At 42.3% G+C, this 288,358-nt stretch overlaps 2 protein-coding genes across 5 annotated transcripts in view; one reads left to right on the top strand and one right to left on the bottom strand.

Annotated features, from left to right (window-relative positions):
* Window positions 1-61,187: 61,187 nt before the first annotated feature.
* On the top strand, window positions 61,188-228,331 carry COL8A2 (collagen type VIII alpha 2 chain). Of its 4 annotated transcripts, none has more exons than XM_056557175.1 (4): window positions 61,188-61,288; window positions 150,008-150,063; window positions 196,488-196,662; window positions 224,022-228,331. In XM_056557175.1, the coding sequence occupies exons 3-4, from the start codon at window positions 196,500-196,502 to the stop codon at window positions 225,932-225,934; spliced, it is 2,076 nt and encodes a 691-aa protein (XP_056413150.1). In that variant the 5' UTR covers window positions 61,188-61,288; window positions 150,008-150,063; window positions 196,488-196,499; the 3' UTR covers window positions 225,935-228,331. The 4 variants fall into 4 exon arrangements, with proteins under 4 accessions (XP_056413150.1, XP_056413149.1, XP_056413151.1 ...); XM_056557174.1 differs by lacking the exon at window positions 61,188-61,288 and adding an exon at window positions 84,593-84,731; XM_056557176.1 differs by lacking the exons at window positions 61,188-61,288; window positions 150,008-150,063 and adding an exon at window positions 84,593-84,731.
* Window positions 228,332-272,886: 44,555 nt separating this feature from the next.
* Window positions 272,887-288,358, bottom strand: part of TRAPPC3 (trafficking protein particle complex subunit 3) — a 22,261-nt gene continuing 6,789 nt past the window's right edge. Inside the window, exons 2-5 of the mRNA XM_056557172.1 lie at window positions 286,212-286,309; window positions 284,457-284,556; window positions 275,013-275,195; window positions 272,887-273,972 (exon numbers count right to left, since the gene is read on the bottom strand). Of these exons, the coding sequence (XP_056413147.1) occupies window positions 273,853-273,972; window positions 275,013-275,195; window positions 284,457-284,556; window positions 286,212-286,309 (501 nt within the window). The 3' untranslated portion in view covers window positions 272,887-273,852. The remainder of the gene's footprint in view (window positions 273,973-275,012; window positions 275,196-284,456; window positions 284,557-286,211; window positions 286,310-288,358) is intronic.

Genomic DNA, 288,358 nt, shown 5'->3' with positions numbered 1-288,358 from the left:
ATATCCTTTTCAGAGGGATTTAAAAGGAGAGTTAAAACTTAGCTCCTTCGGATCTTGTTAAAATGCAATATTTGGAGAGGTGAATATACAGTAATTGGTTTATTTTAAGAAATTGGAACTTTTCTTTTTTTTCCCTGATTCTGTGATCCCCATAATACCTTTATTTCTAGAAATACTGTAAAAATCCCAGGCCATCTGGAAACTCTGCTTTACATACCATTTGTGAAAGTTCAAACATATAGTATGTGTACTGTACTTTAACAAAACATGCAGGAGAAAAGGGTTAACACTTTGGTGTACTAATTGGATTTAGAATGTCATTCCCTATCCCTCATAATTACTGCTACAGTAGTGGTCAACATTATTGGCACCCTTTATTGTTTAATATAAAATAGCCAATATCTTCAGAAATATGTGGATATGTATCACTTTGTATTCTTAGAATAGTTAATAACATGACCAAATACATTGACTGTTTAACATACTTGCAGTCATTTCTTACATAAATAAATAAATACGTAGTACAGTGGTCCCTCAAGTTACAATATTAATTGGTTCCAGGACGACCATTGTATGTTGAAACCATTGTATGTTGAGACCATAACTCTATGGAAACCCGGTAATTGGTTCTTAAGCCCCAAAATGTCATCCAAAAATAGGAAAAAAGGAGTATTAAAGAAAGATAAGTAGATAACTAATATAGATAAAGTAAGTCCTTACATATAAAAGAAAGAAAGATCTGCTGGTAGAGGACAGGAGCTTCTTCAGGGTCCTGTTCAGCACACGCAGTGTCCTAAAATAAAGTAACATGGAGCCGCCCTCACCTGGTGTCCAAAGGAGCAGCTATCCCAGGCACAGGTAAAGAGTACAGAACATGTAATACCTCCCTGTACTGTAGGGGGCGCTACCAGACACCAGTCAGTGCATTCACTTCAGTAATACAGGTAAAGAGTAGTGCAGAACATGTAGTACCTCCCTGTACTGTAGGGGGCGCTACCAGACAGGAATTCAGTGCATGCACTTCAGTAATACAGGTTTTACCAGTGAATGCCCATTCTGATTGGTCAGTCCCTTCAGCCATTGACACGTTTCACAGATTGGACTGTCTGTAGCATTGTATGTTGAGTCTGGTTTCAAGTTACAATGGTCCAGAAAAACCATTGTATGTTGAAACAATTGTATGTTGAGGCCATTGTAAGTTGAGGGATCACTGTATATGACCTCTAGAAAAGAAAAGGTACCCTTCCATAATACTTGGCTGCACAACGTTTGGTAACAATGACAGCCTTCAAGCCGTTTTATAGCCATATGTGAGCTCCTTGCATATATCTGCTCGTAGTATCGTCTACTACAATTTTCTAAAGCTCTTGAAGCTCACATTAAGAAAAGACACTTCAACAGAGATTGCATTGAGAAAGGGAGGCAACTCCTGAAACATCCCCTACTGCTTGCTCGCTCTTCAGCTAGCGTTTGGAATCAGACCACAGAGAAGCTACTCATGGTGACCAGGAATGGAATGCCCCATAAGGGGATGAATATGTTCTGAAGATACCGCGCTGAGTTAGTGGACTGCAATTTTTGCACCGGGTGAAAATAGTGTTTTATATCCTATACATTGCACTTTATGTATAAATGAGAAAAATTATGGAAAAATGGACATTTAAATGCAATTCCTATGGAAGTGTCTTTTCTTAATGTGAATAGGTTATGGAGCTGGGGAGACGGAGCCTCTAGCAAGACACAAGGGACAAACCTATATAGCAAAGAAACTGTGGCAGACAACAGCGTGAATGCAAATAATGTTTATTAATTAAAATTACAATAAAAGCAGGATTGGCATCTGGCAAATAAGGAACATCTCTCATATGGAAACTGCTAGAAATGCCAGCATAGCATCTCAAGGTAATAGATTTCTATATAGCAGCCTAACAAAAATATATATAGCAGCCTAACAAAAATACAGTGCTGTATCCAGATTCAGTGCATCATTGTATATACAAAAAGTGCTAAAGTACAGTACAAGCGCAGGATCACAGCAGCAAAATACCTACATGCCCAAGCAGAAAGTGCAACAGAGAGACGTCCACCCCTACGTTCGTTTCGGACTTGCGTCCTTCTTCCGGGAGTGGTCTAATCATAATGGTGGTACATATTTATACTGACTCATGCCCAATCACCCTAAAGTATTGTAATAGCAGATACAGAACAGCTGTGTTACCTGGGGAGTGGCGTGGTGCAGTGTGTTCGTCATCGGAATGGGGCCGGATATGCAGACGCGCGATCCCCGGCGTGTGACGTCGGGATCACGTGACCGCAATACCCGGAACCAGCCGACAAAAGAACACACTGCGTCCATAAACAGGGCTTCCGGTAAGCGCTACGTATGGGAGCGAGCCACCCTGTAGTGCTTTACACCTGCTATCCATTCATTATTGATTGTATGAGTATCATACCAATATACAGCCTGTGTGATCCAGCCTATGGCTGGACCTCACAGGCTGCCGTACTAGGCAGAAAGGAGGCCATCAGCTGGCAGCCATGGCAACCAACGGGATCCCGCCGGATCGCCGTTGGTGAAAAGGGTTAGCGCTCTCCCCCTGATAATCCAATAGATGCCGTGATCAGGACTGATCCCAGCATCTATGGGGTTAATACTGCCGAGACCGGCACAATCCCAGCCTCAGCAGTTGCAGTGGGACCCCGGCTGTGATTTACAGTGCATCGTGCTGAGCAGGATATTGCCAGAACTTATGCATACGTTCCAGTTGCCTATATGTTAACGCAACTGGACATATGCATATGTCCTGGGGTGGTAAGGGGTTAACAGAAAATATATTAGTCTGCCAAGTTATTACTGACCATTACAACAATAAGTGATCAATCACAACTGCCTCATTTTGCCTTCCTGACAGCACATCCAAACATGCCATTTATATTAATCAAAAAAAGATGCAACCACAAAAAGAAACAACTACAACTACTGCTTTTCAAAATGAAGGTAGATTTTCCCTGTTGTGAATACGCTGTGAATTACATATTCTGCATGCAGATAGTAATTTATATATTAACATAGGGGAGATTTATCAAAATCTGTGCAAAGGAAATGTTGCTTAGTTGCCCATAGCAACCAATCAGATCACTTCTTTCATTTTTCAGAGGTCTTGTTAAAAATGAAAGAAGCGATCTGATTGGTTGCTATGGGCAACTGGGCAACTCTTCCTCTGCACAGGTTTTGATAAATCTCCCCCATAGTTGATAAATAGAAGTTAGAGAACTTTAGGAAAATGTTTGGTTCACGTCAAACTACATCTCCGCAAACCTCCGCAATAAAAAAGACTCAAAACACATGTATAACACTGCTTAAGAACTCTAATGGCCTATATAGCACTACTAGGAATGTATTCAAGTAGTTCTAGGGTCTCTTCACATGTATAGTGTCCTGCAAATATTTGCTACACAGAATTTGAAGCTGGTAACGAAATTTGAATTTGAAGCTGGTAACGAACAGGTCTTTTAACGCCTTAAGGATGCAGGGAGTAAATTTACGCCCTGCGCTCGCTCCCCTTTTATGATGCGTACTCAGAAGCTGAGCATGTGTCATAGCAAGGTGGTCCTGATGGCTGCCGGGACCCGTGTCTAATACCTATCGCAGTGATGCCCGGCATTAACCCCTTAGATGCCATGATTAAAAAAAAAAACACTCCTGATCGGGACCATTGCGGCAAAATCACCTGATCAGATGAGAAGACGGCAGGATGGCCCTTACCTGCCTCCTCGCTGTCTGATCAGTTCTCCAAGGCTCCAGTCAGCCTCCGCAGGCTAAAGCAATAAAGCACCAACAAAACTGATCAATGCTAAGCAACGGCACAGCATTGTTTAGTGTATGCAATCTAATAATTGCATGTATATTCTGAAAAATGAGAATATGTGAAAAATGTAAAAAATAAAAAAAAGTGATTTAACCTAATAAATCTTTTAGCCTAATAAAAAAAAAAAACCTGGGATTAAAACTCACTGCACGTGCAGATTTGATATGCTTTGTAACACTAACATAAAATTGGATAAAATATCCTTGGTTGTTGAGAGATGCCAAACGGTGTTACAATGCACATTACAAAAGACACTGGCTTTTTCCTAGAATTCCAAAAATTCGTTCTTTTTGGGAACAGCAATGGGTTTTAAGCCGGGCAAGTGAAGACACAATGGATTTTTACCAGCATTTCAAAAATTATTCAACAGGATTCAACAGGACAATTATTAAACAGGATTGGTGTCCCAAAATAGTGAAGAAAACTAGCTTTTGTATGAAAACTTTTATTTTTATTTTTTTTGGAGATCATAGGTTGTGTATGTGTAGATCTGGTTGGTAATGGGGTTAGATTTGGTGGTAAATTTAAAGTTAGTTTTAAAGATAGAAATTTTAAAAATAGTTTTTATCGCTGGATCGCTGCTGGCTGGGATTTGCAGTGACCCAATAGATTTTTAGGATATGAGGGAGAAAAAAAAGAGATACAGGGGTGCTCCCTGAGTAGGTATATTCACTGATGTGCACCCTCCACCACACCAAACAGTGATATACCGACCTTAGTAGGGCCGCACTTGAGCCTGTGCAGCCCTTAGGTAATGGACGACGTGCTTGGTATTAGATGAGCTGCAGCATTCCTACCGGCATCGGGCTTCTAGGCTAGATATACAATATGGAAGGACAATGTGGGGGAAAAAAACGGGTAAAGTGGAGGCGCTGCTCAGAAGGCGAAATTACAGGATAGACTCAGGCAGTGCAAGACAACAAAATTTTAGTAAGAATGTTTAGGACAACGCGTTTCGGCATCTGCTGATGTCTTCCTCAGGTCCATTTAGCAGTTCTAAAACAGTAGAAAGGATATATCTATGTACCTTAAGCATAATTATGCATAAAAAATGGTATAGATGTATGTCATCAGAAATGTGAGAAATCTCACAAATGGATATAAAAGGGATGATCAAAATCAACAAACATGTGTGCATATGGATATATGGATAGGCATATATGTATACATAGGTGTATAGAAACAGAACATAGGCACACATATATGCATATTGGAGGCATATACAGATATATACAGACAGGACCAGGGTATACATGTATGCAGATTAGCAATGTTACAAAAGGAAAAAAAAATATATAGGAACTAATATAATATATGAATAGGATGCATAAAACACAAATGCAAAAACCAAATGAAACTACCTCTGGATCCATTTGGTTTTTACATTTGTGATTTATGCATCCTATTCATATATTATATTAGTTCCTATATATTTTTTTTTCTTTTTGTAACATTGCTAATCTGCATACATGTATACCCTGGTCCTGTCTGTATATATCTGTATATGCCTCCAATATGCATATATGTGTGCCTTGGTTCTGTTTCTATACACCTATGTATATATATACGCCTATCCATATATCCGTATGCACACATGTTTGTTGATTTTGATCATCCCTTTTATATCCATTTGTGAGATTTCTCACATTTCTGATGACATACATCTATACCATTTTTTATGCATAATTATGCTTAAGATACATAGATATATCCTTTCTACTGTTTTAGAACTGCTAAGTGGACCTAAGGAAGGCAACAGCAGATGCCGAAACGCGTTGTCCTAAACATTCTTAATAAAATTTTGTTGTCTTGCACCGCCTGAGTCTATCCTGTAATTTCGCCTTCTGAGCAGCGCCTCCACTTTACCCGTTTTTTTTTTTCCACATTGTCCTTCCAACAGATTTTTGCAGGTGGGGAGAGGGCGGGAGGCTCCTGTCTGAGATCAGCCCACAAATTAATGCTGCACTCAGCTTGCCGTGGAATTGTATGGATTAGAATTGGTGAAGGCTTTCTTGCTTCAGAAGTCCTAGCTCCCGCTTAGGTCTCTCTCTTTCCAAAATGGTGGCTGCATGCAGTACATGGGGCTTTATTAGTGTCTATAACCCACCCCTGTGCTGTGTCCTATTGACCTGGGAGCTAAATGACACATGAATGGTGGCAAATAATTGCATAACCTGAGGTCATTGCATAGCTGCAAGGTATTCTGGGTATACCCTGATGTTATCCCACAGTCCCAGTACTTCCCCCTTTCCTGTAGGTGCCCCAACAGCATGTGTTCCTCATCCCTTGTGCTAAGATTGCACACATTACCAGGTCTGTGCGAGCCGAACCTGGCAATGTTTGAAAGTTCTGTGTTCGAATAGGAATGAATCTGGGTTTGTGGGGCTTGGCTCGCTCATCTCTATGATAATATCGATTCATATGTTGAACCTGACATCACCTCTTTATCTATAACTAGCTGAGTACCCGGCGTTGCCCGGTTTTTCCTTCCTAATCCTTGTTGTGGAGGAAAATCAACAGAGGAAGCTTTTGACTTCATATCCTGTCCTCATATATTGTTGTCATATGCCAACCCCATATCCCACCCTCATATCCTGACCTCCTATCCCGACCTCCTATCCGGACCTCCTATCCCGTCCTCCTATCTCGACTATCTATCTCGACCTCCTATCCTGACCTCCTATCCCGTCCTCCTATCCAGTCCTCCTATCTCGACCTCCTATCTCGACCTCCTATCCCAACTTCCTATGCCGACCTCCTGTCCCGACCTCCTGTCCCATCCCCCTATCTCGACCTCCCATCCTGACCTCCTATCCCGTCCTCCTATCTCGACCTCCTATCCTGACCTCCTATCCTGACCTCCTATCCCGTCCTCCTATCTTGACCTCCTATCCCATCCTCCTATCTCGACCTCCTATCCCCTCCTCCTATCCCATCCTTCTATCCCGTCCTCCTATCTCAACCTCCTATCTCACCCTCCTAATTCGACCTCCTATCTCGACCTCCTATCCCAACCTCCTATCCTGTCATCCTATCTCGTCCTCCTATCCCTTCCTCCTATCTCGACCTCCTATATCGACCTCCTATAACGACCTTTTATCCCGACCTCCTATCCCGACCCGTAATATGTGTTCCAGGTAATTAAAAATCTCCAGCCGTACGGAAGTTATGTGGGAACATACATTTCCCATTTGATTTGCATGGGACTTTAAACAAAAACCCCAACCCTCTCAAATGGGGGTAGTTAAGAGTTAAATTAACTATCCTATATTTTTAGTAGACATATAAATAACATGTGACCAAGTATTATCAAAATATCTCCAGCCATTTGGAAGTTATGCAGTAACATATATTTCCCATAGACTTGTATGGGACTTTAAACAAAAACCCCGACCCTGGCAAATAGGGATGAGTAAGGGTTAAATTACCTATCCTATGTTTGTTGCTGACATATAAGTAAAATGTGTGCCAAGTTTCATGTTAATATCTTTAGCAATTTGGATGTGATGCTGCAACATACACACACACACACACAGATACACACATTGATATATATATATATATATGCACAACAATGGATTACCGCTCACCACACCCGCAACTGCTCCTAAGTCCGTGCTGCGGACGCGCCGGTACCGCCTCCGGCTCACACAATTTGCAACAAGGAAGATAGTCCGGCACAGAACTGTAGTATGCAGGTAAAAACTCAGAACTTTATTTCAGCATAACGCAGTACACAGAAGCCTGACGTGTTTCGCACCGGAGTGCTTAGTCGTAGGTAACAGGTAACCACAATGAACGTCTTAAAATACACAAGATAGCGGTCACATGACCACACACATCATAGTAAAATCGTTCTCATACAAGACATGGTGCTGGAGTATCGGATTGGGAAACACAAATTTATTAGAACATGTTCACACCTGGGTGCGCCCAAGACGTTTGTTGTTATAATAGACTTTCTCTAAAAACAGTGTAAACATTTACATCATAAATTCATAACTTATTTTGAGAATAGCCAGGTAAAAATACTCATCTGCAAGAACAGTGACTTAAGTATTATATTTTTTGTTTTTTATTTATTTTTAATTTTTAATTATTAATTTGTATATGTATCATTCTCAGTTGTGTTAATATTACATTTAAACATGACTATCTATTGGGGTCTAAGGGCAAGTGAGAGCTAAATCTAATCTTTTATTTAATCCGAGGGGATGCCTCGTACCAAGGAGGAATATCCAATATGCCTCCCTGTTGTAAAGCTTATTCCTAAGGTCTCCCCCCCCTCGGACCCAAAGTAACCCTTTCTACCCCAGATACCCGTAGACCCGTCACATCTCCTCCATGTACCTCCCTAAAATGACGGGATAACATCGACATGCCTGTAATATTGCTTTTAGCATCTGAGACATGTTTTCTAAACCTCATTTTTAGAGAATTGCTAGAGCAACCTACATACTGTATCTTGCAGATGGTGCAGGTGGCTACATAGACAATGGACTTGGTGTTACAATTTGTGAAGTCCCGTAATTTATATAGGTTACCTGTGGAGCAAGATGTCACTGTGTCAGTGTTCACCATGTGGTCACACGTGAGACATCTTGTATGTCCACATTTTCTATTTCCCACAGTTTTTAGCCAATTATGTTTGCTACTAGTCAATTTGTTGCTCTGGAACAAGCTGGGCGATATTTTTGAGCCTATTGAGGGGCCCTTTTTGGATACTATTTCTATGCCCTCCGACACTATTTCTTTTAGTATCGGATCAGATTCCAATACTGGTATGTATTTTTTGATGATACCCTTGATTTGTCCAAAGTTTATACTATATGGCGTTACGAAATATGGTTTGGTGACACATTTATATTTGTTTTTGCCTACCATCCCCTCCGTATTGTGTCCTCCTCTCCTTGGTTGCTTTCTCCTAGAGTAGGTGACTAACTCCTTTCTGGTGATACCACTGACTTTTTCATGAGCTAGATCAATGGTATGCTCGCTGTACCCTCTATTTTTAAACCTAGTGTGTAGTTCTGATGCTGCCACCCTAAATTTGCTGTCACTGGAACAATTCTGTTTCACTCTACACAATTCCCCAAAGGGAATGTTATCCAGGACATGTTTAGGGTGGCAGGATGAGGCCAGCAGTATCGAGTTGGTAGCTGTCTCCTTTCTGTACGGGAGTATTTCTATATGGTCTCCTTCACCCACCACTGTGATGTCCAGGAAATTAATCTCCTTTTTGTCAAAATGGTAGGTGAATCTAAGGTTAAGTTCATTTCTGCCTACATATTGTACAAATTGTTTGAACTGTTCCTCTGACCCTCCCCAAATTATAAGGAGATCATCTATGAATCGTCCGATCCAATGTATGTGGCTACTAAAAGGGTTGTCATTGTTGAAAACGAACATCTGTTCCCACTGGAACATAAAAATGTTCGCAAAGGAGGGGGAGTATTTCGCCCCCATTGAAGCTCCCCTGGTCTGAAGGTAGAAATCACCATCGAACACGAAATAATTATGCCTAAGCAAAAATTCTGTGGCGATGGTGATAAATTCCCTCAGACCAGGGGAGTATGTACTAAATCTTTCCATATGTGTAGATAACACCTCCAATCCCTTATTCCAAGGGATGGATGGATACAGGCCAATAACGTCACATGTTGCCCATGACAACCCCTGGTTCCATTGGACTCTATCCAAGATATTGATGACATGCTTCGTATCCTGGATAAAGGTGGGGGTAATTTTTGTTAAAGGTTGGAGATAGTGGTCCACCCACTCCCCAAGGCGCTCCACAAGGGACCCAATGCCAGCGACAATGGGTCTCAGGGGAGGTGGAAAAAAACCTTTGTGCACCTTGGGGAGTGAGTGAAACATCGGTGTAATGGGATTTGCTACAAAGAGGTATTCTTCCAATTTTTCATCTATAGCCCCCAAAGCAACACCCTCCTTAAGCGTTTTTTTAAGTTCTGTTTGAAAAGATATAGTGGGGTCACCTCTAAGTTTCAAGTAAGTGTCTGTATCGGATAGGACTTCTGTATTAAGTTTTTTATAAAGACCTGCGTCCAAAACAATGACGTTTCCGCCTTTATCGGCATTGCGTATAACAATGGACGTATTATCCATAATATCTTTCAATGCTTTACGTTCACATTTATTAAGGTTGTCATAAGTTTTAACAGAAGAAGTCTTATCTCTTAATTTCACTAGATCCCGCTCTACCAACTCTTGGAATCTATCCAGAGCCTCCACACGGGAGGCCACAGGATAGAAACCAGGGTTGGCAGAGCGGTATGATTTTTCAAGAGTATCATCATCAATCCCACTTTCCAGACACATGCTAGATAAATGCAATAAAAGGTTCTGATCTTGAAAACTACTACATACAGTATTCGCTCTGTAGTCTGAGCTGTCTGCTATTGCATATAAATCCTCACTAGTATTCCCAGACGTCCCCTCCCCCACATCAAGATCACATTCCATATTGAAGAAATGTCTCTTTAAAGTAAGTCCCCGAGCAAGCTTATTGACATCTAATATTGTATCAAAGAGGTTGAACTTACAAGTGGGTACAAAATTCAAACCTTTGCTTAGGAGGTCTATCTGGGCAGAGGATAGGATGCATGCAGACAAGTTCATGACAGGGCTCAGCGAGGCGTCAGGAGCGAACGCAGTGGATATCTTCTTGCGTCCATGTCTCCGGCCGCTTCTCCTGGTTTTTTTTGTTGTTATTTCTGCTATGATTTTCTTCTCCTTCCCTCCAGTGCGGTTTTTTGGTACCGCTCCCTGGTCCTTTTTTGGGACATTTGTAGTAGCTGCCTTCTTTTGTTGGACTGGAGCACTAGCTCCTTCTTCCTGAGAGCTTTCCGGATCAGAGAAGCTCACTTTTCTTGCACGTCTGGACCTGGAGTAATTCCTATGTTTGGACCTGGAGCGTGGATTTCGCAGGATAGAACGGGGTGTGCTTGGATCTTCCTCTTTATTGAGGTGCCATGTGAATACCTGATCCTTGTTATAATCTATCACATCCCTCTGGAACTTGCCTTTTTTCATATCCATAATGCCACTCTCCGTATTGTCAAGTTTTTCTAAGATCATTTGCTCCATTGCAGCAAAGTCTTTATGATCTTTAAACTTGGCTAATTGGTCCCTGAGACTCTCCAGTTCTTTTTGCATATTGTTGAGCTCTGTTGATTCTTACTCAGCTATGTATGACATAAGTTTGGCCGAGCATTCCAATAGGGCAGAATCCCACTTGGTGATAAACTGTTGCGAATATGTCTTTATAGGTCTTTTCTTAAGTCTTAGACCTCTCGGGACAATGTCTTTCTCAAGATAGGTGGTGAGCGTCTTGTAGTTCCACCATGTTTTGGTTTCCCGAATCATCAGGTTCTCCAGCTGTCTCATAGTGGATAGCATATCCGGAGGAGCTACATTTACCAAGGGAATTGTAAATTCTTTAAACACTGCTTGTGCCTTGGTGTCTCGGCTGGGTCCATATAGGTCCATATTTCTTTCACCAGTCGGTGTAGGCTCCCCGGTCTGTGTAGGTTGCGTATCCTGATTGCTTTCAGCCATATCAGGTAGCAGGGTAAAAGAAATAGTGTCGGAGGGCATAGAAATAGTATCCAAAAAGGGCCCCTCAATAGGCTCAAAAATATCGCCCAGCTTGTTCCAGAGCAACAAATTGTCTAGTAGCATACATAATTGGCTAAAAACTGTGGGAAATAGAAAATGTGGACATACAAGATGTCTCACGTGTGACCACATGGTGAACACTGACACGGTGACATCTTGCTCCACAGGTAACCTATATAAATTACGGGACTTCACAAATTGTAACACCAAGTCCATTGTCTATGTAGCCACCTGCACCATCTGCAAGATACAGTATGTAGGTTGCTCTAGCAATTCTCTAAAAATGAGGTTTAGAAAACATGTCTCAGATGCTAAAAGCAATATTACAGGCATGTCGATGTTATCCCGTCATTTTAGGGAGGTACATGGAGGAGATGTGACGGGTCTACGGGTATCTGGGGTAGAAAGGGTTACTTTGGGTCCGAGGGGGGGAGACCTTAGGAATAAGCTTTACAACAGGGAGGCATATTGGATACTCCTCCTTGGTACGAGGCATCCCCTCGGATTAAATAAAAGATTAGATTTAGCTCTCACTTGCCCTTAGACCCCAATAGATAGTCATGTTTAAATGTAATATTAACACAACTGAGAATGATACATATACAAATTAATAATTAAAAATTAAAAATAAATAAAAAACAAAAAATATAATACTTAAGTCACTGTTCTTGCAGATGAGTATTTTTACCTGGCTATTCTCAAAATAAGTTATGAATTTATGATGTAAATGTTTACACTGTTTTTAGAGAAAGTCTATTATAACAACAAACGTCTTGGGCGCACCCAGGTGTGAACATGTTCTAATAAATTTGTGTTTCCCAATCCGATACTCCAGCACCATGTCTTGTATGAGAACGATTTTACTATGATGTGTGTGGTCATGTGACCGCTATCTTGTGTATTTTAAGACGTTCATTGTGGTTACCTGTTACCTACGACTAAGCACTCCGGTGCGAAACGCGTCAGGCTTCTGTGTACTTCGTTATGCTGAAATAAAGTTCTGAGTTTTTACCTGCATACTACAGTTCTGTGCCGGACTATCTTCCTTGTTGCAATATATATATATATGTATATATATATATATATATATATATATATATATATATATATAGTAAGAAGTATTTGCAGCACAGCTCTGTCCCAATGCAAGATGGGAGCCAGCATCCAAAACCTGATCATGGTCCCTTGTAGATAAAAAATTCCAATGGTGCAGCACTCCAGAAAAAAAAGGTGCATTAATTCACACATATCTCAATACAGCGCGACGTTTCAGCTCCTATGGAGCCATTATCAAGCCTAGTGATACATACAGCTTCAGGGGTATTTATACCCAAACCAAGTGCTAACAACAATCAAAGTGTCACAAGTGCATCAAATTATAATCAATAAACAATTACATAAAAATTCATAAAAAATTCATATAACAAATATTGTGCAATCTTCGCATGATATACCATAAAGTGCATTGTGAGTACCCACATGTGAAAAAGTGAATCAGCTTGAAAAAAATCATTCCATAGGCAATATACAGACATTTATGATCTTAATACATTCAAATTAATAACAACACTTCATCTGTATACAAATTACAATATTAGATAAAGGAGGTGGTAACGCAATCCTACCCGCTCCGTGGACCCATCATGGCGTCGGTAGCATGGGGTGTATTCCACTGCGCATGTACATGTAAACAATAGTCACATGGCCGATGATGTGAGCGAAATCCCGCTATACTTGGTCAGCTAACTGAGACTCCCGTCCCACTCACGCCATGTTCTCATGATCGCGAGTCCGAACAGGAGATCCAGGCCGGCCCGATCACATGACACGTCCACATCACCTGACCACCAATGTAAACAAACAGACTAGCAACTGACAGCATCCATATCACAAAGACGCTGACTCTAAAGTATAAGTTCATGGCAGGACATCAGGAGCAAAGAACACTGGCACCAATGGACATCCATCTCCATATATAATTAAAGGAGTACTCTAGTCCAGAGTATTCCTGCTCCGTTCTGCCCGGGCTGCAAAATAAATGAAAATGAACCCTCACTCACCTCCCTGGGTTCCAGCGGAGCGCCACTACAGCTGATCGGTCCTCCGGTCCATCCTCTTCATACTTCCTGGTGTAACGAAGCGTCACATGGCGCTCAGCCTATCGCCGGCCGAGGCTGAACATCGCGGTGGCCGGCGATAGGCTGAGCGCCATGTGACGCTTCGTTACACCCGGAAGTATGAAGAGGATGGACCGGAGGACCGAACAGCTGTAGTGGCGCTCCGCGGGAACCCAGGGAGGTGAGTGAGGGTTCATTTTTATTTATTTTGCAGCCCGGGCAGAACGGAGCAGGAATACTCTGGACTAGAGTACTCCTTTAATGACCCAAAATGAGACCTTTTCTATGATATATAATCACCAAAAAAGAAAAAAGTGTATTTAGAGATTATATATAAAAAATATTACATATAAAAAAAAGGAGTTCCCCAGAGAGTCAACCCCTGGGAGGTTCCTTACCCAGAAACATTCCCCTCACAAAATATCAAATAAATATTAAACATAACATAAAAAAAATTGAAAATAATTAAAATAAAATAACAAATAAATATAGCAATAGAAAATAAAAATAATTGGAAAATAAATATAATCAATAAATAAATAATAAATAATTAAATAAATAAACTAAATAAAAAATTTTATAAATAAAAAAATAATAATAATAAAAAAAACTTCAAGTTCTATCACACCCTTTGCACGGTGTAGACATGGCATGTATATGTGGAGAGAGTTCTACCCCAATAATATCAGGGGACACTGGAACACTCTCCCAATTTTCATGGTAGGAGAGGATCCACGTCACGGGGGAGGTAACCATGGCTGTCAAGCTGAACCAGTCTCGACCGGTCTCAGACCCACCCTCACGCCAATTTCCATGAGGGCGCCCACCCTTTCGGTGGCGCTTTGCTCCATACGTAGCCAAAGATAATAATAATACGTAGCCAAAGATAATAAATACATTATAGAATTAAAATAAAAGATAATGCAAAAAAAAATTAAAAATATAGAAAAAAACAAACAATAATGATGTAAAAATCACATCAGAACAATTTTTGAAGGGAATCTTTCTAAGGGGATAAAATACTCCAAAGGGGGAGCTCTCTCCAAAGAACTTCCTAATGTGTAAAACCCTTAACCCTTTACATAAATTAGGTGTCCACAAGTGCACTGTCAGATATCCCAATGTCCGCCATGAAATCATACCTTACTAAAAAATAAAAAATACATTTTTATTTTATTTTATTGACAAACAACAAGGACTATTTTCAAAAATGACTGTATGATGGATGTAGTCAAGGCCACAGAGCGGGTGGTGCATCCATCTCTCACAAGTTCTTCCAATATATAGATCTATAAAAAAGACAAAAGTAATATTAGAATCAATCTAAAGTTATATATATATATATATATATATATATATATATATATATATATATATATATACTGTATGTATGTAATACTGCCAAGGAGAAAAAGTAGGAGAATATTCAGGGTGGTCAAATTGGGGGATCAATACCTTAAAAAAATTATTTTAAAAAGAAACCTTTTTTAGGTTAAAGTGAACTCCACATTTAGTCCGTGTGGACGTAATGTTTTTAGTTCGTGTATCCACCATAATTCGCGTCTTTGCTGGAGGAGGACGTTGTCTTTGGATCCCACCATTCCAGACACTGTCTGGGAAGGTGGCGATTTATTGACGACATCTTCCTCCTGTGGAATGGCTCACTTCAAGAGCTGCAGGATTTTCATAATTTCCTGAACACTATGGACCCTAACATTAAATTCACCATGAGTGAGTCAAACACACAAATTAACTTTTTAGATGTGCTGGTTATCAAAAAAGGTACATGTTTACAGACTCAGTTATACATAAAACCGACAGACAAAAATACACTTCTCCATTGTCAGAGTCATCATCCCAGAAAAATGGTTAATGCATTACCTTTCAGTCAGATGCTTAGGGCCAGATGTATGGTAGATGAAACAGATCTTTTACAAACAACCCTTGATAGGATGCAAAACAATTTCCAAACCAGAGGTTATCCTAGACATCTTATAGATGCACAGAGAAAAAGAGTGGAAACAATGGAAAGGACTACCACCTTCAACAAGAAGGAAAAGAGGACACAGAATAGAATCTCTTTCACCTCAGTATACAGTGAACAAAGTAATGCTATTTCAAAAATTCTGAATAAACATTGCCCAATCTTGAAAGCTAGTTTTCCCACTATTAGAGAATTTGAAGTGAACCCATTAATGTCTTACAGGAGGAGTAAAAATATCAAAGACAAATTGGTACATACTGAAACCAAATATGGGATAGTGGTGGGACAGACATTTTTGACACCTCGGAGACTTGGATCTTATCCGTGTCTCTCATGTGTCAACTGCCCCTCAATGGTGAGGGGCAGTCAATTTGTACACCCACAAACAAGTGTATAATTTAAAACATCATTTAACATGTGACTCTACATGGGTGGTGTATGTGCTCATATGCCCATGTAAAAAGCTTTATGTGGGTCAGACCACATGGAGAATAAAAACCAGACTGAATAATCATAGGTACAGTATTAGAAAGGCCAAATTAGACCTGCCTGTTTCAAAACATTGTGTGCATTTTAAACATTCGGAAAAGGAAATTTAATTTATGGCAATAGACCAGATTTCGGTCCCACCTAGAGGAGGTGATCGTCTGGCTCTATTGAAAAGACACGAATTATGGTGGATACACGAATTAAAAAGGTTACGTCCACACGGACTAAATGTGGAGTTCACTTTAACCTAAAAAAGGTTTCTTTTTAAAATAATTTTTTTAAGGTATTGATCCCCCAATTTGACCACCCTGAATATTCTCCTACTTTTTCTCCTTGGCAGTATTAGATACATACAGTATATATATATATATATATATATATATATATATATATATATATATAAAACTTTAGATTGATTCTAATATTACTTTTCTCTTTTTTATAGATCTATATATTGGAAGAACTTGTGAGAGATGGATGCACCACCCGCTCTGTGGCCTTGACTACATCCATCATACAGTCATTTTTGAAAATAGTCCTTGTTGTTTGTCAATAAAATAAAATAATTTTTATTTTTTTAGTAAGGTATGATTTCATGGCGGACATTGGGATATCTGACAGTGCACTTGTGGACACCTAATTTATGTAAAGGGTTAAGGGTTTTACACATTAGGAAGTTCTTTGGAGAGAGCTCCCCTTTGGAGTATTTTGTCCCCTTAGAAAGATTCCCTTAAAAAAATTGTTCTGATGTGATTTTTACATCATTATTGTTTGGTTTTTTCTATATTTTTTATTTTTTTGTTTTTTTTTCATTATCTTTTATTTAAATTCTATAATGTATGGCCTCTCTTTGGCTACGTATGGAGCAAAGCGTCACCGAAAGGGGGAAATTGGGGTGAGGGTGGGTCTGAGACCGGTCGAGACTGGTTCAGCTTGACGGCCACTGTTACCTCTCCCGTGACGTGGATCCTCTCCTACCATGAAAATGGGGAGAGTGTTCCAGTGTCCCCTGATATTATTGGGGTAGAACTCTCTCCACATATACATGCCATGTCTACACCGTGCAAAGGGTGTGATAGAACTTGAAGTTTTTTTTTATTATTTTTTATTTATTTATTTATTTATTTATTTTTTATTTAGTTTATTTATTTAATTATTTATTATTTATTTATTGATTATATTTATTTTCCAATTATTTTTATTTTGTATTGCTATATGTATTTGTTTATTATTTTATTTTTATTATTTTAAATTTTTTTATGTTATGTTTGATATTTATTGGATATTTTGTGAGGGGAATATTTCTGGGTAAGGAACCTCCCAGGGGTTGACTCTCTGGGGAACTCCTTATTTTTATATATACTATTTTTATATATATATAATATTTTTTATATATAATCTCTAAATACACATTTTTCTTTTTTGGTGATTATATATCATAGAAAAGGTCTCATTTTGGGTCATTAATTATATATGGAGATGGATGTCCATTGGTGCCAGTGTTCTTTGCTCCTGATGTCCTGCCATGAACTTATACCTTAGAGTCAGCGTCTTTGTAATATGGACGCAGTCAGTTGCTAGTCTGTTTGTTTACATTGGTGGTCAGGTGATGGGGACGGGTCACGTGATCGGGCTGGCCCGGATCTCCTGTTCGGACTCGCGATCATGAGAACATGGCGTGAGTGGGACGGGAGTCTCAGTTAGCTGACCGAGTATCGCGTGATTTCGCTCACATCATCGGCCATGTGACTATTGTTTACATGTACATGCGCAGTGGAATACACCCCACGCTACCGACGCCATGATGGGTCCACGGAGCGGGTAGGATTGCGTTACCACCTCCTTTATCTAATATTGTAATTTGTATACAGATGAAGTTTTGTTATTAATTAGAATGTATTAAGATCATAAATGTCTGTATATTGCCTATGGAATGATTTTTTTCAAGCTGATTCACTTTTTCACATGTGGGTACTCACAATGCACTTTATGGTATTTCATGCGAAGATTGCCCAATATTTATTATATGCATTTTTTATGAATTTTTATGTAATTGTTTATTGATTATAATTTGATGCACTTGTGACACTTTGATTGTTGTTAGCACTTGGTTTGGGTATAAATACCCCTGAAGCTGTATGTATCACTAGGCTTGATAATGGCTCCATAGGAGCTGAAATGTTGCGCTGTATTGAGATATGTGTGAATAAATGCACCTTTTTTTTCTGGAGTGCTGCACCATTGGAATTATATATATATATATATATATATATATATATATATATATATATATAGATAGATAGATATAGATGAGAAACCGGTATCTATAATATTCTACACAGACCCACCAAACCCACTGAAAACTGCTGCATATGTAAATTTTTCCATTGCATAATCCAGATCATATTGCATCACTTTTGGAATGGTAACTGTCAGACTTTCTGTAATATGCCTGACAACTAATACATGAATTATGAAACAGGCATCAATTAAATAGATAAGTGGGTTGCTGATGTGTAGGAAATTCAAGAGGTGACAAATGTATTTCCAATGGTAATGACCGCATCATCTTTTTAATTTTTTCTTTATTTTTGTACTCTTTATTAAGGTTTCAAGTAAACATGCATAACAATTAACAATAACTTCTATGCAAAGTTCAGTATCATACCCGGTTTTATAGCCAATATTTTTTATTTTCTCCCTCCCCCAATCCTCCACCTCGGTAGGAAAAAAAAACACATCATTTTTAAGAAAACAAATAACTCCTGTGGTGAGCCACGGGGTGCGATGTGAGGTGTAGGGGCAGATGGTGTTGCCCATGGGTAGATGGTGTTAACCCTTAAGTGTTCGTGACGTCAGGGCGTGATTTGCCTATGTAACCACCCTCAGATAATCCCGTTACTCCTATGTTAGGCAGGGGTGAATAATAGTCCAAGGCCAGGTTAAGGTGAACGGTAGCTTTATTGAAGTTGAAAAGGTATTAAAGTCTTTACAGGGCAGTATGGTTCCCAGAAAGGTGACCAATAACACGAAAGACCTTCTGGGACTTGCAGTGACTTGAGAGACTATAGCTCAGCCACACTGACTAACTGACTTGAGTTGACTGAAGATAGTGACAGCAGACAAAGATGACTTGACTTACAGATCTGTGGCTGCAATTTAGGCTTGAGGCCTCCAGATGTACTGGACAGTTGCTCTGAGACGTCTGGACTGGACTTAACCTCAGGATCTAAGAGAGTAATTGTAGTACCTCCCCCTCTTATAAAGGCGGGCTGAGCAAAAAGCCCATAGGATAGCTGTGGGTCACCTGGTGCTCTCTAGATAACAAAACATATGACTTGAACATGTGACAACCCTTATCATGTGACTAACAATAATGTGACCATATCAAAGGTCCTTTACACATATATAACTTATACACATTATGGGGGTACACTGCAGGAGAGCCCTGAGGACGTACAGGGACTCAACCAGACAGGACTGTAGAAGCATATCCCGTACTGGGACATGACATTTCAATAAGTGTTTATGAAATGATTGGATGATATGTCATGGGTTCTAACCCTTCCTTGTTGGTTCCATAAACTAAACTCTGTTCCCTGTGTAGCTCAGTGTTTGATTACACAGACTGGCCAGGGAGTTCACTCTCAAGTGTTCATGCTTGTTCTGAATGTTTGTTTGTTTGATTTTTCAATCTTATTACCCAAGAAAAGGAGAATGGAGAAACTGGAGACCCTTTGCCAGCAGACATAGGAAAGAAAATCTAAAGGCACATTTAAGTTCTGTTTCTGTTGCGGTTTGACCTTTCATCTCAGATCCAGCCTGGTTTAATGTTACATTATAGATCCTAAAACTATTTTCTTTTTAGAGGAGTGTATGGATGTCTCCCTAGTTTTCTTGCCAGACACCAAGGGGAAAAGGGTGGGTGCACTTTGTGTAAAAGGGGTTATGTTCTGCAAGTTGTGACTGTTTGGAGACTTTGTTTACATAGAGTGAATGGTTTATGTTGAGTGTTGAAGTGGAAGAAATACCTTGCTCCCAGCATACATATTGTAGAATTTTATATATTCAGAACCAAAAATCACTTACTGCAGTATACAGTAGTTATCTTCACACAATGACACCACTATTCTATGCCCAGAAGAGGGGGGGCAGCATGGTACTGAATTGCCAATTGCTGATTTTCAAATATGAAACTAGTAATTGGTGATGTGGGACTGAGGTCTATAGCTGCACAACTGTTCTCTAATCTGCTACATAATGGAAGCATAAGTGATTTCACAGATGTGAAATCCATATTGTATGTACAGTGATGAAAAACATTTTTTTGGGATCCCCTACTGATTTTTTTTTTTCGTTTCTTCACTGACAAGTTCATTATGATTCTACTAAAAAGCATTTGAAATGAATTGATTTTAATTTGCATCAATCCACTATCGATCAGCAGCTCCAATGTGTCTCTTTTATAGGTAATATGCTGAGATTAGGAGGACCCTCTTAAAGTGAACCTGCCAGCCTATCTGCATGCTTAGAGCTGCAGACATGAGCTGACAAATAAAGGTGTAGTGTGCTGATGGGCTGACAGATTCATGAATTTAAGGGGAATGCTCCTACTCTCTGCTTGTTACCTGTATAAAAGTCACCGGTCCACAGATGCAATCTATCAATCAGATTCCAAACTCTCTACCATGGCTGAGATCAAAGAACTGTTAAAAGGATGTCAGGGACAGGATTGTTGACCTACACAAGGCTGAAATAAGCTACAAAACTATCACCAAGCAGCTTGGTGACAAGTTTACAACAGTTGGTAAGATTATTCACAAATGGTAGGAACACATTTTTTTACCTCGTGGAGTTTAAATGATCATGAAAAACCTCCCATGGGCCTAGACATGTGCATTCTTGAACTGGGGAACCTTGCGGGCACTGCAGAATTTCAGTCCTTCATGTTGTAGTGTGTTACTAATTGTTTTCTTCGTGTCTATGGTCCCAGCTTTCTTGGGATCATTGACAAAACCCTGCCGAGTATTTCTGGGCTGATTCCTTCCTTACTAAGATCATTGAATCTCCACAAGGTTTAATCTTGCATGGACCTAGGACCAAGGGAGATTGATAGTAATTTTGTATTTCTTTAATTTGCAAATAATCATAAAAACTGATGTAAACCTCTAACATAGCTGTTTAGCAATGGTCTTGTAGCCCTTTCCAGCCTTGTGTAGATCTCTCTTTAAGAGAGGGCTTGCAACAGGAAAACAGTATACTTTACATTCTTTCAAGTTCTAAGATCAGGACATGCCCAATAATGCTCACACAAGACAATTAGGGTTACCACCACACCTGGTATCACTTTAATATCAAGATTGAAAACACAACACATAGCCTTTCTACTTACTGGGCTCCTGGTGCCTCTTGCATAGCTCTCCTTTTTTGCATAATGGCACTCTCATTTGGGAAACCCTCTTAGTCTTTTTTCTGGGTTCTGGGATCAAGCCTCTCGTTGTGAATCTATCTCTAAAAACAGACCTAACTGATTCTAGGTATCTAAGATTATAATTCATAGCTAGATTAGGTTATTTATTTTGGACCCAATCTTCAAGAGCTACCATCAGTTGTTCCAATGTCCCTTTTGTGCTGGAAAGCCCAAACTCCAACAGTCTCATATATGTTCTCCTCTGTAGCTGACACTGATGGCACTGTTAGTCAAATAATTATGTTGCTCTGCTACTCCTGTCACACTTTTCACTGTCAACTGTACAACTGTAATACCCCAAATTAATGCCAATATGCATAGTATAGTATGCCCACTCTCTAGTCTGTGACTACTTTGACTTGAAATGACTCCCTGTCATCTACAGCTTTGTGACTGAGCTACAACACCTAGGCACTCTTGTTGTCCCAACCACACTACTAACTTCCAGCTTATGCAAAGTAACACTCCACTAGAAGGAAAATAATCTGAATTAAAGTGCCACCTACTGGAAGTAGCATCCTTAACACATGTTTGGGGATTATGTGACATGCCAAAGTCTTCCTCCAGAAGGGTTGGTTACCCATCTGAAGACAGCTGTTTTGGGATCCCTGCTCCTCATTTGTCATTCTTATTTGACATATAGTCCCCAATTATGTTTTAAGCCTCTTAATGAGTTGTACAATGATTTGAAGCTACCTCCATTAGCAAGCTTCCTCCAATAGGCTCTGTAGAACAAGTCTTTCCTCCTGGAGGAGAGTTTGTTTGCATTCTTTTTTCCCATAGAGCACTGCATGGCTTGTAAAACTCTATACTCCAGTTTGGTGGTCTTCTCAATGAGAAACACTACCCCCTCAGTCGAACTTCCTGCTGACAACTTCCATATATGGTCTCTGGTGCTATAGTGGCATCTAGTGGGAGCCAATCACATTGCAGTTATGCAATTAAGGCATTGGGTTACATACAGTTAGTGGAAGGGACATTGCAATATAGTATTAAACTGTGCAAAACATACCAAGACAGCTTGGTGAAAAAGCAGTTGCAGCAATAACAACAACAACAAACTTTACTTTAATGTTTATTTAACAAAAAATTCACAAACAGCACTTAATGTTTTACATCATCCAACTAATTTGAATACAGTTTTAATTAATTATTTTATTTTTTGAACAAAAAGATTTACCCAAAAGCTATTGGCCCTAAGCCTCATAACTAGTTGTGCCACCTTTCAAAAATTTTTTATCTGAGTTTTGTGCATGAACTGCTTGCTTAACCCCTTTACTCAATAGCCTGTTTTGACCTTAATGACCAAGGCAAATTTTCAAAATCTGACATGCGTCCACTCATTTCGTAATAACTTTGGAATGCTTTCATAAGTGATTCTGACATATTGTACTTTACATTAGTGGTAAATTTTGATTTATATATTTAAAAAAAAAAATATATATATATATATTTATTTTTCTAGATTTTACATTTTCTGCACGTACGACAAATAGTCATGCCCAGTGGCGTACCAAGGGGGGGGGGGATCGGCCCGCCCCGGGTGCCACTCTCAAGGGGGGTAACAGGGGCGGACTGACCCACCTCCGCCGCCGCTGCTGAGGTCCGGGACGCTCGTCCCAGATCCCCAGCAGACAGCGGTACATTATCCTGTATGCGCGATACACGCACATACAGGAGAAGGCGTCCCCTCTGTGTGAGCCGCATCTGCAGCTACACAGAGGAGACGTGACCTCCGCCCCCACGCAGCATGCAGTACAGACGCCGGTGACGTCACTCATCCGGCGCCTGTACTGAGGAGGGGAGAAGACGTGGGCCCTGCAGCTGAGGAGATTGCTGCGTGGGATATCAGGTGAGCATCCTTTTTTTCATTTTAACCCAGCCTATACTTATAGGGAAGGGGGGGAGAGGGGGGGGCTCTGCATATACTGTACCTATAGGGAAGGGGGGAGAGGGGGGGTGCTCTGCATATACTTATAGGGAAGGGGGGGAGAGGGGGTCTCTGCATATACTGTACCTATAGGGAAGGGGGGGGAGAGAGGGGGGCTCTGCATATACCGTACCTATAGAAAAGGGGGGGGGAGAGGGGGGGTGCTCTGCATATACTGTACCCATAGGGAAGGGGGGGAGAGGGGGGTGCTCTGCATATACTGTACCTATAGGGAAGGGGGGGAGAGGGGGGGCTCTGCATATACTGTACCTATATGGAAGGGGGGAGAGGGGGGGGGCTCTGCATATACTGTGCCTATAGGGAAGGGGGAGAGGGGGGGTGCTCTGCATATACTGTACCTATAGGGAAGGGGGGAGAGAGAGGGGGGCTCTGCATATACTGTACCTATAGGGAAGGGGGGAGAGGGGGGGTGCTCTGCATATACTGTACCTATAGGGAAGGGGGGAGAGGGGGGGTGCTCTGCATATACTGTACCTATAGGGAAGGGGGGAGAGAGGGGGGTGCTCTGCATATACTGTACCTATAGGGAAGGGGGGAGAGGGGTGGGTGCTCTGCATATACTGTACCTATAGGGAAGGGGGAGAGGGGGGTTCTCTGCATATACTGTACCTATAGGGAAGGGGGGAGAGGGGGTGCTCTGCATATACTGTACCTATAGGGAAGGGGGGGAGAGGGGGTGCTCTGCATATACCTATAGGGAAGGGGGAGGGGGGGTGTTCTGCATATACCTATAGGGAAGGGGGGGAGAGGGGGGGCTCTGCATATACCTATAGGGAAGGGAGGGAGAGGGGGGTGCTCTGCATATACCTATAGGGAAGGGAGGGAGAGGGGGGGTGCTCTGCATATACCTATGGGAAAGGGAGGGAGAGGGGGGTGTAGCTCTGCATATACCTATGGGGAAGGGGGGGTGTAGCTCTGCATATACCTATGGGGAAGAGGGGGGGGGGTGTAGCTCTGCATATACCTGTGGGAAAGAGGGGGGGTGTAACTCTGCATATACCTATGGGAAAGAGGGGGGTGTAGTTCTGCATATACCTATGGGAAAGAGAGGGGTGTAACTCTGCATATACCTATGGGAAAGAGGGGGGGTGTAACTCTACATATACCTATGGGAAAGGGGGGGGTGTAGCGTAGTTCTGCACATACCTATGGGAAAGAGGGGGTTACCTGGCTACCTACCTACCTGCCCTTTTACTGTGCAGGACACCAAGGAGGGCATTATTACAGTTTGTGGGCCTATAGATGGAAAGATTGTGTAGAGGAGGGCACTGAATATATGCAGAGTCTGACATGTTTTTCCTGCAGATGTTAAGAGATCCACATGGCGGTCTTATCCGGACGGAGAAGAAAAGGAAAGAGGACACCGCTGATCAGAAAAGACGTAATTGTGAGTCCCAAAATGTAACTGTAATCACTTACATGGTGTACACATCCTGTGTACAGCTGATATCTACCGCCATATGGTCCTATATATAATCACTTATATTGTATACAGATCCTTTATAGTATACTGGTCTGTGTATAGTGGTTTTATTCAGTACAGTATGGCGGTATTATCCAATTATTGTGTGGTGGTATATACTTACTCCTTGTATACCAGTATTATTGGTCATGGAAATTTACCTACGTTATAGTGTTTCTTACATATATAAATTTTAATTTATTGTGTATGGGATTTGGGTGGAATAGGAGCGTGGCAGAAGATTGACGAGCTGCAGTGCCTAGCAGGGGCCCTTGCCTTATTTTGGTCCGGGGGCTCCGAGTGTTGTCAGTCCGCCCCTGGGGGAGGGGAGGGAGGGGGTGTAATTAAGGGGTGTGTGTGTGTGGGGGCGGGGGTGCCAAACAAAGGGTCCGCCCCGGGTGCCAAATGCTCTAGGTACGCCCCTGGTCATGCTGCCCCAAATTAATTATTAATTCACATCTAAAATATGTCTACTTTATGTTCCCATCATTTGGTAAACATTCTTTGACTTTTTTAGAATGTTAGAAGGTTTATAAGTTTAGCAACCATTTTCAGATTTTCAAGAAAATTGCACAATATGATTTTTCAGGGACCAGTTCAATTCTGAAGTGGAATTGAGGGGCCTGTATGTTAGATACCCCCACAAATCCCCCCATTTTGTAAACTGCACCCATTAAAGTAGTCTGAATGACATTTAAGAAGTTTATTAGCAGAAATAAAACAAAAATAAAAGTGCATTTCACCAAAATAAAAGCAAAGTGGAGGCGGAGTTTTAAAATTGTATTTTTTTTCCAAAATCTCACATGCGTCCACTTATTTGCCTCCACTTTGAAACGTCTTCAGGAGGGAAACGGGCATCAAGTTTGATTGATGCCCATTTCCCTCCTGAAGATGTTACTTATGCAACGAAACATGTAGATGGGGCTTTATCAGCTTTTAAATAACCCAGTGGTACTGCAGACCACTGGCTGTCTATGATTATTAGTATAGTATATTGCTATCAGTGAAATATTGACCAGAATAACAACACACAAGGAGGCTGTGTTTTTAATAACCCTCTTTGTTATACAAGTTCACATTTACACTGCAGGTTGATACGATTACGGCAATATCAAATTTATATACTTTTTTTATATTTTAGTTCATTTATGGCAAAAAAACTATTTAAAAAAAAATCATGTTTGTAAGTCGTCGTATTCTGTGAGCCCTTTCTGCCCAATGGGAGGTTTCTTTCCGCCCTGGACGCAATTGTGTGGGGACTCTTGTTTGTGGAACATGTTGATGTTTTTGGGGGGACAATTTTTTAGGGTGTATTATAATTTATTTTATTATTTTAAAAAAAATTCCCTTTTTTATTTTTATTTTTTCTTATTTTTTTTTATCTTTTTCACTTTTTTATTTTTTTCACACTTTTTTTTTTTTTTTTACTATTATACACATAATTCAATGGAGTACACCTCTGTACTCCATTGAATTATGCCTATGTCTGTCAGTACTGACAGGCATAGGTAGCGACGAATCGCTTATGTTGCCATCACAATGCAGACCAGTGTCAGGCCGATGGTTGCTCTGTCACCCTAGCTCCCTCCCTCTGTCACCCTAATAGATGCTACGGTCACAGTGACCGCAGCGTCTACAGGGTTAACTCAGGATCGGAGCGCTCCGATGGAGCCCCCCTCACCACCTATCACTTCACACAGTAAAGCGACGGAGGACAGGGGGAAGGAGGAGACCCCGATAGATCCCTGCTATTGGTCTGTCTGTACTGATGGAACAATAGCAGCGAAGTCATCCCTAATCACCACGTACACGTACATCACCACGTACATGTATCTGATTTTGCATAAACTGGTTAAAGGGAATCTGTCACCAGCGTCATCCGCACTAACCTGCTGCTACGGGTTAATAGATAGGGTGATGCTGATTCCAAAACTGTTATTCCGAATCTAAATATGAAAGTGAAGTGCCTTGTTGCACTAAGGGGAATTCCGAGCCCCTTCCTGCGCTCTTCTGCCCGCCATGCTCCCATCACATGATCATCATCACATATCCTCTTCTATCCTGCACTGCTAATCTTCACTCAAGCATGTATTGATCTGCTCTGTATCTGCTACATGCTGGAGGTGTAGGACTTGTGAAGATGTCACAATCATCACAATGTGACCAGTAGATGTGCGGGTGCAAGTCAGCAGTGCAGGATAGAAGCGAATGTGGCTGAAGGACCTGTGATGATGATCATGTGATAAGAGTGAGTGGGGAAAAGAGTGCACCAAAGTACTTTATTAGCATATTTGGATTTTCGGCTACAACTCTGGATTGGGACCATGTTGGAAAAAAAAGATAAAGAGTGTTGGAATTAGTGTCACCCACACTATTACCTTGTACCAGCAGGTTAGTACGAGTGATGCTGGAGACTGATTGTTAACTTAGTCTTGTTTACTTTATAACCCAACTGTAAGGTGGACATTATCATTCACAATTGCTTTTTTAAAGCAATGTAGAACTAAGCAACACGGTGTGAACATAGCCTGATATGTGTATGGCCACCTGAAAAGGGTCATTTGTATAAACTTTTGACATGTTGTCAAGACCTTAGTCCTAAAATCCACATCAATTGTGAATAGCAGCTAGGTGAAGTGTGAGGCAGTGTACTTTGGTCCCCGGCCAGCTGCTTGATCCGACTCATGCATTCCATTATACAGAGCTGTAGCTAGCTCCTTTTGCGCTTGAGGCAAAAACAGAATATTGCTCACCCCCCCCCCCCCCCACACAATTTTGCTTGGGGCACCCCTTAAAAATAAATAATAATAATTAGCTGGACACCCTTTCCGAATACTTTTTTATATGTTGGCTACATGTAGGACCCCCTGTAGGTAGGTAGCTTGGCCCTGGTTTCACCTCTTTTACAGGTATAGAGGAGTGCAGGGCAGGGGTGAATAGAGGGTGTACATGGGTGTTAGTGGGGTGAACAGGAGTGAAAGAGGGGTCTATATGGGTGACGGAGGGGTGTACGTTAGTGAAAGGGGTGACGAGGTGTGACAGAGGGGTGTACATTGGTGACAGAAGTGACAGAGGGGTGTACAGGGGTGTACAGTGGTGACAAGGGGTGACAGAGGGGTGTACAGTGGTGACAAGGGTGTAGAGATGTGACAGAGGGGTGTACATGAGTGGTGTAGAGTGGTGTACATGGGTGACAGAGGGGTGTACAGGGGTAAAAGGGGTGTAAAGGTATGAAAGTGGTGACAAAGGGGTATAGAGAGGTGTACTGGGGTGACAGAAGGGAGGCGGTTCAGTACCTAAGGCTGATTAGGCCTCTGTCAGTGCCCCATCATTCTACTGAAGGATCATGGAGAATCCATGGCCCACAGCTGCTCCACAGGAAGTGGAGGATACAAGAGGATTCAAGCTGCAGCATCCCCGTCCCGGCACTGCACACAAACGTCTCTCCATCCTGGCCTGCACGCCTGTGACTCACAGGTGCATAGGCTGGGTGGGAAAATCTAAAAATTTTAGCGCCATATTTCCCACCAGAGTCTCCTGGCACCCCGGTTGGGAATCACTGCCTCACAGTGGCAAGGGCCAGTCCAGCCCTGACCGCTGCGCCCCCTTGCAACAACGCGCCTGAGGCGATCACCTAACTCGCCTCATGGGAAGCTACAGCCCTGCCTTTATAGTCTATAAAGCACATTAGATGGATCCAGCAGCCGGCCAGTAGTGAAGTCTGCTGTTGCATGATTCACCCGGCAACAACTCACCATCTCGGTGGATATCAGAACTAAAACTTTGTGTGATCTAAACTTTTGACATCTCTGGACAACATGTCAAAAGTTTATACAAATTACTGTAATGCTTTAAAGGGGTACTCTACCCCTATACATGTTGTTCCCTATCCAAAGGACAGGGGATAACATATCTAGGGGCAGATTACCCCTTTAAGCTTTAAAGCCTCACTTTATGGTTAAAAAGTGAAAGTGGCTATTGTGAATATTAGCTGCCCAGGCCGATGCAGCAAAACAGTCCCAAACCTTAACATTTATATTGCCATGCTATGCAGTCAGAATCTGGTTCATCTGGTGAAATGCAACCAAATATGTCTTCTGGTACTATAGCCAAAGAACCCTACCTCTGCCTTGTTGAAGGAAAGCTAGAAATTCTAGCTTTTCTTACATGATAATTGACAATTTTGTTAAGGCGGGTAGATAAGGTGGGTGCCAATAATGCAGTGTGCTCTTAGACTTCATGTGATACCTGAGAATCTTACTCAGAATGTGTGAGTGAAGCAGGCAACAAAAGAGCCACTATGGAGTTTGCCAGTAGATTGTGAACGGACACAGAGCAACAGGCAAACTGAATGAAGGAGGGCAGCATGATCCAGTGGAGAGAGCATAATACATTTGGTGGACCTGAGTAGGAAAATGGTGGTTGTTGTAGACTCCCTGAACTTGGAGTGCTGAAATAATTAGGACCTAGTATTGTCACTATTAAAGAAGAAAGCAAGCAGTGAGTAAGACTGCTGGGTAATTGTTTTTAAACTGTAGAAGTTCAACAGTTAGAGATATTGCTACATAGTTAGAAAGTGAGACCAACAGTAGTGAGAGACTGATGGCCCTGAGGCATATAAAGAGACATTCACCCATATCTTGTGGAGTGAATGGACTGTTATAATATAACCCCTTGGGGACTAAGCCCATTTTGACCTTAAAGGGGTTCTCCCTTTTTTATACTGTTTTTTGTTATTATGTTTGTGTGTTATGTCTGTATAAGTATGTGTTTTTTTATGCGGGTTGTGATTATGTAAATATGTTTTTTCTTACCTTTTGTGAAGATCCGGAAGCTGGCCCCTTTTTCTTCCAGTGGCTTGCTGTGTACCTCGGCATCCACCATGTTGTGTTCGGTATGGGGGATGTCGGGGGTGTGTTCTTGCTTCTGTCCTTCCTATCTTCTGACGTCAGAGGCAAATCTTTTTTTCATGTTTCTTCCGTGGCTCAGCGACGAATCTGCAGCCTCTTCCGGCGCATGCGCAGGTAGTTTGTTTGTTTTGTTTACCAATAAAGTTTTTTTGTTTAATTGACAAACTGTCTGCACATGCGCCAGTACGCAAGTGCTATGCTAACAGCGTAGCGTACGTTAGGTCTACGCTAATAGTGTAGCTTTGCGCAAGCGCAGACAGTTTGTCAATTAGACCAAAAAAACTTTATTGTATACAAAAAATAAAAACTACCTGCGCATGTACCGGAAGAGGCCGCAGATTCGTCGCTGAGCCATGGAAGAAACAGGAAGAAAAGATTCGCCTCGGACGTCAGAAGATAGGAAGGACAGAAGCAAGAACACACCCCCGACATCCCACATACCGAACACAAAATGGCTGAGGTACACAGCAAGCCACTGGAAGAAAAAGGGACCAGCTTCCGGATCTTCACAAAAGGTAAGAAAAAACATATTTACATAATCACAACTGTCACGATTCGGCTGGCTGGAGGTGGATCCTCTGTGCCAGAGAGGGATTGGCGTGGACCGTGTCGGTGGACCGGTTCTAAGTTGCTACTGGTATTCACCAGAGCCCGCCGCAAAGCGGGATGGTCTTGCAGCGGCGGTAGCAACCAGGTCGTATCCACCGGCAACGGCTCAACCTCTCTGACTGCTGAGATAAGCGCGGTACATGGGAGTAGACAAGAGCAAGGTCGGACGTAGCAGAAGGTCAGGGCAGGCAGCAAGGATCGTAGTCAGTGGCAACGGCAGAAGGTCTGGAACACAGGCTAGGAACACACAAGGAAACGCTTTCACTGGCACAATGGCAACAAGATCCGGCAAGGGAGTGCAGGGGAAGTGAGGTATAAGTAGGGAAGTGCACAGGTGAAGGTACTGATTAAAACCTCATGCGCCAATCAGTGGTGCACCGGCCCTTTAAATCATAAAGACCCGGCGCGCGCGCACCCTAAGGAGCGGGGCCGCGCGCGCCGGGACAGCACAGACGGGGAACGGGTCTGGTAAGTGAGTCGGGATGCGCATCGCGAGCGCGCGCGTCCCGCATCGCAAATCGCATCCCGGCTGGGAACATTATCGCAGCGCACCCGGTCGGCAGGTCTGACCGGGGCGCTGCGAATAGGAGAACGCTGTGAGCGCTCCGGGGAGGAGCGGAGACCCGGAGCGCTCGGCGTAACAGTACCCCCCCCCCTTGGGTCTCCCCCTCTTTTTGGAACCTGAGAATTTGAGGGTAAGATTCTTGTCCAGGATGTTGTCCTCAGGTTCCCATGACCTCTCCTCTGGGCCGCAATTCTCCCAATCAACCCAAAAATTTTTTTTTACCTCTGACCGTCTTGGATGCCAGAATTTCTTTCATCGAAAAAACGTCAGAGGACCCGGAAACTGGAGTGGGAGAAACAACTTTGGGAGAGAAGCGGTTAAGGATGAGTGGTTTAAGGAGAGAGACATGGAAAGCATTGGGAATACGGAGAGAAGGAGGAAGAAGGAGTTTGTAAGAGACAGGGTTGATTTGGCACTTGATTTTGAAAGGACCAAGATAGCGTGGTCCTAGTTTATAACTGGGGACATGAAAGCGGACATACTTGGCAGAGAGCCATACTTTGTCTCCGGGAGAAAAAATGGGGGGAATTCTTCTTTTCCTATCGGCATGTTTTTTCATCCGGGATGAGGCCTGTAAGAGAGAATTTTGAGTCTCTTTCCATATGGTGGAGAAGTCCCGAGTCACCTCATCAACAGCGGGCAAACCAGAGGGCATTGGAGTGGGATGGGGGGGAAGAGGGTGACGGCCGTACACCACGAAGAATGGGGATTTAGCGGAAGATTCAGAGACTCTGAAATTGTACGAGAATTCGGCCCATGGTAGAAGATCTGCCCAGTCATCCTGGCGGGAGGAAACAAAATGTCGCAAATAGTCACCCAGAACCTGATTAATTCTTTCTAATTGCCCATTGGATTGGGGATGATAAGAAGACGAGAAGTTTAATTTGATTTTGAGTTGATTACAGAGGGCCCTCCAGAATTTAAACACAAATTGAACGCCTCTATCCGAGACGATATGCGTAGGCAGCCCGTGAAGGCGAAAAATGTGTATAAAAAATTGTTTCGCCAACTGAGGCGCAGAAGGAAGACCTGGAAGAGGGATAAAATGTGCCATCTTGGAGAATCGATCAACGACCACCCAAATAACTGTGTTGCCATGGGATAAAGGTAAGTCAGTAATAAAGTCCATACCAATCTGAGACCATGGTCGTTCAGGAACAGGCAGATGATGGAGGAGACCAGCAGGCTTCTGGCGAGGGGTCTTGTCCCAGGCACAGACTGTACAAGCCCGCACAAAATCAACAACATCAGCTTCCAGGGTAGGCCACCAATAAAACCGAGAGATGAGCTGGATGGATTTTTTGATGCCAGCATGGCCTGCGAGGTGTGAGGAGTGTCCCCACTTGAGAATCCTGAGGCGCTGATGTGGAGAGACGAAGGTCTTCCCTGGAGGAGTTTGTCTGATGGAAGCTGGAGAAGTGGAGATCAGACAGTCCGGAGGAATAATGTGTTGCGGGGAAGCTTCCACTTCAGAGGCATCCGATGAACGAGAGTGGCCATCAGCCCTAATGTTCTTGTCAGCAGGGCGAAATGAATTTCAAAGTTAAAACGGACAAAGAACAACGACCACCTAGCCTGGCGAGGGTTCAGCCGTTGGGCAGCCTGAAGATAAGAGAGATTCTTGTGATCAGTGTATATAATAACTGGATATTTGGATCCTTCCAGCAGGTGCCTCCATTCCTCAAGCGATAATTTTATGGCCAGTAGTTCTCGATCACCAATGGAGTAGTTTTTCTCCGCCGGAGAGAATGTCCTAGAAAAGAAACCACAAGTAACAGCATGTCCGGAAGAATTTTTTTGTAGGAGTACTGCTCCAGCTCCCACCGAGGAGGCGTCTACCTCCAGCAGGAAGGGCTTAGATGGATCAGGTCTGGATAATACGGGAGCAGAAGAAAAGGCAGTCTTGAGATGATTGAATGCGTCTTCCGCTTGAGGAGGCCAGGACTTAGGGTTGGCGTTTTTCTTGGTTAGGGCCACGATAGGAGCCACAATAGTGGAAAAGTGCGGAATAAATTGTCTGTAATAATTGGCAAACCCCAAAAAATGGATAGCACGGAGTCCGGAGGGGCATGGCCAATCCAATACGGCTGATAGTTTATCTGGGTCCATTTGTAGTCCCTGGCCAGAGACTAAGTATCCTAGGAAGGGAAGAGATTGACATTCAAAGAGACATTTTTCCATTTTCGCATATAATTGATTGTCCTGAAGTCTCTGAAGAACCATGCGGACATGCTGGCGGTGTTCTTCTAGGTTAGCAGAAAAAATCAAAATATCGTCTAGGTAAACCACAACACAGGTATATAGAAGATCACGAAAAATTTCATTTACAAAGTCTTGGAAGACGGCAGGGGCGTTGCAAAGCCCAAAGGGCATAACCAGATATTCAGAGTGTCCATCTCTGGTGTTAAATGCGGTCTTCCACCCGTCCCCCTCCCTGATGCGGATGAGATTATATGCACCTCTTAAGTCCGGCTTGGTAAAGATGTGGGCGCCTCGTAGGCGATCAAAGAGTTCCGAGATAAGAGGTAGGGGATAGCGTTTTTTTACAGTGATTTTATTAAGTCCGCGGTAATCAATGCAAGGGCGTAAGGAAACGAAAAAAAATCCAGCTCCGGCAGGGGAGGAAGACTTGCGGATAAACCCCTTTTTTAAATTCTCTTGGATGTACTCTGACATGGCTTGTGTTTCCGAAGCAGACAGAGGATAGATTCTGCCCCGGGGTGGAGTAGTACCAGGGAGGAGGTCAATAGGACAGTCATAAGGCCTGTGAGGAGGCAAAGTCTCTGCTTGTTTTTTGCAAAAAACATCAGCATAATCCAGATAGGCCTTGGGGAGACCAGATATCGGAGGAACCACAGGGTTTTGACTGACAGTACAGGGAGCAGGCTTAAGGCAGTCCCTGTGGCAAGAAGTACCCCAGTTCTTGATTTCCCCGGTGGTCCAAGAAGAATTTCCGAAGTGCAGTTAGAGAGGGCCAGAAATTCAATTTTTTCGTGATGGGGTCCGATGCACATTAAGAGGGGTTCCGTGCGGTAAAGCACAGTACAGTCCAATCTTTCATTATTAACAGAGGCGATGTAGAGGGGTCTGGCGAGACTGGTCACCGGGATGTTGAACCTGTTGATGAAAGAGGCCAAAATAAAATTTCCTGCAGATCCGGAATCCAAGAAGGCCATAGTTGAGAAGGAGAAGGTAGAAGAAGAAATCCGCACAGGCACAGTAAGACGTGGAGAAGAAGAGTTCACATCAAGAGCTGTCTCACCTTTGTGCGGAGTCAGCGTGCGTCTTTCCTGACGTGGAGGTCGGATAGGACAATCCTTCAAGAAATGTTCGGTACTGGCACAGTACAGGCAAAGGTTCTCCATGCGGCGTCGTGTCCTCTCTTGAGATGTCAAGCGAGACCGGTCAACTTGCATAGCCTCCATGGCGGAAGGCACAGGAACGGATTGCAGTGGACCAGAGGAGAGAGGAGCCGGGGAAAGAAACCGCCTCGTGCGAACAAAGTCCATATCCTGGCGGAGCTCCTGACGCCTTTCGGAAAAACGCATGTCAATGCGGGTGGCAAGATGAATAAGTTCATGCAGGTTAGCAGGGATTTCTCGTGCGGCCAGCACATCTTTGATGTTACTGGATAGGCCTTTTTTAAAGGTCGCGCAGAGGGCCTCGTTATTCCAGGACAATTCGGAGGCGAGAGTACGGAATTGGATGGCGTACTCGCCAACAGAAGAATTACCCTGGACCAGGTTCTCGGCAGAAGAGGCTCGGGCAGGTTCCTCGAAGACACTTCGAATCTCCGTGAAGAAAGAGTGTACAGAGGCAGTGACAGGATCATTGCGGTCCCAGAGCGGTGTGGCCCATGACAGGGCTTTCCCAGACAGAAGGCTGACTGCGAAAGCCACCTTTGACTTTTCAGTTGGAAACTGGTCCGACATCATCTCCAAATGCAGGGAACATTGTGAGAGAAAACCACAGCAAAATTTAGAGTCCCCATCAAATTTGTCCGGCAAAGATAAACGGAGGCTGGATGTGGCCACTCGCTGCGGAGGAGGTGCAGGAGTTGGCGGAGGAGATGATTGTTGAAGCTGTGGTAGTAGCTGCTGTAGCATCACGGTCTGTTGCGACTGCTGGGCGACCACCGTGGTGAGGTCAGCGACAACTGGCAGTGGGACCTCAGCGGGATCCATGGCCGGATCTACTGTCACGATTCGGCTGGCTGGAGGTGGATCCTCTGTGCCAGAGAGGGATTGGCGTGGACCGTGTCGGTGGACCGGTTCTAAATTGCTACTGGTATTCACCAGAGCCTGCCGCAAAGCGGGATGGTCTTGCAGCGGCGGTACCAACCAGGTCGTATCCACCGGCAACGGCTCAACCTCTCTGACTGCTGAGATAAGCGCGGTACAAGGGAGTAGACAAGAGCAAGGTCGGACGTAGCAGAAGGTCAGGGCAGGTAGCAAGGATCGTAGTCAGGGACAACGGCAGGAGGTCAGGAACACAGTCTAGTAACACACAAGGAAACGCTTTCACTGGCACAATGGCAACAAGATCCGGCAAGGGAGTGCAGGGGAAGTGAGGTATAAGTAGGGAAGTGCACAGGTGAAGGTACTGATTAAAACCTCATGCGCCAATCAGTGGCGCACCGGCCCTTTAAATCGTAAAGACCCGGCGCGCGCGCCCTAAGGAGCGGGGCCGCGCGCGCCGGGACAGCACAGACGGGGAACGGGTCTGGTAAGCGAGTCGGGATGCGCATCGCGAGCGGGCGCGTCCCGCATCGCGAATCGCATCCTGGCTGGGAACATTATCGCAGCGCACCCGGTCGGCAGGTCTGACCGGGGCGCTGCGAATAGGAGAACACTGTGAGCGCTCCGGGGAGGAGCGGAGACCCGGAGCGCTCGGCGTAACAACAACCCACATAAAAAACACATACTTATACACACATAACACACAAACATAATAACAAAAACAGTATAAACAAGGGAGAACCCCTTTAAGGACCAGGCCAAATTTCGTTTTTGCACTTTACTTTTTTCCTTCTCCCCTTCAAAAGATCATAACGCTTTCAATTTTGCACCTACAGACCCATATAAGGGCTTGTTTTTTGTGTCACCAATCGTACTTTGTAATGATATCATTTATTTTATAACATAATCTGAGGCGAAACAAAAAAATTATTATTTGTGGGGTGAAATTTCTATGCAGTGCACTTTTTTTTGGTAAAAATGACGCATTTTCTTTATTCTGTAGGTTCATACGGTTACAGAGATACCCAATTTATGTAAGTTTTATTTTACTACTAAAATTATAACTACATGCACCAAAATTAGTATGTTTAAAAATGCCACCTTCTGATCCCCATAACTTTTTTATTTTTCCACAGACGGGTCTATATGAGGGCTCCTTTTTTGCTCCATCATCTGTGGTTTTTATTGATACCATTCTTGTTTTGATGGGACATGTACACCCTTGGTCCTCAAGTACTGGAATGCAAGGGTGTACTTGTACGCCTCTGGTCCCCAATAGGTTAAAGGAGCACTATCAGTTAAGTTAAGTTATAAAAAAAACTTTTTATATAATGCAGATAATACCATTTGTAATATACATTGGTTAAAGAATATGAATATTTTTTTCCCTGCATCTATTGTGTGTCTCTATGAGGAGTCCAAATACAGGAAGTGAAGGTGGACAAGCAGGGCTCTGTGCACTGAGGACAAGCAGGGCTCTGTACACTGAGGACAAGCAGGGCTCTGTACACTGAGGACAAGCAGGGCTCTGTACACTGAGGACAAGCAGGGCTCTGTGCAGTGAGGACAAGCAGGGCTCTGTACACTGAGGGCAAGCAGGGCTCTGTGCACTGAGGACAAGCAGGGCTCTGTACACTGAGGACAAGCAGGGCTCTGTACACTGAGGACAAGCAGGGCTCTGTACACTGAGGACAAGCAGGGCTCTGTACACTGAGGACAAGCAGGGCTCTGTACACTGAGGACAAGCAAGGCTCTGTGCAGTGAGGACAAGCAGGGCTCTGTGCAGTGAGGCTCTGCGACATGCTATGGGCTCACACATGATGATTATTGACAAGCCAGGAGCCTGCACAGAGCCCTGCTTGTCCTGCCCTCACTTCCTGTTTTTGGACTCCTCACAGAGACACACAAGGAATAGCAGATACAGCCTTTTTTCACCCAAAAATATACACAATTTTTAACCAATGTATATTACCAATATACATATAATGTTATTATGTTCATTATATAAAATTGTGAAATATTTCTAACAATAATAAACATACTTGTCCAGTTTATCAAGCTGTCCAAAAAAAAAACTGGGCTGCATTGCCCATAACAACCAATCACAGCTCAGCTTTCACTTTACCAGAGCTCATTTAGCTATGGACAGATTGATACATCTGGGCCACTGTATGGGCTTCTGTTCCTGGCTTGGGTATGGTCATTGTTGATGATCTTTGGGACAGTTTAATAATTGTTCTCCAACAGTTTGACAATCTTTTTTTATTTCTTTTCATGGTCCCCAATAATCTTTTTTTTTTTTTAAAGGCTACTAAGAGCTCTTTAAATCTAGTTATGGCGACTTAGGGTTTACAGGTACTGTGCCATAAGAGTCCACTAGGAAAAAATTCATGTACATAATCATTACGTATTTTCATGTGCATTTTGTCACAACATGTTTTTCTCATGTTTTTTTTAAGTACTTTGTTAATTCTGTTATAATTTTCACAAAGGTCTGTCATAGAACCCACCTTCCTACTTAGAACCTTTGATAATATACTTTCTCCAGTTTTTGTATGGTCTGTTGCATTTCCGTCATTGTTTTGTGCAGCTGTTCCTAACATCTTTATTCTTTTTACATTGACATAGCCATGTTTGTTCAAACAAATGCAATTTCATTTCAATGTCAGTTATGGTACATGTACATGTTCAGTGCATTGTAGACATGTGTTCCATGTAACTTTCTTTGAACAAAAAGAATGCAACTTAAGTAAACCCTTCAGAAAGGTACTATAGCTACTTGTTATGATTACATAGACAAATCTATTTAGAAGCAGGACTGCACTACCCATAAAATAAGTAAATCCAGTAGGAGGAAAAGTCCACAGCACTCACTGAACACTTATGCAAACTTTATTTGGGCTTCATAGCAGGTACAAATAACCAGACAGTACACAATAAAACACTGACTATGGTCATTTCATGTCATTGGACGCTTTGTTAGTGCCTTATGGGCCCTGATAAAGCATCTGATAACCTAAAATTTGGGGATCCCTCTCTGATCCACCAGCACCTCCTCTGTGCTTTTTGGCTAGACTATTCCCTGTGTGGTGCCTGCCCTGACTGCTGATCAGTGAACTATCACTGATCAGCATTATCAGAGTGCAAGGAGCTTTTTTGTGTGGAGGTTCCTTAACAGTTCCACCAGCAAGCATTCTGTGCTGTTTGGTCAGACCCTTCCCTGTGTCCTGCTACCCTAACTGCTGATCAGTGTTCCAATTTTCCTGTGTGGATTACTGTGTACTGCCGCCACTGAGCACTGATCAGTGAAATACATCACTGATCAGCATTCAGCAACCACTCATTTTTTACTTTCCAATAATCAAATTAAAGGGTTCCCCCGCATGTGAATCCCAGCTTGTCACTTGTGGGTTCTTCTCCAAGACCTTCTCTCCTGCTGAGAGGAATTACTCCATTGGAGATCGTGAACTTCTCGCTATCAAGCTTGCTTTGGTGGAATGGCGACATTTATTGTAAAGATCTCCTCATCCTACTCCGACCATAAGAATCTTCTATACCTTCAGTCTGCTCAGTGTTCTTTTCTAAGTTCAACTTCTTCATTCACTTCTGTCCAGCAGACAAAAACATCAGGGCAGATGCTATCTCCAGGTCCTCTGACGTCATAGGTTTGGATCCCACGCCTAGGCATATTATTCCTCCTGACTGTTTGATTCCTGCCGCTCCTGCTGAAATTCAGCAAGTTCCTCCGGGCAAATCCTTTGTGCCTGCCAGACTGAGACACAAGGTACTGAAATGGGGTAAGTCTTCCTTGACTGCAGGTCATCCTGGAATACGTCAGACTCTATTTTTAATCTCTCGGCACTACTGGTGGCCCCATCTTGAACTTGATGTTTCTGATTTTTTCCGTTCCTGTGATACTCGTGACAAAACTCCCCGGCAGAGACCAGCAGGACTCTTACAGCCTTTACCCATTCCGGAGACTTTTTCTGGTCCCATATCGCCATGGATTTTATCGCCGATCTGCCACCATCTCGTAATAATACTGTCATTTGGGTTGCTGTAGATCGATTTCCCATGATGGCACATTTCATTCCCCTACCTGGTCTTCCTTCTGCCCCACAGCTGGTGAAGTACTTCTTGCTGCACATCTTTCATTTACATGTTCTTCCTCAGTATATCGTTTCGGAACGTGGAGTGCAGTTTGTCTCTAAGTTCTGGCGAGCCCTTTGTACCCGTCTGGACATCATTCTGGACTTCTCCTCAGCCTACCACTCTCAGTCCAACGGTCAGGTGGAGAGAGTGAATCAAATTCTTGAGACTTATCTACGGCATTTTGTTTCAGCTTGCAAAGACGATTGGGTCAACCTTCTCCCCTGGGCTGAATTCTCATTTAATCATAAGGATTCCGAGTCAACGAGGTCATCTCCCTTCTTTGTTGTCTACGGACTCCATCTCCGTTCTCCTCTTCCACTCCCAGTTTCCTCCGGTGTGCCTGCTGTTGATGAGCTGGTCCATGACTTCTCCACCATCTGGCAACAAACCTGACAGTCTTTATCTCAGGCTTCCTCTCGCATAAAGGCGCAGGCTGACAAGAGTAGAAGACCTCCTCCGTCCTGCTCTCCTGGTGATATTGTGTGGCTTTCCTCCAAAGACATTCGCTTCAAGATCCCCTATTAGAAGCTTGGTCCTTGCTGCCTTGGTCCCTTTCAGGTTCTGCAATAAATAAATCCTGTCTCATACGAACTCCGGCTGCCTGCTACGTTACGTATTCCCAATTCCTTCCACATCTCTCTCCTCAAGCCTCTTGTCATAAACCAGTTCTCTCAAAAGAATCTAGTCCCTACGCCTGTCTCCAGCTCTTCTGATGTCTACAAGGTTAAAGAGATTCTTGCCATGAAAACCGAGAGAGGTAAACAATTTTTTCTGGTTGACTGGGAGGACTATGGTCCTGAGGAGAGATCCTGAGAGCAAGAGGAGAATATCCTAGACCATGACCTTCTCTGGAAGTTTCTGAACCGTAAAAGGAGGGGAGACCAAAGGGGGGGGGTATTTTTATGATATGCACTCTGTGAGCGCATGGCCCCGTTTACATCTGCTGTCGGTGGGGCTGGGATTCGCATCACGGGGCACGCCCGCAGGCGAATCCCAGCCCGTCACTCACCTACTGTTCTTCCTGCCTCCTTGGTCTTTATGCTCTGGCGTGTGTGTTCCCGTCCCTGAGGGCATGCACACGCCGGAGCTCTGAGATTTAGAAGGCCAGTGGGCCCATTACTTAGGTAACACCTGTGGCCAGCTAATAAATTCCTCCCCCTCCCTCACTTCCCTGCCGGATATTTGTTGCCCTAGTGACTGAGAGAAATTGTTCCTGTGTATTGCCTTGCTGTGTATTGTACCCTTTGTTTTTGGACCTGACCTTGCGCCTCTGCCTACTGACCACTTGCTACGTTCCTGATTACACTACTGTGCCTGCCCTGCCCTGACCTCCTGCTTTCCTGACTATGAGTTTCCTTATCCCACCTGTGCCTCGAATTTCCTCAGCCGCTTGTGTGGTCGAGCCGTGCCAGGGGTAGCAACCTGGGTGCCGCCTGCCGCAGCAAGTCCATCCCGCTTTGCGGCGGGCTCTGGTGAAAACCAGTGGCACCTTAGACTCTGCTCCCTGGTACGGTCTGTGTCATCTGCCACACAGGTCCAGCGGATCCACTACCACCGGTGTTCCTGTCTACTGAATCATGAGTGTTACAGCTATACATGTTTATTCCCTTTGTGTGTATTGGAACTAAACCAAAAAAGGGAGGAAAAAAATCTAATTTGACATAAAGTCACACCAAACTCCAAAAATGGTCTGGAGAAAATTATTGGCACCCTTAAGTTAATATTTGGTTGCACACCCTTTGGAAAAAATAACTGAAATCAGTCACTTCCTTTCAGCCGGAATGTTGGACCACTCTTCCTTTGCAAACTGCTCCAGGTCTCCCTTATTGGAAGGGCACCTTTTCCCAACAGCAATTTTAAGATCTTTCCACAGGTGTTCAATGGGATTTAGATCTGGACTCATTGCTGGCCACTCCAGAACTCTACAGCGCTTTGTTGCCATCCATTTCTGATGGAGGTTTGGGGTCATTGTCCTGCTGGAAGACCCAAGATCGCGGACACCAACCCAACTTTCTGACACTGGACTGTACAGTGTGACCCAAAATCTATTGATAATCCTCACATTTCCTGATGCCTTGCACACATTCACGGCACCCAGTGCCAGAGGCAGCAAAACAACCCAAAAACATTGAACCTCCACCATGTTTCACTGTAGGTACTGTGTTCTTATCTTTAAACAGTGCAATGATGTGCTTTACCAAAAAGCTCTATCCTGGTCTCATCAGTCCACAAGACATTTTCCCAGAAGGATCTTGGCTTACTCAAGGTAATTTTGGTAAAATGTAGTCTTACTTTATTATGTCTCTGTGTCAGAGACCCCTCCTGGGTCTCCTGCCATAGCGTTTTATTTAATTTAAATATCGACGGATAGTTTGCGCTAACACTGATACTCCTTGAGCCTGCAGGACAGCTTGAATATCTTTGGAACTTGTTTGGGGCTGCTTATTCACCCTCCGGACTATCCTGCATTGACACCTTTCATGAATTTTTCTCTTCCGTACATGCCCAGGGAGATTAGCTACAGTACCATGGGTTGCAAACTTCTTGATAATGTTGTTCACTGTTGACAAAGGCAAATCTTGATCTCTGGAGATAGACTTGAAACCTTGAGATTGTTGATATGTTGCCCCAATTTTGGTTCTCAAGTCCTCAGACAGTTATCTTCTCCTGTTTCTGTTGTCCATGCTGAGTGTGGCACACACAGACATGCAATGCAAAGACTAAGCGAACTTCTCTCCTTTTTATCTGCTTTTAGGTGTGCTTTTTATATTGCCCACACCTGTTACTTGCCCCAGGTGAGTTAAAAGGAGCATCACATGCTTGAAACAATCTTATTTTTCCACAATTTTGAAAGGGTGCCAATAATTTTGTCAAGCCCATTTTTAGAGTTTGGTGTGACATTATGTCCAATTAGCTTTTTGTCCTCCCTTTTTTGGTTTTATCCTTTCAGTACTCATGAGCTTCTGAAGTTAAGGTTGTTCTTTTCTGTCTCGGGAACCGCCCAATTAAGAAGCAAATCCCCATAGCAAACCTCTTCTAAACTAGGCGGTTCCCGAGACACGAGTCAACAGAGAGCACTTAGACAGAAAAGAACAACCTTAAGTTCAGAAACTCATAAGTACTGAAAGGATTAAGATTTTTTAATAGAAGTAATTTACAAATCTGCTTAACTTTCTGGAGCCAGTTGATATATATATATATATATATATATATATATATATATATATATATATATATATAAATTTCCAGGATAACCTCTTTAATTCTCACAGAAGCCAAGTGGGTAATGCTGAGTCTTTTAATTTCACAGAAGTTAAAGCGCAGCAAAGCCACAAGTTAACTTTGCACATCGGAGTGTTAAAATGTATCTCTAGAGTTCTTTTTCACACATGACTATGACGCAGCATTGTGCATGATACTCATTTGTCTAAATAGGATTTATTTTAAAATCAGCGCCTAAAAAGCCAAACAGTAAGATTTCTCCTGGATGCCTACAGCTGTATATTACTGTGCGGTGTAAGAAGAGGTTACCACTGTGTCTCTATAGGACCCATCTCCAGTGATGAGAACCAGCATAATGTAATTCTATGTCATTGGGTTTCATCATTGGAGATGGGTCCTATGGAGACGCAGTGGTTCTTCTTACAGGGCACAGCAATATACAGCCGAAAACATCTAGGATTAAAGCTTACCTTTTGGCTTTTTAGGCACTAATTTTAAAAGAAATCATATTAAACAAATATGGTACAATTTATTATAAAACATAGGACTACAACTCCCAGTGTGGTCTCCTTGTCTGTGTCCCTCCCCCAGCCTTAAAGGTGTGGTGAGTAATTACATAGGCCACACAGAAATACCACACTGGGAGTTGTAGTTTATATTATATATTTACAGTCTGGCAAGCAACATTAACATAATGCTTTGCTTTACTGTAGCTCATGTTGGACTAATAGACTCAGCCTGATGCAGCAGGCTGCTGGGAGTAGTAGTACTAGAAGGGCTATCAATGTGTCCTCCCCATAAGGACAATTTTCTTACATTTAATCACAGGCGGAGAGTGACAAGTTCTTAGATTCTTCACAGTCACTGTCTGCAGTCCGGGCTCGTTGGTGTTGGGGCCCTCCTCACACTTCCTTCCTCCTCAGCGGTGCCTGTGTTAGCCAACAGGATGATAGCACTGGGTAACTTGTAAAGAGCAGAGGGAGAAGAATTGTCATCTCCCTCTTTCTCTGCGGGCTCTCCTCAGCACTCCTCTCTTCTTCATGTTTCCCCCCCAGACTGCACAGGCTGGTTTAGACCTGCAGTCTGTGAGACAGGAGGAACACGCTGGTGACCTCTGATATCCTGTAATGTCATCAGCGCGCTCCTGCAGGTCTAAACCAGCCTGTAGCAGTAGATCATAGGGATGTAAGTGTGGCCATGGGTCCCACAGCTGCTGCCAGTCAGGGTTGTAATCGGCCCTGCCAGTGCCTGAAAAATGACAAATCCGGCCCTGACTGTATTTTGCCAACACAGCGATATTACTGCGATTTTGCGCTAATCGCGGCAAAATACAGTATTGTGAGTATGGATGTAAATATGTTCAGGGGGCCCTCTTATGGATGGGGGCCCTGGGCAACTGCCCAGGTTGCCCCGCCCTAACGCCTGCCCTGATCACCAGCATCTGAGAGGTTAATGGCAGACATCAGCGCGATCGCTGATGTCCGTCATTAAAGATGGATCCCTGATAGCATCCAAGACCTGAAATGAATGAAGCGAGCGCAGCATGTACAGGATGTAAATGTAAGTCCTGGTGCGTTAAGTACTAGGGCACCAAGACGTACATTTACATCCTATGTCGTTAAGGGGTAAAGTTAGATTCCTGTGATTGAGTCAAGTAGCAGACTAGGGCCACATATGGGATATTTCCCAAAAAAATCTGAATCATCTGTTAATAGCTGCTGTGTGATAAAACAAATTGACTAAAAAGAAATTCAAGATGTAGGGGGAAAATTTTGGTACCTTTCTCCTTAACTTTTCTGGTGTTTCTGTAAAACACCTAAAGGGTTAAAAAAAATCTGAATATTATTTTGAGTACTTTGAGTGGTGCAGTTTTTTTTTTTATAATAGGGTGATTTATGGTGGTTTCTTTTTCCTCTATAACCGATGTATATTAGCCGTCTCTTTAAAGGGGTTATTCACCATAAGGTGATTTTAGTCGTACGTACCTGCCAAAACTGGGTATTTCCTGCTAAATTTCGTTCTCTAAACTACACATCCCATAGTTCCATAGTTTGTAAGTATGAGGTCACTTTCCTCACTTAGCTGTTGCAAAATGATCTCTCTCCCACCCAGCGGTCGCTTTACCCATTGAAGAAGGACAAACTCCCTCTGATCACCTGCCTAGTGATGTCAGGTCTTAGTAACATACAGGGTGCTAGCATTTCTCCTGCCGTGTTGCTATCAGTGTGTGAAGAGTGGGAGAAGAGGGTTACATTGACAATCCAACACAATGGGCAGCACATTGAACACATTTTATAAGTGGTCAGAAACTTGTAAATAACTCATGAAAGAATAAAGATACATTAAAACCAAGCACATAATTGTTTTTCTTGTGAAATTCCCAATAAGTTTCATGTGTCACATGACCCTCTTCCTATTGAAAAAACAAAAGTTGGATTCAAAATGTCTGACTTCAAAATGTCCACCATGGTCACCACCCATCTTTAAAAGTTTCCCCCCTCACATATACCAATGTGCCACAAACAGGAAGTTAATATCACCAACCATTCCCATTTTATTAAGGTGTATCCATATAAATGGCCCACCCTGTAGTTCATAAGGTTGAAAAAAGACCAGAGTTCAACCTATATCCCTAATGAGTCACTACTGAGTTGATCCAGGGGAGGGCAAAAAACCCTTATACTAGAGGTAAATATACCTTCCCGACTCCAATATGGCGGTCAGAATAAATCTTTGGATCAACATGCTGTCCCTAAATATCTAGTATACATACCCATCAATGTTATTATTCTCCAAAAATGCATCCAGACCCCTTTTGAACTCTTTTACAGAGTTCACCATGACCACTTCCTCCGGGGGAGAATTCCACAGTCTCACTGCTCTTACAGTAAAGAACCCCCGTCTGTGCTGGTGTAGAAACCTTCTTTCCTCTAGACGTAGAGGATGCCCCTTTGTTATAGATACAGTCCTGGGTATAAATAGATCATGTGAGAGATCTCTGTACTGCCCCCTGATATATTTATACATAGTTATTAGGTCGCCCCTAAGCCTTCTTTTTCTAAACTAAATAACCCCAATTCTGATAATCTTCTGGGTACTGTAGTCCTCTCATTCCCCGTATTACCCTGGTTGCCCGTCTTTGAACCCTCTCCAGCTCCACTTTATCTTTCTTGTACACTGGTGCCCAGTACTGCACACAGTATTCTTTGTATGGTCTGACTGGTGATTTGTACAGCGGTAGATTTATTTCCTAGTCGTGGGCATCTATGCCCCTATTGATGCACCCCATGATTTTATTTTCCTTGGCAGCAGCTGCCCGACACTGGTCACTACAGCTAAGTTTACTATTTACTAAGTGTGCTCCCATTTAATATATAACCCTGTTCCGGATTTTTCCTCCCCTTGTGCATTACCTTACATTTATCAGTGTTAAACCTCATCTGCTACTTCTCAGCCCAAACCCCCAAACTGTCCAGATCCTTTGTAACAGTGCACTGTCCTCTATTGTGTTTACCGCTTTACAGAGTTTATTAGTATCATCTGCAAAGATTTCTACTTTACTATTCAACCCCTCTACAAGGTCATTAATAAATATACTAAATAGAACAGGACCCAAGACTGACCCCTGTGGTACCACACTAGTAACAGTCACCCAATCAGAATAAATACCATTAATAACCACCCTCTGTTTCCTATTACCTGCCCACTTACACACATTCTCCCCCAGACCAATACTTCTCATTTTATGCACCAACCGTTTATGTGGCACCGTATCAAATGCTTTGAGACATTCACCCTGGTTCAGTCTGGAGCTCACCTCTTCATAAATGCTGATCAGGTTAGTTTGACAGGACCGATCCCTCATAAAGCCATGATGATATGGTGTCATACATTTATTTTTATCAAGATATTCCAAAATAGCATCTCTTAGAAAACTCTCAAACAATTTACATACAATGGAGGTTAAACTAACAGGTCTGTAATTCCCAGGGTCACCTTTTGTCCCCTTTTTAAATATTGGCACCACATTTGCCATGCGCCAGTCCTGGGGAACAGTCCCTGTTACTATAGAGTCCTTGAATATTAAAAATAGAGGTCTGTCTATTACAATACTTAAAGGGGATATCCAGCATAAGGTGATTTTAGTACGTACCTGGCAGACAGTACTGGACATGCTTAGGAAGGATCTGCGCTTGTCTTCGGCTAAATGGCTATGCTGTGAGATTACCATAACACTGTGGCTAGCTTTCTGTGAACTTGTATTTCCTGTTTTCATTTTTCTTGTTTGACTACAAATCCTATGATTCAATTTTCCTCCTTCCCACACATCAGCCATCCCACCCATTGAAACAAATGAGCTGCAGACCTGTGGTTCTCAATCAGGGTGCCTCCAGCTGTTGCATTACTTGCAGATTGATCCCTCCACCCATTGAAGCAGATAGGCTCCCTGTCATCAGCTGACTAGTGAGTCAGGTCTCAACCGTATTGCAAGCTGGGACAAAAAATGAGACAACACTCATTTTGTATGCTGTTAAAAATAAATAGTGGGGTGAAAATCACATAAGAATTGTGAGAAAACCGTCACACACAGGTAAATACACTATATTATGAACTACATTAACTTCACAGCCCCCTGTAGTATAGTCAAATAAAAAAAATTCCCGGAATACCCCTTTAATTCCTTTAGAACTCGGGGGTGAATGCCATCTGGACCTGGTGATTTGTCTGTTTTGATTTTTTGTAGGCGGCACTGTACTTCTTCCTGGGTTAGACAGGTGACCTGTACTGGGGAGTTTACCTTATCACACTGTATTTCACCTGGCATTTCATTTTCCTTGGTGAATACAGTGGAGAATAATTTGTTTAGTATATTAGCTTTTTCCTGATCCTCTATAATTTCTTCCTCATCATTTTTTAAAGGGCCTACACTTTCATTTTTAACCTTTTTGCTATTTATGTAGTTAAAGAACATTTTGGGGTTAGTTTTACTCTTTTTGGCAATGAGTCTTTCTGTCTCTATTTTTGCAGCTTTTATCTGTAGTTTACATATTATAACTTGTTCTCTATAGCTTTTTAATGCTTCTTCACTGCTGTCCTGTTTTAGTAATTTAAATGCTTTATTTTTGTCATTTATTGCCCCCTTAACATTTTTATTCATCCATACTGGTTTTCTTTTATTTCTGACCCTTTTATTCCCATAGGATATTTACATCTTACTGTGAGAATTTAAGATATTCCTAAAAGTCTCCCATTTGGTGTCAGTATTCATATTTTTGCCGAGATCTCTGTCCATTTTAGGAACTGTCCAGAGCAGGATAAGTTTTCAATGAGGATTTGCTCCTACTCTATACAGTTCCTAAAATGGACAGAGGTGTCAGCAGAGAGCACTGTGGTCAGACAGAAAGGAAATTAAAAAAGAAATTAACTTTCTGTGGATCATACGGCTGCTGATAAGTACTGGACGGATTAAGATTTTTTATCAGAAGTAATTTACAAATCTGCTTAACTTTCTGGCACCAGTTGATTTAAAAATTTTTTTTTTCCAGTGGAGTACCCCTTTAAAAACATATAAAGGTTGCAAATTTTGACAGCAAATAGCAAAGTGCCTTATAATTATATGGAACAATATATTAAAAGTTTAGTTTGGCGACAGGTACTCTTTAAAGCTCAGTCTGTGTAGAGGAATATTTTCCACAGCATTTTTGGTTGATCATCTCAGGGAGGTTTCACTGTATATTTTAAGTATTTGATTGATTTTAAGATCAGAAACTGTTTAAGATTAATCCATGAAACATCAACTTTTTGTGCATTTCAATTAGATATACAACCTTCAGTGGTCCCCAAAATCAGTGCCGGATTATAAATGGTGCTTATGGAGCTTGTGCTCCGGGCCCCGGGCACCCAGTCAAACAAGAGGGCCCCCGGCAGTCAAACAAGAGGGCCCCCGGATGTCTGACATTTTTTTTTCAAATAAATTAATTTGCAGCTTTGGAGTTCTTTTCACCACACTACAATCGCACCCTCCCCCCCCCCCCCCTGCACTTGGTATCTTCCCTCGGCCCCGGACTCTTCCTGTCTGAGCAGGAGGAGGGGGGAGGAGAGAGCACAGAGCTGTGAGGAGAGGAGACCGCAGAGGCTGTACAACATGGGGCCTGACTAAAGTAGGTTTCCTGCATGAATATATGTGTATAAGCATGTGTGTGTGGATATATATATATATATATATATATATATATATGTTTGTGTGTGTATAAGCATGTGTGTGTGGATATATAAGTGTGTGTACATATGTGTATGTCTATGTACTGTGCCTGTTTGTGTGTTACTACTGTGAATGACTATATAAAGTGCATGTGTGTATATATACCAGGGTGCCCCCAGTTGTTGCAAAACTACAACTCCCAGCATGCCCGGACAGCCAAAGGCTATCTGGGTATGCTGGGAGCTGTAGTTTTGCAACAGCTGGAGGCACACTGGTTGGGAAACACTGATCTATTCTATGTGTGTGCATGAAGCATGCGTGTACAGTCTGTAGTGTGTGCAGTATGTATATAATGCATGTACAGTATGTAATGTGTGCAGGTGTTGTGTGTGTATATGAAGCATGCATGTACAGTCTGTAGTGTGCAGTATGTGTGCTGTGTGTTGTGTGTGTATATGATGCATGCATGTACAGTATGTAATGTGTGCAGTATGTGTGCTGTGGGTGTGTATAATGCATGTACAGTATGTAATGTGTGCAGTATGTGTGCTGTGTGTATATAATGCATGTACAGTATGTAATGTGTGCAGTATGTGCGCTGTGGGTGTGTATAATGCATGTACAGTATGTAATGTGTGCAGTATGTGTGCTGTGTGTATATAATGCATGTACAGTATGTAACGTGTGCAGTATGTGTTGTATGTTAATATAGTGCATGTACAGTATGTAATGTGTACAGTATGTGTTGTGTGTATATAATGCATGCATGTACAGTATGTGTGTATGATGTATGTACAGTATGTAATGTATGCAGTATGTGTGTTGTGGTGATGTACAGTATGTACTGTGTACAGTATGTGTGTTGCATGTACATGATGCATGTACAGTATGTATGTTGTGTGTATATGATGCATGTACAGTATGTATTGTGTACAGTATGTGTGTATATGATGCATGTACAGTATGTATTGTGTACAGTATGTGTGTTGTGTGTATATGATGAATGCATGTACAGTATGTAATGTGTACAGTATGTGTGTTGTGTGTGTATATGATGCATGTACAGTATGTGTGGTGGGTATATGATGCATGCATGTACAGTATTATTGTGTACAGTATGCGTGTTGTGTGTATATGATGCATGTACAGTATGTGTGTTGTGTGTATATGATGCATGCATGTACAGTGTGTGTGTTGTGTGCATATGATGTATGTACAGTATGTATTATGTACACTATGTGTGTTGTGTGTATATGATGCATGCATGTACAGTATGTATTGTGTACAGTATGTGTGTTGTGTGTATATGATGCATGCATGTACAGTATGTATTGTGTACAGTATGTGTGTTGTGTGTATACGATGAATGCATGTACAATATGTAATGTGTACAGTATGTGTGTTGTGTGTGTATATGATGCATGTACAGTATGTGTGTGAGTATATGATGCATGCATGTACAGTATGTATTGTGTACAGTATGTGTGTTGTGTGTATATGATGCATGTACAGTATGTGTGTTATGTGTATATGATGCATGTACAGTATGTGTGTTGTGTGTATATGATGCATGCATGTACAGTATGTGTGTTGTGTGTATATGATGCATGTACAGTATGTATTGTGTACAGTATGTGTGTTGTGTATATATGATGCATGCATGAACAGTATGTATTGTGTACAGTATGTGTGTTGTGTGTATATGATGCATGCATGTACAGTATGTATTGTGTACAGTATGTGTGTTGTGTGTATATGATGCATGCATGTACAGTATGTAATGTGTGCAGTATGTGTGCCGTGGGTGTGTATAATGCATGTACAGTATGTACTGTGTGCAGTATGTGTGCTGTGTGTGTATGTAATGCATGTACAGTATGTAATGTGTGCAGTATGTGTGCTGTGTGTATATAATGCATGTACAGTATGTAATGTGTGCAGTATGTGTGCTGTGGGTGTGTATAATGCATGTTCAGTATGTAATGTGTGTAGTATGTGTGCTGTGTGTGTATGTAATGCATGTACAGTATGTAATGTGTGCAGTATGTGTGCTGTGTGTATATAATGCATGTACAGTATGTAATGTGTGCAGTATGTGTGTTGTGTGTGTGTGTATATAGTGCATGTACAGTATGTAATGTGTACAGTATGTGTTGTGTGTGTATATAATGCATGCATGTACAGTATGTGTGTGTATGAGGTATGTACAGTATGTAATGTGTACAGTATGTGTGTTGTGGTGATGTACAGTATGTACTGTGTACAATATATGTGTTGCGTGTATATGATGCATGTACAGTATGTGTGTTGTGTGTATATGATGCATGTATAGTATGTATTGTGTACAGTATGTGTGTTGTGTGTATATGATGTATGCATGTACACTATGTAATGTGTACAGTATGTGTGTTGTGTGTATATGATGCATGTACAAGATGTGTGGTGTGTATATGATGCATGCAAGTACAGTATGTATTGTGTACAGTATGTGTGCTGTGTGTATATGATGCATGTACAGTATGTGTGTTGTGTGTATATGATACAAGTACAGTTTGTGTGTTGTGTGTACATGATGCATGCATGTACAGTATGTGTGTTGTGTGTATAAAATACAAGTACAGTTTGTGTGTTGTGTGTACATGATGCATGCATGTACAGTATGTGTGTTGTGTGTATATGATACAAGTACAGTTTGTGTGTTGTGTGTACATGATGCATGCATGTACAGTATGTGTGTTGTGTGTATATGATGCATGTACAGTATGTATTGTGTACAGTATGTGTGTTGTGTGTATATGATGCATGTACAGTATGTAATGTGTACAGTATGTGTGTTGTGTGTATATAATGCATGTACAGTATGTATTCTGTACAGTATGTGTGTTGTGTGTATATGATGCATGCATGTACAGTATGTAATGTGTACAGTATGTTGTGTGTATGAATATGTATGTATGACGTCACATAACAAAGATAATACACAATGATGTAATAGTACAGGAACAGGACTCAGGAAACAGTATGTGGGGAACAGAGTCTAAATAAAAAGGACAAAGGAGTCTGGAGAAAGGGGCAGAGGAGTGATGAGGATCTCTGGAAGATGACTGAGGGGTTGGAGAAGGAGAGAAGAGAGGTTTGGAGGAGGATGGGTGATGATGTAGGGGTCTAGGGGTGACTGAGGGATCTGTAGGAGGACTGAGGATTCTGGGGGTGACTGAGGGAGTCAGTGGAGGATGGGAAAGAGGGTTATTGAGGAGGACTGGGGGGGCTGAGTGGTCTGGGGGGGGTGACTGAGGGATCTGTAGGAGAATTGGGGGGTCTGGGCGTGACTGAGGGGTTGGGGGAGGAGGGGACATAGGGGTCTGGAGGAGGACTAAGGCATTTGAGGTGACTGAAGGGTCTGGGGGTAACTGAGGGGTCAGGGAGGAGAAAACAGGGGTCTGGAGGAGGGTACAAAGGTCTGGGGGAGAAAGGGGTCTGAAGGACAGTAGAGGGTGGGATTCAGCCAAACTAAGAAGAAACAGTGTGTGGCAGTATTTTCAGGGGCTTAGTGTTTGGAGGGGTTATATTCAGGGGGCACAGTGTCTAACAGGCTCATATTGATTATTTTTTCATATACAGGATAAGGATCTGCTGACAAAGTGAGGAACCAATGATGTCTGAGCATCACACTCTGCAGAGGAAGATTTAGCTGAAAGCCACCACCCCATCTGGACCGGATGAAGGAGAAAATGGAAGACAACATAGAAGACGTCACTTGTGAGCCATTATATCATTGTGTATTCTTTCTGACTAGGTGATCATGAGTGAAACTGTAGCCCAATCCGTGACTTTCCAACTGTTGCAAAACTACAACTTCTATCATGCCTAAGGCTCTCAAGACATTATGGGAGTTGTAGATTTTCAGTAGGTGGAAAGCCACTAGAACTGAGGTAATTAATGGGGGTCCCAGCAGATGGACCCCCACCAAAAAATGGGCTGCATAGTCTGAAATGCCCATGCCTTTGTGAAGGCTTGTTAATTGTCATAATTGAAAACATGCACAGGGGGGTTGAGGTTCAGGGATGTGTCTGTGTCTGCATTGTTTTTTTTTCGGGGAAGGGGGGCCCCATCATACTAAAGTGCTCCGTCCTCCAAGCAGCCTTAATCTGGCCCTGCCCAAAATATAGTTATATTGTAGGAAACAACATATGTTTTGCTGAGGTATAAGGTAAGAATGCATATGTGCCACTGCCATTTATAAAAGCTAAGCTACATCTCCATGATCTGTCGTTAGTAGGTCAAAAATTTGGTTTACTTCAACTAGTTAAAACATTGCCCAATTTTGCTCTAAATTTAGTACCAGCAAGCACTTTATTTAATGTATTTTCCATGTGTTTCTATTAGTTGACCTGTACTGAAAATCCAAATAACATTACATGACATAATTCAGATTTATTTTCAATTATTAGTCAATTCACTAACAGTATTTATTTTATATTCTGGATGGATGGGTGGAGAGTATGAGTGCCTGGAACTACTGACATGAAAACACACCTTACAGAGAAATTACAAATGTTCTATAGATATGCAGAGACTGCTGGTCTGTCCATGTCCGGAAAGTTCTTGTAACTTTGCAGGAAATGACACATGACTAGATGGAATGGAGGCGGAATTATCCAAAAGTGTTTAAAGTGTAGAATTTGACATAAACGACTTCAATAATGTCTCTAGCATGATACTCACTTCAACATTACTTTTCAAAAATGCTTTAACCCCTTAAGGTCGCAGCTCATTTTCACCTTAAGGACAGAGCCATTTTTTGCACATCTGATCACTGTCACTTTAAGCATTAATAACTCTGGGATGCTTTTACCGATTATTCTGATTCTGAGATTGTTTTTTCGTGACATATTCTACTTTATGTTAGTGGTAAATTTTTGTCATTACTTGCATCCTTTCTTGGTGAAAAATCCCCAAATTTAATGAAAATTTAGAACATTTTGCATTTTTCTAACTTTAAAGCTCTCTGCTTGTATGGAAAATTGATATTCCATATACATTTTATACTGATTCACAAATACAATTTGTCTACTTAATGTTGGCATCATAAAATGAAAAAATTTTACTTTTTCAAAAAATTTGAGGGCTTCAAAGTGTAGCAGCAATTTTCAAAATTTTCATGAAAATTGCTAAATCTGAAGGGACAGATGTTACAGAACTACAACTCCCAGCATGCCTGGGCAGTCTAGGCATGCTGAGAGTTGTAGTTTTGCAACATCTGGAGGGCTACCATTTGGGCACCACTGTAATAGTGGTCTCCAAACTGTGACCCTCCAGATGTTGCAAAACTACAACTCCCAGTATGCCCAGACAGCCTTTGGCTGTCTGGGCATGCTGGGAGTTGCAGTTTGGCTTCCACTAGGAAGGCAGCAGTAAAGATCGCTTTACTGCCACCTCCCTTCATGCTCCACGCCGTCGCCTCCCTACCTGCACCGCTGATCTCCACTGATGTCACCGGGCGGTCCCCACGGCATCTTCTCCACAGGTACCGGCCGCCGTCTTCTCCCCCCATTCTGCCCGACATCCAGAGGTGGGCAGAGCGGGGGGGTTTCCATGGCAACCCCCAGTCGTGCACTGCCACTGGTCAGAACTCAGTTCTGACTAACGGCAGGGGATAGGAGGAGATCGCAGAACTGCAACCTCGCTCCTATCCCTCAGGATGATCGGGGCTGTCATCCCTATTTTCCGGGCGATCGGGTCACCAGAGACCCGATCAGCCCGGAATAGTAGAAAATCGTATGTCTGAATTGACATGCGATTTTCTCCGATCGCCGACATGGGGTGGGTCTCAGGACCCCCCTCGGCAATGTGTCGGGATGCCTGCTGAATGATTTCAGCAGGCATCCCGATCCGATCCCCAACCGGCTAGCGGCGGGGACCAGAATTCCCACGGGCGTATCCATATGCCCTACGTCCTTAAGGACTCGGGATGCAGGGCGCATGCATATGCCCTGCGTCCTGAACAGGTTAAATAGTAAAGATCCTTGGAGTTTCTTTCTCTTTAATATTATTAGATTAGTCTAGTACTGAAAAGATTCAACCAAACTATATCTTCCTTTTTCTTCTAATAGCAATGAATGTCAACAACTCTAGGTTTAAGAAGACATTTGGGATTTTTTTTTTTTTTTTTTTTAAAGAGAAGCTAAGCTAAAATCTCAGTAATACAAATTATGTTCTATATTGTATATTTGAAAGATCTTGTTAAAATCCCTTTAATCCTTTAATTTGTGAAATAATTTAGGCAGAGCTCTACTGTCTAAAGTTATAAAGAAGCAATATATTAGTTTACTAATATATTACAAAATGTGAAAAACTCAAATGTTCTCATTTAAGATAACCATTGTTATTGGGCTAATTTATTAAAATAGGCTATTTAGCTGCTCAGTAGTGATTTTTAGGAGAAAATGCTTAGCGTAGCTGATGTACTAAGCACATGTATGAAAATGAGGCACTTAAGGCTACCATTAGCTACTCCACAAATTAGATCTATTTGGGAGGTGTAACAGGAGAAAACCTTAATTTTTTATTCTGTTTCCACTTTTTTATTTATTGTACAATATTATGGGACAGCCAACTTGCCTGAGATGTTTTTAACAGCATCTAGAGAAATGCTTTACAGCCAACCCTACAGACATGGACACAATACTCTGGAGCTCACCCACTGACATAAATAGGAGTGTTTTTTAGGCCTGTTCTTTGACCTGTATAAAAGTCATTCTATAGGGGCAGAGAGGCCTAACTTCAGGTATTGTGAATGGTGTCTTATCTATACACTGGTGTAATCTTTCTCTGTACTCTGGCCTGTGAGGACACTGCTGAAAGTGATCTCTATGGAAGAGTAAGTCTCAGCTTAGTTTAAAGGGGTACTCCGCCCCTAGGTATCTTATCCCCTATCCAAAGGATAGGGGATAAGATGTCTGATCTTGGGGGTCCTGCCTCTGGGGAACCCCACAATCTTGGCTGCGGCACCACAGACATCTGGTGCACGGAGAGAACTTTGCTCCATGCCGGATGACTGGCAATGAGGGGCGGAGGCTCATGATGTAACGGTCACGCCCTGCTCGTGAAGTCGCGGCCATGCCCCCTCAATGCAAGTCTATGGGAGGGGGCGTGACAGCCGTCTCGCCCTCTCCTATAGACTTACATTGAGGGTGTGTGGCCGTGATGTCAGGAGAGGGGCACGGCAGTGACATCACAAGCCTCCGGTGCTGCACCCGATGCTCTAAACGAACACCAGGTGTAGCAGGGAGATTGGATAGGGGATAAGATGTCTAGGGGTGGAGTACCGCTTTAAGTCTTTGTGTTCAGAATTCAAACATTTTAAATGTATATATTATATAAAATTATATATATTAATATATCAATAGACTGTGTAGCAGTCATTGTTGCTGTTCCTGTATGGAGGTATGACCTGAAGTTACAGTTGACTGCTGAGTTATACTTCCTGTGGGTGCTGTTGTTGGAATGGCAATTGTCACCGCACACATGCAGGTACACTGGTGGAGGTAACATTTAGAGGGCGCCAGGTGTTATACAGTGTACTTATGTTTTACACAGAAGTAGTGAATCTAATAATTTGTGTAAATCTGTATGTATTTTTGTTACGTTTCACCATAATGAATAAATGAAGATAAAATATGTGCTTAGACAAACCGGACATTGAGCGTGAATTAAAGACCGCAATGTGTGCATTATGCATATGTTCATATATGCGTTTTTTCAGTTTTCTAGTTGTGCAGCCTACATATTGTTTCTTACACTCTTTACATGTAGCCACATAAATTACATGTGTAGTATCACAGTTAAGAAATGATTTGATTGGATATCTTTTGCCATTTGCAATGGAAGCAAAGGTATTGGATTTAGGGGCATACCGGCAGAGATTGCATCTAAAATGGACATTTTAAATGAAGCTGGAAAAAGTGGAGCACCACTCTATTATTCATTCAAGGATCAATGTACATTGCAAACTGTGTTAGATCTATCAGTTGAGTCACTGGATACCATCAATACTCCCATATGTAACACCAAAAAAAGCTTTAAAACAACAAATCCATATTTTTACCCCATTAATTCAAGAACACCATCTATGGACATTTTTCAGCAACGAATGGAAAAAGAATTAAAGAAGTTACATGATGAATCCACTCTGTCCCCCAAGAATCTGACTAGTACACAACTATTTGCCATTAAACAATTGGAATCTAATCCCCATATTATTGTCAGAAGTGCGGACAAAGGAGGAGCAACAGTGGTGATGGACAAAGCACTGTACCACAAACTAGTCATAGACATGTTAAATGATGAGGTTACATATAGGAGAATAGCAATGGACCCCTCAAAAGGAGTGAAAAAAGATCTCCAGGAGCTGATAGCCCATGGACTATCACTGAACATACTTACCAATCAACAGGCTGAATTTTTGTGTCCAGAATGTCCCACGGTGCCAGTGTTTCATGCACTCCCTAAAATTCATAAAAACATCTTTCCACCTCCGTTACGCCCCATAGTGGCAGCAATAAATTCAGTGCATGAAAGACTGGCATCGTGGGTGGATCACCTTTTACAACCCTAGGTAGTCCGTACCGCAGAGTACATAAGGGACACCAAGGCGCTACTTTGTGCAACAGAGAAAATAGTTTGGGGTAAAGATTTTTCATGGGTATCGTGTGATGTTGCCACATTATACTCATGTATACCCCATGATCTGGCCATAACAGCTGTAAAATGTCATGTTGTCAAGTACAGCAACTATGATTCGGTGCTTTGTGAGTTTCTGTTGGATGCACTAAGATTTTTACTGAAAAATAATTTTTTCAAGTTCGACAAAGATTTCTATTTGCAGGTTACAGGATGCCCCATGGGGTCCAAATTTTCACCCAGTCTTGCGAACCTGTACATGGCCTACTGGGAGGAGGTCAACCTATATGCGCCCTGCAATCCAGCTGCACATGCCATTCAATGGTACGGGCGCTATATAGATGACCTCCTCCTGGTGTGGTCAGGAACCAAGGAGGAGTTCTCTCTGTTTTTGGAGCATATTAATCATAATACTTTGAATTTAAGATTCACCACTGAATGGGGTGGTACAGGCATTACATTTTTGGATGTTAATTTGAAAGGAGATCCTCAAGAAGGAATCTGTACGAGCTCGTACAGAAAGCCCACATCGGGCAACAGTATTTTGTATGCAGACAGCTGTCATCCCCATCATGTAACCCGCAAACCTACCTGTTGGAGAGTACAATCGAGCAAAAAGGACATCATCCACGAAAGAAATCTTTGAACAAACGAGCAAAGATATAGATGATAGATTATTAAAAAGGGGATACTCAAAATCAACTCTAACTAGAGCCAAATGCATAGCTCAACATAAAAACAGGGATAAGTTATTATGTGACAGCCATAAAAAAGATGGTGGCAGAGTTACATTCTCAACACAATACAGTATGCAGTTTTCACAGATAAAATCCATCATGTTGCAACACTTACCTGTCCTTTATGAAGAAGATACACTGTACAAAGTTCTCCAAGAAGTCGTCAATATTGTGGCAAAAAGAGGTCGCACTCTGCGCAACCAATTATCCCCTAGTGACTTTATACACAAATCTCAAGACAGTACGTGGTTACATTTAAAGTTTTTTTTTTAAGTGTGCGAAGAACAGATGCAATCTCTGCCGGTATGCCCCTAAATCCAATACCTTTGCTTCCATTACAAATGGCAAAAGATATCCCATCAAATCATTTCTTAACTGTGATACTACACATGTAATTTATGTGGCTACATGTAAAGAGTGTAAGAAACAATATGTAGGCTGCACAACTAGAAAACTGAAAAAACGCATATATGAACATATGCATAATGCACACATTGCAGTCTTTAACTCACGCTCAATGTCCGGTTTGTCTAAGCATATAGCCAAGGTCCACCGGGGTAATTCAGACTTCATTGAAGTATGCGGCATTGAAAGAGTTTCCCCTCCTCAACGAGGTGGAGACTGGACCCGCCTATTGCTTAAACGTGAGGCATATTGGATTCTCATGCTGGAAACTAGATTTCCAGCAGGGATGAATTATAGAAATGATCTGGCATATATTTATTGACACTCATGTTGCCTATCCATTTTTTGGGTCAATATACAATTTTACACTATGGCCGTGATATGTGTATTATAGTGAGTTAAGGTGAATTAAGCATCAGATGTGTAGGGTCATGTGGCCTCTGATCATGTGACCTTTGATAAGGTTGCCAGTATATATAAGCAGCTCGAAGCATGTAGATCATGCACCAGGATTAAGGGCTTTTGACAGCCCGAAACGCGTCGGTGAACGTGAGATTTTAACTCACCATGCACGTTTGATTTTGTTTTGCTCTTTTTTTACCTTTTTCTCATTTTATGGATAGTCAGTAAAGGAATTTTTTCACTTCCAAGTGGAGCTGGAGCTTCCCCGTCCTCCTCCCCCCTCCCCTCCCCCTACCTTTCGTGAATCTGGACTATGTTAACCAAGAATATGGCTTGGCTCTGTGCTCATGTGCTCCCTGCCTGAATGCACCTTCCATGTGAAAACTGCATAATAACCGGTGAGCTGGAGTTTTTCTTTTTTTGTCTTAGGACTTTGTGTTCAGAGGTTACGGTACCCTCATTGATTGCCACACCGGCTATACCATCCTCATAAACCGGCGAGCTGTACAGAGGCCATACATCGAGAAAAAGTTCCATTCCGTGGAGGTGGGTGAGATAGTGGAATACACACCCATCCAGGGCCTGCGAGGAGAGTGGGCGGCTGCAGTCACCAGGCCAGCAGCTTAAACCCAGCATCCTTTCAAGTACTTTCCATCTACTGATTGGGAGGCGGACCCCTTCCAGCTGAGGCCGAAATGGCCTGCTCCTGATGCCTCCACCTATAAGTCTGAGGAGGAATTACTACAGCAGCAGCCACTTCTGTCTGATTTTTGCAAAGTACCCAGGCCTACTCCTACCCAGGAGGTTTGGCCTCGACCGCGGGTACCAACCAAAGTACCTAGGCCTACTCCCGACGCGGAGGTTTGGCCTGCCCACCAGGTACCAGCAAATGTGCTGTGGCCCACTCCCGACATGGAGGTGGGGCCGAATCAACCAGCACCAACCATTTGTTTCCACCCTACAGTGTCATACTCTACCCTCACTAATGTGGTGTGGGAAAGCCACATCAATTCTTTGCCGGCTGGTGTTCGTGAGAAAGGTAGAGGCTCTAGAAGAGGAGCAGTACGACATCGTAAGAGTTTCATCTAACATGTGACACTTATATTTTTCTTCTTTTCTTCAAGTTTTTGTCTTCACAGACTTTGCTGCAATGTTCAAGAAATGTGCCTAGCAGGACTAAGACTAAGACTGTTCCAATTGTTACGTTACCACGAAGCTTCTGTGTCTGGTCCTTAGACCAAGAGACTCCTAGCGGTAGGAGATTCATAAGTGTGTGCCCGGCTGGCGCAGTGATATTTGTACTCTCAGTGCAGGTGGACTGCTGATCCTTACATGTCTGTTTATATGTGAATACCTTGGACTCTTAGTGCAGGTCGACTGCTGATCCTTGCATGTCTGTTTACATGTACATACCTCCATAGTAACGTGATATTCCTTCGCTCAAATTGCACTTATCAGGTGAATGCACCTGAACCCTGTTAGAGTGTCTAATAAATGTTTATGCTAATGTGACTAAATGTAAATGGGTAAATGGTTACTGTACACGGAAAAATTTCTGCTTATTGCACGTGTACACAAAAAAGAAAAATTTAAATAATAGGTGTTGCGTCGGTCACAAAGATCTACACAAGGGAAGCTACCCTTAAGGTACCAAGACTGACCTTTCAAGTAGTACTGTACACATAGTACCTCAAACTAATCACTTAAGTGTACTTACCTTACTTAAACTTAGTACACCAAAAAGCTAAAATATCTCACATTCAAACAAACGCTTTGGGAATTGTAGCCTATGTCATTTTCCAATTCCTACCACTGTTATGGAATAGTGGGATCCAAAAATATCTAGTGAGATTCAGAACTGTTAAGTAGGATGTATCTCATGTAAATAATATAATCCTGTTACTAAATTCATGAACCAAGTAATCCTGTTCCTGAGTTTACCCATGCTTATGTATGTACCTCAAAAAAGTTAAGTAGCTTTGTAGAGATAGACAGCCTAATTGATGGACATTTGCAAAGTTATGCTCAGGACTGTTATTAACCAACCTTCACTTCGTCCTTCTGTCTTAGGGGACAGACGTCGAGGCCGCCTTATATTAAGTAAGAGGGTTTGTGGTGTCCCGGTACCGTATTGCATACCGAACATTGTATGGTGGTCCCCAAAGTCAGAGTAACTACGCTCAGGTAGGGTCCCCCAGGGGGGACAGCCCCTAGTCGCCTCTTCTCTACTCTAATTCTGTGGTGTTTATATATTTACATATTTAATTATAATGTATAGTTAATAATAATGTATAGAATACTTACTTTGTTAGCGTCGCAGGACCTTCGGTCATGTGACTGGGTTGAATCCTCTATGGTATGTTAGAGGACCTTTGGAGGTCCTTGGGTCACATGTTACCCATAATCCTGGGTGAAGGTGATTGACATCAGTATTGGACCAATTAGCACTAGTCCAGCCCCTGCCCATATAAGGTAGCTGTAGCCAATTATCGCTCTCTTGGGCTGCTGCTCTCGTGGATGCCGGACTAGAAGGACAGATCTGCACAACTTTCAAAGAAACGCTAGGCCAGAAGCCTGCCGGCCTCAGCACAAAACTAAACCGTGAGTTCTAACCTAATCCCCGTTAAAGCTAGCGTGACTACTGGACCGCAACTAAATCCCCTAAATCCAGCGGAACAGTGCATATCAATCTAAAGACTCAAAACTGCTTAAGGCCCCAACCTTTGTCAATCTCCAAGAGAATTTGCATTTGTAGAGACTGTTCCTGTTGTGAAGTTGCATAAAATCCTCAGTAAAAGTTCCAACGGTTTTCAGCAAACTCTCCGGTTGTGGACATTCAATTATTTTATACCTCCCTATCGCTCTTGGGAAGGGTGGTGGTAGGACAAGCATTACAGAGGAGCCATCACCCTAGCGTCACGAATAGCAAGGGTTAATCAGACACCCTTTAGTCACCGCATGGCTACACCCCATATAGCCTACTCCCCCAGGCTATCACAAAAACAATACTGTATATTGCATTATTTGATAGAAACACAATATCTATTGATAGATATTGACCTGAAAATATTTTACACATGTAAGGCTAAGTTCACATTGCCGTTGTGCTCCATCCCATTAAGGGCCCATTCGTGTTTTAAAAAGTGGGAACATTGGTAGTCTGGCTTTAAAGTTTACACCTTGTATAAAAAAAAAAATTGTAAAAAGTGACTAAATACTCACAATTGCCATCTTCTGGTCTTCTGACATGTTCTGGTCAGATTTTTTCCAGCCACAACTTTTCATTGCAGAACCTGCAACACAAACATATTAGTCTCTGCACTTTTCCAGCATTATCCTCCCCCCAAATGTCTCCAGCCTCTCCCACACATACACACATGCCTCCAACCTCTCCCACACACACTCAGATATATCAAACTGTGTGAGATTAAAAATAGAGAGATTTTCACACAACAGCCAATCACAGCTCATCTAACTACCGTATATACTCGAGTATAAGCCGACCCGAGTATAAGCCGAGACCCCTAATTTCAACCCAAAATCCCAGGAAAAGTTATTGACTCGAGTATAAGCCTAGGGTGGGAAATACATCATCCCCCCATGTAATCATCCAGACCCCCGTCATTAACATCCTCATCCTCATCACCCTGTCATCATCCAGACCCTCATCATCATCACCTGTCATTATCCCCTTGTCATCATCCCACACCCCCCCTTCATCATCCCCTTGTCATCATCCCCACCCCCCTTCATCATCATCCCACACACCCCCCTTCATCATCCCCTTGTCATCATCCCCACCCCCTTCATCATCCCCTTGTAATCATCCCACACCCCCCCCTTCATCATCCCCTTGTCATCATCCCACACACCCCCCTTCATCATCCCACACCGCCCCCCTTCATCATTCCCCCTCCTTCATCATCCCCACCCCCCTTCATCATCCCTTTGTAATCATCCCACACCCACCCCCCTTCATCATCCCACACCCCCCCTTCATCATCCCACACCCCCCCTTCATCATCCCCACCCCCCTTCATCATCCCCTTGTAATCATCCCACACCCACCCCCCTTCATCATCCCACACCCCCCCTTCATCATCCCACACCCCCCCCCCCTTCATCATCCTCTTGTCATCATCCGCCCGCAGTGGTCTTCAACCTGCGGACCTCCAGAGGTTTAAAAACTACAACTCCCACCAAGCCCGGGCAGCCATCGGCTGTCCGGGCTTGCTGGGAGTTGTAGTTTTGAAACCTCTGGAGGTCCGCAGGTTGAAGACCACTGCGGCCTTCAACATCATCCAGCCCCCTCTCACCCCCTTTAGTTCTGTACAGTACTCACCTCCGCTCGGCGCTGGTCCGGTGCTGCAGGGCTGTCCGGAGAGGAGGTGGTCCGGTGGGATAGTGGTTCCGGGCTGCTATCTTCACTGGGGGCCCCTCTTCTCCGCGCTTCGGGCCCAGAATAGAGGCGTTGCCTGGACGATGACGCAGAAGTACGTTGGCAATGAACGTACCTCTGCGTCGTTGTCAAGGCAACGTGACTATTCTGGGGCCGGGCCCGAAGCGCTTAGAAGAGGCCTCCTCGGTGAAGATAGCAGCCTGGAACCACTATCCCACCGGACCACCTCCTCTCCGGACAGTCCTGCGGCACCGGACCAGTGCCGAGCGGAGGTGAGTACTGTACAGAACTAAAGGGGGTGAGAGGGGGCTGGATGATGTCGAAAGCCGCAGTGGTCTTCAACCTGCGGACCTCCGGAGGTTTCAAAACTACAACTCCCAGCAAGCCCGGACAGCCGATGGCTGCTCGGGCTTGCTGGGAGTTGTAGTTTTGAAACCTCTGGAGGTCAGCAGGTTGAAGACCACTGCGGGTGGAGAGTTCACTCGAGTATAAGCCGAGGGGGGTGTTTTCAGCACGAAAAATCGTCCTGAAAAACTCGGCTTATACTCGAGTATATACGGTAGCTCTGGTAAAGTGAAAGCTGAGCTATGACTCAATTCTTTTCTCTCACACAGTTTGATAAATCTGGGCCAATGTCTCCAGCCTCCCAGTAAATGCATGAAGCCTTCCCCCAAATGCCTCCAGCCTCCCCCAAATGCCTCCAGCCTCTCCCACACACAATGCCTCCAGCCTCCCCACAAATGCTTCCGGCTTCAGCCCCCCCCACACAATGCCCACAGCCCCCCCTCCACACAATGCCTCCAACCTCCCTCCTACCCACAATACCTCCAGACTCCCCAAATGCCTCCAGCCCCCAACACACATTGCCTTCACCTCTACTGAATGCCCCACACACAATGACTCCAGACTTACCCAAACTTGCCTCCAGCCTCCTTCCCCACACCAAATGCCTCCAGCCTCTCCCAAATGCCACCAGACCCCCATAAATGCCTCCAACTTAACCCCTCTTTCCCCTAAATGCCTTCAGACTCCCCCCAAATACCTCCAGCCCCCCTACTTACCACCAAACATCCACAAATGCCTCTAGCCTAACTTTCTGCCAAAATGCCTTAAGCCTCCCATCCTCCTCCAGATCCCAACTAAAGTTTCCAGCCCCACAATTATAACCAGACCCCCACAAAACCCTTACACTTGACCCCCCTTTTACCTTAAATGCCTCCAGGCTTCCTGTCCCTAAAATTCCTGCAGCCCCCAAATGCCTTTAGCCTCCCACAAATGCCTCTAGCCACCCCCCACAAATGTCTACAGCCTCCCAATTTTCCACCATACCCCCAAAAATTTCTCCAGCCTGTCCCCCCTTTCCCCCAAACTGCTTCCACCATCCCCACAAATGCCTTCAGCCCTGGAATTTCCATCAGACTCCCACAAATGCCTCCAACTTAAGCGCCCTTTCCCCAAATACCTCCAGCCCCCCATTTGCCCCCTTTCCCCTAAAATGCCTCTAGCTTCCCCCACAAATTTCTAAAGTCCCTCCAATTGCGACCAGATCCCCACAAATGCCCCTATCCTAACCCGCTTTCCCCCAAATGCTTTCAGACTCTCCACAAATTCCTCTCCCCCATTTTCTTGAGCCTAACCTCCCCTTTTCCCCAAAATACCTCCAGCTTTCCCCACAAATGTCATCAGACCCCAACAAATGCCTGCAGCCCCCCATTACCACCAGATCTCCATAAATGCCTCCAACCTAACCCCCCTTTTCCCCTAAATGCTTTCAACCTAACCCTCCTTACCTCCAAATGTCTCCCGACTCCCTCCCCCAAATGCCTCCATATCCCCACAAATCCCACAGTTTTATTCCCCTTTTCCCCCTCCAGACTACTCCCAAATGCCTCCAGCCCCCTAACTGCCACCAGGCCCTCACAAATTTCTCCAGACCCCTCTCCCAGATGCCTCCAGATTCCTACCTCCTCCACAGACCATCACAAATGCCCCCCCCCCAGACCCCCCTCCCAGATACCTCCAGGCTCCCTCCCTCCTCCACCAAACCCTCACATATGCCTCCAGGCCACACCCTCTACCTCACCTCCAAATGCCCCTGTTCCAGCATCCCGAGTACCTGACACCAGGGTTTACAGATGGTGCAGCTTAGAGTTCTCTCTGACAGGAAGCACACATATTCATGGGCGAAACTTGATGCTGTGACGTGGATGTTTCCGGCCTGGCGTCCTCTATCATGCATGCTCTGATTTGTCTGTCATGCTCTGAAGACACCAATCAGAGCAGGTATCGAGATACATGCCAGTGACTGTTTGTGTGCCAGCTTTCTTTGGTGAAAGCGTTCGGCATGTGACGCTAATGCTTCGGCATGTGGAAGGAAATTCAACATTTTACCTTCACCATCTTGCCCATCTGAGTGTGGCGACAGCCCTGGCAGGGCCTCAAGGCACCCATGGGTGCTGGTCATCCTGGTTTGGAATCACTGGTAGGGTGGGTTCACACAACGATTTTCTATACAGTTTTTGGATACTTTTTTTTTTTAAACCGTATGCAACCGTACAGCAAACCGGTGCCATAGACTTTCCATTCAAAACCGTATGCACCATATCGCACGTTTTTTTACTTTTTTTTTTCTGGACAGAAAACCGTGGCCTACCACGGTTTTTGGTCCAGTTGAAAAACCGCATTGACCCGTATACGTTTTTTTAAACATGGGAGTCAATGGGAACCGTACAGACCTGTATGTGCGTATGGTTCCATCCAGTTTTTACCATACGGTTTTTGACTTTGCACAGTTTTTTTTTCTTTGAAATTCAATCAAACAAGTGAAACTTTATTCATAATGGAGTGAAAAGTTAAAAATGTATATGCTTTTTTTTCTTAAAAAACGGATGCAACCGGACATCATTTTTCAAACCGTATACGGTTTTCAACCGTATACAGATAAAACTTTGTACACACGTTTTGATACAGTTTAGTCAGGTTTTGAGGAATCCATTTTTTTAATCAAAAACCTGATAAAAAACTGTATTGCAAAAACGTGGTGTGAACCTACCCGTATACTGTATACCTAGGATGAATCCTGACCAGTCCCAAGGTTTGCAGGGATCTATGTCTAAAATCTATCAGAAGAGGTCTTTTAACTCTTCCTGCATTCAAAAATGTTTCCACTTACTGACAGCAAGCAGAACTTTTGGAAATGTTGTACAATTAAATGCAACCTATTACATTTGGCCATCAAGCTGTAAACCACACCAATGAAAACTTGCATTTATTATAATATTCCTAGTATAAAACTGGGACCACAGAGTTTCCCACATAACATTTGAGGGTCCTTCATTATGGTGATTTGGATGCCTAAATAAATCTGTTTATGGCCAGCTTTAATCCTTCTATGCCTTAAATTGCCGGATTCTATGGCCACTTCTTACAAAAAAAACAAAAAACAAAAATAAAATTATGATGTCATTTAATTTTGCAATTAGGAAAAGGAACATAACTTCAACACTTATGATGTATTATGTTTATAAAGAAATTCCTGTAATTGTGGATGGAAACTAGGTTTATAGCATATAGCTGTCCATTGGGAGTATTACTCTTAAGAAAGTGTCAGTTCTCTAGCCCCATGAGTGCTCCATTATTTCTCAGGTAAATAAAGATGGAAAGTGTGCCGCAATGTTCCATGGTTTCCCCCCTGTGCCCAAACTTCTACCATTAAAGGATTTCTTCATTACACCAAGGCTAACCTGGCACCAGTTGTATAGTCCGGGTGGTGTACAAATAGCCATGCTTTTGTTAGTCCTTATTCCCTGAAGAAAGGTAAATTCTAAAGGCAATTATAACAAAGAACAAGGAGACCCTTGTCCTGCCACACGCCTGTGCAGTGTTACATGTGTGCGTGCTTCATCAACCAAAGGAGAAACACAGAAAGACATAGTAACTTTAAAGGCTGATCCAAGACCGCAGCCTGTAATGTGGTATAGAGGTTTACACCTATTAACTGTTTAATTATTTATCAGCATTCCTCATGTCATGGTGGGGTGTTCTGAAATTCCTTACTACATTTTTCCTTATATCTCATTTCTCCTTATATCTCATTGCTGTATTAATAGTAATATTAGCCTGTGGAGGGCTCATGTACTCCCATGTTTACCTACCGTTTCATGCAGCCATGAAAAACTGCTATATACAGTACAAGAAAATATTGTTTTATCATCTGATGATTTTGTAAGTTATCTAACTGGCAAAGAAATGATCAGTCTATAATTTTACGGCATATATAGAGGATGGAAGGAGCACTCACCACGTATAGTCTTCTCACGTCATTATATTAGAAAATACATATACCGTATTTTTCGCCGTATAAGATGCACTTTTTCTTCCCCAAAACTGGGGGGGAAAAGTTGGTGTGTCTTATATGGCAAATACACATTAAAACCCTGTCCTATTGCGGCGGTCCCTGCGGCCATCAACAGCCGGGACCCGCGGCTAATACATGACATCACCGATCGCGGTGATGCCCTGTATTAACCCTTCAGACGCGGCAATCAAAGCTGACCGCCGCATCTGAAGCGAAAGTGAAACTAACCCGGCTGCTTAGTCGGGCTGTTAGGGACCGCTGCGGTGAAATCGCGGTGTCCCGAACAGCTTACAGGACAACGGTAGGGACCTTACCTGCCTCCTCGGTGTCCGATCGGCGAATGACTGCTCTGTGCCAGGATCCCCTGCATGGCCGGCGCTCTCCTTCGTCGTCATCACGCCGTCGCGCACGCCGTCCCGTCATCTAATATTTATTTATTCTTGAAAATTAGAAGACTATATTAAAATGGTAGATCCCAGAGACCCTTTAAAGAGTCATATGCCAACCAGTCTTAACATACATTGGCAAGATGGTGGTATATATTTTTGACAAATACAGCATATACATAAAATTATTACTAAAATGGAGACCTGTCACATTGATAATACAGTCAATCTGTAGGCAGCAGGAGAGCTGAGCAGATTAATATATAGTTTTGTGGAAAAAATTCCAGAGTGTATATATATAAAGAGAACTGTCAATCACTGATAAGGACTGCCCACTTAACTACTTAGCTCAGAATAAGCAGATATTTACATGAAAAAATGACAAGTAATCTTGTAAATTTACCCACAAAACAATACATTAGTCTTCTAAGCTCCTTCTGATTTGTAACATGATGCTCGCACGTTGGACTGTATTTTAAAGTGACAGGTTCTATTTAATTTTACCAAGGCATGGTTTTCTAAAAAGGTAACCCAAAAGATGCCTACTTGCACACAGACAAGCAATTGCATGGGCTCCAATAGGTAAATATTAGCTTAAAGAGGTACTCCACTTTTTTTTTTTTTTAAATCAACTGGTGTCAGAAAGTTAAACAGATTTGGAAATTACTTCTATTTAAAAACCTCTCCTGCTCTGGACAGTTCCTAAAATTGACAGAGGTGTCAGCAGAGAGCACTGTGGTCAGACAGAAAGGAAATTCAAAAAGAAAAGAACTTCCTGTGGAGTATATAGTAGCTGATAAGTACTGGAAGGATTAAGATTTTTTAAGTAATTTACAAATCTGTTTAACTTTGCACCAGTTGATTAAAAAAAAAAGTTTCCCTGGGAAGTACTCCTTTAAGCTAGTATTTACAATGAGTATTATCACTCTGAAGCCTAACTCCAAGCCTAACTCTGGTTTACCCATGAGTCCGAAATCGTAGTCCGCTGCCTGAACACCTGACGAGTTGAGCGCAGCTCCCCGCCTGTCAATCAGACAGGTGGGAGTGAGCACTGTGCTCGTACCACTGCAGGGCACGGCAGCCCTGTCCTGCGATTTTCTTCCACTCTGTATGGCACGTGCAATGCCAAACAGAGAGGAGGAGACTCAGAAGCTGCTGTCCCTGCCGTGTGCTGAGGCTGTATGCGCACTCGCGAGAGGGATCGCAGCATACAGGAAGAAGGGTGGAAGCGAACTCTGGCAGGCATCAGATGACGTCGCACCTGCCAGGCCATGCCCGCTTCCTCCCCTAACACATGGCAGTATAACGGCAGTATAAATAAGGAATTTATAGGGGGTTTGAAGTAAAAATAAATACAGGGATAGAGTAAGTCACAGTCAGGGACAGATGAGGAGGGGATTAGGGAAAGTGTAGATGATGATAGGTACTCTTTAATTCAGCATCAGCCTACTATTACTTTGTCTCACCAGGGAAAACAATCTTAAGAGCCCATCATCATTATACTCTATATATAATGTTTACACTTTTTTTATTTTATTGTTATAAATAAACCCTAGTCGCAAATTCAAAGTCAGCTTCAGATGGAGTTGGATCATGCTCTACTTCATTACATGTTGCCATTCATGGTTTCCTCAATGAACTGTAACTCCCCAGTGCCAACAGCACTCAATGCAGGCCCAGACTATGACACTCCCACTACCATGCTTGACTATGGGCAAGACACACTTGTGCTTGTACTCTTTACCTGTTTGCCGTGACAAACAGTTGACACCATGCTCCCCAAATAAGTTTATCTTGGTCTTATCAGTCCACAGGACATGTTTCAAGTAATCCATATCCTTTGCAGCAATGCTGACAGCATTCATACGTCCATTTCCCAAAGACATCCTCTGGATATGATGCTGACTACTCAACTTCTTTGGTTGACAATGGCGAGGCCCGTTCTGAGTCCTGTGCCTTCCCTGTGAAACCGCTACATGGTCTTGCCCACTATACTGAAGCTTAGGGTCTTGGCACTCTTCTTATGACCTAATCCCTCTTTATGTATTGTAACAATCCTTTTTTTTTAGATCCCTTAGAGAGTTCTTTGCTTTTAGTTGCCATGCTGAACTTCCAGTGACCAGTATTAGAGAATGTGAGAGTGAAAGCAAAAAATTTAAGACACTTACTCCCCATTTACACCTGACACCTTGTAACACTAATGAGTCGTTTGATACCGGGAACGAAAATGGCTAATGGGGCCCAATTTGGACATTTCCACTAAGAGGTGTACTCATTTTTGTTGCTGAAGTTTAGACATTAAAATGGCTGTGTGTTGACTTATTTTAAGGGGAAGCAACATTAAACTCTGTTATACAGCCTATGCACTCACTACTTTACATTGTAACAACATGTTATTTCTTCAGTGCTGTCACATACAATATTAACAAAAAATGTGAGAGGTGTACTCACTTATGTGAGATACTGTATATCCATTATTGTCTGGACCAACTGGAGAATTAGCTTGGTGGGCTGTGTCGAACCTTATATCCTATGACTCTGCAAAAATATGTTTATAATATTATATTATATAATTTATATTTAAAGCATGTCCATCAAATTCCACTGCCATTAGCACATATATGACCTATGTATTTATGGATGAACTCTTCATTGACAAACAACATTAAAGTGGACCTGTCAGCATATAAACATAGGTGTATTTAAGCCTATGATCAGATGAGGCTAGTCATTATAATGCCGAACATACCTTTTTATCTCCATAGTACTCTTCAGTGCTTTTTGTTATTGTAATGTCCCAGTACAGAACATGGTTCTGTACTGTCCTTAGGCCCAGTCAGGTTGAGTCCCTCAGTGACCTGGGGGCTCTCCTGCAGTGTCTCCCCTGCTGTTACTGTACTGTTATCTATTTTATTTTATGGATGATCAGTGTCAGTCAGACTCAAGCAGTTGTCTAAAGGACCTGTGAAATGTCACATGTTATGTTTATGTTGTCACATGTTACCCAGAGGGCACCAGCTTAACACATGACGGGCAGCTTGATCAATGGGCTTTGGCTCAGTCCCCCTCTATATAAGGGAGCGGACATTACAATTCTCTCTCTTTTGCTCTTAGCACTTGAGCTCTTTACTGAGACCAGCAAACACGAGAGATCTCAGTGCTAGTGTCCAGCACCTGGAAGGCCTCAAATCTACAGTCAGTCCAGTAAGTCAAGTCTATGTCTGCTGTCACTACTACCTATTGTCAAGTCCAGCCTAAAGTCAAGATTCTAAAGTCTATTACAAGTATAATTGGTCCCAGCAAGCTGCGAAGTCCTTCTGTGTTCCTGGCCACATCTTTGGGATTCTGGCCTAGCTGTGAAGATAATAACACCTGTCTAAACTCAGTTAAGCCTCCGTTAAACCATAACTTGGTTGTGGACTCTCCTTTCACTGCCTAGCCATTCGTGTGGTTCCGGTACCCAAAAACCCCTCTGGCATCACGAACATTGGGAGTTAATAACACCTTGCCCCTGGGGTTAATACCATCTTGCCCCCTCCACCTACACCGCTACACCCAGTGGTCCCGCCATCACCGTGGGTCACCACATTATTATGCAAATAAGACTCAAGTGCTCAGAAAGCGTGACCAACTTGTATCTACCTACCCAATTTAGCTAACAGCAACTAGATAAAGAGGACAGGGTTTTGACTTACCTGGGCTTCTGCCATGTTATGGAAGGCCCCTGGACACTTGAGCCTCATTTGCATATTAACAAAAAGGTGAATACCTTGCCAATGAAGAGGACTATATAGATGAAAAGGTATGCCCAGAATCCTAATGACTTCCCCTATCTAGCCACGGGCTTATTTGCATCCCTGTTTCCCTGTTGATAGGATCGTTTTAACCCCTATAGGACAATGGATGTACATGTACACCCTGGCTGCCTCGTACTAAGGATGTACATATATTTCCTGAAAGGCATCTGGACTATAAAGCGAGCACAGAAGATGCAGGGACCCACTGCTAATGGCTGATCCCGACATCTAAAGTATTAAGGGGGCTTTGTGATACTCATCAGACAACTTCACAGCGTGATTTCGGGGGTCCAATGAGTGAAGCTGGTGGCTGGAGGTCTCCTTATCCCTCCTTGCCGCTCCTTATCCCTCCTTCTGGCAGCAATAACAATCGAGTGATTGCTATAAATAGTCGCGGTGAGGACTTAAAAAATTAGAAAAATAGTAAAAAAAAATCTTTAAAAATACACATAAGCCCCTCCCCAATTAGAATTAGAATCCCCTCCCCCATGTTTCTCCCCCATTTTTTTTTTGAAAAGATAAAAATAAACAATTATATTTGGCAACGTCGCATGCGGAAATGTACGAGCCATTAAAATTTTGTGCACAATTGTTCACTTTCAGTCACATCCCAGAAAAATTTAATAAAAAGTTGACAAACAAATCACATATACACAGAAGTGGTACTGATAAAAACTGCCAATTTTTTTTAAACCCCTTAAGGTCTTAGTCCATTTTGGCCTTAACCTCTTAAATACCCATGACGTACCGGTACTTCATGAGTCTGCTCCCGCTCTATGACGCGGGGCTACGGCAACGGCCGGGACCCGTGGCTAATAGCGCGCAGCACTGATCGCGGTGCCGCACGCTACTAACCCTTTAGGCGCGGCATTCAAAGTTGAATGCTGTGTCTAAAGTGAAAGTATAACAATGCCGATTAGCTCAGGGACCTGTTCGGGATCACCGCTGCAAAATTGCGGCATCCCGAACAGCTTACATGACAGCCGGAGGGTCCCTACCAGCCTCCATGCTGTCCGATCGCCGAATGACTGCTCAGTGCCTGAGATCCATGAGCATGAGCAGTCAAGCGGCAGAATCATCGATCAGTGGTTTCAGTGGAGAAACCACTGATCAATGTAAAAGATCAGTGTGTGCAGTGTTATAGGTCCCTATGGGAGCTATAACATTGCAAAAAAAAAAAGTGAAAAAAAAAGTGAATACAGATCATTTTACACCTTCCCTAATAAAAGTTTGAATCACCCCCCTTTTCCCATAAAAAAACTGTGTAAATAAAAATAAACATATGTGGTATCTCCGCGTGTGGAAATGTCCGAATTATAAAACTATATTGTTAATTAAACTGTGCAAAAAAATTCCAATGTCCAAAATAGTGCATTTTTGGTCACTTTTTATATCATAAAAAAACGAATAAAAAGCGATAAATCCTATCAATGCAAAAATGGCACCACTAAAAACTTCAGATCACGGCGCTAAAAATGACCCCTTATACTGCCCCATACGTGGAAAATTAAAAAGTTATAGGGGTCAGAAGATGACAATTTTAAACTTATAAATTTTCCTGCATGTAGTTATGATTTTTTCCAGAAGTACGACAAAATCAAACCTATATAAGTAGGGTATCATTTTAATCATATGGACCTACAGAATAAAGAGAAGGTGTCATTTATACCAAAAAATGTACTGTGTAGAAACGGAAGCCCCCAAAAATTACAAAATGGCATTTTTTTTTCAATTTTGTCTCACAATGATTTTTTTTCTGTTTCGCCGTAGATTTTTGAGTAAAATGACTGACGTCATTACAAAGTAGAATTGGTGGCGCAAAAAATAAGCCATCATATGGATTTTTAGGTGCAAAATTGAAAGAGTTACGATTTTTAAAGGTATGCAAAAATGGAAAAACTCTGGGTCCTTAAGGGGTTAAAGGGGTACTCCGCCCCTAGACATCTTATCCCCTATCCAAAGGATAGGGGATAAAATGTCTGATCGCGGGGGTCCCGCCACTGGTAACCCCTGCAATCTCTCCTGCAGCACCCCTATCATCTGGTGCATGGAGCGAGCTTTGCTCCATGCCTGATAACTGGCGATGCAAGGGCCGGAGGCCCCACCCCCTTAATACAAGTCTATGGGAGGGGGCATGGCAGCAAAGCTCGCTTTGTGCACCAGATGACAGGGGTGCTGCAGTCGAAGCGCAATCCATGCGTTAAACAGCACTGCCGCCAAGAGAAGCACCCCTGCTAAGGTGTATGTCTGTCTTGCACCTGAGATGTGAAACCTGGATCTTCAATATAGTTTACTGTAGCAGCAATGGTGAGTGCCATGATCTTTCATTCTTATGGACAGCAATTGTGAAGTTCTTTGAACCTTTTGGTCAGTGAGCACCCCAGGCTGTGTGAGTGTAGAAGTTCAGGAACTGGAGTGTTTGTGTCAGTCCTCAGCACCAAAGTATAACCCAGCATAGCAGTGCCGAGTGTGCCTATTGTGGGGATTACTTTTCTCTTTAAACCTAATACATTTCTTGTTTCTGATAGTATGAGCATTGATCTTCCACTGCTGTCCCTACGTGAACCCTGCCTACAACCAATGCAATGTGATACATGTAAAAGAGCTGGAAAGCACCTGATGTATTCTGCTAAAGGGTTAAAGTGTTATTATAATGTTCCATTAGTTTTTCAGAAGCTGGCACACCTAGTACATAGAACATCTGATCTGATATTCAGCCAGTTCGGACATGACCTCAAGGCTTTCATAAACATCATTCATTTGGTTCTGTACTTTATCTTTTCCTCCATTTCTAGGGCTCCCGGTGGTTCTCAGACATCACAGCTTACAAAAGGAAATGTTTTCACACTTTGTACCCAGGGGACATCTTGCTGTGTTACACAGACTAGTAAACCTACACACGCCGACTACTGACCTAGTACACTAAAAATCTCATTTGCTCAGTATGAACCCACATAAGCAGGTCAGTTGACTATTCTGTATTGTATGTAAATGTATAATTTTCTGTAAAGAATTAAACCCCAAAATAACAGATGCCCACATGCACTGAAATGTGAGATCAGTATAAGGAGACCAATTGTATCATCAGTGTCCTACTTATATTACAAACAGGCCTGTGTGTGGCTGGCACTAAACAGAGAAGCCAGTTTGGAACTCGATTATCCTATGCATCTGCATAATGGTCACTGAGTGCATACTAAATGTTGCTAGTGGAGGCCTAAAAGAACTGCATATCCCACATTAGGGATCTCTATATATGTTTTATATATATATATATATATATATATATATATACCCCCCCCCCCCCAGGTCCTTATCTCATGGTAAGAGTGAAGAGTGGTGACATAGAGTTCTCACTATGTAGAACCTGCCCTTTTCTGTGCTACACAGACAACCTGCTGAAATTAAAATGGTGTAAGGGTGTGTTCACACTACGTTTGTAGTGTACAGTTGCTGGATCCGGTTGGGAGGGGCGAAAACCAGCTGCTCCTGTATCCCAGCCGGATCTGGCCTGAACCCCATTCATTTCAATGAGCTGACCGGAGTCAAATGCTGACTCTGGTTGTCTCATTTTTGCCCCATATATGGTTTTCTGACCGGACCTAAAACCGTGGTATACCACGGTTTTTGGTCCTGTCAGAAAACCGTATACGGGGAAAAATGAGACAACCGGAGTCAGCATTTTATAGTAATAACACAGAGGTTGTCTGCTGTATGTAGCCTGAATGCAGCAGCCAAACTTGTGCCCTGATTGGTTACCTCATTCCAGCCTTCCAACAGCCTGTGTGTATATACTGTACTTGCTTTTTACATTTTTATATGTAGTATGAAGGTCGTAATATATTGTTCTTATTTCTTTTGCATTTGTGCCATACTCTCCTCATATATATATATATATATATATATATATATATATATATATACATATATTTTTTTTTTTTTGAAAAAAATGTGTCTGATCCATTAGGTTATGGTCAAAGGACACGTCTAACAAGTAGAAACTGTCCTTTAGGGTGGCGTTTTTCTGAAAATAACAAAAAAAATACATTGGCCCAAATGCAGTGAGCTTTTTAGAACAACCCAGTTTTGCAATGGTAGGGGTTGGATTTTATATATATGTAGCAATAGGACTGAATAAAACAACTGAACCATATTTTCCCATCCATGACCAGCATTATTTAAAAAAAAATATTTTGAGGAGGACCCTGTTCTGCATTTATAAATTTGGGAAAGTTTACTTCCTGCTTTCTGGATCTATGTACAAAATGTAAGTGCCAGCCAGGGCTTTTCCTTACTCTTCTGGCAGCATTTCTAAAAGAATATGCCAAAAGAGGGCAGAGTCAGGATACCAGTTAGGCTATGGCAATAAGCCCGATTTCCTACTAGAGAAAAATGGCTGTGGTTAACCTTAGATTGTGGAACCACACCTTAAGAGGGCATAAAGCCAGTAGGTCGCCATGCATATTTCTTCAAGCCTCCCTGCCTATTCGTTTATGCTGCACATTAAAAGAACAAGTGAAATGTTTTTGTATTGCAGTTTGTTTGAGCCTAAGTAAAAGGTCAGAAGAATAATCATTTTCCACTAAAGCCTTTGAGGTATCAAACATTTTCTTGTAAGGAAGTGTCTTCACTCTTCACAGTCATCGCTTTGCTAGAAAGCTGAATGGCCGGTTACGTTTGTAAGATACCTCAACGGATTAGTTCAATTTGCCTTTTTATCTCCAGTAATTCAGGCTTAATGAAAATGGATAGCTTGCTCCCACATTTCTCTTGCACATTCAGCTACATCTTAGACATTTTATTGTACTAGTGCCATAAATTTCTACAGTAGAGTTGGACTCGTATTTCGCTTGATTATTTCGCTCGTACCCAGGAGAGGTTTCAATAGGTTACAAAGGGAGCCAACTCCTCGCTATTACTGCCAAGACCCGTCTGTGGAGGAAATCAGAGCAAATTCCCTTACAAATTAAGGTGGATAATTAAAGAACAATGGGCACCATTTAATGGTTAACCCATGAAGTCTATAAAGGACATTTCAATGCAATGCATATCTCACTGATTAAAGCTCCTTAGAAGTCTGTGCTTGTTGGAGTGTGCTATCCATTTATGCTTTCTATGAATCCCTCACATTCATCTGGAGGTACTCAGATGTTTCCAAACATTTCACCAATTACTACATTAATGGAAATATTTGTCCTTACTTTAATATATTGAACACATATATTCATACCAATAAGTGATAGCTGAACGGAGCCAAATCTGGCAAGAATCAGTTAGTTGGCTTTAGGCTATTTATACTAAGAAGGTTCAAAACTGATTATTTGAGGGGGTAAATTATTGGGAATAAAAAAGTGGTCCAAATGAAATCAACAGAATTACAAATGCACTGGCTCCATGAACCTAAGGTATAACTTTGTACATTACCATACCAACAAACTAGGGGTCATACAAACCTTTAGTAGCACACTACAATTAGGTACTAGTAGGTACTACTTTTAACTCCAAGTAGGCAACTTTTTAATACTGTTTTTGTCCTAAGTCCATCTAGTTTGCCTTTACTAAAAGGGGTACTCTGCTCCTATCCCCTAAGATAAGATGTCTGATCCCACCGCTGGACCCCCCACCCCTCCCCGGCAATCTCTGTGCAGCACCTAGTGTTCTGAACATTATGTTCAGAATGTTGGGTTTATGTGGCCGTGGTCGTGATGTTACGCCACGCCCCTCTCGTGATGTAATGCCACGCCTCCTCCATTCATGTCTATGGGACGGGTCATGATGGCCATGTTTATGGGAGGGGGCATAACATCGTGACCACGACCGAACATAATGCTGGGGCTGCTGCACGGAGATCGCAGGGGGGGAAGGGGGGGTTGGGGGGTTCACTGGTGGGAAAGGGGTTTTGAATAGGGGCTAAGATATCTAGGGTTGAGTACCCCTTTAAATCAGACTCTTTTCACATCACCATCTTGGTTTCTGTTACAAATGAAATTATAATGGCAGTGCTGGAAGCATTGAACACCAACTGGGCCTAATGGACCCCACTTACTTATAATGGTTCTGGTGACTGTGGCTTTGAAAGAAAGAATAACGCAGTAAGTGAATGGAGCCTCTGACGGTAGTGTGGACAGAGTTACTTAACAGGCTAGAAAAACAAACTTTGTTCTTTTTTCTTTTATTATTATGCTATTATATTTTATCTTATGACTAACAGTAAATAGTATTTGGTGGATGCTCATGTATAAGGTGCTTTACTGGTCTCCAATCTGAAGGCCTCATATATATACACTTGAGATCTGTGTCACAAAAACCTATGGGCTCATGCAGTTTGTTCTAGTGAACGCAGCCACCTAGCATCAGCTAATAAGTGCTAGTGACAGCTAACCATGTGAAATCAGAAAATGCGGTGGTTTGCGATGACATCAGAAGAGTTTTTGCAAGAACACAAGCTGCATGTTCTCTTGTACTCTCGCATACACAGATGTCCTCACAAAGAATTACAAATTCTCTATGGCATCTAGCACAACTAAGTCTGATCCTTACATTCATTTGTTCCACATCCTACATAGTATTAGGCCTATCTTCAACTACTCTACTGACCTTGTAGTTCAGTGGATTAAATATATCCTTTGTGATCCTTTATATTTTTGTGAGAAGTCTGACTTCTTTTTCATAATATGCTATTGAACACATACTCTATAAGGCCATATGGTCATTTCTATCTGTTTTGTCTAGAATTAGCTAGTTTGGGTTAATATGTGAGGAATTTTAGTCATGGTGGTAACAGTGGAATGGAAATTGATTTGGGGAATCATGCTGAATCATATGATTATTTTTCTGAAAGGAAACAATATGAAGTAAAAATCTGAAAGACCTGCAACCCAAGCAGTAGCTCAGTGTTTAGACTTTTACACTATTATACTTTTATACTGCAACATTTACATGCCCCACCACCATGTTTTGACAACCAGTGTCCTCAGGGGTATCTGTCCTGATACCCCTGAGGAGGCTAATTATTAAAATACGTTAGGAGAAGCATGGAAAGGTGTTTTAAGTGAAGTGTACACAGCAAAGAAATTCACTAAAGATAAATGGACTTTTCCTAGTGTATTTCCTAAAGCAAATAAGAGGGAAATCAAGTAGGAACAGTAACAATGTTTAATATGGTCATTTTGATATGTTCTATTAAAGCACACCTAACAACCCCTGTAAGGACTGAATGCTGCATTTTTGACTACTCTCTAAAGAATTGCTTTCAAAGGTATTGTTTGAGGAGCACAAAAAATCCTATCTGTTCTTCCACTTCCACTCCCTGGTTGTATCTGAAATATAACTTTCCAAGATGATAGAGGGTGGGGCCAATCACGATCATCATGCAGGCTAAACCACCCTCGCAGGTGGTGTCTAATAGCTAAACGATGGGACCGCAACATCAGTAAAATCATGCAGCCATTGGTCCTCATTTGTGGGTGTGGTTTCGCTTTCACATTGTTTTACCTCTTATCAGAACTCTATGCTTCCAAGAACACCACTTTTTCAGGTTTGCTGGCAACTTCTTTAAGCTCCCAGCCAAAAGAAATCCCACACAGATGCTCACCATAGTTATCAATGGCCTGCACCCTGACCTGGTCAAAGATATGTCAACTCTATTGTGTCTTTTAGAAAATTCTATCCAAATAAATTCTCAGTGAATTTTTATTAGTAACACATTTTAAAGATGTGTTTAATAGTGTGTGTGTGTTTCACTTTTTTCTCTCTATTTTCGCAAATTTTTTTAGGTAGTACTACTACTCCCAGCATGGAACAGACTGTTCCATGATGGGAGTAGTAGTACCTGGGCTAATAGACAGATTGCCCCGGTGTCACTCCTTACACCCGCTGCAAACTTCCTGTATAATGTATAGATGCTGGCGGCTTTCTTGCATCTAGATAGGACGATCATGTTGCGTGTCAGGAGTGACACCTGTTGTGATCTGTCCTTAACTGCAGGTACTACTGCTCCCAACATGGAGCACACTCTGCTCCATGCTGGGAGCTGTAGTACCTGCATTAATAGACAGATCACAGTGGGTGTTAATAACGGCTGAATAATGTCCGTCAAAATAACGGCATATTAATCTTTTAAGACCCATTATAAAATCCGTCATGTACCATTATTTTATGGCCGTTTTAACACCTCTGCCTACAGACTCCCGCAGCCGGGACCACTACTACTCCCATCATGGAACAGACTTGTTTCCATGATGGGAGTAGTAGTTCCCCGACTGCGTGAGTCTGCCGGTGGCTGGGGAGGCTACATTAGTGTTTGTACTACTACCCCCATCATGGAACAGACTCTTTTCCATGATGGGGGTTGCAGTACATGGGCTGAGGGATTGATCACACCGGGTCTCACTTCTGAAACCTGATATGATCAGAAGTTATTAACCAGGGGAGCAGGCGGCATGCTCCGTTCCCCTGCAATGTATGGTGCATTTTTTATTTCACTTTTGAATTCCCTGCCGGGAGCCCTGAATGGTCACCGCTGAGGAGCAATTCAGGGCTCCCGGAGGGGTTTTTAAACTAATAATTTGAGCCCCAAATGTATGCCCCCCATGCATGTTTATAATAATTAATTGGTCACAGTGTGTTTATAATAATTCATTGGCCCCAGTGTGTTTATAATAATTCATTGGCCCCAGTGTGTTTATAATAATTCATTGGCCCCAGTTTGCTTATTCCCCCTCCCGCTGCCTGCTCCTCATCTTCTTGGAGCAAGGCAGCAGTGGGATATGTTGGGAACTGGCAGCGGTGAATGAATGAAGCCGACATGTCCCGCATGTAGGCTTCATTCATTCACCACCACCGCCCAACATGTCCCCGCTGCTGCCCTGCTGCTAACGCAATCAGCACACCGCCAGGACATGTCCATTCTCTGCTGTTCATCTCTGTACTGTTGGGTGGAATGAGGATAAGCACACTGGGGCCAATTAATTATTATAAATTTGCATGGGGGCATACATTTAGAGTTCAATTCAGTAGTTTAAAAACCCCGCCGGGAGCCCTGAATGGCTCCTCGGTGGCGGCCATTCAGGGTTCCCAGCAGGGAATTTAAAAGTGAAAGTAAAAATACACTGTACATCGCAGGGGAGCGGAGCATGCCCCTGCTCTCCTGTTTAATAGCTTCTTATCTCAGAAATGAGAACCTGTATGATCAATCCCTCAGCCCATGAACTACAACCCCCATCATGAAACAGAGTCTGTTCCATGATGGGGGTAGTGGTACAAACACTAATGTAGCCTCCCCAGCCACCGACAGACACCCGCTGCTGGGGAACTACTACTCCCATCATGGAAACACGTCTAGTCCATGATGAAAGCAGTAGAAGTCCCAGCTGCGGGAGTCTGTACTCAGAGGTACTCCGGTTCTCTGGAATGCTATCCCTCAATCCCTCAGACTCAACAACAACATCCATAGTTACAAACGTGGCCTAAAAACACATCTCTTCAGACAGGCCTACAACGGTCTCTAATTGGCCTCAACATATCCCCAACATATCCCCAACATATCCCCAACATATCCCCAACATATCCCCAACATATCCTTAACATATCCCCAACATATCCCCAACATATCCCCAACATATCCTCAACATATCCCCAACATATCCCCAACATATCCTCAACATATCCCCAACATATCCCCAACATATCCCCAACATATCCCCAACATATCCTCAATATATCCCCACACCTTTTGTTTGAATAGTTATTGTGTAATTTTATGTCTGATACTTGTCTTTGTTTGTACCCAATAATTGTAAGCGCTGCGGAATCTGTAGGCGCTATATAAATAAATAAATAAATAAGAGGTGCTAAACGGCGATAAAATAACGGTACATGACGGATGTTATAATGGGTCTTAACGGATGAATATGCCCGTTATTTTGACGGGCATTATTCAGCCGTTAGCACCCGTTTATTTAATATGTTAATATACATCCATTTTTTTTATTATACCATACAGAAAACAGATGTTTAATAATGGATGAAAACTCATAGACCCAGATTTATCAAACTGTGTGAGAGAAAAAGTGAAGTGATTTCCCCACAGCAACCAATCACAGCTCAGCTAACGAGCTCTGGTAAAGTGAAAGCTGAGCTGTGATTGGTCACTGTGGGAAAATAACTCCACTTTTTCTCTCACACAGTTTGATAAATCTGGGCCATAGTGTGAAAGCAGCCTAAAATGTTGACTCCATTCTTGGGTGTATAAAAAATTATAAAGCCACCAAAAAATAAAAAAATTAAATATTAATGTTAATTTTTAAACAGGGATGGGGGTGGGCAGGGACCTAAAAATTTAGCCTAAAATGATAAAAATGTAAAAAGGGGCCATTTAAATTTAAAAATAATATATATATATATATATTTTTTTTTTTAAGTAATGTATTTTCATATTGTGTTTAATAAAGTGTGTGTATATGTGTGTTTCACTTTTTTCTCAATTTTATTTATTTATTTTTTAGGTAGTACTACTACTCCCAGCATGAAACAGACTGTTCCATGATGGGAGCTGTAGTACCTGTACTAATAGACAGATCACAGCAGGTATCACTCCTGACACCCGATGCGATCGTCCTTTCTATTGCAAAGATGGAGCGACCTTCTCCTGCGCTCGCATCTCTGCACTATTCTCTGGCCGGCCAGTGATGTGAATAGAATTCACATCACTTATTCATATTTGGTTCCAGCCAATCACAGATGGTTCCAGCCAATCACAGACCTCTGCGGGAAATATGAATACTAGGTATATACGGCATATACTCATACTACAGTGGGACCAGAGAAGAGCGGCCGCCCGCCCGCATCTATACATTATACAGGACGATCGCATCGGGTGTCAGAAGTGACAATCGTTGCGATCTGTCTATTAATGCAGGTACCACAGCTCCCAGCATGGAGCAGAGTGTGCTCCATGTTGGGAGCAGTAGTACCTGCAGTTGAGGACAGATCACAGCAAATGTCACTCCTTAAACCTGCTGCGATTGTCCTATCTATTGCATAGATGTGAGCGCAGGAGAAAGCCGCTCGCATCTATACATTATACAGGAGGATCGCAGGGGTGTCGCTAATGAAGAAATTTGTTATTTCGAATTGAGTCGAAGTTCGGATTTGGTCCGATTAGAATTTTTCATGAAATTCGGAATGAATTAGACTTTGTCAGATTTGATTCGCTCATGTCTACTTGTCACCTTACTTTGCACCTTATAACTGTGATAGCTCAGATATACTGGCTTGGTGAGGAGTTTAAGTAGCTTTATTTATATACTCCGAGCAAACACAGAGTGTTGGTACCCGGTACACAATTAGCATTATGTACCTATTGTATCATTCCCCCCCCCCCCCCCATTTCTTTTACATGATAAGTCCTTTTGTCTTGTTTGTTTATTTTGATTATTTATCACGTTACACATTTATTACTTCTCCAGTTATGTTGCACTATATAAAGAATATAATTATTATTATTTTAATATGATTTGCCATTGTCAGTTTAATGTGTTAATGGCTATAGACAACTTTAAAAACCGAAAAAAGTTTTTAGGTTATAGTTTGGCAATTGTGGTGCAAAAACATTTTCACTATAGATTTCTATTAAAATGTTGTTTCCATAGCCTCTACAGTGTGCTTTGGGAAATCTATTTTCTCTATATATGTGTACACAGTCTATATGATTCTCCTCTGCAAAATCCCCCTATAAGTCTGTATTCTGTAAAATGTATCCTAACATGGAAATATTGGAACAGTTTTATATTCTCTTCGATGTTCTCACATGAACATTGTTCGCTATATCTATATAACAGTGAGTTTGTTTTAAGATAACCCAGTTATTCTAATGACAAACGACTGAAATACTTCCGTATATTTGGAAAACGCAACAATGATTGACTTATATTTCCTATTTCTACACTTAATGTCAACAATCAGACTGAGTTCAATCATGCACAATGAGTTGGCCAAGAAGCTAACATCTGTTGACACCTGCTTTATTGTTCCTGTGCAAAGCAAAAAAAAACTATCAAGGAAACAATTTATTGTATATGATTAAAAAATAAATAAATAAAAAATAAAGTGACCATAAAACTGCTATGAGGATAGATAACTCAGGCTCATAAACTCAGTGGTGCTTTCTACCCATGAATTCTAGGAACCCTGCCTCCTATTGCTTTAATTCTTCAGTTACATCACAGTTAAATTGAGACAGCATTCTAACATTACAGCTTCTAGGTGAAGACATTCCTTCCAACTCCTCCCAAAATACCCTTATTTTGGTCAAACCCCTTCTTCAAAGTTTTGTTTTCCTTCAGAAGGGAATAACACGAAAAGAGAAAAAAATAGATTTTTCTGTGAAATTGAAAAGTAATCTGGGGGCTGGAATCCACTCAAAACCTCTTGGTCTCTGCCCCTTCTCTCCTCTTACACACTCCCACCCCTCTTTCTTAAAGAGAGTTTACCCATCCTGACTACTCACATGTTAAACCTTCTCCAGTGCAGAGCTGTACTCCACTGACTGCTCCCTAGCTGCAAGGTGCTAGTAGTAGCAGGCAGCACTACTCATCCAGCTGTTCTGCCTTCAGAGAATCCCAGCTTCTCAGCCTTCTTCAGGAGACAGAAGCAACCTGATGCCAAACAGACAGCTGGGACCACAGAGGTAAGTTACAGGTCTGTACAGACACTCTTTATCCTATTGTGTGTACACCAGATTATGCTCCATTATCCTGATCTGTTTTATTTTACTTTAAAACAGTAAAAAAAATTCCAATAAAACACTTTACAGTGTTTGCGAATATTTGCAGCAAAAATATATTTGTGTATATAAATGTTATTTATGCATTATCGAGGGGTATTATAAGAGGTAGAAACTTATTGTTTCTTCAAATAACTGTAACCAGGAGGAAGGTTTTCCTTTGGAAATGTCTTGTGTCATCTTGAGACTGAATTATACTGTGCATGAATCATCTAGAAAAATGTAGAGTAACAGGTGCACAGATTCTCCTGTGATAACGCCAAAGTTTGTCTATCAGGAGGGCGGGAAAGGTAGGTCCTTACAATGTGTATGTGGGTATGTAGATATAAGTACCAAGGCAGGTTAATGTAAACTAAGTGTAGTACTGGTGAACTTATATCTACATAAGGAGAAGTTTGTTATTCTGGATTGCCTAAAGTAATGAGGTTAGGAAAGGGATTTCCTTAAAGTGTTCTAGGAGGCTGTAAAATGTTGCAGCTGTGCCATTTAAGTATAAATGGATATAAGAGGTAGTTGCTCTGCTGACGGTTTGTTAGAATAAGATAAAAAGATTGAGATTGAAAGATGCAGTGTTTTGGTGCATGCATGCTACACTTTCCAAGGAGAGAGCTAATGGTGCAAAACAAGCAAAATTGGTGATAATATTTGCCGTTTTATGGAAAGTGACAATGGGAGGGAAACTGGAAATGACATTGAAGTCCCAGGCTCAAGTTTAGAAACCATTACTGCACCACTAGCTCAAACCTGTGAGAACATGTTACCAAATTTACATAAAGTGTAACCCCCATTTAGACTGTGTTCAAAGGAGGTGTTTAATTAGCAGTATCACCACTATTTACCACCCAATTTTACTGCTAGTTTCCATTGGCGGTAAAAATTGCACAAAATTGGGATATTTTGAGAGATTGCGGTGGTAGTTAGACTCAAACACAGCCACAAAGGGGTTATCCAGCACTTAAGAGTTTGGATAGGGGATTAGCCCTTTGAAATAAAGTCTCAGGCATTCAATGAATGGTAAAGTCGCAAATTAAACCTAAAGTCGAAAACCAATGCAATATTCAATGAAAGATAAAGTTGCAGTTTAAAGTAAACAATCATGTTAACAAAAATAATCCGTGACTTTTGGTTTAAAGTAAACATTGCACAGTTAGGCATGGGTGACATGGGATTTGCTAAATTTTGTGTTACTTTTCACAGTCACAGAAGACAAATGTGGTGCTGAAAGATTTGCCATACAAACCACACCCACTTTGGCCAAAAAACATGCCCTCTGGTGCAGACAGTGTATAGGGCAAGTGTGCCTGCCAAATATAGCATAATCAATGCGGTGAAACCAGCTTCTTGGTCTACATTGGCCATTTGTGCAATGTTTGTGCAGATGCTTTAGTAAATGTCCCCCTTTGTGCCTAATTAGGAAGCTGTAACAGGTATGTAGGTGTCCTAATGAATATTATTTAGAAGGTGCTATGTGAGGACATGATTAGAATTTTCTGGTAATTGCTCAAGAGGACGTTATCTTCATACATTCATACTTCGGAATGCCTGTCCAGAGAAATTCTGAAGCAACATTTAGTCAGTGTTAGGACCGAAAGAAAGAATTACCTTAAAGGGGTATTCCGGTTTTAGACATTTAATCACCTATTCAAAGAATAAGGGATAAGAGGTCTGAAGGGATAAAAGGACCCCCCGAAATCTCCCTGCAGCACCCGCATTATGTGCGGAGCTGCGTCTCCAGGCTAGGGAACCGGAAGTTTTCGGGACTGGAGACATGACATAACTCCACACCCCCTTGTGACGTCATGTCATGCCCCCTCCCTTCATGTCTTTATATACTTTACATACCAACAAATTATACTCTCCTTCAGGAAGAAGTAGGCAGTAGTTGTCTTGTCATTGGATTCAGAGTTTTATATCTCTATGGGATGTCTTGTAATATATTTATCTATTTTGAAGGAAACTATATTATTGGCTGACCAATCAAAAGTTTTGACATGTCTCTACAGACATATCAAAAGTTTTTTTTTTTAAAGTGAGGGTGTCGATTAAAAAGAGGATTCCAGGACTTTTTTTTATTGATGGCTCAGGATAGGGCATCAGTATCTGATCGGTGGTGGTCTGACACCAGTCACCTTTGCCAGTAACATGTTTGCCAGAGCAAATGCGCCGGCACACATAATAAAAAGAGATGGAAGCAGACAGCTCCATACATCATGGAGTGACCATGCTTAGTTACTGTAGCTCCCATTGAAGCAATTGGGAGCTGAGCTGCAGCATCTCAGCATGGCCACTACATGATGTATGGAGCTGTCTGCTTCCATCTCTTTTTATTCTGTGTGCAGGCACATTGAAACAGGCAAACATCTGACTGGTGGTGGTGCCAGGTGTCAGACCCACTCCCCCCCCACCCCACACATACTGATGCCCTATCCTCAGGGCAGGCCATAAATGAAGAAAAAAAAAAAAACATCCTGAAACCCCCCTTAATTGTTATATACATTCATGGCTGTAAATGTTGGCCTCCCAGAAATTTTTCAAGAAAATTAAGTATTTCTCTCAGAAAAGGATTGCAGTAACACATGTTTTGCTATACACATGTTTATTCCCTTTGTGTGTATTGGAACTAAACCAAAAAAGGGAGGAAAAAATGCAAATTGGACATAATGTCACACCAAACTCCAAAAATGGGCAGGAAAAATTATTGGCACCCTTAACTTAATATTTGGTTGCACATCCTTTGGAAAAAATACACCTCTTACACCTCTCAGCCGGAATGTTGGACCACTCTTCCTCTGCAAACTGCTCCAGGTCTCTCTTATTGGAAGAGCACCTTTTCCCAACAGCAATTTTAAGATCTCTCCACAGGTGTTCAATGGGATTTAGATCTGGACTCATTGCTGGCCACTTCAAAACTCTCCATAGCTTTGTTGCCATCCATTTCTGGGTGCTTTTTGACGTATGTTTGGGGTCATTGTCCTGCTGGAAGACCCAAGATCTCAGAAGCAAACCCAGCTTTTTGACACTGGGCTGTACAGTGCGACCCAAAATCTGTTGGTAATCCTCAGATTTCATGATGCCTTGCATACATTCAAGGCACCCAGTGCCAGAGGCAGCAAAACAACCCCAAAACATCATTAAACCTCTACCTTATTTCACTGAAGGTACTGTGTTCTTTTCTTTGTAGGCCTCATTCCGTTTTCGGTAAACAGTAGAATGATGTGCTTTACCAAAAATCTCTGTCTTGGTCTCATCGGTCCCAAGACATTTTCCCAGAAGGATTTTGGCTTACTCAAGTTCATTTTGGCAAAATGTAGTCTTGCTTTTTTATGTCTCTGTGTAAGCAGTGGGCTCCTCCTGGGTCTCCTGCCATAGCATGTCATTTCATTTAAATGTCGATGGATAGTTTGCGCTGACACTGATGCTCCCTGAGCCTGCAGAACAGTTTGAATGTCTTTGGAACTTGTTTGGGGCTGCTTATCCACCATCCTGACTATCCTGCATTGACACCTTTCACTAATTTTTCTCTTCCGTATACACCCAGGTAGACTAGCTACAGTGCCATGGGTTGCAAACTTCTTGATAATGTTGCGCACTGTGGACAAAGGCAAATCTAGATCTCTAGAGATGGACTTGTAACCTTGAGATTGTTGACATTTTCCCACAATTTTAGTTCTCAAGTCCTCAGACAGTTCTCTTATTTTCTTTCTGTTGTCCATACTTAGTGTGGCACACACAGATACACAATGCAAAGACTAAGTAAACTTCTCTCCTTTTTCTGCTTTCAGGTGTGATTTTTATATTGCCCACACCAATTACTTGCCCCAGGTGAGTTTAAAGGAGCATCACATGCTTGAAACATCCTTATTTTTCCACAATTTTGAAAGGGTGCCAATAATTTTGTCCAGCTCATTTTTGGAGTTTGGTGTGACATAATGTCCAATTAGCTTTTTTTCCTTCCTTTTTTGGTTTAGTTTCAATACACGCAAAGGGAATAAACATGTGTATAGCAAAACATGTGTTACTGCAATCCTTTTCTGTGACTGTATGTTGGTGTGATGCTTCTTACATGGGCTGCATACCATAAAAAATTATAATGTCATATAAAACTACAACGTTGGAAGGTTATGTAACACTCACGTTTCTGAAGACAGGAACCCCAGTGGATGTGGATCCGCTGGACCTGTGTGGCAGATGACTCCGAACGTACCAGGGAGCGAAGTCTAAGGTGCCACTGGTTTTCACCAGAGCCCACCGCAAAGCGGGATGGACTTGCTGCTGCAGGCAGCACCCAGGTCGCTACCCTTGGCACAGCTCGACCACACAGGCAGCTGAGGAGATGCGAGGTACAGGAGGAATAAGGCAACTCATAGTCTGGATAGCAGTAGGTCAGGGCAAGCGGCATAGTAGCGTAGTCAGGACGTAGCAGGAGGTCACTAGGCAGGCAGCAGAGGAGCAAGGTCAAGTCACAAGAGCAAGAGATCTGATACACGGCAATGCAATACAAAGGAACGCTTTCTCTAGGGCACAAGGCAACAAAGATTCGTCAGGTAACTGAGGAGGGTGGAGGAATTTATAAATGAGCCACAGGTGGAGTACATTAATGAGCGTACTGGCCCTTTAAATCTTAAAGCTCTAGGGGACGGGGACACGTGCACCGGAGCAGAGAGGCAGAGGCAGGAGAAACACCCAGAGAGTGACGGACTGGGGCTCGCATGTGGGCGCGTCCCGCAATGCGAGTCCCAGTCCCGTCGGCAGCAGAAGGTAAGGGGACCTTGCGCTCACGGCCAGCGTGTGTGGCCGGAGCGCATAACGTAACAGGTTACCAACATGCAGAAAGCAAAGTAGGCTGAAACTTATCAGTGGGACAACAGACAAACTGCAGCCTTGAAAAACTTTCTTTACAATCGTATTTACCCAGTTAGCAATATAGTAACCTGTAAAAGAATGAATAACATGTACTGCATATACTAAATGGTTATATACTGTATATGATCAGTTATGTACGTGGGGCAGCCTCAATCAGATATGGATTTCCCTCCATTGTGTATGCAGTGGCTATAGATAAAAGATATTAAAGATATGCCAAGGTGTATAATGTGCCAGTGTTACACAGGGAAGCAGATATTCTTTCAGTAGTCTCAGATGAACTTGATAGACTTAAGTTTATTATCCAATATGAAATAAATCAGGAACTATTAAAAACCCCTCAGTAGTTTGGCTTTTATCATTTTATTTCAGCCCCATGTGAGATGTTAATCCAGTATTGTATGTAAATGATTTCCATCTCCCCACTCTGAAAAAGGGAGAAATACAGTCAAAATGAGTTAAGCTGATCATAAGAAAGCAGTGTATGCCACCTTTCACCCTAATCTGAGAGCAGAGAGAAAGAAATAGAAAAGGAAAGGAAAAAATGCTTAAGATGTTTGGACAGACTGAATGGAAATGTGATGATGTTTGCCTCAGTGTCCTGTTGCTATTCTGGTTGCCACGTGCTCTGGAAGGGGTCGAGGGCACTATTGGCAGGGACAGTAGAAGAGGTGTTCACGAACAGTCTAGTGGCAGGGCAGCGCTGAAGTTCTATGGCTTGTGCTGTGTATTGAGACTACAGAAACGTCCTTACCCAGGATGTAAGGTCTCTGTATTGTCTCTCCTAGAGGCTGAAATATAATCTGTGCCTTCAAATATGGAAATGTATACTTTGGTTCTATAACATCCGGTGTTCTATGATGCTCCTTGTATTTCATGTAATGGCATTTTTACATCCCATAGGTTTCCCTGTGTATAGTTATGTACTGTTCATGCAAATGGATATTACTAGGTTTCCTTTGTGGGGTGTCAGAACTGTTGGAAATACATACCAAATGTTGGATGGAAAAAACTGAATACATTTTTTCCTATTCAATGTTCGTTCTGAACAAAGTAAGAATTTTAAAACATGTGCCTGGAGTTATTTAAGTATATTTTACTGTTAATACACAATTAAAGTAAGGTTTCAGCCTGGTGCCTCTAACAAATATGACATTAGGGAATAGAGTGTCAGCTATTCCGTAATATATACCTCAAGTTAAAATCATTCCTTTTTGAGTGGGAACAATTCAGAGCAATGCAGTTTATGGAATTTTCTGTGCAGCTGCCCATTGGTTGTTGTATTAAGAATAAAGATATCCTTCTCTGAACTGAGAAACCAGAACAGCTTAGTTTTGTTTGTTGATGGACATCATGGCAAGAACACTGGTATATAAGGCAAAAGAACTGACACTTGGTGGTTGCCATCTTTAAGGGCACTTGGTGGATGCCATCTATAAGGCTACATGGCTGCACATGTAAGTCACGTATAATCAAAGAAAGCAGTGGAATTTCAGCCACACCACAACACTACAAAAAACAGGTTAACATGGCCAAATATCATATCATATTCTTCATCAAGCTCAACTTTCTTAAAGGGGTTATCCGGCCAAAGAGCAGCACCCACATTCTATGGGGGGCTGCGCCTCCAGTCTCGGAAAGCTCTTTGCTTCTGGGACTGGAGACGTGATGCAACGAGGGGGGTGGCGTTATGTCACGTCTCCAGTCCCAAAAGCAAAGAGCTTTCTGGGACTGGAGGCGCAGCCCCGCAAAGCATGCGGGTACAGCTCTTTGGCCTGATAACCCCTTTAAGAGCAATAGACAGATCAGCTTTTCAGAATGAAGCCTTGTCATGCTCATATTTTTAACTGTATCCCTCAGGGGGGAGTTTCATTGAGAAAGGTGAGTATAGGGTTTTTTGTTTTTAACAATTGTCTGAACACCTTTAAAAAAAAAAATTATATATATATTTTATTTTCTTTAAAGGTGTTCAGACAATTGCTAAAAACAAAAAATCCAATACTCACCTTTCTCAATGGAACTCCCCCCTGCTGCAGCTATCATGTGGTCCACTTGCCTAGTGCTTCCTTAGTCAGGCTTGGCTCATGGAATTGTGTGCTCAGCCATTCAATGATTAAGGCAGAAGACCACTGTGGCCACTGATTGGCTATGGGCAGTCCCATGTGTTGACCTTGGACTTAGAAGTGTTGCAGCTCCATGATAGAGGGATAAAGTAAAAAATAAAAAACTACAGCATGACAAAGCTTCATTCTGAAAAACTGATCTGTCTATTGCTCTTAAAGGGGTTATCCGGCCAAAGAGCAGCACCCGCATAGAATGAGTCTAAGATTGGTTTGGTATGTGTCAACAGAGTAGCAAAGGGGTAGCCTAGCTTAGGTATCTGTAGTATCTGGTATTAATACATGAGCATAAGTAGAGCCAGTATATCTCTGCAGCCTGTGATGTTGAAGAGATGGTTACTGTGCCATATGCACCCTAGATTCTTAAAGGGACAGAGGTATTTTACCACATTGTCATTTCCTGCTGTAGCCATGGGGACATAAACAATGTGCCTTACATACACAAATCCATTAAAAGTGTGCTTAAGTAGACTGTGAAGTGAATTAAATGACATTAAGCTTTGCAGCTGGAACTGTGCTCAAGTTTATTGTGTAGCTGCTTCAAATCAGAAAACGACATATAGCAGGTCTTCAGCCCTTTTAAGTTAATGCTTGACCACATCAGGGACCTCTTGAACCTGACCTTATACTTTGAATATGTTGCAAGTGAATATGTTGCACTAAAAATGGGCTCCCAGTACTTTTTGAAAGATGAGCTTGATAGTTCTCTAGAGTCAACCAGTGGTAATGTCCGGGGTCTTTTCAGCTGGTCTTGATTTTTTCCAGAATCCATGCAAATAAACCATTGGCAACAGCTGTGTGGGTCCTTAAAGCGTACCTGTCAGATCCCACAAAAAACAAGCAAACAAAAAAAAAAACCCTGTAATGTTACTTAGTACCTAATCCTGATCATGTACATGTAATTATGTATCTATCACCAATATTTCACTAAATAACATTTTACAACTGCTTACTGTGTTTTTCATCTTCCCAAAGGGAGGAGGCGTGTCCCTCTCTTGCGTGCACTGTGATGGCTCCTCCCTCTCCCTCCCTCTGCTGACCCATGGCTCTCGGGAGCGAGCCTGGCAGCCCTGCTCTGTAACCCTTTCTCTCTGGTTTTATGCTGTACACACACACACACACACAATGATTATTGGAGATTGCCTGTACTCTACGACCAAAGACAAATATGGTGAGTGTATAGCTTACATGTTCCTAAATTAGTGCAAAGGTTTAGTGCTAAAAGTACAGTGGTTTGTTATGCATATATTTTCTATAAGTTCCAATGCCATTCATGTGTATTATCCTTTGGCAGTCCTGTAATGCTGGGACTTTTTTTTTTTTTTTTTTTGCAGCAGCAGCAGTTTTGCCTTCAGCTGTGTGACTACAGCTTTTGCAAAACTACAACTCCCAGCATGCCCAGACATCCTTATACTGTGAAGGCAAGCTTGGAGTTGTAATTTTGCAACAGCTGGATGCACATGTTTGGTAAAACTCTGTGTTACAACAGTTTTGCTGCAAGCTGTGTTCCTCCTGCAGCCTTGTCAATCAGCCATCTTGTGTCATGCTCATGCTGCTGTTAGACTCATCAGTGTCACAGGAAGTATAGGGACCCCTAGTGGTTGGATTTTCAAAGGCAGTTTTCTTTAATAAAATGTAGGGCAAAAAAATTTAAGAAGTATATTAGAAAAACCAGGGGCGGACTAACAACACTCAGGGCCCCCGGACCAAAAAAAAAGCAAGGGCCCCCTGCGATGCTCCACCTGGTCACACTTCTTCTACGCCCCAATTCCATCCAAATCCCTCCATCACTCCTACACACAAAATAAACAAAATTATTTATATAAGAAACACTTTAACGTAGGTAAAATAATTTTAAACCTAAAAACATAAAACCAGTATACAAGGAGGAAATATATACCACCACACAATAACTGAATAATACCACCATACTGTATTGAATAAAACCACTATACACAGACCAGTATATTATACAGGATCTGTATACTATGTAAGTGATTATATACAGTGCCCATATAGCAGTAGACACCAGCTGTACAGAGATCTGTATACAATATAAGTGATTATATACAGGACCATATAGCTGTAGATATCAGCTGTACACAGGATCTGTATACCTACATCTAGGGTCCCACAATTGCAACTTTTCTAATCTGCAGCGTCCTCTTTCCTTTTCTTCTCCATCTGGATCAGACTGCCATATCGATCTCTTAACATCTTCAAGACAAATGTTAGACTCTGCATTTTTCTAGTGCCCTCCCCTGCTCTACACAATTTTCCTATCTATAGGCCCACAAATTGAAATAATGCCTGTCCTGCACAGTAAAAGGGCAGGTAGGTAGCCAGGTAAATAGGTAACTAGGTAGGTAGATCAGGAAGCCAGATATGTAGGTAGATGACTAGCCAGGTAGGTAGGTAAGTGGCTAGCTAGGTAGTTAGGCAGCCATGTATGAAGGCCAGGTATGTACATAGTTAGATATGAAGGTAGGTAGCAAGATATATAGTTAGGTAGTTAGGCAGCCAGGTATGTAGGTAATCAGATATCCTGGTAAGTAGTTAGGCATTCAGATATAAAGTTAGGTAGCCAGGTAGTTAGTCAAGTAGGTAGCCAGCACCCCTTCCACCCAGTGACGGATCCAGAGCCTAGTCTCGGGAGGGTATTTTGTGTTAGCAGACAGAAAATAAGGTGTTGCTTATGGGAGTTACAGGTAGGTAATGTCTCCAGGTAGGTAGTATCCCCAGGAGGTAGTGGTCCCTACTAGATCATGCCCCCAGGTTGGTAGTCATGCCCCCTGTAGGTAAATTCCCCAGATAGCTGCCCCCTGTATGAAAACCATCTATGTAGGTAATAGGTAGCCCTCATATTAGTTTGGTAGTTTGTCCAAATATTAGCTAGGTAGGGACATAGTAGATAGCCCCCCACATTAGGTGTAGGCAAAAGAGTTCCCCAACATTAGGTGTAGGCAACAGAGTTCCCCCACATTAGGTGTAGGCATCAGATTTCCCCAATATTAGGTGTAGGCAGCAGAGTTCCCCCACAGTATGTGTAGGCAGTAGCGTTACCCCACAGTAGGTGTAGGTAGCAGAGTTCTCCCACAATAGGTGTGGGCATCAGAGTTTCCTCAAATTAGGTGTAGGCATCAGAGTTCCCTCACAGCAGGTGTAGGCAACAAAGTTCCCCCCACAGTAGGTGTAGGCAGCAGAGTTCCCCCACAGTAGATGTAGGCAGCAGAGTCCCCCACAGTAGTTGTAGGCAGCAGAGTCCCCCCACAGTAGTTGTAGGCAGCAGAGTCCCCCCACAGTAGTTGTAGGCAGCAGAGTCCCCCCACAGTAGGTGTAGGCAGCAGAGTTCCCCCCACAGTAGGTGTAGGCAGCAGAGTTCCCCCCCACAGTAGGTGTAGGCAGCAGAGTTCCCCCACATTAGGTGTAGGCAGCAGAGTTCCCCCCACAGTAGGTATAGGCAGCAGAGTTCCTCCACAGTAGTTGTAGGCAGAAGAGTTCCCCCCCACAGTAGTTGTAGGCAGCAGAGTTCCCCCAACAGTAGTTGTAGGCAGCAGAGTCCCCCCACAGTAGTTGTAGGCAGCAGAGTCCCCCCCCCACATTAGGTAGACGCAGCAGAGTCCCCCCACATTAGATAAAGGCAGCAGAGTCTCCCCATATTAGGTAGAGGCAGCAGAGTTCCCCAACATTAGGTAGAGGCAGCAAAGTTCCCCCACATTAGGTAGAGGCAGCAGAGTCCCCCTTCTCCTCCCCTCCCCAGGATGAAAAAAAAAAAGTTTTGCTCACCTGACTATATCCCACGCAGCGATCTCCTCCGGAACGCAGCAGGGGCCCGTGTCTTCTATCCTCCATAGTTTGGGCGCTGATGAGTGACGTTGGCGCCTGCACTGCATGGGGGCGGAGGTCACGTCTCCTCTCTGTGTCGAGCCCCTGAGAAAAACTATTGTTTTGCCAAGATGTACAACATATAAAAAGTTTTTGTATCAGACAGTGCCCATTAATGATAGGAGTATGGACTTTATCTGGATCCTTCATCAACTCTAAAGCTTATTTTCCGATAGAACACATTTAACTCTTGCTAGTGGCACTAAAAAGATTCCTGAAGACCTTCTAATGCTATACTATGTGTAAGTACATGAATATACTGCAGTATATTTTGCTGGAAAAAAAAAAAAGACCCAAGCCCATAAATAGGGGCCTGTACTGAGTAAATGTTTGGATTGTATTTCAACAAGACATTTAACTAGCCTAAAAACAATCTCAGTGCATATAGGAAATTAAGTAAGGCCATGTTTAATTTGATGCCCACACAGGCTTCCTATTCTTCATGTAATTTAGTCTGCTGAAGTAAAGAATTCTCATACACACAATAGTCACTGGGTCAGCTTGAGTAAATGTTGCATAACTGCAATTGAGTGTTATTGCAATTTATCAAAAGTGATGGAATTCCTTCCCAGTCATTAACATTTAGTAGCTGACAATGGAATGGAGCTCAAATACAAATTAAATGTGTTGAAAACAGTAAAGATCAAATACCTATCACATTTTTAAGACTCTTTGCTTACAAATAACTAGGATAACTAAGATTAACCCCTTAAGGACTCAAAACAATCTTCGTTTTTGCACTTTCGTTTTTTCCTCCTCATCTTCTAAAAATCATAACACATTCAATTTTGCACCTGCATATCCATATAAGGGCTTGTTTTTGTGTCCCCAATTGTACTTTGTAATGACAATACTTATTTTATAACATAATCTGCTGAAAAACAAAAATTTAATTATTTGTGGGGTGAAACTGAAAAAAAAGCCATTTTCCAACTTTTTAAGGCTTACGTTTCTACGTAGTGGACTTTTTGGTAAAAATGACACATTATCTTTATTTTGTAGGTCCATACGGTTACAGGGATACCCAATTTATGTACGTTTTATTTATTTTACTAATTTAAAAAAATTATGTTTATGTTTAAAATTGTCATCTTCTGACCCCTATAACTTTTTTATTTTTCTGCGTATGGGGCTATATGAGGGATTATTTTTTGTGTCATGGTCTGTAGTTATTGTTACCATTTTTGTTTTGATGTGACTTTTTGATCGCTTTTTATTCATATTTTTATGGTACATGAAGTGAACAAAAATTCCCAATCGACCGTGCTGTTTAGCTAACTTTATATTTTAATAGTTCAGGCATTTTTACTTTTCTTTTTTAGCCCCCATATAAGAGGCTAGACCATGCAATCTTCTGATTGCATACACTGATCACTGCTATGCCATAGCATAGCATTGATCAGTGTTACCGGCGCTCTGCTGCTCTAGCTTGCTCGAGCCAGGCATGGAGCAGTAGATCGCCGATCGAACGACAAGGAGGCAGATGAAGACCCTCCCGTCGTCCAGTAAGCTGATTGGGACATTGTGATTCTGTCGCAATAATCCCGATCAGCTCCGCTGAGTTGCTGGGATAGTTTCACTTTCAGTTTAGACACTGCGATCAACTTTGGAAAAAAAATTTAAGGGTTAATTCCGGGCATCCGCCCGATCGGCGCTGCCCGTAGCAACCGGGACCCATGGGGTTTAAGCCGTTCTTTGCTCATGAGAATGGTTTAAACCCCGTTAGCGGGACTCAGGACGTACAGGTACACCCTGAGTCCTTAAGGACTCGGGAACGGGGGCGTACCTGTACACCCTGCATTCTTAAGTGGTTAAAGTGGTCACATTCTAAGACTAAAGTGTTTTGCCAGATAATTAATAGTAAAATACAATATAATTACACTATGGCCTGGATTTACAAATTCTGATATGTCAGAATTTTGTCCCTTGTTGCCCCCAAATCGGAGCTGAGACCCCAATTGATCAGGAGAATGAGAAAGAAGAAGCATCCTGCGGCCCCATTATAGGTTTATGGGACAACAGCACGGAGGTCACTGCAAGCTGGGGATTGGAGCTCGCTATCACGCGCTTCTCCACACTTTTATTTTTATTTTTTAAAGACTGGGATACTTTAAAGGGGTATTCCAGGAAAAAACTTTTTTTTATATATCAACTGGCTCCAGAAAGTTAAACAGATTTGTAAATTACTTCTATTAAAAAATATTAATCCTTTCAGTACTTATGAGCTTCTGAAGTTAAGGTTGTTCTTTTCTGTCTAAATCCTCTCTGATGGCACCTGTCTTCGGAAACGCCCAGTTTAGAAGCAAATCTCCATAGCAAACCTCTTCTAAACTGGGCGTTTCTTGAGACAGGTGTCATCAGAGAGGATTTAGACAGAAAAGAACAACCTTAACTTCAAAAGCTCATAAGTACTGAAAGGATTAAGATTTTTTAATAGAAGTAATTACAAATCTGTTTAACTTTCTGGAGCCAGTTGATATACATAAAAAAGTTTTTTTTCCTGGAATACCCCTTTAACCTGACAACGACCATGGACGAGTATAGACGTCCAGTTTGGCGGCCGTTCCCGCAAATGGATGTCTATACTCGTCCATTATTCTCGTGGGTGCTGCCCAGTGCACCCACGAGATCGCGGCAGGGACTCGGCTGTATCACACAGCCGGGACCCTGCTGCACTGCCGAGACTGAAGTAGACTTCACTCCCGGCAGTTTTAACCCTTACAGCCGCGGTCGGAAGTGACCGCGGGCTGTAAGTGTTATGACAGAGGGAGGGGGCTCCCTCTGTCTCCTCTGCAGCACCCTGCATCGCAATCGCGGGGTGCTGTGTGTAATACGTGGCTGGCCGAGGCCTGCCGCACTGCCGGGAGTGAAGTTCACTTCACTCCCGACAGTTTAACCTTTACAGCCGCGGTCAGAAGTGACCCTGCCCTGTAAGGAGTTCTGACAGAGGGAGGGGGCTCCCTCTGTCTCTCCTACAGCACCCGGGAGCAACACGGGGTGCTGCTGCATACCTGGGTATTGCCTGTAGGACGTGCCAGAGCATAATGTGTAGGATCGCATTGGCGGACATCCGCAGCATTTAATATGCTGCGGATGTCCACCACGTGATCCTACACATTATGCAGCAGTCACGGTAATGAGCTCCCTGCTGCGGCTGGGTAGCTTTGTGTGTCCACTCATAGCGGTGGATTTCCCGCCGGCAGTCATGAGCGGACACACTGAGCTACCCAGCCGCAGCAGTGATGGATATATTCGCCATGAGCGGGTGCTTATTCCCACAACATGGCGGATATATCCATCAGGAGCCTTAACTGTCACAGACAGACGCGTTATACTGCTAGCCGACCAAGGACCAATCAGAGAGGTCCAGCCAATAACTTGTAGGGGTGCGGTATATAAATGGGGTCACTTGTGGGGGTGGGGGTACTGTTCTGCCCTGAAAGCCAAATGGCGCTCCTCTCCTTCTGAGTCCTACCACGCGGCCAAGGAACCATATATGGCTTAAGCGGGGGTATTTCCGAACATGGGACAAGCAGCTAAATAAAATATAGGGTGCATTTCTTTCAATATCAGAAGTGATGTACAAAAAATATGCCCCCCAAATGATGCATTTGTGAAAAAAAGCTAGTTTCGATTTTTTTACACTGACTTTGTAATAATTCCTGCCAAAAAACTATGGTATTAATTCCCATGTTTTCCTACTTCTCAGTTGCTGCAATCCTTGCTTTCAAATTTTCAAAATGTCAAGTAAATTTGTTAGGCCTCTAATATATCTAAAATGTGAATAATAATAAAAAAAAAGTTGAGAAAATAAAGTAGACATATGAAATTATAATTTTTTATGAAAAAAATAAACATTATGTATAAATATATGCAACCTATTAACGTCAAAATAACAAAAAATCTTCTGTTTTTCAAAAATTTCACGGTTTCTTGCATTGTAAATAAAAAATACAAATGATATCGATTAACTTTTACTATTTTCATGTAGTACAACTTGTGACAAAAAAAATTATGTCAGAATTGTTTTCATTGGCAAAACATTACCAGAGTTATTCTCAAATAAAGACATACATCCCAGATTTGAAAAAAACAGGCCTGGTCTTTGAGGGGCGTACAGGCTTAATTAGCTTGGTCCTTAAGGGGTTAAGCATATAAAATGTTCCTACTTGGAACAATTGCTATTGAGGACTAAGTTGCCTTCAAGAACAATGTCCGCTCAAAAACTCTTGTATGAGTGATTATGTGTAATGCCAAGAATTGGCTGGAGTGGTTTACATCACAATGCTATTATACTAAGAACCATTTCCTCTGAATTGTAGTTTCCCAAACAAATTGGGTTTGTCACAGGGAATATTTCCTACATAATATATTGTACTAGGAGGAAAAATGAGCTATAATGTCCTCTTTTGCTTTAACCATGATTCCAGTGATTAGAAACCCTAAGACCAAAGTTACATGACCATTTTGGCCACAGGTGAGGTTGCCCAACCAGAAATTGCCATATTGTAGCTAAGGTCTCTAAATGGGGTTGCATGGCAGGTTGAGATTTCAGGACCTGACAGTCCAAGATGGACTTCTTACAACTGTTAAATCTCCATTTGTGGATAACAATGCAGCACAGAGATTTTTGTTTGCGTAACCCCTGTTACAGCCAAAATCGCAGTGTAGGCCTAGCCTAAATCTACTTTGTACAAGAACATTGTAGAGGATTGTGTAGTTTCAAATTTATAGTAACAGAAGAAGGGTCCTTATGAAAGGACGATTATGCCCAATGTATAAGTATAAGCAAGGACCATAAAAATGATTTGTTAAGTATGGTTTGTAAAAAAATTGGCTAGTCTGTACAGTCTTTACCTTATCCCCATCAAACACCTTTGTAAGACTTAGAATGGGGACTGTAAGTCGGGCCTTTTTACTGAACATCAGTTCTTGGCATATACATTATGTGAATAAAAGCTTACATCCATTAATCAAACTGAATATATAAGCATTGCAAAAAAAATTATAGTTAAGTCAAATAAACTCTCTTTACATAGCTGCTACTATGTGAACAGATTTTTAAAGGTTTTACAGAATCCCTGTAAGTATTAATCATTAGCTATTTTCATTTCAGTATTTCAGAATGTATACACTTTCCCATATACTTGGGAAAATGTATGTACAAGTAATTAATGTTTCCCTTGGTATGACTAGAACACGTGGAGATTAAGTGTAAGGTCAGTACTATAAAAGATAAATGGTGGTAGGGGTACTGTTTGAAAGGAGTGTATATTCTGTTTGGATATCTGCTACTGTTCAGTATGATGTTGAATGTGGCATTTTGTTGGCATGGTACATCCATTATACATTTGCCATGAATTAAAAGCTATCTTTATTGAACTGCCAATCCAATACCCTGAGATTGTAGCCAACATCACTACTGCCAACACCAACACTGTTAGCTTCGTCTTTTACTTTTATAAGAATGCAAGGGTTAACCTCCACTTCCTAACACCAGCAGACGAATGTACCACCATGAAATACATGTTTCCTGAGTCTAGCAGTTTTCTAGACATAGCATAGTCCTTTACTTGGAAAACAGTTAGTAGTGGGAAAGGAAACTGACTCCTGAGTTGATCAGTCTACAGTCCTTGATTCCATAGTTTTTTTTCCTGTGTCATAATCCAGTTACTGACTATATAATCAGTGCTAACTAGTCCATTAAATAGCAAGTGGAAGCCGTGTTGGGCATTCTTGTCTCCAGCTTCATAGACATGCTACCCACCTCAAGGGCACACCCTCTCCTTCCTGTTACATTCTTTTGTGAAACGTCCCGAAGGGAAAAATGACTTTGTGCTGATTTGTCTGGGCTGTGTGTTCACCTCCAAATTAGTCTTTTATGAAACAGCCAGGCTCAGAAGACTTAATTTCATTAAAAACATTCTTTTCATATTTTTATAAAGCCTGGAAAATCCACAGTGCTTACGCGGGGAATGCAGTCGGAATGTAAATGGGCTTATTGTGCATTAGGTACTCTATCATATAAAGAAAGGGGAGGCAGGGGGCAGGGAAAGTTAACTATGTAAAGCCTGTAAAAAAAAAAAAAAAAAAGGTGATAATTTGTTATTCATAAAAATTTAACATAAATAATTACTTTATCCTTAATATGACGAGGTGGTATTACACTATTAGGGTGTGCCATCTATCCAATCAATATACATACAGGCTGGTGCAGATATGGCACTGTGTGTGTCAGAATAAACAAGGGTGGTATGTAGATGAGAAACATAGTGGTCTAGTTTTAATGACATAGAAAATGTCCAATAAAAAATTGTGTTGGTTAAGCATTTTATAGGTCATAGATAAACATGGCTAAATGGAACTTTGCCAATATTATCCATACTGAAGGATTTTTCGAAGAAGAATGTCTCATGGGCATTGCTGTGGTACAGTGGTTAGTATTGTCGCTTTGCAAAACTGAGGTTCTGGGTTCATATCTGTATATTTGTATGTTCTCCCTGTGTTTGCATGGGTTTCCTTCTATATTCTAAAAAACATACTTATAGGTAAATTTTGGATATAGATTGTGAGCCCATTGAGTGACACGTTCTGGGTCATATGTTGGCAGTGTCCCATACGAGCAAAATTAATATTATCCTACATAAGAGATGGAATGTGTGGATACTGCTACATTGGTAACATTTGTTAAAATGTGTCTTGTCCTTGAGGATGCTGTATGACCTAAGGATAAACCTCTGCCTGTGTATAGAGTAAACATAACCCTTTTTCTTTTCACAAACCTGTTTGGATACATTATTTTAGCACAATTTATTGTAATCAACCTATAGGATCCTTCCCCTGTGTAGGCTCCAATAACCAATAAATAAGTTGGAGGTTAATATAAAATACAATAATAAACACCTATATGTGTGTGAACACACGAAAGTAAATCTCCAAACAACTAAATAAAATTTTATAATAATGATACATATTTATTGATATCCAAAAGGTCATTAAAAACACATACATGGGATCACACAAAAAATGGAAAAAGTACATGGATACTGTGATGAAAGTCCTGATATTGTAATGAACTGTATGTCTTATTGAATATTGTGCTACAAGATAAAGAGTGCAATAATAAAGCATAAATATGCACAGATTTCAATGCAAAACAGCTCCTGTGTAGGACGTGTGAAATTAGAAGAGATACACCTAAATGAGATGTAACACAGAACAGGCCAAAGACTCATCAAGATTAGTGCATTAGTGCAACCAAACAATGCTTGCTAAGTAAGGTAGAATTAGAAGACGGCACTCCATTGCAGGAATAGTGAAGGCAAAAAAAGTTTATTCACCCATCCAGTACAAAAATGATGCAACGTTTCAACTTCACAATGAAGTCTTTCATCAAGACTTCATTGTGAAGTTGAAATGTTGCATCATGGTCTGGTCTTGAGGACTGAGCACCCCCGGACTTTTCATCAAAGTGCACCACTCATTTTTTTCTACTTGTAAACAATGCTTGCTAAATTGCAGCAGCAGCCTAGAAACAGTGATATAAAGAATAGAAATGTAGCTACAAATCCATACAGTAAACAGGACTCCCAGTTCCACACCAGAACTCCGATGCATTTTGCCAGGAGAGGCTTTATCCAGGAGTGGTCTGGGACTGGGAGAGCATGGTATTTATATCAGAAATAGCCAATAGAACAGTAGAGCATAATGCACGCACCTGATACACACATGAGTACGATTGCCATGTCCGGAACTGACGTGGAGTATAAGGTGTCATGTGATACCAGTGTCACTTGATGACTATGTCATAGAGGGGCGTGATTATCTGAAAGCGCCGGCCGAGCCTGTATACAGTGGCTGCCGATCAATCTGAGCGTGTCTGTGGGCGCGAGATGGGAAAGAAAGTCAGTCTCCACAAAGATGGCTGACCGGGAGCCTGAAAAGGCTTCTCAAAAATGGCCACCACTGCTGATAGGGCGCATGTCTAAGCGCATTAGGTAAAAAAAAAAAGGAGGATAAGCAGTCTCCAATAGAATGGCTACAGAGTAACTACATGTTCCTGAACCAAGGCAATCGGCGTCCGCCAAGCCCCTTCCCATAGACTTGCATTAAGAAGGGTGGGGCATGACGCCACGAGGGGTCACGATCCTCAGGGCCCTGCATCGCCAGTCATTAGGCACAGAGCGAAGCACGCTCCATGCACCAGATAACAGGAGGTGCTGCAGGAGAGATTGTGGGGTTCCCAGCGGCGGGACCCCGGAGATCAGACATCTTATCCCCTTTTCTTTGGACAGGGGATAAGATGTCTAGGAGCGGATGAACCCCTTTAAGGTCTTTTATCTGCTTGTGAGTTCAGGGTACCCTGTTTTGGGATAGGAAAGTAAATGTTTACCCTTCCACAAGCTGTAAATCAAGTCAGTCCAGCTTTAGGTTTCTCTTCACTGCTGACAGAGGACTGCTGCAACACTCTTGGGACCAGATACAGACAGACTGCTTCCACAGTGTCTTCTCTCTGCTCTAATTCCCAGATGGCCACAAGCACGTGTATAGATAGACTCCTCCTTCCCCAGCTCTGGCCACTGTTCAATTCTTTGTTTCCACAGTCTGCCATCTACTGGACACTTCATGTAATTGCAGGGTAATACAACAATAATCCCAGGGGTTTACAAGTGTTACTTTCAAAAATTCTTTCTCCCCTTCTCTCCTTCATTTACATAATCTAGCATCATTATCATTTGTGGTGTTACTGTTAGGAGGTACTGTATCAGTTTAAAAACATCTGGTGAAAACTCATGTAAATTTAAGCAATGGTCTGAAACCCCAAGACATCCCAAACCTGACCACCAAAAAAAGCATAGCAATAAGCAAACAGATGTCGACTAGCAATGTTATTCTGCTTATAAATCACTGCTTTTCCGGATTACATGTGGTCACCCACAACTGGTAATATTGCTGTGTGCCAGCTGAAGGCTGTGTCTGTAGGAAGCACATGTTATTTTGTCTATATGGATTTCTATTCAAAGTATAATGCAAGGATTAAGATATAATTACAGACATTCCCTTAATGATGTAATCTCAGTCTAAAGCACAATACTAATATCAAACTTCATACCGTGAAAGTGAAACAATATTAATAATTAATGTGTCAACAACCAATGATCATTAAAGGAAGTCTGTCACCGTGGAAAAAAACCTATACCCCCATACTTTTGTGATAAAGGGATAGGGGGGGAAACTCATTTAGAATCTCATGTTTTTTTTTTTTTTGTTTTTTTTTTAATCTTTGTTCTGATTTGCATTATCAGCTGAACAGGTCAAATATCAAAGGCTGAGTGCTGAAATAGTGTGGCCCTAAAAATCATCATTGGTAGGCTGCACATATGTCTGTGTAAACAGAGGATATGTACCCAATAATGATGTACTTTAAGAGCCTCAGGAACAATACAGAACCCATATTGGGCAATTCTAAAAAGTCTCATAGCCTGAAAACTGTTGGTTGGTTGCATTTTAATAAAACAGATAAGAGACCTATTGTGTCATTTTGGCAACCTTATGAGTCCTGGGAATGCATTAGCATGCAGTGCACAGAGAGTTTACAACCTTCTGTGGGTGGAAGCAGGTAAATACAAAGGTAGAAATTACAGATTCTGATTCAATGTTTTTTCACCTATAAAGCCATTATAGTAACTTGAGGGTGTGTATGTTTCTGTGGTGACAGAGTCTCTTTAACTGCTCAAAATACAGCTGTGTCAATAAAATGTTCCCCCAAATTGTTCTCTAAAGAGCTACAATCTGCAAGCAAAACCTCATATGGTGGCTACAAACCTACTATCCCTCTACCATTCAACATTGCATTACTCAGTTTACAGGACAAACATGGCCTGGTTAACATAAAGTTGAGCCCCCGCTATCCGACTAGCCAGCTGTATGAGGGCAGATATTGGTCCTTAAAATATAATCTACTTTAAGGGTCCCTCTCACACACACACACACACACACACACACATACACACACACACACACAATTTACAGTTGTGTAAACATGAGATGAACCACCTTTGCCGTCTACATACTGAAAATATAAAATTTTAGTTTTTTGTTGAACTGCATATGACATAGAGGTAATTATGATTGTATTTAATGTACAAGTAGAACCCAACAGTGTTAGTTATGTTTCAGAAGAGTAGGGTCAGTTTGTAAAGATTGTAATAAGGTGGTACTTGTTGTAGGGTGGAAGGTAAGCCTTTAAAGATTAGGAAGGTAAATTGTAACCAAGAAGGCTTCAAAACACAATGTATGAGAAATTAATAAAGTCACATACAAACTGGGTCAGGTTCAAAGTCAACTGAAGAAGTCACACAAAAAACAGATGCTAGAATCAGCAGGAGTTCCATATAGCTGGCATCCTACTGGTACTTAAGGTTGGGCTTTAAAGAAATGGTAGTCATTTGCCTGGCTAGGCGCTCTGCTCCTGTGTATTCTCCAACGCTAAGAGCAATTGCTGTGAACAACTCTGTAGATCACTGCTGTATACAGTGGGGATCAAACGTTTGGGCACCCCAGGTAAAAGTTTGTATTAATGTGCATAAAGAAGCCAAGGAAAGATGGCAAAATCTCCAAAAGGCATCAAATTACAGATTAGACATTCTTATAATATGTCAACAAAAGTTAGATTTTATTTCCATCACTTACTCTTTCAAAATAACAGAAAACAAAAAAATGCAAAAAAAAAGTTTGGGCACCCTGCAGAATTTATAGCATCCACTGCCCCCTTTGCAAAGCTGAGACCTGCCAGTCTCATGGTTTGTTCTCAATCATCATATGGGAAGACCAGGTGATGTCAATCTCAAAGGTTTTAAATGCCCAGACTCATCTGACCTTGCCCCAACAATCAGCACTATGGGTTCTTCTAAGCAGTTGTCTAGAAATCTGAAACTGAAAATAGTTGACGCTCTTAAAGCTGGAGAAGGCTATAAGAAGATAGCAAAACGTTTTCAGATGTCAATATCCTCTGTTCGGAATGTAATTAAGAAATGGCAGTCATCAGGAACAGTGGAAGTTAAAGCAAGATCTGCAAGACCAAGAAAAATATCAGACAGAACAGCTCGCAGGATTGTGAGAAAAACTATTCAAAACTCATGTTTGACTGCACAATCCCTCCAGAAAGATCTGGCAGACACTGTAGTTGTGGTACACTATTACACTATAAAGAGATACTTGTACAAATATGGTCTTCATGGAAGAGTCATTAGAAGAAAACCTCTTCTACATCCTCACCACAAAAATCAGCATTAATACTTTGCAAATGAACATATAGACAAGCCCGATGCATTGCGGAAACAAGTTCTGTGGACCGATGAGGTTAAAATTGAACTTTTTTGCTGGAATGAGCAAAGGTACGTTTGGAGAAGAAGGGGAACAGAATTTAATGAAAAGAACCTCTGTCCAACTGTTAAGCATGGGGGTGGATCAATCATGCTTTGGGGTTGTATTGCAGCCAGTGGCACAGGGAACAGCTCACGAGTAGAAGGAAAATGTATACAATAAAATTTCAGCAAATTTTGGATGCTAACTTGATGCCATATGTGAAAAAGCTGAAGTTAAAGGGGTACTCCCATGGAAAGCTTTTTTTTTTTTTTAAATCAACTGGTGCCAGAAAGTTAAACAGATTTGTAAATCACTTCTATTAAAAAAATCTTAATCCTTCCAGTACTTTTTAGGGGCTGTATACTAAAGAGAAATCCAAAAAAGAAATGCATTACCTCTGATGTCATGACCACAGTGCTCTCTGCTAACCTCTGCTGTCCATTTTAAGAACTATCTAGAGCAGGAGAAAATCCCCATAGCAAGCATATGCTGCTCTGGACAGTTCATAAAATGGACAGCAGAAATCAGCAGAGAGCACTTTGGTCATGACATCAGAGGAAATGCATTTCTTTTTTGGATTTCTCTTTTGTATACAGCCCCTAAAAAGTACTGGAAGGATTAAGATTTTTTTTTTTTTATAGAAGTGATGTACAAATCTGTTTAACTTTCTGGCATCAGTTGATTTGTAAAAAAAAAGTTTTCCACGGGAGTACCGCTTTAAAGACAGAATGGCTTCAACAAATGGATAATGATCCTAAACACACCTCGAAATCCATGGGGGATTACATCGAGAAGCGTAAACTGAAGGTTTTGCCATCGCCTTCACAATCTCCTGACCTCAACATAATTGAAAATCTATGGATAAACCTTAAAATAGCAATGCGTGACAGACAGCCCAGAAATCTCAAAGAACTGAGAGACTTTTGTAAGGAAGAATGGGCAAAGATACCTCAAACAAGAATTGAAAGACTCTAGGCTGGCTACAAAAAGCATTTACAAGCTGTGATACTTGCCAAAGGGCGCAGTACAAGATAATAACTCGGCAGGGTGCCCAAACTTTTGCAGGTGCCATTTTTTTGTTTTCTGTTATTTTTAAAGTGTAAATGATGGAAATAAAATCTAACTTTTGTTGACATATTATAAGAATGTCTAACCTGTAATTTGATGCCTTTTGGAGATTTTTCCATCTTTCCTTGGTTTCTTTATGCACATTAATACAAATTTTTACCTGGGGTGCCAAAACTTTTGATCCCCACGGTACTTTATTACAGAGATAATCAAATCTTTTAGATCATTACTTATTGATACTATCCTTGAAAGACAAAGATACATTTACAGGTGTCCTATTCATATACATCTACGGTTGGGCCCCGGAAAGAATGGAGCGCAGTGCTCATGCGTGACCAGCACTCATTGTCTACGGTCTTTTAAACATTGCCGAGCTCAGTGCTCGTCAAGGTTCAGGAACCCCATAGACAATGGACAGAGCACTGGCCATGCATGCACTGTGCACGCTGTTAATTCTGGGAAACATTTCACCTTCATTCTACAAACTCTTGGGGGTCTCATCGGTGGGGTCCCCACCAATAAGGATGTTATCTTCAAAAGTTTCTCCAACTTTCTAGTGTTCTTTTGAGAACTGCTTTACTTTAAAAGTTGTTGTACTAGAATAAATCATGACTAATATCAAAAGCCTGGATTTCACAGTCCACCATAAATTAGCTTCTTCCAATGCAAATTCTAATGATAGTGTAATGGGTGTACCTGTCTCTGCTTCGGCAGAAGGGGTAGTGCATTTTGTGTTCGACTGCTGCATCATTCATTGTTATGACAGCAATGAGGTACATGCTGGCCTCTGTATCGATGCCCTTCTCAGGTGGGCTATATATACCTCAGTTAGTCTGTTTCCCCTTGCCTGTATTTTTGGTCTTTACCATTCACTAGTGTTCAGCATTTGTATTTTCTGCTGATCTGAACTTTTACTTGACCCTTGCCTGTGACCTGACTTTTCCTTCTGCCTAATTTTCTATACTTTTGCTGCCCACTAGGTTTTTGACTCTTGACTTGTTTCTGAATTACCTTTTTTGTTTTCTGTTTTGGTACCTTTCTGCCTGACTGTTGCTGACTTGGACTGTTTGACTAATCTTGACATCCCTGTACTTTGTCTAAGCATAGAGACTGTTGCCCAGTTGGGGGCTGCCTTTTAGGGTGGATCGTCCAAGTAGGTAGACAGTTGTTTAGGCGAGCATCAGAGCTGCACTCTTTCTTACCCTGGACATGACAGTGTTTAGTCCAATATAAACAATACAGTTCAGTATCTGTGGGGACCAGAACAACAGGTCAGTACTCATTTTAACAAGTTAAGCTAGTACATACGTGCTTAATGTGTCATATATTTACAATATCACCTTCACAAAAGTATGTTCTACATTCATCATTGTTTTTGGCTGGATCAACTCTTTTTATCCCCCCAAACTAAACAAGTAAAATAAGTCTATTATTTGATTCAGAAGCGGTTTATAATGAAAACACAGCCAATTCCGGATCTCAATTAAATGGAAAACACAGGACTTTCAAAACATATCCCTTCCTACCTATTTTCTCGGACATTTCCATGCTTTTATATGAGAAAGAAAATGAATGGAGTTGTTTCTTCTACTGAAAAAGGAGAGAGCTGTACATTTAGTGTTGTGTCCCCCCCCCTCCCCCCCCCTTTCATTTTTTACAGGAATAAGCAGTTGCTTACTTTGGCGTTTTCCCAGCTGGTTCTTTCAGAGTTACAATAAAGCTTCATTTTGCTGCTGTTTTCTTTTAATTCAAACCAGAAAACGCCAGCCTCAGGTCCAGCCAAACCGGAAGGCAAAAAAAGTAACGATAATTGATCGACTTTTACTGGTGAACTTAACTCCATAGAGATGCAGTATATTAGATGTGCTTATACCTAAGGCAAAAACTGTATGAGCAGAATCATTTTTTAACAATGTTAAAGAAGAGCATTTTTTACTACTCAATATTATTACTTATTTAAAGGGGTACTCCCGTGGAAAACTTTTTTTTTTTTTAACTAACTGGTGCCAGAAAGTTAAAAAGATTTCTAAATTACTTCTATTAAAAAAATCTTAATCCTTCCAATACATTTTATAGATGTATACTACAGAGGAAATGCTTTTCTTTTTGGATTTCTCTGATGTCACAACCACAGCACTGTCTGCTGACCTCTGCTGTACATTTTATGAACTGTCCAGAGCAGCATATGTTTGCTATGGGGATTTTCTCCTGCTCTGGACAGTTCCAAAAATGGACAGAGATGTCAGCAGAGATTACTGTGGTCGTGACATCAGAGAAATCCAAAAAGAAAAGCATTTCCTCTGTACTATACAGCCCCTAAAAAGTACTGGAAGGATTAAGGTTTTTTTAATAGAAGTCATTTACAAATCTGTTTAACTTTCTGGCACCAGTTGATTAAAAAAAATAAATAAATAAAATGTCCACGGGAGTACCCCTTTAAAGTTTTTAGATTTAAGAGAATACAGTGCTAAATGGAGGCTTTATTTAACAGCACTTAAAGTGCCTACAGATACGTTATATGGACACAATTTTTCGAGACACCTACAGAAGATTTTTTGGATGCCCCATTCTAAAATCACATGAATTAATATAGAGTTGTTCCCAACTTTCATGAACTGACTTTAGTGATGGCATCCTATTACAGTACCACACTGAATTCAGTGAGCTCTTTAGAACAATGAATTCTATCACACATATTTGTAAAGTATTGGTAAGTTCTGGATTCTATACACCTGTGGCATTGCGTCTGAATGGAACACTTGACTTTAATGATAGAGAGGTATGTCCCAATAATTTGGTCCATATATTCATTTAATGTATGTAAAAAGTCTCTATAGGAACTTTTAAGCTGCCATACCAATTCCATGCATACATCTAGGTTGTGCAAATGAGGCCTCAGTGTAATGTATATGTGTAACCTGTAATGTGTAATTGTTTAAAGTAATTCGGAGTTGCAGTGAAACCTGTTGGAGCCAACCACCCAAATTTATGCTTAAAGAGGGTTCTTTTTTGGATGTTGTCCTTTCAAAGAAAAGGAGCCAGCAACCATGTACAGCACACAAATACAAATAATGATGATGAATCATGTCTTTTCTCATGTGTTGAAGTACTGGCCCTCAGCATTGCTCCCCTCTCATTCCTTATCTCATCTGAATCATATCCCCAGCAAGGATATCTATCTCATTCTTGATCCCCCAGCCTGGCTCATCACATCATTCATAGTCCCTTGCATGGCTACCTTATTCCTGGTTCCAGCATTGCTCCCATTTCCAGTCCCCAGAACAGCTCTCCATATCATTCTGAGTCTGCAGTATGGCAAGCCTGCTCAGTACTAGACCTCTACATTTTTATATCCTTTGTAGTACCCAGCATGGCTTCCGATCATTCTTGGTCCCCAGCATGTGTCCTACACCCCTGCTAGGCTCCCATCTCATTCCATTTTCCCAGCGTTACTCCCCATCTCAGTCCTGGTTCTCACCATTGCTCCATATCTTATTCTAGACCCTAGCATGACTCTCTATTTGACTCTGTATCTGCAGCATGGCTCACCAGCTCAGTACTGGCCCTCAGTCTGGCTCCCCATCTCATTCCATCTGCCCAGCTTGACTCCCCATCTCAGTCCTGGTCCTTACAATTACTCCATATCTTATTCTAGACCCTAGCATGACTCTCTATTTCACTCTGTATCTGCAGCATGGCTCACCAGCTCACTACTGGCCCTCCGCCTGGCTCCCCATCTCATTCCAAGTGTCCAACGTGACTCCCTATTTCAGTCCTGGTCCTCACCATTGCTCCATATCTTATTCTAGACCCTAGCATGACTCTCTATTTCACTCTGTATCTGCAGCATGGATCACCAGCTCAGTACTGGACCTGAGCCCGGCTCCCCATCTCATTCCAAGTGACCAACGTGACTCCCCATCTCAGTCGTGGTCCTCACCATTGCTCCATATCTTATTCTAGACCCTAGCATGACTCTCTATTTCACTCTGTATCTGCAGCATGGATCACCAGCTCAGTACTGGACCTGAGCCTGGCTCCCCATCTCATTCCAAGTGACCAACGTGACTCCCCATCTCAGTCCTGGTCCTCACCATTGCTCCATATCTTATTCTAGACCCTAGCATGACTCTCTATTTCACTCTGTATCTGCAGCATGGATCACCAGCTCAGTACTGGACCTGAGCCTGGCTCCCCATCTCGTTCCTACTCCCCAGCATGACTTCTCCTCATTCTTGGTGCCTCTCTCCCCAGTTCAGCATTATGTAATCTCTAACCTACCAGTCTCTTACAGCCTCCCTCAATCTGCGTTCTATCCAAAAATGCACCTCCCCTGCTCTCTCCGCTCTAATGATGTGGCACCTAAAGTTGTGTCCCCCCCCCCCCCCCCACTAGCCACTGATTAACAATTTGTACTGGGTATAGAAAGACAGACATCAGTTAGTGGTCAGAGGGTGAGGTGGCTTTTGTTTCTTACTAGTTGATGCTGCACTCAGGGCAACATAAAAGAAGCAGAAAGTTCTCCATTGATCCCCCAAATTATGGATAATACACATCAACAGAGCATTTACATTGACGTGTCCAAATAACTTGCATAATCTGTGTATAGGCGCCACATGTCTATCTTTGCCCTTTCTTGCCTCACACCTTTACTTGGTACAATAACTCCTCTGTAACTTTTAATGGTCTTATAATATACAGTAAGTTGTACATTATCCTACAGTATGCATCATTATACAATCAATACTCATTTTCCCTTATATAGTAAGTCAGACTTTGTAGAGATCTTCAAATTGACGCATCAAATTGACGTATTTAAGTCAAATACGCTATGAGGGATGGTTTATAGAAATTGTCACATTGAAAAAGTGAATTCCTTTTTAATATGTTTTCTATTTAATTGGCCTTTTAGGCAACAAATAAAATGAGGTAATATGAAACACATAATAACCAGCGGTGCCATTATAAGACACTTAGAGCTGCAGATTAAAAGGATATTAGCTCAATCACCAGACACAGAATGCCAAGCTAATTACAAAGTAAACATCCTGGCGCTTAGCATTATAACCTCCACAGCATATATAAATATACAGTACAGAGGACTGCTCAGTAAACACTCAACATCACACCTCCCTAAGAGCTGGGCATGTTCACATAATGCACTGAATTCATATACATTTTTAGACAAATACAGTAAAAAAAAAAAAGTGCACAAAATTCAGTTTTATTGGCTAAAATTTAACTCAAAAAGCAGGTCACATTATTTTTTGGGGAGGTACAATTCAGTCTAAGCCAAAAGGAAACAGTGGTCCAATAAAAATAGCAATAGAAAATGGACATATATGTCACTACAGAAACTTAAGTGGGTTACTATGAGTTTGCCATTATGTTGAGTATATAATTTTCCTATGTGTGTTTACATAAACTTATGGACTAGTAGACAAGAGAAAGGTACTTCCAGACTGAGGTAGGACTACTCCACTTACAGTTTTTATATGCACATTGAAACAAAATGATTCGAACTCTTCCCAAAAGGCAATGTTCAGATGTTCTGGATTTGTTGCAGAAAAACTCACTGTCATTCCTTCTGCCAGACAGAAAAGAACAATTCAACTTCAGCAGCTGATAATTTTTGGAAGGATTAAGATTTTTTAATAGAAGTAATTTACAAATCTATTTAACTTTCTTGAGCCAGTTGAGATATATATATGTGTATATATATATATATATATATATATATATATATATATAATTTTCTTCCTGAAAAATCCCTTTAAAGGAGTAGTCCAGTGGTGATTCAGTGGTGAGCAACTTATCCCCTATCCTAAGGATAGGGGATAAGTTGCAGATCGCGGGGGGTCCGACCGTTGGGGCCCCCCGAGATCTCCTGTATGGAGCCCCGACAGCCGGCGGGAAGGGGGCGTGTCGACCTCCGCACGAGGCGGCAGCCGACACGCCCCCTCAATACAACTCTATGGCAGAGCCGAAGCGCTGCCTTCGGCAATCTCCGGCTCTGCCATAGAGATGTATTGAGGGGGCGTGTCGGCCGCCGCTTCGTGCGGGGGTCGACACCCGCTATCTCGGCGGAGAGCCGGGGCCCCGTACAGAGAGATCGCAGGGGGCCCCAGCGGTCGGACCCCCCGCGATCTCAAACTTATCCCCTATCCTTAGGATAGGGGATAAGTTTTTCACCACTGGACTACCCCTTTAATATATGTACCAGCAAGTACCGTGTTACTTGCATTTTTTTTTATATAGGCACAGTGTTTCCTCTTTAGGAGTGTATCTGTAATATAGTGTAGTCCATTCAATTGTGCTAGCCAACAGGTTTCCTGGAGGTTCCTGATCAACACAACGATCACAAAATTTGGTCACACTAAAGGAAAAAAACACTTTTGAACTTTTCGACACTTACATTTTTTCATTTGTGACTGTTTACCAAGTGGATTTGGGACTTAATAACTTTGCTTTAGCCCTAAAGTATGAGATATAGTGCGCCACAGATGTTTTTTTTTTGTGTAACGACAAATTATTATAAAGTCACATAGAATCCCTAATCTTTGAAAAACAGCAATTCCAATTTACCAGCCTCCATATGCATAAGACATGTGTTAGCCGTACCCACCAGTTTTGGTGGGACCAGTCGACCATCTAATGTGTATGAGAGCCTTCTGACTCCCAAGAAGGATTGGGCACGTCCAAATTCCACAGCCCAATCCTTTTATTTTTGGAAAGACAGGCCCTTGCTCATTCAGAGCACATGAACCCTTGGCCAAGCTTAGTTTATGTGTGTATGTAGGGATTTGGAGAGATAGCTGACAGCCAAACAAGTGTTTAACCAACAGCTGTCATACGTGTATGGCCAGCTTAAAGGGGCAGGCCACCTTTTAGCATCTTTATGTAAATTAATAACAACCATGATAGTGAATAACTTAATCCCATATTGATGTTCTGCTGCAGCCCATTGTGTATGATTGTGTAGCTCCACTCCATTCCAAACTCATTTCTCCCTGTGTGGCCAACAGCTCCTCAGTCAGTACATGGTTGCCTATGGAGGAGTTGTCTGACTGCACAAGGAGACGGGGGACAACAGAGGGTGAAGCTACATAATTATATAAAACGGGGCCACAGAAAGGAATCAGAGTAAGTGCCTCAATTTCATGATTACTATACAGTTACATATAAATGTTAAAAGGTGGTTCTTTTAATGTGAGCAAGGGGTGGCAAAGTTAGTCTAGTTACCAATATACTTCACTTACCTGTGTTTGGTGGCTGTGTTTCTCTGTCTTTCTTTTCCCAGGAATTTAGCAGTCTACAAAATGTCCAATAAAATAGTTTAGGCTGTGTAATAAAAAAATCCTGTACTTACCTCCCTTGCTCCCTGTTTTCTCCATTATCATGATGTCCGGTCACTTCCCGACAATGCGTCACTTTGCCACTTTGCCAATCACTGTTTTCAGCAGTGACCTGCCTCAGCCAGTGATCAGCTGAGGGGCAATGTGACTTATTTACTGCAGTCTCGGTAAGTGAAGTTCCCTGGAGAACAAGCGCAGTAATACCAGAGGCTATGGGGGAGAGAGGGAGATAAGTACAGGATTGTTTAATGTTTTCACACAGCCTGGGCATTTTTATTTAAAAAGATTTCCTGGGATAACCCCTTTAAGGATTCATTAGTTACATTTTCCTTTCATATCATGCATTCAGCTAATGTTGGTGTAAAATTATAATGTGTAGAGGGCTTTTTAGTCACATAAATATGTATAAAAACAACAAAGACAAGCCAAGAACCCCAACATGACCCTCGCCTGTGCAGACTTATCATCAAGATTTACATTAAAGTAAGGAACTTATGAGCCTCTATATGACTCATTTTGGTACCGTAAAGCAGGCTTTGTAAACAGCTAAACTAATAGATTCCCAGACCTTTATTAGTTCCAAATCATACAATGATGTAAGCTGGAAACAATCTGTGGTGGCCCAGTACAGGAGGTGTTACCCTGTACCCTTGCTGCCCTGTCAGGCAGCCTCCCTTCAGTGTCCCCATGTAAATATGTTTACTATGTATTATACTGTGTAATGTGTGAAGAAAGTTTTGTAACTTCAAGTCTGTTTACCATGTGAGTTGTCATGTGATTGTTACCCAGGAGGTATCAGTGACCAGGTGACTTAAGGGTGACAAATGGGATCCCCCCCCCCAGAGCCTCCCCCATAAAAGCCCTGGGTGGAGCCTCTGCCCTCTCTCTTGCTTCCTGCTGAGGTCCAGTGCAGTAGAGTCTAGTGTGTGTCCAGAGTCATAGGAGAGTCATAGGAGGCCTCAATTCCAGCTACAAACCTGCAAGTAAGCCACAGTCACAATCTTGTCAGTTCTCAGTCACAAGTCAAGTCAGTCACAGTCATCATTTGTCAAGTCAACGTGGCCTGCATTAAATTGACCCCATCTACTACAAGTCCCAGCAAGCCCTTAAGGTCTCTGAGTCACTGGTCACCTCCGTGGGCCCTGGCTGAACTATATAGACTTTTCAACCTGTCTAACCTCAGAAAAGCTACCGTTATCAGTAACTTGTGTCTGAGTCATCGTTGCCCCTGTGCCTAGCCCAGGATCCAGCGGTATACCTTTGGGTGATATTGAGGATAAACCATGCCCTGGCGTCACAAATACAAGGGGTTAATGCCATCTGCCCCTAGGGTAAATCCATCTGCCCTGCATCTCACACCCCATACCACAACTTTAACAAAGTGTCCTGGAAATACAAGTTTACTTTGACCCAGTTGCAAAGGGTTTTGGGGGTGACTTGTTATATTAAATCTCTTTAAATCAGCCTAATAAAAAGGGAAACAGGCAATATCATATAATCATAAGTCATGCCGGGTACTTCAGCTTTTCAGGAAAAAAAGGTTGACTTACCGAAAATGGAATAATAAAATAAAGTAATAGAATTAGGAATATAATAAAGCATTACATTTGTTATCAAAATATAGAGTATGCAAGTAACCAGTCTGATCCACACACCAGTCAGAGAAGACAAGAACATGCTAATTGGGACAGAATTGGGAAACTGATCTTGGTGGTAACTTACTTTGCCAACCCATACCCTCATTCCCATATCCGAAGTGTGGCCTACCTCTGTTGCAGTTAAAGTACACCAAAGGCGGTATATGTTACAATATTTTCCCCTTTAGACATTTTTTAAGGATCCAAAATAGTAGGCAAATCAAATGTGTTTCAAAAATATTTGTCCAAAAGGGAAATGGATATTTGGAAGAACTGTTTATATGTCAAATTTGAGTGTACAGCGCTGCAGAATCTGTGTGTGCTATATAAAATAAAGAATTATTATTATCTTCTATAGAAATGTTTGCAGTAAATGTCAACAAATTTCGCAACAATTATTGCAACATTAATTGCAACAGTAAATGATCATACAGTGTCAGAACAGCTTAATGACCATTGATTCATTAAACTAGTAGGGAGACAAACATCAATAATATCGGGAGATGACAATGATAGTATTGGTTGGGCAAACATTTTTCCTTGCTATAGAGCTTACCTAGTTATTCAAGGTCAACACTGGTAGGCAAACTGCTGTGCAATAAGGAATGTATGTAGATTAGATAATAACACCCATTAATCCACGTGGTCACTTGTCATATCCCACTGATAAAACTGGCAAAAGTTGGAGTCAAGCATCAATTTGAAGGGATGGTATTTCCTATAGGTGGTGCCGGTGAGCCAGCTTTTTTTTTATTCTTTCAGAAAAAAGCTAGTTTTGCATATACTTTTTTTTACCAAAATTCCAGATTTAGCATGAATGACGTATATACTGTATCTCCACACACCTTTTGTTGTTTTACTTGAAGAGAAGCATAACCCCAGCAGTCCCAGCAGTTTCCTTGATAAGTCTAGAAGTAGATATGTTCATTCGAAACACTTAAAGGTACATAAGCATATTGTGCTCCTCTAAGTTATATCTTATTTGACTATTACTCTGCAGTGAGCTACATTATTGAAGTTTTTTTTTTTTTTTTGTATATTTTGTTGGAATTATGCTATTCCTCATTGCTTGTGAACAATGTATAATATATATTTTTCCTTCAAAAATCCCTGTAAAATTTCCAGGCATGTATATTAAATAAACACAACTCTACAGAAAGCACTTGGGGTCCTGAGATATCAGATACAGATTTAGCTGTACATCATTTATAGTATTTTTATGCGTTTTTCAAATAACTCCCAGTATTTTACTACAGTTTATAAAGCCTTTGTGAGCTTAAAAACACACAGTTGAATTGTTTTAAAAGCCCTTTGTACTATTTGCCTATAATGCACTTAAAATGTTCAATTTTATCCAAACCACAGGCTCCGTGGTTCCTAGAAAAGGGGTAAAGAAGAAATGTAAAAATAACACTAGAAGCATTGCTGTTAACTCTTACTACCTGGCAGTCAGTATTAGAAACTGCACGACTAGCTCACACAGTGTTTATGGAAACCTAGACTAAACTGGTTATGGTCCTTTTCTGTAAAAGTGACTGGATTTACAGCTGAACATTACGAAAGTAGTTAAGGCTTTTTTTGGTCACAACTTCAATAACGGATAACCGGAGTGTTTGGAAATTATCACTTCTAATTGAATGTGGGTCAGTGACCCAAACCACAAGACCTTTGGTAAAAGTTTTCTTAAGTGCCAAGCAAAACGTTCACTTCTACTAAAGAGTTTGGTTTTGTTGACAGTAGAGTTTCCATAGAGTTACAGTAGTTACATAGAAAGAGACAATAAACGATGTCTTACCCTCCTTCTGTTTTTATTTATTATAATGTTTTGTCATAGAGTTATCATAGTCACATTATTTTTTAAATCTTAGTAACACATAAATATTTACGCTTTACAACATTTCATGAATCTGTTCACGTGACCAACTAAAGAAGACCAACATTTAGATGGAAAGATATGGCATAGCTGAAGTAATTTTCAGTGTTACATACTAGTTCAATGTACACAGTCATTGTCATTTTAAATACAAGTGGAACTGTATGATAATATGGAAATTTAGTTTGCTTAAGAGTACAGAATGCCATTTATTCATTTCCTTTTCCTTTTCGCTTTGCTATTACTTCTTCTTCTTCCTGTATTCTGCATACAAAAATCACAGAAAATGGGGAAAATAATTACTCATAACAACAAAGAAAAGAGGCCATACAAAGGCGGGTTAGACACCTATTCTCACTATGAAGCAGATCAGCCACAATGCTATATGGGGGAGGTTGTACAGGTGCAAAATACTGATGAACAACCACTGTTTTCTGTATTAACACATACTGTATGTGTGTGAGTTGTAATTTAAAGTATATATGGGGAGATTTATCCAAACTCGTTTAGAGGAAGGTTGGTGTCATTGTCCATAGAAACCAATCAGGTTGCTTCTTTTATTTTGTGGAGGCCTTTTAAAAAATTTGTAGAAAGGGGGGCGGGGGGGGGGGGGAAGAAAGACCGGAAAGCGGCGCCTCGTGCGTTACCCTAGATAGAGGGAGGGGGGATTTTCCTTTGCGAGAAGGGGTTGCAGGCTCTATAAATTAGCCGTTCACCTTGAGCATATAGGAAATATGCATATCACCCCGTATGGGGGTATTAAAGATGGTGTGGATCTGTGCAGCCCAAAGGTCCCAAGTGCAGCCGGATGGTGTCTTGTAGATAAACTGGATACAAGTAAGAAAAAAACGACCTTGGCAGCAGGCGCTCAGGATCCCAAAGGAAGTGGTCACACTCAGGTCATAAAGTGGCAAAGTGCAGCAACTTTATTTGATGTACAGCAATAGAACAATGACGCATTTCGGGGTGAAACTACCCCTTCATCAGATTGACTGTAGTACACTACAATGGTGTACTACAGTCAATCTGATGAAGGGGTAGTTTTACCCCGAAACACGTCATTGTTCTATTGCTGTACATCAAATAAAGTTGCTGCCCTTTGCCACTTCATGACCTGAGTGTGACCACTTCCTTTGGGATCCTGAGCGCCTGCTGCCAAGGTCGTTTTTTTCTTATTTGTATCCATTTAAAAAAAATTATCAACCACTCTGATTGGTCGCTATAAGCCACTACACCATTCGTCTTCAACATAATAAATTTCCCCCATACTGTTTTTGTTGTGCATCATACTCTGAGCACTCTGAGTACCTGGTAAAGTAGAATGGCAGATCACAGTCATTGAGCCCAAGAAGAGCCTTACACTGATGTAGGCTTGGGTGTTATAGCAATTGAACTGTGTTTTTCCACTAGAAGGTTGTTTGGTAAAATAGCATGAAGTGCCTGGAGTACCTGCTGTGGCATGTGAAGGAGAGAAGGCTGGGGCTTGTTCACAAGGAAAATCAGGGCCATACTGAGACTACAAAGCAGCCCTGGCACACAAAGTGCACTCAGGTGAATTTTGCTGTAATAGATCATACAGCTTACACTTCCTAAAATATGTAAACAACAACATGAGAAATATAGCAATAGAAAAGTAACAAAGAAGCACATTAATATATGTCCAGTGCCAAGTGTATACCATTTATGTAATGGTGCAAGATTATGGACATGTCACCACTACAGCCAAGTAAACATAGAGCCCTGGAATGGCAGCGCTGGGGCAGGAGGGGATCTGTCATGTGCCCGTATGACCTCCCTACAACGCCTGGGCATGCTCCTGATGAGGTGGCGGATGGTCTCCTAAAGGGATGTCCTCCCAGACCTGGACTAAAGCATCCGCCAACTCCTGGACAGTCTGTGGTGCAATGTGGCGTTGGTGGATGGAGACATGATGTCCCAGATGTGCTCAATCGGATTCAGGTCTGGGGAACAGGCGGGCCAGCCCATATCATCAATGCCTTCCACCTGCAGGAACTGCTGACACACTCCAGCCACATAAGGTCTAGCATTATCTTGCATTAGGAGGAACCCAGGGCCAACTGCACCAGCATATGGTCTCACAAGGGGTCTGAGGATCTCATTTCGGTACCTAATGGTACTCAGGCTAACTCTGGCAAGCACATGGAGGGCTGTGCGGCCCTCTTGACTCACGTCTGTTACATGTGCTCAGTGTGAACCTGCTTTCATCTGTGAAGAGCACAGGGTGCCGGTGGCAAATTTTCCAATCTTGGTGTTCTCTGGCAAATGCCAAACATCCTGCACGGTGTTGTGCTGTAAGCACAACCCCTAACTGTGGACGTCGGGCCCTCATACCACCCTCATGGAGTCTGTTTCTGACCGTTTGAGTGGACACATGCACATTTGTGGCCTGGCGGTCATTTTGCAGGGCTCTGGCAGTGCTCCTTCTGCACAAAGTCCTGCTGCTGGGTAGTTGCCCTTCTACGGCCTCCTCCATATCTCCTGATGTACTGGCCTGTCTCCTGGTAGCGTCTCCATGCTCTGAACCATACACCGACAGACACTGCAAACCTTCTTGCCACAGCACGCACTGATGTGCCATCCTGGATGAGCTGCACTACCTGAGCCACTTGTGTGGGTTGTAGACTCCATCTCATGCTACCACTAGAGTGAAAACATCGCCAGCATTCAAAAGCAACCAAACCATCAGCCAGGAAGCATAGGAACTAAGAAGTGGTCTGTGGTCACCACCTGCAGAACCACTCGTTTAGTGGGGGTTTCTAGCTAATTGCCTTTAATTTTCACCTGTTGTCTGTTCCATTTGCACAACAGCATGTGCAATTGATTGTCAATCAGTGTTGCTTCCTGAGTGGACAGTGTGATTTCACGGAAGTAATTACATCAAGTAATTAGAAGTAATTATTTATAAGGTGTTCCTTGACTCCCTTGGGGAGAATTGTGGTCTATTTTACAGTAGTGTGATTGACCTGAAGTTACATTATGTTGTTTAAGTGTTCCCTTTATTTTTTTGGGCAGTGTATTTTTGATACACCGTTCCCAATTTATGCCTTAAAAAATATGTAAATGAGGTGCTTTTATGAAACACCCCTTCATGCATAATTAAGGCTCTGCCTGCAAGCACATAACTAATATGTGCAGACAGATATCCTGCACAGCTGGCCTGTACCACCACTATGCATGCACTGCTTCTACACTAGCTCAGAAGTGGCGAGCAAAGCGATTTTACAACAACCACCTTATATATGTGTATTCTTGAGTGTATGTGTGTGTGTGTGTGTGTGTGTGTATATATATATATATATATATATATATATATAGACAAAGAATAAGTCAGCCAGCACTTTAGTTGATACCAAACTATTATATGGACCTATGAGGTCCATATAATAGTTTGGTATCAACTAAAGTGCTGGCTGACTTATTCTTTGTCTGTATTGCACATACGGGGGAGTGGCTACCTCCATGTTGGCCTTGCACCTCACCCACCTCTATCAGGTGTGTATATAAGGTGGCTTGGATGTTCCAGATCCTGCCATGCTTACTGAACTGTTCACACAGAGGCATATTCACAGAGTAGGGTCCGTCCCAGGAGGCTACCTTATCGCGGTGGGACGGTCCAAGCTATTTGACCGCCGACGGAGACAAATTTGCGAGCTAAGTGCCTCACTATTTCATAGTTTCACATTTGCATCTATTACACCATAGCTGTATAGCTCTCCATGTTTTAACTGCATATTCATGTTGCACCTATATCCTTGTGCTGGCAGTGTGCTGCTGCATTCTTCTGTTGCTGTATATATATATATATATATATATATATATATATATATGGCCATTGTTGGGTACAGAGATCACATTGGGGCAAAAGTAGAAAATGGTGGGTTCTAGCTAAAGCACTAAATTAATTTAGACCCCCAAATTTGACTAAAAGACCCCCATACACTGCTCCCCATGGAACCCCCTCTCACTCTTCACTATTGCTTGTGTATCCGTTCTTAGACTCCCACTGAGTCCCCACCCTGTTCCTAAGGCTGCATTCACACTACATTTGCAGCCCACGGCTGTATACCACAGTTTTAGGTCCTGTCACAAAACCGGATATGAGGGAAAAATGAGCCAACCAGAGTCACAAGGCTAGGCTGCAAATGTAGTGTGATTGCAGCCTTAAAGGGGTATTCCGGGCAAAAACATTTTATCCCCTATCCAAAGGATAGGGGATAAGATGTCTGATCGTGGGGGGCCCACCGCTGGGACCCCCCGCGATCTCCCTGCAGCATCCGGGTTTCCGGGACTGGGGACGTTAGGCCACGCCCCCTCCATTCATGTCTATGGGAGCTGGCATGACGGCTGTCCTTTGCATAGGGGATAAAATGTTTTTTCCTGGAATACCCCTTTAAAGACTCCCTATGCTGCTTTAGAGAGCTTAAGGACCTTTGATGACATCATCACAGGTCCTGGAGCTTTTAGCTGATGACAGGCTCGATGTAGTTTTTGCCACAATTAGCACAAAACTAGAGGAAAACTATCTGCTCACTTGGTGTCCTACTGCTGGGGCTGCCATCAATCCACTCTCTGTGGTAGCCATGGAGACAGCGGAATGCTCCAGTAGGCTGTTGTGGTGTCCCGGTACCGGATTGCATCCAGTACCTAGTGTAGAGGTCCCCAAAGTCAGAGTAACTACGTTCAGGTAGGGTTCCTCAGGTGGGACAGCCCCTAGTTGCCTCTCTTTAAGTTTAACTTATATATTAATAAATGTATATATTAGTAATTCTATCTATATTATATAAGAATGTATAGTACTTACCTTGTTTAGCGTCGCAGGACCTTCGGTCATGTGACCAAGTTAGTAACCTCTATGGTATGTTGCAGGACCTTAGGAGGTCCTTGGGTCACGTGTTACCCAGCATTCTCTGTAATCGTTATTGACCAATTAGCTTTAGTCCAGCCCCTGCCCATATAAGGGAGCTGCGTCCAGTTATCGCTGTCTTGGGTTGCTGCTCTCGTGGATGCCGAACTAACAGGACGGTGTGCTACGCAACTTTCAACGACATGCTAGGCCTCAAAACCTACGGCCTAGGCAGAACCAAAAATCGTGAGTCTTATACTAATTCCTGCGAATACTAGCCTGACTACTGGATCGCAACTAATTCTCTAAATCCTGTGGAGCAGCACAATATTCTATAGACTCTTAAAGCTAAAGTCCCAACCATTGTCAATCTCCAAAAGGAAGCTGTATTAATGAGAGACTGTTATGTAGTTGAAGTATACAGAAAATCTTCAGTAAAGTTAACGCTGTTTACAGATGCTTTCCGGTTGTGGACAATCCATTATTACTATCCACTTAAACTCAGTATAATCTACCTCCCTATCATTCCTGGGAAGGGCGGCGGTAGGAAAAGCTTTATTGAGGAGCCCGCACCCTGGCATCACAAACAGTAAGGGTTAATAAATATCCTTTATTACCTGCACAGCTACACTCCCCATACCCTACACCCCCAAGCTACCACACTACTGTCTTGTGAAGCTCCTGTAGAGAATTCTAATGGGAGGCTTGGATTATCATTCTTGAGGTTGCAAAGGAAGTGTGGGGGGGGGGGGGGCAGCAGTTAGCATCTTACAAGCTCTGTCTATCTATATTTTGGCATGCAATAATAGCTGGTTTGACCATATATTTTAAAGGTGGCAACTTTTTATTGGGGTCTCAGCAGTCAGGTGGGACAAAGAAATTACAATAGATTAGCCATGTCTTTTCAAGGTTTTACCATCTGGACCCAATATTTGTAAGACAAATCCTGTGCCATGTAAAGGAAATGAAGAATTGCTGTCACGATCCCGGCTGGTAGGAGGTGGATTCTCTGTGCCAGAGAGGGATTGGCGAGGACCGTGCTAGTGGACCGGTTCTAAGTCACTACTGGTTTTCACCAGAGCCCGCCGCAAAGCGGGATGGTCTTGCTGCGGCGGTAGTGACCAGGTCGTATCCACTAGCAACGGCTCAACCTCTCTGACTGCTGAAGATAGGCGCGGTACAAGGGAGTAGACAAAGGCAAGGTCGGACGTAGCAGAAGGTCGGGGCAGGCAGCAAGGATCGTAGTCAGGGGCAACGGCAGGAGGTCTGGAACACAGGCTAGGAACAAACAAGGGAACGCTTTCACTAGGCACAAGGGCAACAAGATCCGGCAAGGGAGTGCAGGGGAAGTGAGGTATAAGTAGGGAGTGCACAGGTGGAAACTAATCAAGGTAATTGGGAAGATTGGACCAGGCACCATCATTGGTGCACTGGCCCTTTAAATCGCAGAGACCCGGCGCGCGCGCGCCCTAGGGAGCGGGGCCGCGCGTGCCGGGACAGGACCGACGGAGAGCGAGTCAGGTACGGGAGCCGGGGTGCGCATCGCGAGCGGGCGCCACCCGCATCGCGAATCGCATCCCGGCTGGAGGCGGTACCGCAGCGCACCCGGTCAGTGGATCTGACCGGGGCGCTGCAGCAACGAGGATGAGGCGAGCGCTCCGGGGAGGAACGGGGACCCGGAGCGCTCGGCGTAACAGTACCCCCCCCCTTGGGTCTCCCCCTCTTCTTGGGGCCAAAGAACCTGAGGACCAAAAACTCAATTTTTCCGTGATGAGGTCCGAGGCACATTAGGAGGGGTTCCGTGCGGTAACGCACGGCACAGTCCAATCTTTCATTGTTAACACAATTGATGTAGAGGGGTCTGGCGAGACTGGTCACAGGGACGTTGAACCTGTTGATAAGAGAGGCCAAAAAAAAATTTCCTGCAGATTCGGAATCCAAGAAGGCCATAGAAGAGAAGGAGAAGGTAGAGGCAGATATCCGCACAGGCACAGTAAGGCGTGGAGAAGCAGAGTTGACATCAAGAACTGTGTCACCTTTGTGCGGAGTCAGCGTACGTCTTTCCAGGCGGGGAGGACGGATAGGACAATCCTTCAGGAAGTGTTCGGTACCGGCATAGTACAGGCAAAGATTCTCCATGCGGCGTCGTGTCCTCTCTTGAGGTGTGAAGCGAGACCGGTCAACTTGCATAGCCTCCACGGCGGGAGGCACAGGAACGGTTTGCAGAGGACCAGAGGAGAGAGGAGCCGGGGAGAAAAAACGCCTCGTGCGAACAAAGTCCATATCCAGGCGGAGCTCCAGACGCCATCCAGAAAAACGCATGTCAATGCGAGTGGCAAGATGAATGAGTTCATGTAGGTTAGCAGGGGTTTCTCGTGCGGCCAGAACATCTTTAATGTTGCTGGATAGGCCTTTTTTAAAGGTCGCGCAGAGAGCCTCACTATTCCAGGACAACTCGGAAGCAAGAGCACGGAACTGAATGGCGTACTCGCCAACGGAAGAAACACCCTGGGCCAGGTTCAGCAGGGCAGTCTCGGCAGAAGAAGCTCGGGCAGGCTCCTCGAAGACACCACGGACCTCAGCGAAGAAGGACTGGACTGTGGCTGTGGCAGGATCATTGCGGTCCCAGAGTGGTGTGGCCCCAGACAAGGCCTTTCCAGAAAGGAGACCACGGCAGAGTCTAGAGTCCTCATCAAATTTGTCCGGCAGGGACAAGCAGGGGTTAGGAGCGGCCGGTTGCTGCGGAGGAGTTGCAGGAGCCGGCGGAGGAGATGGTTGTTGCAGCTGCTGTGTCTGTGACTGAAGTTGCTGTATCTGCGGCAGCAGCTGCTGTATCTGTGACTGAAGTTGCAGTGTCACGGTGGTCAAGTATGCCAGCTGGTGATTTCGTTGGGCAATCTGTCGGGCTTGCTGGGCGACCAGTGTGGGGAGGTCGGCGACAACTGGCAGAGGAACTTCAGCGGAATCCATGGCCGGATCTACTGTCACGATCCCGGCTGGTAGGAGGTGGATTCTCTGTGCCAGAGAGGGATTGGCGAGGACCGTGCTAGTGGACCGGTTCTAAGTCACTACTGGTTTTCACCAGAGCCCGCCGCAAAGCGGGATGGTCTTGCTGCGGCGGTAGTGACCAGGTCGTATCCACTAGCAACGGCTCAACCTCTCTGACTGCTGAAGATAGGCGCGGTACAAGGGAGTAGACAAAGGCAAGGTCGGACGTAGCAGAAGGTCGGGGCAGGCAGCAAGGATCGTAGTCAGGGGCAACGGCAGGAGGTCTGGAACACAGGCTAGGAACAAACAAGGGAACGCTTTCACTAGGCACAAGGGCAACAAGATCCGGCAAGGGAGTGCAGGGGAAGTGAGGTATAAGTAGGGAGTGCACAGGTGGAAACTAATCAAGGTAATTGGGAAGATTGGACCAGGCACCATCATTGGTGCACTGGCCCTTTAAATCGCAGAGACCCGGCGCGCGCGCGCCCTAGGGAGCGGGGCCGCGCGCGCTGGGACAGGACCGACGGAGAGCGAGTCAGGTACGGGAGCCGGGGTGCGCATCGCGAGCGGGCGCCACCCGCATCGCGAATCGCATCCCGGCTGGAGGCGGTACCGCAGCGCACCCGGTCAGTGGATCTGACCGGGGCGCTGCAGCAACGAGGATGAGGCGAGCGCTCCGGGGAGGAACGGGGACCCGGAGCGCTCGGCGTAACAATTGCATTTTAATGGACAGTCATAGTCATTCCTCATAACAATTCTCTGTTTTTTCTCATAAGTTGGAACCTGAGCAGAGGAACACCCAACTTTGATGCTAATGCACCATAGTAGAACATATGAAAAGGGATTGTCCAAATAATACTGACCTGTGAATGTCCTATCTCTACATTTATTAATTTTGCCATATTTTCTGTCTGTCATACTGTTCATACACTATATTTATTGTTTGTTTTTGTTACCATAGGATATAATACAGCCTTGTCATGGCCCTTGAATTGCATACAGCTGTATCTGAAGTACAGCTTTGTGTCATATTAGAATAAAAGAGAAAGTAAAGTTTTCATAGGCAGGATAAATCAGTGTTCTAAAACACTAATATGGAATTTGTGGTGAGGGTGCAATGAAAGGGCAGATGTCATTACCTTTGGGGAAGATGGCATAAACCCCTTGTGTTGGTGACACCAGGGCGTGGTTATCCTCTACACCACCCGAGGTATGGCCGCTGGTTCCTGGGCCAGAGACAAATAATCACTCCAATGCAAGGTTACGTAACAAAGGCAGCTTTACTGAGGTAGACAGGTGTTATAGTCTTTACAGTCTTTATAGTATTACTTTATAGTCAGTTAGGCCCAAGGAGATGACCAGTGACTGTAGGAGACTTGCAGGCTCGCTGGGACTTGTAGTGGACTTGGACTGAATAATGCAATCCCACACTGAATTTAGCAGACTTGATAGACTTGACTATGACTGACTAGACTCCTCCCCTGTGGTTGCTTACCAGGTTTTGACTTTCACCTGAAGGGGTACACAGTTGATGGAAGTGTGGCTGCATGGTTAGGCCTCAGTCTCCCTTAGGACACCAGACACTCTCAGGTCTTGACTGTACTGCTCCTCAGCATGCATAGAACTAAACTCTGAACTACCCTAGCTAGCTCCTCCCTGCAATATATGGGATCAATTTGGAAGACTCCCATAGGTCACTCACAAGTCACCTGGTCACTGACACCTTCCCTGCTTACATGACTTAACAACAGGACTTAACGACATATTCACTTAAATACAACACATTAACCCTTTATATGAACCATAGTGTGACGAGAGTCCTGAGGAGTGTGGGGCCAGGGGACTGGGAATGAGTCCACCTGGAAGGACCAAACAATGTACAAAAGGACCACTTCTGTACTTGGCCACCACAAATTGTTCTATTATAGTTTATGTTTTATGGGTCTTATATTTAAATAGGAAATTCAGTTACAATCATATTGTAATACATCATAAATACATATAAGAAGATCATAATATGTGATCTTGGCCCACCACTGATTTCCCATGTGAAAAGGATCAATAAGCAGTGACAAAGCAGTTTAAGGGTAGGGTCACACATAGTGCATACGCAGCACATTTTACGCTGCAAAAAATAATCATATTTTGCTATGAGCAGACACACAGGGTCTCCCCACCGCAGCTTTATGTGCAGTAAGATTTGGAGGTGGATTGAGCGCACCAATGTGACTCTGACGCACGGGCTGACCTCCAAACCCTACTGCACACACAGGGCTGAGGGCTCGGGCAGCGAAACCTGCCTGCTCATAGCAAAATATGCAGTGTACTTCCTGCTGCCTGGCAGATTTCTTGCAACGTAAAATACACTGTGTATGTGCTATGTGTGACCCTACTCTAAAGCTTTAATCCCACATGGTGTTTTGATGCAAACCTAGTATGGTTTTTAATGCAGTCTTTGGAGCCAATGTCAGTATTAGGTGCAGCAGGAAGGAAAAGTTTAAGCCCTGACATCATATTTCCTATTCCATTCGGATCCATTTTTAGGCCTTGGATCAAAATCTACAAAAACCACATGTGAGATTTAAGCCTCAATGTTTCTACCCCAAGATTGAAATTAATTGGACAATAAATTGTAAATAATAATTTAGCAAATATAAATTACTCAACCATCCAATCAGCTTTTACACCAACAGTTCTTGGGTCACCTGCTGATATTGGTTTTCGACACCATGACACTAGTGAACTTAACTCGGGAAATGTGGGGACTTAACTCGGGAAATGTGGGGATTTTGTAAACAAATTCTCTTGTCACCCCATAAATGCACTTTTGCGAACTGTCCTATACAGTTTTGATGAATTTTATGTTTTGAGGCAAACCAGTACCAAAGGGGCCCCCTGGGGATTTAGGCTCAGCCCTCCCCAAGGGTGTGGTACTTTAAACTGTATTAACATCTGCAGTTATAAATAAAATCTATGGCAAAGTAAGGAGCAATAGGTACCCTGCTCAGACATTCTGAAAGTCCCAGACAGAATGCAGGTGTCCCAAAATGCATCTCAATGACATCACAGCCAGCAAAGGGCACAATCGTGGGCAATATTGCAATGCACTATTACTAAAGGGGAATTTTTACTTTGGGGCGCATAAAAAGGGAATTTTAACTGTTTGATGGCAGTGAGAAGATTACTGTGTGGGACACAAAACATGGTACTGTTACATTGTGGCGCACTAAGAGGGGCACTTTTATTGTGTGGTGCAGTATTGCAGCTGTATCAAAACTACATCTCTCAGCTTGCTCGGACAGCATATGGCTCTTCAGACATCCTGAGCGTTGTAGCTTCAAAACAGCTTTAGAGCCACAGTTTAGAGACCACTGTTTTAAAGCAAAGCATCTAAGATGCTAAATGAACTTATGATCAGTACTCCTGAGTGCATCTGCAGTCTGCCCAATGAACTCTTACACCAACATTAAGAATGAGATACACTTTAAATGAGCTCAAACTTACCTAACCAACCAGCTGACTTCCAAAAAGAAGACAGACAGCCACTGTGATCAAGCACTTAGCGAGGAGAAGGAGGAAGACTAGCTGACTAGATAAGATGGCGCCTGCCTGCATTCTTCCCCAGCAGTGTGGCTCCATCTCCATGCTGCATGGCCATGCAATGTTATGGAGGCAGGGCTGGGACACAGAGTGCGCTACTGCTCTGCTACTTTTTAGTTCAGAGCCAAGTAAGGTACAATAGTGACTGTACCTACTACCTGACTTTACTTAAAGTCACTGAACACTATAGAGCAGCAGGCCAGCTGGGACTAGCGAGAGTGGTTGGCTGCTACCGCAGCTCCCCTTTACAGTGCTTGCAGTTGTACCTGAACCAAGCGCCTCTGTTGCCTCATGGCAGCTACAACCCTTATTTTTTTACCACACTTCGTCTAAAACAGGCTCTAGTCACAAACTTATACAAGTATAAAAGACTAGTAACCTACTTTGGTATTAACAGATCCAGCTGTTTTAGTAATAGAAATTTGCAGAAATGTGTGACAATACGATAATGTGTCCCAGTACGAATGTTCCAGAAGTTGTGTGGCTTAGAGAAAAGGTTTTTGCAAACTGCATAAATGTGTATGGGGTAATGAAAGTTTCTTTGCAAAGGTATGTGCTTTGTCTCACACTAATCGCATGCACTGAGATATACAAGAGTGTTAAGGGTTAATATTTGTGCATTACCATATAAGATGAATGATGCCTCGGTCACGTGAGCCTCCAAACCAATGATTGTGGGAGAAGCCTCCAAGTCCAGCTTCCCTCTTACAGGGGAAGGGGTCAACCCAAACCAGTTATTGCCAGTTAGAGGCTTGGCTTTTTTCAAAGCAACATCTCCTAGCTTTGCTATTTCTAATCCCAATACAAAAAAGTCCAAGAAACCAGCACTACCTTTTTCCCCAGTCTGAACAGTCTCTAAGAAGAAATGAGGGCACAGACTCACCACTCTTTTGTGATTCTTTATTCTATACGAAAGTACAACAGTAAAATCATTTCTTCAGTAAAGGGCTCTTGTTCAGACGCTTCGGTTGCTGAGCTCAGTACTACTCCTTACTGCAGTCATATGACAGCTGTTTCACGTGATCTCCACGCTTCTTCTCACACTTTCTCTTGCTATGCATACATACACTTTTTAAGTGAAAATCCTGTATACAAATTCACTGTTCTTTTTCTATCCACACTGTGAGGATAAAGTCAAAGTCCTTAAATTCTTCATCTCCAACAACTCTTCCTTTTTTTTATCAGATAGAACAAGTCTGAACTAAGGTTTCCTGCATACATACCCACAAGTATTGTGTCATAAACCAGAGTTCAGTAAAAAAAAAAAGGAAAAATTCGATTTGCAACGAATGCATATATCGCCGCAATTCTATCACGCAAATTTCTTCATTAAACTCCATTTAGTGCGGTCCAGGCTCCAGGGCATCTAAAATGGCAGATCCACGTGTGAGGACATGGGGAAAGGAATCATGGGAAGGCGGGAACAAGGGTAGGCGGGATGACCCTAAATCACATGCAGCATGCAGCCTATCAGCAGACAGTCACCCCTGTGATGTCACAGCCCTATATAATCGGCAGCCATATTCTGGACAGTGACATCAGCTTTTCAATGCAGAGAGATAGAGAGGGACAGAGAGCAGTGTGTTTTGCACAGAAAAAAATTCTTACTGCAGAGATTCACCTCCCAGTCACTGTCTACAGCATTCTATTACAGAGAGGGACAGAGAGTAGTGTGTTGCACAGAAAAGCAGCTCAAGCAAAAATCCGGCCTAGAAGCACTGATAGAGAAGGGAGTGAGATTGAAAGAGAATGCAATTTTGGGTTTAGTACACAGCGACTGTGTGCTGCAGCACTGGTGTATACTGCTGGTGTTGTGCACAAATACTTTTTTTTAGCGTACATTAGCACATTTTTCTCCCCTCATAAGTGCATACCACATGCGTACATCTAAGTGGTGTACTGTTTTGTTCCTGTGAAAGTCTCAAGAGCCTAGATACAGTGAAAGGCCAGGCAAAAGTACTTACCGGCTGGTGTTGTACACACATACTTTTTTAAGCTTACTGTAGCACATTTTTCTCCCCTCATAGGTGCTTATCACATACGTACATCTAAGTGGTGTACTATTTTGTTCCTGTTAAAGTCTCAAGGGCCTAGAAACTGTGAAAGGCCAGGCAAAAGTACCCACTGGCTGGTGTTGTACACAAATACTTTTTTAAGCGTAGTGGAGCGTATTGTACTCCCCTCATATATGCACTAAGTATGTCAGGCAGAGAAGTGCTAGGACGTACACAGAGGATGGCAGAGGCCTAAATTCATTAGGCTGAGGTTGCAGCAAGAGGCCTTAGCTCCCAGTATCAGCTAGCCGTCATGTCTCAACCAGCAACCCATCTGCCCTCATCGATTGGCTAACACGATCATCCACTTCACAAGTGACATCTGACACCCCCAGTCAACAGTCGGTGGGTTCCTCAGGCACAATACTCAGTTGGCATGGCCCGCGAGCAGTCCCTGTCCTCCCATTGCCTCTGCCCTATGCTGTTCCCTCCCCCACAGAAGTATCTTATGCTGTGGGTTCAGCTCCACTATTTAGTGAGGACGATCTAAAGGACAGTCAGCAGCTACTGCCCATCCATGAATTGAAGGAGACATCTGCCACTTCCTATGTTAGTCGGACAAGTAGTGATGAGGAGAGTGGCGTGGGAGGTGGAGTTGCGAGCACTCAGGCTCCTGAAGTAGACACTGTTAAGGAACATGAAGAGGACATCAGTGACATGCAGACACAACTCGATGATGATGATGAAGCAGATAGCACTTGGGAGCCGGGGAGCCGGGAGCACTTGGGAGCCGGGTGCCGAAGGGGCTTCATCATCATAATCAGGAGAAGAGGGTTGCAGGTTGCCAGTGAGGCAGCAGCTGATTCAGCAAGGTTGTAGCATGGTCAACAGTCAGCATGGTGGCAGAAGTGGAAAGTCTGGAGCCAAACGTGCCCGGGATAGACCACCTGCTTCATGGCTGCCTACCTTCCCGAGAGGTAGTGAAACAGGAGTTCCTGGAGTCGGTGGCAGTAGAAGTCAATCAGTGCAAACTGTTGGTGGGAAAATCAGCAGCTCGGCGGTGTGGCAGTTTTTCATCAAGAATCCAGAGGAGGTTAACCTGGCCACATGCAAGATGTGTCGGCAGAAGGTGAAGCGTGGCCAGGGTCCCAATGTTGGCACCACAGCCCTATGTCAAGATATGCAGTGTCCCCATAAAGCGGACTGGCTCTGATGTGGTGGTCCAGCATGCTGCATCCCCCAGTGGCACGCCGCTGCCTGTTTCAGCCAGCCAAGGCTCCACCACCTGAGCCAAAGGGAGCTGTGTGTCATACCCTCCTTCTGTCGCTCCAGAAGCTCCTGCTCCTCCTACTTCGAGTCAGTCATTCTGCCAGCAATCCATCGGAGAAGCCATGTCCAAGAGACAACAGTATGTGCCCACTCTTCTAATGGCGCAGAAGCTGAATGTGCTCCTGTCTAAGTTGCTGGTGCTGCAGTCCCTCCCTTTTCAGGTGGTGGACTCTGCACCTTTCAGAGAACTGATGGCTTGTGCCAAGCTGAGGTGGAGAGTGCCAAGCCATCATATCTTTGCGAAGAAGGCAGTACCAGACCTGCACAATTTTGTGGAACAGAAGGTGGGCCAGTCCTTGAGCCAGTCAGCGTGCACCAAAGTGCATGGCAGTGTAGACATGTGGAGCTGTAACTACAGTCAAGGACAATACATGTCCTTTACAGCCCACTGGGTAAATGTGGTTCCTGCACAGCCACAACAGCAACTTGGACAGGTCATGCTGATTCTGCCTCCACGCTCTCAGGCCATTGGTCCTGGGACAGTGTGCGACTCTGGCTCCTCATCCTCCACCGTGTCCTCAGCCTCCACTGTCCAGACAAGTCTCAGTGGCCCTTCAGCATACTATGTGTGCAGGGCAAGGTGGTGTCACGCTGTTCTTCACATGATTTGCCTTGACGAACGAAGTCACACGAGGAGGAACCGCTAAAAGTCCTTCATCAAGAAATTGAATCATGGCTTACTCCACAAAAACTGGAAATAAGAACCATGGTGACCGACAATGGGAAGAATATCTTGTTTGTGCTGCGACAAGGAAGCCTGAGACATGCTCCCTGCATGGCACAAGTGTTCAATCTGGTTGTCAAGCGGTCCCTGAAGGGTTCCCCCCATCTGCAAGACATCCTAACAATTGGAAGGAAATTTTGCATGTACTTCAGCCACTCGTACACCGCAAAGTACACCCTCCTTGAGCTGCAGCGTCAGAACGGCATCCCCCAACATAGTCGCGTTTGCATGATTTCCACACGTTGGAATTCCACCCTCCATATGTTAAACCGACTGTACGAACAGAGAAAAGCCATCACCGATTTCTTGATGATCCAAGCGGATAGGGGGACTCCCCTGTGTAACTTCAATGTCAACCAGAGGCAGCTCATACGTGACACCTGCCATTTGCTCAGGCCCTTTGAGGAAGCCACATTATTAGTCAGTCGCCAGAATTACGGGATGAACAACGTCATTCCACTGCTTCATCTACTGCAACACTTGTTGGAAACAATGGCATTTCAGGGCACTGGAGACGTGGCGCCTACATCTCATGGCCACGAGCCCTGTGGGGGCTGAACTGGAGGAGGATGAGCACAGTGGAGCACAGTTTAGGTTTTGCGAGATGGGTAGTTTTTCTAGTCATCTGACAGGAGAGGAGGAGCAGGAGCAGCTAGAGGGTTATGAGGAAGGTGAGACAGAGGACCCAGACACACTGTGGCAGTATGCAGTAGAGATGGAGGCAGGGAGTCCCTCTGAGTCACTTGCACAAATGCATGCTCAATTGCTTGCGTAGTGACCGCTGAATTGTCACCATTTGGCAGCGGGATGACTTCTGGCTCTCCACCTTATTGGACTCTCGCTACTGGCACAAAAGGGGGGCCTTTTTAACACCCACTGAGAGGGAGGACAAAGTTACCTACTACAGAGACATCCTACGTAGTCAGTTGGCCGATGCCTATCTTTGTCCATCCTCTCACAGGTCTGACTAGGGGCCCTCTGTGCTCACCTTCCACTGCTATGGCTGCTGCAGAGGGGTGGGGTGGCAGAAGCAGTACCAGATCCATCAGCAGCAGCCTGAGTCTACAGTCGCTAATGAGTACTTTTCTTCACCCGCATAGTTAAGGAACTTATCAGCAGCAGGTAGACCTGGAGCAAGACCTGAACCAGCAGGTGATGGCATACCTTGACATGACCATGCCAACACACCTTGACGATCCACTGGGCTTCTGGGCAGCCAAACTTGATTTGTGGCCGCAACTAAGAGTTTGCCGTTGAAAAGCTGTCCTGCCCGGCCATTAGTGTGCCACCAGAGCGGGTGTTTAGTGCGGTGGGGGCCATAGTAACCCCAAGGAGAACTCGTCTGTCCACAAAAAATTTGGTAAGACTGACCTTTGTGAAGATGAATCAGTCATGGATCAGCCAGGATTTCCACCCACCAATGCCTGATGCATCAGAGTAGATTGACCATGGTGTCACACCAACACTTCCCAAATATGGATAGTGCAAAACATGTTTAAGGTGCTGCTCCCCAGTTACAGACATTACTTGCCATCAGACGACAAGTAAGTATTGAGGATATGCATTAGCTAAAACTTAACTTTTCTTAGGATAAAATATGCGTAGTCAAATTTTTTTTTATCAAACAAAAGGAAAGGTGTGTAAAAAAACACCATGCGCCACCTACACCACCAAGTATTGATGTGATGCAAAGATCTCTAAAAGGTGGAAGGGAATAACGTATGGTCCGTTGTAACCGGTGGGGGTAAAAACTTCCCCTTTAAGGCCCTACTCTCGCATTATTAATTCCCTTCTTAGCAAGTGTTTCTAGCACTAAAAAGGGCAGCACCACACAGGAACCTCTACCTATTTCCACCTACAAACACTGCCATTTCCCAGGGTTTTTAGGTGGAAATAGGGATTGGTTCCTGTGTGAGACCACCCTTTTAAAGACGAGTGACACTTTCCTCGAAAAGGTGGAAGAGAACAACGTATTGTCCATTGTAGCAGGTAGGGGTAAAAACTTCCCCTGTAAAGCCCTACTCTCGCCCTATTAATTCCTTTCTTGGCAAGTGTTACTCACCCTAAAAAGGGCAGCCCCACACATTAAACTCACTCTATTTCCACCTAAAAACCCTGGGAAATGGCAGTGTTTGTAGGGGGAAATAGGGAGAGGTTCCTGTGTGGGACCGCCCTTTTTAGGGAGAGTAACACTTGCAAGGAAGGGAATTAATAATGCGAGAGTAGGTAAGTTGTTACCCCCACTGGTTACAATGGACCATATGTTATTCCCTTCCACCTTTTAAAGGTCTTTGCATCACATCAATGCTTGGTGGTATAGGGAGCACATGGTGGTTTTTGCACACCTTTTGCTTTTGTTTGATTTCCCCAAAAAATTTAGTACGTATAGTTTAGCCTAAGAAAAGTTAAGTTTTAGCTAATGCATATCTTCAATACTTACTTGTGGTCTGATGCCAAGGAATGTCTAACTGGGGAGCAGCACCTTAAACATGTTTTGCTCTATCCATATTTGTGAAGTGTTGGCACCATGGTCAATCTACTCTGATGAATAAGGCATTGGTGGGTGGAAATCCTGGCTGATCCATGGCTGATTCATCTTCACAAAGGTCAGTCTCTCCAAATTTTTTGTGGACAGACAAGTTCTCCATGGCCCCTGCCGCACTAAACACCCACTCTGATGGCACACTACTGGCCAGGCAGGACAGATTTTCCAGGACAAACTCTGCTAGTTGCAGCCACAAATCAAGTTTGGCTGCCCAGAAGTCCAGCGGATCTTCATCATGTCAAGGTATGCCATCACCTGCTCGTTCAGGTCTTGCTCCAGGTCTACCTGCTGCTGATGAGTTGCGTCCCTATGCGGGTGAAGAAAGCTACTCATCGGCAACTGTAGACTCAGGCTGCTGCTGATGGAGCTGGTACTGCTCCTGCCACCCCACCCCTCCCCAGCAGCCATGACAGTGACAGTGAGTGAAGAGGGCCCCCCTGAGTCAGACCTGCGAGAGGATGGATGATGACGCAGATAGGCATCGGCCAACTGACTAAGTAGGATGTCTATGTAATAGGTCAGTTTGTCCTCCCTCTCAATGGGTATAAAAAAAAGCCCCCATTTTGTGGTGGTAGCGAGGGTCCAATAAGGTGGAGAGCCAGAAGCCATCCTGCTGCCGAATGGTGACAATTCGGCGGTCACTATGCAAGCAAGTGAGCATGCATTGTGCCATTTGCGCAAGTGACTCAGAGGGACTTCCTGCCTCCATCTCCACTGCATACTGCCACGGTGTGTCTGGGTCACCTTCCTCATAACCCTCTAGCTCCTCTAGTGGCTCCTGCACCTCCTCTCCTGTCAGATGACTAGAAAAACCGCCCATCTTGCGAAACCTAAACTGTGCTCCACTGTGTCCCTCCTTCTCCTCCAGTTCTGCCTCCACAGGGCTCATGTGGCCATCAGATGTAGGCGCCACGTCTCCAGTGCCCTGACCAGCCATTGTTTCCAAAACGTGTTGTGGTAGATGAAGCAGCGGAATTACGTTGTTCATTCCGTAATCCTGGCGACTGACTAATAATGTGGCTTCCTCAAAGGGCCTGAACAAACGGCAGGTGTCACGTATGAGCTGCCACTGGTTGATATTGAAGTTACACAGGGGAGTCCCCCTATCCGCTTGGATCATCAAGAAATTGATGATGGCTTTTCTCTGTTCGCATAGTCGGTCCAACATATGGAGGGTGGAATTCCAACATGTGGAAATGTCGCAAATCAGACTATGTTGGGGGATGCCATTCTGACGCTGAAGCTCAAGGAGGGTGTGCTTTGTGGTGAACGAATGGCTGAAGTGCATGCAAAGTTTTCTTCCACTTGATAGGATGTCTTGCAGATGGGGAGAACACTTCAGGAACCGCTTGACAACCAGATTGAACACTTGTGCCATGCAGGGCGCATGTCTCAGGCTTCCTTGTTGCAGCACAGACCAGATGTTCTTCCCGTTGTCGGTCACCATGGTTCCCATTTCCAGTTTTTGTGGAGTAAGCCATGTTTTGTTTTCTTGATGAATGACTTTTAGCATTTCCTCCCCTGTGTGACTCCATTCGCCAAGATAAACCATGTGAAGAACAGCGTGACTCCACCGTGCCCTGCATATATGGTATGCTGAAGGGGCACTGAGACTTGTCCGTGCAGTGGAGGCTGAGGACACGGTGGGGGATGAAGAGGCGGAGTCACACACTGTCACAGGACTAACGGCCCGAGAGTGTAAAGGCAGAAGCGGCGTGACCTGTCAAATTTGCTGTTGTTGTGGCTGTGCAGGAACAACATTCACCCAGTGGGCTGTAAAGGACATGTATTGTCCTTGACCGTAGTTACAGCTCTACACGTCGGCGTAGCCGTGCACTTTGGTACACACCGACAGCCTTAAGGACTGGCCCACCTTCTGTTCCACAAAATTGTGCAGGGCTGGTCCTGCCTTCTTCGCAAACAAATGTTGGTTTGGAACTCTCCACCTCAGCTTGGCACAAGCCATCAGTTCTCTGAAAGGTGCAGTGTCCACCACTTGAAAAGGGAGAGACTGCAACACCAGCAACTTGGACAGGAGCACATCCAGCTTCTGTGCTGTTGAATGAGTGGGCGCACACTGTTGTCTCATAGACATGGCTTCTCCTATGGATTGCTGGTGGAATGACTGACTCGAAGTAGGAGGAGAAGGAGCATCTGGAGCGACAGAAGATAGGTATGACACACAGCTCCCTTCGGCTCAGGTGGGGGAGCTTTGGCTTGCTGAAACAGGGAGCAGCGTCCCACCGGGGGATGCAGCAGGCTGGACCACCACATCAGAGCCACGGTTCTCCAAGGCTGCTTTATGTGATGCTGCATATGTTGACGCAGGGCCGTGGTGCCAACATTGGGACCCAGGCCACGCTTCACCTGCTGACGCATCTTGCATGTGACCAGGTTAACCTCCTCTGGATGCTTGATGAAAAACTGCCATACCGCCGAGTAGCTGATTTTCCCACCAACAGTTTGCACTGATTGACTGCTACTGCAGCTGACTACAGGAACCCCTGTTTCACTACCTCCCGGGAAGGTAGGCTGCCGCAAAGCAGGTGGTCTACCCCGGCACGTTTGGCTCCAGACTTTCCACTTCTGCCACCATGCCGACTGTCGACCATGCTACCACCTTGCTGGCTCAGCTGCTGCCTCATGGGCAAAATGCAACCCTCTTCTCCTGATGATGATGAAGCCCCTTCTGCACCCGTCTCCCAAGTGCGATCGGCTTCATCAACATCATCGAGTTGTGTCTGCACGTCACTGATGTCCTCCTCAGGTTCCTCAACAGTGTCTGCATCAGGAGCCTGAATGCTCACAACACCACTTCCCATGTCACTCTCCTCATCACTACTTGCCCACATAGCGTAGGAAGCGGCGGATGTCTCCTCCAACTCTTGGATGGGCAGTAGCTTCTGACTGTCCTCTAGATCGTCCTCACTAAATAGTGGTGCTAAACCCACAGCATAAGATACTTCTGTGGGGGAGGGAACAGCATAGGACAATGGGAGGCAATGGGATGACAGGAACTGCTCGCAGGCCATGCCAACAGAGGGTTGTGTCTGAGGAACCCACCGACTGTTGACTTGGGGTGTCAGATGTCACTTGTGATAAATTGGATGACCGTGTTAACCAATCGATGACGGCAGATGGGTTGCTGGTCGAGACATGACCGCTAGCTGATACCGGGAGCTCAGGACTTCTGCTGCCACTCGCCCCTAGTCTGCTTTGACCTCTGCCTGATGAATTTAGGCCTCTGCAACTCCACTGTGCACGTCCTGGCACTTCTCTGACCGGCATACTATGTACATATATGAGGGGAGTACAATATGCTCCACTACGCTTAAAAAAGTATTTGTGTACAACATCAGCCAGTGAGTACTTTTGCCTGGCCTTTCACAGTATCTAGGCCCTTGAGACTTTAACAGGAACAAAATAGTACACCACTTAGATGTACGTATGTGCTATGCACTTATGAGGGGAGTCAAATGCGCTACAGTACCCTTAAATAAGTTTTTGTGTACAACACCAGCCGGTTAGTACTTTTGCCCAGCCTTTCACAGTATCTAGGCCCTTGAGACTTTAATAGGTACAAAATAGCACACCACTTAGATGTACGTATGTGGTATGCACTTATGAGGGGAGAAAATGCGCTACATTGCACTTAATAAAGTATTTGTGCACAACACCAGCAGTACACACCAGTGCTGCAGCACACAGTCGTTGTGTACTACACCCAAAATTGCATTTTCTCTCTCAATCTCACTCCCTTCTCTATCAGTGCTTCTAGGCAGGGCTTGAGCTTAATTGCTGCTGTTCTTTGCAACACACTGTGCAACACACTGCTCTCTGTCCCTCTCTGTAATAGAACACTGTAGACAGTGACTGGGAGGTGAATCGCTGGTAGAAAAAAAGCTTTTCTGTGCAACACACAGCGCTGTCTGTCCCTATCTATCTCTCTGCAGTGAAAGGCTGGAGTGACTGGCCACAATATGGCTGCCGATTATATAGGGCTGTGATATCATGGGGTGACTGGCTGCTGATAGGCTACATGCTGCATGTGATTCAGGGTCATCACGTTGTTTGATGGAATCCCAATGTCCAGAGACCTCACTTTGCACCACAGGAACAACTCAATTGACAAAAAGTATAGCTGACCTGCATTGCAATTGTCCATGTATGCTAAATACACTTGCTTTTTAGCCAAGGAAGGCAAAACAAATGCCCCTGAGCAATAAAGAATAGTTGTGCTCTCAGGGAAGGGGAAGAGGAGCTGTACTTACAGTATGTACAATGTAGTCAAATGGTCCTCTGCCCTATTTAGCTACTGTAGGTAGTTAGAAGTGTAAATTTCACATCAGCTTAATGTTGATTTGTAAATTGATGTCACATGTAATGAGAATATGTTTTGCCATTTATAACATAAAGAGAACATAGTAACAATAATATTCTGTGTTTCCATTCTTACTTTTCTTAAGTTTTATAGTTAGAATTGTGTAAATTAATGTTTCTAAATGTTTTTGATCCAAGTACTTCCTACTAGAATAAATTCCTGCAGACTACCCACTGACCAGGGGTGTCAGGCCTGTGTCTTACGACAGCCACTGCACCTTGAGGCTATTGCAGACAAGGCACTGCCTGCATGATGTCATTGCTTGTGCAGTTGACTGCAGGATGTGAGAACAGGGTTACATGAGTACTAAGTTTTATTATTTTTGGAGGCATAGTTACCTTATGGGAGTGGCCAAGGTGCCTTATTTGGGGCACATGCGGGAAACTAGTACTATGTATAAGGTTAACAATTCCAATTCTCAGATATGGAATCCAATAGGAGGGGATAATGGCACTATTTTCAATCATAGTTACTGTAGATACCGGAATAACAAAGTTAAGTTGCAATGCAGAAACAGCAGTGCTAACTTGTAAGACAGGAACAGCAGAGCTAAGTTTCCATAGAAGAAAAGCAAGCTATGTTTGTAAGTCATGACATTTTGGCATCAGTACAGACTTAGATACAAGATACAGGTTTAACAATAACGTTCCAGGTGCAGGGATGCTTTAGGGGGTTGTGAATACTCAGCTGAGTGAATGTAGGCTCAGGTTGTGTGTTGCAAGCTTCATGAATATACCCCTGAATATGATCCGTGCCCCCTCAGTCTCTTAGCCATAACCCCCTGAGTTTAGTAGTCACCTGCCATTTTACAAGAAAGTTTCTGCCCATCTGACATTTCTGTGAAAAGTTTGTATAGTCAAGAAACAAGAAGGGCAGATGTAGCAAGTAAGTAAAAACACTGTTAGTATAGTAAAGCGAAAATGTACCCTATGCTGCCTCAATAAACTGGTAGATAGATGATTCAGTTTTTCAGAAATAACACTGGCTGTGGGAAAATGTAATTACATGCATTTACTTTAATGATGGAAATGCCTACACCTTTTAGAATAAAGGCTGCAAGGTGAGGCAATGTTTTTTTTTATACCTAAAATCTTTTTTTATCTGTATAAATTTCTGTAAGGAATAATTTACAGCGGCATTTCTGAACTGGGATTATTTCCCATGTCTATGCTCTTGACAAGAAAACCGCTCCTCTCCTAAAAACGTGGGTTCTGGAAGAGAAGAGGTTTTTTTTTTCCTCTTAAAAAAAAAAAAGTCTAGTTTCAGAAGAACACGGTAAAGGCTTTGGCAACTGAAACGTCTTTCCACGAGCCGGGGAGGGGGTGAGAGGCAAAGACCTAGATTTTTTTTCCCTTTTACATACTGATTGAAATTCCAGAATTTTCCAGCCCTGCTTAACTGTGTATTGTGGTTTATACCGGACACATCAGGGACTTAGAACGCATTTTCGTGTTTTTGTGCTTTGTCTTTGAGGTGAATCCCAAGAACTATTAACAAAAAGTAGCATTACTGCATATGGATTTAGTATACTTTTATTTGTCATTTCCATTTACTACAAACTAACATTTAGTATACAGGCATATTATTTTCAAGAATGGGATGTGGACAATAAATGTATCTTTCTTATTGCAGTAAATGTTAATACCATTGATATTATCAGACTCTGCGAGTGTATGGATGCTGGCGGGAAAGTGCCCAGTTTCTTAGTCCATTTCCATGTATTATTTATTCTTAAAATCAGCCAACATAGCTGAACTGGAAAGAACAAAAAGCTGGTGGCAAAAGCATAGAACTTCCTATGCTCGGGAGCATGAGGATGTCAGGACAACCAAATCCCCCAGTATAGGACCATTAGGGGAGATAGCCTGTGAACGGTATATATGGAGACACTTGTTGTAGGAACGGTAGGGGCTATCTATGACAGGCACTGTTTGACAGACACTATAGGGGGCACATCTGTGGAACATACAAATGGAAGCTTCTGGAGACATCTTTGACTGGCATATAATATTATAAGGTTTGCATTCCAAAGCTTTGAAGCAAGTATAAAATGATAATGTGACAAAAAAGAAAGGCATTGCTGTATGACTTGCTGGATGACTTTCATCATTGTTTTACCCAGGGTGCAATCCAATTCAAGCTCCTGAAACACAGAAATGTGGCTGCTTTATGCCAGACCACAGCACCACATCTGTCCATGGGTCTGTGGTATTGCAGTATAGTTAAAAGGGTTTATCCAGCAATAGATAAGTAAAGCTAAGTTCTTCCAAAAACACCAAATTAGGATTAGAAGAACAGAGCTGATTTCTTTAAAAAAAAAAAAAAAAACAGCACCACATTCGTCCTCAGGTTGTGTGTGGTATTATAACTGGGCTCCATGCACTTCAATGAAACTGAGCTGCAATACCACACACAACGTTAGGACAAACGTGGTGCTGTTTTTTTGTTTTTGTTTTAAAGAAATCAGCTCTGTTCTTATAATCTGGATAACCCCTTTAAAGGGGTACTCTCCTGCTAGATAGGGATAGGGGATAACACGTCTGATTGAGGGGGTCCACATCTCTGCCGCGGCAACCCAGTCATCCGGTCCTGGGACTAGTCGTCACGCCCCCTCCCATAGACATGAATGGAGGGGGCATGGCTGAAGTCACAATCACGGAAGCCCCATGCTTCCGTGACCATAATGCTGCAGTGCCCGCCCGGAGATCACGGGGGGTCCCCGGGGTTGGACCAGACATGTTATCCCCTCTCCTTTGGATAGGGGATAACATGTATAGGGGCGGGGTACCTCTTTCAATACTATTGAAAAGCGGATAATTGTTCATTTCTTTTCTCTTAGTCCAGGCCTGTGCAGCCACTGCACCCTGAAATGCTGGGGCTGTATACGGGCCACTGCAGACAACGCAATGCCTGCATGATGTCACTGCACGTGCAGTTGACTGTACAATGCAGGAACAGGGTTAGGTGACTACTAAGTTTTATTATTTTTTATTTTTTTCTGTAGGCATTGTTACCTTGTGGTGGGAAAAAAAAGGTCATACATTCTTATCATAACCAACCCATCTAGTTCTCAATCTAGTCATAGTGGACAAAATCTTTATCAATTTCTGATCAATAACAAGAACAGTGCTGGTGGTTATTTGCCTAAGCTATTGACTATGCTTGTATAGGGTACTATTTTAAAGTGAGTACACCATTTTTTTCAATTGCCATTGTAATGTGAAATAACATGCATGTTGTAACCTTCCAAAAAAAATAACATTGTGTAAGATGAGGGCTTACTGTATTTTAAGGTTATATGGAAATATCTCAAAATGGTCCAGCCATCTAATAATTATTATTGAAATAAAAAAGTAGCACCTATAAACATTTACCAGAATATGACCTGAGAGGAGAAATAAATTACATTTTCTTAGTTATTATAGCAGATCATTGTGAATGCTCCATTCAAATATTAATACTAAGAATTTTGGAATAGAAGAAAAACAAGAAATGTTACTTGGCAATAATTTGTGGGTAATGGCTTAAATTAAATTTTGTGGTTTTACCACCATCAGGACCACCCTGATTCTATACTGAATCTGGATGAATAGCTGAGGCTACAGATTCCAGTAATAGTATCACTTACTATGGTTGAAGACACAAATATTTATCTGATGTGACCATTCCTGTTTGTCGGGGCAGATCGGGAGCTTAAAGTGGCCCTGGAAAGATATGTAAACGTGGCCTCATGTTGTACGAGGGGGAAGGGCAGCACAAGTAGGCAGGGTAAATACAAGTAGGCAGGGTAAATACAAGTAGGCAGGGTAAATGCAAGTAGGCAGGGTAAATACAAGTAGGCAGGGTTAATACAAGTAGGCAGGGCCAACAAATCATTAGCTCTAGCCACATTTTTGGTTGATAAGCTAATGTACAACAGGTACAGCTTTTTACAGTAAGCAGGGCTAATGTACAGGTAGGCTAAGGAAGGCATTTGTAAAAGAGGGAAAAAAGCACCAGTAGGTGAAGCAAAGACACAAGAAGGTGAGTCACTTTCCTTGAAACTCTCTTAGGCTGGGTTCACACCACGTTTTGTTAAATACGGCTCCCGTATACGGTTGGGAGGAGGGGGGCGGGGCTTAATCACGGCGCCGCACTCAGCCGTATTCGGGAACCGTATTTAATGTATGTCTATGAGCCGACCGGAGTGAACCGCAGCCTCCGGTCGGCTTCGTTTTCGGCCGTATGCGGTTTCCTGACCGCAGGAAAAAACGTGGTCGACCACACAATAGGCACAAGAAAAATAAAAGTGGAATAAAGAAACACCTAATCATACATCCAGGAACAGTTGTAGGCTACCATTATACAAGTACCAAAACAACCATTAAAACGGTCATACAGTGACCAAATAGTAGTCAGATACCAGGCCTACACAGGATCCATATTAGTAATATCTAGCATTATCACCTCTGATCAGACACGGACACATGGAAAATACTTCATAGTGGATCCATCTGCTCTCCTGCCATGTCTGTTTTAGTAAATACAGTACTTGTATCCCCCAAGAAATAATTTATTATAAGATCAAAGTAGTTTACAATGTAAACGATTAAGTCTATTATTTGTGGAAAGCATTTGTCCAAGCCTTTTTTTATCTTGAAGTTATGCTGATAAAATAATTCTGGAGCATCCTTCCTCAGAACTTTGAATTGTGCCGTTCCCCTGTTATTCCTCCTGCAAATCTATGAATAAATAGATGACCAGGTTTTAACATTCCACTTTTTGCTACACACAATCCAATCCTGGCTGGCACTGTGTAGTTCTATACAAAAGTTACGTCACTCTCTTCTATAAATGGTGGGGGTGCCGTAGTAGGGGTCCCAATCTTCATCATCCAAGTTGAATATAAACTAGGCACACCAAGATTAGCGATGCAATCAAAATAATTTTATTTAGCAATCCACATGTATTTTGTTAAGTTTCGGTCATAAACAGACCTTCATCAGACCGGATTGCTGCGGGGCTGGAGAGATGCAGATGATCGGCCAGCAAAGTCGTGCTCAGCAGGTCACATTACACCATCCTACTGAGCACGGCTTTGCTGGCCGATCAACTGCCTCTCTTCAGCCCCGCAGCAATCCGGTCTGATGAAGGTCTGTTTATGACCGAAACGTAACAAAATACATGTGGATTGCTAAATAAAATTATTTTGATTGCATCGCTAATCTTGGCGTGCCTAGTTTATATTCAACTTGGCACTGTGTAGTGACACCTCCTACTGACCAGAGGATTGGTAACACCCAGATAGGTATTAGGCCTGGGCTGCATGGAGATTTTGTGTTACTACTGATTCATTATTGTGACACAAAAAGTCTCCATGTAGACCAGGCCTAACTAATATATTTCCAGGAAGAATAACAGAGGAACGACACAACACAAAGTACTAAATAAAGATGTTCCAGAATTGATAGCTCATAGACAATAATTAATTATTATTATTATAATTATCTATGATAACAGATATCAGGGGAGATGACAGCTTCTCTATAATCCAATGACTCATGGGTGATGTTTTTCAAATTTAAGTTGCTCACTTTTTCTTCGCCATTGATACCAGAAAATGAAGACTTCTGACCCCTGCAGAGTTTGATGATGAGACATCACATGTCTCTCACTTGTGCAGCCATTCCCAGCCAATATAGTAACAAAAAGAAAATAAATTAATATCCTAGGCCTCTAAAAAAGTTAATATCCTACATCCCTGAATAGATTCAGACCTTGGATCCCTAGATAAATGAATACTATAGACCAGTGGTCTTCAACCTGCGGACCTCCAGATGTTGCAAAACTACAACTCCCAGCATGCCCGGACAACCATCGGCTGTCCGGGCATGCTGGGAGTTGTAGTTTTGAAACATCTGGAGGTCCGCAGGTTGAAGACCACTGCTATAGACCAATGTTTCCCAAACAGAGAGCCTCCAGCTGTTACAAAACTACAACTCACAGCATGCATAGTCAAAGATGGAATGTATGCATGCTGGGAGTTATAGTTTTGCAACAGCTGGAAGCTCCATGTTTGGAAAAACACTGTCAAAGACCCCTTAATAAATATCCCAGATCCCTACATAAATCATACCTCAGACCCTAATTGAATTTAGACCCTAAATAAATCTAGTTTCCAGAATCCTAAATAAATGCAAACCCCAGACTCATAAATATATTCATACTCCAGACCCTAACTAAATGAATACCACATAACCCTAAATAAATTCATACTCCAGACCCTAACTAAATGAATACCACATAACCCTAAATAAATTCATACTCCAGACCCTAACTAAATGAATACCACATAACCCTAAATAAATTCATACTCCAGACCCTAACTAAATGAATACCACATAACCCTAAATAAATTCATACTCCAGACCCTAATTAAATGAATACCACATAACCCTAAATAAATTTATACTCCAGACCCTAACTAAATGAATACCACATAACCCTAAATAAATTTATACTCCAGACCCTAACTAAATGAATACCACATAACCCTAAATAAATTCATACTCCAGACCCTGAACTAAATGAATACCACATAACCCTAAATAAATTCATACTCCAGACCCTAACTAAATGAATACCACATAACCCTAAATAAATTCATACTCCAGACCCTAACTAAATGAATACCACATAACCCTAAATAAATTCATACTCCAGACCCTAACTAAATGAATACCACATAACCCTAAATAAATTCATACTCCAGACCCTAACTAAATGAATACCACATAACCCTAAATAAATTCATACTCCAGACCCTAACTAAATGAATACCACATAACCCTAAATAAATTTATACTCCAGACCCTAACTAAATGAATACCACATAACCCTAAATAAATTCATACTCCAGACCCTGAACTAAATGAATACCACATAACCCTAAATAAATTCATACTCCAGACCCTAACTAAATGAATACCACATAACCCTAAATAAATTCATACTCCAGACCCTGAACTAAATGAATACCACATAACCCTAAATAAATTCATACTCCAGACCCTAACTAAATGAATACCACATAACCCTAAATAAATTCATACTCCAACCCTGAACTAAATGAATACCACATAACCCTAAATAAATTCATACTCCAACCCTGAACTAAATGAATACCACATAACCCTAAATAAATTCATACTCCAACCCTGAACTAAATGAATACCACATAACCCTAAATAAATTCATACTCCAGACCCTGAACTAAATGAATACCACATAACCCTAAATAAATTCATACTCCAGACCCTAACTAAATGAATACCACATAACCCTAAATAAATTCATACTCCAGACCCTGAACTAAATGAATACCACATAACCCTAAATAAATTCATACTCCAGACCCTGAACTAAATGAATACCACATAACCCTAAATAAATTCATACTCCAGACCCTAACTAAATGAATACCACATAACCCTAAATAAATTCATACTCCAGACCCTAACTAAATGAATACCACATAACCCTAAATAAATTCATACTCCAGACCCTAACTAAATGAATACCACATAACCCTAAATAAATTCATACTCCAGACCCTAACTAAATGAATACCACATAACCCTAAATAAATTCATACTCCAGACCCTAACTAAATGAATACCACATAACCCTAAATAAATTCATACTCCAGACCCTAACTAAATGAATACTACATAACCCTAAATAAATTCATACTCCAGACCCTAACTAAATGAATACCACATAACCCTAAATAAATTCATACTCCAGACCCTAACTAAATGAATACCACATAACCCTAAATAAATTCATACTCCAGGCCCTAACTAAATGAATACCACATAACCCTAAATAAATTCATACTCCAGACCCTGAACTAAATGAATACCACATAACCCTAAATAAATTCATACTCCAGACCCTAACTAAATGAATACCACATAACCCTAAATAAATTCATACTCCAACCCTGAACTAAATGAATACCACATAACCCTAAATAAATTCAGACCCCTGAATAAATTTAGGCCCCAAACCCATAAATAAATTTACACCCGACACCCTAAATAAATTCAGACCCCAGACCTCTAATAATATTACTACTCCAGACCTCTAAATTTACTATATATCCCAGACCTTCTGATTAAATTCTTATCTCACTTCCCCAGATAAATTGCTATCTTAGACCGCTGATACATTCAGACCCCAATTCCCCATAAAAAAATGTATGTAAATACATTTATACCCAGACCCTAAAATGTATTTATTCCCCAAAACCCTAAATAAATTCATATTGTAGACCCCTAGATAAATCCAGTCCTAAACCTCTAAATAAATCCAGACTTTAGACCTCTAAATAAATTAAAACCCCAGACCAGTAAATATATATATATATATATATATATATATATATATATATATATATATATAGCAAATCCTCTTTTTCTGTTTAAGTCTATGTATCATGCATTACAGCAATCAAAATCTACGTAATGTACAGTTCAGTGTAAAATAAGTATAAAAGCACAAAAAATAAACTATGAATTTCTAAATTCTTTTATCCGAATCACAGATCTGTTTGCAGTTCAACCAGGGCAAGTGCTAATCGATATACTGTGACAAGACCAGGTAAGACTAAAACTTCTATAAATGTGAATATATTCCATACTCTTCTTTCTTGTTAACACTATAGAATTACCATCTACTTAAGACTGGGATTAACTGATAATGTCTGATGCATACTGTAACTTTATATACTATACCGAGCTATGTGCAGCAGGATACTCTGACAGGCTCCTCTATCACAGTGATATATAATGTACTTGGTATGGCTGTGCCAATTCAGAGAAATAAGAGTTAGAATTTCAGCCAAGAACGGAGCTTTGAGTCATAGCGATAGTCACTTGGCTCTGATTGACAGATCTCTCCCTTTTTGCGAATAGACATAGATCTGTCACACTATGCTGATGGACCACCCCGATGAATCAGAGCCATGTTCCTGACCAAAGATACTACAATGATCGCTCTGAAGTGGCACAGCTGATCAGAGTGACGTATATATTATTGTGATCGTAAAGCCTGTGTCACTGTTGCATGACAGGTGACAGGTTCTCTTTAAAGTGAAGGGTTATGTTAGTGTTGCATTTGATCCACATCAACATATAACCAAGTTATGTACAAAACTTGTGTATATGAACACGGCCCATACAACAGAGTTCCAGTAACTCTGCTCAACAATCTTTTTTTTTTCAAAGTATATATTTATTGGAGTTTTCAAGTAAAGAAATACATAACAATACTCAATAGGATAATGTGGTACAATACAAACAGGGTGTAGAGAACCATAACACTATGTTAAACAGAGTATATGTCCGCTGTGCATGACCGGCCTATCTTACCTGTGTGAGTCTCCAAATGACACCCATAAGTGACATCTCATTACCCACACAGAAATGGCTGAAGGCAAGTGTCTGGGGTTAATGCAGTGAAGTATCTTAAGACCGTGGCTCCTGGAGTTAGCCGGTAGGGAAAATAGGAGAGCCAATGAGAGTGGCATCTGCATACATCCGCCAGGGTGACAGCGGCATATCCTAACTAACTGACACCCATATGAATAAACTGATAAGTATGTAGGTTAACAGGACGGAAAAAGGGGGAGCAGAGAGAATAGGAGAGGGAAATAAAGGATAACAAGGATAAGGTCTGTATTACAAAGACATAAATACCTCATGATGCAGAACGGGCTCTGGTTTCACCGGGCATTCTGAGCATGGCAGCATAGTCGGGGGGGTGGGGGGGGTGAGGGGGTCGTGCGAGAAAAGCAGACAGTGCTGACTATACATTTAGGTAAAGGGTTTCAAAGGCATTAGAGGTCTGCTCAACAATCTTAATAGAACACAGGTGTATAGGGCAAACAATGGTCACGCCGGCAACTGAAGTTAGGTGAGAGTACACAAGAATAGCAGTGACTCACGGTTTAGCAGAAAGACTTTCTTTCATTTATTCAAGTATTTCCAGGTACGTTGTCTCGCAGGACATCAAGTTAGCAACGATATTTCATTAATAGCAGCATAGATGATAACATGCTCCGTGCTCCTTTCAGTCTGGCCCAACGTTTCGCCCCAACACGTTTGGAAGCACGGTAGCCTCGCAACCCTTGACAAAGGTGATTCGTCACCGAAACGTCGGGCAGGCCTATGGTCTAAGTTTTAGTTAGCGTGGTACAGGGGAATCCTAGTAACAAAGGAGTGAGGGATAGCTGTGCACTAGTGGACACTGGAATCACCAGTGGTCCACAGAGTGGAATCAAATAAATGCGCAGCTGCCCCGAACACCCCCTAGTGTGTGAATTCCTTTACACCTGACCATAAATATTCCCATACCACTGCAGATTTTAACTTTTTTTGGGGGGTCATATATTTTAATCAATACCAAATAAAGTAATTATTTTATAGGGAGGGTTCTAGTGAGGGTTGTCCCCTGTTGTTTATTAACTATAAATATATGCTTGGGAAGCCCTAGTGCACGGCGTGTGCACCTTTACAAGCATATTCTTGGTGACAGTTGCGCTTTAAGGGACAAGAAGGGACATTTTAATTGTCAAATGGAAAAAAGAATCCACAGGATGGGGCATAAGTGTCTGATAGCAGGAGGTCTGACCGCTGCGACACTCCACAATCTCCTGTATGGGGCCTCCGGCTCTACTGCAGCTCTTCCAGAAGGTTTGTCGGACACAGCCGACAATGGAGGGGGCGTGTCTATCGTTCTCTTAGTGAGGTCGACAATACAAAGATTAGCCACACAGCGCTGCGGCAGTTCAGGGGCCCCATATGGGAGATCATGGGGGGTCCTAGTGGTTGGACCCCCGCAATCAGACACTTATCCCCTATCCTGCAGATAAGGCATAAGTGTTCCATGGCTGCAGTACTCCTTAAAGGGGTTGTCCAGTGAAAAATATTTTATATCCCATCATGGGGCATCCCAGTGGTCAAATCTCCAGATCGGAACCACGGCTTTCTGCTTGTCACAGAGAAAGTGAGTGCTGCAGATGGCAAGAGCTCCATTCATTTCTATGGGAGCACCAGAGATGCCTGAATGCTGTACACAGGTATCTTCAGTGCTCCCATGGAAATGAATGGAGTGCATGTCGTCTGCAGCATTCTCTGAGAACTGGGGCCCTGTTCTGGAGATTGTAGGGGTCCAAGAAGTCAAACGTCCCAGCGGTCAAACCCCTGTGATCAGTCACTTATTCCCTATTCTGTGGATAGAGGATAATTTTTTATTTTACTGGACAACCCCATTAATTGAGTTTCTCCTATAGCTTTGTTCGTATCATTTAGCAGCAAGGGGACTTTATACAGAACCATGAAATGCTATCAATTAGCAGCTATTATAGCAGCCTGTAGTCTGTGAATGGTACTCAGGAGGGGTGGGTGTCCATTGATGGGCTTACAGGGAAGCCAAAATTTGAATTACCCCCTGCCCTGCTATATTTGTGGCCTCTGAAAAACGTACCAAAACTTCTTAGAGAGTTGCTCTCTCTCTCTCTCTCTCTCTCTCTCTCTCTATATATATATATATATATTAGCGGTGTACCCTGCATTGCCCGTTTTTTTTCTTCCTAATCCTTGTTGGGGAGGAAAATCAACAAAGGAGGAAGCTTTTGACTTCATATGCCATCCTCATAATATTGTTGTCATATCCCAACCCCATATCCTGTCCTCACATCTCAATCTCATATCCCGTCCTCATATCTCAACCTCATATCCTGACCTCCTATCCCGTACTCATATTCTGACCTCCTATTTCGACCTCATATCCTGTCCTCATATCCCGACCTCCTATCCCGTCCTCCTATCTCGACCTCATAGTCTGTCCTCATATTCCTTCCTCATATCTCGACCTCATATCCCGACCTCATATCCCGTCTTCATATGCTGACCCCCTATCCCGTCCAGCTATCTTGACCTCATATCCCGTCCTAATTTCCATCCTCATATCCCGTCCTCATATCCCGACCTCATATCCCAACCTCATATCTCGGCCTCCTATCCTGACCTCCTATGCCGACCTCCTAACCCGTCTTCATATCTCAACCTCATATCCCATTCTCATATCCTGACCTCTTATCCAGACCTCATTCCCCGTCCTCCTATCTCCTCCTCATATCCCGTCTTCATATCCTGACCTCATATACCATCCTTATATCCCATCCTCATATCCCAACCTCAATCCTGACCTCATATCCCGACATTATGTCCCATCCTCATGTCCTGTCCTCAGATGGGACTGATTTGTCATGAAGATATTGTAAGCTGAAAATAGAAGAGGACGTGGCTTTGTGGGACTGGGCGTGATTTGCAAGCCAGACCAAAGCACAACAAGGGTAGATAATAGAAGGTGTGTGGCTTAAAATGTGGGCTTGTCTGTGTAAGATGGGGTGTGGCTTGCAAGCTGGATTTACACATTCACCAGGAGATGCGGAGCTTGTGGAGTAAGGTACTGAAAGTCCCATATACTTGCATATGACTTGAAACAAAAACCCATCTTTTATATAAGGGTGTAGGTAAGGGTTAATTTAACTATCATATCTTTTTATTTGACAAATAAGTAATATGTGAACCAAGTATTATTGAAATATTTCCCGCCGTACGGAAGTTATGTGGGAACATACATTTCCTATGGCATTTTAAACAAAAACCCCGACCCTCACAAATGGGGGTAATTGGGGATTGAATTAACTATCCTATATTTTAAGTGGACATATAAGTAACATGTGACCAAGTATTATCGAAATATCTCCAGCCGTTTGGAAGTTATGCAGTAACATATATTTCCCATAAACTTGTATGGGACTTTAAACAAAAACCCCGACCTTGGCAAATGGGGGTGAGTAAGGGTTAAATTACCTACCCTATGTTTGTCGTTCACATATAAGTAACATGTGTGCCAAGTTTCATGTTAATATCTTTAGCCGTTTGGAGGTTATGCTGGAACATACTTCATATCCCATCCTCATATATTGTTGTCATATCCCGACCTCCTATCCGTCATCATATCCCGACCTCCTATCCTGACCTCCTATCCCGACCTCCTCTCCCGTCCTCCTATCCCGTCCTCCTATTCCGTCCTCCTTTCCTGTCCTCCTATCTCGACCTCCTTTCCCGTCCTCCTATCTCGACCTCCTTTCCCGTCCTCCTTTCCCGTCCTCCTTTCCCGTCCTCCTATCCCGTCCTCCTTTCCCGTCCTCCTTTCCCGACCTTTCCCGTCCTCCTAACCCGTCCTCCTATCCCGTCCTCCTATCCAATCCACCTATCCCGTCCTCCTATCCCGACCTCCTATCCTGTCCTCCTATCCCATCCTCCTATCACTACCTCCTATCCCGTCCTCCTATCTTGACCTCCTTTCCCGTCCTCCTATCTCGACCACCTTGCCCGTCCTCCTTTCATGTCCTCCTATCCCGTCCTCCTTTCCCATCCTCCTTTCCCGTCCTCATATCTCGACCTCCTTTCCCGTCCTCCTTTCCCGTCCTCCTATCCCGTCCTCCTATCCAGTCCATCTATCCCGTCCTCCGATCCCGACCTCCTATCCCGACCTCCTATCCCATCCTCCTATCCCGTCCTCCTATCCCATCCTCCTATCCCGTCCTCCTATCACAACCTCCTATCCCGTCCTCCTATCTCGACCTCCTATCCCGTCCTCCTTTCTCGACCTCCTATCCTGTCTTCCTATCCTGACCTCCTATCCCGTCCTCCCATCCTGTCCTCCCATCTCGACCTCCTATCTCGACCTCCTATCCCGACCTCCTATCCCGACCTCCTATCCCGACCTCCTATCACGTCCTCCTATCCCGACCTCCTATCCCGGTCCTCCTATCCCAGTCCTCCTATCCCGGTCCTCCTATCCCGGTCCTCCTATCGCGTCCTCCTATCCCGTCGTCCTCCTATCCCGACCTCCTATCCCGACCTCCTATCCCAGTCCTCCTATCCCAGTCCTCCTTTCCCGGTCCTCCCATCCCGTCCTCCTATCCCGACCTCCTATGTCGACCTCCTATCCCGACCCGTAACATGTGTACCAGTTATGGAAATATCTCCAGCCGTACGGAAGTTATGTGGGAACATACATTTCCCATTGATTTGCATGGGACTTTAAACAAAAACCCAACCCTCACAAATGGGGGTAGTTAAGGGTTAAATTAACTACCCAATATTTTAAGTGGACATATAAGTAACATGTGACCAAGTATTATCGAAATATCTCCAGCCGTTTGGAAGTTATGCAGTAACATATATTTCCCATTGACTTGTGTGGGACTTTAAACATAAACCCCGCCCCTGGCAAATGGGGGTGAGTAAAGGTTAAATCACCTATCCTATGTTTGTTGATGACATATAAGTAACATGTGTGCCAAGTTTCATGTTAATATCTTTAGCCGTTTGGACGTGATGCTGGAACATACGTACATACATACATACATACTTACATACACACATACACACACACACGTTGAGTTTTATATATATATATATATATATATATATATATATATATATATATATATATAGATATTCCTGCCAAAAGAACACAACTCGCTGAGGTTGGTAACAATGAGTGGCATTTTATGCACACTAGAAGATTAATGTATAAATGCAGTTTTTGTTTCGCTTTTTTACAGCAACACCTAAGAACTTGAATAGAATACTTTTCTAAAATACAAGAGTTCAGAGATTTTTTTTGTAGATTTTATCCTATTATTACACTGCATGTGATCTGTAAATATGTCATAAGGATAGATTGTAAGGAGGATAGAATTAAGGACATGTGACAAAGTACTGGGGAGATTACCATGGACACGGACATTCAGAATTATTCAGAAAAATCACTTACAAAGAAACAATCATATAAACACAGTATTATGTTAGTGAAAAACTGAGTGACAGGATAAGGAAATGAAAGCATATAAAGTATTGTACAAATGTTTTAGGCAGGTGTGGAATAAATGCAGGAAAATTTAAAAATATAAAAAAAATGTTTTTATAGTTTATTTTTATTTTTCTAAATCAATTTATCAAGTGTAACATGAATGAACAAACAAGATGTAAATCAGATTAATCTTCGGTGTGACCCCCACTTGCCTTTAAAATATACTAAAGCATACATTATTATAGGTATACTGTACCTGCACGCTGTATTTGAAGGAACTCAGAAGTGACGTTGGCTTGGTTAGGTTGAGATCAGGACCCAGTGGGGGCCATATAAGTTCTTGCAGGACTCCTTGTTCTTATTTATACTGGAGATAGTTCTCAATGATGTTAGTTGTATGTTTGGGGGTCATTAAAATTAAAGGTTTCTTATGGGGCAGATGTGCTTTGATGCCACATTAAGTACCAGGGCCCCGATGTGACTGCTACCCCTGCACCCCCTATAGCTACGCCCCTGGAGTCATTCAGAACCTCCCTGTTGGCATTGCATGATAGAAAAGCTTCTGCTTGTATTTCTCACTATTGAGGACACCATTAATAATCACCAAATCCCCAAATCTATTTGCTGGAATGAAGCCCAAATGTGCAATGAACCTTCAGAGGCCTTTTTAAAAATGAAAGAAGAGATCTGATTGGTTGCTATGGGCAACTGGTCAACATTTTTTCTGCATGTTTTGAGAAATCTCCCCAATATAGATTTTTTTTTTTTAATATTATATAGGTCTACACTTAAATGTTTAAAATATATATTTTTAACCTATAGAAAGCATGTTTATTGGATGAGTCATAAGTGGCAAAAATAGGAACAAAGCAGGAAAAGGAACAATAGGAATTGAAATTTAATAGGTCCATTATGAAAGCTGAAGGTGTCATGGGAAATTTGTTGCTATGGGCAACTGGGAAAGTTTTTCTCTGCGCAGGTTTTGATAAATCTCCCCCTATATTTTCCAGAGTTAACCTAGACAGTTTCTATGTTTAATATAATAGTTAGACATTGACTAAATGATCCCATTCTACAAGTAAATCCACATACTTTTACAAATCACAGATTAACAAGGCCAATATTACTAATAATACTACCATACATAGGACAAATAATACTGCCACAACATGATCACACTTTATCAATGCGTAAGGATTAATACCACAATACTATTATTTCATAAAATAAACTATTTAAAGAACAATATATCCACCATGCAGTCACAATATGCACAATATGCAGTCCTACACAGGTGCTTTCCAGACCATATAAGTAATTACAGTACAGTGACATTTTCTCTGTTCAGATTTGTTCACTTTCCCTTTTCTCTATTCGATCCAGACGTGTCAATAATCCTTCCAGCCATGATTCGTCTCAGCAGAATTTGCCAGACAAACATCTTAGCCTTCTTGCTTTTACAGCACCCTCCCCAGTTTGGGGGATGTGTAGGGGATAAGATGTATTAGGGCCGGAGTACCCTTTCATAAGGTCCCCACACAGTAATAGGGCCCCTATTTGTAACCCTACATAGTAGTTTGGTCCCCTTTGAGCCCTCACATTAAACCCTTCATTTGTACCACCTCACAATAATTAGACCCCCAAATTGTGCTCCCACACAGTAGTTTGGTACCCCTTTTTGACCCAGCAAAATAGTTTGGTCTCCTTTGTGCCCCCCCATTAAGCCCCCCATTTGTGCCTTTACCTAGTAGTTAGGCCCCCCTTTTAATAGTGCTTCCATTTCCGACAATAAAAAAGAAAAAAATTTACCTCAACCCCGTTCCGTGGTGTAAGGGGTTCAGTACAGTAAAAATGACATCGCCAGTGCTAACATTCTCAACAGTTGACAACCCCTTTGGCAGCTTGCTCTAAAAGCAAGATACAGAACAGGGAGCCATTGGCTTTCAACTATGAATTCATTCCCTCTGGAATTGCCTAAATTGCCTAATGAGAAAATAAACTATGGCTTTTTTTTTTTTACTTCAAAGCACAAGGACCCAGATGTATCTGTGCTACCCTGTAGATACAACAAAGCTTGTACCTTAGCTAATAATACTAAACTCAGATCTGTAGCTATGGATCCTGAGCCAAAAGCCATACGCTATAAATCTTGTACGAGCAGGGTGTGTACAAAACACTTAAGGATACCCTTTATTGTGAGGCAACTCTCCCTTTTACCCTTTGACCCCAAATATGTTTTGTTGTTCCTAATACATAGCCAAACATGTCAAATGTTTCTTTCCTTCGTAACAACATCACACACCTACCAGCAGGGCGGCCTCTCCCTTGTTATGTCTCACATATTCAAGAAGCCCGGCAGACTGCATTGTGCCGTAGAAACTTGTTTGAATGTAAACTAAGTTCCGAGGCAGCTTTTTCTCATTTTCAAACTATTTCATATCAGACCTTGGCCTGTCGTATGTTTTCTTTGAATTTGGTTGAGAAAATGGTCTACATTTCTAAGGATATATCTGCTTAGGAATCTTGGCAGGCGGAGAGACATATATCTAAACACACAGCAAATCTGAAACAGGAGGCGCCTATTAGCAAGGAATAAACAAGATTTTCTGCTAGCCTTGGAACAGGAGTAAGCTGGAAATATATGGTTTTGAATGATGATTTTTGGTTGCTGTTTCTTAACTGCTTCTGACCTGCTCTGGAGAGCACCATGACATTTTTTCATGTAAATCAGTATACCTGTGTCTGAGAAGACAGAGGGAAGAATGTTCATTGCGTCCGCTCTTTCCTTTCTTCCTGCCTTGTTTTCTTTCTGCATTTGCCTAAAGTGTATTCTGACATTACGACAATACTTCAGTTGTAGATGCCAAAGGAAATGATGATTAATGTAGGAAATGATACTAGACTTGCTAGGTGATAAGTAGTTCTCAGAAGTGAATGGAAGCAGCTTGTCCTTCTCCAGACTAAATAAAAATGTACATTTGGTCCTACAGCACTTCTGCTCTGTCCAAACATAGAGAGACCATTGCGGCTGTTACATTACAGCTACAGAGTTCTCTGGTTTCTCTGCTCAGTAGTGGGAAGTAAATTGTAGCCTAACATGATAACAGGACTTCACACTGTCCCAATAATTACTATTATTTCTAAATATCACAGTAATTCATGATTAAAGCTGAAGTTATCTTTAAAGAGTAGCTCCCACCATCACTTTTTTTTCCTGTCCCTGCCTATTACCCATCTATCCCTAACCCCCTCCCTGCCTTTAATTTTTTTTTCTACATATTAAAAATGCCTATTGTCTGCCTGGCTGTGTGCTCACTACCAGGCAGACTTCCCCAGCAGGCACCACGTCACTGATGCCTGCTGGGGCCGACACTTCCGCCTGTAGTTCACCTATACAGGGTGCCTCCAGCTGTTTCCCCACTGCAACTCCCAGCTTGCCCTGACATCTATTGGCTGGCAGGGCATGCTGGGAGTTGTAGTGGGGAAACAACTGGAGGCACCCTGTATAGGTGAACACCGGATCTGTGATGGCCGCACATACCGCTCTCCGCCGCGCAGCCCGCAACCCCCCCGGCCCCGTCATGCCGCTCAACCCACTCCCCGGCAGAAGAACAATCACATAAGCCCACAACTCCCCCCAGCCCCGCTCCGCTCAACCCACTCCCCCTCCCCACCCCCCTTAGTTCACCTATTCAGTGTCCCTCCAGCTGTTTCCCCACTACAACTCCCAGCTTGCCCTGACATTTATTGGCTGTCAGGGCATGCTGGGAGTTGTAGTGGGGAAACTGGAAACATACTGTATAGGTGAACACTCAAACCCCCCCCCCTCCCCCATATAATACTTTACCTTGTCCCCGGGAGCCTGCGCGCATCCACTTCCTTCAAAGCGCACGCTCCCACCTGTCTGATTGACAAGCGGGAGCGAGCACCGCAGTGACTGAATTTCGACTCGTTGTCAGTCTTCAATGAGTCGAAATTCTGTAGTGACGTCACTGCAGAATGCATTCGGCCACTAGGAGGGCGACCCCTAGTGGCCGAATTTAAAAGTGATTTTAAACTGGTTTAAAATCACTTTTTTAAATTAAAGTATATTAGAGATATGTTGTAGTACTTAAGTACTACAACATATCAATTTTTTATTTCATGACAGTGCCCATTTAAAGGGGTTATCCAGGAAAAGACTTTTTTATATATATCAATTAGCTCCAGAAAGTTAAACAGATTTGTAAATTACTTCTATTAAAAAATATTAATCCTTTCAGTACTTATGAGCTTCTGAAGTTAAGGTTGTTCTTTTCTGTCTAAGTGCTCTCTGATGACACGTGTCTCGGGAAACGCCCAGTTTAGAAGCAAATCCCCATAGCAAACCTCTTCTAAACTGGGCGTTTCCCGAGACACGTGTCATCAGAGAGCACTTAGACAGAAAAGAACAACCTTAACTTCAGAAGCTCATAAGTAATGAAAGGATTTTTTAATAGAAGTCCTTTACAAATCTACCAATGTCCACTACGGTGGTTAGCAACGTGTCACTTTTGGTTAGTAGTCACTCTTGGTCACAGTTAAGTCCAAAGATATCCAATTAAAAGAGTCACAGTTCAGTAATCAACTCCTATGATACTGTAGCCAAATATAGCAATAGTGGCGATAATAGCAACCGTTGTAGCAATTATGGCAGTAGTTTGTAGAGTATCGGTGCACAGCACCACTCACCCTTCTTCTCGGCTGTTAGCGATCCCGGCAAGCAATGATGTTCACAGGTAGCGATTTCGGCAGACCGCGATGTCCTGTAGGTGATAAAAGCTGTTTGTATTGCCGGTCTGGATCGTAGCCTAGGTGAGTGGTTCTCTGGTAGGCTGTAAGTATCCTGGGCTGGCACGGGGAGGCGTCCGGCCTAGGGAGAACGTGTCCAGGAACTCTGGCTTCCTGGACACGTTCTCCCTAGGCCGGATTCAATTTTTTATCTCACACAGTTTGATAAATCTGGGCCTCTGTGTCAGTCATCACACAATTACAAAATGGCTCTTGTCAGTCGTTCAGATACTTACACTTGCTTACAACACAGTGACTTCAAGAATCAAGAACTAACTGTTCACTTGCTGCCTAATATTAAAAATATATATTTATTATTGTTATTTACTTTGCCTATCAGTGGATTACATTTTGTGAGTGATTTTATATACATGAAATTTAATTGTGTGTCTAAACCTTGTGGGTGCTTTGCAATGCGTGCAAGATCAAAGGGCTTTATACCACAAGAACTCGGGATAGTGCCAAAATCCTGCATACCAAAGGAAGGACCAAACCACATCTAGATCTCACTTCATCCCCAATCTACTAAGAACGCAGTGTTTTTTCTTTCTATTGCATTCTAAAAAGTAAAATGTGGCTTTCACATAGAAAGCATAACTTTAATACCTAATCACTATTTCATAATAAGCCATACTGAGCCATGGTATATAAATATTGTACTTTAGCACCCCTTCCCCAATGTGGCAGTTTGAGAGTCTTCAAATAACTTAAAATGTCTTATTCTATGGGAGTCACATGCCAATATATATTCTGGAAACTGGCGCCCTTACTTGGCCACCAGATGCTTCTCCTACTACCTGATTGCTGTGTTCTGGGGATGGGCTAGAGCTAGGGCTGCTCTTAATTTACTCCCTTATGGCATAAGCCAGGTTTGTCTGAGTACTCCTCTTTTCTGGATGCAGAGTTCTGGGAGAGGAAAGGTCTTAGCAGGGTGGAACAGCTATGTGTGAATGGAGTGTTTAGAACATATGAGGATCTCCAAGCTGAGTTCGATCTGCCTCGTTCCTCCTTTTACAGATATTTACAGTTACGCCATGTGTATGAGGTGCAGGGTAGATCGCGGTCACTGGAGATCCACTGTAACATTGTGCTAGAATCCTTAGTCACTAACTCTGGTTCTGCAGGTGTTATCTCATGGCTGTATCAGGAACTTCTTCATTCCTATCATTATCAGATTCCCTTGTTGGTAAGGAGTAAATGGGAGGGTGACTTGGGCCCCTTGACGGATGAGAACTGGAAGACTGCTCTGTCCCTTACCCCTTTGCTATCACTCTTTGTGGCGAGCTATCGCAGCTGTTTCTTCTGCATACGGTGTACAAAACCCCGGCGCTCTTGCGCTGGTTTAGTCTCCGTCTGGAATCTAGTACCATACCATATGGTTTGGGATTGTTCGTTGTTGTCACCCTATTGGAGGAGTGTCCTCCTCCTTGTCTGTGATGTATATGAGATTACTGTGCCATGGGAACCTAAACCTTGTGTACTGGGTCTTATTGGGTGTGACTCTGAGCCAGCTGGGGTGGAACTGGGGATCCTCCAAATTTTATATCAGGCTAGGAAATTTATCGCCCAGTACTGGATAAGGCCTAGCCCCCCCCTAGGGTGCCTGACTTGGTTGCTAGGGTTTCTATTATTGTCCAGTTTGAGAGGAAGATCTATTATAAGCGTAAGGCCCTGCGTAAATTTGATGGGGGTGTGGGGTCCCTGGGTGCATAACTATAGATTGAGTTCAGATAATCCCTAGACAGACTGTTTTTTTTGGGGGGTTTTTTCTATACCCCCGGGAATATGTACCCTTGACTAGTGCACCTCATACCTCACCTTCTCCTTCTGTTTCTGTCTGTCTTTGTGAGACCCTGTCCTTTGTGTGGTTGACTGTTGCTTCTTGCCCGTGTGCTAAGGTGCATGCCCCAAGGGCTTCTCTGTATGGGTGGTTTATGTCCTAACGGTGGGTGGATCCTTCTTTTACTTCAAAGGGGACTGGGCGGGTTTGTTCTCTGGAACCTCTCCTTGTTCTACATTTTTCTGCTCTACTGGAGGAGGCAGGAATAATGGACTTAAGGTTGACATGAACTTGTTGTGTTGAGGGTGGGATGGAGGCTGGGTGTTGTTTTGAGGTGAGTGGGGTGGGGTGTTTGTGTGTTCTTTTTCTTGTAATAAAAACTTTTAAAAACTTAATAAAAATATCTGATTTAAAAAAAAAATCCTTTTCTATGGTGTTTTAGGTGAGATAGTTACCAGTGCCAACAGTAAAAGAAGAAGAGAGACTGAATGCCAATGTTACTTAATGTAACATATAGTAACATAGTTCATAAGGTTGAAAAAATACCATAGTCCATCAAGTTCAACATATGCCCCTAATAAGTCCCTACTGAGTTGAATTGATCCAGAGGAAGGCACAAAACCCTCATACTAGAGGTAAAAATTTCTTCCAGACTCCAAATATGGCAGTCAGAATAAATCCCTGGAACAATGTTCTGTCCCTATAAAGCTAGTATACATAACCAGCAATGTTATTATTCTCCAAAAATGCATCCAGACGCTTTTTGAACTCTTTTACAGAGTTCACCATGACCACCTCCTCTGGCAGAGAATTCCACAGTCTCACTGCTCTTACAGTAAAGAACCCCCGTCTGTGCTGGTGTAGAAACCTTCTTTCCTCTAAATGTAGAGGATGCCCCCTTGTTATAGATACAGTCCTGGGTATAAATAGATCATGGGAGAGATCTCTGTACTGCCCCCTGATATATTTATACATAGTTATTAGGTCAACCCTAAGTCTTCTTTTTTCTAAACTAAATAACCTTAATTCTGATAATCTATCTGGGTACTGTAGTCCTCCAATTCCCTGTATTACCCTGATTGCCTGTGTTTGAACCCTCTCCAGCTCCACTATATCTTTCTTGTACACTGGTGCCCAATACTGTACACAGTAGTCTATGAGTGGTCTGACTAGCGATTTGTACAGCGGTAGAATTATTTCCTTTTGATGGGTATCCATGCCCCTATTATGCACCCCATGATTTTATTTGCCTTGGCAGCAGCTGCCCGACACTGGTCACTAAAGCTAAATTTACTGTTAACTAAGATTCCCAATCCTTTTCCATGTCATTCGTCCCAAGTGTTCTCCCATTTAATACATAATCCCAGCCCGGATTTTTCTTCCCCATGTGCATTACCTTACATTTATCAGTGTTGAACCTCATCTGCCATTTCCCAGCCCAAACCTCCAACCTATCCTAATCCATTTGTAACAGTGCACTGTCCTCTATAGTGTTTACCGCTTTACAGAGTTTTGTATCATCTGCAAAGATTGCTACTTTACTATTCAACCCCTCTACAAGGTCATTAATAAAAATATTAGATAGAACAGGACCCAAGACTGACCCCTGTGGTACCCCACTGTTAACCACCCTCTGTTTCCTATCACTGAGCCAGTTACTTACCCACTTACACACATTCTCCCCCAGCCTAATCCCTCTCATTTTATGCACCAATCTTTTATGTGGAGCTGTATCAAATGCTTTGGAAAAATCCAGATATACGACAGCCAGCAATTGCCCCTGGTCCAGTCTGGAGCTCACCTCCTCATAAAAGCTGATCAGGTTAGTTTGACAGGACCGATCCCTCATAAAGCCATGCTGATATGGAGTCATACATTTATTTTCATCAAGATATTCCAGAATAGCATCTCTTAGAAAACCCTCAAACAATTTACATACTGTATTTGTACAAACTGTACTGTATTTGACTTTTTACTTTATTTGTGTTTTTCTTAACCTATTTCTCTAGGCACATTCACTGCTTCTAAGCAGTGTGTAAAAATGGCGGCCTCAGACATTATTGGTCCCTTTTTGTTTGTTCATGCAACTATAAAGGAAAAAATTGGGTCAGTCAACCACAGATAGCCTTTGGTCCCCTGCCCAATCTCTATTTATTTCCACAACGACAAGTGTAGCAAAGTACTAGAATCTAAGTAGTCAGGACAGATGAACACCTTCACATTCAGGCATGGCAGCACAGTCTTAAAATAACAAGCATGCACTGGACGTGTTGCAAGGTGCAGACAGTGTCAGGCCATGCAATTTATAGAAAATGGCAACAATCCAGTCTTGGTAATTGGTAAATAAAGCTTAACAGCTTATTTCTAGTAAACATTATAGCAACTTTTCGAGATTCTGTTGGATTGAATGCCAGCAAAATGTCAATGAGGGAAGCCAACATACAGCCCGACATGTTCCTGGCAGGTTTACTGAATATAATTCAATTATGTCTATGTATGGACCATTTTCAAAATCACAATTTTGAGTCCTACATAGTATCTGTTCATGCGCTTTATTAAAATCTATAAACACCAGCTGCTGGCAATGCTTTGGGGCATGGTAATTTGGGCCAGTGCCTCAACTTGTACTTCTTTTGGATCTATAAGAGATCAAAACAGTGATCCTTTAGAATACAATGGCCTCAGGTTTCAATATTTTAAACATGCAATGGTCTTTCCTGAAAAAAAGACAGAGGGGATATGATAAAAACTTTTAAATACATAAAGGGAATCAAAACAGTAAAGTAGGAGAGCATATTTAAAAGAAGAAAAACTACCACAAGAGGACATAGTTTTATATTAGAGGGGGAAAGGTTTATGCAGTAATATCAGGAAGTATTATTTTACTGAGAGAGTAGTGGATGTATGGAATAGCCTTCCTGCAGAAGTGGTAGCTACAAATACAGTGAAGGAGTTTAAACATGCATGGGATAAGCATAAGGCTATCCTCCATATAAGATAGGGCCAGGGACTATTGATAGTATAGGGAATATTGGGCAGACTAGATGGTCCGAATTGATGCTAAAGTGATGTATGGCTTCCAGCAGTTTATTTTACTTTTATATGTAGGACTTCCATTATCTGTATTGGTCATTTTCCCTTCAAGTAAATTTTTTCTAATTTTGGGTTGACATTTTTTTGGGCTGCAGAACCAATTATTTGTTACATTTATGGTTTGAAGATATATCTTCAATTTTCAGTGGTCATCCTGGAGCCAACTAAAGGGAAAGAACTATTTTTTTTATATACTTTCCCAGCATTCTGGTGTCACATCAGGCTGGAAAAAGTGCAGCCCTGAGCTCACCCAAATCTCAGTCCCTGCCTCCTTAATAGGGTGGCACCAATCACAGTGTCGGACCCAGTGTTCATTTTGGCAGCCAATTTAATTTTAGTTATTAGACTTGTGACAAAATGAAATTTTAGTTCTAGTCGTATTTTATTCATCTGCTTAAGTTTAGTTTTAGCTTGGTTAAAGGGGTACTCCGCACCCCTAGACATCTTATCTCCTATCCAAAGGATAGGGGATGAGATGTCAGATCGCCGGCGTCCCTCTGCTGGGGACCCCCGGGATCTCGGCAGCAGCACCCACCTGTATGGCTTCCACCTCACACCGGCAACGCTGGAGGCTTCTGATCCTGACCACAATGGCGGACGAGCGTGATGTCACGACTCCGCCCCATGTGACATCACGCCCCGCCCCCTCAATGCAAGTCTATGGGAGGGTGTGTGACGGACCTCCCATAGACTTGCATTGCGGGGGCGGGGTGTGACGGTGACGTCAAGCTCGTCCGCCATTGTGGTCGGGATCCGAAGCCTCCAGCATTGCCAGTGTGAGGTGGAAGCCGTACAGGTGGGTGCTGCTGCCGAGATCCCAGGGGTCCCCAGCAGCGGGACCTCGGCGATATGACATCTTATCCCCTATCCTTTGGATAGGGGATAAGATGTCTAGGGGTGCGGAGTACCTGGATTGCATGCGGCGAGCATAATGTGAATAAATAAGTATGTATTCACAAGGAATTACTCATGATCACAACGTTCAGGTCTTCCTTCATATTTCATGCTTTATTTGCATGATTTTCTATCTTTATGGTCCCATATGATATTTCTTATGGATCACATTTGATGAATACATGGGGTACAATGGTTTACATCCCAAACAGGTAAGATGACGAATGCCTCAGCTCCAGCTTGCCGCGCTACGTTGCGGGGAACAACCCCTTAATCATGCGCACAGGTGTGGAGTCAGAGCGTGGTTAAATATGCTGGCAGGTAGTACATGTTTAACTCTTACTGCGCTGGTTCTTTTTATACACTGCATAAATAATACCAAGCATTTTCTATAACCACAGCTACTATAAAAATGCCTTATAACTGCACACTTCATTAAGACCCTTCAGTTCGATCTTTTCTAACTCTTTTATCCAATATGCCTTACGCTTCAGTAATGCTTTTTTATTTTCTTCCTTACTTTTTCTTTTTTCTACTTCTTCAACTACTTGCCATCTGAGATCTGTTACTGTGTGTCCAAATTGCTTAAAATGACGGGCTACACTTGTTTCTCCATATTGCGTTTCTTTCATTCCCTCTTGTTCCAAGTGGGAATACCTTCTTATCATGGATTTATGTTCGCCAAGCCTTATTTTCATTTGTCTGGAAGTTTGGCCCACATAGCCTTTGCCGCAAGGGTATATTTAACCAAGCTTGTATATATGGTGAAGGATAGCACCATTTACCTGTGAAGGACTTGTCTACTCCTAACAATACATCAAATACATAAGGGTAACCAATTGTTATTAAATAAGTTTACGTTCAGTCATATTTTAGTATTAATATACCTCAGAATAATGTAACGACAATGGGGGAGATTTATCAAAACCTGTCCTGAGGAAAAGTTGCTGTGTTGCCCATAGCAACCAATCAGATCGCTTCTTTCATTTTGCAGAGGCCTTGTTAAAAATGAAAGAAGCTATCTGATTGGTTGCTATGGGCAACTGGGCAACTTTTCCTCTGCACAGATTTTGATAAATCTCCCCCAATAACTCCAGCAGATTTATTTTAGTTAATTAAATTTCGAGCAGATTTTAGGAATGTAGAATTGAATGGGTTTAGAAACTAGTTAAACTCTAGGCTTAGGAACTCTCCTCCCCCCCCACCCACCCCCCCCCCCCCCCCCCCACACACACACACAGGTACATAATGCATATTACCACTGGTACTGACTAAATCCTGTATACAGAGGCCAATATTACCAGTAATACCAGTATACAAGGAGGAATATTATCACCATACATATTACCATTATACTGGTACTGTCCAAATCCTGTATGCTGTGACCAATATTACCAATAATACCAGTATACAATGAGGAATAATAACACTATACATATTACTATCATACTGTTCCTGACTATATCCTGCATACTGAGACTATTATCACAGTATACAAGGTGGAATATTATCACCATATTTATTACCATCATACTGTAACTGACCACTTTCAGTATATTGAGACCAATAATGCAGTATATAAGGGACAATGATACTGCCACACCACAACCACAAATTATCTCCACACAATGACTATTTGTTACTACCCCACTGCTATTGAATAAATTACACTATACAAGGGCCAATATCACCCCATACACTGACTAGCCTTAGGGTCTATTCACCTGGCAGAATTTATGCTTGTGGAATTCCGTCTCAAGTTAAAGCCTATAGACTTCTATGGGATTCCACACTCCCATTCACACTTCTGAATTTCTGCTTGCGGAATTCCACTAGAGGAATTCCGCAAGCAGAAATTCAGAAGTGTGAATGGGAGTGCGAAATCCCATAGAAGTCTATGGGCTTGAGATGAAATTCAGAAAGGGAAAATTCTGCCGTGTGAATAGACCCTTAGGCTAGGTTCAGACTATGGAATCTCCGGGCAGAAAATTTCCGCCCGGAGATTCTGAGTTCCACCTGCGCCGACTGAATTAGTCGGCGCTAGGACAGCGCGGACACTGCAGTCTCCCATAGACTGCAATGTGTTCCGTGCGGATTTCCGCCTGAAGAAAGAGCACCGCCAAGCGGATTTTGAAGTGTGAATTTGTGAACGGGAAACCATTCACTACACTAGACATTTTAGCAAGCGGAATTTCTGACGGAAATTTTACGTCTGAATTTCTGTCAGAAATTCCGTAGTCTGAACCTAGCCTTAGGCTGGGTTCATACTGAAGAATTTCTGGGCAGAATTTCTGCCGGAGATCGAGCCCGCGGCGCTAGGACCGAGCAGACTGCATTGCTGCCCCCATAGACTGCAATGCATTTCTGGATGGATCTTTTGGGAGATGGCAATGTAGTCCGCGTGGTCCTAGTGCCGCTGGCTCGATCTCTGGCAGAAATTCTGCCCAGAAATTCCACAGTGTGAACCTTGCCTTAGGCTCCTTACCTCAGCACAATCCAACCTCTATACAAACTCCCCATGTGCATTGTCCCACACAGGAACAATGCCCACTTTATGCCCCCATATAGTAGTTAAGCCCAACTCTGTGCACCCATATGGTACTTAAAGTAATTTAAGTACTTTAGGATTTTTTTTATTTCACTATTCTACAGAGGCTGTAAAGTCAGTGTTCATAATACAGTGTCTATCCCTGATTCTGATTTTGATGGTGGCTTCGCAATTCTTCTGTGATTTTTTCCTTAATGTTAATTTTTAACAGCATACAAAATGAGTGTCGGTTTTCCCAGGTTGCAGTGCGTCCCGAGACATTACATCACTTGTAGTGCTGACTGGCAGGTAATGCTGAAACTTGTAGTACTGACTGGCAGGGAATGCTGAGACATTTAGTCATGACAAAGGTTACCCATTGTCAGATAGGTCCCCCACACTGTCTCAATAGGAGGTAGGTCCCCCACACTGTTCTTATAAGAGTTAGGTTACTAACAATATGCCCACATAAAAAAGAAAAAACAGACAAACAATACACAGGAGGTCACACGCCACCCACCAGGACTTCCAGTATTCCCCCACTTTTAAACATAGTTTAAACTCCTCTAATGTCAGCGGGCCCCCTTTCTGGCCTGGATCGAATGCCTGACCTGTCAGTCCACCCTGGAACAATCTTTTCCGATGCAGGTTTCAACCGATAACAAAAATTTGTAACCATAATTGTCAGAATTTTTGTAATTTTTCTTCGAATTAACGTTTAATTAACAAATGGCAAAAAAGGACCGTCAATAAAATTAACATTGGCCGGACCCTTCACTGAATTAGGTGCAGGGCAAAGCAAAGTTCAAAACAAATAAACACTGTACGTATGTCAGGGAAGCAGATCAGGATAAACTGGGTTAACAGGCACAGAACTAAAGGCAAAAAAAGACAGACAGGGAATACACAGGGAATTTACAAACGTAAAATCAGAGCCTAACAGGCCAGAGTCAAATCCAGAAAATAATACAGTACCTAAACACTATGCAGAGGACAAGTCAAAGGCAAGAAAGGCTCAAACCAGATGGCCAAAAATGCACAGAACGGTAGGCTAAAGAATAGTCAGTAAACAGGCAGGAGTTCAGAGAAACATATGAGACAAAGAAGACGTAAGCTGGTGAGACAGGAATGAGCTGTAATCACGAGCATGGTTGGGACATAGTGCAGGGATTAAAATATCCAGCCCGCTGCTGCTGTAACCTCTGAGTTGCCAGAGTGCAGCATGTGAAGCCTGGACAGGTGCAAGCATTACAGCCTGCATAAAAAAAACTGGAATTATTTACTATCCTCCACAGTGATCTTCTTCCTGATTCTTATGGTTGACACATTACACTGCGGCTCAGATAATCACTGGCTGCAGCGATGTCTCGCCACAGCCAGTGATTAGCTAAGTGGCAGTGTGAAGTATTGGGCCCTGGTACCAGGAAGAAGACCAGGGTTGGGGCTCAATACATCACATTGCCCCTCATCCAATCAGCGGCCAAGGTGAGACATTGATGCAGTCTGCCTTTAGCTGAGTTGCAGAGTGACACACCAATCACAAGAAGCATGAAGAGGATTGCTGCAGAGGACAGGAATGCAAAACTGGAGGCATCGGGGAATTTGTGGTAGGTAAGTACTTTTTTTAAATGCTGGCATACTGGGCAAGTTTTAAAAAAAAGAAAAAAAAACTTTTATCATAGAGTACTTCTTTAATATTAAAGGAACCACTGTAGATACCATCCATAATAAGAAAGAGTCCAAGGTTGATATATTATTTAATCCTATAATGACCACATGTTCTCAAGATCAGTCCATCTATTTCCCCGTAACTTCTGCCGTACATATATAGAGGATGTCGGCAAGGAGTTAAAAGAACAGTAACATTCTGGGAATATTTTGGCTACTCACCTTCTCTATGTAATCTCTGAATCATTATTCTCTGTGGTGAGACAGAGGCAGAACTGCAAATTTTTCCACGTTTTCTAAAGGGCTTTAGGATCTGTTCCACTGTAAACAATGGAAAGTATTTGGAGATTTTTCAGGAGAGATCGAGAGTAAATATTTGAAACACAGAAGGGCGATTTTATCAGAGCCAAGTAGCAGGTGAAATGGATTTTAGTTTCATAAATCATACAGCTAATTAATATACATGATGAAGCTATAGCTTAAATCCTACCTGTCCTGTGAGCAACAAAATGAGCCTGGTATTAGTTACACCACAAATATTGTATGATATTACTTAGATGCCACATTGATTTTATTATTCTAGTAGAGTTTTTTTTTTTTTTTTCCTGCAGGTCCCCCACTGCAATCCATTTTGTTCATGCTTACTGTTAAGGCCAAGTTCACGTGGTGAAATGTCCATGCGGAATTCCCGAGGAATTGGCTTCAATGGGATTCTGCTGGGCATTTCACAAGGTGGGATTTCCCGATTCCGATGCATTGCCATCTATGAGACTGGGCATTTCTGAACGTTCCTAGTGCCCACCAAATATGTTCGGAATGTCTGCCCGTGTTTTCTGTGCGGACATTACGCTGTGTGAACATGGCCTAAAAAGTTCCCTTTTGTTTTTAAAGATTTAAAACATAATTCTTCAAAAGGATACAAAAACATGATGTGAACTTAGCCTTATGTAACTGTTTTATGTTCCATGAAAACCTATGGGCACAAGGATGTCTCATTATTTTTTTTCAAAATAATATAAATTATTGCATAAAAGTCTTTTTATTACCTGTACAAAAAGAATAATCCAGTCATTATTTACATGGTAACAAAGAACCTTTAACAAGTCATAGCTTTTAGGATGTGGACAAATACATCATTGGTAAAGATGGAGTCAGTGTCAGCCAGCCAGTATTGTGTGCCATATTAATAGCTGGAGCTAAGAAAAAAATAGGTTAGAAAAAAGACAGAAATTGGAGAATTATTATTTCCATCTTGGATTAGACACAGTTGGACTTTTTTAATAATAGAATATAAAAGAATAAAATGTAACCGAAGAATGGATGCTTGTAATGGAAGAGAATGAAGTATAAAGTAGTACCCGTGTGCTGCAATCTCAGCTGTAATAATAACCAATCCATCAACAGCGTTTGTGGAATCATATATTTATCGCAGTAGAAGTGGGAATGTTAGAACTTTATTTTCTGGCAGACGTAGATGTGTGCAGGTCGTACAGGATTGCTAAATCAAAAAACAGCTGGAAATTTCTAGAAGAGCAAAGAATTTACATGTTAATCCAAATGAGCAAATAAAAATTGAAAAAGTAAACATTAGGGTTTGTGAACTATGATAAGATCTTAGATTGTGTGGCACCAAGGGATTTGGGTGGTCTCCATGACCCTTGATTTGTATAACTATGAGAGTGGCAGCAGGCTTTGTTATCAAGGTGGAAAAGGTAGAAGGCCAGATGTGATCCATACGGTAGGGAAGGTGTAGACAAGCGGAAAAGAATGGAGGACTCACTCTTGCTCAAGCAGAAGATTTTTACTGTAGAATGTTTTCTGTAGGCACAATCAAGCATAACGGTTCTTTAATTAGAGGCACAGCTCAATCATAGTGTCCGCAAGTTTTCAGAATGCAGCTGGTTGCAATCTCTGTTCACCGCTACTTGTGGCTTGTTATAGGTCAACCCTCACTGGGCTATCTGATGTTGTACTGCAACTCAGTCCACATTTGTGTGAACCACCCTCACCCACAGTAGCCTCTCCTGCTGCTGAGCACTGCATATACCCAAAGCGACTGCTGCCTGGCCCAGAAGCCAAGACTTTTTCTCTCTCATGCACAGCGACTTTCTAACATAGTGGCAGCCCTCAGTCAGCTCAGTTGTCTTTTTGGCAAGGATCTCTTCTGTCACATGTGTCAGGGCTCCAAAACACTTCCAAATTCAAAACACCAATACACATGATAGAATGTGCCACCTCTCCCTAACAAATGAGAAAGTGCTTGATCATTGGTTAATCATATCATTTTTGCAGGCCTGCTTGATTGTTGAATGGTATAAAAGACTCTACAAATGATCACCAATCTACCAGATTAGTGCTCGGTCCATAAATAAATAGACCAACTTAAAGAGCCCTTAGACCGAGGTATGAAACCAGTCTAAGGGCATGGACTATCTGACTCCAACCCCTGTAATGTTTGTCCAACAAGGAAACCCCTGGCCCCAGGATAGCTTTGTGTAAAGGAACACCAGCCGAAAAGAAAATGTGCAAACAGGTTCAGTAATAGTACAGGGTGGGCCATTTATATGGATACACCTTAATGAAATGGGAATGGTTGGTGATATTAACTTCCTGTTTGTGGCACATTAGTATATGTGAGGGGGGAAACTTTTCAAGATGGGTGGTGACCATGGTGGCCATTTTGAAGTCGGCCATTTTGAATCCAACTTTAGTTTTTTCAATAGGAAGAGGGTCATGTGACACATCAAACTTATTGGGAATTTCACAAGAAAAACAATCAGGAGTTATTTTTAAGTTTCTGACCACTTATAAAATGTGTTCAATGTGCTGCCCATTGTGTTGGATTGTCAATACAACCCTCTTCTCCCACTATTCACACACTGATAGCAACACCGCAGGAGAAATGCTAGCACAGGCTTCCAGTATCTGTAGTTTCAGGTGCTGCAGAATGGGTAAAACAAAAATTGGAACAGGACCCTCAGTTTACGCAGAAGATTTTGTTCAGTGATGAGGCAAACTTTTATGTGAATGGTGAAGTTTACAAACAAAACAACCGCTATTGGTCTGACACTAACCCACATTGGATAGATCCCTCCAAGACTGTTGGAACACAAAAATTGATGGTATGGTGTGGCATATGGGGTACAAAGATTCATCAATGGAAACCTCAAGGCCCCTGGATATGCTAAATTGCTACATGATGATGTGTTTCAATCTTTATGCACTGAAGCTGGCACGTTCCCTGAGTTTTTCCAGCAAGATGGTGCACCACCACATTATGGGTGTCAGGTCCGAGCATTCCTAGATGAACAGTTTCCTGGAAAGTGGATTGGTCGTCCTGGGCCAGTTGAATGGCCCCCAAGGTCTCCCGATCTGACCCCCTTAGACTTTTATCTTTGGGGTCATCAGAAGGCAATTGTCTATGCTATAAAGATACGAGATGTGCAGCACCTGAAACTACAGATACTGGAAGCCTGTGCTAGCATTTCTCCTGCGGTGTTGCTATCAGTGTGTGAAGAGTGGGAGAAGAGGGTTGCATTGACAATCCAACACAATGGGCAGCACATTGAACACATTTTATAAGTGGTAAGAAACTTGTAAATAACAAATGAAAGAATAAAGTTACATTAAAACCAAGCACATCATTGTTTTTCTTGTGAATTTCCCAATGAGTTTGATGTGTCACATGACCCTCTTCCTATTGAAAAAACAAAAGTTGGATTCAAAATGGCCAACTTCAAAATGGCCACCATGGTCACCACCCATCTTGAAAAGTTTCCCCCTCACATATACTAATGTGCCACAAACAGGAAGTTAATATCACCAACCATTCCCATTTTATTAAGGTGTATCCATATAAATGGCCCACCCTGTATTTTCTTATTAAGAAACATTTCTCTATATACATATGCATAAAATAGGCTATGCTATAAAAACAACACTCCTACTGTGGATTTCTTTAGAGTGGGCTTGCCACACGCTATATGTCCGTAACTACAGATAAAATATAATAATATATTTTTTAAAGTCAACAATTCTTTATGTTTTGCCATGTAAGTATAACATACTCCTGTTAGCAATGCAATTTGTTGCAGGTATGCAAGTCTTTTTTTAAATGGGTAGAGTATTCCACTAGGACACACCGATTGGGAGATTGGAAAGCTGTTACTTTTTTCTCCTCTCTTCTATCCAATGCATCACGTTACTCTTGAGCTGCAGAGATAGCCTGGGACTCTTAAATATCCTGCAGAGTGTCCAGCAGGTGGGTGCAGATAATAGTTAATGCAGGGGATGTTATAGGATGCTGGGAAATGAGGCTGGCATATGAGGGTGTTATATAATGTTGGTATATATAAGGATGGGATATGAGGAAGGGATGTGAGGTCTGGATGTGAGGATGAGTTGTAAGGCCCATCCATACATCTCGTCCTCACATCCAGACCTCACATCCAGTCCTCACATCATATGAGGAAGGAATGTGAGGACAAGATGTAAGACCAGGATGTGACGATGATATATGAGGATGTGATATGAGGAAGGGATATGAGGTCTGGATGTGGGGATGGAATATGAGGATGGGATGTTAGGATGGGATGTGAGAATGAAATGTGAGGATGGGATGTAAGGACGAGATGTAAGGACGGGATGTGACGATGATATATGAGGATGTGATATGAGGAAGGGATATGAGGTCTGGATGTGGGGATGGAATATGAGGACGGGATGTTAGGATGAGATGTGAGAATGAAATGTGAGGACGGGATGTAAGGAACGAGATGTAAGGACGGGATGTGACGATGATATATGAGGATGTGATATGAGGAAGGGATATGAGGTCTGGATGTGAGGATGGAATATGAGAACGGGATGTTAGGATGGGATGTAAGAATGAAATGTGAGGACGGGATGTAAGGACGAGATGTGACGATGATATATGAGGATGTGATATGAGGAAGGGATATGAGGTCTGGATGTGAGGATGGAATATGAGAACGGGATGTTAGGATGGGATGTAAGAATGAAATGTGAGGACGGGATGTAAGGACGAGATGTGACGATGATATATGAGGATGTGATATGAGGAAGGGATATGAGGTCTGGATGTGAGGATGGAATATGAGGACGGGATGTTAGGATGGGATGTGAGAATGAAATGTGAGGACGGGATGTAAGGACGAGATGTAAGGACGGGATGTGAGGAGGGGATATGAGGACAGAGATACAAGGCTGGTATATGATGAGGGGAATAAGAAGTGGGGCTATGAGGATGAGAGCATCATTGTTGCTTTTACTCCCACAAGGTTTAAGTAGGAACACCGGTCACCCCCAAATACTCAGTTACTTTATAATAAAAGGAAAAGTATAATAATTAAATGCTTATTATATAATATCCTAATATTTAAAGGGGTTGTATAGGCAGAGTTTGTTCATTGAATTTATAATCAGAAATTATGCAATATATGTTTACATATTGATAACAGGCTAGAATTCCAAAGGCATCTTTTATTAGGAACTTTATAGTGTTTAATATCATTCAGCAGAGCTGGATTTAACATACAGGAACCTATTCATCCTGAATAATATGTAGTGAATAAATCGTTTCATTAACTTACACTTTATGGTACCATATTGTATGATATTTGTAGATCTGGTATATATTAAGTGGAAAACATTTAAGACTGATTCTTAGATTAACGTTTATAACTGTCTAATGGTGGTGATATATTTTGGTAAAAATTATAGTAATCTGACTAGTGTATCTTTTGTATGAGAAGATCATTCAGTTGTAAAAATAAAAAAAATGCTCTTAAAAAAAATAGCTCGAGTTGACGTAGGGAACAAGTACGGGGCCCAGTGCATTTTTGTGGCTGTTCAGGCCTCCGTGTGGTTTGTCTGCTCCTCTGTTTTTGCAGATGTTTTTTTCATCCTGTGGTTACCTTTCCTGGCTCCTTATTAAGCCCTCTACTATTGGAAACAGGCCAGCAATGGATTGCCAGGCAGAAGAAATGCCTACACAGCCAGCCTAACTAGTTTTGGGACTACTACATGGAACTCAGGAAGAATCTACTCACACTATCAAGGACTCAGAAATCACTGATCCAGAAAATGACTTTCTATAATGTACAAAGCAACCAAGCCTGAACATTTCCAGAATTCACTAGCGCATAATATTAAACATCCAAAATCTGAAGCTCATGAACAAAACCTTAGTTTAAATTAAAATTGAGTTTAAACTTGTAATCCTTTGTAGTAAGCAAATCAACAAGGAATGTGTCTTGTTATCTACCTAGTAAATCATTACTTATTGCCCCCATCACTTTGAGGATAACTTCAATGTCTTATATCTGTCTAATTTTACTTTTAGCTGGAACATAACCTAATCCACATAAAAGGTTATCGTAATGAAAGGAACCTAGGATTTATTAAAACAACATGCGCCAAACAGGTTGTATGAAATTTGCCTCCTTGCTGAAGTATTGAAATTTTGACCTTCAACAGCAAAAAGTTACTAGAAACTTTTTAAACAAATATTAAAATATCAACCGAATTCTTCTTGATACCTTATGTTTACTAGACACTCAAGTATTTCAACCATTTAAAGGGGTTGGCTCAGCTGTTATAGTTTGGCAGAAGCTACACCTGGACAAATATTTCCCAATTAAGGCCGTGTCCACACAGCAGAATTTACGTTCAGAATTCCATGGAAGAATTCCCATTGATTTCAGTACTTATCAATTCTTTTATGATCCACAGGAAGTTCTTTTCTTCTTGAATTTCCTTTCTGTCTGACCACAGTGCTCTCTGCTGACACCTCTGCCCATTTTAGGAACTGTCCCGAGTAGGAGCAAATCCCCATAGCAAACCTATCCTGCTCCGGACAGTTCCTAAAATGGACAGAGGTGTCAGCAGAGAGCAATGTGGTCAGACAATAAGGAAATTCAAAAAGAAAAGAACTTCCTGTGGAGCATACAACAGCTGAAAAGTACAGGAAGGATTAAGATTTTTTAATAGAAGTAATTTACTAATTTACAAATCTTCTATTTGGCACCAGTTGATTAAAAAAAAAAAAAAAAAAAGGAGTACCCCTTTAAAATGTAATAGCCATCAATGTAATACATGGTTAAACTGGGTCTATCAGATGGTGGGTAAGTAATTCATATTTTATATAAATTCTAAATAAATATTTTCATATTTTCTCAATCATTTGTTCCTCAGGCTGCAGGGTGCTCTCTTGCCTTTATCCTTAATTTTTCAGGCCACTGTTGCTTTGTTTCAGTTCTGATGCCTAAATGCCTATTATAGAGGCCAGCATGCTGCAGTTATGCAGCAAACTGTGATGTTTGGTATACTCTCATATGTTGCTATAGTCAGCATTAACTTTTCCATCAGCAGGGCCCTCAATCCTCCTTTGAATATTTAGTGTGTAATATTGTAATGTCTGATACTTGTCTTTATGTACCCCTATTTATTGTACCCCTAAAATTGTAAAGTGCTGGGGAATTTGTTGAAGCTATATAAATAAATTATTATTAATATTTTCCAGCTACAATTTTTCTGTGGAATAAGACAGGAATCACATTGGATGGGTTAGCATTTGCTTCAATAAGCACAAGGGCCCATCATGCTGTCAATAGTTTACAGGTTGTCCATCTTTTGGAACTAAAATCAATGTTATTTACTTTAATCGTCAGTGATTTAATGTTATGGCTGAATGGTGTATGTTGCTTTAGTTCAGTAAAATTTCTGCAAGTATAAAAAGGTATGTTAGAAAGTTTTTATGAAGTTTTAATTTTGCTCAGACCCCCGTTTGGTCAAATGACTTGCATTCCCATACTAATCTCATCTACCATGATTTGGAAAGGATCACTTTTCTAGAAGGTCACCAAGGACATGCACTCCTGTTTAATACTTTGCTTGACCCAAGGCTTCAAGTCACTGTGGATTCCAGGCTGAGCATGCAGAAATTCCAACTATGCAGACAGCGTGTTCCAATGACCTTTGCTAGGGATGCTGTCGGTGAGCGCCTCCTGCTTTACTATATGGCTAACCTGACACCTATTGTATGAAAACTATTCTTTTCCCACTGGATATGTGGATTATTGTAGTGTATACAGATGGATGATAACTTAGATTTATAATTATATAGTTCTTATCAAGCAACGGTACTCATTTTAAAAGAAAACAAAGCATAATAACAACTATTTTCTTTAGTAATCCAACACCAAAAGACCTAACTTTGCCTTACTGAAGTGAGTGTGGTTGCTGTGGTCAGTCTGAGGGAGAGGCGTTTGATCATTTTGTTTCATTGCAGTGGACAGGATATTAAGTTTGGCTTGAGCACATAATGGGGAAGGGCAGTTGTAGGGCAATTGGCCATTTAGTGGTAAAGAAAGGTTGGACCCACAGATCATGAGAACAACATAAAACATAGTTCTGCCTGATGCAGCACACAGCTACTTTCACACAACATATTTTTTTTAATTGAAACATATCCATCCAGCTCAGCTTTTTGTAGTGGATTTCACTTGGATACCCTTTTGTCACATCGGGAAGGGAATAGTGCGGCCATGAGCTCACCCAGAATCCCTTTCCCTGCCTATTTGCGTATCTGCCCTATAAAGCAGATCCACAACTGGTTGCCACTCCCTCTGCTAAACTAAAGTGCAGGGTTGACACTACAAAGGCCCAGAACAGCAGGCAAAAGAATGGTCAATAAACAGGCAGGAGGTCAGAAAAATGTATAAGGCAGTACAGACAGAAAGCTAGACACACAGGTATAAGCTGTAATCACAAGCAAAGACAGAAGCAAACTGAAGCCTTAGAGACCAGCTCAGAAAGATGCAATTGCTAAGGCCGGAGCTCATTGGCCCTGTGTGTGCAGCTCCTGAGGGGCCAGAGCCCAGCACTAGAAACCTGGCCAGGTGCGATTGTTACAGCTATGTGCTCAAGATCCAGCCCATAAGAAACAAAAGTTATCTGTTTTAATGTCTGGTAAAACATTTCAGAGGCAGTACCTACACTAAAGTTACATTGATGACATAGTCTAGACAGGCATCTAAAAATGCATAAAGGAGGTATATGAAGCACAAATAAAAATAAGAATACATAAATTGAAGGGGACCGTGAAGAAGAAAATTCAGGGGAAATGAGATCCCACTACGTATTAGTAATATCTCTGAAACAATGTGCGAGGAGTTACTACCTGTGCAGGTCAATAGAGGAAGACAAGAGAACTAAACTCTGGTAACTAGCAAGTTGAAGGGAGCCAAATGGCAAGTCATTCTGGGAAAAACAGCTACTTGATGATCGCATGGTTTACACTGATGCCCACCCACAAAAGGTTAGAGACCAGAGCTTCAGAGGGTTAGGAAAGAGGCTAAAAAGGTTGAAAATAACATTAGAAAATTAGCTTTAATTGCATGGATAGTGTTAGAATAAGCGCTGCGGAATCTGTAGGCGCTATATAAATAAATAAAAAGAATAGTGGTATGTATTACTCCTTAGCTTTTTGCCTTTCTTGGGATAACCCCTTTAAAGCAAGGGATTGAGGAAAACCTTGAAAGTAAAGTGTGAAAGTAAAGATTTACCCTTCATATTTTATACTACCAGAAGTACCATAATAGTTATTATTGGAATGTCTATTTCCATACACCTCAAATGGGGCATGCAAAGCCAAGAGAGTGCAGGATTTCATAGAACTAAATTCTGTGTGGCTTCCCTATGAGAAAGTGCATAATAAAAGCACTATTATTATTATTAACCTGTATTCTGTCAGTTTACTTGTGACAATGCTTGTCCATGCCCTAAAGCCTGTGGGGACAAACATTTTAATTATTCCAATTAGCCTTAAACAAATCCAGTATTCTGCTGATGGTGCCTGCAAACATGCATAAGAAATTATTAAATATCATACCAGTTGAACAGCAGATTTTATTTTACTTTTTCACACAAGAGTGGCACAACAACTGTGGACAGTGACGGTCTCTTTAATAGGTTACAATTTGTGTAATGGTTCCAGTCCACTCCATGTGGCCCTACACACTTGTATATTACTTTTACATAGCTTCAACAATATTTTTTGCTGCATATTTTCTGCAACTGATTTTGCTATCCATTGAAGTTAATAGGTAGTAAAATCAGCTGCACAAAATATGCAGCAAAAATATGCAGTCGATCCTGTACGTGTGAATATACCCTTAACAGACTTGCAAACACAAACACTCTAATGCCAGCTGGGCTAAATTTATCTGCAGGTCAAATTTATTATGCATTTTAGACACTCAGCAAAGGGTTATAGTTTCAGCATAAAAAGGACACACAAAAGATCCAATTATCTGACAAACAAGGGTCTTGCGGGCTATTTTGACGATTGACTGCTGGCACTATTACATGGGCCAATTGTTGAAAAACGAACATTCCTAGAAAGATTCATTTACCCATTAATCGTGTAAAATGGCCTTAGGAGCCCTACTGCAACCAATCCCTTCTACCATGCACCTCTACATACTACACACCAGTCCCTTCCAGTTACAGTTGTAGACTGCCCTTCGTATGGGACTAGCATCACCACACCCATCTTGGCTCTCTCCTGGCAATAATTCCATAGTCAGCTCACCATCTGCTTACCAGTGATGTTCTGCAGATCCCTGCAAAGTACCAGTCGCTAGCATTCAGTCAAGTCTATCTCCCTCCCACTATGTAGGAGGAATCAAGCAGGTGTAGTAGGAGGAAGATAGAGTTGGCTAAATTCCTGGCTAGAGTGCCCTGACCTGGCTAGAGCTAATGCAGGCAACAAAGCAGACAGTTTGCATCAGAAGCAGAAGGAAAGCATGCAATGTCTAGGCGGAACACATGCTAGCACAATCTCAGTTATAGACTTCACTGTTTGTGGAGGTCAGCGCAACATTGGTCAATCATTTCCTGGTAAACTTTCTAGGTGCTTGTACACAGCTCGAATCTTGCTCTCTGTCTTTTCTGAAGTCTTTGGGTGGCCTAAACTTTTCCCATGACATAAACCCCCAGTGGTTACTTTAAAGGGGTTATGCAGGAAAAACGTTTTCTTCTATATCATCTGGAAGGATGGATTAATTATTGGAAGGATTAACATTTTTTAATAGAAGTAATTTACAAATTTGTTTACCTTTCTGGAGCCAGTTGATTTTTTTCCTGGATAACCCCTTTAGCCAAAGAAAAATTTAGTTTCTATACGGAGAACATTTTTACTGAAAATTTTACTGTACTGTCAAAACATGCAAAACATTTTTTTTTCCCCAATGTTTCCATCTTATGTCAGATATCAAATTTGGCTCTGGAAGATGAAAGTTGTGCTGTGACTGGTTGCTATGGGCAACTAAGTGTGCTTTCACACTATGTTTGTAGTGTACGGTTGCCGGATCCTGCCCGAACCCCATTCAGTTCAATGAGCCGACCGGAGTCAAACACTGACTCTGCTTGTCTCATTTTTGCCCCATATACGGTTTTCTGACCAGACCTAAAACCGTGGTATACCACGGTTCTAGGTCCGGTCAGAAAAACGTATACGGGGAAAAATGAGACAACCGGAGTCAGCGTTTGACTCCGGTCAGTTCATTGAAATGAATGGGGTTCGGGCAGGATCCGGCTGGGATACGGGAGTGGACGGTTTTTGCCCCTCCCAACCGGATCCAGCAACCGTACACTACAAACGTAGTGTGAAAGCACCCTAAGCCAGTTTTGCTTTCATTTTCAGTCAATGGCCATTTATCAGTAATATAACTTTATCTACAGGCCTTTATTTTTGCACCATCCTCTTTGAATCACCCTGTATTACAAAAAAAATATATATATACATTTTTGATCTTTTAAAACTCTGGAAGGAAATGAATGTCTTTTATGGATGGGACTTTTATTTTTTTATGTTCATGCACAGACCTGTAGTTCTAGATGGCTTTGTTCAGCCGGGCTCTACCTACTTCAGGTTTTGCCCCATCAGTCAAGTCACTAAGGCAATATAAAGTTAGCTTAATAGTGTATGAGTTCAAAATCATTTTCAATATTGCCAAAGTGGAAGGGGGACAATTCCGAGGTTTTTTTTTTTTAGAGCCAGAAGAACAGCTGGAGAGGAAAAAGGCTCAGACCAAACCTGTGGAATCATTTCTCATAACAGGAAAAAGATTATAAAGCACCTAAGGCTTGGCACACAAGAACCCTCTGGGCAGGCTATGCACCTGTTGAGCAGAGCTAGTATCATGGGCAGCTCAAAATAGCATCTTACCTTAAGGGACACAGATGAAATTTGGCACACAGTTGATCCATGTCTGCAATAATGACTGCTTCTACATTGGCTTAGAGCATGAGAGAAGAGTTATGATTTCCTCTGATACATCTACTGAATACTTAGCTAGAATATGTAAAGAAACATCAAAGACTACAAATGTGTGTACTAAGAACAAGGACATTGGAACTGAACACAACAGATGTCCGCACAGAAACAGCTACAAAAACATTGGATGTTAAGCATCTTGCCGGAACACAGTTATGTACCTTATAGCTATCGATGGCTTTGACAAACGTTGTATCCTTGTAGAAGAAATAAAGAGATGAAGCTTAGGTGTAGAATGCCATGGAGTGCCCTGTTTAGATAAAAGAGAGTTTAAGGAAAGAGTAGAAACAAGGACAGCACCTTGCATAATTCTGTGGAGTAATGGTATCTCCTGGAGACCCCCCCATCGCCCCTATTCATGAGGTACTATGTTAATCCTGGGCTGCTGGCCGGCAGTGGTCCAACTGGTATACCAAGGCTAGGAACCTGCTATGAACCTACATGCAATTGATAAAGAAAGTATTACCTCCTGAAACACATCTTGCCCATTGTACTGTACATTTCCTTTTATTGTTTTTATTCCCTTTGTGTCAAGAAAATAGTGATGCTTTCTATTGGACTCCTGACCTATTGCAATAGCGCCATATGCAGTGTGTTTTTTTCCCCTTTATCCTTCTGCTTAGATAAAGGTTAGGGTGGAATCTTTGCTATAAGCCATCAGCTGTCCGGGCATTCTGGGAGTAGTAGTTTTGAAACATCTGGAGTTCCGCAGGTTGAAGACCACTGCGGTCTTCGTCATCAACCAGACCCCCCTTTAATTTTCTACTCACCTCCCCTCGTTGGGAAGGAAGGGTGAGCTGGTCCTGGTCATCTATGCTGCAGGGACCGTTCGGTTGGAAGAGTTAGTCATTCCGGGCTGTCCATTTTCACCGGGAGGCCCTCTTCTCTAGTAACGTTGTCTTAACGATGACACGCAGGGACGTCACGATGCTGCGCACGGACGTCCCTGTGCGTCGTCGTCAAGGCAACGTCACTAGTCTGGGGCCGGCCCGGAGTGGAGAAGAGGGCCTCCCGGGGAAAATGGACAGCCCGGAATGACTAACCCTCCCCAACGGACGGTCCCTGCAGCATAGATGGCCCAGACCAGCTCACCCTTCCTTCCCACCGAGGGGAGGTGAGTAAAAAACTAAAGGGGGGGGGGGTCCTGGATGATGACGAAGGCAGCAGTGGTCTTCAACCTGCGGACCTCCAGATGTTTCAAAACTACTACTGCCAGCATGCCCGGACAGTTGTAGTTTTGCAACATCTGGAGGTCCGCAGGTTGAAGACCACTGAGGGATTGACAGGCGGTGATGAGGAAGGGGGGGGGAATGATGATAGGGGTGATGATGAAGGGGGGGATGATGACGGGGTGATGATGAAGGGGGGATGATGATGACGGGGTGATGATGAATGGGGGGATGATGGTGGGGTGATGATGAAGGGGGATGATGACGGGGTGATGATGAAGGGGGGAGGATGAAGGGGGGATGATGACGGGGTGATGATGAAGGGTGGGATGATGACGGGGTGATGATGAAGGGGTGATGATGAAGGGGGGGATGATGACGGGGTGATGATGAAGGGGGGGATGATGACGGGGTGATGATGAAGGGGGGGTGATGAAGGGGGGGATGATGACGGGGTGATGATGATGATGGGGGGGGGTGATGACAGGGTGATGATGATGGGGGTGTTAATGATGGGGGTCTGGATGATGACGGGGGGGGGGGGGGAATGATGTATTTCCCACCCTAGGCTTATGGTCGAGTCAATAACTTTTCCTGGGTTTTTGGGGTGAAATTAGGGGCTTCGGCTTATATTCAGGTCCGCTTATACTCGAGTATATACAGTAACTGTTGAAAGGAAATTAAATATGAATAGAGCTTTGACTGGGTGATTAATCTGCATGGTTACAGTCTGTTTAAAAATTACTGTACAAATAAAAAAGGGTGAGGGGTTTGCTTGTGTAATAAAACTACACAAGTCTAATGGGACATTTTTAAGAGCACCCTTAATAGATCTTGTGGACGACACATACCTAACTGTAATAAACATGTTAGAAATAGCAGAAAACCATGGCGAGTAATCAATACAGTTAGAAATGTGATAAATAATATTAACAAACCAGTCCAATAGAAAGAAACTCATGGCACTCACCATCTTCATTCAAATGGCTTATTTAGGCAACAGTCATGTATTACAGAGAATGACCTACAGCTATTGACAAAGGCCTTGACAAAGCACTCGTAACTCTCTTATATTTCCATCCACAGACCCATATGAGGGCTTGTTTTTTGCGTCACCAATTGTACTTTGTAATGACATGACTTATTTTACCATAAAATGTACGGCGCAACCAAACAAATATTATTTATGTGGGAAAATTGAAAAGAAAACCGCAATTTAGCAAATTTTGGAAGGTTTTGTTTTCAATCTGGTAAAAATGACATGTTTTCTTTATTCTGTGAGTCAATATAATTAAAATGATACCCATGATTATATTCTTTTCTATAATTGTACTGCTTAAAAAAATCTCAAACCATTTTAACAAAATTAGTATGTTTGAAATTGCCTTATTTTGACCACCTATAACTTTCTAATTTTTCTGTATATGGGGCGATATGAAGGCTCAATTTTTGTGTCATGATCTGTAGTTTTTATCAGTACCACTTTTGCTTAGGCTTTACTTTTTATTAATTTTTTTATTAATTTTTTTTGGAATAAAATGTGAGAAAAAAGCAGCGATTTTGGCCTTTTAAAAAAATTTTTTTACATTTACGCCGCTCACCATACGGGATAATTAACAATTTATTTTAATAGTTTATACTTTAACGCACGCAGCGATACCAAATATGTGTATCAACTATTTTTTTTTTACGCTTTTTGGGGGGGAATATTGGGAAAAATTGATGTTTTACTTTTTATTGGGGGAGGGGATTTTTCTAATTTTTTTACTTTTTTATTTTACATTATTTTTATTTTTTCACTTTTTATGTCCCCATAGGGGACTATTCATTGCAATCAGTTGATTGCTAATACTGTGCAGTGCTATGTATAGGACACAGCACTGCTCAGTATTATCGGTGATCTTCTGCTCTGGTTTGCTCGATCTCAGACCAGAGAAGAAGACCCCGGGAGACGGCCGGAGCTAGGTGAGGGGACCTCCGGCCGCAATGATGGATGATCGGATCGCCGCGGCAGCGCTGCAGGCGATCCGATCATCCATTCAAACTACCGCAATGCCGCAGATGCCGTGATCTGTATTGATCATGGCATCGGAGGTGTTAATGGTGGACATCCGCGCAATCCGCACATCCGCCCATTACCGGCGGGTCCCTGGCTGCTGATATCAGCCGGGACCTGCCGGGCATGATGCGAGCACCGCTCCGGTGCTCACGATCATGTTGGTGCGTAAATGTACGTCATGGTGCGCTAAGTACCACGTCACCATGACATACATTTACGTCCATTGTCGTTAAGGGGTTAAAGCACTGCATATGGTGGTTCACTTAAAAAAATGATCAAGAGCAAAAGTCATACAAAAGTCACATGGGAAGTAACTGAGACTTTTGGTGCAACAATTTTAGACTAAAAACAAGGTTCTAAATAGCTCGGTGAATTCCCCTCTAAATATCTATTAGTAAGTAGCTTAACCAATGAGGTTACTTTCTAATGAGGTGCAGTTCTATCCATTAACAAACATGGAAACCTGATGGATAACTAATGGACCTATTGGACAATAAGGTACAAAAATTGGATCTTGTCATATCCATAAGGAATGCTGTAAGAACAGAAGCCATGATGCTAGCTGGATAACATCCCGACATGTAAATGGTTGGCCTCTAGTTATCGCTACAATAACCATAAGGACTCTCATACATTTCCTTCCTTCTTGGGATACCGGTGAAGCTTTGCTTTGACGCTGCTCTCGGCCTATTATCTGAAGTGTTAATTAGACAACAAGGGAAGAGTAATGCGTTCTTTATTTTTGTTCACAGCGGAGCCCTGTTTCAAGTACATATGTGTGTATTTGTGTATGTGATTATGTTTGACAAATGTTTAACTTAAATCGACATGTCGGCTGTCACTCGCTTGTTACACAAGTTGCTAACATTTAAAGCCCCAGACTCTCTTAGACAGTAGAAAAATATTTTTCTTTTTTAGATTTTGCTAATTCCCCACATGTGCTCCTTCATCTCTTTTTCATTTTCCCGTCGAACTCTCTGGCGGTCTCCAATTTCAGAGAAATATTGATGTAAAATAATTTTACTGCTGGGGGCCTCCTGCATAAAAGAAAATGAGCTCTCTGTTTATATTCTCTCAACATAGAGTTTATTACAAGTTGAAGTAAATGACCTGCATGAAACATTAACATTTTGGATGCCAGGGACCACTGAGCGTCACTACATCTGCTATGCGGCAGTGGGTGATGGTCAAGGAGTGACACAGCTTCGAGCACACCGTTTCTTCAGGGTTTTTTTCTTCATCTTAACATTCCCGGTACTTTGTTTAATGGCAGCAAGTTGGCAGATGTGTGAGACCCTGCTGTTAGAACATAAATATTTGAGTTTGTAGAATCTGGAAAGTGTTCAGACCCAGTTAACTTTAGGGAACAGAAGCACACAGCAAATTTGTCTGACACTTATGACTCCTGGAGCTTACGGGTTATCTCTTCTGGGACTAAGACAGTTTAACACCGTCTTTAACTCTGTCCTGGGGCCAGCGGTCAAGTGTCATTAAAAACTTGTACTGAATTGTTCAGTATAATGGCGACACTTAAAGGGGTACTCCGGCCCTGAGACATCTTATCCCCTATGTTAAACATTTACCAGTAGGAAAATGGCATAAATGTATTCACAGGCTCACTACATTCAGGCCATAAAAGTGAATGGACCCTTTTCTGTGTGCACAGCATCGCTTTTTTTGACAGCTGGAATGTACACATTTAATATTGGGAAAACACCCACCTTAAGGATTGCTATTATTCTTAATGTAATAGTAGCCTTAATGTAATAGTTGCATATATGGCACATCTTAAAGTCCTAACCTCAGTATTCGATTTAGGGTACGTTCACACATACAGGATCTGCTGCATATTTTTGCTGCATATTTTGTGCAGCTGATTTTGCTACCCATTAACTTCAATGAGTAGCAAAATCAGCTGCAGAAAATATGCAGCAAACATAAGCAAATATGAGTCATCAGGTTCCCCTTTATTGTGGCTATTCCTACATTCAATATCTAATACTCTATTATTAATCTGCTTTCTATATTGGAATATAGGTGTTTTTTCTGTGAGCTATATTAGAATCTCTGCATCAGCTTGTAGGAGCCAGTAATAAAAGCAATTGGCCATTATGATACAGTATCTGACCTTGTGCACGGACCGCAAATAGTTAAACACGTCTGGCGAGTGCATGTAACTATGCACCGCCCAAGGACGGGTCGCCCAGGGAAGCAGGGCGGGCGCATCGGATGTGACGTAGAGGTCCAGTAGCATAAGACGTCAGATGCCGGCTTCTCCGGCAGCGCGCTGGGCTAGATGTCAGCCGGCCTCTTCGCCACTACGAGAATGCGCGCTGCCAGCTAATCCTGGTTGAAGACTCTGAACTGTGAGTACACTCCGTATGGAGCATTATCTCTCTCTTCAGGAATACCTTACTCCTGGAATACTGAGTAGGGCTATGTTTTTTATATTGCAGGGACACCAGCTGGAGGGTTATAAGACTGGGTTCACATATATCAGTCATCCGGCACAGCTTCCCTCCGGCATGCACCGGAGGGAAACTGATGCTAGAACTGATCCCATTCATTTGAATGGGACAGTTCACAATCATCCAGCGTCTCAATTTTGACGCCGGATGGTTGGACATGCCGGAGGGCACCGGACAGGGGAACAAAGCTTGCTGCGTTCCCCTGTCCGTTGCCCAGAAACAATGGACGCCGCATGCCATACAACTGATGACAAGTTGTCATCAGTTGCGTTGAGATTTAGGCTGAGTTCACCTATGCCGGATGCCGGACATACGTGAACCCAGCCTAAGTGAGTGAACAACGATGTGCTGAAGCGCAAATAACCCAGATGGGGGCACATATTTCTTATTGTTCCACTTCTTGCTGGTGTTCTTTATTTTTTACAGGGCAGATCCCCGCTGACAGAGTACTTCATGAAGAGATATACCCATACGATTCATTTTCCTCTTTTTTTAACTTCTCTTGATTAAGAGCTTATCTGACAGTATTGCATATATTATATGACACATTATGACTGTCTGATGAATGTGAGCTATAAGGGTTATTGTACCCTATGATATTTTTTTAGTAACTCCTTATGTTCTGAATACTCCTCTGATGACATCACTGAATAAGGCGACAGAAATGCGTTGGGTGAACTGATCACCAGAGATGGATGACTAAGGAAGTGATTATTTAGGAGTGTACTTAAAGGGGTACTCCCGTGGAAAACTTTTTTTTTTTTAATCAACTGGTGCCAGAAAGTTAATCAGATTTGTAAATTACTTCTATTAAAAAATCTTAATCCTTCCAGTACTTTTTAGGGGCTATATACTACAGAAGAAATGCTTTTCTTTTTGGATTTCTCTGAACAGGAGAACAGGAAAAAATCCCCATAGCAAACATATGCTGCTCTGGACAGTTCCTAAAATGGACAGCAGAGGTCAGCAGAGAGCACTGTGGTCATGATGTCAGAGAAATCCAAAAAGAAAAGCATTTCCTCTGTAGTATACAGCCCCTAAAATGTATTGGAAGGACTAAGATTTTTTAATAGAAGTAAGTTACAAATCTGTTTAACTTTCTGGCACCAGTTGATTTTTAAAAAAAAGTTTTCCACGGGAGTACCCCTTTAAACCTTCATACTGATCTTGGATGTGCTTCTGTGAGAGCAATATAGCACTCCTGATCAAATTATTTTAACAGCTCTTTTTCTTGTTACATAAAACCAGTATACAAGCACTTGAAACACATATTTTTGCTTTGTAAATTTTAGTAATTGTGATTAAAAGTTATTTTTTAGGCACCTCTTTCACTGGTTTTGGTCAGCTGGTGATTTAATATTGTCTTTAAACTAAGAGGATTCATATATTGGTCGTGTACAGGACCAGTATTGCTTTGTCCATATTGGTTAGAAACATATGCAGCAGATCCTGTACCCTTAGGAGTAATTATTTCAGAAGACTTAACCCCTTAAGGATGAACTAATTTTTTACCTTAAAGACCAGGCTCTTGTTTTCTTTTTATTTGACATGTGTCTCCTTAAATGGTAACAACTTTAGAACGCTTTTTCTGAGCGGAGCGATTCTGAGAACGTTTTTACGTGACATATTGTACTTTATATAAGTGGTACATTTTTGTTGACACAGATAGAATTTTTGGTGAAAAACTCCAAAATATTTTGAAAAACTGGAAAATTTCTGGCGTTTTTTTTAAATAATTTTTTTTATGGTGTTCACTGTGCAGTAAAAGTGATGTTATATTTATTTTGTGGGTCGATACATAGCAATACCCATTTTATATAGCTTTTTATGTTCTTTTTCCTTTTCTGAGCAAAATAATTTTTTTGCCCTCCGTTGTGTTATAATTTTCCAACAGCCGTAACCGTTTAATTTTTCATCCAACGCCATTGAGTGAGGGCTTATTTTTTGCGGGACAAGCTGTACTTTTATTGGTATCATTTTTGCAATACATGCTACCTTTTGATCTTTTTATTCCTCTATTTGCGCCAAAGTTGGCAAATTTTGCACTTTTTTGTCGTTTTTTTTTATGGTGTTCACTGTGCATATCCTGTCCTCATATCTCGTCCTCATATCCCGACCTCATATCTCGACCTCCTATCCCGACCTCCTATCCCAACCTCCTATCCTGACCTCATATTCCGTCCTCATATCCTGTCCTCATATCCCGACCTCATATCCCGGCCTCCTATCCCATCCTCATATTCTGTCCTCATATTCCGTTCCTCATATCTCAACCTCATATCCCATCCTCATATCCCGTCCTCATATCCTGACCTCCTATCTAGACCTCATTTCCTGACCTCATATTCCGTCCTCATATCCTGACCTCCTATCTAGACCTCATTTCCCGTCCTCATATCCCGACCTCACATCCCATCTTCATATCCCGACCTCATATACCGTCCTTATGTCCCATCCTCATATCCTGTCCTCAGGTGGGACTGATTTGTGTTGAAGATAAGTTGGAAATAGAAGGGGACGTGGCTTTGTGTGACTGGGCGTGATTTGCAAGCCAGACCAAAGCACAAAAAGGGTAGATAATAAAAGGTGTGGGGCTTAAAATGTGGGCATGTATTTGTGAGATGGGGTGTGGCTTGCAAGCCGGATTGTCACATTCACCAGGAAATGCAGAGTGGAGCTTGTGGAGTAAGGTACTGGAAGTCCCATATACTTGCAGGGGATTTTAAACAAAAACCCATCTTTTCTATAAAGGTGTAGGTAAGGGTTAATTTAACTTTCATATCTTTTTATTTGACATATAAGTAATATGTGTACCAGGTATTATTGAAATATCTCCAGCCATATGGAAGTTATGTGGGAACATACATTTCCCATTGATTTGCATGGGACTTTAAACAAAAACCCTGACCCCCACAAAATGGGGTAGTTAATGGTTAAATTAACTATCCTATATTTTAAGTGGACATATAAGTAACATGTGACTAAGTATTATCGAAATATCTCCAGCCGTTTGGAAGTAATGCAGTAACATAAATTTCCCATAGACTTTTATGGGACTTTAAATAAAAACCCTGACCCTGACAAATGGGGGTGAGTAAGGGTTAAATTAATTATCCTATGTTTGTTGTTGACATATAAGTAACATGTGTGCCAAGTTTCATGTTAATATCTTTAGCCGTTTGGACGTGATGCTGGAACATACACACATACATACACACATACACACATTGGGGGAGATTTATCAAAGGATTTAGACTGTTTTTTCCTGTCTAAATTTGTCGCACAGAAAGTCGCAGTCTAAATATGTATGACTTTTCTGCGACTTTTGCATTCTAGTCTATTTTAGACGGAAAAATGCATTGGTGCTGAATTTATCAATAGCGACTTTTCAGTGACAAGTACTTTCAGTACGCCGAAATGTCAGACAATGCTGGAGCAGGTTTAAATACAGTCTAAAGCATAGATCCCGAAGTCTGTGTGCAGAATTTATGAAGAGCCGTGCTACTTTTGATAAATTAGGTGCACAATAGACCGGCCTAACGCTTTGTAGTTTGGTCTATATTGATGCGGGACATAGACAACTTTGATAAATCTTCCCCTTTTGAGTTTTATACATATATATATATATATATATATATATATATATATATATATTCATATAGGTGATGGAGGGGAAAAAAAGAGATGTACATGGTCAGGATTAGGTACTAAGTAACATGTTATTTTTTTGGGGGGGGATCTGACAGGGCTCATTATTGCCCATCACTGGTTGTAAACTGGCAGAGCAGGGATAGAAAACCCACTACATGTATTAATGGGGAGTGTCAGATACAGCTGAACAACAGTCTTTACATTATTCATTGCTGAATTTAATAGAAATAGCCATGCTTGGCAATGCCAAATTGTCAATTGACCTACAATCATGGGGACCCAGCAGTCAGACTCCTATTCTTAGAAAAAAAAATCCTGTGTATGTTTGTATTTAAATGGCTGCTCTCATTAAAACTAATTTTTGCTATTGCACTTATGGTAAATAAAAAATATTTCTAATGTACTTTGTTTAAAAAAAATTAAGTTTCCTATGTTTTATTTGTGTTTAAAAAAGCTGCCCCTTGGTATCTCCCTACTTGTCCAGAGCACATTTACCCCCATCTTTTGCACAGACTTTGGACTCCTGCTGGCCTGGCAGAAGTCCAAAATCAGGAAATGCCCACCCCATAGCCAATCAGAGCTCATCTTGCACACTGAATTGCTCTGGGCTGTGTGTAGCAGAGTGAGGGAGGAAGTTTTCCCCTGTGTGGCTTCAGATGATGTCACACCTGCTGGGAAACACCCCTTCCCAGTCTGTGAATCTGACTGAGACTGAGCAGAAAATACAGAGCAATATCAAGATAGAAAACTAATAAATAATAAAAATAAAGGCGGAGGGGGGTATATCATGAAAGGTACTCTTTAAATTGTATTATGTATGTGGCATTATTTATAAAATGTATCAAGTTAATGAAAGGTACTCTTTAAATTGTATTATGTATGTGACCTAATCAGTTGTTAATGAGGCTGGATGGTGGCAGTAATTGTAGTGCATCTGTAATAAGACTGGTGGGGTTGGCAGTATTAGTTTAAATCTAGATGGACCATAATTTTGCTGCAGCAGCTAAAAGGCTTTATGCACATAGGATGAAGCAAAATATGGAAGGTCAAAAACAATAAGATAGCTAGAGTATAAGTTTAGTATTACAAAAGCATTTGTTACGGATACTCATATGTAACCTTACCCCTTTTTTCACATAATTTTTATTATTACAGTCGGGCCTCCTCCTACCACTGGCATTCGAACAATTGCCAGCCTTGGCTCCCTACATATAACACAGACTTTTCCCAGATGTAATATTTCAATCACTGCATGTGTACATTAAAAACTTAAAAACACACATACATTTCTACACCTCCACCCGACTGCACTGCAAAGGCATTTAACCACATCTATGAGTTAGAGAAATGATTTTTTTCCCTCACACATAAGCAAGCAAGTCCTGCAGTGTTTAAAATGTAGACTATGAATTATATTACTGAGTGTGAAAGAACTTTAAAAAAGCAGACAGTTTTGCTAAGCATAACCAACATAGATCGGGACAGCAGTATGTACCCAACCTTATACTCAAAGAATGATTGGTTCATTTATGTCTCATTAAATACTGTACATGTCTGAGAATCAGAAAATAGACAAGTGGTCAAAGCACATAGATGGCAAGAAGGGCACATATTAATGGGGTAGTCCAGTGATGAAAAACGTATCCCCTATCCTAAGGATAGGGCATAAGTTTGAGATTGCGGGGGTCGGACCGCTGGGGCCCCCCGTGATCTCCTGTACGGGGTCCTGGTTCACTGCCCAGATAGCGGGTGTTGACCACTGCACGAAGCGGCGGCCGACACGCCCCCTCAATACATCGCTATGGCAGAGCCGGAGATTGCCGAAGGCAGCGCTCCGGCTCTGCCATAGACTTGTATTGAGGGGGGCGTGTCAGCTGCCGCTTCGTGCGGTGGTCAACATGCCCCCCCTTCCCCGGGCTCTCAGGGCCCCTTACAGGAGATCGTGGGGGGCCCCAGTGGTCGGACCCCCCCACGATCTGAAACTTTTCCCCTATCCTTAGGATAGGGGATAAGTTTTTCAGCACTGGACTACCCCTTTAAATATGACACAGGGCCCCCAATTATGGAGCCAGGTTTTGACACCAAGCAGAGAATGGCTTGTTATTTCCCCTCCATCCTCATTGTATCGCCTTCTTCTTTGCTAGCGATGCAATTCCTTAGAAGAGAAATTGTCCTGCATAGGTCTTTGACACAGCCAAAGGGAATTTGGCCCACCATGGCCGTGACCCTATAGCAACCACATAGTCTGCCCTTACTGATAGAGGCCTCATAAAAATATCAAAATGATATTCCACTTTTGTAATACCCTCTTGCAAGGCTTTTCTAAAATACACTGTTCAGATACAGGTATGGACATTTACATGCTAGGCATTGTGTTGGTATACATCAATTGTTTATGTAGTTTAGCAGTATACTGGATCACATAGTCCCAATGAACGTGCATCAATCACTGTGTGATTGGTGACATTGCTGCAATCATCTAATTCCTACGGCCATTGGGGGGAATTTATCATTGGTTTTACCCTGGTTTTGTGGTGTACATTTGTCTCACGGTTTGTCTCAGATGCTGTTTTGAGACTTTTCATTGCGACTTTTGCTTTAGAAGGTTTTTCTAAAGGAACACACCAAGTCATGATTTCAGGTGATATCCTGCAGTGGTCAGGAATTTATCATATGTGGCTTTTCAGTTTGTCGCATATTTTGTCGCAACTGTGCTAACTTAGGCGCAAATCTACACCAGCCCTGACTTGGCTTACAGAACTGACTGTGGACAGCATTATTAAAAAGTCGCACATTTTGTCGCACGGAATAAAAAGTTGCACAAAAAGTCACAAAGGAATCACCATACAAAGTGGTGTACTGAAGTAAGAAATGTTATCAGCACCAGATTTATCACATGCTCTGCACAATATAATAAATTTGGTGCAGGTACACAGTTTCCACCACATGAATTAAGGGGTAAAAAGATGTTCACTTACACCACTCTTGATGAATTCCCCCCATTGTGCCAACACCAATCCAACTATCAAAAATATCTAATGGTTCAGTCCAAATCCATTTCTGCAAATATTTCTAAAAATTCTCTTTAGGAAAGTGCAAAACAGTGGAAGACAAACCAAAATATAGACGCCTGAGATACTCCCACATCACACAGACCAACTGCAGGGTTCTCATTTCAATGTTTCCGGTTTTGGCTCAGGTCATGCACAGTGTTGTATTTGGCTATTCCGTCTGGTCCATACAGTTGAATAGAGGGGCTCTACACTCCATTCAAAGAGTGAGACCCCGTTCTCATGATTGGTGGGATAAAAGGTCAGACACTCATTACCTATCCTGCACATAGGTGATACGTGTAATTTGTGGGTAAATCCATAGAAGGCACGGAGACGCTAAGTATTGTTGTATAAAAGATGGATGGCAGAACAAGACCACATGGTCAATCTAGCCTGCCCTTATATGATTTATTTACCACACTGATGTGCTGTAATTGGTATGTGAGCCGAATTAACACCTGATGAAACTTTAATATACCTGCAGAGGTATGTTATGGTAAGATATGAAATAACGTAGGGTATTATGGAAAAACTTTACATTACTTTTTTTCTGACTGTGTCAAATCTCCTAAACTTTCAATTGAATTTCAATTCACAGAGTGAAGTAAAGATGTCCCTCGGACGTGGCACTTTATTCCTTCTGGTGGCTGCAATGGGATCAGTATCTGGAGGTGGACCAGGTGGAGGGGGATATCCTCAAATGAAATATGTAAATCCAATGATGAAAGGACCTTTGGGGCCACCATTTAGAGAAGGAAAGGGGCAATATCTCGGTAAGATTCTTGTCAATTTTATATATATGAACATGAATTCAATTGTTGATTAATTTATCTTGGAGGAAACAAATCTGAAAGGTGATTTGTCTGATCTTTGTTACTTCTGACACATCTGGAAACAGTTCATCTGTCTTCATAGAAATAGATTTGTCTCCAGGTCAGCAAAATTTGGCAACAATCATATTTTTTTGCTAACAATAACTAGAAGGTTCTGTTCACATGGCTGTTATGGCTTCTGTCTATTGTGCCAGATCTGACATACAGCTGACCAAGTGGCGCCCCACTGTCTTTGAGTCTGTTAGGGTTTGTGAGTTTGCCATAAGCTGCCAAATATAATATTAGCAGCAGAGTCTGTTATTGAGGCAAATAGATGAGGCAGAAAACCACAATAAGGTGATTATTATGGGGGACTTTCACAATCCCAATATAAACTGGGAAACTGAAAACTTTGAATCTCATTACGGTTTCTGCCTATAACTAAAGATAACTGGGCAGAACCCAAATAAAAGACTTAATATTAACCAACAGAGCTGACACGGTGCCTGATGTGCAGGTTAAGGGACAACATAGAAGTAGTGATGTAATACATTTTAACGTGTCCTTCAATAGGGTGTTCTGTCGAGGAGCCACCAAAACACTGAACTTCAAGAAGGCAAAGTTTGATCAGCTTAGAGAAGCCCTTAACATTATAGACTGGGTTAACATGGGAGATTTTTAAAAGTATCTTAAATTTTCACTGTGAGCAGTACATACCTTATAGAGATAAAAGGGTCAGGAACAGGAGAATAGGATAAAATTGAATGCGAGGGAGACATTATTAAAGGGGTACTCCGGCACTAAGACATCTTATCCCCTAACCAAAGCATAGGGGATAAAATGCCTGATCGCGGGTGTCCCGCCACTGGGGACCCGCCCCCGTCACGCCCCCGTGTGACGTCACGCTCCGCCCCCTCAATGCAAGCCTATGGGAGGGGGCTAAGATAGGGGATAAGATGTCTTAGCGCCGGAGTACCCCTTTAAAGGTGATGAGGAAAAAACACATTTTATCTACTGTATTTACAGAGGAAAATAGAAAGTCAGGTAAAATGCAGCAGGATAAGGTAAACTCCCCATTATATTTTACCTGTCTAACCCAGGAAGAAGTACAGTGCCCTCTAAAATAGACAAATTACCAGGTCCACGTGGCATTTAAGACCTAGATACTTCTAAGGGACTTAGGAAATGTGCTACACAGACCCCTAATCTGTATAAATCTCTCCATAAAGACATCCTGCTTAATGTCTTCCTTTATTATCCTGTTTGGTGGCTGAAAAAGTGGCAAAAGGACTTGAGAGTGCCCAGGATCCGCCATACCTCTGAGTTCCACGAGTGATTAATGTCCCATGCTATCTGGCCGCCAGTAGCTCCGCCTGTGCAGTCTGTGCGTTTTGCGGAAACTACAAGTACTGGCGCATGCGCAGATTGCACAGACAGTGCTGCTGGTGGCCGTGTTACTTTCCAGAGTTACGTAAACAGTTAAGCTTGTGGAAATACCCTGTTTGCACAACCCATATTAGTCAACTAGTCAGTAGGAGTTGCGCAAATTGCGTAACTTCCCGGCTCCGGCTGTTTTCAGCTTTTCTGACCACCTCCTTATTCATCTTATCTACATGGTTGCAGTTACAAGCTATCTATTGTTTCTTATTATCAGCCATCACATTCTTATGAGATCTTCATTGTACTGTAAATTTTAGTGAAAATTCCTCTGAACCCCCCAGTTCTCTCTCTAATGTCAATGGGGGCTTTCCGACTCTCCCCAACAGATGATGTTAGGGGAGAGAAATGTTACATTTTAACTGCCTGACCCATTCATTTTCTGCTAAATGAGCTGCAACCAGAGGTGTCTGACAGTGGCTTACCTCTCCACTCCCTATTCACAAAACATAAATGTATGGTTAAGTCAAATGTTCATGTGTATGGGGTGAATAAGAGAGACAGCTAACAGCTAAACAAACATTTAGCTTTCAGCTATGGAATGTATATGGACACCTTTAACTTTAAAGGGGTACTCCGGCCCTAAGACATCTTATCCCCTATCCAAAGGATAGGGGATAAGATGCTTGATCGCGAGGGTCCCACCGCTGGGGACCCCCGTAATCTTTCATGCAGCTTCCTGCTACCATCAGCCTCCTCAGCGAACATAGCGGGGTGCTGCATGAAAGATTGCGGGGGTCCCCAGCGGCAGGACCGCCGTGATCAGGCATTTGATTCCCTATCCTTTGGATAGAGGATAAGATGTCTTAGGGACGGAGTACCCCTTTAAAGGGACTGTTTCCAAGGGTGGACTGACAACACTCAGGGTCCCCAGACAAAATAAAATAACGGCCCCCTGTAAGACTCCATCCCTGGCACATCTTTGCCCCACCCCTATTCTACCCAAATCCCTCCTTATACCCCACCCTTACACAAAAAATAAAATATATATATATTACAATATACCATAAAAGTAATTGTATACAGTGACCATATAGAGGTAGATACCAGCTGAACACAGGATCTGTATAACATATAAGTACTTATATACAGTGACTATATAGAGGTAGATACCAGCTATACACAGGATCTGTATACTATACAAATTATTATATACAGGATCATATGACGGTAGAGATCAGCTGTACACAGGATCTGTATACCATGTAAGTGATTGTATACAGGACCATATAAAGATAGATACCAGCTGTACACAGGGTCTGTATACCATATAAATGATCACAGTTGCATCTAGGGAACTCACAATCAACGTTTTTTTCTGATCTGCGGCATCTTCTTCCCTTTTCTTCTCCATCTGGCTCAGACCGCCATGTCGATTTCTTCTAGCCAAAATGAATCTCTTCACATCTGCAGGACAGACAGACTCTGCATTTTTCCAGTGCCCTCCCCACCACTACACAATGTCCACATCTATAGGCCTCACACTGTTCTAATGCCTTCTTGGTGTCCTGCACAGTAAAAGGGCAGGTAGGTAGCCAGGTAGGTAGCTAGCTAGGTAGTGCTTGACAATGGCCGTGAGATGTGTGACAGCCAAAACGTCACTCTGGCATTTTTGTGCTGAATAAAGCCCCATTTTTGCTTCAGGAAGTGCTGCTGTTTTGTTTTGTAGGTAGTTAGGTAGCTAGGTATGCATGTAGGTAACTAACTAGGTAGGTTTTGTAGAGAGATGTGTAGTTAGTTAGTTAGCATGGTAGTTAGCTATTAACCCCTTAACAGCCATGGATGTATATTTACGTTCGTGGCCAGCTTCCATTATGTGAAGCGCACTCAGGAGCTGAGCGCGCTTCATACCTGCTGAGTCCCGGTTGCCATCAGGACCACGGCTAATACCGGACATCGCTGATCGGGCTGATGACCAGTATTAACCTTTTAGACGCCGCGATCAAAGTTGATCATGGCATCTAAACCGGGAGAAAATACAGCCAGTTAGCTCAGTGGAGCTTTTTAGGACCGCTGCGGTGAAATTGCAACGTCCTGAACAGCTGAGAGGACATCTCCTCGCTGTCCGATCGTCGCTCCATTGCTTCAAGCCTGAGATCCAGGCTGGAGCAATCGAGCACAGATTACACTGATCAATGCTATGCTATGGCATATCATTGTTCAGTGTATCCAATCAAAGGATTGCATGTAATAGTCCTCTATGGGGGCAAAAAGAAAAGTGTAAAAAAAAATTTTTTTAAAGTGAATAAATGTGATTTAACCCCTTCCCGAATAAAAGTTGGAATCACCCCCTTTTCCCATTTTAAAAAAATATCTATGTGAATAAACATGTGCTATCGCCGCATGCGTAAATGTTCAAACTATAAAAATATTATGTTAATTAAACTGCACGATCAATTATGTACACGTAAAAAAATTCCAAAGTCAAAAATTGTGTATATTTGGTCACTTTGTATAGCCTAAATTTGTTTCACAAAAAACGATCAAAAATTCCGATAAAAACAATTATGGTATCGATAAAAACTTCAGATCACGGAGCAAAAAATGAGCCCTCAAACAGCCCCGTTAACAGAAAAATAAAAAAGTTATAGGGGTCAGAAAATGACAATTTTAAACATACTAATTTTGGTGTATGTAGTTATAATTTTTTTTAAGTAGAAAAAAAAAAAAAAGACCTACAGAATAAATATATGGTGTCATTGTTACTAAAAAGTACACCCCGTAGAATTGAAAGCCCCCAAAAGTTATTAATAGTGTTTGTTTGTTTTTTTATCAATTTTGCCCCACAAGAATTTTTTTTCTGCTTTTACTATAAATTTTTGGGTGAAATTATTTATGTCATTACAAAGTACAATTGGTGGCAAAAAAAATAAATAAATAAATAAAAAAGCCCTCATATGAATCTGTAGGTGCAAAATTGAAAGTGTTCAGATTTTTTATGAAGGTGAGGTGGAAAATACAATAGTGGAAAAATTAGAAAATCCTGTGGTCCTTAAGGGGTTAAGGTATGTAGGTAGGCAGTTCTGTATGCAGGTATGTATGTAGTTAGATAGCTAGGTACTTAGGTAGCCAGGTATTAAGGTAGGTAGCTCTGTAGCCAGGTTCTGTCTCATAGTTGGGAATCATTATAGGGAAAATGGAAACACTAGCTATAGATAAGAAGGTTAAGAAAAATATACAAAAGATAATAAAAGATAATAACAGAGATTTGAATATAGAATCCCAAAGTGGCAGGCATTTGAGAAGATGACATTTTGGTTTTTTTTAGTCTGTTCTTTAAAAATAAAAATTATCCTAAGGAACAAAAGCCATGTGCAAGAAGAAAGCATATTGAAATAGTCAATACGGTCAAAAACAGCAGACAAAGCAGGAAATTTAAGAAGTCCAGGCATAAGAAGCTTAATCCAGAGTTCCTATGTTGTGTCACTAATACTGTGGAAAAAGTCTAAAAATAGTTATTTCCTTTAAAGAGCTTCCCCCAGCAGTTGTTTTTAATTTTTCTCTGGTTCATTAAAATTAAAGTCTTTCATGGGCCAGGAAAATTAAAAGTGCATGTCTCTACCTTTTAGTTTTTATGGCTATTTATGTTGGACAACACAAATGTAAAATCCTTTTAGTTTGCTAATAAATTTAAAGCCCATTTTTTTTTGTAATTGAACAATGCAAAGTGCATACTCAAAATATGCCACTAGGGGGCGACATGACACAGCAAGAATAAGTTCTGAATGAATGCTTGCATTCATTATAGATACATGGAACATTTGTTTATGATGTGCAGGTTGTATGATGTTGTAGCTTTGTGACGTGCAGAAAAATACATCTTAGTTGCATATAATGGTTTCTATACTATTGTTAACTTGAATGCTCTTATACACGATTATTTATTATCTTACAAAAATACATCATCATTTTGCAGACAACATTTGTACAAACACTTTTTAAAAAAATCTGAATTTCTGTCCTGATATTTTAAAAGTGATAATATTATATCGTTATGACAAAACATGCAAATTAAATGGGTAAATTACACAATTGGTTGTGTTGCAAAATACTATATATCTCAATGAGATACCAACCAAAATCATATAGTAAAAGGGGATATAAAAAGACTTTAGAACATGTTTCCTTTAAAACAGGTAAACAAACATATTAGTGTCTAACTGAGAACACGATGGTAACAATACTGTACAACTAATACAGTGATCCCTCAACTTACAATGGCCTCAACATACAATAGTTTCAACATACAATGGTCTTTTCTGGACCATCGTAAGTTGAAACCAGACTCAACATACAATGTACAGACAGTCCAGATCTGTGAAACGTGTCAATGGCCGGAAGAACCGACCAATCAAAATGGGCATTCACTGGTAAAACCCCTGTATTACTGAAGCGTATGCACTGACTGGTGTCTGGTAGCGCCCCCTACAGTACAGAGTGGTATTCCATGTTCTGTACACTTTACCTGTACCAGGGTTAGCTGCTCCTTTGGACACCAGGTGAGGGCGACTCCATTACTTTTTTACTTACAGGACCCTGAAGAAGCTCCTGTCCTCTACATAGACCAGTGTTTCCAAAGCAGCGTGGCCCCAGCTGTTGCAAAACTACAACTCCCAGCATGCCCGGACAGCCTTTGGCTGTCCGGGCATGCTGGGAGTTGTAGTTTTGCAACAGCTAGAGGCTCCCTGCTTTGGAAACACTGACATAGACAATGATTTACAGCTCCCAGCAGATCTTTCTTACTTTTATATGTAAGGATTTGCTTTATCTATATTAGTTATCTACTTATTTTTCTTTAATCCTCCTTTTTTTTCCCTATTTTTGGATGACATTTTGGTCCCTTTAGAACCAATTACCAAATTTCCATAGAGTTCTGGTCTCAACATACAATGGTTTCAGCATACAATGGTCGTCCTGGAACCGATTAATATTGTAACTTGAGGGACCACTGTATAAGGTTATTCAGACTGCAGCTAGCTCTGTTTTGGTTATGAGCAGAACCTATGATCTCTCCGTTATTACCGACAAATTTTCCTAAACAACCTCAGTTCTTCTTTTAGTGGACACCTCAAAGACTATCAAAACCAAGTGCATAAAAAGGAAAGGGATACATCACCCAAACTCTGAGTAGCTGTAGATGCCATGAAAGTAGATGTTTACGTTGTAAGAAATTAAATGCGGAGTAACCAGCTTTACATTCCACAAAACCAGGCAAAACATTTCATGTAAAATGCAACCTCACTGGCCAGTCAAGCTATGTCATTCATGTTGCTGCCTACTACAGTATATAGAGAAAACCACTATACCTTTAACAGACAAAATATTAAGAATACATTTTTACTGCACCTATGCCCACCCCACAAACCTAATCCCATTACCATTTTAGCTATCGACCAAATCTCGATCCCCACATCCAATAGATTTGAGCAGTTGCAGAGGCAAACAATTTTCGGAATGCTTTCTTCTATTATTTTCTACCTACTCCAGCTACCAATCCTGGTAGTGCTACAATATATACGCAATTTACCACACATCTTTACTGTATAAACAAAAGTTTCCATATATATATATATATATATATATATATATATATATATATATATATATAACAATTATATCTTATATGACATGGTTACGTATACCCATCTATATATATACATAGGGGGAGATTTATCAAAACCTGTGCAAAGGAAAAGTTTCCCAGTTGCCCATAGCAACCAATCAGATCGCTGCTTTCATTTTTAACAAGGCCTCTGCAAAATGAAAGCGCTCGGTGTAACAGAAAGAAGCGATCTGATTGGTTGCTAGGGGCAACTGGGCAACTTTTCCTTTGGACAGGTTTTGATAAATCTCCCCCACAGTCACCATTTACATCCTCTATTCCACAGATACAGGTAGCCTCCTATTTAGGGTACGTTCACACGTACAGGATTCTGTGCAGATTTGATGCTCAGGATTTGTAACTGCAGATTAGAAGTTGTGCTCAGTCATTTAGTTTACATTGAAATCTGCAGCAGAAAATCCTGCGCATCAAATCTGCGTACGTGTGAACGCACCCTTAATGTTCCATACACCCACCTAGAAACTTGTCTACATACAGAGACAGTATATGTTCAAGTGATCACAACACCAGTGTGAGTGCGGCTCTGATAGACATACTCCTGCAATAACATCAGAAATGGAAGAAGCTAATCTCCCAAGGGTAACCAAGAAAATCCACACCAATTGGAGTTTTGACAAAAAAAATGGGCCATCTTTAGCATAACAATGGAAATTATATATATAAAAAAATGGGGCGGGGGAAAGGCCAGCTCTCATCTTCTTTTCCGTAGATGTCTGCGCAAAAGACCACAAGCTCTGGTTGAGAATAGAATCAGGAAGCAACATGACTCCGGGATAAAATTCTATCCTTTATTGGCTTAATTCATGTTAAAAATTTACAGTAATCCACACAGCATAAAAACATAGCACATCATGCCTCACGAGTTTCGATCTTACAACCTCAATCATAGACCATTCAAAACTGGGAAAGTGACCACAATAAAAAGTAAATCTCTGGTCGCATGACCCATTATGTCAAGTGACCAAAAATGATCCCCTGATCTATTTCCTCACAAAGAGGGCCCACCTCCACAGTAATACCAGTTTGGAAATAGTCTTTAATCCTATAATCGTCTATATCATATATTGACTAGAGACGCTATTATTTATATCTCTAAAGGTACGATCACACATACAGGATTTTGTGCAGCTGACTTTGTTACCCAGATAAAGAAATTGGGGCTCAAAGGTCTGTGAACATTTGATATAAAATTAATTTATTTGTAAAATTGATTTATTAATGTACAATAGATAGTATAAATGATATAAATAAATAGTAAATATTATAGTGGTCTGTGACCTACAGTGCCCTTGTAGGTCAACTAGACCACAGATAGTGTAAGATAAAATCAGTGTGTAAGTAATGGAATAAAACAATATAAAAACAATAATATAAATACAATGGTATAAATTAGTTTAAAGTGTCCACAATAATACAAGTGACTTCAGAATTGTACTCCTGGTATAATTAATTGTAGTCCGAGTAAATACACTCTTCTCTCATTGCATGTAATACATATTGTTGTAGATTCTGACAAATACCGATATACTGTAATCCAAGTGTGGGTATAGATCAGCGAAGTACTTTCTTTTTATATGCAGAGTGCAACAGCACAAGTTGCAATTGCATCTGACTTATAGTAGTTTGTATCAACTTTCAAGGTAAGTGTAAAGCGAGCTTTCATTCATGCAAAAATCGATCCTGGCTCCTAGGCAGAGAGTCTGCTGCAGGAGACTCAGCAGTCTCACAGTGTAGCAGCGGTAAGTGTAATAGACAGTCACGGATCGATGTGCAAATGTTTAAGATTGAGTTTGTACCTTGATTAGATGTGTGCTGGTCTCGGTGCGATCATGGCTCTAGCACAGAGGGCCCACTCCTGGAGACTCGGCCGTCTCCCATTTGGCAGTAATGGAATTGGGCTCCTTTTGTGTGGACTGCAGCCGTTCTGTAGGTAACAACCAATCTGTGTCCTCGTGATAGGTGCTGCGTGCCTGTCCAAATGAAGGAAACAGGAGTAGTGATGATCGTTGGTACTTAGTCTATGAGAGGTAAAATTGGATATTGTGGCACTTATAGTGGTACTTAAGGCTGGACGCATTTCAGGTCCTCCTTAGGGCCTTTCTTCAGCTGCATTTATATTATTGTTTTTATATTGTTTTATTCCATTACTTACACACTGATTTTATCTTACACTATCTGGGGTCTAGTTGACCTACAAGGGCCCTGTAGGTCACAGACCACTATAATATTTACTATTTATTAATATCATTTATACTATCTATTGTACATTAATAAATCTATTTTACTAAAATATTAATTTTATATCAAATATTCACAGACCTTTGAGCCCCAATTTCTTTATCTATTATATTTTTGCTAGACACCGTGGGTGTACGTGTCATTTGGGCAGCTCAGGCCGCGGGTTAACAGATTGGTAAAAGCCTCTCCAATCCCCTTCCATTTGACTTTGTTACCCATTGAAGTTTATGAAGATTTATATCTCTAATAAAGAACACATATTAATTATTGTAAACATACTTGTACCTGTAGGGGAACTACAGTATATATATACAAGAACATATTTATCTATATACATATCATATTGCATGTACAGTGCAAAAAAAAAACTAGTAGCAAAAATAAATATCACAACAATGAAACAGCTATACAGTTAGTAGGTAAGTATCATGTCTAACCTAGAATATAGCAACCTGTATATTGTGCAATTCACAATACGCAGGTCCTAGTACTAATTCTCTGAAAAATATATATTTACAGTGGGGCAAAAAAGTATTTAGTCTGCCACCAATGAAACAGCGATATAGTTAGTAGAGAAGTATCATGTCTAACCTACAATTAAGACCAATTGGTTTCCGAGAACCTAATCTGTATATCCAAAATGGTTCACAGATAGTTAATTTGCAGCGATAATCGCCTCCTCTAACTGCTGGGGAAACCCTTTCATTGTCTTGTATGGAAAGGTACGTGATGTTACTTTTGTTGATGTTACCAGAAATGTTTATTTAGCATAGATATATTTACAGCAGTATTTTTGATATCTGTAAAATGGCATGAAAATACAGTGGGGCAAAAAACTATTTAGTCAGCCACCAACTTTGCAAGTTTTCCAACTTAAAAAGATGAGAGAGGCCTGTAATTTTCATTATAGGTATACCTCAGCTATGAGAGACAAAATGAGAAAAAAAATCCATAAAATCACATAGTCTGATTTTTAAAGAATTTATTTGCAAATTATGGTGGAAAATGAGTATTTGGTCACCTACAAACAAGCAAGATTTCTGGCTTTCACAGACCTGTAACTTCTTCTTTAAGAGTCTCCTCTGTCCTACACTCGTTGCCTGTATTTTAGGCACCTGGTTGAACATGTTATCAGTATAAAAGACACCTGTCCACAGCCTCAAACAGTCACACTCCAAACTCCACTATGGCCAAGACCAAAGAGCTGTCGAAGGACACCAGAAACAAAATTGTAGACCTGCACCAGGCTGAGAAGACTGAATCTCCCTCGATCTGGGGCTCCACTCAAGATCTCACTCCGTGGTGTCAAAATGATCGCGAGAACAGTGAGCAAAAATTCCAGAACCACACGGGGGGGACCTAGTGAATGACCTGCAGAGAGCTGGGACCAAAATAACAAAGGCTACCATCAGTAACACACGACGACGCTAGACGTGCAAGATGTGTTCCCCTGCTTAAGCCAGTGCATGTCCGGGCCCATCTGAAGTTTGCTAAAGAGCATTTGGATGATCCAGAAGAGGATTGGGAGAATATCATAGGGTCAGATGAAACCAAAGTAGAACTTTTTGGTAAAAACTCAACTTGTGTTTGGAGGAGAAAGAATGCTGAGTTGCATCCAAAGAACACCATACCTACTGTGAAGCATGGGGGTGGAAACATCATGCTTTGGGTCTGTTTTTCTGCAAAGGGACTAGGACGACTGATCCGTGTAAAGGAAAGAATTAATGGGGCCATGTATCGGGAAATTTTGAGTGAAAACCTCCTTCCATCAGCAAGGGCATTGAAGATGAAACGTGGCTGGGTCTTTCAGCATGACAATGATCCCAAACACATTGCTCGGGCAACGAAGGAGTGGTTTGTAGGGAGCATTTCAAGGTCCTGGAGTGGCCTAGCCAGTCTCCAGATCTCAACCCCATAGAAAACCTTTAGAAGGATTTGAAAGTCTGTGTTGCCCAGCGACAGCTCCAAAACATCACTGCTCTAGAGGAGATCTGCATGGAGGAATGGGCCAAAATACCAGCAACAGTGTGTGAAAACCTTGTGAAGACGTATAGAAAACATTTGACCTCTGTCATTGCCAACAAAGGGTATATAATAAAGTATTGAGATTAATTTTTGTTATTGACAAAATACTTATTATCCACCATAATTTGCAAATAAATTATTTAAAAATCAGACAATGTGATTTTATGGATTTTTTTTCTTATTTTGTCTCTCATAGCTGAGGTATATCTATGATGAAAATTACAGGCCTCTCTCATCTTTTTAAGTGGGAGAACTTGCACAATTGGTGGCTGACTAAATACTTTTTTGCCCCACTGTATTTTCACACCATTTTACAGATATCAAAAATACTGCTGTAAATATATCTATGCTAAGTAAACATTTCTGGTAACATCAACAAAAGTAACATCACGTACCTTTCCATACAAGACAATGATATAGGAGGGAGCATATGATGCGTGTAGACCTATGTGTAATATGCAATTGGCAATAGGAAAAAACACTAGGATACTTAAAAACATACTTTTATTGGTGTACATTTGTTATATAGGCACAAAAAGTTCACACATTTAAACAATAGAAGGTACAGTGCAATGTTTGTAAAATTCTTCACAAACCTAGCTTGTCCTATTTTGAGGATAGTTTGCTAGAGTAAGGCTATACTGGCCCTACTAGTCGCATAGGACCCCCTACCTGTTACTGCAGGGAGGCCTTCCTAGAGAACGCCAACCTGCAACAGGAACCTCCTATCTCTCCCTGGTTCTGGAGGGATGGAGGCACCGGGTGCAGTACGTATAGCACGTCACCAGCAAAAAATCAGCTAGTTTGTGGACCTCAGCTGAATTATTCGGTGAGTATACAACTGTAAGCACATCAAATTGGTATAATGATTGCATACAGATATAGTACAAATTAGAACCACATATTTCCAACGCGTTTCATTGCGGCACAATTTTAAGCGTCGCAACTCTTCAGGGACAAGTGTTTGGAGAGCAGGAGTATAGTTTCTCCTGTCACCTATCTCACTGAATAGTAGTATGATCGTGATACGACATAGAGGTATAGATAGATATTCTGATGTGCTTAGATAATGAAGGCCCAGATGAAGTTATGTGGGTAATGGTCCAAGGGCTTGTGTTCCCTCTTGTATATAGATAAATACCGTCCTGAAATTAAATAGAGATTCTGTATATAGTGTTGTTTTATACACATTGTTTGAGATTTTAAATAATCTTTAAGGCCTACCTTAGATTGGTACGGCAAATGTGTAGGTGCAGAGGCGATACTTGCACGGATACAGTGGGTTAGTATGATTTTAGTTTGTATTTTTGCAGGCTGGTAGAGGTAAGCCTAACAGGGAGGAACATAATATTATTATACTATCATAGGTTTGGTTGGTATGATGACAGGGGAAATAGATAAGGTTATTATTTACCTAGTATGTGAGGGCACAGGGCATTTACCTACAGGATAATGTTTCCACATTCAGAATAGGGCAATATCTGTGGGTAAATAGATGGGTAAACTAGATGAGTAAAACCAGTGGGAGTGCCAGGTTATGCAGAGTGGTATATAAATAATTAATTATAGATGTCCTACCATATGGCATCCTTGGGATAGTTTAGGGAGCCATTAGGATGCAGGTACCTGCCTATAGGACAAAGTAAAATTACCTAAGGCATGGTTAAATACTAGATAAGCATGGATAGTAGGAAGATAAATTACTTACAGTTAGCTGATTCGGTGGTCAGCAAATGCAGAGGTGCAGGATGGCGCGGCATCTACCTTGTGCCTGCACCCTGCTTATTTATAGCTCCCCGGCGTGCGGGCGTGTATGTGATCTCACTTCCGGTTTGCGCATCACTGTGGAACGCATAAGGACACGCTGAATGCGCGCAGGCGCAGTGCTGTCATGCGCCCCACTGTGGAACGCATCGGGGAGGGGGCGGATGCTCCACAGTGGGGCGCATCCGATGCGCACACTCCTGTCGGCCATATTTGGCTTGTGCTCCACAGTGGGACGCAAATAAAGAACACATGAAAGACAGAGTTGGCAAAATCAGTGTATTTAACCGCCGGTTTATCTCATTGTAAGGGTACAGTGATCTCTAGGTCGGCATTATCTATACATTTACCCACGGGTTTGTCTGCCTCATTAAAGGGGTGCAGTGATCTCTATCTGGTATTATTTTAGGGTGCTAATATTATTATGGTCTCCCAGCTACTATATGAGGTTGATAGGCTAAAAGGACGATTATATAAGGGGAAATAGGGGGTACTTATCTATATGCAAGAGGGAACACAAGCCCTTGGACCATTACCCACATAACTTCATCTGGGCCTTCATTATCTAAGCACATCAGAATATCTATCTATACCTCTATGTCGTATCACGATCATACTACTATTCAGTGAGATAGGTGACGGGAGAAACTATACTCCTGCTCTCCAAACACTTGTCCCTGAAGAGTTGCGACGCTTAAAATTGTGCCGCAACGAAACGCGTTGGAAATATGTGGTTCTAATTTGTACTATATCTGTATGCAATCATTATACCAATTTGATGTGCTTACAGTTGTATACTCACCGAATAATTCAGCTGAGGTCCACAAACCAGCTGATTTTTTGCTGGTGACGTGCTATACGTACTGCACCCGGTGCCTCCATTCCCTCCAGAACCAGGGAGAGATAGGAGGTTCCTGTTGCAGGTTGGCGTTCTCTAGGAAGGCCTCCCTGCAGTAACAGGTAGGGGGTCCTATGCGACTAGTAGGGCCAGTATAGCCTTACTCTAGCAAACTATCCTCAAAATAGGACAAGCTAGGTTTGTGAAGAATTTTACAAACATTGCACTGTACCTTCTATTGTTTAAATGTGTGAACTTTTTGTGCCTATATAACAAATGTACACCAATAAAAGTATGTTTTTAAGTATCCTAGTGTTTTTTCCTATTGCCATACAAGACAATGAAAGGGTTTTCCCAGCAGTTAGAGGAGGCAATTATCGCTGCAAATTAACTAACTGTGAACCATTTTGGATATACAGATTAGGTTCTCGGAAACCAATTGGTCTTAATTGTAGGTTAGACATGATACTTCTCTACTAACTTTATCGCTGTTTCATTGTCATGATTTTTATTCTTGCAACTGATTTTCATTTGCACTGTACATGCATCATGATTAGAGATGAGCAAACTTTTGAAAAGTTTGATTCGCCGGACTCGTCAAACTTTCTGAAAATCACGAGTTTGTTTCAGCTCAGTTCGACTCGAACCAGCATTAAATTAGGCCCTAAAACACTGCCTAACAACTCTAAGCCCCTTTCTATCACTATTAGGAGTGTATTCAAGTAGTTTAAAAGTGTTTTAAGGATCAGATATGGCGACATGCGGTAAACCATGGTAACTATTCCAGCTCGCCCATTTTTTAGGCTCATCCACACAAAAATAAAGCACCATAAAGTATCCCTTGCTGTTGGTAGATGCCTGCCAGTGTTACTATGCATCCGGAGGCATCCCAGCATACCCAAAATTATCCCTTTTTTGGGAGTAGACTTGGCGTTCTAAAATAGTGAAGACTGAAGAAGAAATAGCTCTTGCATGAAAAGCTGAAAACAGGATCCCTTTTCTGGGGATGTTGGGTTGTGTGTGTGTAGACCAGGCTGGAAGTAGGATAATGGTGGGTTGGTGTTACTGGTAGTAGCCTGCATACAATAGTGTACAGCATTAGATGGCGGTTTTATGTCACTAGCGTACAGCATGAGATGGCATACTGGTAGTGGCAGGAAAGTGGTTGGTTGGTGGCTAACTGATGTTACCCTTGTACAGCACGAGATGGCAAACAGATGTAACTAGCATACAGTATGAGATGACGGACTGATGACACTAGCGTACAGCATGAGATGGCAGGCAGATGCCACTAGCATGCAGCATGAGATGGCGGACCGCTGTCACTAGCATACAGTATGAGATGGCGGACTGATGTCACTAGCATACAGCCTGAGATAGTGGACAGATGTCACTAGCGTACTGCATGAGATGGCAGACTGATGTCACTTGCGTACAGCATGAGATGGCGGACTGATGTCACTAGCATACAGCCTGAGATAGTGGACAGATGTCACTAGCGTACTGCATGAGATGGCAGACTGATGTCACTTGCGTACAGCATGAGATGGCAGACTGATGTCACTTGCGTTGCGTACAGCATGAGATGGCGGACAAATGTCACTAGCGTACAGCAGGAGAGGGCAGACAGATGTCACTAGCATACAGCATGAGATGGCGGACTGATGTCACTAGCATCCAGTATGAAATTGCGGACAGATGTCACTAGCATCTAGCAGGGGTGGCTTCTCCCGATGCGGCACCCCCCCCCCCGTCACTCTCTAGCAACGCTACTGGTAATAAAGGGTAGATAAAGTACTTCAGCTATTAACATGAGAGAAAACTTTTCTACTTTAAAAAATGCTTTTGTAAGCGGGTTTCCTGGGATTTGCTTACATGTGATTTATTTATCAAGGTCGTGCGACTATTTGATAAATAGGTCGCACAACTATTTGATAAATAGGTCGCATGTAAGCAAAAGTAAGTAAAAAAAAGTGTCATATAAAAGCCATACATTTGAAAAGAATGATAAATCTCCTTCTATGTGCTTGGAATGCACATGCTATTTAGTATAATGCGTGTTTGCATGTACACAACTAGAAAGATTTATGGGGTTTGCAGAAAAATATGAAATTCAACAAATGAAATTTAAACGCTTTTGTGTGCCAGAGATGACAGCACAATGAGTACTGACGGTGTTTGCGGAACTATATGAAATGCATCAGACCTGTATTAACACTACAGGCTAGATACGTATAACTTCAACACGCTTTTTGACTGGCAGAGATGACTGCACTATGCGTATTGATAGTGTCTGCGGAACTATACGAAATTCAACAGACCTGTATTAACACTACAGGCTTGATACCTATAACTTTAACAAGCTTTTTGACTGGCAAACATGACTGCACAATGCATACTGACGGTGTTTGCGAAACTATATGAAATGCACCAGAACTACAGGTTAAATAGAGATCCTGGCGCTGGCTACTGTAGCTGGTTGAGGAACACTATTCAATTCAGGAATTTGCAGGTATGAGGTTTAAAAAAAAGGCTTTGGATGTGTGGTAGCAAAAAATTAGTCCTTTAGAGGCTGTGAGAAGCATGTTCCTTTATATGCTGTATAGGAGCCCCTATAGGTTTCTTGTATGGGGAGTGACTCCTGTTCACACACACACACACAAGGTCTCTCTTTCTAATCTCTATCTATCTATCTCTTTCTAATCTGTACCTCTATCTTTCTAACCACTAACTGTCCCTATGCCTGTCTCTCTCTCTCTCTCTCTGTCTCCTCTTTGCAGAAATTCCAAGTGCTCTGAATGCTGCGAGTGACATCAGTGCCCTTTTATCTGTGTCCCTGGCTGTGTCCTATTGGCTTTTGTGCTTGATTGACACAGTAAGCAGCAAATCTGCTTCTCGTACGTTATATGACTGTCCTGCTTGTTCCGGCCGCCAAAAAAAAACATGCTTTCTGGTTTTTCGCTCTATTTACCCGCTAAAATGGTAAAAGCTTGAGTGATCGTCGAGCCGGAAAAAACTAAAGTTCAGGTCAAATCTGGGTTTACCAGATTTGGCTCACTCATCTCTAATCATGATATGTATATATAGAAATACATTCCTGTATATACATAGTTTCCTCTACTGGTACAAGTATGTTTATAATTATGCTTATGTGTTCTAAATAATAGCGTCCCTAGTCAATAGACCATTATAGAACAAAATAATGTTTCCAAATTGTTACCTGTGGAGGTGGGCCCTCTTTGTGATTAAATAGATCAGGTGACAATGGATCATGTGACCAGAGATTTTCTATATATTGTGGCCACATTCACAGTTTTGTATGGTCTGTGATTAAGATCATAAGATCGAAACGCATCAGTCCTGATGTGCTGTATTTTTATGCTTTGTGGATTGCAGTCATTTTTTAACATAGATTAAGCCAATAAAGGATTGAATTGTATCCCCTAGTTGTGCTGCTGATACTACACCCTGATGTGCTTCCTGAACCTAACAATGAAAATCATGGTAACTGGTCATTATAGTCAAAGAACAACAATGCAGCTTCTCAGAAAATACACAGCCGAACTTACAAAAAGCAAAGCAGTGTGACACTTTGTAATACTTCTTCCATGTCATTCTAACCATCATTGGAAGACACAGTGGTCAGACCTCCATATGCACATTGTTTGCATATGCTAGCGGTATCTCATATCCTCAATGTCTGTAGACAGTCCATCTAAACTTTCAGATAAATACACCAAACACTTTGTCATGATTTAAATTAATATAAATTAAGCACTAAGATATATATATATATTCTGAAATTACACATACATAGCTACTTCTTATTAAAATATTCTAAAAATAAAATCTACTTAATGTATTTCATCTAGCAGTTATTGCACATGAGAGTTTTCCAACATGTGTCTGTACAGTATCCCATATCACTATGGAATCTACCCATCTATACAGACTTACCCTTACCAGCACTGTATAATTCAAAAATACCCTGTGTGCGGGCTTCCGTGTTCACACCCGCCCCCTCGTCACGCTGCCTTCCCATAGACTTTCATTGAGGGGGCAGGTCGGGAAGTCACAAAGGGGCGGGTGTGAACACGGATGCCCGCACACAGCATTCGGAACTCAATGTTCCAGATGCTGGGTAGCGGATTAACCCTTTAACAGAGTTTCCTGGACAAAAATCATTCATCATTCAATTAATGTCCAGCATGCAACAGTATACAGTACATAGGTCTCTGAGCAAACCTGTAATGAGACTGAGGAGACCTGGGTAAAGTTGCATTCCCCTTTACTTTTGTCCTGTGCCCTGAGTTCAGTTTGCCATTTTTCTTGGGCATATTTCCATGTATAGTCACATGCACTGCACTACTTTAATGCCTATTATTGTTGTACTGTTAGAGATTAGAGACTACTATCAGCCGATTGCTAGGGGCATCAACATTGCTACTGCACTTTATTAACTCTTTAGTACTTTAGTCAGTTTCTTTAACACTTCAGTTGAGAACACTTGCCGCCTGGAAGCAACTTTAATGCATAGTGGGGGTGCTGGTACGACCAGAGTATTCATGGATTCTTTCAGGATTGGTGTGGAGGCCAGTTTATTTTGATAGGTGCCCTGTGGTGGTGTCCTGCTTGCACACAGTGTTTTTTCACGGTAACTGTTCCTTGAATTTCAAATGTCAAGTTACGTTGCTGCTTCAGAATTTTTAACCTGCAAAGGCTGGTGCATTTTGCATTTTATCCATCTGATTGGTGTAAGATGCTGTTTATGACTTGTGTTTATTAGGCAGAAGTAATTACTCTGAGGGTGACTCCTGTGTCGTTACGCTATTATGGCCCTCTACCTGGGAGGGTGCTCTTTCCCAGTAGGTAGCACCATAGTTGATATAACTCAAGCCAAGCAAGGAATAGGCCAGAAATGGCTGCTTCTGCCAAAAGAGAAGAGGGCCGTGTGCCACTAGGCACCACAAATTCCTGCTCCTGATGGCTGTTACATCTGGTTGGACCCTCAGCTGTTTGACAAATTTCTGAGAGATGAGCCAAGACTGCCACACTGTCGTAAGACTACCTGTATATAGTGCATGCGAGGAAAGCATGCACCTTAGCAAGCTATCATTTTTGGGAGACTCTGTGTTAAGGACCACAGTGGATGTCTCAGCACTGAGGGAAAATTGGAATACATTTTTTTTTTTACACTGTTACTTCTCGTTGTCAAGTAAAAACCTTGCATTTTTAACCAAACAAGTGTGATTTCTTCGGTGTGAAGCTCCCCTTACTTGGCACCACTTGGCCTGAGGCCAAAACTAGGCGTCAACTCTTCCTCCTTACCAAAGCATGTGGGCCTGGCCCCTGCTTACAAACCTACTTGGTTCTGTATCCATATCGAACACTCCAGATGATAAACTAGTCCAGGTTTATAAATTAAATACAGATGGTATTCAGCACAAGTTCTGTTACTGGCATCTACAGCATCACTGAAATATGATTTTAGGAATATGAATATTTTACAGAAAATTGGTTACATTTCCTTTATTGTTTCCTTTAAAATTCAGGGGAAATTCCACCTTTTTCTGGCATCTGGTAAATGCTCCTAATCTGCAAATAACGTAGGGGAGTGGAATCTGAAAAATTAGAAAAACAACATTGTGAATTACTCAAATTACTGCGTTTATATTATGTTACATTCCCATCTCGCACTGCCCGTCCAAATGCTTCCAGGGTGAAGTATGAGCATGTCTGTATTTCGTAAGAACTATATGGGAATGTAAAACAGCAGCCCATTTAAAATCAAATTATATTTAGCAATTAAATCCAAATCCATCACATATGTAAATGTGTGGAGTAGTGTTTATGTGGAAAATAAATGTGAATTTCAATAAAGGCTGCTTTCCTTTTATGGGGATTCAAAGACCAACACAATCGTGGCCCTTCCTATGGGTAATAAAAAAATACCAAAGAAAGTGCAGTCTTAGCATTCTTTAGGAGCCGCTACCCCATCCACAGAGCTAACAGTCTAAATTTAGAATTTGAATTAGAGAGAAATTTGTCAAGACAAAAAAGGCAATGTTTTTAAATGTAGAAGTTTATTTGATTATTTTTTCCAATAAAATAAGTGTATTAGCTCCCAAAGTCACTTAAATACCGTATTTATCGGCGTATAACACGCATTGTTTAGGCTAAAGTCTATCTGCGTGTTATACGCCGATAAGCCACTGCAGTTCAATGATTTAAAGCGGGCGCTTTAAATCAATGAACTGCAGCGGCTTTTGCAGGTCCAGAGACCTGCCGTCGCTTCCCGATTCTCTGCCCCTGCCTATCCTGGGGTCCAGAGACTGCCGGCACCGCTGCCCCATTGCCTCCCCCATCCCCGGTTTTTCTGACCCCGCAGAAGCCCACAGGACAAGCAGGGGGAGAGAGGTCGTCGCTGTCCGCTTCTCTCCCCCTGCCTTTCTTGGGGTCTAGAGCCCTGCTGCCGCCGCTTCTCTCTCCCTGGCTATCGGCGCCGCTGCCCCATTGCCTCCCCCATCCCCGGTTTTATAATTACCTGTTGCCGGGGTCGGGTCCGCGCTGCTTCTGACTCCGGTGTGGCGTCTCCTGCGTCATTGCTATGCGCTGCGCAATGACGAGTGATGTCGCGTTGAAGACATCACTCGTCATTGCGCCTCGCAGTGCATAGCAACAACGCAGGAGACGTCACACCGGAGCCAGAAGCAGCGCGGACCCAACCCCGGCAACAGGTAATTATAAAACCGGGGATGGGGGAGGCAATGGGGCAGCAGCACCGATAGCCAGGGGGAGAGAAGCGGCGGCGGCAGGGCTCTAGACCCCAGGAAAGGCAGGGGGAGAGAAGCGGGCAGCGACGGTCTCTCTCCCCCTGCCTTTCCTGGGGGCTTCATGCACACACACACACGCACCCTCATTTTACCAAGGATATTTGGGTAAAAAAACTTTTTGGTAAAATGAGGGTGATTGTTATAGGCTGGTGCGTGGTATACCCCGATAACTACGGTATTTTAAAACATACTTTATGATATAAAAGAACCAATAAAATATTCTTTCAAAATGAGTACTATATTGTGCAATGAAAATATTTAGAAAGTATCTAGAAAATATAAATCAAGAAAGTGCATTCTCTACCCCATCATTATATAAATCATTCATTCATTAAGAAAAATTTATTCCTGTTATATTAGAAAATGTTGGGGAAAATTTGTAAATTAAAAACCATGTAAATTAAAAACCATGTGTACTGGATTCACCCGGTGACCTTATTACCAACTGTCCTAAATGTAAGGCTGCAGATGCTGAACTCTGGCATTGTATTTGTACCTGCCCTCAGATTAATGTCATATGAATATGTCATGTAATATAGTCAATAGTCATTGACTATATTAAGTAGCGCTCGTCAATTACTCTACAATTAAAACCATAGGCATAACTCCTTCACTACATATCCTTAGAAGACATTAATGAGTCCATAAGGTCCGTCCCCTTTCTGTTGCAATTGGTTTTCTTGGCCTTGCAATTGGTTTAACAGGCCTTTTTAACCTCTTAATGGAGTATTCCTGTAAAAAAAACTTACTGGCTCCAGAAAGTTAAACAGATTTGTAATATTTGTAAATATTAATCCTTCCAGTACTTATCAGCTGCTGAAGTTGAGTTTTCTGTCTGACAACAGTGCTCTCTGCTGACACCTCTGTCTCAGGAACTGTCCAGAGCATGACAAGTTTGCTATGGGGATTTGCTGCTACTCTGGACAGTTCCTAAGACAGGTGTCAGCAGAGAGCACTGTTGTCAGACAGAAAAAAACAACTCAACTTCAGCAGCTGATAAGTATTGGAAGGATTAAGGTTTTTGTAATAAAAGTAATTTACAAATCTGCTTACATTTTTGGAGCTAGTTGATATGAAAAAAAATTGATTTTCACAGATATACCCCTTTTACTCCTTGGGGAAGGAGGGCGTACCTATACACCCTCAGCCCGCTCCCTGTCTATAGTGGGTTGGGCCCAGCCTCTAACAATGGCCGGGACCCATGGCTAATAGCGCATGGCATTGATCGCGGTGCAGCGCGCTATTAACCCTTTAGACGCTGCATTCAAAGTTGAACGCCACGTCTAATGTGAAAGTAAAGCAGTGCCGGTTAGCCCGTACGCAGAAAAATAATAAAGTTATAGGGGTCAGAAGATGAAATTTTTTAATGTATACATTTTCCTGCATGTAGTTATGATTTTTTCCAGAAGTACGACAAAATGAATCCTATGTAAGTAGGGTATCATTTTAACCATATGGACTTACAGAATAAAGATAAGGTGTTATTTTTTACCGAAAAATGTACTGCGTAGAAACGGAAGCCCGCAAAAGTTACAAAATGGATATTTTTTTTTCAATTTTGTCGCACAATTATTTTTTTTCCTTTTCGCCGTAGATTTTTGGGTAAAATGACTGATGTCATTACAAAGTAGAATTGGTTGCGCAAAAAATAAGCCATCATATGGAATTTTAACTGCAAAATTGAAAGGGTTATGATTTTTAAAATGTAAGGAGGAAAAACGAAAGTGCAAAAGCTGGAAACCCTCCGTCACCAAGGGGTTAAGGACCAGGCCCATTTTGGCCTTAAAGGGGTACTCCAGCCCCAAGACATCTTATCCCCTATGTAAAGGATAGGGGAAAAGATGTCTGATCGCAGGGTTCCTGCCGCTGAGGACCCCCCACAATCTCTCATGCAGCACCCACCTGTGTGAGGTGTCACACCCCCTCCCATAGACTTGCATTGAGGGGGCGGGGTGTGACGTCACACAGGGGCAGAGTCATAATATCACAATTCTCCGGCCCCGTGGTATTGAGGCTTCAGACTCGGAGCCTCCAGCGCTGCGTGCAGCTCACACAGGTGGGTGCTGCATGAGAGATTGCCTTAGGGCTGGAGTATCCCTTTAAAGGGGTTCTCCGGTGCTTAAACATCTTATCCCCTATCCAAAGGATAGGGGATAAGATGCCTGATCGCGGGAGTCCCGCCGCTGGGGACCCCCTGGGATCATGCACACGGCACCCCGTTTGTAATCAGTCCCCGGAGCGTGTTCGCTCCGGGTCTGTTGGTATAGCTATCACGCCCCCTTCCGTCAGCTTGCATTGAGGGGCGGAGCGTGACGTCACACGCCGGTGCAGGCATGACGTCACACGCCGCCCGCCCTGTAGTCGCCAGTAATCAGTCCCGGAGCGAACACGCTCCGGGGATTGATTACAAACGGGGTGCCGCGTGCATGATCCCGGGGGTCCCCAGCGGCGGGATTCCCGCGATCAGGCATCTTATCCCCTATCCTTTGGATAGGGGATAAGATGTTTAAGCACCGGAGAACCCCTTTAAGGACCAGGCCAATTTTATTTTAGCATTTTTGTTTTTTCTTCCTTACCTTCTAAAAATCATAACTCTTTAATATTTTCATACACAGACCTACATGAGGTCTTGTTTTTTGCATCACCAATTTTCCTTTGTAATGACATCACTAATTTTACCATAAAATATATGGCATAACAAAAAAAATATTATTTATGTGGGTAAATTGAGAAGAAAACCGCAATTTAGCAAATGTTGGAAGGTTTTGTTTTCACGCTGTACACGGTAAAAATGACATGTTTTCATTATTCTGTGGGTCAATACAATTAAAATGATCCCCATATTATATGTTTTCTATAATTGTACCACTTTAAAAAATCTCAAACTATTTTAACAAAATTAGTATGTTTGAAATTGCCCTATTTTGATCACCTATAAATATTTTCATTTTGCCGTACACGGGATGGTATGAGGGCTAATTTTTTGGTCCATGATCTGTAGTTTTTATCGGTAACACTTTTGCTTCTATTTTACTTTTTAATCACTTTTTAATCATTTTTTGGGGAATAAAATGTGACAAAAAAGCAGCAATTTTGGCCTTTTTTTTCCTATGTTTACGTTGTTCACCATACGGGATAGTTGACATTATATTTTGATATTTCAGACATTTACGCATGCGATAATACCAAATATGTTTATTAATCATTTGTTTTACGCTTTTTGGGGGTAAACTGGGAAAAAGGGACAATTTTATATTTTTATTGGGGGAGTTTTTTTTTTTTATGTCCCCATTGGGGACTATCTATAGCAATCATTTGATTTCTAATACTGTTAAGTGCTATGCATAGACATAGCACTGATCAGTGTTATCGGCAATCTTCTACTCTGGTCTGCTTGTTCTCAAAACAGAGCAGAAGACCCCTGAAGACGGCCGGAGGCAGGTGAGGGGACCTCCGGCCGCCATGCTGGATGATTGGATCCTAGCGACAGCGCTGCAGGCAATCTGATCATCCATTTTAAGTGTCGCACTGCCGCAGATGTTGTGATCTGTATTTATCACGGCATATGAGGGATTAATGGCGGACATCAGCACGATTGTCATTACTGGAGGGTCCCTGGCTGCTGACAGCACCGGTGCTCGTAGTCATGTACATGGCGTAAATGTATGTCATGGTGCGCTAAGTACCACCGCACCATGACTTACATTGCCTTTCTGTAAAGTGGTGGGCAACATGTTTGTGAAATGGTTTCCCAAATTAAACAGTCTCGGGACATGTTGTGGGGACTGTAAACCACGTAAAGGTAGAATGCTTTTAATAATAGAAAGCAACCTCCTTTTTCCATAAGTGGAAGACCGACCTTTATTGTGTCATGTTACAACAAAACAGAAAATGAAATGTGATCACTTTATTCCAATATATTGAATGATATCTGTGTTCAGGGGACATAGGTGGTGGACAGGGCCAGGCTACAACCAAAAATAGGCCTGGAAATTTTAGACTACGCAGCCCATTTTGGTTGTGGGTATGGCTATGTGAAAGTTAAACAGATTTGTAAATTATTTCTATTTAAAAATCTTAATCCTTCCAGTACTTATCAGCTGCTATACAGGAACAGGAAGTTCTTTTCTTTTTGAATTTCCTTTCTGTTTGACCACAGTGCTCTCTGCTGACACCTCTGTCCATGTTTTTTCCTATGGCCAGTTCCTAAAATGAACAGAGGTGTCAGCAGAGAGCACTGTGGTCAGACAGAAAAGAAATTCAAAAAGAAAAGAACTTCCCTTGAAACATACAGCAGCTGATAAGTACTGGAAGGATTAAGATTTTTAAATAGAAGTAATTTACAAATCTGTTACCAGTTTCTGGCACCAGTTGATTTAAAAAAAAAAAGTTTTCAAGTGGAGTACCCCTTTAAGGTAACATAGGTAAGACAATTTCCCATAATAACAACATGTACCGCTAAATAAATCATAAGTTACCAAATAACACCGGTATATATGAGGAAATATTATCATAATACTGTTTCTGACCAAATCCATTACAATGAAACTGATACCAGTATAGAAGGGCTAAACAACAGGACATTACAATTACCAATGCCTAGTGACTAGATAATACCACCACACTGTTTCTGAATAACATTTAGTAAACAAAGACCAATATTCCCCTCATACTGTGACCAATATAGTGCAAGATACTACCACTACACAGATTCTGCCAACCATAAATGATTAGAGTGCAGTTATATCCAGTGACTCACAGGGGTATCTTCCTTCATTGGAATCGCTCATTACTCTTTGCAGAATCTGCCATAAGACAAATATTTTAGGCTCCTAGCTCCAGCATCATCCTCACCTCTTTATAAACTCCTAATGTGTATAGCACAATAATAGTGCCTAGTATTTGTCTCTTCATAGTAGATATGCCCCTCTGTGCTTGCTATATAGTATTAGGCCTCCTTCTGTGTCCCTTGTACAATATTAGGCCCTCTTTTTGCCTGCTTTACAATATTAGGTCCTTCTGTGCTCCCTGTATAGTATTAGGTCCCCTATGTGCCCCACTACAGTATCATGTCTATCCTGAACCATCTCAAGTCCGCGTTTTCATTAATTAGATAATTAATTAATTCACTAAAGTAGTGGCCCCTTAATAATTACTGACTAGATACTAGACCACCAAATACAAACCCCTGACCAAAACTTTTAAATACAGGCCCCAGAAGAAAAAAGACTAAAAAAAACTTGTTAATAAATAGATAGTTAAAGCAGATTACCTAAATAAATACAGACCAGATGCCCTAAATACAGACCCCAGACTAGACATCTAAATAAATACAGATCCAAACCACACCCCCTAAATAGAGATTAAATGGGCACGGTCAGATACAAAAACTTTTGATATGTTGTAAAGGATGCAAAACCAATAGGTTTTGCAATTGCTTTTATTAGAAAATTTTCAGCATTTCATACTGAAAAAGCCAGTCAAACAACTGCCCCCCCCCAGCCTGCTTGAACACATACTAGTCCTGCTGTGTCCATGCATCATCACTTATGTCATGGACACACTCCCTTGATTGACACCTGCACTCACAGCTTGTGTCCCCGTCAGCTTGTGTCCCGCTACTGTCAGTGAGGACAAGCTGGGGGTTGTAGTTTTGCTAATGCTGAGGGGAGATGTGAGCAGACAGCATACTGAGGGAGGGGGCGGAGACCTGCACAGTGAGGCCACACCCCCTCCCTTTGAGAGGAATTCAGACTAGTGAGCTAAATTAAAAGTGCAATAAAAAATAAATAAAGGTGCAAAACAAATAAATTAGATGTACATGGCCAGGATTAGGTACTGAGTGATATGTTTAAAAAAAAAAAAATTGTTGGATCTGACAGGTACACTTTAAAAACAGACTCCAGACCTTTACACCATACACTTACTATCACAGTTCACAGTCTTCTTGTCTGCAGACCCTTGCTGCTTAGTCCTCTGGCATTGGAATTTTAAATAAAATATGTTTTTTAATAAGAATGTGTAAGAAAGGGGTGCAAATGGGACAAAATGGGACAAATGTAAGTCAGAAGATAAGTAGATTTCCATACATTGCTTTCTGCTATAAGTGTAATATGTCAGGACATTTACTCCTGACATATTACACTTGCATTTTTGTATATAATCAGCCAAAAAAGGGCAACAAAGAAAAATTCACACATAAAATACGGTAGGAAATTTTACTGTGAACTTATCCTCAATTACCTTATTATTTAAGAGCATTATAGATCTAAATAATATGAAAGTATTACAGTACATTCTTATTTAATCTACTACAATATATTATGCTGTATTTATACCATCGTTCCAATTTTTATGTCATGAAAATATATGGTTGATGGCAACAGACACTAAGAAAAGTTTTTGACTAAGCCATATTAGTGATACAAAAAAAAAAGTGATTTTAAAAGCTGAACTGATCCAGTCAACATTAAAGGCTTTCCTTTTGCATGCCTAAAAAAAATATTTCAAATATTCAAAAATATATTCAATGATCTTTTACTATGTTGTCTTATCTTTACAGATATGCTTCCAATGGATTTAAAAGGAGAACCTGGACCAGAAGGAAAACCTGGCCCACGGGGACCACCTGGGCCGCCTGGACCACCTGGAAAGCCAGGAATAGGAAAACCTGGATTACAAGGAATGCAAGGGCCTGCTGGTCCTCCTGGCTTTTCTAGCATTGGAAAACCGGGCTTACCAGGTATGCCTGGAAAAATTGGACCTAAGGGTATACCTGGTTTCAAAGGAGAACCTGGAATGAGGGGAGAGCTTGGACCTAGGGGATTGCCTGGATCTCCTGGAATTCCTGGCCCTTCAGGAATCTCATCAAATGGAAAACCAGGTGTTCAAGGTGCTCCAGGACAGCCAGGTATCAGGGGTGAACCTGGTCCAAAAGGTGAGCCAGGACCTCGTGGAGAGAAAGGCATTAAAGGAGAAGCTGGAATTGGCAAACCAGGACTGTCTGGTGCCCGTGGCCCTGGTGGCCCACCTGGGCCAATGGGCCCACCAGGTCTGCCAGGTAATGGGAAACCAGGACTTGATGGATTACCAGGGAGCACAGGGGATAAAGGTGATATAGGTCCACCTGGACTGCCAGGGGTTGTTGGCCCACCAGGGCCACCGGGCTCACAAGGTAAACCTGGCATTGATGGAATTGGTAAACCAGGTTTAGATGGATTACCGGGACTACAAGGGCCATTAGGTCCTAAAGGGGAACCAGGTATAAGAGGTTTACCAGGGTTGCCAGGGTCCCCAGGGTATGGCAAACCAGGTCTGCCAGGATTGAAAGGGGATAGAGGACTTGTAGGAATTCCAGGAGGAATAGGAGATAAAGGAGAGCCAGGGTTAGATGGTGAACCAGGTGAGCAAGGACCACAAGGTATAATAGGACCTCCAGGACTCCCTGGTTCTATGGGATTGCCAGGAAAAAATGGATTTCCTGGCTTAAAAGGTGACATTGGACCTACTGGGCCTCCAGGTGCACCTGGAATTCCAGGGAGTCAGGGCCCCAATGGATTTGTAGGTAAACCAGGTGTTCCAGGTGAAAGAGGTCTTCCAGGCTTGAAAGGACTTCCAGGCCCTATCGGGCCAAAAGGTGAAAGTGGGCTAACGGGAAATCCAGGTTTGCCAGGTCAAAAAGGTAGTTCAGGGCCAAAAGGAGAAGGTGGGATTCCAGGGCAGCCAGGTCCAAGAGGTCCAGCTGGTATTCCAGGCTTGCAAGGATCTGCTGGTCCGATTGGGCCACAGGGATTACCAGGGTTAAAAGGGGAACCTGGCATTCCTGGACTACCTGGAAATAGCATTACAGGTGAACCAGGTTTAATGGGTCCTTTAGGACCTCCAGGAGTTCCAGGAGCACCTGGTTTAAATGGCCAACCTGGGCCACCTGGTCCACCTGGACCACCAGGTCCACCAGGACTCTATAGCGAGGGCACCATTGCTGGCTTGCACTTGCCAGAAGGTGGCGTGGAAGGAGGTACATTAGGCAATGAAAAACCTGGAAAACCTCAGTATGGCACTGGAGAACTATCTGCCAAAGTAGCCCCAGCATTCACTGCCATCTTAACTGCACCATTTCCTCCTTCTGGCATGCCAATCAAATTTGATCGGACTCTGTACAATGGCCATAATAGTTATAATCCTCTTACTGGGATATTTACTTGTTCTGTTCCTGGAATTTATTACTTTGCTTACCATGTCCATATCAAAGGAACCAACATTTGGGTTGCTCTTTACAAGAACAATGTACCTGCCACTTACACATATGATGAATACAAGAAAGGGTACATGGACCAAGCCTCTGGGAGTGCAGTGTTAGAACTTAAGGAAAACGACCAAGTTTGGATCCAGATGCCTTCAGACCAAGCAAATGGGTTATATTCAACAGAGTATATTCATTCTTCATTCTCTGGCTTTCTTCTTTGTCCCACATAACGGACTCACAATAACATTGCTAGCCCTAGTCATAAACTATGTTTAAAAATTACATGCAAAGCAACAACAAAAAATGACTCTACACATACATCCACTGGGAGAAAAGAAAAGACCTGCATACTTGTTTAAGACTCTGAAACAAGACTTTTAAAGTAGTCACATTATCACCCAGTGACATAAAAATCAGAGCAGACCAGCAAGCTTGTGTCAAGATGACTATGCTACGCCCGCGTTCTACAGCTTAGAAGTTTATTGGAACCTCAGATGTTCCATCATTTTGATTATTTTGTGGATTTTTGTTTTGATAATTTATCTGTACCTGCTAGGTATGTTGAATAGTATTTTAGTTGTAAAAATACTGCATCAACACAATGTAATGAGGATGACCTTGCCAGATTAATAATGGTTTCAAAGTTTCACGCACTCTCGCTAGAGCCTCCATTACATGCTTATTGCATATGTTTCCTACTGTTTTATCTACCTTTAAAGACAATAGAAGCATTTCAAAAATAAAGCAAATTGTTGAATGTTTAAGGAGATACACAAACTGTGAGTATGTGTGACAGGCTTTTCTGATTGTAGAGTAGTAGCTGCTGACTCTTGGTTTTCTCCAAGACCGTAAGTTGCTTTTCGCCACTTCTTAACATTTTTTTTTTATTATGATAAGACTTGCCCAAATATAGAAACACATTAAAATATTATTTCAAGTTAAACCTTTAAAGGAAAAGGACTGAGTAAATAAATATAGCATGTACTGTAATTGCTCAGGCAAACATATGTACTTCAGGAACCATGAATTGATGGATTACGAGATGTCCACCACCACCAACTAGCACTTTTACAAACTAATATCTACTTATCCCTATATTAATTTATAATATTTTCGACAGCTGATATGTATGTCAAGTTCATTCACCTTCCATAGAGCTCACGCAATAATGCACTGACATATTCATGGTACCTGGTATATTGCCTTCAGATATAATAGAGCGGTGTCACAGTATTCAGTCACATAGCCTGTATTTCCTTTATTGATAAACCATTTATTTATATAAATCACAACCTGCTATGATTTAACAAATAAGATAAGATTTGTAGATTTAAGATAAATGGAAGCCTACTTGACCGGCTACATGTCTATTCTACATTGAAACCAAGAATGTGACCTACCACATCCTCAACCATTAGCCAGAAAACTTTGTAGCTGTTTTACGGCTTGTCTTTTTATTTTTAATTTTTTTTTAATCTTGCCATTGTATGATGCTTAAATTTTTTAAACTATTTTTTTGAGTGGGAAGAGAGTGTTTACTGTTCCTCTTCACCATTCAGCACCTTTTTATTAAATGACTGTTCATTGTAATCGTTTTTTAACTTTATTATTCCATTTTTTTTCCAATGGTGCTATGCCCATCTTACCAATGTTATATATACATATAGTGCAATATTATTCTCAAAACAGCATCTTTGGTTTTTGAAAATATCATTCCTGTTTTGTCCTGCTAATATTAATGGATTTTGTATTGATAATGCTTGAACTGTAATGGAATTTGGGGTAAGGAGATATGTTGTTGCGCATCTTACGTTAACCTCTTTGCTGCACAGTTAGGCTGTGAACATGCCAGGTGACCAGGGTTATTTTGTAGAGAAGTGGTTAATGATCACGGGTCAAACATAAGTCCCCCTAACTTATGATAAAGGTAGTGCACCTCCTAATAGTGTGTGAGCACAGTGCTTGCTATTATGTGACTAGCAGTTAAGACGTGTAATTTAGGAGAGCCAAACATGAAAGCAGTTGTCTAGGAATAGAAAAAAATGGGCACTTCTTACTTCACAAACAGGACCACTTCTGTTCATTTGCCGTGCCTGGTATTGAAGCTAAGCCTCCTTAAAGGAAAACTGTCAGATATTTTCTCTCGCACTATCCACAGGTACTGGTGGATAGTGCGGGAGACGCTGATTAAAATGAGCCCTACCTTGTCCGGATCCCCCCGGCCGTTGGCCCGCAATTATGGTTTTATTCTATGTGTATATCTTGCTGTAACTGGCATGGGCAGGGCTTCTAAAGGTTAACTGGCACTGATGTCAGCGCCACTTATGAATATTCATCCCCCCTCCCTCCAGCTCTCCCTCTCTTCGCTGCTCCTAACTGGAGGAAGGGGGGATGAATATTCATAAGCGACGCTGACGTCAGTGCCAGTTAAGACAAAAAACAACAGAGCGCTTCTGTGTGGGATCTTCCAGACCAGGTCGGATTATTTAGGTGAGTGAGGAACGCACTCACCTGGTGGGGTTGTGCATATTCCAGGCACATCACTGATGTACGCTCAATATAGCAACTGCTGCGGCTTCCCACGCTGGATCCACCGACGTGTAAGAGACAATAAGGGAAGGAGAAGATCGGAGGCTGAGATCGCGCTGTTGCAGACAAGTTTCAGGATACTAGTAGGTGTCTTAAATTCTTTTATTCACACTGTGTGAATAAAAGAATTTAAGACACCTACTAGTATCCTGGAACTTGTCTGCAACCGCGTGATCTCAGCCTCCGATCTTCTCCTTCCCTTATTGTCAGTGCCAGTTAACCTGCAAAAGCCCTGCCCGTGCCGGTTACAGCAAGATATACACATAGAATAAAACTACAATTTCGGGCGAACGGCCAGGTGGATCCGGGTAAGGTAGGGATCATTTTAATCAGTGTCTCCCGCACTATCCAACAGTACCTGTAGATACTGCGGGAGAAAATATCTGACAGTTTTCCTTTAACTTAAATGGGATTGAGTTGCAATATCAGACATAACCCTATGATTGGGGCTGTTTCTGAGGAAAAAGGTAACACTTTTCTATTCCTAACCAACCCTACTAGCTATGGAAAGAGAAATAATTTTCTAATGTGTCTCTTTCTACAGCTATGTATGCACTTCACAATGTGAACAATGACTATCTAGAAAATCACATGAACCTTTCTGTTCTTGCCACACAACTGTTTGATTATTGATGATATCTTTGTTACTTTTCAAGAAAAAAAAAGGATTATTTGCCTAGTTAGTCTGGTAACATTTCCTTTGCAACCCAAAGTGTTTTATGGCACGCACACTAGCGATAAGACTGTCATCGGAGCTGCACTATACTAACTGTTGTAGGTTTTTCTCTTGCCAAGTAATAATCAACCATCATTAATCAAACAGACAAATATATTACTTGAAACTGTTTCCAACAAATGATACTTGTTCTGCTTCCATTAAAAATATTGGGGAAATTATCCATTGAATATTTCTAAGAAAGTCAATTAAAGTAAAAGGTTGAATAACAATGTAAAGAGAAGCTCAGCAGAACTCTAGAATCTGTTGTCTGACACAGCAATATGAATGGCGTTCTGTTGGGGTTTTGCCCTGTTCTTCATACTATATGGGCCTTTGTGGGTGGCTGAAACAGGATTTCTATTGGGGGGGTTTTCCTGTCCAGTCAGAGCTGACTGCCTATGTTTTTGCTGACTGAATAACATAGAGACAGTTTTCTAATAAAATCTCTGAACTCTGTCTTGTCTGTGGTTTAATTTGAAGGAATGAGGTGTTCATGAGAGATGTAGTGTAGGCAGCTGTGAACTCAGCCTATACGTGTATGTTTTATGTATGACTGCATGGTTTTTATATGTTTGTGTTTCTGCACACAAGAAGGAAATTGCCTCATTAGTCATAGTAAAATCAAATCTAATAAGCAAAAATAAACCCCACAGACATTCTAATGTGTACACAGAGGAATTATGCAGGTGGAAAGTAATTTCACTAAAATGCCTTTAAAAAATAAGCATGGTGAAACATGATGGGCTACTGTATACAAGTGAAACATATACTATACAGTAAATAAATGTAAGGGTGGAACTAGCTTAGCTCCATAGAGGTGTCATCAAGAAATAGAATAGTGTCATGCAGATTGAATATATATATATATACAGGCCTGTTGCATGGTGTAACATTAACATTTACATGAAGACAGAAATTATAAAGAACTCCAGCTCAGTGCAGATCCATGTGCCATCTTTATTCACTTGGAGCTACATGGATCACAGGTACAACAGGATGTGACACGTTTAGGTCAGGTGTTGGCCTTACTCAGTGACGAGTAAGGCCAACACCTGACCGAAAACGCGTCACATCCTGTTGTACCTGTGATCCATGTAGCTCCAAGTGAATAAAGATGGCACATGGATCTGCACCGAGCTGGAGTTCTTTATAATTTCTGTCTCAAGTATTTGGGTGCAGTCCATGCCGTGCTCAGCCTAGTGGGCTTGGGGTGAGCTGATATATACATTCATTGCATTAACATTTACAGTTATTAAATTGTCACTCTCATTTCAGACAACATATTCGTAAATCACTTTATTTTAACCCAAAAACAATATCTTATCGCAGAAAAAAAGCATTGGGATATTAGGTGTCTCTGTTCTCTGCAATCTGCTATCCACTGCCTGTTAGGGGAAATCCATCTCTAGTAACAGATACATCAAAACAGAACACAGGAAGTAGGAGCAGGCTTAGCTACTTCTATGCACGGAAGAGAGAGACTGAGCTGTGTACCTGGAATCAGTGAGCCTGTCTCCGTTCCTAAAGATAAATCAAGGCTTCCATCTCATCTTAGCATCAGTTCAGCACTATCTCATTGCTTAGCTGCTTCTGTTTATTTCATTTCTGCTCAGATAGCAGCAGTGCTCAAGTTCATCAGTAACCCCTACTCCCTCCACATGCCAAAAATCTTTGGAAATTAGAGGTAACCTTCCAAGATAAGATGTCATGAGCTTCATCTCTAAGGCTGGGTTCACACTACGTTTTCTCCCATATGGGAGCGCATACGGCAAGGGAGAGCTAAAACCTCACGCTCCCGTATGCCTTCGTATGTCATTTATTTCAATGAGCCGGCCGGAATGAAACGTTCGGTCCGGTCGGCTCATTTTTGCCCCGTATGTGCTTTTTCCCCGGACCTAAAACTGTGGCCAACCACGGTTTTAGGACCGGTTGTAAAAGCGCATACAGCGCAAAAATGAGCCGACCGGACTGAACGTTTCACTCCGGCCGGCTCATTGAAATAAATGACATACAGGAGTGCATATGAACGCAAGGTTTTAGCTCTCCCCTGCCGTATGCGCTCCCGTATGGGAGAAAACGTAGTGTGAACCCACCCTAATATACAGTTGTCCATTAGCTACTGGGTGGAGCACTAGCTTCTCTAGCTTCAGGATCCTGCCCCTCCTGTGCAATTTGTAGAAGGAGAGTTACTATTTAAGACTCAACCTATCATGAGACAGGAGGGGTGTTTAGACTATCTCAGATTACTTGTAGGCACTGTACCTGAGCTGCAGTCATAGAGACCATTTTGCCTTAATGCAGCAGAGAGAAAAAGCAGACAATGGTTTATGGATATTGATTTTCAAATGATTTTGAGTTTGCTTATGGCTGAATAAAGAAGCTGTCTTGCTCACTGTATATTTCTTGTAATACTATACTGTGCTCTAAATCACAACTGTTTAGCCAAGCCACATATCTATAGTGCTGGAAATTGAGGTAAATGACTCGTGCAGATATCTGTCATTTTATTGTTCCATGGATTCAAAATATTTGCTCCTGGCTTGACTTATTCTGAAATGACCAACTTTAAAAGAAAAACATGATTTTACAATACTAAGTCAGGAAATATATACAGTCATGGTCGTAAATGTTGGCACCCCTGAATTTTTTTTTCTATAAAATGAAGTATTTCTCACAGAAAATGATTGCAGTAACACATGTTTTGCTATACACATGTATATTCCCTTTGTGTGTATTGGAATTAAACCAAAAAAGGGAGGAAAAAAAGCAAATTGGACATAATGTCACACCAAACTCCAAAAATGGGCTGGACAAAATTATTGGCACCCTTTAAAAATTGTGGAAAAATAAGATTGTTTCAAGCATTTAATGCTCCTTTAAACTTACCTGGGGCAAGTAACAGGTGTGGGCAATATAAAAATCCCACCTGAAAGCAGGTAAAAAGGAGAAAAGTTCACTTATTCTTTGTATTGTGTGTCTGTGTGTGCCACACTAAGTATGGACAACAAAAAGAGAAGAGAACTGCCTGAGGACTTGAGAACCAAATTTGTGGAAACATATCAACAATCTCAAGGTTACAAGTCCATCTTCAGAGATCTAGATTTGCCTTTGTCTGAAGTTTGCAACCAATGGCACTGTAGCTAATCTCCCTAGGCATGGACAGAATAGAAAAATTGATGAAAGGTGTCAACACAGGATAGTCCGGATGGTGGATAAGCAGCCCCAAACAAGTTCCAAAGATATTCAAGCTGTCCTGCAGGCTCAGGGAGCATCAGTATCAGCACAAACTATCTGTCAATATTTAAATTAAATGTAACTCTATGGCAGGAGACCCAGGAGGAACCCACTGCTGACAAAGAGACATAAAAAAGCAAGACTACATTTTGCCAAAATGAACTTGAGTAAGCCAAAATCCTACTGGGAAAACGTCTTGTGGACAGATGGGACCAAGATAGAGCTTTTTGGTAAAGCCCATTATTACACTGTTTAATGAAAATGGAATGAGGCCTACAAAGAAAAGTACCTACACAGTACCTACAGTGAAATATGGTGGAAGTTCAATGATGTTTTGGGGTTGATTTGCTGCCTCTGGCACTGGGTGTCTTGAATGTGTGCAAAGCATCATGAACACTGAGGATTACCAACGGATTTTGGGTTGCACTGTACCGAGATCTTGGGTCTTCCAGCAGGACAATGACCCCAAACAAACATCAAAAAGCACCCAGAAATGGATGGCAAAAAAGCACTGGAGAGTTCTGAAGTGGTCAGCAATGAGTCCCATTGAACACCTGTAAAGAGATCTTAAAATTGCTGTTGGGAAAAGGCACCCTTCCAATAAGAGAGACCTGGAGCAGTTTGCGAAGGAAGAGTGGTCCAACATTCCGGCTGAGAGGTGTAAGAAGCTTATTGATGGTTATAGGAAGCAACTGATTTCAGCAATTTTTTCCAAAGTGTGTGCAACCAAATATTAAATTAAGGGTGCCAATAATTTTGTCCAGCCCATTTTTGGAGTTTGGTGTGACATTATGTCCAATTTGCTTTTTTTCCTCCCTTTTTTGGTTGAGTTCCAATTCACACAAAGGGAATAAATATATGTATAGCAAAACATGTGTTACTGCAATTCTTTTCTGTGAGAAATACTTCATTTTCTAGAAAAATTTCAGGGGTGCCAACATTTACGGCCATGACTGTATGCTATATGTGTCTATGCGTGACCTCCCTATGGCTGTCATATGATATACAGTCTGTCAAGGGCTTTGCTAAAATTTCATAATGAATCGAATTCATATGGTGAGCAATAAAAGTCTTTAACCCCTTAAGGACATGCACTGTAAATGTACGGCGCTGCATAGCGTTACTTCGCGCACAGCACCGTACATTTGTCGTACATCTAATGATTGCTATAAATAGTCCCCTATGGGGACATAAAAAGTGTAAGATAAATGTAAAAAAAAATAGTGAAAAAGCCCCTCCCTCCAATAAAGTTTTAAATCACCCCTTTTCCCCATATTAATACAAAAAAGCGTAAAAAAAAAAAATACATATTTGTTTTCGTCCCGTGCGTAAATGTCCGAACTATAAAAATATAATGTTAATTATCCCCTATGGCGAATGGATTAAACGTAAAAAAAAAAAAGTAAAAAATTTCAGCTTTTTTGTCACATCAAACCGCAAAAACATTTTTAATAATAAGTGATCAAAAAGTCACATATACTTAAACGTATGGTACTAAAGCAAACTACAGATCATGGCGCAAAAAATTAGCCCTCACACCTCCCTGAATGCAGAAAAATAAGAAAGTTAGAGGTGGTCAAAGTAGGGCAATTTTAAACGTACTGATTTTGTAAAAGAAAGTTTGAGACTTTTTTTTTAAGCAGTACAATAGCAGAAATGTATGTAACCATGGGTATCATTTTAATTGTATTGACCCAGAGAATAAAGAAAACATGTAATTTATACCGTAAAGTGTACAGCATGAAAACGAAACCCCCCTAAATTAGCAAAATTATGATTTTCGTTAAAATGTATTCACACAATTTTTTTTTTAATGAGGTTTACCATACATTTTAGGGTAAAATAAGTGATGTCATTACAAAGTACAACTGGTCACGCAAAAAACAAGCCCTCATATGGGTCTGTGAATGGAAATATTAAAGAGTTTTGAATTTTAGAAGGCGAGGAGGAAAAAAAGGAAACGCAAAAGGCTGTGTCCTTAAAGGGGTACTCCCGTGGAAAACTTTATTTTTTTTTTTTTTTTTTTTTTAGATCAACTGGTGCCAAAAAATTAAACAGATTTGTAAATTACTTCTATTAAAAACAAAATCTTAATCCTTCCAGTACCTTTTAAGGGCTGTATACTACAGAGGAAATATTTTTCTTTTTGGATTTCTCTTATGTCACGACCAAGTGCTCTCTGCTGACCTCTGCTATCCATTTTAGGAACTGTCCAGAGCAAAAGAAAATCCCCATAGCAAACATATGCTGCTCTGGACAGTTCCTAAATGGACAGCAGAGGTCAACAGAGAGCACTGTGGTCGTGACATAAGAGAAATAAAAAAAAAACATTTCCTCTGTAGTATACCGCCCCTAAAAAGTACTGGAAGGATTAAGATTTTTTTATTGAAGTAATTTACAAATCTGTTTAACTTTCTGGCACCAGTTGATTAAAAATAAAGTTTTCCACGGGAGTACCCCTTTAAAGGGATACTCCGGGTAACTAAACCCATAGCCTATCCTTTCCCTCTCACCAACCTATGTATTTGTCTAAATATAATTATTTAGCTATATAGAGCAGTTTCCCTCTTTCAGCTGTCACATTCAGCAAGTGAGAGAAAAACAGAATTTATATATCCACTTTGTCTCCTCAGTGAGAACAGCCCCCTCCCTTCAAGACAACACCACCTGATTTCTGCTTGGTCTAGAGCTCTGGCTGTACAGCCACCACTCTCCCCCCCCCCCCTCGCTGTGTGAGTAGCTTGTGATCTGTGAGAGAATAGCTGTGAAAATTCTCAGTCACAACAGAGCACATAGCTGCTGTTTTTCTGCTGAAAATCTAATCACTGAGTTCTGCTATTCAGTGCACAGCATGATTTATTGCTGGGGGAAAGATAGTCTGAAAGAAAAGACCTGTACAGTGTGTGAGTTGCAGAGTGAACATGCACATAGATAGTGAAAGCAGTTGGCTGGCAGCCACTTCACAAAGCCGCACTGACTTCTGGGAGTTGTAGTCTGTGCTGCAAACAAAGAAAAAGTATTTAGGAGATATCAGGGGCCAAAGGAGCTGCAAAAACCACATGGATAACTACAGGGGACACAGAACAGGTATTGTGGTGGCTTTGGGGCATTTTTATGTTTCTTCCCCCGAGTACCCCTTTAAGGTCAAAATGGGCTGTGTCCTTAAGGGGTTAATGAAATTTGCAGACAGGTAAGAGTGAACACATCTGTATGCCAACCAGCCATAACATAAAATAAAGATTTTCATGCCACAAAAACTGCTCTGACTCTGATTAAAGTATGGATTAACAAGATCTCAGAAGGAATACTGCTATATATGGAATCAAGACATTAGTGGAAATTAATTCAGACCTATAGACTGTAAGTTGAAACCTCTGTTGATCGGACTTTTCCAGCACAATACTAGATTTAATTGAATTCTGGGGATTTTGGAGCCAAATGAACATCTTTAGGCTTTTGCCATATTCAACAAACCATTTGAATCAATTTTTGCAGTGTGCAACATGACACATTATGCCACTAAAAGGGAACACTGCTATTAGTAAATACCATTTTCAAAAAAGGGTGTACATATTCTGCACCAATGTTTAGATAGTTTCCCAAAAGCATATTGCCTAAATAATCACACTACCTCTGCTGGTGTGGCTTCTCCTGTACACCCTGATGCCATCTTTTACCCAGGTAAGGTGAATGGACTCAAAAATGTGACTCATCTGATCAGGCCATCTTCTGCCATTGCTTCAGTTCTGATGGGCATGTGCCTATTGTATGTATTTTTAGTGATGGACAGGGGCAGCATCACCACTCTGATCAGTCTGGGAATACAGAACCCCACACTGAGCAAACACTGTTTCTATTGCCACTGTTCTATCATCACAGTAGTTCTTCTGTGAAATCCACAAAATGGAATGGCCTTTGCTTCCCCACACATCAATCCTGGGTGCACATGATGTCGTATAATTCTGGCCCATATAGTCTGACAATGACCATGTTGCGGGTTTACAGCAGTTTGTCTTTCGGTACATTAGTAAGTACTTACTGCTGCATAGTGGACCTGGCGTTCTGAATATGCTCTGACTCAGTCATCTAGCCATCACAATTTGACCATCCTCAAAGTTGCCCAGATACTTACACTTGCCTGTTTTCATGCTTCCAGCACATTAAAGGGGTACTCCGACGCTAAGACATCTTATCCCCTATCCAAAGGAAAGGGGTACTGCGTGCAAGATCACGGGGGTCCCCAGCGGGGGGACCCCCGCGATCAGGCATCTTATCCCCTATCCTTTGGATAGGGGATAAGATATCTTAGCGCCGGAGTACCCCTTTAACTTCAAGAGCTGACTGTTCCCTTGCTATCCCAACAATTGAACAAACAAAGAAACATAGAATGTGTCGGCAGATAAGAACCATTTGGCCCATCTAGTCTGCCCAATAATCTGAATCCTATGAATAGTCCCTGGCCCTATCTTATATGCTTATCCCATGCATGCTTAAACTCCTTCACTGTATTTATAGCGACTACTTCTGCAGGAAGGCTATTCCATGCATCCACTACTCTCTCAGTAAAGTAATACTTCCTGATATTACTGCATAAAGCTTTCCCACTCTAATTTAAAACTATGTCCTCTTGTGGCAGTTTTTCTTCTTTTAACCCCTTAAAGACCCGGGGTTTTTCCGTTTTTGCACTTTCATTTTTCCTCCTTACCTTTAAAAAATCATAACTCTTTCAATTTTGCACCTAACAATCCATATGATGGCTTATATTTTGCGCCACCAATTCTTCTTTGTAATGACATCAGTAATTTTACCCAAAAATCTACAGCGAAACGGAAAAAAAAATCATTGTGTGACAAAATTGAAGAAAAAACACCTTTTTGAAAATTTTGGGGCTTACGTTTCTACACAGTATATTTTTCGGTAAAAATTACACCTTATCTTTATTCTGTAGGTCCTTAAGAATAAAATGATCCCCTACTTATTTAGGTTTGATTTTGTCGGACTTCTGAAAAAAATCATAACTACATGCAGTAAAATGTATACATTTAAAATTGTCATCTTCTGACCCCTATAACTTTTTCCGAGTATGGGGCGGTATGAGGGCTCATTTTTTGCGCCTTGATCTGAAGTTTTTAACGGTACCATTTATGTATTGATCTGACTTATTTTATTCATTTTTTTTATTATATAAAAAGTGACCAAAAATACGCAATTTAGGACTTTGGAATTTTTTGGCGCATACGCCATTGACCGTGCGGTTAAATTAATGATATATTTTTAGTATTCAGACATTTCCGCACACGGCGATACCACATATGTTTAATTTTATTTTTATTTACACAGTTTTTTTTTTTTATGGGAAAAGGGGGGTGATTCAAACTTTTATTAGGGAAGGGGTTGAATGATCTATATTAACTTTTTTGGTGCAATGTTATAGCTCCCATAGGGGGCTATAACACTGCACACAATGGTCTTTTACGTTGATCAATGGTTTCTCATACGAAACCATTGATCAATGATTCTGCTGCTTGACTGCTCATGCCTGGATCTCAGGCACTGAGCAGTCATTTGGCGATCGGACACCAGGAGGCAAGTAAGGGGACCCTCCTCGTGTCCTACAGGACATTCGGGATCCCGAACAGCCCCCTGAGCTAACCGGCATTAGTTTGGTTTCACTTTAGACGCGGCGATCAAATTTGAACGCCGTGTCTAAAGGGTTAATAGCGTGCGGCAGTGTCGCACGCTATTAGCCATGGGTCCCGGCCGTTGTTCACGCCGTGGCCCCGCGTTATAGAACGGGAGTGGACTCATGACGTACCGGTATGTCATGGGTCCTTAAGAGGTTAAATATGCTCTTCTCCTTTACCGTGTTGATGCTCTTTATGTATTTAAGTCTCTATCATATCCCCTCTGTCTCTTCTTTCTTCCAAGCTATACATGTATACATGATAAGTTTTACCCTGCAATCCATGTACTAGTTTAGTAGCTCTTCTTTGAACTCTCTCTAGAGTATCTATATCCTTTTGGAGATGCAGCCTCCAGTACTATGCACAAAACTCCAAGTGAGGCCTCACCAGTGTTCTGTACAGCGGCATGTCTCTCTTTCTACTGCTTATACCTCTCCCTATACATTTAAGCATTCTGCTAGCGATTCCCGCTGCTCTATGACATTGTTTGCCTATCTTTAAGTCTTCTGAAATAATTACTCCTAAATCCCTTTCCTCAGATACTGAGGTCAAGACTGTGTCAAATATTCTTTATTCTGCCCGAGGGTTTTTACGCCCCAGGTGCATTATCTTGCACTTATCCACATGAAATTTCAGTTACCAGAGTTCTGAACATTCTTCTAGTTTTCCTAAATTCTTTTCCATTTGGCGTATCCCTCCAGGAATATCAACACTGTTACCTATCTTTGTGTAATCAGCAAAAAGACATACCTTACCATCGAGACCTTTTGCGATATAACTAATGAAGATATTAAACAAAATTGATCCCAGTACAGATCCCTGGTTCCCTACTGGTAACAAGACCTTGCTCTGAATATACTCCATTTACTACAACCCTCTGTTGTCTGTCACTCAGCTACTGCCTAATCCACTCAACAATATGGGAGTCCAAGCTCAATGACTGTAGTTTATTGATAAGTCTTCTATGTGGGACAGTGTCATGTCATGCCATACTAAAATCTAGATATGCGATGTCTACTGCCCCTCCGCCATCTATTATTTTAGTCACCCAGTCAAAAAAAAAAATCAATAAGATTTGTTTGACATGATCTTCCTGAAGTAAACCCATGTTGTTTTTGATCTTGCAATCCATGAGATCTTAGATTGTCCACAATCCTATCCTTTAGTAGGGTTTCCATTGATTTCCCCACTATTTATGTCAGACTTACTGGCCTATAGTTGCTTTATTGCTCCCTACTACCTTTCTTGTGAATGGGCACGACATTTGCTAATTTCCATTCTTCCGGGACAACTCCTGTTATCAGTGGTTGGTTAAATAAATCTGTTAATGGTTTTGCTAGCTCACCACTAAGCTCTTTTAATAATTTTTGGTGTATCCCATCAGGCCCCTGTGACTTATTTGTCTTCACTTTAGACAGCAAATGTAGAACCTCCTCCTCTGTAAAGACACATGCATCAAACAATTCATTAGTAATGGAGGTCCTTTTCCTTCTTTTTATTCTGTAAAAACTGAACAGAAGTATTCAATAAGGCAGTCGGCTAGTCCTTTATCCTCTTCTACATACCTTCCTTCCTTTGTTTTTAATTTAGTTATACCTTGTTTTAATTTCCTTTTTATATATCTGAAGAATGTCTTATCCCCTTTTTTCACAGACTGAGCAAGTTTTTCTTCTGCCTGCGCTTTAAAAGTTCTTATAACTTGCTTGGCCTCTTTCTGCCTAGTCTTGTAGATTTCCCTATCTGGCTTTGTGGTGAAGCACTATGTGGAAAGCCTTGTGGGGGTGTAGGGTAGTAGGAGTGTTGCTGTTCAATATAATAAAGGGCGCTGTTAACCCTTGTCACTCGTGACGCCAGGGTGAGGGTTAAACTCTGTAGTGATGCTGGGCCTATCGCCACCCTTCCCAAGAGCGATAGGTGAGTGTAGAATAAATAGGTAGTCCACAGCAGTGCTGAACTTAAAACTTGAAGGAATCTTTACTGAAGATTTTCTGTATATGCAGTAACGATAACAGTCCAGATAACAGAGTCTTTACAAACAGCACAGCAGTGATTGACAGATGCTTAGGACCGGAAAGTTCCCTTTAGATTTTGAGGATTGTATTTGCATAGATCTGCTGGATTTAGAGGTTAGGTTAGGTCCAGAGGTCTTGCTGAGAAAGCGGGGAATTGTAAGAACTATCCGTCTCTAGGGCAAGCCTAAGCCGCAAGGCTTTGGGCCTAGTAATTTGTCTTGTAAGCTGCAGAGGTCCTACCTCGTCCAAAGTCAGCAACCCAAGAGAGCAACAATATGGCACAGCTCCCTTAAATGGGCAGGGGCTGGCCGTTTTGGATTGGTCCAATCAGCTGTCACTCACCGTTACAATAGATTGTGGGTGATCACATGTCCGAAACCACCAAAGGTCCTTTAGCAAAAACCATAGAGTTCTGCAACCCGGTCACATGACCCGCAGGTCCTGCGTCGCTAAAACAGTGAGTAATACCATATACATTTATTTAGATAGATAATATTTATCAATATTAAATGACTAAGGGGTGACTAGGGGTAAAATGAGGAAAGCAAACCCCGACAGTCCTAGGGACTCTAACTTTGGGGACTAATTACCAAGGCACAGTATGAAATACGGTGTCGGGACACCACACATTGCTCTGGGTTGTTTTATAATTACTAAATGTTAGCTTTTTGTTTTTTATGATTCTGGCCACTTCTGCTGAGTACCACAGTGGTCTCTTCCTTTTTCTGCTTTTACTGACAAGTCTAATGCAATTTTCTGTTGCCTTCAATAATGCGTCTTTTTACTACTTAACGACCATGGATGTGTATACTCATCCAATGGCCGTTAATGGGGTATGACGTGGGCTCGAGTCGGGAGCCCAGCTGATTCCTGTAGCTGGGGGCCAGCGTTAATAGCTAACATGCGCTGATCGCCGCGGCCGGCTATTAATCCTTTAGATCGCCGCTGTCAAAGCTGACAGTGACGTCTAAAGGTGCCTGTATCCCATCCCTGGTGGCCCAGTGGGGTGGATGGCCCCCCCCATGATCTCAGGGGGGGGGGGGATCCACTGTGGAGGCAGCCTGAGGGCTTACCTCTCCTTCCACGGCGTCTCCTGCACTCTGAATGATACAGCCTGGAAGGACCAGGCTTCATCAATCAAGCGCACAGCACACAGATGAATGTGGTTTAATGAAGCCATATTGATCTGTATGAGGAATCAAATGATTCCTCCTAAAAGTCCCCTAAGGGGACTAAAAGTGTAAAAAAAAAGTTTAAAAAAAGTTTAAATACACATTAACCCCTTTTCCGAAATTCCATATAAAAAATATATAAACATAATAAAAATAAACATATGTGGTATCGCTGCATGCGTAAATTTCCGAACTACAAAAATATATCGTTTATTAAACCGCTTGGTCAATGGCGTACGTGCAAAAAAAAAAAACAAAGACCAAAATAGCGTATTTTTGGTCACTTTTTAGACCTTATAAAAAGGAATAAAAAGCTATCAAAAAGTCTGATTAAAACAAAAATGGTAATGATTAAAACTTCAGATCATGGCGCAAAAAATGAGCCCTCATACCACCCTGTATGCGGAAAAATAAAAAAGTTATAGGGGTCAGAAGAGGACAATTTTAAATGTATTAATTTTCCTGCATGTAGTTATGATTTTTTTCCAGAAGTACAATAAAATCAAACCTATATAAGTAGGGTATTATTTTAATTGTATGGACCTACCGAAAAAAGAGAAGGTGTCATTTTCATGGAAAAATGTACTGCGTAGAAACGGAAGCCCCCAAAATTTACAAAATGGTGTTTTTTCTTAAATTTTGTCGCACAATGATTTTTTCCCGTTTTGCCGTAGATTTTTGGGTAAAATGACTGATGTCATTACAAAGTAGAATTGGTGGCGCAAAAAAATAAGCCCTCATATGGATTTTTAGGTACAAAATTGAAAGGGTAATGATTTTTAAAAGATAAAGAGGAAAAAACAAAAGTGCAAAAAACTGAAAAACGCTTGGTCCTTAACCTCTTCAGGACACAGGGCGTATGCATACGCCCCCTGCATCCTGAGTCCTTAAGGAGGTAGGGCGTATGGGTACGCTCATGGGAATTCCGGTCACCGGTCGGGGACCGGACCGGGATGACTGCTGATATCTATCAGCAGGCATCCCGTGCATATGCCAAGGGGGGTCCTGAGACCCCCCCCCATGTCTGCGATTCTGGGTCATACGGGTGTCCGGTGACTCGATGACCCGGAAAATCAGGGGGATCGGGGGTGTCCAAGACTGACCAATAGCAGATCAGGGGCAGGGGGGTTAAAGTTCGGTTCCCCCGTTCTGCCCACCGACGCTAATCCGGGCAGAACAGGGGGACTATAGCGTGACCGGCAGAGGTGGAGGACCCTTACCTGATCGGCGGCGGACGGTGATGACCTGCAGCTCCCTCGTGTGGCTCCCTGGTGAAGACTACGGAAGCCGGTGAGTAGTTGCCTACCAACATCTGGGGGGCTAAAGTTTGGACACCACTATACAGTGGTTTCTAAACTGTAGCACTCCAAATGTTGCAAAACTACAACTCCCAGCATGCCCAGACAGCTGTTTGGGCATGTTGGGATTTGTAGTTTTGCAAGATTTAGAGGGCTACACTTTGGAGATCACTGTGCAGTGGTCTCTAAATTGTGGCCCTCCAGATCTTGCAAAACTACAACTCCCAGCATGCCCACACAGCAGTTTGCTATCTGGGCATGCTGGGATTTGTAGTTTTGCAACATTTGGAGGGCCACAGTTTGGAGATCACTGTGCAGTGGTCTCTAAACTGTAGCCCTCCAGATGTTGCAAAACTGCAAATCTCAGCATGCCCAAACAGCTGTCTCAGCATGCTGGGAGTTGTAGTTGCGTACCTCCAGCTGTTGCATAACTACATTTCCCAGCATGCCCTTCGGCGATCAGTACATGCTGGGAGTTGTAGTTTTGCAACAGCTGGAGACACACTGGTTGGAACATATGGAGTCATGTAAAAGAACCTAACTGAAGGTTTTCCAACCAGTGTGCCTCCTGCTGTTGCAAAAGTACAACTCCCAGCATGCACAGTCTGTAAGTACATGCTGGGAGTTGTAGTTTTGCAACAGTTGGAGGTTTGCCCCCCCCCCCCCCATGTGCGCAGGCAGGTTTACAGTAAGTTTCCTGCTTCAAGTTTGAGCTGCGATAAATTTTCTGCCGCGGCGCAAACTCCTAACGGGAAACTCACCGTAAACCTCCGCCTGTGTGAATGTACCCAAACAACACCACACTAACACATAATAAAGGGTAAAACACTACATATACACCCCTTACATTGCCCCCCCCCCCCAATAAAAATAAAAAACATATTGTACGGCAGTGTTTCCAAAACAGAACCTCCAGCTGTTGCAAAACAACAACTCCCAACATTTCTGGACAGTCACTGACTGTCCAGGCATGCTGGGAGTTTAGCAACAGCTGTAGGCACCCTGTTTGGGAATCATTGGCGTAGATACCCCTACGTCCACCCCTATGCAATCCCTATTTTAGCCCTCTCACTTCGGAGTCCTGTCGTATTTCAAGGAAACAGTTTAGGGCCACATATGGGGTATTTCCGTACTCGGGAGAAATTGAGTTACAAATTTTGGGGGTCTTTTTCTCCTTTTACCCCTTATGAAAAGGAAAAGTTGGGGTCTACATCAGCCGGTTAGTGTAAAAAAAAAAAAAAAATGTTTACACTAACATGCTGGTGTTGCCCCATACCTTTTATTTTCACAAGAGGTAAAAGGAAAAAAAGACCCCCAAAATTTGCAACGCGATTTCTACTGAGTACGGAAATACCCCATATGTGGATGTAAAATGCTCTGCGGGTGCACAACAAGGCTCAGGAGTGAGAGCGCACTATGTACATTTGAGGCCTAAATTGGTGATTTGCACAGGGGTGGCTGATTTTACAGCGGTTCTGACATAAACGCAAAAAATATATTTACCCACATGTGACCCCATTTTGGAAACTACAACCCTCACAGAACGTAACAAGGTGTATAGTGAGCCTTAACACCCCACGGGTGTTTGACAAATTTTCGTTTAAGTTGGATGGGGAAATGAAACTAATTTTTTTTTTACTAAAATGCTGGTGTTACCCAAAATTTTTCATTTTCACAAGGGAAAATAGGAAAAAAGCCCCCCCCCCCAAATCTGTAACCCCATTTCTTCTGAGTAAGAACATACCCCATATGTGGATGTAACACACCCCATATGTGGATGTAAAGTTCTCTGCGGGCGAACTACAATGCTCAGAAGAGAAGGAGCGCCATTGGGCTTTTGAAGAGAAAATGTGTCCAAAATTGAAGGCCACATGTGTTTACAAAGCCCCCATAGTGCCAGAACATTGGACCCCCCCCACATGTGACCCCATTTTGGAAACTACACCCCTCATGTAATGTAATAAGGGGTACAGTGAGCATACCCCACAGGTATCTGACAGATATTTGGAACAGTGGTCCGTGAAAATGAAAAATTAAATTTTTCATTTGCACAGCCCACTGTTCCAAAGATCTGTCAAACGCCAATGGGGTGTAAATGCTCACTGCACCCCTTATTAAATTTGGTGAGGGGTGTAGTTTCCAAAATAGGGTCACGTGTGGGTTGGGTCAAACTGTTCTGGCACCACGGTGGACTTTGTAAATGCACAAGGCCCCCGACTTCTATTCCAACCAAATTCTCTCTCCAAAAGCTCAATGGCGCTCCTTCTGTTCTGAGCATTGTAGTTCGCCCGCTGAGTACTTGACGTACACACATGCGGCATTTCCATACTCAGAAGAAATTGGGTTACAAATTTTGGGGGGCATTTTCTTCTGTTACCCATTGTAAAAATGTTAAATTTGGGGAAAAACCAGCATTTTAGGGGAAAAAAAAATTATTTACACATCCAACTTTAACTAAAAGTCGTCAAACACCTGTGGGGTGTTAAGGCTCACTGTACCCCTTGTTACGTTAATTGAGGGGTGTAGTTTCAGAAATAGTATGCCATGTGGGGCTTTTTCTGCTGTTCTGTCACCATTGTGGCTTCCTAAATGTGACATGCCTCCAAAAACCGTTTCAACAAAATTTGCTTTCCAAAAGCCAAATGTGACTCCTTCTCTTCTGAGCATTGTAGTACGCCCGCAGTTCACTTGACATCCACACATGGGGTATTTCCATACTCAGAAGAGATGGGGTTACACATTTTGGGGGACATTTTCTCCTATTACTCATTGTAAAATGTAAAATTTTGGGGGGAAAAATGCATTTTAGTGAAAAAAAAATTAATTTACACATCCAACTTTAACGAAAAGTCGTCAAACACCTGCTGGGTGTTAAGGCTCACTGGACCCCTTGTTACGTTCCCTGAGGGGTGTAGTTTCCAAAATAGCATGCCATGTGGGGGTTTTCCTGCTGTTCTGGCACCATAGGGGCTTCCTAAATGTGACATGCCCCCCAAAAACCATTTAAGAAAAACTCACTCTGCAAAATCCCATTGCCGCTCCTTCCCTTCTGAGCCCTCTAGTGCACCCCCAGAGCACTTCATATACACATTTGAGATACTTCCTTACTCGAGAGAAATTGGGTTACACATTTTAGGGTGATTTCTCTCCTTTTACCCCTTGTAAAAATTCAAAAACTGGGTCTACAAGAACATGCGAAAAAATTAAGATTTTGAATTTTCTCCTTCACTTTGCAGCTATTCCTGTGAAACATCTAAAGGGTTAACTCACTTACTGAATGTCATTTTGAATACTTTGAGGGGTGCAGTTTTTATAATGGGGTCATTTGTGGGGAATTTATAATATGAAGGCCCCTCAAATCCACTTCAAAACTGAACTGGTCCCTGAAAAATTCTGATTTTTAAAATGTTGTGAAAAATTGGAAAATTGCTGCTGAATTTTGAAGCCCTCTGATGTCTTCCAAAAGTAAAAACATGTCAACTTTATGATGCAATCATAAAGTAGACATATTGTTTATATGAATCAATATATAATTTATTTGGGATGTGCATTTTCCTTATAAGCAAAGAGTTTCAAAGTTTAAAAAATTCAAAATTTTCTAATTTTTCATAAAATGTTTGCATTTTTCACCAAGAAATGATGCAAGTATCGACAAAATCATTTATGACTAATTTCCTTTTTGAAAAGTCTGTTTTTCTAAAATCTAAAACTTTTGTTTTTGTGTGGTGTGACTCTGTGGTGTGACTGTTCTTATATTGAACCACACTGACTGATGATCACTTGATCCTAAGCTTTCGCCTACAACAACATAATTTTAATGAGATTTTTGATGTTATTGCAGTGGCCCTTCACAGCTGTACAAGCTGCTATGCAAAACTTAAAAAGTACCTCTCACCAAATAAACCTTTCTAAACTAACTTACCCCTAACTACTCCTAACACTCCTCCCACCCTTAAAAAAATGTCAGAGCTTTAAAAATCTGTGTATCATACCTTTCTTCTTGCTCACATGTGCAGCTTTCAGTGAGGCTCTGTGCAGCAGTCAATCCCGCTCAGTGCAGCAAGAAGCACTTCCTGAGTTTGGTCTCCTGCCAGGCCAGGGAACGGGGCAGGGAACAGAACAGAGCCACCTAGTGTCCGTTTTTTCTATTGCATTTTAAACATATTTATGTAGATAATTTTGGTAGTCTGCCTATTACACAAGGAACACTATATTAAAAGTTTTATTAGGTGACAGGTATTCTTCAAACTACACGAAGCTGTGGTTTGAGAAGTGATGAAGGCCTATATAACTGTGCTTCTACATTGCATATGCATAATCTTGTATTTCTCCGGTAAAACATGTAACATGTATACACTGAGTTTTTTACAGCATGCTGAGGGTTAAAGTTTTGCAAAAACTGTCTTGTATTGCATTTGAAGAATAAGTTAAGAGAGCAGAATGTAGTCACATGTCCAGGCTCCTGATCAATAAATATAGGGGTTGCCCCTACGACCATTGTATGTTGAGACCAGAACTCTATGGAAACCTGGTAATTGGTTCTGAAGCCACAAAAATCTCATCTAAAAATAGGAAAAAGTGAGGATTAAAAATAAGTAGATAACTTATACAGATAAAGCAAGTCCTTACCTATAAAAGTAAGAAATTGTCACGATGCCGGCTGGCAGGAGGTGGATCCTCTGTGCCAGAGAGGGATTGGCGTGGACCGTGCTAGTGGACCGGTTCTAAGTTACTACTGGTATTCACCAGAGCCCGCCGCAAAGCGGGATGGTCTTGCTGCGGCGGTAGTAACCAGGTCGTATCCACTAGCAACGGCTCAACCTCTCTGACTGCTGAAGATAGGCGCGGTACAAGGGAGTAGACAAAAGCAAGGTCGGACGTAGCAGAAGGTCGGGGCAGGCAGCAAGGATCGTAGTCAGGGGCAACGGCAGGAGGTCTGGAACACAGGCTAGGAACACACAAGGAAACGCTTTCACTGGCACGATGGCAACAAGATCCGGCGAGGGAGTGCAGGGGAAGTGAGGTATACATAGGGAGTGCACAGGTGAACACACTAATTAGAACCACTGCGCCAATCAGTGGCGCAGTGGCCCTTTAAATCGCAGAGACCCGGCGCGCGCGCGCCCTAGGGAGCGGGGCCGCGCGCGCCGGGACAGGACCGACGGAGAGCGAGTCAGGTACGGGAGCCGGGGTGCGCATCGCGAGCGGGCGCCACCCGCATCGCGAATCGCATCCCGGCTGGAGGCGGTATCGCAGCGCACCCGGTCAGTGGATCTGACCGGGGCGCTGCAGTAGCGAGGATGTAGCGAGCGCTCCGGGGAGGAGCGGGGACCCGGAGCGCTCGGCGTAACAGTACCCCCCCCTTGGGTCTCCCCCTCTTCTTGGAGCCTGAGAACCTGAGGACCAGACTTTTGTCTAGGATATTGTCCTCAGGTTCCCAGGATCTCTCTTCAGGACCACAGCCCTCCCAATCGACCAAAAAAAAGGTTTTCCCTCTGACCTTCTTGGAGGCCAGTATCTCCTTTACGGAGAAGATGTCCGAAGAGCCGGAAACAGGAGTGGGAGAAACAAGTTTGGGAGAGAAACGGTTGATGATGAGTGGTTTAAGAAGAGAGACATGAAAGGCATTAGGAATATGAAGAGAAGGAGGAAGAAGAAGTTTGTAAGAGACAGGATTAATCTGGCACAAAATTTTGAAAGGACCAAGATAGCGTGGTCCCAATTTGTAGCTGGGGACACGGAAGCGGACATATTTAGCGGAGAGCCATACCTTGTCTCCGGGAGAAAAAATGGGGGGAGCTCTTCTTTTCTTATCGGCAAACTTTTTCATGCGAGATGAAGCCTGTAAGAGAGAATTTTGGGTCTCTTTCCATATGGTGGAAAGATCACGAGTTATTTCATCCACAGCGGGCAAACCAGAGGGCAAGGGAGTAGGGAGGGGGGGAAGAGGGTGACGGCCGTACACCACGAAAAATGGGGATTTGGAAGAGGATTCAGAGACTCTGAAGTTGTACGAGAATTCGGCCCATGGTAGAAGATCTGCCCAGTCATCCTGGCGGGAGGAAACAAAATGCCGTAAATAGTCACCCAGGACCTGGTTAATTCTTTCTACTTGCCCATTGGATTGAGGATGATAAGCAGAAGAGAAGTTTAATTTAATCTTGAGTTGTTTACAGAGAGATCAGGCAGTCAGGAGGAATGATGTGTTGCGGAGAGAGCTCTACTTCCGAGGCATCCGAGGAACGAGAGAGAGCATCGGCCCTAATGTTCTTGTCGGCAGGGCGAAAGTGAATTTCAAAATTAAAACGGGCAAAGAACAGAGACCATCTGGCCTGGCGAGGATTCAGCCGTTGGGCAGACTGGAGATAGGAGAGATTCTTGTGATCGGTGTAAATGATAACTGGAAATTTTGATCCCTCCAGCAGATGCCTCCATTCCTCAAGTGCTAATTTAATGGCCAGTAGCTCTCGATCCCCGATGGAGTAGTTCCTCTCCGCCGGAGAGAAGGTCCTAGAAAAAAAACCACAAGTAACAGCATGCCCGGAAGAGTTTTTTTGTAGAAGGACCGCTCCAGCTCCCACTGAGGAGGCATCAACCTCCAATAGGAAGGGTTTAGATGGGTCAGGTCTGGAGAGCACAGGAGCAGAAGAAAAGGCAGACTTGAGCCGTTTAAAAGCGTCTTCCGCTTGAGGAGGCCAGGACTTAGGATTGGCATTCTTCTTGGTTAAAGCCACGATAGGAGCCACAATGGTGGAAAAATGTGGAATAAATTGTCTGTAATAATTGGCGAACCCCAAAAAACGTTGGATAGCACGGAGTCCGGAGGGGCGTGGCCAATCTAAGACGGCAGAGAGTTTATCTGGATCCATTTGTAGTCCCTGGCCAGAGACCAAGTATCCTAGGAAAGGAAGAGATTGACATTCAAACAGACATTTCTCCATTTTGGCATAAAGTTGATTGTCTCGAAGTCTCTGAAGAACCATGCGGACATGCTGGCGGTGTTCTTCTAAGTTGGCAGAAAAAATCAGAATATCGTCCAGATACACAACAACACAGGAATATAAGAGATCACGAAAAATTTCATTAACAAAGTCTTGGAAGACGGCAGGGGCGTTGCACAGGCCAAAGGGCATGACCAGATACTCAAAGTGTCCATCTCTAGTGTTAAATGCAGTTTTCCATTCGTCCCCCTCCCTGATGCGGATGAGATTATAAGCACCTCTTAAGTCCAGTTTGGTAAAAATGTGGGCACCTTGGAGGCGATCAAAGAGTTCAGAGATAAGAGGTAGGGGGTAGCGGTTCTTTACCGTGATTTTATTAAGTCCGCGGTAGTCAATGCAAGGACGTAGGGAGCCATCTTTCTTGGACACAAAGAAAAATCCAGCTCCGGCAGGAGAGTAGGATTTGCGGATAAACCCCTTTTTTAAATTTTCCTGGATGTATTCGGACATAGCAAGAGTCTCTGGGGCGGACAGGGGATAAATTCTGCCCCGGGGTGGAGTAGTGCCCGGGAGGAGGTCAATAGGACAGTCATAAGGCCTGTGAGGAGGTAAAGTCTCAGCTTGTTTTTTGCAAAATACGTCAGCATAGTCCATATAGACCTTAGGGAGACCGGTTACAGGGGGAACCACAGGGTCACGGCAGGGAGTACTGGGGACCGGTTTAAGGCAGTCTTTGAAACAAGAGGTACCCCAGCTCTTAATCTCCACTGTGGACCAATCAAGGGTTGGGGAATGGCGTTGAAGCCATGGTAGTCCAAGGAGAATTTCGGAAGTGCAATTGGGGAGGACCAAAAACTCAATTTTTTCGTGATGAGGTCCGATGCACATTAGAAGGGGCTCCGTGCGGTAACGTATGGTACAGTCCAATCTTTCATTGTTAACACAATTGATGTAGAGGGGTCTGGCGAGACTGGTCACCGGGATGTTGAACCTGTTGATGAGAGAGGCCAAAATAAAATTTCCTGCAGATCCGGAATCCAAGAAGGCCATAGAAGAGAAGGAGAAGGTAGAGGCAGATATCCGCACAGGCACAGTAAGACGTGGAGAAGCAGAGTTGACATCAAGGACTGTCTCACCTTTGTGCGGAGTCTGCGTACGTCTTTCCAGGCGGGGAGGACGGATAGGACAATCCTTCAGGAAGTGTTCGGTACCGGCACAGTACAGGCAAAGATTCTCCATGCGGCGTCGTGTCCTCTCTTGAGGTGTCAAGCGAGACCGGTCAACTTGCATAGCCTCCACGGCGGGAGGCACAGGAACGGATTGCAGAGGACCAGAGGAGAGAGGAGCCGGGGAGAAAAAACGCCTAGTGCGAACAAAGTCCATATCCTGGCGGAGCTCCTGACGCCTTTCGGAAAAACGCATGTCAATGCGAGTGGCTAGATGAATGAGATCATGCAGGTTAGCAGGAATTTCTCGTGCGGCCAGAACATCTTTAATGTTGCTGGATAGGCCTTTTTTAAAGGTCGCGCAGAGGGCCTCATTATTCCAGGATAGTTCGGAAGCAAGAGTACGGAATTGTATGGCGTACTCGCCAACGGAAGAATTACCCTGGACCAGGTTCAGCAGGGCAGTCTCAGCAGAAGAGGCTCGGGCAGGTTCCTCAAAGACACTTCGAATTTCCGAGAAGAAGGAGTGTACAGAGGCAGTGACGGGGTCATTGCGGTCCCAGAGCGGTGTGGCCCATGACAGAGCTTTCCCAGACAGAAGGCTGACTACGAAAGCCACCTTAGACCTTTCAGTAGGAAACTGGTCCGACATCATCTCCAAGTGCAGGGAACATTGTGAAAGAAAGCCACGGCAAAACTGTGGGAGTCCCCATCAAATTTATCCGGCAAGGATAGTCGTAGGCTGGAAGCGGCCACTCGCTGCGGAGGAGGTGCAGGAGCTGGCGGAGGAGATGATTGCTGAAGCTGTGGTAGTAGCTGCTGTAGCATCACGGTCAGTTGAGACAGCTGGTGGCCTTGTTGCGCTATCTGTTGCGACTGCTGGGCGACCACCGTGGTGAGGTCGGCGACAACTGGCAGAGGAACTTCAGCGGGATCCATGTCCGGATCTACTGTCACGATGCCGGCTGGCAGGAGGTGGATCCTCTGTGCCAGAGAGGGATTGGCGTGGACCGTGCTAGTGGACCGGTTCTAAGTTACTACTGGTATTCACCAGAGCCCGCCGCAAAGCGGGATGGTCTTGCTGCGGCGGTAGTAACCAGGTCGTATCCACTAGCAACGGCTCAACCTCTCTGACTGCTGAAGATAGGCGCGGTACAAGGGAGTAGACAAAAGCAAGGTCGGACGTAGCAGAAGGTCGGGGCAGGCAGCAAGGATCGTAGTCAGGGGCAACGGCAGGAGGTCTGGAACACAGGCTAGGAACACACAAGGAAACGCTTTCACTGGCACGATGGCAACAAGATCCGGCGAGGGAGTGCAGGGGAAGTGAAGTATACATAGGGAGTGCACAGGTGAACACACTAATTAGAACCACTGCGCCAATCTGTTTTTCTAAAATCTAAAACTTTTGTTTTTGTGTGGTGTGACTCTGTGGTGTGACTGTTCTTATATTGAACCACACTGACTGATGATCACTTGATCCTAAGCTTTCGCCTACAACAACATAATTTTAATGAGATTTTTGATGTTATTGCAGTGGCCCTTCACAGCTGTACAAGCTGCTATGCCAAACTTAAAAAGTACCTCTCACCAAATAAACCTTTCTAAACTAACTTACCCCTAACTACTCCTAACACTCCTCCCACCCTTAAAAAAATGTCAGAGCTTTAAAAATCTGTGTATCATACCTTTCTTCTTGCTCACATGTGCAGCTTTCAGTGAGGCTCTGTGCAGCAGTCAATCCCGCTCAGTGCAGCAAGAAGCACTTCCTGAGTTTGGTCTCCTGCCAGGCCAGGGAACGGGGCAGGGAACAGAACAGAGCCACCTAGTGTCCGTTTTTTCTATTGCATTTTAAACATATTTATGTAGATAATTTTGGTAGTCTGCCTATTACACAAGGAACACTATATTAAAAGTTTTATTAGGTGACAGGTATTCTTCAAACTACACAAAGCTGTGGTTTGAGAAGTGATGAAGGCCTATATAACTGTGCTTCTACATTGCATATGCATAATCTTGTATTTCTCCGGTAAAACATGTAACATGTATACACTGAGTTTCTTACAGCATGCTGAGGGTTAAAGTTTTGCAAAAACTGTCTTGTATTGCATTTGAAGAATAAGTTAAGAGAGCAGAATGTAGTCACATGTCCAGGCTCCTGTTCAATAAATATAGGGGTTGCCCCTACGACCATTGTATGTTGAGACCAGAACTCTATGGAAACCTGGTAATTGGTTCTGAAGCCACAAAAATCTCATCTAAAAATAGGAAAAAGTGAGGATTAAAAATAAGTAGATAACTTATACAGATAAAGCAAGTCCTTACCTATAAAAGTAAGAAATTGTCACGATGCCGGCTGGCAGGAGGTGGATCCTCTGTGCCAGAGAGGGATTGGCGTGGACCGTGCTAGTGGACCGGTTCTAAGTTACTACTGGTATTCACCAGAGCCCGCCGCAAAGCGGGATGGTCTTGCTGCGGCGGTAGTAACCAGGTCGTATCCACTAGCAACGGCTCAACCTCTCTGACTGATGAAGATAGGCGCGGTACAAGGGAGTAGATAAAAGCAAGGTCGGACGTAGCAGAAGGTCGGGGCAGGCAGCAAGGATCGTAGTCAGGGGCAACGGCAGGAGGTCTGGAACACAGGCTAGGAACACACAAGGAAACGCTTTCACTGGCACGATGGCAACAAGATCCGGCGAGGGAGTGTAGGGGAAGTGAGGTATACATAGGGAGTGCACAGGTGAACACACTAATTAGAACCACTGCGCCAATCAGTGGCGCAGTGGCCCTTTAAATCGCAGAGACCCGGCGCGCGCGCGCCCTAGGGAGCGGGGCCGCGCGCGCCGGGACAGGACCGACGGAGAGCGAGTCAGGTACGGGAGCCGGGGTGCGCATCGCGAGCGGGCGCCACCCGCATCGCGAATCGCATCCCGGCTGGAGGCGGTATCGCAGCGCACCCGGTCAGTGGATCTGACCGGGGCGCTGCAGTAGCGAGGATGTAGCGAGCGCTCCGGGGAGGAGCGGGGACCCGGAGCGCTCGGCGTAACAGAAATATCTGCTGGGAGCTGTAAATCACGGTCTATGTAGAGGAAAAGAGCTTCTTAGTGTATCAGTAATACAGGTGTTTTACCAGTGAATGCCCATTCTGATTGGTCAGTTCTTCCAGCCATTGACATGTTTTGCAGATCTGGACTGTCTGTAGCATTGTATGGTGAGTCTGGTTTCAAGTTAAAATGGTCCAAAAAAGACCATTGTATTTTGAAACTATTGTATGTTAAGGCCATTGTAAGTTTTGGGATCACTGCACTTTACTCTTAAATCAGATCAGTACAATGCAAAGTTTACAGTTATTCACCAGAATCGAGGCTAACAAAATTCATGTGTGGTTATATTACTGATTTATATATATAAATCAGTTACAATGCAGAGAATGTTCTCTGTGTAACATAAACAGTAAACCTAGTGACCTTTCTTTTAAAGGGATTGGCAATTTGCTTTTTTCATACATACAAATGAGCAGCAAGTGCCCACAAGGCTGGGCCAATCCCCTTAAAGGGGTACTCCGATGGAAAACATTTTTTTTAAATTAACTGGTGCCAGAAAGTTAAACAAATTTGTAAATTATTTCTATAAAAAAATATTTACACTTTCAGTATTTATTAGCAGCTGTATGCTACAGAAGAAATTATTTTCTTTTTGAATTTTAAATTTTTTTGTGTTGTCCACAGTGCTCTCTGCTGACACCTCTATCCATGACAGGAACTGTCCAGAGCAGCATAGGTTTGCAATGGGGATTTTCTCCTGCTCTGGACAGTTTCTGATACAGGTATCAGCAGAGATCACAGTGGACAAGACTAAAAAGGAATTCAAAAAGAAAAGAATTTCCTCTATAGCATACAGCTGCTAAAAAAATATTGGAAGGGTAAAGATTTTTTAATAGAAGTAATTTACAAATCTGTTTAACTTTCTGGCACCAGTTGACTTTAAAAAAATGTTTTCCACTGGAGAACCCCTTTAAGTGCCCAGCATTTCCATCCCCTAGGGCTGATTGCCTCCTGAAAACCAATGCATTTTTTTTTCTAAACTGCTATCGGTAACAATAGAGAGTATATATAATGGATAATCAAAATATGTACAAAAATAAGCTGGAGGGATTTTAACAAAAGCAACCAATCACAGCTCAGCTTTCATATCTTAATGAGCTATGGTAAAGTGAAAGCTGAACTGTAATTGGTTGATATGGGCAACATTTCTCCAGTTTTTATTTCCCACAGTTTGATATATATATATATATATATATATATATATATATATATATATCTCTTCCGAATTTGCCTTTAGCAGGCAAAACTGAGGTTTAGCTCAGATAACCCGAGTAGCATGCACAATGTATAGCACACAGTTTTTTACAGATAATATTAACCCCTACCCTCCAATGTCATGTCTAGACTAGGTTTATTTCTGTTTCGTTCAGCTTTCCCATGCTTCCAAAGTATCAGACTTCTCAGTTGGCTGTGCTTCTGACAACATAGCCCATTGTCATTTTTCTCTTGCACATAAACTATACACATATAAACTTGAGTCAAACAAATCAACTGTTCAGCAGTTATTTTCTTTGGTGTGTGTTTGATCTGCCACTTGGAACCACTTTAGAGGGGTGTAATGTAATTTTGAGATTGTTTTACAATTAGACAGATCCATTACAAGTCTGACACAGTTTACATAGCTTTCCAGCTGCCTGCAATACATGACTTGGAGGGGTGTTGGAGACTGTGGGTTATGGCATTAATATTGAATATTTTGAGTGTCAGGAGTCAAAGGAGAGATGTATATAAAGAATACACTGAGAGGCTGAATATGTAGAAGCATCTGGAAGGCAGAAAAAAACAGAAAGCCAACTCCATAAAAGATGATTTCCAAAAAAGAATGATCTAACTATGAAACAATGGCAAAAATATCCTTATTTTTTCTTTGTACAGATGCAAAATCATAAGTGATTTTACAGTACGTGTGTGTGTGTGTGTGTATGTATATATATATATATATATAGATATATATATATATATATATATAGATATATATATTTACCAATAAAGAGCAGCACATCCAATGAAAGAGATCCTGGGGTGCCAGCCAATTGAATCTCGGTGCTCCGATCCTTGTTTTAAATATAATTGATAGAAGTAGCACACCAACTTGAGTGAAATCAAGTGTTCTTTATTCCATGTAAGAGAGACAACGTTTCGGCGATCTCACACCGCCATTTTCAATATTATAAATATATAATATGAACATACCCTTAGGGGTATGTACATCTAGATAAACATGTTGAAAACTTTGGTCAATACACTAGCGCAGCTAGAAAAAGTAAAGTGAAATACACATCTACAGGTGAAAAATGTAATCCTGCATTTTCCCCATATATTCCTTTTTTTAGAAGGTTTAAACAAACAACAAAAAACGTGTCTCAAATGGCTGGAGAAAATTGAGACATTCGCCAGTGTATCCTCATATGAAGGACATACCAGAGCCTGCACACCAACGCCAAGGTTTCTCAAAATGGCGCAGGACCAGCTACCACAGTTGTGCACCCATATTCCTGTATTGTATTATTCTAATTGTTACACATCCACACCGTTTATCTGGTGTAGGATTCTATTGTGGCACTTGTAGTCCGCTGCAGGCATCCTCCATTGTATGCATTTTTATGCTGGGGATCGCCCCTAGCAACGGACTACAAGGGCAGGATCTGCTCCCCCAGTATATATGCACAACTGCATTTGGGGTTGAGCACCTCCAGCCATTTGAGACCACATTTTTTGTTGTTTGTTCAAATTTTATACTTGGAGGTGAGTAAACTCCATAATTAATGCGCCTTGAATAGCTTCAAGGCAGCATTAAGGTAGCACCTGTGAGGCCATGCACCCATATTAGCCAACTCAGGTGGGGCTTGCAGCTTGCCTCCCTCCTCCCATTGCATGTTTGCTCAGTCACACTGGAGGGTATCTGGGAGGAGGTTGTGAGTCGGCCTAATGCTGTCGTAATTGCCCACTGGTGCCTGTTTTGCTTATCACGCACAGGTAGGTTAGCGTTAGGTCCAGCACCATTTTGAGAAACTTTGGAGTTGGTGTGTGGGCTCTGGTGTGTCCTTCATATGAGGATATACTGGCGAATGTCTAAATTTTAACATCAGTGTTGAGGGATAGCCAATGTCATTGTATACGTCTACCACAGTAGTGCACCCATATTCCTGTACAGTTTTTTTAGAAGGGCAGTGCTTATTTCCAAATATCTCTGTCTCTCTCAACGTGATGCAGTTTGGGTCTTACAATTCTATTGTAAAATAACTTTGTTGTAGGTTGTATATGAAAAGCTATTCTGGTGTATAAACATGACAAAGTGGAGCTTACCAGGCTTTTCTGGTAGTAAAAAGAAAACCCCTTCTTGCTGCGGTTAACATATTTTTTATTTATTTTAAAAGCCCTTTACTCACAATTAAACACACTGCCACTTCAGAACTACTGCCATTCAAATGTCTCCAGCCAGATTTGCTGCAATGACATGGCATACATTATGAATGTAAACCTGCAGACAATAAGTGCAGTGTCATGAATGCAATATATGCTAGGTCATGGGTGCATTCACACACACAGGCAGGGCTGAAATTCACACACACAGGCAGAAATTTCGAGGCCTCTTACACAACTCAAGGCCTGGACCCCCCCCCCCCCAAACCCCCGTGGCCTGCCCCCAATTTTATTTTATCTTCTAGATATATATTCCTAATTAGATTAGAGCATTCATGGAGGGGGTGTGCCAGCCGCGGCTTCCTGCGGGGTACAGACATCAGCTTCCGGCAAACGGGGCCCCGTGCAGGAGATCACAAGGGGCCCAATGCTCAGACCCCCGCGATCTATAACTTATCCCCTATCCTTGGATAGAGGATAAGTTACTTTTCACCACTAAATATAATCCTGCCACACACTGTACCCTGAATATAATACTGCTATACACTGTAGCCACTAAATATAATACAGCTATACACTGTACCCACTAAATATAATCCTGCCACACACTGTACCCTGAATATAATACTGCTGTACACTGTACCCACTAAATATAATGCTGCTATACACTGTATCCACTAAATATAATCCTGCCACACACTGTAACTTTAATATAATACTGCCACACACTGTACCCTGAATATAATACTGCCACACACTGTACCCTGAATATAATACTGCCACACACTGTACCCACTAAATATAATCCTGCCACACACTGTACCCACTAAATATAATACTGCCACACACTGTACCCTGAATATAATACTGCTATACACTGTACCCTGAATATAAAACTGCTATACACTGTGCCCACTAAATATAATCCTGCCACACACCGTACCCTGAATATAATACTCCTATACACTGTTCCCTGAATATAATACTGCTATACACTGTAACCACTAAATAAAATCCTGCCACACACTGTACCCTGAATATAATACTGCTATACACTGTACCCACTAAATATAATCTTGCCACACACTATACCCACTAAATATAATACCTCTTATCCTCTGTGTCCTCATCATTCCTCATCACCCCCAGAACCCCCGCCAAACCTCTCCTCATCACTACTATAACCCCCCCGCAGCTCTCCTCATCACTACTATAACCCCCTGCAGCTCTCCTCATCACTACTATAACCCCCCGCAGCTCTCCTCATCACTACTATAACCCCCGCACCTCTCATCACTACTATAACCCCACCGCACCTCTCCTCATCACTACTATAACCCACCAGCACCTCTCCTCATCACTACTATAACCCCCCCCTGCACCTCTCCTCATCACTTCTATAACCCCCCCTGCACCTCTCCTCATCACTACTATAACCCCCCCCGCACCTCTCCTCATCACTACTATAACCTCCCCGCACCTCTTCTCATCACTACTATAATCCCCCCCTACACCTCTCCTCATCACTACTATAACCCACCAGCACCTCTCCTCATCACTACTATAACCCCCCCGCACCTCTCCTCCTCACTACTATAACCCCCCCGCACCTCTCCTCATCACTACTATAACCCCCCCGCACCTCTCCTCATCACTACTATAACCCATCAGCACCTCTCCTCATCACTACTATAACCCCCCCGCACCTCTCCTCATCACTACTATAACCCCCCCGCACCTCTCCTCATCACTACTATAACCCCCCCGCACCTCTCCTCATCACTACTATAACCCCCCTGCACCTCTCCTCATCACTTCTATAACCCCCCCGCACCTCTCCTCATCACTACTATAACCCCCCACACCTCTACTCATCACTACTATAACCCCCCCCCGCACCTCTCCTCATCACTACTATAACCCCTCCGCACCTCTCCTCATCACTACTATAACCCCCCGCACCTCTCCTCATCACTACTATAACCCCCCCGCCCCTCTCCTCATCACTACTATAACAACCCCCCCACACCTCTCCTCATCACTGCTATAACCTCCCCGCACCTCTCCTCATCACTACTATAACCCCCCCACACCTCTCCTCATCACTGCTATAACCTCCCCGCACCTCTCCTCATCACTACTATAACCCCCCCCCCACACCTCTCCTCATCACTGCTATAACCTCCCCGCACCTCTCCTCATCACTACTATAACCCCCCCCCCCACACCTCTCCTCATCACTGCTATAACCTCCCCGCACCTCTCCTCATCACTACTATAACCATCCCTGCACCTCTCCTCATCACTACTGTAACCCCCCACACCTCTCCTCATCACTACTATAACCCCCCCACACCTCTCCTCATCACTACTATAACCCCCCCGCACCTCTCCTCATCACTACTATAACCCCCCCTGCACCTCTCCTCATCACTACTATAACCCCCTCTGCATCTCTCACCACCCCCATAACACCCCCCTGCACCTCTCATCACCCCATAACCCCCATGCACCTCTTTTTACCCCAATAACACCACCTGCACCTCTCATCACCCCCATAACCCCCCTGCATCTCTCATCACCCCCATAACCCCTCCTGCATCTCTTATCACCCCCAAAACCCCCCTCTCATCACCCCCATAACACCCCCCTGCATCTCTCATCACCCCCATAACACCCCCCTCTCATCACCACCATAACCTCCCCATGCACCTCATCACCCCCATAACACCCCCCTGCACCTCTCATTACCCCCATAACCCCACCTCTCATCACCCCCATAACCCCCCATGCACCTCGTCACCCCCATAACACCCCCCTGCACCTCTCATCACCCCCATAACACCCCCTCTCATCACCCCATAACCTCCCCATGCACCTCATCACCCCCATAACACCCCTGCACCTCTCATTACCCCCATAACCCCTCCCCCTCTCATCACCCCCATGCACCTCATCACCCCCATAACATCCCCTGCACCTCTCATTACCCCCATAACCCCCCTGCATCTCTCATCACCCCCATAACCCCCCTATCATCACCCCCATAACACCCCCTGCATCTCTCATCACCCCATAACACCCCCCTCTCATCACCCCCATAACCTCCCCATGCACCTCATCACCCCCATAACACCCCCCTGCACCTCTCATTACCCCCATAACCCCCCTCTCATCCCCCCTATAACCCCCCCCCATGCACCTCATCACCCCCATAACACCCCCTGCACCTCATTACCCCCATAACCCCCTGCATCTCTCATCACCCCCATAACCCCCCCTCTCATCACCCCATAACACCCCCCTGCACCTCTCATCACCCCTATAACACCCCCTGCACCACTCATCACCCCCATAACACCCCCTCTCATCACCCCCATAACCCCCCATGCACTTCCATAACCCCCATGCACCTCATCACCCCCATAACACCCACTGCACCTCTCATTACCCTCATAACCCCCCTCTCATCACCCCCATAACCTCCCCCTGCACCTCTCATTACCCCATAACCCCCCTGCATCTCTCATCACCCCCCCTCTCATCACCCCCATAACACCCCTCTGCATCTCTCATTACCCTCATAACACCCCCTGCACCTCTCATCACCCCCATAACACCCCCCTCTCATCACCCCCATAACTCCCCCTGCACCTCTCATTACCCCCATAACCCCCCTGCATCTCTCATCACCCCCATAACACCCCCCTGCACCATTCATCACCCCCATAACACCCCCTCTCATCACCCCCATGCACCTCCATAACCCCCCATGCACATCATCACCCCCATAACATCCCACTGCACCTCTCATTACCCCCATAACCCCTTCTCATCACCCCCATAACCTCCCCCTGCACCTCTCATTACCCCCTGCATCTCTCATCACCCCCATAACCCCCCCTCTCATCACCCCTATAACCCCCCCTCTCATCACCCCCATAACACCCCCCGGCACCTCTCATCACCCCCATAACACCCCCCCTCTCATCACCCCCATAACACCCCCCTGCACCTCTCATTACCCCCATAACCCCCCCCTCTCATCACCCCCATAACCCCCCATGCACCTCATCACCCCCATCCCCCTGCCCCTCTCATTACCCCCATAACCCCCCCTCTCATCACCCCCATAACCCCCCCAAGCACCTCATCACCCCCATAACCTCCCCATGCATCTCTCATCACCCCTATAACACCCCAAGCACCTCTTCCCCTGCACCTCTCATCACCATTGTAGTCTGCAAACAACCCCCCCCCCAAACCCCCCCCCCCCCCCCCCGCCCCTTCACTTACCCTGCCGCGGGGTTCGGTGCAGCTGCTGCTCCTGTCACAGTGTTCCACTGCACAGGGAGGATCCCTCGGGAGGATGCTGGACTGGAGATCGCGCCGGGACAGGTCAGGTTACTGGAGTAGACGTGCGTGCCTGCGCGGGGCACGTCGACTCCCATCAGCCCCTGGCCTGTTCGGTGCAGTACCGTAGAATGAAAACCACGGCACTGCACCGGCCAGGCCGTAATTCTTAAGGGGCCCGCTCCCTAGAAAGAGCGGGCCTCATAGTCCTGCGGGCCCCTCGGACTATGAGGCCCGGTCATAGTTCTGACGGGCACCCAGCCAGGAGTCAGTGAGTGACAGTCGCAGTCACTCACTGACAAGCCGGAAAAAAAAAAAAAAAGGTACAGGAACGTCCGGGCCCCCCTGAAGCTCCGGGCCCCATACAAGTGTATGGGTTGTACCCCCCTGATGGCGGCCCTGCACACAGGATCTGTTGCAGATCTTAAGTTGTAAAATATGCAATTGCAAATCTGCAACTGCAGATTTTACAAGGCACTTATGTATTTTTCTTTGGGAAATCCGCAACTGCAGATTTTTCAACTGCAGATCCGCAGCGCATCTGGTGTGTGTGGATACACCCTAAGGGTAGAGTCACATACAGCGCATCTGTAGTGGGTTTCCTGCAGAATTCGGCAAGCAGAATGACCACAGTGGAAAATTCACAAGAGGAACCCAATTCTGCTTGCTGCTGTGCTATGTGTGACCCTACCCTAAAAGATTTTATATGCCTATAGTATAGACCTGCATTTATAATTCTACAAGCCTCAGAGCTGAAGCCTTTGACAGTTCTTTGAAGCCTCAATGGCTGGTGCTTTTCTGGTGATCTGCATTCAATGAATTGTCATATTTGTTCCAGGCTCTATACATAGATCTTATGTTCAAACCATCCCACTACCTTATAGAAGCACTAATTCTTAGTGATATGTCTATTGCATGTGTATAGACTGTATAGTAAATAGCAGATTTATGAATGCAGCTCTGGACTAGAATTGAGGATAAACAATTCATTGTATTCTAAGCTGCGCTACTTGTTAGAGAGGCCACATCTGTACATGAAATGGTAATACTTAAAGAAAACCATACCTTTTTGTGTATTAGCAAACTTTTATGAGTAAAGTCTAAACCACAGCAAAGTCTCAGCATTTCTTTATTTGAGCCCAGTGGTGGAACTCCTTAGAATCATGTTCTACCCCTGTCAGTCTTTGCCAGTTTCCTGAACTGTATCATTTACCAAGGTGACATGTGAAATTTCTCCAGTTCATGACAGTCACTCTACCAGAGTGGTGCCAATAAGTCTACAAAACTCTAGCCAAGTAAAAGCGAACAGCATGAAATAGGGATGAAGGAAAAAAATGACATTTTTCTAGTATGAACATCCAGTACATATAGAAATACATTACATTTCTGGTTTTTAATACGTTTGGTAATAGATTCCACACACAGAGTCCACACAGAGGTTCTAATGAGGATTTTTTGCTTTTTTGCTGAGAATCACCATGTTGCAACACAACTATGACATTGACATAATGCTACAAATGTAGTTGTAATGGGAAAGAGGAATTCACCTACAATTAATAAAACAAAACAAAAAACATATCCTTACAGTGGAAGAGATGGTTTAATTTTGGCCTCTGAATAAATGTTAACTTTCACAACCAACTAGAGGAAGAAGCCAGCTTATCAATTAAAAGATGTAGCTAGTCTATCAACTAGAGGAAGTAGCCAGCCTATAAACTGGAGAGAGTAGCTAGCTTATCAACTAGAGAGCGTATCCAGTCTATAAACTAAAGGAGGTTGCTAGTATATCAACTAGAAAAAGTAGCAAGCCTATCAAATAGCCAGCTTATCAATTAAAAGATGTAGCTAGTCTATAAACTAGAGGAAGTAGCCAGCCTATAAATTAAAGAGAGTAGCCAGCCTATAAATTAGAGAGAGTAGCCAGCCTATAAACAAAAGAGAGTAACCAGCCTATAAACTAGAGAGAGTAGCCAGCCTATGAACTAGAGAGTAGCCAGCCTATAAACTAGAGAGAGTAGCCAGCCTATAAACGAGAGAGTAGCCAGCCTATAAACGAGAGAGTAGCCAGCCTATGAACTAGAGAGTAGCCAGCCTATAAACTTAAGAAAGTAGCCAGCCTATAAACTAGAGAGAGTAGCCAGCCTATCAATTAGAGGAAGTAGCCAGCATATCAACTAAAGGAAGTGTCCAGCGGATCAACTAAGGAAGTAGCCAGCCTGTCAACTAAAGGAAGTAGCCAGCCTGTCAACTAAAGGAAGTAGCCAGCCTGTCAACTAAAGGAAGTTGCCAGCCTCATCATTACCTGTAGTGATGCCCGGTAATGTTTGGGTTCCGACAGTATATTACTGAGTAGGAGTTTGGAAGATTGATATATAGTTTGGTGGGGAAAAAAATGGTATAATTTTTTTCTTGCAATTGCAATCTTGCAATTTTTCTTTCATTGACGCAACTACTCTTTCATGCTTGGGGTTTGAGAGGGTGGTACTGCTCAGTAATAGCTATCTCCATATGGATGCTGATACAGGAAAAGGTGTTAATGTGTGGCATTGCCCACTTGGCTTCTAGGACCAGAATGTGCAGCAATTAATAATGATAACTTATACAAAATCATTTCCAAAAAACTACGTATTCATTTGCTCAGCTCCTCCTGTTCTATAACATGATGCCTGCATATTAGAAAGCATTTTCAATGTGACAAGTTTGCTTAAAACTTCTACAGAAGTTCAAGAGTTAAGTTCTCTGTCGGGATAAACTATATATTTTATAGTCTTGGAAACAATTACAGTAGAATGAAAGCTGTGTCCATCAAACAGAAAACTCTCCTAAATTATTTATGCAACTGCCATAGATCCCCTGCTTACACATTTGCTATGTGTTCCTAATCAGAAATGATTGAACTCATTTGAATACTTTAAATCCTAAATTTCATTCTGGCTTAATTTTATAGAAATAACTTTTTTTTTTTTTACACAATGTCAAGGAAAATGTTGTTATCTAATTACATATTCCATAAAGATCCCCGTGCTACCAGGGGCACATTGTTCGCAAGCAATTCCTCTAGAGGATAAATGATCCTTTAATGCGTCCTGCAGGACTTCTAATATCTTGGCTGTGTATCTGATGTGTTTAAGTAAGAGGTTCGGCTGCTTCCAGAACTGAAAAGAAGGCCAGAACTAATTACAGAACACGTGTAAATTAATATGGGGAAAGCTGCCAGGAAAGTGTGATTAGTTCATGGGGTAAAGTCTCATAAAGTAACAGGACCTTTCCAAGAATTTTAGAAACAAAAAGAAAATTATTCTCACAAATGTTTAGCATAGTCTAGCTTCCCCACTCAAAATTCCCCAATGGTCTGAAATATTTAATAACAAATTACAGCTGTCTGCACAAACTGGTCCATATTACATTTTTGGGTTGCCTACACTATAGCCCATGCCAAGCTTCCAAAAGTTTTAAGCATGATGTTCCTTTAACACCATTAGTGTGGTATGCCTTTTTTAGAAACGCTTGGAACACTAACAACAGTTTGATCAGCCATAACATTCATATTGTGCAGGTTCTTCTAATCCCAATAATCCGGAGTAAGTTTTTCCACTATGCCAGTGCAAATAATTATTAGGAAACACTGTTGCCATGAAGGGTGTAACTGATCTGCAACAATGTTTAGGTAGATGATGTTAAAGTAAGACATGAATGGCAGGACTTAGTAGAATATTATTCATGTCATTGCCTCTGCCAGACTGTCTTCTTTCCAAAACAGAAGATTTTACCTAGGTAAGATCACATTTTTAGGGCTTGGTATGGCGGTATGGCTGTATGTCGATATCCTTTTAAAAAAAGGGATAAGGATGGGCCAATAGACTTCAATGTGCCTCATACAGTCCAACTGTCACTACGTTCAGTACATTTCCAAAACCTATGTTGTTTGTATTGGCGTGAGTCTATGTCCCTTTACCCTTCTCCTTCGAAGTCTTTAAAAAATCATGTTAAAGGGGTACTTTTCCCCTAAACATGTTATCCCTTATTTAAAGCATAGGGGATAACATGGGGCTTCAGTGATTGTGACATCACACCACGCCCCCTCCAATCATGTCAAAGGGAGGGGGTGTGACGGCTAGTACACCGCTGTCACACCTCCTCCCATAGACATAGAGGGGGCAATGGAGAGGGCGTGGTGGCTGTGTTCGCCAGTCATCTGACACAAAGTGAAGTTCGCTCCATGCACCAGATGACTGGGGTGCCCCTGCAGAGAACGCAGGGGTACCCCAGTCATCCGGTGCACGGAGCGAACTCCATTTTGGATAGGAGATAACATCTAGTGGAGTAGTGAAGGAATACCCCTTTAAAGATAAAAATGACAATCCCTTATATGTAACTGGGGATTTAAATTGTGTGTTAGACCCTGGTAGAGATAGAAGGGGGGGGGGGGGGGGGAGATATTAGAGATGATACTGGGTAACCTTAGACAAATACAACTCAGACTAAGTTAGCTAAATTAATCTCAGAGACAAGTTTGATACATGTGTGGAGCAAGATGATGGGTATTCTCTTGTTTTAGCACCACTTACAAAACTGCTTTAAGTATGCATATGCATCTACGTAATGATATGGTTTTCTGCACAATCATTAAATTAAGTATGAGGTTAAAACCGTAGCAGACCATGTTCCAGTACTGTTTGAAATGGAACTAGAAAGAAACATCAGTGGGAAATTGTAGAAAACTATTCAGATTTAATCTACATAGGTTAGCCATAATCACCAGATTATGGCTAACCTACCACAACAATTTTGGAAAGTTAAAAAGGAGTCCACTTCTCTACAAATAGTGTGGGATACGTTGAAAGTTAAACTGCGGGAACTTGGTGATTCCTGTGGCTATAAAAAGTAGTTAAAAGAATCCATGAGGGAAGCCAGTATCATTGCCAATAAAAATGGGGACCTTTGATGGTGGGATCATATCATTCAAACTCCTTGCTAAATACAGATGTCAAGATAATGGCTAAAGTATTAGTGGGGAGATTACTGGAGGTAATTTCATCAATAGTTGTTTGGGAGCAGACAGGTTTCATTCTAAAGAGATCCCTATTTGATAACTTAGCATTCCAAAGAGATCCCTATTTGATAACTTAGCATTCCAAAGAGATCCCTATTTGATAATTTAGCATTCCAAAGAGATCCCTATTTGATAATCTAGCCAATATGCAGATTGACAACCAGGTGCCCCGCTCTATCCTGTCAATGACTGCCATAAAGGCCTTTGAAAGGGTGGAGTGGGGATACTTTTGGGTCACTCTTGAAGCATTTGGGTTTGAGGCAAACTTCATTTTGTGGGTTAACCTCCTCTATAGTGATCCTAAACTAATAGAGCTAGTGGAAAAATTTGAAATTTTTTGAGGCCTTAATATCCATTGCCAAAAATCTTTGTTAGTCCATTTAGAGCAGGTGTTCTCAATTTGGGGTACAAGTACCCCTAGGGGTACTTAGCAGATATCCAGGGGGTACATGAAAAATAAAATCAGTAATGGCAGCAACAGTCAATGGTTACTGGTCTGGACCACTCTGAAAGAAATGGTAGGCTGACGTCACTACACCGAGGAGCGGTGCAGGAGGACAGCAATGGGGAAGCGCAGGCACTGGGCTGCTGTGGGTGTGCAGTAAATACCATCAGCTTTGTTGCTCCACTGCCCCTGTAGACCAGGGACCTACTGCTATGAGCCATAGCAATAGATCCCCAGACCAAAGGAGCACCAAAGCAGGACAGTGTGGTGGCCTACAGCTATATATGGGGGCAGTTTGGTGGCCTAGAGCTATATTTGGGGGCACAGAGGGGGCCTAACAACTTTATAGGGATGCAAAGCGGGTACTATTACTGTGTGTGACAATAAACATGGGGAGTTTGTAAATAGATGGGTATTGTACTGCAGAAAGGAGCCTAAAATGTTTGTTTGGCTGGTTCTGTGGAGAAGTCTTGTATGGGAGAAATCTTAATGGCAGTCTAGGCCAGATAGTGAAGAAAAGAAAAGTATCATGTAAAAAAAAAAAAAAACTTATCCCCTATCCAAAGGATAGGGGATAAGTTTTAGATTGCAGCGGGTCCGAGCACTGGGGGCCCCCCGCGATGTCCTGTTTGGAGCTCTGGCTCCATATAGTTCAATGGGAGAGCCGTTCGGTAATCTTTGGCTCTCCAAAAGAACTTCATAGAGAGGACGTAGTGGCCCCCGAGCAGCACTCAGACCCCCCCCCCCCTGATCTAAAACTTATGCCCTATCCTTCGATACTACTCCATGATACTACTTCCTTAATAAATTGATTTGGGGAAAAAAAGAACTAGGATAATGTACGTACACCTTACCCTTCCAGAAGACAGAGGGGGCTTGGCGCTCCCCAATTTCCTTCCCTATTTCTTGTAGGATATAATAAAATTGAAACAATTCAATATTGTAGGATTCATAATTAATGGTGCAGGTTGTGATCACACAGATTTTTTAGAAGTGTTGGAAGCTGGGTCGATGCATGGGGGGGGGGGGGATTAAGCACTTTTCATATGCTAAACCTTTCATGAAGATGTAGAGGTAAGTGAAAAATGTGGAATGCTCACAATTTAAATTAATTTATGAAAATTTTTAAAGATTTAGATTTTGGAAAGAAAAGAGTATCACTAAAATAAGACATTTATTTTTACATGGAAGATTGTTGTAATTTGTGTAACAGAAGGGCACAAGTTTTGGTACATTCAGTTATGTACTGCATGTCAAGCCCCAATAAGAAAAATGTGGTAAGGTTATTGTGGTAAGAAATAATTTAGTGTTTTATATACAAAGTATTAAGGCAAAAGTGCCATAAGAGGTAAATGGGAGAAGGATACTGGGGAGATTTTGGATGAAAGATGGGAAAGACAGATAATAATTCTGAAGACTTCATATTAGATAAATTTACACGCTATTTCACTTCAAGTAAAGTCCATAGAATTGGGTGCAGAGACAGGAAAATGAGCCCAGTGTTTGAAGTGGAAATGCTATGGGCATGTCCTAAACTTTTGGATTGCAGTTATAGACAAAAAAATAAATCGCTGAAGATTTTGAAGTTGAAGCGTACTTGGGGATTAATTTTTGGAGAGGTGAGTGGATATAGGAAACATGGGAACTTAATTGAGACTATGCCAAGCTGATGGTGTCAGGTAATTGGTTGAAAATAAGGCCATGTTCACACGGAGGAAATTCCGTGCAGACTTCCGCTTGGAATGTCCACACAGAATTTCCACGGCAGCAGAGTCCCGTTGAATTCACGTCCATGTCCTCTCAAAGAATGAATGCGTTCATTCTTTGTGCAGATTCCACACGGAATGCATGACCGTCTATTGAGACGGTGCATTCAGTGCTGTCCTAGCGCCGGCAGATACTGCCCGCACAGAGATTTTCCATGTATGTATATATATATTTGTATTTAATTATCCAAAAGAAAAAAAAGTCGATAGTGAACATGAAATAGCCATCTAAGGGAAAGTTATTTAGATTTCTGGGTTTAAACAAACATATAGCATTTCTACCTGTGTGTAACATAAATACACATAAAAAGCGTTGAGAGTGAAAGTTGATTGGCAGTTTCTCTGTTGTCTTACTAGTTGGTGAGTGACAAATCTCTCAAAAAATATAAAAAAAAACTTCAAATCTTTTTTTCATAAAAAAAAATGTCTCTTAAAGGAATGGTTGGCCGAAGAGAGGGTAGAGGAAACAACCCCCCCATTGTCCTCTGCCAGGAAACATGTTAGTGGCACTACTAGCTTTGTGGGCACCACCCATTTACCCAGGCTCAGTACAGGTAGCAGCAGCTCAGTGCTTAGTAGTAGTAGTAGTAAGCAAGCAAACGTCCATGTCTTCCAGTAGTTGTGTAGTTTCGGAGGATAATACAGCTATTGTGGATTTGTTCGCTCATGCTTGATCATCTTAGGAGGAAAAATGAGACAATATGATGTTGAGCCAAGTGTCAGTGGATTCCTCATTGTCTACATTTACATGGCACGGTGAAAATGTCCTTCCTAGGCGGTCTGTTCCATCATCTCAGTCTTAGCTTCCATCTCCACTGCTAACCAGAAGGATAACATTAGCCAGGAGGAGTTGATTGAGGACAGTCAGCCTTTGGAGTGTGCTGTAGAGGTGGTGGCGTTGTAGAGGTGGAGGTCAAGCATAGCACTAACAGGACTGGTGGTGGTATTTGGGGGAGCAAAGAGCCCATTAGCAGACATCAGAAGTTCATGCTGAGAGGAGTGGTGGGAGGATGAGCAGGACATAGGAACCAGAGGAGGAGAATAGTAATACTGTCAGCAAACAAGAGTGTAGCCAGAACATCGGTCATACATACCAGTTGTAAGCCTACTGGTAGGTGACAGTGACGCTGCTGCATCTGTAGGCTCGAGAATAAAATCTTTCAGAGGAGGGGCACAGTCAGGTGGTGGTGTGCCTGTCCGGTATTTTCCATGTGGTAATTCTTTTTTGCCTAACCAGATGCAGAAAACGTGGCACTGTGTCATCTCTGCAAATATAGAAAAATTGTGGCCAGGGTATAAGTATAGGAACTAGGAGCCCAGCCCAGTCGGCGTCTATTTATTTGCCATTATTTTGCCAAAAAAAAGCTGGTAACGCCTTGACAACTAGGACCAGGATAACCAACCTTGTCAGGATAGAGGCAGAACAAGCCGGGGCCTCAGGAAAGCTGGCAAGCTGTATGCTTGATTGCTTACGCAGCGACAGGCATTTTGCTCGCTTGAAGGAAAGAGAAGAGTACTGGGTAGCCACACTCTAATACCCTCGCTATAAAACCAGAATATGGGGGGGGATTTTTTTAAACCTTTTGAGGAGGATAAATTGGATTTAATAGGGAGAAGCTATGAGGCCAGCTTGCTGCGGCTTTCCGGCAGCAAACACATGTTAAACGGAGATCCACCCTCCACTTAAACTGCCAGAACTACCCATGCAAGAGGCAGAAGCAGCATCCTCACGTTGGAGCACATGATGACAAAGTTATTACATCCGGTATTCCACCTTGACATCACCAATGTGATGTACACCACCACCTGAACAACCAGGTTGGAGCATACCTTAGCTGTTTCCTTTCTCAGACAACATGAGCTCAGAGCAAATGGACTTATGGGTCACCAGATTAGACTATTTGCCATAACGTGCCCATTTTGCAGTGAATGGCCTGTCTTGTCCATTCTCCAGTGTAGCATCAGACAGAGTGCTCATATAGTGTTCAGAGTGATTAGATAGTACTACCACCACCCCTGCTGCCCTGTCCGCTGGCTACTAGACTAAAAACCAGTCAACCACAGTTTGTTGTCTCTAGGCTACAGCTAGCACCAATCTATCACCCTTGCTGCTGCTGCTACTACCAGCCATACACCACCCATGATCCCTATAAAAAGGGATAATCTTTTCAGCTTAAGGGTATGTTCACAATGCGGAATCTCAGCTCGCTGAATTCAGCGAGCAGAGATTCCTTCTGGTGGCACTGCACCGTCACCATTGATGGCTATGCAGGGCTCACGGACTTCCGTGCAAAAAATGAACTTGTTCTTTCTTTGTGCAGAACAATTTCAGCAGCACAGTGTTTTTTCTAACAAGCTGTTAGTTACCAATGGTTACCGCATTTAGCCATAACTTTAACATTAACTTAAAACCACAATAAAACTACTTTAAAAGGGGTACTCCACTCTTCAGCATTCAGAACATTAAGTTCCGATTGCTGGGTGCAGGTTTCGGGGGTCACCACGTGACATCACGCCGCACGCCCTCAAAGAAAGTCTAAGGGTGGGGGCGTGACAGCCATCACACCTTTTCCCATAGACTTTCATTAAGGGGGTGGGGGCATGACACCACAAGGGGTGGGGTGTGACATCACAAGGGGGCATTGCAAACGTCGAAGCCAGCACCCAGCATTCGGAACTAAATGTTCCGAATGCTGGGGAGTGGAGTGCCCCTTTAAATACATTCCTAGGTGACCCTAGCAGTGTTATACAGAGCTTTAGAGCTCTTTGGCAGTGTTACATATATGTTTTAAAGGCTTATTACATGCTGGTTTGTGGAGAACCTGCTAGCTGCAAACCAAACGGTTTTGAAAAAGTTTGGCAAGCCCACCAAGAGAAACTTTTGAAAAGTTCACTCAACTCTAATAACCAGCATTAACTTATTTAGCAATTTGTGGTACAGAAGCTTTTTTTGCAAGCTCAGCCAAGACAAGCTAGCCTTCACTTTTCATGTCTGACATTGAGCCATAGGTGTCCATGGTGCAGTTGCTGATTCTCTAGTTTTGCCTCAATTTTTTTTAATTTTTTTACCATAGGTTTCATGGTAACATGAGTGATGTTATTACAAAGTACAATTGGTGGTGCAAAAAGCAAGTCCTCATACAGGTCTATAAGTGTCTAATTAAAGTGTAATGGCTATTAAAGGCGAGAAGGAGAAAAACGAAAGCATAAAAAACCTTGGCATCGTTAGGAGGTAAAGAATAACAGCAGGATTACACAGGCACTAGAGCAGCTATTTCGCATCAAGCATATAGACTGAACAAATAATAAATTTACATTGTAAATTGTTGCTATCACACCTCCTTTCCTGGCTCTGCTAATACTGATCTGGAGTTCTATTAGCTTTGGATTACATTTCTAACAGAGAAACAGGGAGAAAAGGAAATTTAGGAAAGCAAGATCTACACTTCATACTCTCTGAAAGCTGCCTTTTGCTCCCAAAGATGTTTTGGTTCTGCTTCCCAACAGTGTATCGTGGGAATTCCTCACCGTAGAACTGCCTTATAAACAGCTTATCATTGTGGGACCTGTCCAAACAGGATAATCCTTTTCTGATAAAATACATGTGAATGAAAAAAAAAAGTTGCAATCTTTGTGCTCAGTCCTAGCAAAGAACCAAGCCTTGGTCACCAGGATTTACCTTACATAATTGGTTGCAACATATAATATAGGGTAAAATAAGGTTTGTTACCAAGTCCGGACGTCCTCTCGAGCGTCATTGATACTGCAGAAAATTTAGTTTTGAGCCTCAAGTAGTCTTGGGGGGCATGCGACATTCTTAAGTTGTCACTGTACTACTAGCTGTAATCATGCCTACTCAAGCATGATTGACAGCACGTCACAGCCCACACGCTGTTATGCTTCTTGAAGTGTAGCACTGGAATAGTGATGTATCCTGGGTTGTGTTAAAGGGGTTATCTACCATAAGGTGATTTTAGTACTTACCTGACAGAACTGGACATTTCCGATTGCATTTTGTTCTCTAAACTACACATCCCACAGTTCCATGCTTGCAAGTATGAAGTCACTTTCCTTCCTCCCACACATCAGCCACCCCACCCATTGAAACAGTCTTTTCTAACCAGGAGGCCTACATCTGTGGCAAAATTGAAGCAGGACAGGCTCCCTCTGATCACCTGACTAGTGATGTCAGGTCTCGATGCACTGCAACCTGGGAAAACCCGAGTATGCTTTTAAAAATAAATATTGGTGCAATAATCACATAAGAATTGTGAGAAAACCGTCACACACAGGTACAGACACTATATTATGAACTATATAAAGAACCAAAAAACAGTTGGATATGTGGTAACTAATTACAAACACCATCTTCAATGTATTTATTCCAAACATTTTACACAATTGTGTATGTAAAACTCAAGCTAACAACAAAAGTATAACATATCAATGCATTCGCTCTAAAAATCAGCAGCAGAACTAGATCGTTCTCTGTCTCTCTGAGCAGCCACCTTTCTTCCATCCCAAGCTGACAGCAGTTGGAAGCTCCAAGTCAATAAGACAAGTAAGGAGTATTATTCTGAGAATATTCATTGTGACTGGATGACAGCCAAAATGAGCCAAGACTAGGTGCCATGTTGTCATCTCAATAATGGTATAGCTGTTACTTATTAAAACTTATTAGAGCTGATCCAGATTCATTCAGCTTCCAGGTGCGTCCTGAGGTAGACAGGCTCAGTCTTGCAAGGGGAAATGTATTCACTGATTTAAAAAAAACTGAGTTTCTGTTTAAATTTTGTTGTTTTTTTTTACAGTGAAATTATACAGCTACATGGGGACAACTAAAGTGGAAGAGACGCCATAGATCTGATAAACTGTATCTAGTAAGAAAAACTACTGACTGCTAAAACGATTAGGAATAATTCAAAATAACATATTTCAATATGATAAACTGGAAGTTCTGATCAACCTTTCAACTCTGCAGAACGTGCTGCAACAATCTGTAGGAGAAACGTGTCGAGAGGCCTATAAAGTGAATGTTCAGATAGAGTGTTAAAAGAAAATAAATACTGGAGAATTTCACAATGAAGTGTTATAAGAAAACAAACCAGAAAGCATAACCTTAAAGAATCAAGTAATTTTGTCTAAGACTTTCATGTGGAATTCACTAAGTCTCTCCAAGATGTCAAGGGCTATAAACAAATCTTTCGATCAGACCAGACTGCTAAAAGGTCAGCATAGACTTTGGTCCTTTGGTCACTCTTCTCCTGCAGGTAAGTTGTCCTCAATCCTTCGAATAAACTTCATTCGAATTTCTGTGACACTGTCGCCTTTTAAAGTGTCCTGAGCAAACTTTACATCAACTGCCATTTGTACCTAAAAGAGAATTTACATATTATTAAAGAATGACATAATATTTACAAAAAAAATAAAATAATACATGCACTGGCATACAATTGGTTAAAAGTCCTTTCTGCTATTTTTTTTTTTTTTAAATTATGCCATTCCAAGCGCTAACTTTTTTTTCTCTATTTATGGAATCTACTAGGTGCTCCTCCATGTTTGAAGTCTATGTTTGATATTGTGTAAATATCTGTTGTGTTATGGAAAGAAAAATCTGATAAAACTGGAATATCTGCAAAGAAAATGAAAATTCTGACATTTCTTCTCCACTTTGTTGCTATTCCTGTGAATTACATAAAAGGTTAAATGGGGCCCTCCGGTGCTCCAGAGTTCTGAACATTCACGGCCACGCCCCTCGCGATGTCACGCCAAGCCCCCCTTCATTCATATCATGTCCTATTGGCATGAATGGAGGGGGCGTGGCTGTGAAGTCCCCACCCCTGCTGCAGGAATACCGGGTGCTGCTGAAGATCGTGAGGGCCCCAAGCAGCGGGACCCCCCACGATCAGACAGATGTCTGCCAGCGGACAACCCCTTTAACAAACTTTCTAAATGTAATTTTGAATACTTTGTGGGGTGCAATTTTTAGAATAGGGTCCTTTTTTCGGGGATTTTTTACATAAAGGCCCTTGAAATCCACTTCAAACTGAACCGGTCACAGAAAATTGTAACATTTTCATGAAAATTTGGAAACTTGCTGCTAAACTTTTAAGCCCCCCTAATGTCTTCAAAGAGTAAAAGGGAAAAAAAAAAAAAAGCATTTTATGATGCCAACATAAAGAAGACATATTGTATATGTGAATCAATTTAAAAGCAGAGAATTTTTAATTTAGAAAAATGCCAATTTTTCATTAAATTTGGGAGTTTTTCCACAAATAAAATCCCAGAAAATCTCTGGATCAGTATGATAAATAAAAAAGTGACACGGGTCAGATATGAAAAATGTTGCAGTGTTCTTAATGGGATAAGGAGTGCATTAAAAAAGACATGTCTGTAGTTGCAGAACCCCTTACCATTTCCAGCGCTCCTCGCAAAACTCCACATAACATATTGGAATAGATCAGGTTGGAATGATTATCAGGCAGCTCAACAAAGTCTACAAGAGGATTATTTTCCAGAATGAGAGAGAACTCATCTCCAGCAGGACTCCAGTTTGTGATAGTAGGTGTGATCCCCAAATACATTTTGAAGGCCACCTAAAAAACAAAAAAAAAAAAACACGAGATGGGTTTTTGCTAACAGTTGCTTAACAATACAGTATGTGATCTGAGAACTAGCTGAAATATTTAGTTGCAAAAATAAATAGATAGAATACAGAATCATTTCTTATTTGACTGAACTAGTAAATTGTTGTTTATAAATTTAGAAAAGAACTGTATGTGAAAAAGGCTTCAACCGGAAGAGGGGTAATGCTAGCAACATACCGTATTTTTCGCCCTATAGGACGCACCGGCGTATAAGACGCAGCCAATTTATAGGTGCAAAATCTACAAAAAATAAAGATTTTGAACCCAATAGTGGTCTTCAACCTGCGGACCTCCAGATGTTGCAAAACTACAACTCCCAGCATGCCCGGACAGCATGCTGGGAGTTGTAGTTTTGCAACATCTGGAGGCCTGCAGATTGAAGACCACTGCATAGGAGGTAATACTCACGTGTTCCCGCCGCTCCGGACCCGCTGCCGCTGCCCTGGATGTCGTTCCATCGCTGTCGCCGTGTCCCCGTCGCTCCGGAACATCTCTGCTGCCGGCCGGGTATCCTCTCTCTCCGTCGCTGCCATGACGAGGAAGGAGAGCGCCGGCCATACAGGGGATCCCTGAACGGAGAAGACACCGAGGAGGCAGGTAAGATCCCTCCCGGTGTCCTGTAAGCACTAACCTGGCTATTCAGTCGGGCTGTTCGGGACCGCCGCGGTGAAATCGTGGCGGTCCCGAAAAGCCCGACTGAACAGCCAGGTTAGTGTAACTTTCCCTTCAGACGCGGCGGTCAGCTTTGATCGCCATGTCTGAAGGGTTAATACAGGGCATCACCGCGATCGGTGATGTCCTGTATTAGCAGCGGGTCCCGGCCGTTGATGGCCGCAGGGACCGCCGCGATAGGGGGTGTATTCGCCGTATAAGACGCACCAACTTTTTCCCTCCAGTTTTGGGGAAGAAAAAGTGCGTCTTATACTGCGAAAAATACGGTAGTATAATTTGTTATAGGTAGTAAAAAGTGAAGATCAGACGGATCCATCACCAAGTCCTCCCCCAGCTTGTAAGTGGCACAACATGAATGTGAACAAATATATACTGTGTTTGGTAATAAAATGCCATGCAGCGTCAGACAAGACAAATAGATATAATAATATACAAGATAAACAGCACAAACTTTTGCTTGATACATATGCACACTATTCATATAACCATTTTTATTTTCTTCAAATGCACTAAGATGTGCGTAATAGAGGACATTAATGATAAACAACTCAAACTGTTCTGAAAGACTTTCAGCTATGAGGGAAGATGGGGTAGATAGGTTCCGAAAGGTACAGGAGACCTTGTTTATCCTTGTGCTACTGCCCAGACCTCAGATACACTCGGTTATTGTATTAACATACTTGGCATTATTATGTTGTTTTCTTATTTATTACTTTTAACCCCTTAAGGACCAAGCCCATTTTGGCCTTAAAGGGGTACTCCGGTAGAATTATTATAATTTTTTTTTTAAACAGATTTGTAAATTACTTCTATTTAAAAATCTTAATCCTTACAGTGCTTATAAGCTGCTGTATACTACAGAGAAAGTGCTTTTCTTTTTTAATTTCTTTTCTGTCTGACCACAGTGCTCTCTGCTGACACCTCTGTCCATGTCAGGAACTGTCCAAAATAGGAGCAAATCCCCATAGCAAACCTCTTCTTCTCTAGACAGTTCCTGACATGGACAGAGGTGTCGGCAAAGAGCACTGTGGTCAGACAGAAAAGAAATTGAAAAAGTAAAGAACTTCCTCTGTTGCATACAGCAGTTGATAAGTACTGGAAGTATTAAGATTTTTAAGGACATGGCAAATTACATTTTTTGCATTTTCATTTGTTCCTCCTCGCCTTCTAAAAAGCATAACTCATATATTTCCATCCACAGAAACATATAAAGGGCTTGTTTGTGTGGGGAAATTGAAAAGTAAACTGCAATTCAGCAAATTTTGGAAGGTCTCGTTTTGACAACGTACACTTTACTGTAAAAAAATGACATGTTTTCTTTACTCTGTGGATCAATACGATTAAATCAATACCCATGGTTACATGCTTTTCTATTATTGTAATGCTTTAAAAAAAATAAAAATAAAAATCTAACACTTTAATTAAATTTGTATGTTTAAAATCACTATATTTTCTGACCACCTATAACTTTCAAATTTGTTTGTATAAGGGCTCATTTCTTGCGCGGTGATCTGTGGTTTTATTGGTATCACGTTTGCGTATATGTAACTTTTTAATCACTTTTTTTTTTGTATGTGATGTGACAAAAAAGCTATTTTGGACTTTTTTTTTTACGCTGATCACTGTACAAGATAATTTACATCATATTTTGATAGCTCGGACATTGTCGCATGCGGTGATACCAAATAGGTTAATATTTTTTTTTTTTACTATTTTTTTATGCCAGGTATTGGATATAAACATCATAGAGAAAAGTAGCTGTAATGAAGAGCAACTCCCTCTATGTAGGGCTGTCTTTGTATTGGACTTCAAAACATTGCTTAAAAGGAGTACTGTAGTGCTTTTTATTTTGATCCCATCATGCTCGGGCTGCAACAAGCAACAAAAACTTTAACTCACCTGCTGGTGCCCCCCAGTTGCGCAGATATAGCCCTTCTGTCCTCTGGTCAGCCAGTAATACGCTGAACGCAGTGTCATGTACGGAGCCTGGACCCCATCTTTTTTCTGCTGCCCGGGCCTGATACACGACACTGTGCTCAGCGTACCACCGGTCGAAGCGGGATATTGCTGCGGCCGGCAATATGCTGATCACAGTGTGACGAAGAAAGAAGACCGAGTCCGGAGGACAGAAGGGCTATATTGGTGCAACAGGGGAGGGATGGAAGGTGAGTTAAAGTTAGTTTTTTTACTTTTTGAAGCCCAGGCACAATGGGATCATAAAAAAAGTGCTGTAGTACTCCTTTAAAAATTATCTTTATATATTGAATTCCGTCTTTAATGGAGATCTCCTTTGGCCCTCAGAAAAACATATCTCTGTTCCCTAGATTCCACTAGGTGTTCAAATCCTGCCCGTTTATCTTAGTCAGCTATGGCGCTCAAGTCTGTCATCTACTATTATAGCTCATCTGTGCTAGAGGACAATGAGTTGAATGTTCAGGTGTATTAGCTGAAGCACCAGCATTGTATCCAGTTGCAACTTGCTCCTTTGGTTTTATGCTGAATGGGTCATAGGTCTAATTTTACAGGAAAGCTTCATAAAAAAAAAAAAACCTTATCCCCTATCCGAAGGATTGGGGATACGTTTTAAATCACTGGGGCCCCCCCCGCAATCTCCTGTTTAGAGCCCCGGCTCTCCTTCACAGCAGCGCGCCACGACCACCACCCCTCTATATAGTTCTATGGGAGAGACGAAGATTGCCGAACAGCTCTCCCATAGAGCCATATGGAGGGGGCGTGGTGGCCCCCACTTAAGAGAGCCGGGGCTCTAAACAGGAGATCACGGGGGGCCCCAGTGATTTAAAACTTATCCCCTATCCTTTGGATGGGGGATACGTTTTTTTTTTTTCATGATACATGTCCTTTAAAAAGGACAGGTCTCTCTACTAAAGTTGTGTGTGTGCGCATTTTTTTTTTTACCCTTTCAGGTGGCTCTCTTAGGTGGTAGCAAACCAAGGGTATCATTTTTGGGACACTTGCATTGCTCTGACACACTAAATATATATTGTGTTAAGGCTAATTACATTAGCCTGTGTTTGTGGGAGGAGCCTGTGCTTACATATAACACGGACTCTGGCCCTCCCACTCTAACATCGGTGAGAGGTTCACCTGGCTTCTATCCCTCGGCTCCTGCTTTGTTTCTCTCATCTGTTACAAAGTAAGTCCATGCTGCCTCTGCAGCAGCCTGCAACTACCAGCCTTGCTTTACTTGTTTTCATGCTTGGGGAGGGAGAAATGGGGCAACACCAGCATTTTATGTTCGGGTACAGAGAGGGGATAAGGTAACACCAGTATGTTATATTAATGCCTGCTTCTCCATGTTCAGGTGTAGAGGGATGGGATGACACCAGTATTATATACAAACGCCTGCTTCTCCATGACCTGGGGCAAGGGGGATGGGGTTAACACCAGCATTTTTATGTTGACCACCTGCATCTCCATCTTCAGAGGCATGGGGGATGAGGGTAATGCCAGCATATCATGTTCACACCTGCATCTCCATATTCAGCTGCAGGGGGGGGGGGCGGATGGGGTTAACACCAGCATTTTTGTTTGGGGAAAAATGGGGGAGGGGGTACACTAGCAATCTGCAGCCTCAGCTTTGCAGCTAGCTAGCCAGACCATGCTGGCATTGAAAGTACATGTTTTGGTCAAATACTATTTAAAGTCTGAAGGTGGTTCTCCAGCACTGGAGTACTCAGTATTTATCATGCATTATGGTTGAGGTTGTCACACGATAACCTGCATGGCGGCCGTGTAGTCTGATAACCATGGTACATGATTTAGCAGCGCATTATTTTACATTTCTGCCACAGCCAGTAGGCAATGGTGGCCTTATTTAGTTGGGCAGGTGGCACAATTTTAATATTTCATGGATGAAAAATTACATTTGTGGTTGTCTGGCACGATACACATTTGGTATTCGTACATAGTATATGTTTTAGTTAAACTCAGAGCCATTTATACCTCATTAGGTCAGGGTGCTTAGTTATATTATGTCAGTAGTCCTGATTGTCTAAATTACTTATTGCACTCATATGGGTCTATTATAATTGTTTTTCTCATGCACCATCATGATGTTAGTCTGCGGACATTCTTTCTTTCTTTCTTTCTATCTGGTCACTTGGGTATTGGATTTTTCTGTATTTTTCTGACCATTATGTCAGGTAAGCCTTAAAGGGGTATTCCAGGCAAAACCTTTTATATATATATCAACTGGCTCTGGAAAGTTAAACAGATTTGTAAACTACTTCTAGTAAAAAATCTTAATCCTTCCAATAGTTATTAGCTTCTGAAGTTTTCTGTCTAACTGCTCAATGATGATGTCACGTCCCAGGAGCTGTGCATGATGGGAGAATATCCCCATAGGAACTGCACAGCTCCCGGAACGTGAGTCATCAGAGAGCAGTTAGACAGAAAACAACAACTCAACTTCAGAAACGAATAACTATTGAAAGGATTAAGATTTTTTAATAGAAGTAATTTACAAATCTGTTTAACTTTCCGGAGCCAGTTGATATATAAAAAAAAAGTTTTGGCCTGGAATACCCCTTTAACACAGGAGTAGGCATATGATTTTGTTTGGTCACGGTCTCATGCATACTATCGTTTTGCAACCCAGTTATGGTAGTCACCCTAGCATTGTCCAAGTACCCTTCTTTGGATATCATCACTACTGCTTTTCTTATACGGTTCGACCCGAAGATACTAAACTGTGACTTTTAGGGTGAGCAGTTTGTATTCAGCACTTTTATGTGGGTCCTCTACAGTGGCTTATGTATTACCTTATGCTTTCAGGTTAAAATTGCTGTTAGTATCTCAAAGTTTAGGAAAAAGAGTCGGCACTTCTGTGGTGGGTGGTGCACGTGGAAGAAACAGGCATATAGAACAAAAAGTCCCGGCACTCACCAAGTTGCAAGCCAATTCATATTTATTGTATGCGGGTAAACAGGACGCGTTTCGGCAAAGCCTTCCTCTGCTGTCAGCTAGACAGCAGAGGAAGGCTTTGCCGAAACGCGTCCTGTTTACCCGCATACAATAAATACGAATTGGCTTGCAACTTTGTGAGTGCCGGGACTTTTTGTTCTATAGTATCTCAAAGTTGTCATACGTCATTACGTCCCTATCAACCCATCCGTGATTGAAGTATCAGCTGCATAGAGCATTTAGGGTAAGCAATCGCAAGCGTTTTATTCATGTATGTTGCAGGTTAATTGTCGTGGCTTTCCTCGGCATTCCATATCTTTCCGGTAGCAAAGGCTGTCAATACATCCTGTTATATCAAAGTTTATCAGCATTGTCACACATCTCAGGGTAAGCATGTAGGGGGTTTAGCACTGTCATCTCACTCCCCGTCTCGTCTACGGGGCTCATCGAATTACGCAATTGAACACATATCTGGCTCTCATGTATATAATTTTAGGTTGCAGGTTATTGCAGGGCTTTTCCTTCATGCATCTTCTTAGGACTCATCATTACGTCCTCATGCTTAGACACTCAGCTTTGTCGGCACCAGTGGTAAGCATGCGTATTGGGGTCATGTCTCTTATTAGTCCTGTCACGCCTATGGGGCTCGATAATTTTCTTAACGATTCAAGTTTGGTTATGCATGTTAATTGTATTGTTCGTGTTCACCTCCATACTACAACGAAAGTTATAAGTATCGTCTGGTTCTTTTTCCTTTCGGCTCATCTGATATTTGTCGTGATACGAATTTGTCATAGTGGTTCTGTCTCATTTGCAGGTCTTCACAAGGGCTCTGTGCACAATACACCACATCTCGGGCAGGCTGTCGGGTCAGGCTTTGAGGCACACAGTAAATAAGGTCACTCGGGTTGTCTTCAGTGTTAGGCTAGGTTCACACTAGAGAATTTCCACCTGCAATTCCGCTTTGAAATTGCAGGCAGAAATTCAGCTTGCTAAAATGTATAGTGTAGTGAATGAGTTTCCGTTCACAAATTCACACTTCAGAATTTGTGAAGCGGAATTTGTGAATGGAAAATACGCTTGGAAATTTCAGCCTGAAGAATGGCGTTGCTCATTCTTCAGGCAGAAATACTCGCGGAACACAGTGCAGTCTATTGGAGACTGCAGTGTCCGCACGGTCCTAGTGCAGACCGATTCAGTCGTCGCTGACCGCCTGGAATCTCCAGGGGGAAACTTTCTGCCCGGAGATTCTGTAGTCTGAACCTAGCCCTACGGTCTCAGCTGGGGTTCCACTTAGATTTAGTTGTGCGCTTCCTTCCATGGCGGAATTCTAAACTTCCCATAGTCGCAGCCTTCTTACCGTTGCCTTATCCTTTTTCGCAGCCTTCATTATGTCTCATGCATTGGACATTGAAGAATCGGCCTCATTAGCTGATAATACCACTCTCTTGTCCGACCGTGGGAGCATACCATCCCTTCAAAATTGGACAATCCCCAAACTCATCTCTGAACTCACGAGGAAAGGCATACCATTCCCTCCTTTTCCAGCCCACCGGAGCACCTGAAAGCTGAACTTATTGATGCAGGCTAAAGTCAGTAACTGCCGAGCCGAGAAGTTTGTGACGAATCGAATCACTGAATCGAATCACACTTCGCTCATCTCTACTACTGATGTCTGAAACTGCTTGTACTAGTCAAGATGACATATCTAATCCGACTATACAGACCTCACTCACAAAGCTGCATTCCTTCCTAAACAATTTGACTACGTCCATCTCCGACATCCAAGCTAGACTGGAATCAGTAGAAGCCAGGAATATTGGTACGACTACAGTAGTCCCTACGGTTCCAGCTGCTTCACACGATAGCCCCTCAGGTATTACCTCCACCACTCACAACATCACACCTGCGCACTTCATACCAGCACATATCAAACAAGATATACTTTAAGTAAAGGACATCAATCTGGCTTCCCTGCTGATAGCAACACAGGATATCACCGAGAACAAAGTGATAGCGTGCAGGGAAGTTTCGGGTGTCTTGTGAAGTCGAGATGTCAGATTGAATAGAAAACTTTCTGTTACCGAATTCATGTTTGCTTTTAGTATCTACAGAGACAATCTGTTCAATATGGCCAGATAGGAGAGAGAAACTAAGTAGTCGATTTAGCACATAAATACAGTGGGTCAGCCTTTTTTACGATTATCACTGTTCATTTTCAGCTAAAGCGGCAACAGTCTTGCTTCAGTTTCAATTTATTACCAATTGAGCGAACATAGATAAAGAAATCTTCTGTTGGCACTTTGCTGGCCTAAAAGATCCAACTTGTTCCCTTTGCCAGTCAATATCCCATACAGCAGAGTGGTTTAATAGTGTCAACACTCCCTCTGAGGCTGGTCCATCCAGACAACTCCCACCGTCCACATCCAGTTCCAGTAGGGTTTCAGGGTCATTAGATAAGTTAGGCAGACCAATCAAATACTTAGGTAAATCACCAATATGCAATAATTTCAACTACTCTGCATGTCACGATAATCAGTGTCGCCTACGCCACGTCTGTGTGAATTGTTTCAGGGCACACCCGAAAATAGCCTGTCCCCGTAAAGTCCACATGACTAAGCGTGATCAACACCGATTATTTAGCCTTATGCCTACAGCCTCACCCAGATACCCAGTTTGCGCAGTTTCTTGTTAGGGGCTTCATACAGGCCTGGTCGCCTTGCCAGATCAGACATTTGAGTGCAGTAACTTTATGTCTGCTCAGAATGTTCCCTGCACGGTAGATTCCTTAGTTCAAGCTGAATTGGACAAGGGGTTTCTGATAGGTCCATTTAGAGTAACCCTGTTTGAATGGTGGAGAATTAGCCCCATAGAGGTTATGTCTGGGAAATTCAGTAATAAAAAGCATTTAATTATATATATAATTATTTTTTTTTTCTCCGAAGAACAGTTGCTCCGTTATGCACAATATACCAGCCATGGTGTTAAAAATACTGAGAAAGTAAATAAAAATTCTGATCACCGAGAAAGCTGCCAAAGGCTCTGGCAGCAAAATACATAGTGCATGATGGGAAACAGACTAAGCCCCTGCTGATCTGGCGAGAAACAATAGCACGCGCAAAGCACAATGTGATTAAGTTATTGGAAGAGACGGAAGGGGGAGCCTTGGAGGACACGTGTACGAAACAGACTACTAGGCAAACAACTTTCAAAAGAAACCTAAGAAGCATTAGCACATGGAAAAATAATTATTACAGGTCTATGTATGCCATTCATTTTACAAGTCTAAGAAGGAGTCCCCGTGTGTGAACCTCAGTTTCTTCCAAAGCAGTGATTCATATGCAACAAAGCAGTTAAAGTCTGTAAAAGTATATATCATTTACAAGTAAGGCTTTTTTTTCCACTTTGTTCTGCTCAATTTAAACATGTGTGTCTATAAACTATACCCCTGTGCTTCACTGCCAAATTCATTACACAGTTATCATTGGAGCAGTCATCATGTTTCACATACATAAGTAAAATTACATTTCCAACAGAAGAAACGGTTGTAAATAAAATCCTTCTGTAATAACCAGACAATGAAATATTAGTAGTAAGATCATGATACAACATTACCTTAGCTATAACATCAGCTGTTTCTCGAAAATCATGGCACCTCCCAACACTAGACCGAGCCAAAAAATCTTCGATCAGCCTCACACCTATATTGTATCCCCTGAGACACATAAATGAAAGGAAGGAGGAAAATACTGTGATTGGAAATAAACATTCAAGGATAGAAATTCACTTTAAAAGCCATAGTCCAGTTTAGAAAACACTTTTAATGTACCCTATTAGAGAATTATGAGTTAATATACAATATAAAAGGTTGTTAATAAAAATATAAATAGGTCATAAAGGGTTATTAATAAAGATTGCTGGTGGCTGACTTCTGACACCCCCTCCATGTCTCCTTTACGATTTACCAGACACAGCTCTGCAATTGTAGTAGTTGTTTTCAGTATTAGGGTAGGGTCACACGGGAGCCCATCCACAGGGCTTATTTGAGTACCATGGCTTCACACTACATATGTAGTGTACGTGAACCGGATGCGGCTGGGGAAGCGAAAACCAGGCGCTCCCGTATCCCAGCCGGATCTGGCCCAAACCCCATTCATTTCAATGAGCCGACCGGAGTCAAACACTCACTCCAGTCGGCTCATTTTTGCCCCGTAATACGGTTTTCTGACTGGACCTAAAACTGTTTAGGTCTGGTTAGAGAACCATATACGGGTCGGCTCACTGAAATGAATGGGGTTCGGGCCAGATCCGACTGGGATGCTGAAGTGGCTGGTTTTCGCTCCACACAGCCGTACCTGGTTCCCATATTGCCAAATCGTAGTGTGAACCGGCCCTTTTAAGTGGAGGTGCCAGGACCATTAGACCCCAACCAATCTGGATGATCCCTTCATAATCCTAATCTTACTGTCTAGATTGAAGAGTTGTTAAAAACAACATGTCTTTGTTCCTTTATTATGCATACAATTTATTTATTTGAAGCATTAGTGCCAATAATATATACTTTTGATCAAATGTTTAGATCACTGCAACCCGCTTTGATCATAACAGACGGCTAAAGTGCAATCTGATTTATTCACTCCATTATAGTCTACATAGTGAATGAGTTGTATTTTACTGACACCCAGGGAGTGAAGTGTGGCTATAACTTAAGATCTTAGCAGGGCTCAGCACTGAGAACTCCTGCGATCTAGACTTTTGACTTGTCTGGTTAAAATGTGAAAAGTTTATATTAAAAGGGGCACTCCACTACATTAAAATGTATCCCCTATCTACAAGATAGAGGATAAGGTCTGACCTTTGAGACCCCCTTTGATCTAGCAAAAAGGGCTCTAAATATCTCTCCCCGTGCATGTACGTGGGTATCTCTGATGTTCCTATAGACAATGCATGGAGCAGACACAATGAACCATCCACCATTGATGGGGTGCTACAATGTGGCCCATGGACCAGAAAAGACTGTGCAATTCTGATTGTGTCCTTCTGGGCTTAGACAACCACAAACGAAGTTACTTTTATTTCTAAGTATGGCCACTCATAATAGGAGCTGGAATGTGGCTGGTAATAAACTGTTTCTCTGCACAACTTTTCATAAATTTCCTGGCGTACTACTGAGAAAACAGCACAAATGCAGTGTGAGCAAAGTCTAACTTGATCCATCAATTAATACACTTTTGCTTTTGGGGTTTACTTTGGGCACATGTAGAGAATACACAATTATGAGGAATCTCTTTGATGTTACTGAAATACTTCTTTGGAAAGCAAGTTAGGTCTTCCATTTCAATATTATAAAGACTTACCAAAGTTACTTACATTTTTTCTAACTGTTTATTGACATCGTCATCATTTTCGTAGTCTTTGCATAGTTGTGCAACGAGGGATCCATAGGTCAGATTGAAGAGCTCAGAATTCTAGAGCGGATACAACAACAAACATCCAGTTCAGCAGATCACACTTTTCAATAAGACCTATGACATGCACAGAGTATTAGATGGTTGCAACAAATTAGGGAGTATACATGCAATAAACATAAATAAAAATAAAAGATCTACAGCCAAAAGCGCTGAAACTGAAAAATCTGCTGGCAGATTTTTATGGTATTTATGTACGGTAATTACATTTTTAAGAATTAACTATTCTATAGTCCTACAAAGAAGTAGGCACATTGTTGACTGGCTGACTGCAGCATGCACACATCTTGGCCCATAAAGGCATGGGTTTAGTTTGTGTGGACTACACTTCACAGAGCCCTAACCCCATTAAACATATGGGATGCATTGGAGTGCCAATTACAAACCAGACCTTCTGACCTCACAAATGCTCTTGTGGCTCAATCAGCAAAAAATTCCCACAGACATTGGCCCTGATTTACTAATGTCAACCCGACTCTTTTTCTTGGGTCGTGCGACCAATTTCCCGACAAAAAATACCATCACTCAGAGTGTTTTTTTAAACCCGTCAAACTGGGCGTGGTTAGCCAAAAAAGGAGAGTGTTTCTGACAAAAAAGAAGAAAAAAAAACACACCGAGTATGATGAAAAACTCACTGGAAAACGTCTATATTTTGCTTCACCAAAATCAGACAGCTCTGAGCTGTCGGGAAATTACTCAAAAACGAGTGAATACTACCCCAATCATGGAACAGGGTCTGTTCCATGTTGGGGGCAGTAGTACAGGGGCTGAGGGATTGATCGCACCGGGTGTCACTTCCGAGACCCGATCCGAAGTAATTGAGTAGGGGAGTGGGTGGCATGCTTCGCTCCCCAGCCATGTACAGTATACTTTTACTTCCATTTTTAAATGGCCGGTACAGAGGAGCCATTCAGGGCTCCCGGTGGAGTTTTGGAATAGAAGCGCTGCGGTGGTATATGTCTGGCCCCTTGCAGCGCTTTATAAATCTTGTTCCCCCCTGCGCTATATAAGTCTTGCTCCCCACAGCGCATTTATATAGGTATTGTCCCCTGCAGCGCCATCAAATGCCCCCGCAGCGCATGTGTATATATATTTTCCCCCTGCAGCGCTATGAAAAGTATTCTAACAGCAGCGCATCTGGCTGGGAAGCTGGCCGGCCCGACCCACTACCGAAACTTCTCATTCATAGCGCTGTGGCGGCATCTGTATATAGATGCCCTGCGGGGGTCAGACATATATCCATATGTTTGGCCCCCACAGTGCTTCTATAATCATATGCCTTTGCAGTGTATGAATGAAACGTATTCTATCAGCAGCGCATCGGTCCGGCCAGATGAGCTGCTGTTAGAATACTTTTCATTCATAGCTCTGCAGAGGCATATGATTATAGAAGCGCTGTGGGGGCCTGACATATAGCGTTATCGAGCCCCACAGTGCTTCTATGTACAGATGCCGCCACAGCGCTAGGAATACTTTTCATTTATAGCGATGACAGGGGCTTATGATAGCACTGCAGGGGGAAAATATATATACACATGCACTGCGGGGGACAATACCTATATAAATGCGCTGCGGGGGGGACATATCGCAGCAGGGGGCAAGATATATAAAAGCGCTGCGGGGGCCAGACATATACCTCCCCCCCAGTGATTCTATATAGCTTTCCCCATTGCAGCGCTTCTATTTCAAAACCCCGCTGGGAGCCCTGAATGGCTCCTCAGTACCGGCCATTCAGGGCTCCCGGTGGGGAATTTAAAAATGAAAGTAAAAAGTACACTGCAATCAATTGCTCAGCCACTGTACTACTGGCCCAACATGGAACAGTCTCTATTCCATGATGTGGTAGTAGTACAAGCACTAATGTAGTCTGAATTTACACAGAGACTGCTGTGTGAATGCAGCCTTTCAACTTTTTAAAATTCTTTTTGACCCATATATCTTAATCTGTTGCTGTGTGTTCCTGTAATCATCTTGGCAATACTGCCTGTCAGGGCACAATAAATTTGGTGCGACAGATTTAAACCCGTGCGACACACAAAAAAAAAAAAA

Source organism: Hyla sarda, chromosome 2, assembly GCF_029499605.1.
Source record: "Hyla sarda isolate aHylSar1 chromosome 2, aHylSar1.hap1, whole genome shotgun sequence".
In the NCBI taxonomy this organism is placed as follows: domain Eukaryota; kingdom Metazoa; phylum Chordata; class Amphibia; order Anura; family Hylidae; genus Hyla; species Hyla sarda.
The sequence above is the reverse complement of the archived record's forward strand: the minus strand, read 5'-3'. Positions and strand labels throughout refer to the sequence as shown.

Bases quoted from the DNA above. Each gene is read 5' to 3' on its own strand.
- COL8A2 (XM_056557175.1), top strand. From the start codon at position 196,500: ATGTCCCTCGGACGTGGCACTTTATTCCTTCTGGTGGCTGCAATGGGA. The intron at 196,663-224,021 runs GTAAGATTCTTG...TTATCTTTACAG, and splicing joins AGGAAAGGGGCAATATCTCG to ATATGCTTCCAATGGATTTA.